At 41.3% G+C, this 240,009-nt stretch overlaps 7 protein-coding genes and 2 non-coding genes across 18 annotated transcripts; 3 read left to right on the top strand and 6 right to left on the bottom strand.

Annotated features, from left to right (window-relative positions):
- Positions 1-49,114: 49,114 nt before the first annotated feature.
- On the bottom strand, positions 49,115-56,673 carry LOC134474086 (uncharacterized). Its single transcript, XM_063240556.1, has 3 exons — positions 56,415-56,673; positions 53,209-54,140; positions 49,115-50,600 (listed from the first exon to the last, which is right to left on the bottom strand). The coding sequence occupies exons 1-2, from the start codon at positions 56,671-56,673 to the stop codon at positions 53,416-53,418; spliced, it is 984 nt and encodes a 327-aa protein (XP_063096626.1). The 3' UTR covers positions 49,115-50,600; positions 53,209-53,415.
- On the top strand, positions 56,637-72,910 carry Grsf1 (G-rich RNA sequence binding factor 1). Of its 2 annotated transcripts, XM_023564136.2 has the most exons (10): positions 56,640-56,995; positions 58,469-58,625; positions 62,491-62,646; positions 63,753-63,896; positions 64,827-64,962; positions 66,462-66,646; positions 67,308-67,429; positions 69,810-69,945; positions 70,667-70,741; positions 71,849-72,910. In XM_023564136.2, the coding sequence occupies exons 1-9, from the start codon at positions 56,672-56,674 to the stop codon at positions 70,714-70,716; spliced, it is 1,410 nt and encodes a 469-aa protein (XP_023419904.2). In that variant the 5' UTR covers positions 56,640-56,671; the 3' UTR covers positions 70,717-70,741; positions 71,849-72,910. The 2 variants fall into 2 exon arrangements, with proteins under 2 accessions (XP_063096812.1, XP_023419904.2); XM_063240742.1 differs by lacking the exon at positions 69,810-69,945 and having other exon boundaries at positions 56,637-56,995.
- LOC111756121 (small nucleolar RNA SNORA2/SNORA34 family) lies at positions 62,189-62,325 on the bottom strand. Its single transcript, XR_002790611.1, has one exon. It is a non-coding gene; the product is annotated as a small nucleolar RNA SNORA2/SNORA34 family (small nucleolar RNA).
- A 17,898-nt stretch (positions 72,911-90,808) lies between the features above and the next one.
- Positions 90,809-187,618, bottom strand: Rufy3 (RUN and FYVE domain containing 3). Of its 9 annotated transcripts, none has more exons than XM_013150127.3 (18): positions 187,496-187,618; positions 180,509-180,587; positions 127,007-127,180; positions 126,042-126,159; positions 124,609-124,710; positions 119,308-119,431; positions 118,288-118,349; positions 115,635-115,700; positions 113,920-113,989; positions 111,557-111,649; positions 109,892-109,975; positions 107,800-107,967; positions 107,296-107,393; positions 102,398-102,517; positions 100,318-100,417; positions 98,471-98,529; positions 96,499-96,526; positions 90,809-92,067 (listed from the first exon to the last, which is right to left on the bottom strand). In XM_013150127.3, exons 3-18 carry the CDS (start codon positions 127,164-127,166, stop codon positions 92,023-92,025), a joined length of 1,497 nt encoding a protein of 498 aa, XP_013005581.1. In that variant the 5' UTR covers positions 127,167-127,180; positions 180,509-180,587; positions 187,496-187,618; the 3' UTR covers positions 90,809-92,022. The 9 variants fall into 9 exon arrangements, 8 of the variants coding, with proteins under 8 accessions (XP_013005581.1, XP_013005578.1, XP_003467584.3 ...); XM_013150124.3 differs by lacking the exons at positions 180,509-180,587; positions 187,496-187,618 and adding exons at positions 92,675-92,738; positions 179,190-179,545; XM_003467536.5 differs by lacking the exons at positions 180,509-180,587; positions 187,496-187,618 and adding exons at positions 152,281-152,334; positions 165,474-166,179.
- Positions 187,619-189,223: 1,605 nt separating this feature from the next.
- On the bottom strand, positions 189,224-191,174 carry Utp3 (UTP3 small subunit processome component). Its single transcript, XM_003467554.5, has 2 exons — positions 191,038-191,174; positions 189,224-190,940 (listed from the first exon to the last, which is right to left on the bottom strand). Exon 2 carries the CDS (start codon positions 190,735-190,737, stop codon positions 189,316-189,318), a length of 1,422 nt encoding a protein of 473 aa, XP_003467602.1. The 5' UTR covers positions 190,738-190,940; positions 191,038-191,174; the 3' UTR covers positions 189,224-189,315.
- Positions 191,175-194,787: 3,613 nt separating this feature from the next.
- Positions 194,788-194,894, top strand: LOC111756111 (U6 spliceosomal RNA). The gene has a single exon (XR_002790602.1). It is a non-coding gene; the product is annotated as a U6 spliceosomal RNA (small nuclear RNA).
- A 16,678-nt stretch (positions 194,895-211,572) lies between these two features.
- On the top strand, positions 211,573-217,663 carry Jchain (joining chain of multimeric IgA and IgM). Its single transcript, NM_001278776.1, is given in 4 exon segments — positions 211,573-211,636; positions 214,551-214,677; positions 216,754-216,834; positions 217,453-217,663. Coding segments are annotated over 4 exon segments (483 nt in total).
- A 2,416-nt stretch (positions 217,664-220,079) lies between these two features.
- On the bottom strand, positions 220,080-222,682 carry LOC134474085 (uncharacterized). Its single transcript, XM_063240555.1, has 4 exons — positions 222,614-222,682; positions 221,956-222,452; positions 220,979-221,868; positions 220,080-220,888 (listed from the first exon to the last, which is right to left on the bottom strand). Exons 1-4 carry the CDS (start codon positions 222,680-222,682, stop codon positions 220,764-220,766), a joined length of 1,581 nt encoding a protein of 526 aa, XP_063096625.1. The 3' UTR covers positions 220,080-220,763.
- A 2,664-nt stretch (positions 222,683-225,346) lies between these two features.
- Positions 225,347-238,932, bottom strand: Enam (enamelin). The gene is made up of 8 exons (XM_003467537.3): positions 238,879-238,932; positions 237,713-237,781; positions 237,560-237,604; positions 236,726-236,767; positions 235,087-235,356; positions 233,639-233,701; positions 231,258-231,311; positions 225,347-228,169 (listed from the first exon to the last, which is right to left on the bottom strand). The coding sequence occupies exons 1-8, from the start codon at positions 238,930-238,932 to the stop codon at positions 225,347-225,349; spliced, it is 3,420 nt and encodes a 1,139-aa protein (XP_003467585.3).
- Between the last annotated feature and the right edge of the window lie 1,077 nt (positions 238,933-240,009).

Genomic DNA, 240,009 nt, shown 5'->3' with positions numbered 1-240,009 from the left:
TCAGTGTCCTGAGTGCTGGGATTATAGGAGTGTGCCACCACGCCTGACTCATTGACCACAAATCTAACCTAGTACCTCTTCTTCAAGCTATTTATTGTTTGAAGATGGAATTCATGCCACAAAAAAGCTAGATTTGGAAGAATAAGACACAAATCATTCCATTCAACAAACATTTACTGAGCTCACACTATGAGTTTCTATGAGGAAAAAAAAAGGTTAAGGATATGTGTGGCATAAGCTCTGCCTCATGAATCCTGTGGGTCATTGAGAAATACATAAAAACAAGATTTAAAATTATGGGCCAGAGATTTAACTCAGTGGCATAAGTGCCCGCCTGGCAAGCTCGAGATCACAAGTTCAATCCTGGGTACCAAAACAATTTAAAATTTAAAATCATGTAAATTATGTAAATATCATATAGGAAAGACATATATATAATATATATATCCCAGAGACTCTGCCTATTTCGGTAGTGGGAGAATTCGATGGTATTTATTCAAAAGCAAATTGTTCGTACTTACTCTTTGCTAAACTCTTGTTGCATTTATAAACTGTGTAACTTAATAAAATTTTTGATCTTTACTCTTCTTTGCCAATTCGCTGTCAGTGTTGAAACATCACAATATAAAAATTGACACTTGTTTTCTAGAAACTGGTTTAAAATCTTTTAGCAAGTGCTATGTTCAATATAATTCTAAAGATCTCAATCCATAAGATGTAAATTATAAAACACTTCTTGCACAGATTTTGTCCTTGCTCAATAAATACTGAGTTGTCTTTTCTGATCTGTCAGCTTAGCATTGCCCTTCATGGTTTTCTTCACTAACATGAAACCTCATGGCTACTTTTCACTAAGCTGCAGGTGGAGGAGGGGGGAGGGCACATTTCAAGCTATTCAAAGTGGCTTCTCCCAATCCAAGGACATGTCCGAGTCAGACAGTCTGAGGTTAGCTGCTCCACCCAGCACACCGGCTCAGGGCTTTCTGCTGGTCGCTTCAGCCCCTGTGCGTTCCCCAAGTGTGTTTGCTTGCAACGCGCACTGTGCACAGGACCATGGTAACTAAGCAGCTTGAAAGCAGTGTATGGAGACCAAACAAATAAGTCTCTCCTAGCATCTCATGAATGCCTAGCAACCCTGTGGGGGCTGGGAGAGTTGCTGCTGAGTGTATCAGACAGAGGACTTCTAACCTTGCCCAAGTTTCCCAGAAAGCAGGCTGCCTCTGTGCTGTGAAAGACTAAGACAAGCTGTTTCAAGGAGCCTATGTTTTTAGCCCACCCAGCCTCCCAAGGTCCTTTGGCTTGAAGGACCATATATAGGCATAAAGAGGATCTCTACAGGGTGCAATTGAAAAATATCCCAGGAATCAGCAGCTGTTGCCTTCACCCACACAAATGCACAGTTGCCTTAATTCAGCAGAACCTGTTCTCCAGGGCTGCAGCCCTTGGGTGATACCCTAGGCACCTCTCCCGCTCCATAACAGGCAAGATGGGTGAGGATGTTTCTGCAGATAATGACGTGTGGAAGTCAGGTCTTTGTATGTGTGCTTTTGAACTCTTGCTTAGAAGACCACTGGCATACAAGGGCCCCAGGCCATCCCTCCTCCTGGCCATTTGTTCTCTCTTGCCCAGGGCCATTACACACCCTTCTTGGCATTTCTTTCCTGTTGTTCTTAGTTGTCATGGTCACCGGCATAGCAACCTGAGCAGGTCACAATGCACCACAATAGGAGACCTGAGACACTGCTTCTTACAATGCATGTAATTCCTGTCCTCCACCAACAATAATCTGGTCCTGAAAGTGAAACGATTTGTTTCACTTGAGAAGAAATATTCCAGCCCTCCCAATATCACTAATCTTGAGGTATCTGTGCAAAAAAAGCAACCAGAAAGTACTCATTGGGCAAAAAAACAAGGTAATCAATTCCAAGTGTTTCCAAAGCCCTCGACGTGCTGTACTGTGTTTTCACAATAATCATTTCATATAAGTTCAAAATAGATTTAACAGTAGAAAACCTTAATGGGCAGGAATGTTCTCTGTCTAAAATATAAGTACAAACTCCATATAATGAATATGATCATTATGTAAAATGTGTAAAATGTACCAATTTTTAAAAGTATTGTATTTTGGTCAGAAAAAAATCTCTACCTTGATTTCCACAGCAGTTGCACCAGTCTACACTCCCACCCACAATGGAAAGGTGTTTCTTTCCCCCTACAGCCACACTAGCATTTGTTACAGGTTGATTTCTTACAGTATTCATTCTTTCTGGAAAGAAATGGAATCTCAGAATTCCTTTAACTTGCATCTCTAAAATGACGAGTGATACTGAACATTTTTTCATATATATACATATATATATGTATGTGTGTGTGTACCAGGGATCGAACTTACGACCTTGTTCTTGCCTGGGCAGGCACTTATACCCCAGCCCCATTTTTTCATATATTTATTTACTTCATCAGAGAAATGAGGTGCCCTATTTGAATTGGGTCTTTAAATTTGGGGCATTTGATTTTCTTGAGTTTTTGTCTGAGGAATAGCTGGCAAAAATGTTTTCCCATTCTGTGGATGGTCTTTTCACTCTGTTGGTGGTTTCTCTTGCTGTACAAAAAGCTTTTTAATAAGATGAGTCCATGTTGATTCTTTGTGATAGTTTCTGTGTAATCAGGGTTTTTGGTTTTTTTTTTGTCTTTTTCCTTTTTATCGGTACGGGGGATTGAACTCACGACTGCCTGCTTACAAGGCAGGCACTTATACCGCTGAGCTAAATCCCCAGCCCCCTGTAATCAGGGTTTTGATCACAAAGTTTTTACCTACACATGGGTCGTCAAGAGTTCTACCTGTTTTATCTTCCAGCAGATTTAATGTTTCTGTTGTAATATTTAGATTTTTGATCTTTTTTTATTTTAGTTTAGTGAATGCTGAAAGATACGGGTCTAGTTTTAATCTGTAGCATGTGGAAAGCTAGTTTTTCCACCATCATTTATTAAAGAGGTTGTCTGTCTTCCAGTGAAGGTGTTTGAGTCCTTTGTCAAAAATAAGGTGGCTGAGTATGTTTGGAGTTGTTTCTACATCTTCTAATCTGTTCCATCGGTCTTTGGGTCTGGTTTTGTTCTGCTCTGTTTTGTTGTTTGTTTGTTTGCCAGTACCAGGCTGTTTTTATCACAGTAGCTTTGCAGTGTAATTTTAAATGAGAGATTGTGCTGCCCCTGTCTTCTTTGTTGCCTAGAATTGCTTTTGCTATTCTAGGTCTCTTCTGATTCCAAATGCATTTTAGAACTGTTTTTGTCTAATTCTGTGACATATGCTATTGGTATTTTGATTGGGATTGAGTTAAAAATACATACAAAATATACAAAAATTATGGAAGTATGGCCGTTGTCACCATATTGGTTCTTCCTATTCAAAAGCAAGGGATATCTTTCCATTTTCAATATCTTTTTTTCCTTCACTAGATTGATTGATAGATCTTTCATTTTTTTGGATGCTGTTGTGAAAGACATTGTTTCCCTCATTTCTCTCTCACTGAGTTTGTTGTATGTGTAAAGAAAGCTATTGATTTCTAAGTGTTAACTTTGTATCCAGCTATACTACTGAACTTGGTTATTAAATTTAGAAGTCTTTTGGTAAAGTTTTTGGGGTCTTCTATGTAGATTACCACGGCATCTACATATATTGATAATTTAACTTCTTCCTTTCCTTTCCTTAATTATTTTGTTTCTCCTTTCTAATTGCTCTGATTAATGTTTCCAGAACTATATTAAACAGAAGTAGTGACTGAGCATCCTTATTTGTTCCTAATTTTAGAGTGAAAGTTTCCAGTTTAGAACATTTAGTATGATATGCTGGCTATTGGTTTGTCATAGATGGCTTTTATCAAATTGGGATAAAGACTTTCCATTCCAATTTTCTGTAGGGTTTCTATCATAAATGGATGTTAGACTTTGTCAAATATTTTTTCTGCATTATTGAAATGATCATACAGTTTCTGTCCTTGGCTCTGTTAATATGGTGCATGACATTTATTGATTGTATATGTTGAATCATTCCTGCATCCCTGAGACGAATGCTACTTGGTCATAGTCTATACTGTTTTAATGATTAGCTGCATAGTTTGATGGTATATTATTGAGGACTTTTGCACATTTGTTCATTAAGGAAATTGGTCCACAGTTCTGTTTTTTGGTTGGCTCTTCCTCTTATTTTGTATCAGGGTGATACTTGCTTCCAAGAATGAATTTGAGAGTAATGCTTGCCTTCAATTTCATTAAAGAGTTTGAGGAGTAGTGACACTAGGTCTTCTCTAAATTTCTTATATACTTCATCAGTGAATCTCTAAGTGTCTTGGCTTTTCTTTGTTGGTAGGTTTTTAATTACATTTTGTTTACTGATGCTGCTTTATTTAGAATTTCTATATCTTTTTGATTCAGCTTTGGTAATTCATATGTATCTAGGAATCTGACCATTTCTTCTATGTTTTCCATCTTATGTGAGTAGGGGTTCTTGAAGTAGGTATTGATGATCTTTCAGATTTCTGCAGATTTGCTGTGATTTTACCCTTTTCATTCCTAATTGCATGGATTTGAATTTTTTCTTCCTTTTTTTTGATAAGGTTGGTTAAGGGCTTGTCAACTTTATTGATCTTTTAAAGAACCCACTCTTTGATTCACTGATTCTTTGTATTTTTTTCTTACTCCCATTGCATAGTTTCTGCTCTGATCTTCACAATTTCCTCCCTCATATGAGCTTTGTGCTTGACATTCTCTTATTTTTCTAGAAGCTTGAAGTTCAACATAGAGCTCTATTTGAGCTCACTCTGTTTTCCTGATGTGGCAGTTCACTGCTATAAATTTTCCTCATGAGACTGCTTTCATTGTGTCCCATAATTCCTAGCATATTGTATTGGCAGTAGCATTTGTAATTTCTTCTATAATTTTGTCTATAGCCCATTGGGTGTTTAGGAGGGTGTTATTAAATTTCCCTGTGTTTATGATATTTTGAGGTTTGTTTTGCCATTGATTTCTAATTTCATTGCACTATGATTTGATAATATGTGTGGGATTTCAATTCCTTTGCACTTATTAAGCATGTTCTAGAGCTAGTATGTTGTCTATTTTGGAGACTGTCCCACGAGTAGCTGAGAAGAATGTGTATTCTGATATGGCTTGATAAAACACTCTGTAGATATTGATTAAGTCCATTTGTTCAAAAGTTTGGTCCAGTTCTTAACTTTTTGCAGATTTTTTTGTAATAGTTGATCTGTCTATTTGTGACAGTGAAGTGTTGAGGTCTGTCATTAAAACTGTATTAGTGTTTATTTGATTTTTATGCCCATTAATATTTGTTTTATATAGTTGGGTACACTGCTATTTGATGTATATATACATAGGGCTTTGTTCTTTTATTTATTTATTTATTTATTTTTTTTTTTTTTTGGTACTGGGGATCAAACTCACGACCTCGTGCTTGCCAGGCAGGTGCTTGTGCCACTGAGCTAATTCCCCAGCCCCTAATGCATATATACTTATGATTGTCATCTCTTCCCCTTGGATTGTTCCTTTTACAAAGATGTGGTGACCTTCTTTATCTCTCTTAATTAGTCTTGGCTTGGAATTGGCTTGAAATTCACTTGACTACAAATAGAACACTTTTTTCAGGTACTTGAATTGTTTTCCGTCCTTTGAATTTCATCTATGAATTTTTTTATGAATTACTTTGGAATTAAATATGTTTTTGTATGTAGTATATTGCTGGAACATGATCCATTCTGCCAGTCTGTGGTTTTTTTGTTCCTTTGTTTTGTTTCATTCTTTGTTTTTGTTATCACTTCTGAGAGAGGGAGAGGGTTTGCAGCTCATGCTGGGCTTGAACTCATTTTATAGCTCAGGCTGGCCTCAAACACATGATGCTCCTTCTGCCTCAAACTCCAGAGTACTGGGACCACAAACATGTTCCCATCACGCCTAGCAAGTCTATTTCTTTTGATTTGTGACTTAGACCCTTATATTAATGGTTAAAACTGATATGTATTGATTTTTCCTTGTCATGTTACTTTCTTATTGTTGGTTACATGCCCGCCCCCTTTTTGTTTACTTGCTTTGCCCGGTGAGTTCTTTCTGTCGGAGTTCATGGAGTTGTAGACCTCATCATCTCTTTCAAGGATATCCTTCAGAACATTTTGGAGTGCTGGTTCCGTGATGAATATATTCAGATGTTCTTTGTTATGAAAGTATTTAATTTGTCATCAATTTTGAAAGATAATTTCAAAAGACACATTCATGTGGATTGGAAGCTGTTTTCCTTTAGTGCTTGAAATGCTTTATTCCAAGCTCTCCTTGACTCGGGGATGCTGTTGAGAATCTCCTGTAATTATGATAGACTTTCCTTTATAGGTGATTAGTTTCTTTTCCAACAGTTTTTACTATTTTCTTCTTGTTAGGTGTTTCTGGAGTCTTGACTGCTATTTACCTTGGTGTAAGTAATTTTTTATCATGGCTAATTGAAGTTCTATATGCCTCACTTGTCTGTATGTCTAATTTTTATTCCTAGTTAGGGAAATATTTTCCCATTTCTTCTGTGAACAGGTTTTCTATGTAATTTACACTATATCCTGTTTTGTCATTGATCAATCTTATGTTCTTCTTTGCATCATCTAGCAATTATTGGACTGAGCTTTTGTGGTCCCTTGATATTTTAAGAAATTTTCCTTTTCATGATTGCTAACCATAATCTTACTTTCTAATGTGTTAGTCTGTCCTCACGTTCATTCAGCTGCCCTACTTTAAATGGAATTTTTAATCTCCTGGATATCTGTTTGACTGTATTTCATGGATTTAATTTCTTTCCTATGTTGGGTGTTCAAGATTTTCATCATTTTCCTGAGCTGCTCTATGTTTTTATCTGTATTTGCTCTAGAGTCACGAAGCATGTCTCTCATTATGGTCACCATTTTTGTAGTTATCTGTGATCATTTCTGATTTAATTTTTTTCTAGAGCCTCAGTCATCTGTTTGTTACCAAGAGTCCAGGTGGGTGGCTTTCAGATTATTTGACCTCATCTCCCTGGGTTTACCTTTGGTGATCTGGAAGTCTGGGCTTGTGTCTTGCTTAAGTATCTTCTCATTTTCTATTTTTTAAGTTTAAGTCTTGGGTTGATGCTTATAAGTTGCTTCTGACACCTAATATCGTTATTGACACCTAATATCTTTATCTAAAATCCTCAGGAAATGAGTAATTCTCACAGATGTCTTCCAGTTACAGCAGGCTTTTGAGTTTGGAGTCTGCTGTAAGACCTTACCTCTTTGATTTATTGGGGATGAGAAGCTGCTGCCTATTTGCCCTAGCTCCTGGTTTTCTTGTTTTGTTTTTGATTGGATTTTATTTTACACTAGGTGGTGGGTACAAAGCCATCCTCCTGAATAAAGTTGACAGCTTCACTCAGAACATTTTTAATAATGCACTTTTAAAAAAGTATTCATCTTAGAAATTGTTTTGCAACCCAAATATACAACAGCTTGGAAAACAATGATTAGAAAACAAAAGCCAATGTAAAAAGACAGTAAAACAACCAGAACAGTACAGATCTTTATGTCTCAGATCTACGTTTTCTTACTGCCTCATCAATGTCAGAAATGTGCTCCTTCAGCTGGCTCCACTGCTCTGGATTTAAAGAAACACCTTTTCTTCCTGGTTTCATTCCACCTTCTGGATCCATCCAAGATTCTCTAATATCAATTAGAACTTTGCCTGTAAAGCCCCGAACACTGACATACCTCATTTTTCCAATCTGGAACATGTTATCCTCCTGCTGCTGCTCGGCTTAGATGGCGACAGAGTCCTCAGAGTCTCACCAGTGTTTTGCTTCTTTACAGGTTTTTCTGGAGCTTTTTCCTCTTTAACTTTTTGTCAACTTCACTGTCGGAATCATTGCCTGAAGAGCTTGAAGGAACAAGTTCCTTTGATTTAGGCATTGCTCCTCCGCTGCAGGCCACAGCCTCCTGCTCTAGCTCCTGGTTTCTTGGCACTGCCACATAGCATTGTTTATGACCCTCAGGCAATCTCAGCCTTGGCATACCAGGATGAACAACTAATTATAAAGACTGTTAGGGGCTGGGGATTTAGCTCAGCGGCATAAGCACCTTCCTTGCAAGCAGGCGGTCGTGAGTTCAATCCCTGGTACTGGCTAAAACAGTACAATCATCTGTAACAATAGCATCAAACACAGCCTATAAAATTACAAACTGTTGTAAATATTAATTTGCCATTTTAACCATATGAACTATATTTGTGGTTATATAACAAAATCTAAATCAAACCAAAAAATTGTATATAGTAAATATGACTTCAATATGGTGATTTGATCCTCAGGGAAGAAATTTTAAAAGGAAAGAGGGAGGAAAAGTGACATAGGAGACAAAGGGATAAAAAGCAAGGCTGGAGGACAAAGGAGGTTACATGAAATTTGGGAAACTGGTGAAGAAGATAGTAGGCAAAGAGAGGAGGGGGAAGTAAAAATAACCGGACAACGGCAAAAAGCTAGGAACAATGTTCACACTCATATAAAACACAAGAACAATCAAGAAAACAAGTAAAGGAAAAAAGTTCACTTCAGGGATGTCTCTGCTGTTACTGGTGGGCAGAGCAGGCAGGTAGAACCCAGGTCAGTGTTTACAAACAAGTCAGTTGCAGCTTTGTGGCAGAGTACTGGGTAATCTCAGCAATCCAAAACCTGATTTGTCCAGCCTGCAACAATTCACGTGACTCTTGCAGGCTTGAACTCAGCTCTCTATCCTTCCGCCAACTGGAACTCAGTTCTACCTCACCCTGACACTGGGAGCCAGTAGATGGAGCTGACCCACGCCTGCCCTGAGTTCTGAGCTCAGTTGTCCTCCCTCCAACTGATAACTGGCCAAATCCCCTCTTCTGTGAGATGTTTGAAACCAAATAACTCACCAGCAACTGTAGTCCACCACATTCATTGCTTGGTTACACTTTCAGCAAAGGCCTTTGGGATCATCAATAGTCACTATGTGTCTGCAGCTTCAAGCAGCATCTCCCACACAGTGAATCAGGTCTCAGGGAGAAAGTACCACTTGCCATGTCCTCCTTCTGTGTTGAGTTCTCTTTTCACTCTGCCCATGGGCTTTAATTTTTATTTCAGATCTTTTCTGGGTCCTGGGGACCCACTTCTTTCCTTCTCTTACTTATGTTGGTTGATTCTAGCCTTTGGACACCAGTATCAAAGAGGTTCTGACATGTCATACTGGCATTATTATTTGATTCTTGGAATTATTTAATTTCTTCCTTGTTCTTGCTTGTAACCCACTGTTTATTTAAGAAGGTTGTTTAATTTCCATGTTTGCATAATTTCTGTGATTCCTTTTGTCATCAATTTCATTGTGCTATGATATGATAACATGCATGAGATAACTGATTCTTTTAAATTTACTTATGCAGGTTTTATAGGCTAGCAAGTGGTCTACTTTTGAGAAAGTTGTATGTGCTGTTGGAGAGAATATATATATTCTGCTGCTCTTGGATGGAACACTCTGCAGATGCTCTAGGTCTATTTGTTCAAAGGTTTGGTTAGCCAGGCATGGTGGCACGTATTTGCAATCCTCCCACTTGAGAGAGTGAGGCAGGAGTAAAGCAGAACTTAGAGAAAAATCAGTGTTATTTCCTCCCAGCCTCGAGCAGTTCCTTCCTCGAATTCCTGCTCCCTGTAGCCACTGACTTCTGCTGCGTATTAGACTAACAGTTGCATTTCCATAAACGGAGTCCTTTGATTTCCTGGTTCTCAGGAATCTGCCTACCCTCAAGGCTGACCCCTGGCTTGCTGCTGATGAAGATGACAAGTGCGCCCTGTGACATCCTGGAATCTGCTTTCTTTCAGGAGATGCAGATAAGGTTGACAACTATGTTTCTGTAACTCAGGCCTCTGACATCCTGGAATTCCTGAAGTCTTCTTTCAAGGTGGTCACTGAGTGAATAACTGCCTCTGTCTCAGCTTCTGTAAATTTGCTTACCTGCTCCTCCAGGTTTGCACCTTTATGTGACAGGTTAAGGGCGCATCACATGAAAGCTATAGAAGCTAGAGGCTTTTGCTGGCATAAATGTCGTCCAGCTTTTAGAGGTCACTATTAAAGTGTATGTGAACCATGACCAGGGAGCCAAATGGGATGCTAAGATGCTCAAAAAGAATCAGGTCTGTTGGCAGCAGCACTCACAGGGAAACAAGCAGAGGTTACCGAAGACTGAGAGCACTGATGTGGACAAGGCAATGGCCAAACTGGACAAGGACTTGGGAATCAAACCAAGTAAGACTGGGACCAATGGCACCATGTAAAAAGAAAGGGCACTGGAAATAATGAGTACCCAGAAGAGGATGGCAGAAATGACAAAAATCTATAAAACTAGGAAGCCACTAGCAAAAAGATATGGCCCCAAGGAGGAGTCAGATGCCAACCTTAGAAGACTGCTTAGAACTGAAGATTATGAGGACCAGACCAGGCTAGACGAGGTTCCATCTCCTGGCATAGTCATCAGAACAATTAGACTCTGTAGCCCTGGGATGGCCTCCGTGCTTCAAAGTACTTGCTGCCACTGCCTTGCTGAAACAGCAGGCTGAGAAGCTAATTATGAGACAACTGACCATTTGAGTACGACACTTGTTTATAACTTTAATGGACTAAAGGAGGCACCAGTGGTTGTCAAATCCAAGGATGACTTGTATCAGGGTCTCCATGTGAAAATCCTCCCATAACTCTAGAAAGTGTGTGTTATGGTTTGTATCTGGATGTTCCCCCAAAGCCTTATGCAGTCATGGAGGCAGGCTTCTAGAGTTTGTGATTGATTCATGATCAAATGTTAGGACTAGGGGCTGGGGATTTAGCTCAGCGGCATAAGCGCCTGCCTTGCAAGCAGGCAGTCGTGAGTTCGATCCCTGGTACCGATAAAAACGAAAAAGACAAAAAAAAAAATGTTAGGACTATGGGTATGAGTGCTACACCCACTCCAGAGTAGCCTGTGTACAACATAAGGGACATCGAGAGTCTTTTCTCATGTTTCTCTCCTTTTGCTTCTGTTGTTTTTGCTGTCTTCTGCTGCCATGAACTGTTGCCATGGCAGCAGAAGACAGCAAAAGCAACAAAACAGGCGCTTCCATGGCTCTCTGCCTTGTAACCAACTGATTATGGACTGGAACTTCCACAAACTGCGAGCTAAATAAACTTTTCCTTCATCAATTTGGGCATCAGGTATTTTGTCTGAGCAACAAGAGAAAAGTAGCCAACTCAGATTTTGGTGCCAGAGAAGTGGGATCATTGCTATGACTACACCTGGTCATGTGGTTCAAGAGCCTTTGGGAATGGCTTGTGGGAAGAGTTTGGAAGTGTTCAGCGATGTTGCCTGAAAAGGTATAGCTAGAATGCCTTAGACTTTCTGTATGGGAGATTCTGGTCAGAGCTCAGAAGACCAAAAGGCAGATAGAAATCTTGCCAAGAAAGACTAGGTTCCAGAAGTTTCTCCTGGGAAGGACTGCATGGGCTGCTGGACTCAAGATATTGTGTGTTATGGCTTGAAAGAAAGTTTGTGTGCATTTTGCTCATATTCATAGACTTTGCCTGAGACTAAGATTAAGTGCATTTATTAAATGGGCAGAAAAAATTTCAAGATGGTCAAATGTTGAGCTGTTGGCATGGTATTGTTGGGGGCTTTTAGCCAGATTTATGTTGTGAATCAAGAGCAAAGAGCTCAGAAGAATGATTTAAAATGTTGTGATTTTTGACAGATTGAAAGCTCCAATAAAAATATGGACTGCAAAGATAGCACTGAGCAGATTTCAAATGCTGAGGAGGAACAGGAAAATATAAAAGATGGCCTGAGGGCATCACAAGAAGCAGCAAGTCTCTTCCACTCTTCCAGCTTCAAAACTGCAAAGGTGAAAGACATTGCTTTGAGAACACCATGTTCCAGAATGGCTGTAGCCACATTATGTTCCAGAATGGCAGAGTCATAGAGAACTTCTTGCTCAGAATTGGATTCAGAGTGCTCAGAGATTTGGGTACTTGACACATACTGCCAAGAGAGAGGAGGCTACTCCTCCAGCTGGCAGCAGACCTTGGCATCATCCACATTGTCCTGGTGGGGGGACATGTTTTCATAATGAGACAACCTACTCAGTTAGGACATAACCCAGGACATAACCAACCCTACTACTGTTATGATTCCAAAATCCCACCTTATGAAGTTTGAGTCAAGGTCTATAAAAGAGAAAAAGAACAGGTGTGCTGGTCTTTTAGACAGAATAAATTTCCCATCAAACCAAGAGGGGCCATTTCATGGTACATTGATGCATGCCAAATCACATCCTTGAACCCACATGCAACCTCATAGCAGACCTTGGCATCATCCACATTGTCCTGGTGGGGGGACATGTTTTCATAATGAGACAACCTACTCAGTTAGGACATAACCCAGGACATAACCAACCCTACTACTGTTATGATTCCAAAATCCCACCTTATGAAGTTTGAGTCAAGGTCTATAAAAGAGAAAAAGAACAGGTGTGCTGGTCTTTTAGACAGAATAAATTTCCCATCAAACCAAGAGGGGCCATTTCATGGTACATTGATGCATGCCAAATCACATCCTTGAACCCACATGCAACCTCATGTAAGAGTCTATCATGGGAAAGATATTACTGATATTACCCCATATTCTTATGTATCCCCAGAAGGGGACCAGTGGTTAGCTCTGTCCCCTCTAGGAATTACAAGATGACAGGCAATGAGTGAGTAGCCATGGTACTGCATGGCCTGTGTGACTTTGGTTATTGGCTGGAAGCTTCAGCAGGCCAGCAAAAGGTACTGTGTAATGACTGGACAGGACACAGCTGTCTTCATGAGAATACCTACCAGACCCAACTGACTGAAGAGGGCCTGTAACCTTGGCAGCTTCACCAACAGACTTACCTGAATGGGTTGCAAGTTATCCTATGATTTCATGAGACATCTGACTCTGCAGCTTATATAAACATTGCAAGAGAGATGCAAACCCACTCACACCAATCATTCGAGACTTTGACTCATTCTAGGAACGTGTCCCTCAGGAGTTGCCTGAATTTTCCCCCTTAGCCAGGTCTCACAATGAAAACTGCCATCTGTCAACATTCAGAGGCCTTAGACCCCCTGCTCCTGCCTTGAGAAGGCGAGGTGTGTGGAAAGTTCAATCTAGAGACTGATGGCGATGATGAGGCCATCAGAGACATCACCACCACATCTAAGCATTGGCCCTACACAGGCTGAAGGGATGGTCTCCAGATGCCCTCTTCAGAGGCTGGTTTCCATCTGTTGGTGGGTCAAAGACCCCACTAGGAATAGTACTGCCCATCCTGGGAATTCATCTTGATCTCCTTTGTTTCTTACCCTTGTCTAAAACATTCAGTCAGCTGCAAATTTGCTGATAGACACACTACTACCCATCTGATGGCTCTGACCAGGCACAGCCACTGCCCCCTAGAGCCACCCTCCCCACCTGTGGCAAAAGAAATACAGATGATGGTGATGCTCTCTTAGAACTCTGATGTTGTTTGGACAATTGAAAGCAGAGGTCCTGTGCTCTGGGTGACTGGTTTGGCTGTGGCAATGCACAGTACATGTGCCATAGTTACCCCCTGATTGTTGTGTGTTTTGAAATTTTATTTTATTTATTTTTTCTCTTTAAAGTAAAATCGATTTTAAAAAATACTCTGTTATAGGGGCCTGAGGAGAAGAAGCCGCACCCCACAGCGAGCCCACTGCCATAGGCCCAGAGCACAGGAAGCCATGACGTGGGATTCTGCTGCCATGGGGGGAGCATCCATGATGCCCCACACCTCTCCACCACCCTAGAACCTCAGATTGAGGAACCCAGGTGCCCAGCCCAATCTTCTGCACTGCAGATGGGCAGCCAATGTGGGAAGCACCCAGCAACTGCTGATTTGGAGGAACACAGGAAAATGTTGACACAGAAGCAGGTGAAATCTCAGACCTCCAACTCACCCAGAACAAGACCAGCAGGCAAAGACAAAAAGGAAATTCCTGAAACGATGGCAGCTGAAGTAGACAACTTAATGCTTATCTTTTTGGCTGACTTTGCATATCTGTGTCTGGTAGTCTGAGCAACTATTTAGGGGATAACAATGTACAATATAGTAACTGTTGTTCATTTCCTACTGTCTTGTTTTTGAAATCCAAGATCATTCTCATTGTTTTGTTTTCTTGTTTTATTTTATTGTCTTTAAAACCTTTTTTTAAACCCTGTTACAGAGAGCATCAAAAGGGTAAATAAAGTAGAACTTAGAGAAAGATAACTTCTTTTCTTCCTAGCCTTGGGCACTTCCCTCCTCCAATTCCTCCTCCCTGTAGGTTCTGACCTCTGCTACATATATATTAGGTTAGCAGCTACATTCCTGTAAGTGGAGTCTTTTGATTTCCTGTTTCTCAGGAATCTGCCTACCTTCAAGGCTGACCCCAGGCCTGCTGCTGGTGAAGATGACAACTGCGCCCTGTGACATCCTGGAATCTGCTTTCTTTCAGGAGATGCAGATAAGATTGACAATTATGTCTCTGTAACTCAGGCCTCTGACATCCTGGAATTGCTGATGTCTTCTCTCAAGTGGTCACTGAGAAAATATCTCCTTTGTCTCAGCTTCTGTAACTTGGCTTGCACACCCTTCCAGGTTTGGGTCACTCCCTTCAACAAGGTGTGTAAAATCAGGAATTCTCCTTTGTTTGACATTCAGTCATTTTAGACATAAGTCAGTCCACCGGCTGGTGTTAACCCAAAACCAAATAAATCCTCTTGGACCTCCTTTGGTCTCTCCAGTTTCTTCACTATGCCACAGGAGGATTGCCATGAGTTTGAGGCCAGCCTGGTCTGCAAAGCAAGACGCTGTTTCAAAAAATAAAAATAAGAAAATACTTGGTTCAACTCTGATATTTCTTTTTTTTTTATTTTTTTACTTTTATTGGTACCAGGGATCGAACTCACAACTGCCTGCTTGCAAGGCAGGGGCTTATGCCGCTGAGCTAAATCCTCAGACCCCAACTCTGATATTTCTTTGTTGATGATTTCTCTGGTTGATCAGTCTATTTGTAACAGTATGTTATTGAGATTCCCCACTATAATTATGTTGATGTTCATGTGACCCTAAAGGGTCACAGTAGCGTTTCTTTTATCTACAAGAGTGTTTGTTTTAAAGAAGTGGGGTGCCTCAGAGTTTGTAAATATATGTCTATAATTGTTTTCATTTTCTGTTGAATTTTTCTCTTGACCAATAATGTGTCTTCCAATAATCTTTTGCTTTTTTTTTTTTTTGAGAAAGCATCTCACTTTGTAGTTTAGGTTGGCCTTGAACTCATTATGTAGCCCAGGCTAACCTCAAACTCATGCAGATCCTCCCATCTCAGTCTCCCGGATACTGTTATTATAGGCATATGCCACCATGCCCAGCTTCTGATCAGTTTTGATTTGAAATCCACTTCATCCGAAAATAAGATAGCTACCTGCTATTTCATGGCATATTGTTTTCCCCCCTTTGATTTGTAATCTATGAACTTCTTTTTCTTAGATGCCCCTCCAAAGCCCGACGCGGTCCTGAGACTTTTTTAGAGGTGGCTGAATCTAGAGTGTGCGATGTTGGAATTAAGTCTGTCAATCACTCCACTGATTGGTCTGGCATAATTCTGGTTAGGATTAAGGGTGTGAGTTCCATATGCGCTCTAGGGAAGGTATCCTGCATACAATATAAGGGACAGGAAGAATCTTCTGTCCTCCCCTTCATTGTTTTTGCTGTCTTTCTGCCACCATAATAGTTGCCCCTTTGCCTTATGCCACCCGGCCTTGGAGCCAGCAGATTATGGACTAAAACCTCTATGAACCATGAGCTAAATAAACATTCCCTTCCTTAACTTTGGGTGTCAGGTGTTTTATCACAGCCAGGAGAGAAAAGTAGCTCAGACAATAGAATGTTGTTGAATTTTGTTCCTTGGTCCACTCTGCTAATTTGTGTCTTTTGATTGAGGAGTTGAGATCATTCACCTTGAGAGTTATAACTCAGAGGTGTTAACTTATTCCTGTCACTGGATTGCTTTTCTTTTTTTTATAATTTTATTTAAGAGGAAAAAGAAAAAAAAAAACAGAAAAAGAGTACAAGTTATACAGAATTTCAAAAAAAAATAAACAGGAAATCACTAGTTAATAGATTACATATTGTCATCTTAGAAATAGTTGTTCAAGTTACAAAATTAAAGCATATAAAGTGGACATTCAAACAGTAAGACTGCAAACAGTTCTGTTCAATGATCCAACAAAAACTCAGTAATAAGGTTATCTATCTTATATGCTAAAATATACATGCAGTTATATCCTTTAGAGCACTTTCTTTTCTTCTCTTTTTTACAATGACAATTACACATTTTGGGTTTTATTTCTCCCACAGTTCTTATTACTTATTTTTGAAGAGAATAAAACCAAATGTGACATAACAAAACAGAGGCAGTCAAATCAAAAAGATGAACATAGTACATAATGTAAAAACAGAATACAAGGTGACCAACAATGGTTACCATAATGCCACTTGCTATCTTAAAAAGAATTGCCTATATCATCAGTTATAATAAAATTGAACAAAACAGTAAAGAAGAAACCAATAAAACCAAAACACTGGAGACATTACGGGACTTCAAAAAAAGATAATAGTCAAACCAGAATGGGCATCATAGTGAATCTTATTGTCTTCACAGTTGTTGTCTGTACTCTCAAACAAAACAGAATAGAGGAAAATCAGTCAAAATAAGATGGTGAGAGCAATACAGGATTTCAAATCAAGTGAATAGGAAATCAAAGTAGGTTACTATAACATATCCTGCTATTTTTTACTTATTTTTCCCTTAATCAAAAAGATAAAAATAAAAAAATAATAATAAAAAGGAGATTGAGATAAAAGAGGACATAACAACGAAACAGCCCAAGTCAGAACATAACCATTTAAGCAAAATAGTGTTTCACCACAAGATATCCCGACATAAAAGTAGTTACCATAGTGTCTCTTTCCTTGAAATCTTTGAGTATAATAACTTCGTATACTGTAGCATCAAACATATCAAGACAATATAAGACCATTCCAGAGAATGACAGTATTACAAGGTATTTAGAACCAACTAACAGAAAATGAACAATGGTTTCTGTATTATTTCCTCGTTTATAAAAGTTTTTGTTTATATTATCACATATATTAAAATCCAATAAGATAGAACATGTTAAGACGGATGGAGACAGAAGAACGAAAGCTTGATGGAACTTTAAAACAAGATAATATTAAATCAGCACTAGCTATTATGATGTCTTGTTTTCTCCAAAATAGCTGTTCATACCATCCAACCTTCTCTGTCTCATTTCTGTTGAGCTCTTTTTCTGTCATTAGTTGTCAGTTTGTTTTCTTCATTTCGCTTTCTGCTCCTTTCATTGTGGCCTCTCTGCCACTGTTTCTGGAATCTTGGTATTTTTCTCTTTTAGAATATCCTGCAATAATCTCTGTAGAGTTGAATTGGTGGTTGAAATTCCCCTAGTTCCTCTTTATCCTGGAAGCACCTTGTTTCTCTATTAATTTCTAGGGACAGTTGTGCAGGTTATCTCAATCTTGGCTGGAGGTTATTATCTTTCAAAGCTTGAATTATTTCCCCCCATGCTCTTCATGATTTGATGGTTTGTGCTGAGAAGTCTGCTGTATTCTGATGGGTGTTCCCTTGTAAGTGATCTGTTTCTTGTCCCTGACAGCTCTTAATATTCTGTTCTTATATTGGATTTCTGGAATTTTGATTATTATATGCCTGGGTGTAGCTCTGTTTGGGTTGTAGGTGGCTGGGGTCCTGTATGCCTCATACATCTGAGTATCTTTACCTTTTCCCATATTAGGGAAGTTCTCCTTGATTATTTCTGTGAATAGCCTTTGCAGTTCATTTATTTGTATCCGTGCTTCTTCCTTTACATTCTTAATTCTTAAGTTATAGACCCTCTTATCATCTTCTAGCCTTTGTATTGTTACTGCTTGTTTCCTTGTTAAGAAGTTTTTCTTTTCATGCTCCCACATTACAAATCTGTTCTCCAGTTCAGATAATCTATTGTTAGTTTCTTTCAAGCTGTTATGCCAGCTTTCAATAGAGTTTCTAGTTTCCTGGTAATGTCTTTGAACCTGCTTCATGTATTCTACGTTCTATTTTCTCCATCAAACAATTCTCCCCTTTTTTTCTGTTCTCCATTCTACCATCTCTTTTTTGTGGGGGGAGGTTCTTAGCATTTCTTTACCTTTTCTACTTATATCTTGCTTTACTTGGTTAAATACTTCACTTTTAAACTCGTCTATGAGGTCCCGGAGATATTGCTTTATGTCCACTGGTGCCGTATCTGATATTGCATGTTTTCTTTCCTCATTCTCCTTTGCATTTACCTTTCCTGGATCAGTGTTGTCAGGATTGGGGACTGAGGACCCTTTCTTGTTGCTCCCTCTTCCCATACTTTTTGTTCCTTCCATACAAGCATATATAGGAGGCTCAGTTTCTTTCTTTGTCGGTTACAGTATGTTTGAATTGCACCAGCTAGGTGTTCCCGCCCACTGCAGTGCACTAGGGAGACACAGACCTGGGCAGCCTATGCTGGGCCCGCCCCTCCAGGTCAACCTACTGAAGGCTTCACCACTAGGGTGCACCTCCAGGCGCTGGGACCTGGTTTGGACTAGCCTACTGGGTCTTAGTCCGCGGCATCACCCAGGTTAAGCACTCCTCACCAATCCCACCTGAGAGGGGAATATGTGACTGAAGTCACTGCAGTGTCCTGTTCCAGCTAGTCTACCCGGTCCCAGAATGTCCTCTGTTGGAGCCTCCTAGTCTATGGAAGGGTCATCGTTCCTCTCACTCACCGCAGGTCAATGCAGGGCTCCCCGCCAGCTCTGCTGTCAATTCAGTTCCAGTTCACTGACTCCCACTCTCAGAGCTTTTGTGTCTCTCTCCCTGCTGTGCCGATTCAGATGCAGCAGCAGTGGCTGGAAATTCAAGCCGCAGTTTCCAGATGCGCGGGTTCCAGCTTCAGCACTGAGATTTTATTTGTTCTGGTTATAGCACCAGGATGCATTTCCAGTTGGTTTCTCTCAGCTCAGTTCATTCCTGGGTCAGTAGGGTATATCTCCCCCTGCTTAGGACTCCCCACACCGCACCATTCCTGGAATCTAAGCTGGCTATCTCAGAGAGACTCTGTAGCTGCTGTTATCTATCTGCCATGTTCTCCCAGAACCCCTGGATCGCTTTTCCCATTGCTATTTTCTTTTTGTCCTTCTGCTAAACTGTTCATAATTCTTGGTGTATTCATTCGATTATTCTTTTTGCCATTGTTGGCTTTACTGCCTCTTACACTCCTGAGAATGTTTCAGAGTGCTGGTATGGTGGTCAGGAAGGGATCCTGTAATGCACTCTTTCTAAGAGACCCATTTGGGATCTTCCTGAAGGCTTCCTGGAGAATCTTCTGGTCAGGAATACTTAGCACACACCTACCATGAATCTGTCACCATTATTAGATGAGGATGAGGATTCAAAGGAAGTGCACAACATTACAGTCTCAAGGAACTCATTGCAGCAGCAGACACTGGCATGTAAACAAGATCCTGTGGCACAAAACAATTCTTCTAACAGAGTTACATGCAAAGAGCTGCAGGAGCTCTGCTGTGAAGGGGCATTACTGGAATATGAGGAGGGCAATGTGGCTTGTGGGGTGTTTTACCAAAAAAGGAGCCATAAATGCTTAGCAGAACTTCTCCAGGCGAGGAAGGAAGATGGGAAGTAAAGTCAAAACCAAATGTAGCATGTATAAAACTCAGAGCATGAAAAAAAAAATACCTGCTTATTCAAAGTAAATGTTTTAAAAATTATTCCAAAGTAAAGCATGTGAATATCATTTTATTAATTAATTAGTTTATTTATTTTTCTGGTGCTGTGGATGGAAGACAGAGCCTCACACATGCTAGGCAAAGGATCTACTATTGAACCACATCCCCACATCATTTTACCTCCCCCCCTAAATTTTCCAGCCTGGCCTAGGAGTTGGAATCTTCCTGTCTCAGCCTCCCAAGTAACTGGGAATATAGGCATGTACCACCATACCTGGGTCAAAGGTTTTTAAATTTTTTTAAATTAAGTTGTCAGAAATAAAGAAAAGAGGTTAGGTGTGGTAGTGCACAAATATAATCCCAGAGCTTGGGAGGCTGAGGCAGGAAGATTGCCATGAGTTTGAGATTAGTCTGCCCTACATAGTGAGTTCAAGGCCATCCTGTCACAAAAGAAGAAGAAAGAGGAAGAGGAGGAGGAGGAGGGGAAGAAGCAGATGTGGAAGTGGAAGCAGAAGAGGAAGAAGAAGAAGAAGAAGAAGAAGAAGAAGAAGAAGAAGAAGAAGAAGAAGAAGAAGAAGGAGAAGGAGAAACAAATTATAATAAGAACCGGGGATATAGCTCAGTGGCAGTGCCTGCTGGGTAAGTGCGAGGTCCTGAGTTTTAATCCTGGTACAAAAAAATTATAATAGGGGCTGTGGCTATAACTCAGCCTGTTAAATGTCTGCCTGTCATGTACAAGGTCCCGAGTTTGATTTATGGCACCAAAAAGAAAAAAAAAAAAGGCTATAATAATAAAATAAAGTGGAGAAAATGCTAGATTCACAGTGTAATGACAGATGACTACCATGCAAACAAGAGTTCCAAAATGCATTTGAACTCACATTAGTTGTTAACATAGAATCATAAATGCAGTTCTATAGGCGGTGCAATAGATATGTAAAATACAACACTAGCTCTAAACTCAGTAGTTGCAAGGACCCATGGCAGGCCTGCAATTGGAGCTGGGGTGTGTGCATGCATGTGCGTGTGTGCATGTGTGTGTGCGTAAGGAAATTAATGAACCCACATCTACATTTCTAGGAACAAAGCCTGCCCCTTCTCCCCTACCTCCTTCTCCCTCTTACAAACACCAGGGGACTGTGACATCAGACAAAGTCACTGTGGTTTCTGTACACCTTCCCTGGACCGTCAGCATCCCCCACTGGTCCACACCACATGGCTTGAAAGGCCAGTTCCTCCTGACTGCTGTGTGACTCCACTGGCCGAGACCAAAACAAACTCTTGGTCCCCTGTGATCCGCTGGAGCCAGTGTGGCTGCTGGTCACCAGGGCTCGACGGGAGCTCCTGGCCTCATGGAGCACAGGAGATGCTAGGCCAATGTCGGAAGGAGACTATGGTCTCTTCAAAGGTGAAGGGACTAATATTTGATTTCCACTGTGTATATAATTTTCTGCTACTAATCTCACAAGACGCTTGTCATCTCATTTAATGTTCACCACAGCACTGCAACCCAGATGTTACTGTCTCAGTACCAAGGATGAAGACATTCAATCATGTCTAAATCACATAGTAAAGTGTGATCTTATCTACCCACAGCCACCTAATTCATGTGGAATCAAACTATCCCAAGCTGATTATTGAAGAAACTGTATTTTAAGTGATATACATGCAGCATTATAGAACATTGAATCACATACTAGAAAAACTCTTTCCTCTTAAATTTACTTGCATATCTTCTGATGATGCTAAGAGGGAAGGTTAGATATGGTGACACAAGCCTGTGATCCCAGCAGTCTGCAGGCGGAGGTACGAGGATCACAAGTTTGAGCACAGCCTGGGGTACTTAACAACTTACCAATTTAAAAAGTTCTTGTTGGGGCTGGGGATTTAGTTCAGCGGCTTAAGCACCTGCTTTGCAAGCAGGCAGTTGTGAGTTCAATCCCTGGTACTGATATAAAAAAAAAAAAGTTCCTGTCTCAAAATTAAAAAAAGTTAAAAATGAAGGGCTGGGCATATCGCAGTGGAAAGATCCTGGGTTCAACCTCTGTACCAAGAGGAAAATACATCAGGGTAATAAGCATTTCGAACTCTTTGAATACTAATCATTTCTAGCTATTCTGAAATAAACATAGCTCCTTTTAATAGCTACGCTGCTGTGCTATAGCAGACCGGAGCTAACTCCTTCTCTCTGGCTTTGTTCCTGGTGTCTGGCTTCTTCTTGCCCCTAGGTATCCTTCCCAGCATCAAGTAACCGCAGCTGCACCCTGCTCTTCTGTGGGATGGACTCTTCTGCTTCCACAGAGGAGAGAGGACCTGCAGTGTGGTGTGCGTCTTCCCATGTCTGGCTTGTCACAGGCTCCTAACCTAACGAGAACGTTGTGGTTGGCTGCTAGCGTGTCTCTGGCTCCCCTGACACCCAGGCTGCTCTTCAGCACCACTCATGATTTGAGACCTAGAGATTTTGGCCGACATTTGCAGCTCCAGCCCAGGAAGAATCTGCTCTCACTGAACCTGTTTATGTTTTCCTAGGAAGATGCGTGGCATGTGGTGGTAGTGACACAAAGCATAGCCTTCTGGCTAAGATGCCTTTCCCCAGAGCCACCATCTAGACTCAGCTTTCACTATCGATGTGGAAGAGGATGAGTCAATTGGCCCTCCCTTTCCACATTTGTAAAACAGGTTTATAGCAGGTTTCCCCTTAATCAGGTTGATGTGTGGAGTCCTCGAACAAACAAAGCATCACATGCTCATTCAAGCACTTAGTGTGATATTTGCAAAACATGTTTGCTCATCGTGTATTCATTGTTACAAAGCTTAACAGAAAATGAACTACATGAACAAAACACAAACCTCAGGGGAAGGGCTTTAAAGAATCAATGACTAGGATTTCATCTTATTAAAAAGTTTGCACATCAAAAGAAATCACCAACAGAGTGAAAAGAAAACGCACAGAATGGGAAAAAATTTTAGTCAACAGTCCGTCAGACAAAGGACTTATATCTAGACCATATAAAAAATTGAAAAACATCAGGCCCTCCCAAACTCAAAGACTCAGTCCAAAAATGGGCATCTGAGGTGAATACACAGTTCTCAAATGAAATACTTCTCAGATAGCAAATACATATATTAAAAATGTTCAACATCATTAGTCACTTGAGAAATGTAAATTAAAATAACACTGACAGTCTGTCTCACTCCAGAAAGAATGGCTACTATCAAGAAAACATTCAATGACAAATGTTGGCGGGGCTGTGGGGAAAAAGGAATTCTCTGCTGTTGGTGGGAGTGTGGACTGGTGCAACCACTGTGGAAATCAGTGTGGATATTCCTCAAAAACTAGGATTAGAGGCCCCTAACTAGGATTTGATTCAGCTATTTCCCTTTTTGGTGTTTCTCCAGAAGAACTGAAAACGTCATATCACAATGATATATGTGCACCCATGTTTATAACAGCACAATTTGTAATAGCCAGATCTTGGAACCAATCCAAGTGCCCAACAACAATGGAATGGATAAAAAAAGATGTGGTATTTTAGCTGGGCCTGGTGGCATATGCCTGTAATCCCAGAACTTGGGGGAGGCTAAGGCAGGAGAATTGTTGCAATTTCAAGACCAGCCTAGACTACAAAGTGAGCTGAAGGCCAGTCTGAGCTGCATAGTAAGACTCTGTCTCAAAAAGCAAAATGAAAAAAAGTGGTGTTTTTATACAATGGAGTACTACTCAGCTATCAAGAAGGATAAACTTGAGGCTTCTACAAGTAAATGAATACAATTTGAGACCACACTCATAAGTGATATAAACCAGACTCACATGTGAAATATTTTGTCTGCCTAGTGTAAAAAAACTGAAAAAGTAAATAAGATCCAAAATGTATGATATATACTGTGAAAGTGAAATGAGAATCAATTGCTCAAAAGTAAAACAATTGGGGTGGGGGAAAGGAGAAAAGAAAGAGTATGCTATATACAAGTATACAACTTATTACGAATCTCTGTTAGCTCATCAAAAAGAACAGTTTGTGCTTTCAGTATTTGATCAGTATTTTTCATGCCTGCATCTTGTAATTGGAGCAACTATTTTGAAGATAACAATATGCAATATACTAATCAGGATTAATCTCCTATTATTTTGTTTAGAAATTCTGTATTGCCATTTTTATTCTTTTTTCATATATATATTCATATATATAATATTTTATATATTTTTCATATATATAATTTTATACATATATATGTTTCTCACTGGCTAACAATTAAACAAACTCTTCTCACCAGGGCTGCTGGGCACCAGGGTGTGACAGAAAGCAGCGCCATGTGCAGGCCGCTGCTGGAGTGGGGACAGATAGACTCAGGACTCTCTGGGGAGTCAGTGCCACTCATGGACTACGGGGGGTGATGGGGCAGGCAGGGAGCGACAGGCCTGACAAGGAGGTGATCCCTCCTGGAAACCCATATCACTTCACTGTTTCTTGGGTTGGGTTTTATTCTCTTTTGTCTTATTTGCTTATGTTAAATCTGATGGCATGACCAGCTATTTAAAAGATAGCAAGACATTATGATAGCCATTTTGGATTTACTATAGGCTTGTTTTCAATTCCTTTTTTGATTCATTGTTTTGCTTTTATTGTTTCTGCTCTATTCTGTACTATTCAATTTTTACTATGTCCGAAGGTATCTGCAGCTATTTGGAAGATAACAAAAAGCATTATAGTAACTATTGCTGATTTCATAAGGTTTTGAAGTCCTGCATTACTCATACTACTTCATTTTGATTGGTTTTATTTTCCTTAGTTTTACTCTCTTTAAAATAAAAATTTTTTAATTTTAAAAAATAAAAATTAAATAAACTCTGGTAAAAAGAAAGAGAAAGAGAGAAACTGGGGGGGGGGGGGAGAAAAAGCAAACGAGCTGGCCAAGGTTAGGCTTTTTCAGCACTGACATCACGGACCAGAGGATAATTTGGCTCTAGGGGACTGTGCAGCTCACTAGCTGTGATTTGCAATATCCCTGACTTTTAGAAGCTAACATTTCTTCCTCTGTATTGTCATTGTAACAAATGAAAATATTGCCAGGCATTGCTGATATCACCACCCTCTCCCCGCCCGGCTGAGCCCTACTGCTTTAAAGGAAAATACTGGGTGAGAAACATACTTAGAGGTAAAGAGCATGTAGAGCCGTAGGGGGAAGCTGAAGTGTGGAAAACACCATTCTGAGTTAATGCAGACTGAAAATAACTCTGATTTGGCGAGGTGGCACATACCTGCAATCCCCGCACTCAGGAGGCAGAGGCAGGAGGATCAGTGCAAGTTCGAGGCCAGTCTGGGCTACACAGTGAGTTCAACTTTAGCCTGAACTGCATAGTGAGACTCTGTCTCAAACTAGAAAAAAGAAAACTCTAAAACCCAGAAGTTACTAGTTTTCCTTGCAGCTCGTGAGTACGCTCTTTGCTGTGCAGGCCTAGAACTATTCACAAAGCAAGAGGCCAGGTGGGCTTCCCAAGCTGGAACCAAACCTGACCCCATCTCAAAACCAAGCTGGTCAAGGGCTGGGGGAGTGGCTCGGGCGGAGTCCCGGGTCTTCCAGCACCATACCGAGGCCAGCAGCACCAGGCTGGGCAGATCGAGAAGCCCTCTTTCCTCTTCTCTCGCCTCTTTTCTTCTCTTGCATCCTGTCTCAGAGATCTGCCAGACGGCACCCTCCTCTGCACATCCATGGTGAGCGGCCGAGCCCCGGAGGCCCAGTGCCCTCCTGTTTGGGCACGGGTAGCGGTGTCACAGCCCATGCTGTTGTCAGCCAGCAAGCTCCAGCCCCGGTGACGCACAGACACTGGAGATGCAACTCCCAGCTGAGGTTACAAGGGGGTCGAGACTGAAAAGGCCCTGGCCGTGCTCACAAACCTGTCTTCCTATGGGTGACTGTGTCATCCTCACCCAGCAGAGCATGACCAGACGGTCCTGGGTAATTCTGGATGTCATGGTCCCACTTGGCCATGCTCAGAGGACAGGAACTCCAGGGACAAGCATCACGCTGGGCAGGTTATTTGCATTTCATCAGCAGCTGCTTGAAACCATCTCTGAAATTCACTGGTTACAGGGCTGCCGATGTGTTCAATGAGGTAATTCATCAAAACAACAAATAAAGAAGACTGAAGATTTACTTCCAAGCACAGGGCCTGGGTTCAGTCTGCAACCCCAGGCTCACCTCAGGGTTAGGATGGCTGAGGCAGAAAGGTCAGATGTGCGAGCCAGACGGGACAACCTGGTGACCAGTGAGACTGTGCTGGAAGTGAACCTGATGGACTGTGGATGTCGCTCAGTGTGAATACCATGGGTTCAGTCCCCCTGTCCACACTCCCCACCCGGGCCCGTGCCACAAGCCTACCAGGGGAGGCAATTGTGCTTACCTGCTGACCAACATAGACCCTGGAGAAGACGCGGGCTCTCCTGGGGTGTTCTTTGTCCAGATACCCATAACGTTCTCTCTTTCCTTCCAATCTTCCCCAAACATTGTCTTTATTTGTGTGTGCACGAGCATGCATGAACGTGTGTGTGTGCACACGCTTGGGGACTGACCCCAGGGCCCCACACATGCTACATACTAGGAACAAAGGGCAAGGATACAGCTCAGCGGCACAAGCACCTGCCCGGCAAGCAGAAGGTCCCGAGTTTGATTCCTAGTACAAAAAGAAAAACCCAAAAACCCAGGCACAAACCCTACCACTAAGCCACATCCCCCAATCTGGGTTTTTTTTTCTCTTTTCCCATCTTTAAAAATATTAATTTTCTTGGTACACTTTTCACACACACATGGGGATCATGTTCGTCATAGAGAGTTTGTGCCTATACATGATATATCTTGTATCTTTTTTCCCATTCCCCTCCCTTCAATCCCTCTTCCCATCTATATCTACAAAAGCTTTGTTTCTGTTCTTTCCTTCTATTCTTCCCTTTCTCCTTCCTTTCTTTTCCCCTCTCCATTCCCTTCTCCCTCCCCATTTGAATATTTTCTTTCTACTTCCCAATATCTATCATTACATTTTGGTCCTTATTTATGCTTTTGGTTACTCACACCAGAGAAAACAGAGAAAATGTAACATTTAAATATGTGTGTCCTATTTATTTCACTTAACAGTATGGTCTCAAGGTCCACCCATTTAGCTAGAAAAGTCTCAAGTTTATACTTCTTCTTCTTCTTTTTTTTTTTTTTTTTTTTTTTTTTTGATGCTGGGGATCGAACTCATAACCTTATGTTTACCAGGAAAGTGTTTGAGCTGCTGAGCTAAACCCCGCCAAGTTTATCCTTCTTTAAGGTATTCATTATATATTTAAAAAAAAAAACTCCACATTTTCTTTATTCATTCATCCATTGATGGGCCTTTAAGTTGTTCCCAAAATTTCGCTATTACAAACTGTGCTACTATAAACATTGGTGGGAATATATCACTGCGATTTGATACTTTTAACATGATACCAAGAAGGGTAGTAGCTGGGTTAAATGGAACCTCTAGTCCTAGTGTTTTGATGACTCTCCATACTTATTTCCATTTTGTTGAACCAATTTACTCTCCACCAACACAAAAGGATTTCTTTTTCCTGACAGCCTCACCAGCATTTATTATGAGTGTATTTTTTTGTTTCTGTTTGTTTTTTTTGTGGAATGGTCTCACTACATAGGCCAGACTGGCCTTGAACTTGTGACAGTCCTCCTGCTTCAGTCTCCCCAGCACTGGGATTACGGATGTGCATCTCGAAGAATATTATATGAATTTTGTAACTGATAGGTAGTTACGCCTAATTTGAGTCTGAGCCAACTAATAGCTCCTGGCAGTTTTTGGAAATCATTTCAAGTTTGTAGTTTGTCTATTTTTATTTTAAACTTTTGTAGCTTAATTATTTTTATAGAAACAAGAGAGCCCAAATAATTGTAAGAATTTAGCATTTGTATTTTGTCAGGTGCTCTCTGGAGGCCAAAAGCAGTTTAATCCTTCTTAACTTTTTACAGCATAAGCAAATTAGATTTGAGGACATAGTGAATAAAGTGTCATCCATAAAATGGGTAACGTGTACCTACGAGAACCAAGTCCTCTATTTCTTGTTTTGGTTTTTGTTGGTATCAGGGATTGAACTCACAACTATGCTCTTGCAAGGTAGGCACTTATACCACTGAGCTAAATCCCTAGCCCTGAGTCCTATATCCCTTTAAAGCCTGTGCCACAAAAAACTGGCAAGGAGTGGCACCATTTGCCATTCCCTATGGAAGTCCTGTCCATTGAAAATGGCTTGCTGGCTCTTGAAAATTAATGCTAGGTATTGAAAATGCAAAAAAGGGTTGATCCTGAGGACAGCGCAGAATATTTGAAAAACAGCCTTTAATATCAGTAACAACCATAGTCCAACCTCTCAGGTTTGCTGTAACACTAGGTAGACCAGGTTTTAGCGCCCCCATTAGCAACATGTGAACACCTACAGCTCTTATATTCTGTATTAATCTCCACTTGCCTGATTTTTTGGAACAAAAAATAGGGTATTTTATAGAGGATTTGAAGTGGCCTAGTAGTGTTGCAGACAGCTGAGTTAGTTAGAAATATTATAGGCAGTGAGACAGAGCTAGGTCCGCAAAGGAGCCGGTGCAGATACCTTAACTGTAGGGGAAACAGACATCTCCTGCTGTGGGCCAGGCTTCAAGACAAAGGATCAAACAAATTCATCTACATTCTAAACACTGATATTCTAATTAGTTCCCTATCACCCTGAGGAAGCCTAGAGTCAACATCCCATTCCCCTAGGGAAGAATCACAGCTCTAAGAATGCCTGCTTCCTATATGACTTGCTTTCCCATTTGCCCCCAATTTAATCAGTTTTTCCTGAATTGCTAATCTTATTGGCTAATTATAGTTCTGTCCGACCTTATGTCCATCTGTTTTGTGAGTTCCCAGTTTTCCCCACCTTAAACCTGTCTCACTCCGTGATTTGCTTTATAAAAGTCCCTGGAAAAGACAGCTTCCTTGGTAACTCAATCAGGACCCCTTCTATCTCTCTCTCTCAGACAGAAGCTTTCTTTTTCTCAATAAATATATTCTACTCTTAACTTCTGTGCCTTCCTAAAACTCATTCTTCGATTTTAGAGAACATGAACTCACAGACATAATAGGTTGGGAGTTTCATCCCCCTATATCAGTAGCATCTGTTCTTATACCAAGATCTTTAACTTCTCCTCTGTTAGGAGCCATTGGAAGAACCATTTTGGCTCTGTCATTTCCACTGAGTTGGTAGAACAGAAATAGGTGACATGCCGATGGCCCTTGCTATAAATTTGAATCATATCCAATCCAGATCTATCTAACTTTACCAAAGGTTTAATTGGAAAGATAGAGTCCTATAAGTTTCTATCCAGACCTTTGCTTTCTTGGTATCCCATTTTAGCCATGATTTTACTTGAGGGTGATGTTATGGCTTAACTCTAACCAATGTGCCACCGTCTTGTTCTGTATGTGCCATCTCGATAGGGTTAAGTTTCTAATCCTTGTAAAAGCTTAAGTTTCAGCTTCTTGTAACTCCCTACCCCTTTCCGCATGTTATTGCTAACGAGCTATTCTGAGATAATTAACTCCCCTACTCTCCTTCCACATGTTATTGCAGGTGAGCTATTCGGAGATAATGTTTAACTGCAGGGTGGGAGCAGCGGGATGCACCAAGAGCTCCAGATGTTATCAGAACTAAGTCAACTAAGTCGACAGTTTTATAGTTTTGTGGTTTTTAGCTTTAAATATCCCTCCCTTAGTCTGTTAGGTGCAGTCTCTGGGTTGATCCAAAGGGGCCTGCATCGCACCAAGCCTAAAATAAAGCCTTTGCTCTGAATTTTCTTAATTTCTTGCTTCCTTGGATTTTATTCCGGGGTCCGAGCTATTTCATTTGGGGGCTCATCCGGGATGGAAGCAAGACCCACAACTCAATTCTGAACACCTAAAAGTAAGTACTCTGGAGGGTTTGTTTGGACCGCAGTCAATTTGTACTTTTGGAGGGGATGCCCTCAATTTGGGGAGCAAGGACCTCTCGAGGGCAGAGTCAATTGGTTTTTGGGATGAGCCTTGTCCGTTTGTGACTCTTCCCCAGGTGGGAGCTGCTCCGTTGATTAATTTGATAATTCCTCCAGATTCCAAAATTTTGACCTATTTTTGAGCAAAGGCCATTTTTGCTGCAGCTTGTCTTGTATGTCTGTCTGTATATCTATTTGGTCTAACTGTTCTCTTTTTGGGTACCTAAATCTAATAGAACATTTTCTCTAGGAATCCCTTCTACAAGCCCAAAACGGACAAAAGGGATTTTGACCATTATTTTCATCGCATTGTTGTTCTGTCTCTTCCTCCTAATCTTATCTCTGTCTCTTAGATTCTCCCACAGGAGTGAAGAACTGACATCTTTGCCAGCCATGGGGCAAACTAAATCTAAATCCAGCACGCCCCTTAGCCTTGTGCTTGATCATTTCAAAGAATTCAAGCGACAAGCTGAGGGACATGGGGAAAAGGTTTATAAAACCAGATTAACAACTTTTGTCACACAGGAATGGCCATTAGGGTCCCAGGGGGTCTGACCCCCTTCCGGGTCTTTTAACATGGAAACAGCACAAGCTGCTCACCAGTATGTTTTTGGGCCCCCTGCTCACCCTAATCAAATTGTCTATATTCAGATCTGGATAGGCATAATTTATGCTGCCCCTTCCTGGATTAAACCCTCTCGCGACGGAGTCATTGCAGCCCTCAAACCAAAAGTAAAACTCGAAAAGCCACCTTCTGAACCTACCACACCTGCGGTCCTGCCCTCCAAAGAAGACCCCCTCAACCTGCTGGAGGCACTCCTGCTGCCTCCTCCGTATCCCACCTCTAACCCCCAACCTGATTCCACTGCTCCATCCCCGCCACCTAGTCCCGTTTGCACCCACTGACACCCGAGACCCAAGGCATCTTCAGAGCAGAGCTCTGAGGTGGCCCCACTTTGTCCATTATGGGAGGCCCCCTGCTCTGAGCAGAGGCTCAGTGTTTGTGTATATTCCTTTCTCTTTTTCAGACCTATTAGAAAACCCAGAACCCTCCTTTTTCAAAGGATCCTGAAACTCTGATTAACCTTTTAGAATCTGTATTTTCTACTCATCGCCCCAGCTGGGATAATTGCTAACAGATCCTGCGCATCCTCTTCACAGCTGAAGAGAGACTGCACATCTGCACTCTTGGGCAAAAAGGAGTCCGAGACCCGGACGGGTCTGCATCCTACAATCAGCAGAAGATCGAACACCTGTTCCCTTCCTCCCAACCTGACTGGGACCCCAATACGGACGGAGGTAAGAGGGCTTTCGATGATTATCGCCTGAGGCTTCTAGACCGCTCTGCGCAGCTGCCAAGAAGCCCACCAATTTGTCCCGAGTGACTGAGGTAAGACAGTTGGCTGATGAATCTCCTGCTATGTTCTTAGAGCGCCTCCTAGAGGCATATATATTGCATACCCCAATTCATCCGATGGCACCTGAGAATGCACGAGCAATTAATATCGCTTTCATGTCCCAGTTGGCTCCTGATGTTAGAAAAAAATTACAAAAGCTTGAGGGATTTGAGGGAACTCAGCCAGTTAATAGAGATAGCACAGGTTTTTAAAAATAATGAAAATTTACAAGAAGCCACTAACAAGAAAATAACCAAAGTGTTAGAATTATTCTGTGAAAGAGAAACTAAAAAGCCAGCTAATACCAATAAAAAGGAAGCCCAGGGACAACGACCTCCATTAGATAAGGAACAATGTGCATATTGCAAAGAGATGGGACATTGGCGAAAGGATTGCCCAAAGTTAAAGGTTAAACTTGAGAGAACAGCAAAGGCTTTGTTGTCTCAGCAATGAGAAGATCAGGGCTCATTGCCGCCCCCCGAACCCTGGATAACTCTTCAAGTAGCGGGGCACCCAGTGGACTTCCTGGTAGACACAGGAGCCACCTATTCTGCACTAACCCCACCCTTTGGAAAATTGACCAAAGACTCAGTTAATGTAATAGGAGCCACAGGGGGACGAAGATCATACCCAAAAGTAACTGCCAGTTTAGTTCAACTGGGCCACAAGTTGGTCCAGCACAATTTTCTATGGGCACTGGAGTGTCCAGACTCCCTCCTAGGACGAGACCTCCTTCATAAATTGCAAGTGCAAGTTGATTTCTTGACAAATGAACCGAGACTAAGATTGGGAACAGGCTCAACCCAAGGTCCTAAAAAGAGCGGTAGAGTTTTAGCCCTTGTCCCAGAAGGAGAAAATTACCATCTGCTGGCAAATTTGTCCAAATCACCTAAGCTACCACCTACAGACTTAGAACTAGAATTATTAAACAAATGGAGACAAGAAATCCCAGAGGTCTGGGCTGAAACTAACCCCCCAGGACTGGCAGTCAACCAAGTGCCCCTTGTAGTAGAGGTCCTACCCCAGGTACATCCTATTTGTTTTGTCAATATCCAGTAAGTCTCCAAGCCCGAAAGGAAATTAAAGTTCACATACAGAGACTAAGAGACAATGGTATCCTCATTCCTTGTGTCTCCCCTTGGAACATGTCTCTGCTTCCAGTCCAGAAACCAGGGACAACTGACTATCACTCTGTGCAAGGCCTCCGGGAGGTCAACAGGCAGGTATTAACTTTACATCCAACTGTACCTAACCCCTACACTTTGCTCAGCCTCCTCAACCCAGAGTGCACCTGGTACTCTGTATTGGACCTCAAGGATGCCTTCTTTACTCTACCTCTCGCCCCAGTAAGTCAACCCATTTTTGCCTTTGAATGGACTGACCCAGATTCTGGGGTCACAGAACAACTGACCTGGACTCCGTTGCCATAGGGTTTTACAAACTCACCCCCTCTTTTTGACAAGGCCCTGGCCAGAGATCTCTTGGGGTTTCACGAGGAAGTGACACTTTTACAATACGTAGACAATCTGCTGATAGCCTCCCCCACTTTGGAGTCAGCCACAGAACCTTGGGACAATTAGGCTACAAGGTTTCAGCCAAAAAGGCCCAATTGTGTCACCAAACCATGAATTATTAGGCTACAAGTTACAGGGAGGAAAAAAACTCTATCTAAAGAAAGAATCCAGGCTGTAATACAGATTCTTATCCCAGAAACTAAAAAACAAGTACAGGCGTTTCTGGGGGCTGTAGGATACTGTAGGCTGTGGATTCTAAATTTTACTGAGATAACGCGCCCCCTGTATGACTCCTTTAAGGGAGAAACTCAAAAATCTTTGGGACAGATTGGACAGATGAATGTGAACAGGACTTGCAGCAGCTCAAACAAGCTCTAACAGAGGCCCAGCCCTGGGACTCCCTGACATTACCAAGCCATTCACCTTGTTCATAGATAAACTCAGGGGCATTGCCAAAGAAGTCCTAACCCAGGACATTGGCCGCTAAAAGAGACCTGTAGCCTACCTCTCTAAAAGACTTGATCCAGTGGCTGGGGCTTGGCCCCCTGCCTAAAAATACTGGCTGCTGTGGCAATGTTACTTAAGGAGGCTAAGAAACTCACTTTTGGACAAAAGATTTCTGTGGTGACTTTCCACAGTTTAGAAACTCTTATCAAGACCCCTCCTAAGAAGTGGCTCTCAAATGCTAGAATTCTGCATTATCAGGCTCTACTCCTAGACCCAGAGTTGGTGATTTTTAAGACTTCCTCAGCCTTAAACCCAGCCACCCTTATGCCTGATGACAACCCTAGAACTCAAAATCTGCCTCTTCATGAATGTGCGGACCTCCTCGGAACACAGCAGGATCTACGGGCCAATCTTACCGACCAGCCCTTGGAGAATGCTGATAACTACTTCACCAATAAGAGCAGTTTCATTCAGGATGGCAAATGAGTGGCCAGAGCAGCAGTGACCACTGAAAAGGAGGTACTCTGGGTTAAGTGGTTAGAGCCTGGCACCTCAGCCCCAAAGGCTGAGCTCATTGCTTTGACCAAAGCATTAAAATTAGCCACTGGAAAGAGGGTAAATATCTATACTGACAGTAGATATGCTTTTGCTACTGTACATGTGCATGGAGCCATCTAAAATCAAGAGCAAAGTCTCTTAACCTCAGCTGGGACTAAGATAAAAAATGCTCCACAGATCCTAGATTTGTTGGCAGCTGTCTGGCTACCTCAGCGGGTTGCTATTATTCATTGCAAGGCTCATCAGACAGGAGAAGACCCTATCATCCAAGGAAATAATTTAGCAGACCAAACCACTTGAAAAATAGCAACCACATCTGAGGGGCCCTAATGTTGGTTCCTCCTACTTTATCAGAACCAGTTTATACAAAGAAAGACTCACAATTAGCATCTCAGCTTGGAGCAAAGCTCCTCACTCCAGGGGGTTGGTACCAGTTACCAGATAAGCAAGTGCTGTTGCCAGAGACACTAGGACATGAGCTGCTACACCAGCTCACCAAACCACCCATTTAGGGGAACCAAACTTGCTGAATTGTTCAGAACTCGGTTTTTCATGTCCAAGACTCTCCAAATTGACTGCCTCTTTGAGCTCCAGATGCCCACAGTGTCTGTTGGTAAACCTGACCAGGAGTTCGCCAGTGAAAACTACCCGGCATCAAGAAACAGCCCCAGGAGAACACTAAAAAGTATACTTTACAGACATGGCAAAGCCTGGTTTACAGGGACATTGCTATCTCTTGGTATTAATAGACACTTTTACTGGCTGGGTAGAGGCTTTTCCTACTAAGTCCGAGCCAGGCTTAGTGGTAACTAGAAAACTATTGCAAAAATCGTACCTCAATTTGGCCTTCCACTATCCATGGGGTCCAATAATGGCCCAGCTTTCATAGCCCAAGTCACCCCAAAGTTAGCCCAGGCATTAAAAATTGATTAAAAACTTCACTGTGCCTATCAACCACAAAGTTCAAGACAAGTAGAACGTATGAATCGAACTCTCAAGGACACTTTAGCTAAGCTGTCTTTAGAAACTGGTGATAATCGGGTGAGCCTTCTTCCCTTTGCTCTGCTGAGAGCTAGGTGTACTCCTTATGTTTCTGGAATTTCCCCATTTGAAGCTATGTTTGGGAGACCCTCTCCAGTGGTCCCACAGCTCTCTGAGGACAAGTTAGTTGAAATAACTAACCAAGATCTCATTAAGTCCCTCCAGACGCTCCAGACTGTGTTGGCTTCCATCCACCAGCTGTTTAGACAAAAACACCCAGACCCAAAATGAAAAAGACAAAAAAAAAAAAAAAAAGAATCTCATTGAACTGGGTACTTCAGTCCTGGTGCGATGCCATCATCGAGACTCCCTCGAACCCTGTTGAGAAGGACCTCTCACCATGGTGCTCAGTACCCCCTCTGCAGTCAAGGTAGCAAAAAGATCCGTGGATTCACCATACCCACGTAAAGCCACTGGAAACGGCGGAAGATGAGGACCACACCCAATGGACTGTACAGCAGACTGGTTAGATTTAGTTAGATTGCATCAGGCATGTATTTCCCTTTCTATTCCACTACTGGGGATTTTCATAGCACTGTTACTGACCTGTTACCACCCTCACGTGGTGGGTTCGGACCTCCTGTAAGCTGAGAACGGCTGTTAAAATCTTTGTACGGGAATCCTTGTGATTGTGGAGGAGGCCAATTTCGTGGTAATAATGGAGAGCCAATTGTTCAGACTAGTCACACAGATTGTGGAAACAAAATAGCCGTTCCTGTTGCTAGGCCCGCCTCTGTAGGAGTAATGCAAATGTGGGAATGCAAAGAAAAACCTTGCGTGATACCTAAAATAGGCGGCTAACCGGGGCCATAGCCTAAGGATTGTCCTTATTATTCAGAAATGCATTCCTCCTGCTATGACTCAGTGCAGGAACACACAGGAAAAGACAGCAAGACTTAGTTCACTGCTGAGCTTCTGAGGACACATATTGGAAGGGTTGGGGGCGACTGGCCCGTCACGCTGACAGTAATAGAAAATCCAAAGTATACCCAAGCCTTATGTAATGGCACGATTGGTAAACCAGTGTGCTAGAATAAGGTGGCCCCAATACATGTCTCTGATGCAGGTGGTCCACAGGATAAGACCAGAGAACTCATGGTTAAAGAACGAGTTAAACAGATTATAGAGATAACATTTCCCCAGGTGCATTACCACCCCTTGATGCTGCCTAAATCACGGAGAATTGATTTGAATGCTCAGACTTCTGATATTCGAGGAGCCACTTATAGGGCCTTAAATGCTTTCAACCCAACTTTAGCTAAAGATTGTTAGCTATGCATGGCACAAGGCTCTCCCATGCCTCTTGCGATCCCCTCCAATGCCTCCTAGACCACACCAAAAAAACCAGATCACTGAAATTGTAGTGCTGGTCTCCCCTTTAGAGAACAACCAGTAGGGTTTAAAGACTCTCCCTGTTTCCAAGGAAGTTTTCATGACGATACTTCTGACATTGACGTGGGACTCATTGCTTTTGCTAACTAGTTCTATAATTAACCAGACTACCTCTCCTCGTCCTGCCAAAGGACAAGTGTTCATCTGTGGAGGCAATATGGCCCATACTTTCCGCCCAGCCAACTGGTCAGGAATATGTGTCACAGCTGTTCTGTTGCCTGACACAGAGGTTTTACCCGGGGACGAGCCTGTCCCCATTCCTAGCCTGGATTACATTACAGGCCGCTCAAAGAGGGCAGTTCAATTTATCCCTTTATTGATGGGTCTGGAAATATCAGGAGCCCTGGGTATGGGGCCAGCAGGAGTGGGGGTCTCTGTTCAACTTTCCAACCAGGTCGTCAATGATGTGCAGGCATTATCTAGTACCATTCAGGACATTCAAGATCAAATAGATTCGTTAGCTGAAGTAGTTCTTCAAAATAGAAGAGGGCTAGACCTCCTGACAGCAGAACAAGGAGGGATCTGTGCTGCATTGCAAGAATGATGCTGTTTTTATGTAAACAAGTCTGGCATTGTTCAAGATAAAATCAAGAGATGGCAGGAAGACCTGCTTTAAAAAAAAAAGAAGAGAGCTATTTAAAAACCCCTTTTGGAGTGTCTAAAATAAAATTCTGCCTTATCTTCTACCCTTGCTTGGACCATTGCTAGGGATGCTACTCTTTTTTTTTTTTTTTAAGGAGAAAAAGAAAAAAACAGAAAAAGGGTACAAGTAATGACCGGCGCAGCCCCCCAATGAGACAGGAAACACTCTTGTGGGCGACAGTTAACTGCTGCTTTATTTATGCGGGCTCTGGTTTATATATTTGGCCGTGACCAATCACAGGCTGCCACGAGGAAGCAGGGTGGGAATGGGACGCAGGCTCTGGCTACTATATCCAGCTGTGGCCAATCAGGAGTTGCCACAGAGTCGGCATGGGGCGAATACGGAGTGAGCACGAGGTGTGCACGGGGTGGCTAGTTTGGAGAGGGACGTGGCGCATTGCGGAAGCTGGCGTGGTCCTTAGTCCCAGGTGGGGTATGGTATGTTGAGCGCCTGCGCCCAACAAAGTAATACAAAATTTAAAAAATAAACAGTAAGAAATCACTAGTTAATAGATTACATATTCTCATCTTAGAAATACTTGTTCAAGTTACAAAATTAAAGCATATAAAGTGGACTTTCAAACAGTGAGAGTGCAAACAATTTTGTTCAATGATCCAAAAAACACTCAGTAATATGGTTATCTATCTTAAACACATATGCAGTTATAACTTTTAGAGCACTTTCTTTTCCTTTCTTTTATACAATGACAATTACACATTTTGGGTTTTATTACTCCCACAGTTCTTACTACTTTTTTGGAAGAGAGTAAAACCAATTATGACATATTAGAACAGAGTCAGTCAAATCAAAAGGATGAACATAATAGATAATGTAATAGATAATAGATAATGTAAAATACAAGGTGATCAACAATGGTTACCATAATGCCTCTTGCTATTTTATGAAGAATTATCTATATCATCAGTTATAATAAAATTGAACAAAACAGTAAAGAATAAAACCAAAACATTGGAGACATTACAGGACTTTAAAAGAAGATAATAGTCAATCAGAATGGGCATCATAATGAATCTTATTGTCTTCACAGTTGTTGCCTATACTTTCAAACTTGGTATTATCAAGCAAAGCAGAATAGGGGAAAATCAAGATGGTGAGGGTAATACAGGATTTCAAATCAAGTTAATAGGAAATCAAAGTAGGTTACTATAATGTATCCCACTATTTTTTATTTGCTTTTCCCTTAAGAAGATAAAAATAAAGTAAATAATTTTTAAAAGGGGGGGATTGAGATAAAAGAGGGCATAACAACAGAACAGCGCAGGTCAAAATATAACCATTTAAGCAAAATACTATTTCACTACAAGATATCCCGACATAAAAATAGTTACCATACTGTCTCTTTTCTTGAAATCTTTGAGTATAACTTCACATACTGTAGCACTAAACATATCAAGACACTATAAAACCATTCAAGAGAATGACATTATTACAGGGTATTTAGAACCAATTAACAGAAAATGAACAATGGTTTCTGTATAATCTCCTTGTCTATAAAAGTTTTTGCTTATATAATCATATATAATAAAATCCAACAAGATACAACCTTTTAAGATGGATGGAGACAGAAGAATACAAGTTTGATGGGACTTCAAAACAAGATGATATGAAATCAGCACTAGCTATTATGATGTCTTGTTTTCTCCAAAATAGCTGTTCCTACCATCCGATCTTCTCTGCCTCATTTCTTTGAGATCTTTTTCTGTCATTTGTTGTCAGTTTGTCTTCTTCATTTTGCTTTCTGCTCCATTCATTGTGGCCTTTCTGCCACTATTTCTGAAATCTTGGTATTTTCCTTTTTTAGACTATCCTGCAATAATCTCTGTAGAGTTGAATTGGTGGTTGCAAATTCCCCTAGTTCCTCTTTATCCCGGAAGCACCTTGTTTCTCTATTAATTTCTAGGGACAATTGTGTAGGGTATATCAATCTTGGCTGGAGGTTATTATCTTTCAAAGCTTGAATTATTTCGCCCTACACTCTTCGTGATTTGATGGTTTGTGCCGAGAAGTCTGCTGTAATTCTGATGGGTGTTCCCTTGTAAGTGATCTGTTTCTTGTCTCTGATGGCTTTTAATATTCTGTTCTTGTATTGGATTTCTGGAATTTTGATTATTATATACCTGGGTGTAGCTCTGTTTGGGTTGTAGGTGACTGGGGTCCTGTATGCCTCATACATCTGAGTATCTTTACCTTTTGCTAAATTAGGGAAATTCTCTTGGATTATTTCTGTGAATAGCTTTTGTAGTCCATTTGTTTGTGTTCCTACTTCTTCTTTTGTTCTTAATTCTTAAGTTATAGATCCTCTTATCATCCTCTAGCCTTTGTATTATTGCTGTTTGCTTTTTTGTTATTTTTAAGAAGTTTTTCATTTCATGCTCCCATTACAAATCTGCTCTCCAGTTCAGATAATCTATCCTTAGTTTCTTTCAAGCTGTTATGCCAGTTTTCGATAGAGTTTTTAGTTTCCTGGTAATCTCTTTGAACCTGCTTCATGTATTCTATGTTTTCTCTATTTTTTCCATCAAATAATTCTCCCCTTTTTTCCTGTTCTTCCATTCCACCATCTGTTTTTTTTTCCCCCTTTGGTGGTGCTTAGCATTTCTCTAACTGTTCTACTTATATCTTGCTTTAGGTCGTTAATAACTTCATTCCTGAACTCGTCTATGAGGCTCCGGAGATATTGCTTTATGTCTATTTGTGCTGTGTCTGATATTGCATGTTTCTCAGGATTGAGGGCTGAGGACCCTTTCTTGTTGTTCCCTCTTCCCATATTTTTTTGTTCCTTTTATACAAGTATATATAGGAGGCCCAGTTTCTTTCTTTCTCTCTCTTTTTTTTTTTTTTTTTTGTCTTTTTCATTTTTATCGGTACCAGGGATCGAACTCACGACTGCCTGCTTGCAAGGCAGGCGCTTATGCTGCTGAGCTAAATCCCCAGCCCCTCCAGTTTCTTTCTTTGTCGGTTACAGTATGTTTGAATTGCACCGGCTAGGTGTTCCCCCCCACTGCAGTGTACTAGGGAGACACAGACCTGGGCAGTCTATGCTGGGCCCACCCCTCCAGGTCAACCTACCAAAGGCTTCACCACAAGGGTGCACTGCTAGGCGCAGGGACCTGGTTTGGGCTAGCTTATTGGGTCTCAGTCCATGGCATCACCCAGGTCAAGCACTCCCCACCAATCCCACTTGAGAGGGGAATATGTGACTGAAGTCACTGCAGTGTCCTGTTCTGGCTAGTCTGCCTGGTCCCAGAATGTCCTCTGTTGGAGCCTCTTAGTCTATGGAAGGGTCCCCATTCTCACTCACCACAGGTCAATGCAGAGCTCCCCGCCAGCACTGCTCTCAATCCAGTGCCAGTTCGCCGATTCCCACTCTCAGAGCTTTTGAGTCTCTCTCCCTGCTGTGCCAATTCAGATGCAGCAGCAGTGGCAGGAAGTTCAAGCCGCAGGTTCCAGCTTCAGCACTGAGATTTTATCTGTTCTGGCTATAGCACCGGGATTGCATTTCCAGTTGGTTTCTCTCAGCTTAGTTCGTTCCTAGGTCGGCAAAGTATATCTCCCCTTGCTTAGGACTTCTCACCCGGCACCATTCCTGGATTTTAAGTGTGGTTTCTCAGAGAGCCTCTGAAGCTGCTGCTATCTATCCACCATGTTCTCCCGGACAAGGATTGCTACTCTTGATTTCAGTAGGTCCTTGTATAATCAATAAACTAACTACATATATTAGACAACAAATGCAGAACATAAAGCTGATGATGATCCGTCAGCAAGCCTATGAACTTATTCCCCAGGACCCATGGCATTAGGCCAAAGATTTGGCCTCAGTCACAACATCAGAGGGGAATGTTATGGCTTAACTCTAACCAATGCACCTCCATCTTGTTCTGTATGTGCCATCTCGATAGGGTTAAGTTTTTAATCCTTGTAAAAGCTTAAGTTTCAGCTTCTTGTAACTCCCTACCCCTTGCCACATGTTATTGCTAGCAAGCTGTTCCGAGATAACTAACTCCCCTACCCTCTTTCCACATGTTATTGCAGGTGAGCTATTCCAATATAATGTTTAACTGCAGGGTGGGAGTAGCAGAATGCACCAAGAGCTCCAGATGTTATCAGAACTAAGTCAACTAAGTCTACAGTTTTATAGCTTTGTGGTTTTTTTAGCTTTAAATATCCCTCCCTTAGTCTGTTAGGCACAGTCTCTGGGTTGATCCAAAGGGGGCTGCATTGCACCAGGCCTAAAATAAAGCCTTTGCTCTGAATTTTCTTAATTTCTTGCTTCCTTGGATTTTATTCTGGGGTCCAAGCTATCTCAGGTGACATATACTTCTGAGAGGTGGAAGTAATTAAAACAGTGTTTTCTTCTTTTATAAGGTCTCTCCCCCACAGACAGAAGGGAATGGGTGCAATAAACAGAGTTATTATGCCTGTCTGTCCATCAGAGGTGATATATGGAAATGGCAGTGCATTCTGTGAGATGGACTGAAGGGAGTCTAAACCTATCAGAGCTGTGGAGGTGGGTCTAGTAGGCCAAGCCGATGACCAAGATTGGCTACTGACTATTGTGACATTGGCTCCTATAACCAACAAATCCGTGAAAGATACTCTGTTTAGGGCTGGGGACTTAGCTTAGTGGCATAAGCACTTCCTTGGCAAACATGAGGTCATGAGTTTGATCCCCAATACAAAAAAAATTGCATTTAATTTAACAGTACAGGTATGTCTGTGAGCCAACATATTTTGGGAAAAATAAGTCTTTTTATTCAAGGACTTATGTGTACCAGGTTTATGCAAGAGGTAAAGAGCAAGAGACAGATGAGTTGTGGGGAAAACTAATATCTGAACAATCAGATCACCAGGTTCTGTTACCTAAATGTCAATGGAACACACTGCAACCAATATTTTTTTTTATCACAATCACCATCGTTAAAGTTGGAACTACCATAATACTTTTAGAAATTAAGCTTGATTTTCCTATAATAAATCCCACAGATCCTTCTGGAGGAGGCCCATAGGCCCCAATGGGAATTAAAGTTGTTCTCCTTCACAATAAATGAATGTGATAACCTGTTGGTAAATATATTCTTGTTCTCTGGTTGGTTCTTCATAATGTTTTGCTGTGTACTCATCCTGGTAGAGGGATAGTCGTCTGTCTGGTTTGTATTGGATACATTTGGTTTAACTGTGTCTGGGATGGCAGGACATTGTTGGGTGAAGGATTTATTAGGTGTACCATCTTCTGGGACAGAAATCCATGCACGGCATAATAGTTGTTTGCGCTGCATGAAAAGAAGAGGTGAAGTACGTGCTTGAACTTTTTAAATAGAGTACTTGCCTATGTCAGACAGCATTTTTTGTGTAAGCCTGAAAGTTTTTGTCTTTGTTGTTTTGAAGACTTTGTGCATGTTTTGAAGTGAGTGTTCTTACTTATAATTCAAAATGTAGGAATTGTGCAGGCAATAGACATGTAAGAGCTAGCTGGGTCACATCACTTGGCACCATTTGAAAACCTTGAATTGGAGCTGAGGATATAGCTCAGCAACCCAAGGGCCAGCCTGGCAAGTGTGAGGTTGTGTTTGATCCCCAGTATTCCCCCCACCAAAAGACACTCTTGAGTTTTTTTAAAAGCAGAAAATTAAAAGCTGCATGGAGGTTACATTTGTGTGTAGGGTGCTCCAAATCATTTTTTTCTGTAACTGGAAAACACACTGTCTGAACTCTTATCATATCAGCTTGTGGGCAGGGAGTTGGGGAGTTTACTGGGTTGACCCTGTGGTATGGGAGACTCAGGGGCTGTAGGAACCACCACAGCAGCAGAGGTGTTATCTTCTCAGTTGGCTTTGGAAATGAAGCTGAGTATGTAAATAAATTGGAAAGGTTTTGCATTTCTTTTTTTGTTTGTTTGTTTTTGTTTCTTTCTTTTTTTTTTTTTTTTTTTTTTTTTTGTACTGGGGATCGAACTCACAACCTTGAGCTTGCCAGGCAGGTGCTTAGGCCATTGAGTTAAATCCCTGGCCCCGATTTTGCATTTCTTTATGAATGTCTTTATGAATATCTTGCAACAGTGAACTCATTTGATTCTCTCCATTTTTAAAACAGGCTTCGTTTGTCTCTTTCCTTGGGGAAAGAAGGGTAGAATGTAGCTATCTGACGGAGCAGCCTAAAAACTTCCTTAAGTGGCACATTAGTATCTGTGTCATTTAGCAGCTTCATAATTAGTAGGCTAAAATCTTGCTCTCCTGTAAATAAAGAATATGTTTGGCTCATTGTTACCCTTGATGAATAGATTCCTACTTGCTACTTGCATCTGACCACTGTAAATAGTAAAATGTTTTACTCACCTTAGAATCTTCAGATGCAAGGTCCAGCAGGTTGTCAGCTGTTGGAGACCACTATGAAGTGGCTCTGAGCAAAATTTAAATTTTACTAATTGGCTTTCTATGTTTATCTATGAGTCTGTCCTAGGCCTAGGCCTCTTGCCTGGTGAAGGAGGCTGATACTATGAATCACTGGTCCTGGCTGAGGTCTGTAGTGACCTGTGAGGCCAGAGACACCTCAAAGGGCACGATAAGGCCACAGCTGCAGACACTTGGCTCCAACCCCAATTAACAAGGTAGAGACTGCAGCTGCAGAAATTACTCCTACAGTCTCACTCCTGCCAGGTCTTCGTGATAAGACAGTGCTACTGAATTGACTTGATTCATGACTTCGAGACATCCTTGAAGTGACTCCCAAGGTCCTGCTCATTGCTTGTGCTTTCCTCAGTTTCCCCACCCCTTGTTGGACTTAATAAATGAAGTGGGCGGTCCAGAAAACTCTTTGTCTTAGCCCTCGGGTCTCGCGCTTAAAGAGTTTTGACCCCCCTGGAGCCCTAAAAAAATCATACAGTTTGTCTCTTTTTATTTAACCTTGGCTGTACACTTGTTTGGGAGATCGGGGATTCAGGTCAGGACCCAATAATCAGCACGTAGATAGTGGTCAGTCTTGTGCTGTGAAGGTTGTGCATTGTGGTCCTGTTGAATGCCAAATACTGTAATCTCAATAGTGCAATCCTTTACAATATTTAATCCAAATATGTAATTTCTTTTTTTGTTTCTCTCACAGCTTAAGAATTTTTAAATTTATAATTCTATTGAAATGTTATTGGAATCCCAGTGAGTTAATTTTAATCTACCACCTCCAGTGTAACTCATGGTGAGAATAAAAACACTAAGACATATTTATAGCTATTGACAGCCAAGGGAATCCTGCGTTTGGTCCGGGGCGGATAGGAACAAAGTCCCTGACCCAAGACCTCACCCAGAATGTATTATCTCCTGAAAAAAAGAGTGGCTCAAGGATGAATGACAGTGAGAAGGGTGGGAATTACATAAGCTGAGCTGGCCAGGTATTGAGAAAGCACCTCTGCAATACACAGGGAAAAGGATGCACAAAAAGACTCATCTGCATAAGTCAATTGTGGCAGCATTTGAATGATTTAGGAGGTTGTTGCTCTGGTCTCTGATATGTAAGCTTTATGCCCTGAGAAGTAATAGCCTCTTGTCTTGAGGCTCAAACCCAGTTGATGGTCCTGGAGCTATGTGGCTCTGCCATCCCACTGTGTTCAACCATTTATAGGGAGCCCATTGTGAGGAAACAGGAAACTGTGGCCTCAAGGATTACACATCAGGACCTCAGCTGGTCTTATTTTCAGTGCTGAGAGCCAACTGAAGGGAGAAGGAAATAGCATAGACAGCTCTGTACATATCAGAACATGGAAACAGGGCTCAGCTCAACTATCATGGGAACAATTGTTCTGCATTCAAGGAGAGCCATCCAGGTCATCTTCTACACCCATTCATCCACTTATTGGGATTCGGGTTGTTTCCAAAATTTCACTATTACAAACTGTGCTGCTACAAACATGGATGTGCATACATCGCTGTAATATGATACATTTAATTTGATACCAAGAAGGGAATGGCTGGGTCAAATGGAACCTCTAGTCCTAGTTTTTTGATGACTCTCCATACTTATTTCCATTTTGTTGAACCAGTTTGCTCTCCACCAACACTGAAGACTTTTTCCCTACAGCCTCAGCAGCATTTTTTATAAATGGATTTCTTTTTTAGTTTGAGTTTGTTTGTTCTTTGTGGCGAGGTCTCACTATGTAACCCAGGCTGGTCTTGAACTTGTGACAGTTCTGCCTCAGCCTTCCGAGTGTTGGAATTGTAGGTGTGCACCAACAACTCTGCCTATTGGTTGCTTTCTTGATGGTAGCCATTCTTTCTGGGGTAAGACAGAATCTCAGCATTGTTTTGATTTGCATTTCTCCAATAACCAATGATAAACATTTTTCATATATTTATTTGCTGTTAGTACGTCTTCATCTGAAAAGTCTCTATCATTTCAGATGCCCATTTTTGGATTTTTTCACTCCTTTTTATTTTATTCTTAAGACAGTATCTCCCTCGGCTGCCCAGGCTGGCCTCTTGCCTTAGTCTCAGGTAACCAGGTATGCAGGTGTGTACCCCTACACTCATCTTTAGTGTCACCTTCTCTTCACGTCTGCCTCACCGCAGAACCTGGCAGCCCCCTTGCTCTGATCCCTGCCTTCCTCGTGCCACACTGCCCTTCACAGCACCTGTCTTTGGGATGGGGGTGACTGTGCCTGTCGGCTTGGCCAGGCTGCACCTGTTCCCTAAGACTCTCTCCCCATGTCCTTGACACTGAGGCTGGAAGGCAGAAATGTTACAGGCAGCTGAATTAGTTGGCGATATGATATGCAGTCAGACAGGGCTGGGCCCTCAAAGGAGCCAGTGCAGAAGCCCAGATACCTTGCAAACTTGGAGGAGACAGACACCTCCCACTGTGGGCCAGACCTCAAGGCAAAGACAAAACAAATGCAACCATGTCCTAAGTATAAACATCAGGGATTGATGTTCTAAATCGGTATGCATTACCTTGAGGAAGCCAGGATTCACCATCCCAGCCCTCTATAGGAAGAGTCACTGCTGTGAAGCATGCCCATTTGCTATGTGACTGATTTCCCCATTTGTCCCTGATTTGGTCAATTTTATCTGAACAATTAATCTTATTGGTTGACAGTAGTTCTGTCCTACCTTATGTCCACCTTTCAAGTTTCCATTTTTCCCCAATTTGGACCCATCTCACCTTGTAATTTTGCTCTATAAAAGTCCCTATAAGACAGAATCTTTGGCAACCTGCTCAGGACCCCTTCTGTCTCTCTCAGACAGAAGCTTTCTTTCTCTCAATAAATATATTTCGCTCAGGCCAGGGATTTAGCTCAGTGGCATAAGCGCCTGCCTGGCAAGCACTAGGTCATGAGTTTGATTTCTGGTACAAATATATATATATTCTGATGTTAAGTTCCATTGTTTCTAAAATTCATTCTTTGATTTTAGAGAACATGAAGTTGCACTGGACATCCAGTAGGCTGGGCATTTCATCCCCCTGTATCATCGAGGGAGGGTTTTCTGAAAGCGAGGGTGGAAGCCTTTAAACAAGAGCTCATGCTAGCTGGCCCAGGAGGCCTTCCAGTTCTGTCTGAAGAACCTGGAGCAGGTTCCCTCAAGGCAGCCACGTTCCTGCCCCAGCCTTCCGGATGCGCCCTGCTCCTTGCTGCCTCCGGATGGACATCCAGGCTCCGTGTAGCCTGTCATGTAGGGAACCTGGAGGCCAGCTGGCTGATGCCCTTTCTGCTCCATTTCTCCTCAGCGCACACAGGGACAGCTCCAGCAGCCTTCATGTGGCTGTCCCAGCTGCAGAGGGTACAGTTAGGCAGGGCCCAGAAGGAAGGACAGTGATGGGCAGCCCTGCTGCCCACAAGGCCTGCAACACCCAGGCTGTACCTGGGGCCCCTGACATGCATGCGGCCAGGTGGAGACTCCGCTGAGGACACCGCCCCACATCTCCTTCTGCTGCTGCCGCAAACTATTACGAGGTTCCCTGTCGTACCCATTCTTGGGATCTGGCCCTACTGTGGAGCACATTTGTTGTGCTGGATGATCTTCTTCAAGAAGGGGGCAATATCTTGCTCCCCTGGAATAAATACCAGTGTGGGACCGAGCTGGGTGGCCATGTCTGGAGTCTGCTGGAACCCTGAGTGCCAGAGCTTCTCCCTAAAAACCCAGCAGTCTTCTAAGGGCTCAGACCAGGCGCTTGTACGCACACACACTGAGCTCTCTCGCCCTGTTGTACCTAGAGTATAGCCTCAAACTTGTGATCCTTCTACCTCAGCCTTGAGAACAGCTGAGGTTACAGTGCCATGCCACCACTGCTGGCCACAATTTTAAAAATTCTTTGTTTGATACTAAGAACATAAGACAGTAAATATTAATGAGGTAGTGTTTCAGTATATGCATAAATTGTATAATGTTCAAGTCAGATTAAAACGGATTACCTACTCCAATATGTATGATTTCGTGGTAACACAACATGCAAAGCCCTTCCTCCCGGCTGTCTGGATGTATAGCATAGGAGGATACTTGCTGTGCAGTGGAGCCTGCTTCTCTCTTCCCCATGGGTGCAGGGTGCCTGCAGCCTCTCCTCACGTGCCCTCCAGACCGCTGTCTCCTCTTCCACGCATGTGTGGGGCTGGGGCACTCACTCTCCTGTCTCCTTTCCCTTGCACCATAGTCTTCTCTACCCGCTCCTGCTAGCCGCGTGCCATGTGCTTGGCAGGGCCTAGGCCTTGGCACCTCTGCCCCCGGGCTGTGGGAGGGCCCACAGTGACCAGGGCCACGGGGCTTTCTCCTGCGGTGGAAGCCTGCGGTCGGTCCCGAATCCCTCCAGGCTGTCTCCCCGGTGGTCGCAGCAGCTGGAGCCCTAAGCTCACCAGGCTTGCAGGCTTCTGCTGCTGTGGGCGCAGCCAGGCTTCCTGGAGCGCAGTGCTGGCTCACTGTGGTTTCGTGCTGCGTTTCCGCGATGAGTAGGAACCTTGAGAATCATTTCCTATGGCTTCCTTTGGGAAGCATCTGTTTGGGCCTACTGCCTACTTTTAGAATTGGGTGCTTGCTTGTTTGCTGTTGAGTTTTTGTAGTTCTTTATATATTTTGGAAATTTTATATTTTGTACCTATTGTCAGGTGTATAGTTTATAAATATTTTCTCTTGTTTGTTTCGTGACTTTCACAATTATTTCCTTGCATGCTGTAACCCCATGTGACTAATTTTCCTTTTAAGGTTTTATCCAAAAACTTCTTGCTCATTGCTATGATGTCTTCGTATGTAAATGAAGTACAGCATCAGAAATGGTGGTCCGAGCTACTAGGAGGCTGAGGCTGGAAGAACTCAAGCTCCAGGCCAGCGGACCAGGGAATTTAGTGAGATCCTGGGGATATAACTCGACGACAGAGCACCCCTCAGTCCCCCGTACGCCCGCCTCCAGACCGAGTCAGAGAAAATGACCGAAGTTGGGGTCCCGGCCGCTGGGTCCCCCATAGGCACCTCATCGCACTCCCTGCTGGGCCTCCCTCCTGGCTTCCGGAGCTCTTCATTGGTAGCTTTGAAATCATCTCCTCCCTGACACCTAATGCAACGTGGTCTAATGTGCTCCACCTTCAGGCACCCGGGGGCGGCAGAGGTCCTGAGGGAGGGAAGGTGATGTGCACCACCACACAGAGACTCCCGGAAGGGGGGAAGGCAGGCAGGGAAATCCAGCGGACACCGGGACCTCGACATCCAAATCCACAGCGAAGGAAGCCTTCGTTTTCTTTTTTCTTCTTTTGCTTCTCTTTATTCGATCAGATGTGAGAGCTTTCTCGGGAAAAGAGGATTATTCTCACTAGGAATTATTCAACATACTCTGCATCTCTATTTGGCAAGAGTACTGTAAAAGGAATTAAATTGGATTAGAATACTTCAATAAAAAAATTTTTTTGAGCAAGAGCTTGCTATGTAGTCCAGGCTATGTAGTCCAGACTCATGGCAATCCTCCTGCATCAGCCTCCCAAATGCTGGGATTACGAGTGTCCCACTATACTCAGATCATCAATAATCTTTTATGATTAAAAACTTATGATCCTCTGATATAACAACAATTATTTTGCTTTGGTCATGTATTTCCCCAGTTTATGAGGAAGAGGATTAAAGCACTCACTTTTATAAGAAATTTTGTTTATTGATTAAAAACAGAACTGCTAATGTATACAGGTGTGAAAATATATTAAAATATTGAGATACATATATATATTTGTGACTTCAGATGGTTTGTTTTTTAAAAAAATTGGTTCCAGGGATTGAACTCACAGCTGCATGCTTGCAAGGCGGGTGCTTATGCCGTTGAGCTAAATCCCAGCCTCGCGGATACTTTCTAAAAGTATTTTAAGTTCAAATCAGTATTATACTTGCTAATAATTACTAGTTTGGATTTTGCTGTACTTTTCCTCAGAATGTTCTAGACACTTTCCAACAAACATATTAAGGGTGCAGAAAATAAAAGATGACAGCAGGTGTCTAGATAAGAGCAATTTGGGGGTAAGAAATAAGTTGTCTAGGAATATACAAACCACAGCATAAAGTTACAATGTCTTAAAAATTGAAGCAATGGTTACAATTCCCGTTCTAAGAGCATACTGATTACAGCCTGGGCACTGTGGCAGTACACCCCTGTAATCCCAGCACTCAGCACTTAGGAAGCTGAGGCAGGAGTAATACCCTGAGTTTGAGGCCAGCCTGAGCTACATAGTGAGCTCAAGGCCACCTTATATAACCCTGACCCCCAATAAATGAAGATTACTAATTATAGTTTTTTAATGTAGTGCTGGGGATGGTTGCAGACCTCATCCAAGTGCTCTACATCCCCAGACGTGGGTGGGTGGTAAATACTTGTTTTGTGGTGTGAAGGACAGAACCCAGGTCCTCTGCATGGAGCTGAGTTCCCAGTCCTTTTTACTTTTTATTTTGCGATAGGGTCTCACAAAGTTAAAGCCTTTCCTTTTGACGTATCTGGCTGCTTTCGTTCTGGCCTTGGGTTTCCCTAGAGCCCAGGCGCCTCTGAAACTGCTGCTCCAGGCCTTGCTCTTGTCTCTGTGTTACTGTATCAGTCAGCTAAGTATCTCCCATCTCATCTTTCTACAGTGCCTCCTCCAAACTGAGGCCAGAGTTGAATCTATTTCTTTTTTCTTATCTTTTTTTCGAAGTGGGGATTAAACTCATGACCTTACACTTGCCAGGCAAGCACTTGTGCCACTGAGCTAAACCCCCATCTCCCCCCTTTTTAAAATCTTTTTTTTTCCCCAAATCTCTTCTATCATCTCACCTTCACAATGAAGTTCTAGTGCCTTAAAGTGAATACATACGATTTTTTGTTTAAAGTGTTTCTTTTTTTGGTACTGGCAATCAAACTTAGGACTTTACACTGGCCAGGCAGGTGCTTATGCTGCTGTGCTAAATCCCCAACCCCTACATAAGTTTTTTTTTTTTTTTTAATGAACTGACCTCAAGTAGACTTTCTGAAATTCCCATTAGGTTAACAGTTCCACTACAGAACCATGTGTAGTTGCTTGAATTGTCCAGATCTTCTTATGCTTCTTGGGTTTTATAGAACCCATTGCTGCTGTCTGAGAGTGGTCCCCCTTCATCCTGCCAGTCTTCATCAATCCAGGCATTTCGTGAGACCCAGTTCAGACAATAAAAAACAACTCTCTGTGAACAGGGGCAATGAGAAAGGAATCAAAGTATGTTACTATAATACAAATCAATGAACCCTGTAAAATTTTTTTGTTTTAATTTGTATTTCTGTATGTGGTTGAGCACACTTGGTGTCCTGGCACTCAGAACGCTGAGGTGGGAGTGTCTCCACGGATTTGAGGCCAGCCTGGGCTACCCAGTGAGTTCAGGGTCAGCCTATACTATGTATCGAGAGTATGTCTCAAAAAACTGAAAATAAATAAACTTTAAAAAATAATTTTTTATTGGGGGCTGGGGATTTAGCTCAGTGGCATAAGCACCTGCCTTGCAAGAAGGCGGTCGTGAGTTTGATCCCTGGTACGGAAAAATAAATAAATAAATTTTTATTGATACATAAAAGACATGCAGCTCTGAAGTCAAGTATTTGTCATTTTTCATTCCATAAAGTGATGAAGAGACCTTCTTTTGAAGTCCAATTAGACTGTGACAGCAAAGCTGGGCCTGGTGACACACGACTCTGATCTCAGCACTTGGCAGGCTGAGGCAGGAGGACACTGCAGATTCTGGAACAGCCTAGGCTACAAAGTGAGCTCAAAGCCAGCCTGAACTGCATAGAGAGACCGTGTCTCAAAAAGACAAAAAAAAAAAAAAAAAAAAAGAGAGAGAGAGAGAGATTATGACAGTAGTCATTGCACAGTGCTGCAACTGATCCTTGTATCATTTTCGTACTAGCCAGTGGGGACCATGACAGTAAGGAGAACTTGTTGCTTGCACAAAAAATGCACATAAAAAACACTTCTGGAATTAATGACCCCCAAAATGGACAATGTCTAACTCCATGGCATTATAGAGCACTATGTTGGACTCTGGTCACGGACACAGTTGGCAGCAGAAATGACAGTGAATGGAAATGCAGCCCCTGTAAGGGGAAGAGCCTCTCTAGCAGGAGGGCCTGGGGTAAGGCTGCTGGAGGGACTCTGATAGAGAGAGACCTAGACTTTTGGAACAGGGAGAGGACAAGCTCCCAAGCACAAGGGCAGGGAGCGGGGCTGCAGCCTGCGGGCATGGTGGGGAATGCACTCCAACCATGCCAAGGTCTTGTTTGGAGGAAAAAACCTCAAAACAAAACTGGAAGGTAGTATCAATACAGAGGAGGAAATCATAATGGCATATACTACTTGAATCATTTTCCATGCTAGTCTACAAGTGTTAATGGTACTGGGCTTGCTTAAACAACCTTAATATAAATGAGATGTCACATTTGTACTTTAGCACTTTCTGGTTAACGATTATTATAAATGAAACCTACAACTTCAGGCAAATCAAGGGGATCCAGACACAGGTGGACGGGCAGAGGGGAGAGGAAAAGGGATGAAAACAGCAATTAAGATGCGCTGTGCACACAGACCGACCTCACAAAGGAGTGTGAACATTATGCACTGCACATGTGCGCTAATAAAAATGTGTGTATTATTTTAAAAACTAGATTTCTTTAGTCATTAGAATAATGCCCTTTCCAGTGTCTAACCTACCATTGGTTTTTTTTTTTTCTTCACTATTTGTTGCTTTTTGTCTAACTAGAAATTCTATTTATTTACTGTGGAGACTGAACCCAGGACCTTCACACTAAACTACATCCCCAGCTCTTTAAAAAATTTTTGTTCTTATGTAGAGTCTTAGTAAATCACTAAATTACCCAGGCTGAGCTTGAACTTGTGACCCTCCTGTCTCAGCTTCCCAGACTGCTGGAATGACAGGTATGTGTTCTGGTCACACCCCAGTTTTTGCCTTTCTAGGACCACGAAGTTAGTGTAACCACTCAGTAGCTGGATAGCAGAACCCACTGCAGCCCCACGACCTTTGTAAAAACAGCTGGCAGATGCCCACAACCCATTACCTCACTTCCTAAAGGCCTCAGCCTGAGCCTCAGGCAGGGCAGCAACTGACTCCACAGCACAGAATTCCGTCCTGCTGCAGGCTCACCTCTCTGGAATAAACTGGCTCTTATAATGATCCTGTTGATGCTGGATTGTTATAATTCCTTCCAAAATGCAGTTTACATTTCCAACCTAGTTCATTTTTAAACACTAGCTATGAGGAAAACTGCTATTATTTTAAAGCAACCTTTAACCAATTGCAATGGCATGCAGCTGTAATGCCTGCTACTTAGGAGGCTGAGACAGGAGGGCCCTTTGAGCTCTGCCTGAGCAACATGAGACTTCAACAGCAAAACCCAAAGAAATGAAGGTGATCTAAGACAAAATATCGCTTTCACCTGAGTGCTGTGGTGCATCCCTGTAATCCTAGACTGGGGAGGCTGACAGAGGCTTGGCAAGCTTGAGGCTAGCCACTCTGCTCAAAATAAAAAGTAAGCAGGGCTGGGGTGCTCTACATGGTAGAGTGCTCCTGGATTGTAGCCCCAACGCAAAAAAAACAAAACAAAACAAAAAAAAATAAAAACGCCTTTTGTTTTTGTTCAAAGTATGTTTCTTGACTGGACATTTTACTTAACCGCCCCATCTATTTTTACACGCGCAGGAGTTGTGGTGTTTGGAGTTGCATTCATTTCTATTCTTCTGCAGAAGGACTCCATGGGACAGACATAAAAGTTATTAGCATGTACCTGCTAACTAGACGAGGCCAGCTGATAAAGCTCATCGAAGCAGCAACCGCGACCCTAGCGCCTACCCGGCTCGGTGCGCGCCCTCGCGGGGCAGTTTTTCTGCCTGGCACCGAACCGCCCGCGATGGCGGTGATAAAATGCGCGTTTTGTCTCTCCTCGGAAAGAACCGGCATCCTCCGGGCCCAAGCACTCTCGCATCTACTCCACTCAATAAACCTCTTCCTTTAATCTCTGAAGATGGATAGCACCTTCATCGCAGCTCACACGATTGCGCGCCCTCCCCCGTCGGCTCAGAACTTCCATTCCCTTGCCTTTGCGCCACCCCTGGCTTGTTGACATCCCGGGTCCCTGCTCTGTACTTTGTTTCAAATGCAAAAAAATAGCGTAGGGGGGAGCCTTTGAGAGGAATCCCGCTTGCTGCATATCAGAGGAAAGGCGTGGTCGTTTTACAGGCACGGAAAATAAAATGAGCTCCGCGGCTGGTTTCGCAGCCATCAGAGCGGTTACTCCTTTCCAGCGCCATCCCCACCTCGCAGTCAAGTGCGCCGCAGGGCAGTGCGGCTCTAACCGCCTCGCCGGGGGCAGCGCTTCCCCGCGCAGTCTTAGGAGCGGCCGGCCGGAAGGCTGAGGCCCGCCCCCTGCGCCGTCCTCCGCCACCTTGCGGGGCGCCGCGTGCCGGCAGCTCGGCCTTGCTCTGCTCCCGGCTCTGACCAACCCAGTGCTCCCCACGAGACCCTCACACGTCTTAGCCTTTTGACCTAAGCTCCCTGCATTGGCATACCCCTTTTTCTGTTCATAAAACTGGCACTCTTTTCTGCGCTTCCACCTTCGGCTCTTCACCTCTGCTTCGTCCTGGTTCTTCTCCGGCTTCCAGTCACGCGGACGGGGCTCTGACCCCTTCCCCGGCTGCGTCCGGACTGTTCTTCCCTCACCTGGACCGTGAGGGTGCATTTAGTGGGCACCTTCTCTGCACGGCGCTGGGGACTGAAGCCAGAGCACAGCAAGGCCAGGAAAATAGTTCCACCCTTGAGCCACGTCCGTGACCGGATTTGTCTGTCTGTCTGTCTCTGTCACCCTCCCTCTGTCTCTCTCTCTGTCGCTCCCCCCCCCCGTTTCCCCCATCTCTCTCCAGAAAGAGTACTGTTGGCTTCTCTGACTTTTCGCTCATCCCTTTCAGTCTTTGTGATACTGGGGGTTGAACCATGGGGGCTCTACAATATGCTCCCAGCTCCAGCCTCTCACATAGTTTTGAGACAGTCTGTAAGTTGTCCATCCACCAGGTGGGATGGAACTTGCAGTCCTCCTGTCTCAGCCTCTCTCAGGGCTGGGATTTGCAGGAATGGACCACTGTGTCCGCTTCTGTTCTTTTAGGTGCATTTTCTTCACAGGGTTTTTCTCTCTCTTATTTTGAACTTGGTTGTAGGCAATTTCACCCAAATCAGCAGCTTCGTCTATACTGAATGAAGAGCCTGCAGTCAAACTTCATTGGCTTAACACATGGTGAATTTCACTCTGAATTTAACCTTGTTTCCAACTTTTTTGAGGATAAGAAGTCACCTCCCTCTGCACATTTCCAAATGCAGTGACAAAAAACAATAGAGAATACCAACTCCTATGTCAGTCCTCAAGTCGTGTTGATGTCAGTTACCCAGAAAGACAATTTTCCAAATCCTTTTTTTCTTTGCCTCCATTGCCATCATTTGAGTGAAAAACAGTCCCTCAAAAAACAAACAAAACAAAAAACAAAAGCCCTCGACATATATTTGTCTGAGAATTTTTTCATTTCTGCAATTAGCACTTGAGGGCTAATTATAATCATTTAGGTTTGTAATATCTTGACTACAATTTTTATTCTAAAATTTCTTTTATATATAAAAGCAATGAAAATTTTATATATGTGTATATATACACACAATATACATTTTGTAGGACTGTAGCTATTGAATCCTGAAGCTTTTTTTTTTTGTCTTTTTCCTTTTTATCGTTACCAGGGACCGAACTCACGACTGCCTGCTTACAAGGCAGGTGCTTATGCTGCTGAGCTAAATCCCCAGCCCCTATCCTGGAGCTTTTAAAAAATTTTTTGCTGTGTGTAGCAGCCCATTCTTATAATCCCTGGAAAGCTGAGTGACTAGGTGAGACTCTTTCTCAAAATTTAAAAAGGGCTGGGGCGGTAGCTCAGTGTAAAGGACCTGGCTTCAGTTCTCAGTACTGCAAAAAGCATTTTAATTTTGAAACAAAGCTTTGCTTAAATGCCTAGACTGGCCTTGGACTTGCAATCCTCTTGCCTCCGCCTCTTGAGTAGCTGAGATTAGAAGCATTTGCCACTGTACTTAGAAAGTATTAAATTCTTTCTCCTCCTCCCTTTCCCTTCCTCCTGAGACTGGATTGGTCTCCAGCTCTCAATCCTCTGGCTTCCTGAGTGCTGGGACTGGCAGGCACCAGTCCCGGCTTCAGTTCCAGTTGTTCAAGCCTGATAATATTCCACCAGCCATCAGTTTGCATTTATGTAACTGATTATTCTCCCATAAACCGAGGCAGACATCTATCTAAACATCACTTTCATACTCTGTAAGCCTACATCCTCAAATGCTTGGTACCAAGGATAAAAAAAAGTGCACTTAAAATGTGCTAGATGAATGAATAACTGTTCAAAGTTTCTTTTTATCTTCATAGTCTCGCAATTTACCCTAGTCAAAAATAAATACTTTTCATTTGAATGCTTAAGGTGTTATTTCCAGTATAAACTACTGAGTTGTCTTTCCATACAGTTAAGGGTCTAACCTGTTCTAATTTGTACTCTATGGACCATGCCTGTAAAAAGAAAACAAGGGCAATGCAGAAGCAGCAGAAACCCTAGCACGTGCACAAACTGTGCTATGTAATCACCATCTGCTATTCAGGCCTGCCTGGCCCACCAGCCTGACTTCGGTACTGCGGCTCAAACCCAGAGCCTGGGCATTGAGCTGCATCCCCAGTTCTTTGTTATTTTGGGGGTGTGGTTAATTTTCAAAGCTGAACAATCTGAGGAGAGTATAGAAAGACAAGAAAGCAACTGATATCCCTGTGGTGCTTTCTGTGGGATGCAAAACAGGATGACATAGTTGATTTTGGAATCACTTACAGTCCAACACTGCTGACTACTTGAGGGGGATGGATGTTCACGCAACAACAGACATACATTGAAACATCCTCCGCAAACTCACAATGAAAAGATTCTCGTTTCTTTAGTTCTAGATGCTCACTGTGCTTTGCCACATTTAAAATTTCCACAATCAAAAGGCAGGTGCACGAGCTCCCCGGACCGCTGTGAGGAGCTCCCCTCCACCGCCCCCTGAGTGGCGCTCCCTCGCCCCGCCCCCGACGCCGCGGCGCATGTGCAGTGCCTTCTCCTCGTCCGGGCCCGGACGCCGCTCCCCCGCGCACGCGCAGCCCGCCGCCTACGCCAACGCCGCCGGAGTCCATGGCAGGGACGCGCTGGGTCCTCGGGGCGCTGCTTCGAGGCTGCGGTTGTAACTGCAGCAGCTGCCGGAGCACGGGCGCCGCCTGCCTGCCCCTGGCCTCGGCCGCTGGTCCCTTCCCCGCGGGCGTGTCGGGCCGCCGCCGCCTGCTGCTGCTTCTGGGCGCCGCGGCGCAGACGCGCGGCCTGCATTCCGGGCCCGCGCGCGCCAGGAGGCTGGCGGGACCCGCGCCAGCCGCCGCCGCCGCCTGCCACCCGGCCCTGCGTGCCCCGCTGCTGCCGCAGTCGCTGGCGGCCGCCGCGGGCCCGGCGCGGGGCTACAGCCAGGTACGGGCCTTGGGCGGGAGCGCGACCCGTGAAGGTCATGCAGTGTGACAGGTCCGCCGCGGCGCGGTCCCGGGCGCGCGGTTCCGTCGTGCGGGGCCGGGTCGGGCGGAGCCTGGCCGGGCCGGCAGCGCAGGGTCAGGCTTGGGGCGGGAGCGCGCCCGTCTGTGAGGCCGAGCCTCTCGCGGTCTCGGGCCCGGCGCCGCCGCCCTTCCTAAAAGCCGGCGGTGCCGACGGGATTCGAGGAGGCTGGAAAAGTTGCCCTAAAACACCGACAGCAACCCATCTTCGTGAGCCAGTTGTACAAAACGTTTCCTCCTGTGAAATGACTGCAGTGGTAAAATCTTTGGCGTGTTACCTTGTGTGAGCCGCTTTGCTTACGTTTACCAATGGCTCCTTCACCTTAGACAAAGTTTTTATGGAAACGCATTTGCCTTAGCACGCGGCAGATTGCAAGTTGTTCCGGGGCTGGGTAATTTGAGGGTTGCACCCACCTTCTTCACACCTAGTTACAGCCCCAGCCCTTTTTTGTTGTTTGAGACACGGTGGGCTTGAACTTTTACATCCTTCTGCCTCAGCCTTTCACAGTGCTGGAAGGGTTATAGGCGTCCACCCCTCTGATCACAAATCTTAAACCTTTGTTATCTTGGTTGTAGTGTTGGATTCTTACTGCAGTCTGCCTTCGTTTAAATTATAAAGTAGTATCCTGGAGGTAGAGCTGTAAGGTTCTGTTGCTTTCAGCCATCCGCCTCTGCTCTGTTGCCCTGACAGTTAAATCGTTCCAAGGCCTCCTGTTGTCTTGCTGATTTACCCACGGCTCAGGGGCTCAGTGTCTTTCAGTGTTTCTTAAATTTCGTTTTGCCTGTGCAGGGAAGGGATTTTTGTTGAGCCAGCATTCAAGGCCTTCTGCTCCAGGGTCTTTGGCACCTGTTTCTACCCAGCAGTTTATGTGCATTCTTTGCGGGTTTTCAGGTGTGCCCTTCCCGTCCCACTTTATTCCTCACTTCAGACTGGAGTGTCCTGGCCTTCCTGTGCCCACCAGGCCCGATGCTTTTTTCCGTTATCACTGTTCTGCATTCCTGCAACACTATGTCTTGATATGAATACTCAGAAAGAATCGTGCCTTGTGTACATCTAGGTAGAGAGCTCTTTGAGGTGAGGTCTCATACGGAGCACAGTGTGCAGGGGGCTTTTAAATGTCCCATTGAAGGGATCCTTCTTTTTGACCTAATTAAATCACTATTATTAGGTACAATTTTAGGCCTGATGAATAAGTCCTCAATATAGTTTATGACCTTCCAAACCACGGTGATACACTTGCTTACTGGTTTAGGTTGTACAGTTAAAGCTAAAATAGGATGAGTTGGATTTGTGCAGTTTTTTTTTTCCTTTGAAATAGTTCTAACATGTAGAGCATTTGTTTTCTAAGTAAGTTGCCAGAGAAGTATTTTTAAAGTTCCTCATGTCTCTCGAAAGGAGTCCAGAACCACCTACCTGGAAGACCTCCCATCACTTCAGGAGTATGAATTGGCCTCACCCAAGTTAGGAGAGGAAGTGGATGATGTGTATCTCATTCGTGCTCAAGGGCTGCCCTGGTCATGTACTGTAGAAGACGTACTAAACTTTTTCTCAGGTATGTCTCTTTCTTTCTCTCTGTCTTTATTTATTAGGTAAGGTCTTGCTGTGTTTGCCAGGGCTGTTTTTGAACTCTTTAGCTCAGTGATCCTCCTGCCTCCAGCTCCTGAGGGCTAGGACCACAGGCCCATTCCACTATGACCAGTTTTTATTTATTTATTATTATTTTTTTTTTATCAGTACCAGGGATTGAACTCACTACCATCTGCTTACAAGGCAGGTGCTTATGCCGCTGAACTAACTCTCCAACCCCTATGATCAGTTTTTATGTTATAAGTAGGTAATGTTTTCTTTTTTAGTGCTGGGGCTTGAACCTAGAGTTCTCCTACGTAGATAGGTCTGTAAGTCTGTAAACCTCTTTAGTTTTTCTGAGACAGGGTCTCGCTGTGTAGCTCTGAACTCTGTATGTAGTCCAGACTGGCTGTGTACTCACAGCCATCATCCTGCATCAGCCTCCCTAGTACTAGGATTACAGGTGTGGACCACTATTCCTGGTTTGCAAACCTTTTTTTTAAACAGTACCAGGGATCAAAGTCACGACTGCGAGATTGCAAAGCAGGCGCTTATGCCACTGAGCTAAATCCCCAGCGCTGGTTTGCAAACCTTTAAAAAAAAAAGTGTTTTGCTGGGTGTGGTGGCTCACGTCTGTAATCCCAGCACTCAGGAGGCTGAGGGAGGAGAATCTTTCGAGTTTCAGACCAGTCTTGACTACAAAGTGAGCTCACAGCCAGCCTGAACTGCATAGAGAGACCCTGTCTCAAAAAATTAAAAAAAAAAAAAGTGTTTTATTTTGAAGTAGTATCTTGCTAAGTTATTAATACCTAGGCTGGACTCAAATTCATGATCCTCCTGCTTCAGCCTCTCAGAGTACAGAGTATAGATGATTTCCTCTTAAAATGTAGAATAGCCATGTGTATTATAGGTGTGTACCACCGTGCCTAGTTTAAGTGTGTAATTTTGTTTGACTAAAAGATATTTGAGACAACTGTACTGGGGATGCCCTTTTTTGATGGCTGGGAACTGTCTCACTCTGTGTCATTAGAGATTCTACAAAGTGATACCCTGGGTACATTGGTGATATGCACCAGATTTTTTTGTTTGTTTGTGTAGTGATGCTGGGAATTTAACCCAGGGCCTTTGCACTAAATTACATCTCTAGTCGTTTTTATTTTTGTTTTGAGACAGGGTCTTACGAAAAAGATTCAAGTCCCTAAGATGGGACTTGAATTTGTAATTTCAGTTTTGAGCCTTCCAGAGTAGACAGATCACATGCTTGTGCCACCATGCCCCACAACCTTCTACCAGATTTAAAGACCTTGAATGGAACCAGGTATGGTAGGCACAGGCTTGTAATCCCAGCTCTTAGGAGGCTGAGACAGGAGAATTGTTGGAATTTAAGGCTACCCCAGACCCTGTAACAAGACCTTCTCTCAAAAAAAAAAAAAAAAAAAAAAAAAAAGGCTTTAAATGCAATAAAAGTAATGTGGTATGCAACCAATTTTTTCAGGTGTTTCAGTGTGTACATAACAAGCCAGGCCTGGTGGCACAGTGCCCATAATCCCAGCAGTCTAGGACACTGAGGCAGGAGGATGGAAAGTTTGAGCCCAACCTGGGCAGCGTAACAAGATTCAGTCTCAGAATAATCAATAAAGGGCTGGAGATGTTGCTTAGTGCCTAAGCCCTGGGCACAGTCACGTGTACTGCAAAAAAAAGTGTATAATAAAAAGCCAAACCTATTGGTTAGAAATGTGGGGTTGAGGAGATTTATCTCAGTGGCATAAGCGCCTGCTTGGCAAGCACAAGGTCGTGAGTTCCATCCCTGGTACACCCCTACCCCCCGCCAAAAAAGAAGTAAAGCAAAAAAGATGAAAATATTAAAGAAGAGAAATATGTGGTTGAGGGTGATTTTTTTAACAACCACAAAATTTTTATTTTTTATATTAGACTGTGATTTAAAAATTTTCCTCTTGAGGCTTTTAGATGATTTCCTCTTAAAATGTAGAATAGCCATGTGTGTTATACAGCTGTAGTCTTAGCATTTATGAGCCAGGCAGGAGGTCATGAATTGGAGGCTAGCCTGGCTACAGACTAAGGTTGAGGCTCTGAATGAATGCATGTGTGGTGGAAGCTGGGCTGGGCTACATAGTGAGTTCAAGGTTTGCCCGAACTACATAGCAGGACTCAGTCTCAAAAAACCAAACCGAACAAACAGAAGGAATAAGCACTGCACAGATGTTTTTCCTTGATAATCAAAGTGGGAAATGAAATTACTGTAGAAAAATTATCATTTTTTTTTATGGTATTAGGGCTTCAACCCAGGACCTCATGCATGGTAGACAAGTACAATACCATTGAGTTACATTCCCTCTCCTGTTTTGTTTTGAGGTGGAGTCTTCCTAAGTTACCCAAATTTCATTTCATTTCTCTTTCTTTCGTTTATTTATTTATAATTTTTTTGAACTCTCTAGTTCAGACTGGCCTTGAACTCACTTATTTAGACCAGGCTGTCCTCTAAACTCATGGCAAACCTCCTACCTCAGCCTCTTGAGTGCTGGGATTACAGGCCTGTGTCACCGCATCTGACTCCATAATTTTCATAGGTTTTTTTTGTGTGTGTGTGTGATGTTGGGGTTTGAACCCAGGGCCACTTGCATGCAAGGCAAATACTCTACCACTGAGCTATATAGCTATATCCCCAAACCTCTTTATTTTTTGTTTTGACACAGGGCAGTACTGAAACTTGTGATCCCCTGCCTCAGCCTGCCTCATTGCTGGGATTGTAGGTGTGTGCCATGTTCAGGAGATACTTTATGAATACTGCTTTAAAGGAGTGTGCTCATGTATAACGCTAACCACATTTTAATCTCTTAAGTGACTCCAGGCTGGCTGTAGCAATGTTGCAATGGACAGGTGCATCTGAGTTGCCCCTGCCCTGCCTGAATCATTACCTCCACCCCACTGGGGTCTACTGAGCCAGGTGTGGTGAGCCTACATTCTGGGCCATGTACCAATCCCAAGTGCTCAGGTGCTTGTAGCTGTTGTGCTGAAGTTTGCCTCTGTTGACTGCTTGGGGCGATTTATTTATTTATTTATTTTTATTTTAAAGAGAATAAAATTAAACAACAAAACAGAACAAAATAGGACATAAGAAAGCAATGTAAGAGATACAAATTTCAAAGCTAGACGACCTGATATCTTCACTGTCTATCATATTGTCTCTTGTTTTCTTCCAAATAGTTGTCCATGTCTTCACATACAGAGAATTCATACAAAACAATGTAGTATAAAACTAATCCGAACAGAATGAGGAACGTGATTTAGGTCTTCAAAACCAGACAATAGAGGCTCATAGAGTCTCTCATTCTCTTCAAAATAGCTATCCATACTTTCATGTATATTGAAGTTCAACAAAACATAACAGGCAGATGGGGAGGGGTTACTTGGTTTCCCAACACTTCAGGTCCCAGAGTCCCAGTAAACACCGGTGGCTCCTGCCCTGGGCCACTGCAGCCTACCACACTCATAGCCGCTCTCAGTTGTGTGTTTGGGGGGGTTGCTTTAAGCTGTTTCTTTCTAATGAATTGACCATTTCACTGCCCAAGTTCTGAAATGGCCAACAGACCCTAGAAAGACATCTCTTTAGGCAGCTGCTTGAAGCCAACAGCAACAGGAAGCTGCGGGCCTTGACTCAGGGCCAGGCTTGGGGCGATTTAGATAGCACCCCTGCACAAGGTGACAAGGGTTTATGCGAGGACCATGACAGCGGTCAGCTCCTGCTTGGTGGCTGGGAAGCTGCACTGAGTGACTTGTGCAGCGGGCTTAGCTCGGAGTCTGGTTTTAACGGACTTCTCATATACTTTTAGACTGCAGAATCCGCAACAGTGAGCATGGGATCCATTTTCTCTTGAATAGAGATGGGAAGCGCAGGGGCGATGCCTTGGTTGAGATGGAGTCGGAACAGGACGTGCAGAAGGCCCTGGAGAAACACCGCATGTACATGGGCCCGCGCTATGTGGAAGGTGAGCCAGGCGGCGGGCTGCGCCTTTGGGGGAGTGTTTCTCAGGAAGTTTTTGTTTGAGTTTTTTTTTTTTTTTTTTTGTACTGGGGATCAAACTCATGACCTCACGCCTGCCAGGCAGGCAGTTGTGCCACTGAGCTAAATAAATCCCCAGCCCTTTATTTGAGCTTTGACAGTAGTAAAGTCGATAAGTATTATGAAAATATTGTTTTACAGCTGTGAAAATGAAGTGCATAGCTAATCTGAGCTTCCTGTCTCTGAAATGAGGCTTCTGGTCAGGTTTATTTTGAAGTTTTAAGGATGAGCTGTGTGTGGCACATAATAAATACTTAATAGATGTTCCGTATGATTTTCTTTTTTTTTTTTGGTCTTTTTCATTTTTATCGGTACCAGGGATCGAACTCACGACTGCCTGCTTGCAAGGCAGGCGCTTATGCCGCTGAGCTAAATCCCCAGCCCCCGTGTGATTTTCTTGAGAAGTGCATTCAGGACAAGTCTAGTGTTTGAATTTTTGGAAAACTCATAAGGTGGTAATGTTTGAGTGGGCCAGACATAGTCCAGGGCCTTGTGTAGGGTCAGTAAAGAAACTGCCAAGTGCACAACAGTAGGTAGCTCGGCATGTTGAAGATCATGGGATGGCTGCAGGGAGAAGATGAAGATGGATCACACAGACTTCCAGTGTCCCAGGGTCAGGCGATGCTGCTTCGCGGTGGTACCACTGTTGCTGTCTGACGTCAGACCTCTGTGTGCCCTTCTAAGCAGAAGCCTGGGTGCTCCAGAGGTTGGGGTGTTATTTGTGGTTGAAGGGAGGAAAAGAAGTGGCTGCCATGCTTTCCCTATTTCGGGACCCTTTGGTTGAGAAACTTGGGCTAGGGGCTGGGGATTTAGCTCAGTGGCATAAGAACCTGCCTTGCAAGCAGGTGGTCGTGAGTTCGATCCCCGGTACCGATTTAAAAAAAAAAAAGAAAAGAAAAGAAACTTGGGCTAGGTGTGTGGCCTTTACAGTTGAATGCGGAGAAGAGAGTGGCTCAGGGCTAACTGACTGACCTGACTTTAATGGTTTCCTTCGTCAGGTGCACTATGTATCCTTATGACTTTCCCTTGCAGTGTATGAGATAAACAATGAAGATGTGGATGCCTTAATGAAGAACCTGCAGGTCAAGTCCTCCCTGCCAGTCAGCGATGGTGTGGTTCGACTGCGGGGACTTCCGTACAGCTGCAATGAGAAGGACATCATAGACTTCTTCGCAGGTGCTCAGCAATTGGATCCTGTTGCGGGCCTATCTCTCCTTCCATGGTTACCTCTTTCCCTGTTGTCTTTTTGTGTCTTAGACGTGTTTGACCACTTAGCAGATCTTTGGGTTATGTCACACTGCTGAATAATTTCATAAGTCTTCATTTTACTACTGAACAAGATACTTTTGTGTGGTGGCTCACGCTTGTAATCCCAGCACTTGGGAGGCTGAGGCGGGAGTGAAACCACCCTGAATTGCGCGGTGAGACCTCTCTCAAAACCCTTTGCAGGACGGATATGGTCAAAATACACTCATTGAAGTCCTCCCCCTGAATGTGAAACGTGGGGGTTGGGATGATCAAAGTACCAGTTGTGAAGTGTATGTAGGAGTCTACCTAATGAGGGCCATTAAGCTGTATAACCAGTATGCACTAATGAAAAAGGATGTGACACAAAAAAGAAGTTAACAAAAGATAGTGTAAGACTTATATAGTGAAAACTATAGAATACTGTTAAAAAAAAATAAAGATGATCTAATATTTCTTCTGAATAAGTAGTCTTCTAAATAAGTAGAAATAGTGCATTGTTATCTTCTCAGAACTGGCCATTATTGGCTAAGACAAAGGCAATATATGTGATTTAAGCATATCTAACTCATATACTATTAGTGTCTTAGTCAAAATCTTTGTTGTCTCTTAGAATACAAATAATGGTTAAGAAAAAAGTTAGGGATGAGGTGTATGTGTTAGGTCTACTTGGACTAAACATTGTGGAACTGTAGGTATGCGAGTGTCTAGCTATGTAGTAATTTCTTATTCAGTATTGCCTAGCTTTGGGATTGGCAGTATACCTTGCAGATTTTGTTAGTGTATAGTAGATGCGTTAATTCTGAGGATAAAGAAGTTTTGGTAGCAGAACTAATCTGTAGTAATTTTCTTGTGTTCTAGGACTGAATATAGTAGACATCACTTTTGTGATGGACTACAGGGGACGAAGAAAAACAGGGGAAGCCTATGTACAGTTTGAAGAGCCAGAGATGGCCAGCCAGGCCCTGCTGAAACACAGGGAGGAAATTGGGAACAGGTGAGTGAGGCAGTCCTGGTGCGGAAGTTTTGCGCATCGGGTGGTGATGATGAATAGTGCATTGTGCTGTGACTGCTGAGGTTATCCAGATGCAGAAGATGCAGACGGACTGAAAGGAGCCCAGTGGTTCAGTCCTCTGGTAGCCATGGAATGAACACCCATCACTTAGTTTGACATTTGTTCTGATTTTTTTCTCTTTTTTCAGTATGTATCTCTTTTTTTTTTTTGAGACTGGCCTTGAACTCACTGTGTAGCTCAAGGCAGGCCTTGAGCTTTTGATCTCCTTCCTCCCACTTTTGGGTTGCTGGGATTGCAGGTGGATGGGCCACGTCTGGTTGGATTTGTTTTGGGGGCTGAAGCCCAGGTTAGGTGTTACTACTGGCAGCAAGTACTTCACTCCGAGCTCCGTGTGGCACCAGAGGAAAAATCAGCTGCTTGTCTGCTCTCACATTTGTGTGACACCAGGGTGCACATCACAGTGTATGTTTTCATTTCAGTTTTGGAGGAATAGTAAAAAGTCAGATTTTATGTGATTATTTTTTGCTTTCTGGCCTTTTTACTTAGTTCCCTGTGGTTAAAGATGAAAGCCACTTGAAGGCTCGTGTGTTTTAGGATATCCCACGCAGTTGGTTCAGAGGTCTTCTTTTTTTTTTGGTACCAGGGATCGAACTCATGACTGTGCACTTGCAAGGCAGGCGCTTAAGCTGATGAGCTAAATCCCTAGCCCCTCAGAGGTCTTAAAGACGTGCTGGAGCCGTGTTCTTTGCGGTTCTGGGGACCGCGTGCTTGGCCGACACCACGCCCTGGCCTATACATGTACCTCTGCTTGTAACCTTTTTAGGTTTTGTGAGTACAGTTGGTTTTCACAGCTCGATTTAAGAGCTTGTTTTGGGAGAGAGTCTCACTGTCACGGTGATGGTCAGAGTTTGTACTTTGTTCTGGAATTTCCTTGGTCTTGGTGAAGTTCTTCTCGGGAGGTAGTCTGACACTGTCGTCTTTAATGTCTCCCACAGAAGTGACTGTTACTTGTCATTATAAGGCATCAAGGATTGAGAAGAAAATCAGCCTTTGTATTTATCTGCTTTTCATGACTGTAGCAAATACTTGAGGCAGGCAAACTTTATATAGAAAAGAGGTTAATGCCAGATGCTGAGAGTCCACCAACAGGGCCAGGTCTTGGGGAACCCGTCCAGAAGGGCTATGTGAGAAGAATCACATCTTGAAGCAGGGAAGCAGAGAGCAGCTCAGGTTAGGCTTGGGCTTTGGTAACTGTTGGCTGTTGGAGGCCTGGGTCCTCGGAGCCTTCCCTTTCTGGAGCAGGGCCCCGTGAGCACAGGCTTTCCCACTTCCTTTCCTGTGTGTGCAGTTGTTCTTAGACGTTGATCATGATTTGCATGACTCAAGCACTAGCTTGGTAAAGAGATCAAAATCTACTGTTGAGACTGCTTTCGCATGGGCTAGTAGTCATCGTTACTGTTTATTTGCCCCATGTTTCACAGATACATAGAGATATTTCCAAGCAGAAGGAATGAAGTCCGAACACACATTGGCTCTCATAAGGCAAAGAAAATGGCATCTTCTCCTACTGCCAAGTATATGACTGAGCCAGATGTGGTCTTTGAAGAACACGAAATAAACGAGGATATTCGACCCATGATGGCTTTTGAAAGTGAGAAGGAAATAGGTAAGGTCCTGCTGCTGCTGTAACTGTTAACTTGTGAAGGTATTTTGAGTATATGCCAGAAGGGTTGTTTTAACTTAGCCATTTAGTGGACTAGCAAAAGCTGAGTACTAAAAACGTAACGAAAGGAAGTAAAATGACAACATTTAAACTGAGGTGGAGAAAGATTTGGGTAAAGAGAAGTGAATAGTGACTCTAGGAAGGATTTCTGTTTGCCTCTGGATTTAATTATTTGATTCCTAACCCCAAAGCAACCTTTGACGTCTTTGAAATTTAGCAGATGCTTTTGAAACGTATACCCTGGGGTTATCCTGTCACCATGCATGTGTGTTTGTACATAGGAACTGAAGTACCTTTTATGCATTGCATTGGATAGCTCAGTTTTATGCATTCTCTATAGTACTGTAACTAGCGAGTCTTCCTGCTTTGGAGGTTCTTTCATGATCCTTTTACCTTCTCTGTGTTATTACCAAGGGATGTTCTTAGCTGGGCGGTGGTTTCAGGCACCAGTGACTGGTGTCGGGTAAGCAGCTGGCATTTCATTCCAACACTCTGGCTTTGGGAGTCCTTGGCTAATTCCAGGAGAAATGGTAACTTTGGTATTTCAGAACTTGATCATAGTGGCTTTTAAAGAGTTTGTGCCTTGTCTTGCTCTCTCTCTCAGAACAGCCAAAGGAGGTGCCTGAGAAGCTTCCAGAAGCTGTCGATTTTGGAGCCACTCCCTCCCCACACGTGGTGCACATGAGAGGGCTGCCTTTCCATGCCAATGCCCAGGACATCATAAATGTGCGTGCAGTAAGACGCCCAGACTCAGTCAGGGAAGCTCTGAAGGTGAACTTGTGTTAATTAGGGGAAGGGGAAAGGACACTTCTTGAGTCAGGTGTCCTGTCCCTTGTTGGAAAGCTTGTTTCCTCTTCTGTAGCTGAAAGTGTGACATAGCTGGGCTGGTGGTACAGGCCTGGATTCCCAGCTTATGAGAGGCTGAAGCAGGAAGGTCCCTATAGATCAGGAGTTTAGGGTTAGCTTGGGCAACGTAGTGAAACCACATCTCTGTCTTGGTCTCTGACTCTGCCTCTTTATGTATGTATGTATGTATGTATGTATGTATGTATGTATGTATGTCTTTGAGGCCAGATCTCACTGTGCAGTTCAGGCTGATCTTGAACTTGCTTATGTAACCCAGGCTGGCCTCAGATTCACCAGTGGTCCTCTGGCCTCTATCTTCTGAGTCCTGGATTTATAGGCATGTGCCACCATGCTTGGTGAGACCATGCTTGTGCCACCATTCTTGGTGAAACCATGCTTCTTTAAAAAAGAGTTGGGTTTTGGGGCTGGGGATTTAGCTCAGCGGCATAAGCGCTTGCCTTGGAAGCAGGCAGTCGTAAGTTCGATCCCCAGTACTGATAAAAAGACAAAAAAAAAAAAAAAAAAAAAAAAAAAGAGTGTGTTTGTACTACATTGAAAGAAAAAAGATTTGAGGATTTTATAGATGCCAACTAATATGAGATAGATTTAGTAATTACAGTTTGGTTTCCTAATAAATTGGTTTAACTCACTGAATGTTTTGTTAAGGAAACTGAGACCCAGGTATCTGGGAGCAGGTATAGCAGATGCTCCTGACCTTGGCTTGCAGCGCAGGCCGAGAGTGTGTTGATCACCTGGCTCTCTTGGCGGAGCCTAGGATCAGGCCTTGTGCAGTGCTAGAGGCCTTCCTCGTCCTGCGGTCGGCTGGAGCTGCAGGTTGCCGCCATGCCTGCGTCTCAGTGTGTTACTACATAGCACTCGTTTCAAAACCACCAGACTTCAGTGTGGTCTTTCCTACGTTTGAATTGCTTTTGTACCACTGGACTCAGAAGCCCTGACTGGAATTGTGAAGCCACTGTGTGTGCTACCCAAGACTCTGGGGCTGATGTGCCCAGGGTTCTCAGGAGGTACCATTTGAGTTGTTTTGTTTTGTTTTGTTTGAGACTGAATCTTGGTGTATAACCCTGGTTGGCCCCAAACTCACTCAATCCTCTTGCCTCAGCCTCCCAGGTGCTGGAATGATAGGAGTGTGCCATTGTGCCAGCTACCATGTAGTTTTCTTGCAATATTCCCTGCCTTTTGGGAAAGTGAATATAAAATACACTTTTTTAAACAATATATACTATATGAGTAAAACAATAAGACAAAGCTTTGGTCTTTCTGAACTTGAGGACACATATGAAATGTAGATCAAACCTAGTCTTCAGTTACTAGTGAGGCCTCAGATTTGTCATCAGTATGTCAAATAATCTAACACTAGTAACAGGGATCAGCTTGCTCTCTCTCTCTCTCTCTCTCTCTCTCTCTCTCCCTTTTTTTTTTTTGGTGTTAGGAATTGGGGATTGAGTCCAGGGCACTCTTCCTCGGAGTCACATCCTCAGCTGTGTGTGTGTGTATTTTACTTGGAGGTTGTCTCTCTAAGTCGACCAGGCTGGCCTTGAACTTGACAGTCCCTTTGCCTTACCTTCCCAAGTAGGCAGTATTAATTGGGGTGTGTGTGCCACCCCTGGCTAGGAACTGTGTCTCACACACAAGTATTACAGCGCAAATAAGTATTAAAGCACCATGTTCTGTTCCTTGGTTTGGAGCAGTATCCACTCTGTGTGATAGTTCGGTTGATGAGGTACATATCTGATTGAAACACAGTATTTTGCGAGGCAGCTCTCACTATGTAGTCCAGGCTGGCCTTGAGCTTATTGTGTAGCCTGGGCTGGCTTTCAGTTGATAATCCTCCTGCCTCAGTGTCTTGAGCCCTGGGATTACATATATCACCATGCCTGGGAAAACATGAGCTTTTAAGGATTGAAAAAATATTTTTGCCAGGTGTGGTAGCACATACCTGTAGTTCCAGCACTCAGGAGGCTGAGGCTGGAGGCTCTCTGTGAGTTCCAGGCCAGTCTGAACTATAGTGAGGGCTTGTCTCAAAAAAAAAAAAAAATCTTTACTGTTTTGTTCAACAATGTGAGAATCATTTGTGTAATGATTGTGTTTGTAGTTAAAGTTTTATGGGAGACCTGTAACCAGTTTCACTTTAAGGAGACACCCCAAAAAGCAGAATAGTCAAGTGTAGTGCAGGGTGTGAAGGAGTCCAGTGGGCCACTCTCAGACTGGTGCTTGGTCGTTTGGTCATGGTGTCCTGCAGTTCTTCATGCCGCTGAAGCCAGTGAGAATCACTATGGAGTACAGCTCCAGCGGGAAGGCCACAGGTGAGGCCGATGCGCACTTCGAAAGCCACGAGGATGCAGTGGCGGCAATGCTCAAGGACCGGTCCCTTGTGCGTAAGTACTGTCTATACGTGATGCCACCACTATAGTCAGAAACAATTTGTGCTATGGTGACTGCATTTTCCAGTTTTAAATTTTTTGAAATGAGAATCTTGCTACGTTGTTGGGGCCAATCAAACTCAAGAGGTTCAGTGATCCTCCTGCCTCAGCCTCTGATGGCTGGGACCATGGGCGTGTGCCACCACACCTGGTTTTACGCTGCTCTGGGGCACTAGGGGTGGATACAGGGCTGCGGAGCTGCCCAGGCCAGCCTTTGACGTGGGGCTGTCAGCTTGGGGTGTGGGTCTGCCTCCATCTCAGCTTATGTTCGCTTTTAACTGGGGGAAGGGCAGAGTCTGGATGTCGAGGAAAATGGGTCCTGTATATTTTCGCCTTATCAGCTATCTTTTTCCTGGTGCTTGTGCTGAGCTTTGTCTTCAGCCTTCTCTTTATTATTTATTTCAAAGCAGGTCTTGCTAAGCCCCTAAGGTGCCCAGGCTGGGCCCAAACTTGTTTTTCTTTTTTTTGTTGTCTTTTTTTAATTGGTACTGGGGATTGAACTCACCACCGCCTGCTTGCAAGGCAGGTGCTTATGCCGCTGAGCTAATTCCCCAGCCCTGGGGCCCAAACTTATGATCCTCTTGCCTCAGCCTCCCAGACTTCTTGGGTTGCACCATAACATTTGACTCCTTTACAGCTATCTAAAAACTAATCTTTTTTAAATAATTATTTTCAGACCATAGGTATATTGAACTGTTCCTAAACTCGTGTCCAGAAGGCAAATAAGACTTCAGGGGTTTCAGATAGTATGGTAAGTTTATTATAAGGTAAGAGGTATAGCTAGAAATCATTTTCAGTTGATAATAATCACTGACTCACTAACTGGTAATATAGTGGGAACAGTTTCCTTTGTAGGGGGCCATTTGTTTCATTTTCAGTATTGGGGATTGAGCCTAGAGCCTTGTGTGTGATAGGCAGGTGGTCCTCACCGAGCTACTTCCCCAGCGATTCTCTTTGTAATAAATATTTAAGCAGTGGTCACTGAGACACAGCATGGAAGTGGAAATTCTAGGACTTCACTCTGGCATCATGATAGAGCCCTTAGGTGATGTCCCTGTGTCCCTTCCCAGCCCCTGTGCCGCATTTCCCCAGTAGCTGTAGCTGCCTCTAGTGGCTGTTGGCCGTGACACACAGCAGGTGAGTCTTGCCTTCGCCTTCCTTTCTACTGATGTGTACACATACCAGTCGTAAGGTGTTTTCAGGGTGTGAAAGGGTACTGCTTTGAAACCAGGGTGCACCACTGATCCACAGTTAACTTGCCTTTGTTTGCTTTTCCCAAAATGATGTTATGAAAATAATTTTTTTTGTCTTAGGAAGTACATGGCTTCATATTTGCATAGTATCTGTTTTCCCTCATAAAGTACAATTTTTATTGCAGTCATTTTTCTGCATGTAGAGATGTATTCTTACAGATGCTTCTCTGTGATAATCTTTTGAAAACATGAGGGTGTTCTGTTATTGTGAACGTTGTGGGACTATTTAGGATATAAAATCCCTTGATGTTACATGCTTAGATTAGTTCAATTCTTATAAAATGTATTCTGCACTTACTTCTAGAACTATGTCTACGTACCAGGCCATATCCACTGATAAGTAATTGCTTCTCCTCACTTTAAATTGATTCATTCTCAGACAGCCTGTAATCAGTCAGAAAAAAATGCTGGCATTTGTAATTTTTTTTTTTTTTTTTTGTCTTTTTCGTCTTACCAGGGATCGAACTCACGACTGCCTCCTTGCAAGGCAGGCGCTTATGCCGCCGAGCTAAATCCCTAGCCCCCGGCATTTGTAATTTCAAATGGTACTTGTAACCAGTTGTGTAATCCTTTTTCAGTAACCATGTTCCATTTTTTTGTTTCAGGGTGAAGACAAGTGTTTTGTTTGCACATGTTTCTTGGACATGGGATAACAAGTTCCAGTTTATTGGCAGCAGCTGCTACAGAAAAAATTTTGAGGTTTTTGGTTAATTGCATCTAAGATAAGTTTGTAGTGAACTGATTAAAAAGAGGAAGATGCAGTTTGGAATTATAAAATAAACTACAAATTATAATTTTTGCTTAAGCTGCTCAAGATCTGGTTAAAAGAATATGGTCTTTATTTTATATAGTTATAAACAGTTTCTTTTCATAGAGGATATGTTACCCAATGTAAAGAGTACATATTTTTATTCAGCAGTATTTGTTAAAATTTTTCTCCCATTTAGAAAATAGCCTTTTCAAGATTTTTATTTTTTGCCTATGAATTAAGAGCTCTGATTTAAAACCTCTAAGGGATTAAATTAATGATGTATTTTAATCACTCACCAAAGCAGGAAAGAATTTCAGACTTTTAAACCAGTGTGGTTTGGAAAAAGTTTTTAATTTTAGCTGTATTCGGTACCTAGATAGGGGTAGGAATTTAAAAAACAGAAGATGAGTGTAAGACAGTTTGGCAGTTTTATGTTTTAGAAATGTTTTGCCTTCTAAGCTTTGCAAAGCTTTTCGCATCAGTGCCTGTCCAGTTATGGGAAAGTCAAGCCCCTCACCCTAACTTGTTCTGGTTTTGGGTAAGGGTATTTGTTAGTGGCAGAACTATAAAGTGATACCATGTGTCATAATGTGATACCATGTAAAGTGATACCATGTGGGAAGAATGTTCATGGCTTCCCTCAGATTTAGATCAGGTGGGAGGAAAATGCAAGTCCTTTGTTTACTTCTGCAGTGCGCTAGCCCAGCCTGTATTTTAGAACCAATAGAGTGCCTGGCTTAGGTAAACAGCAGTCACTGCGTGATCGTGTGAAGACCATGGTGAGCTGTGCTCCGTGTACTGTGGTGTTCCCCCTGCTTTCTGTTAAACAGCTCGCTGTGTCAGTGCTGGATGAGACAGCTGGCTTCCAAATGTAGTTACTAATAAACTAACTGTGTGCATCTGTGTCAGAGCTCAAGTCCTGGTTATCTTCTTTCCCTCATCCCTGTTCTCAGGGTTCTTCTGGGAATGCAATTCTAGTTCTTCTCATTGAATTAGCTGATTTTGCATGGGTGACATCTGGTAGGGAAATGGGGTCTCTCTGATGACCAGTTAAGGTATGAACTGCTGTGCTATAAGTAGTACAGCCATGAAAGCTTGTTGTGCAGTGAAGATAAGAGAATGTATTACTGGATTATGTGAGTCAACCATATATATAGATAACATTAACTCCTGGCATGTTAATATAAGAAGACATAGGGGCTGGGGGTTTAGCTCAGCGGCATAAGCGCTTGCCTTGCAAGCAGGCAGTCATGAGTTCGATCCCTGGTACCGATAAAAAAGAAAAAGACAAAAAAAAAAAAAAAAAGACATGGTTAATTTTCAGTTGTATTTTAAAAAATTCTTCTAGTAGACTATACTTACCTTTTGTTTTACAGGGGGCAGTGCAGTAGCCCCCTGTAATATCCCAATGGCTACGCGAGGCCAGTGCCAAGGTGCCAAACACCTGTGGTTTGGGGGACCGGGGCTCTGATGCTGTGATCTCTCTTCTTCTCTGTCACAGACTGCTTTTGGGCTCGGATTCACTGTGATAAAGATTCGAGGGTGTGCTGGGAGGAAGGGGTGCTGGTGAGTTTATTCATTTGCAGTTGCTTTATTTTCAGCTAACGAGACAAACCTCACAGAGCTGTCTGCTGGCGGCCGTGCCCTCCCTACAGGGTGCAGGCTTGGGGCAGAACCGCTATGGCTGTTCCAATGGTCCCAGCCTCTGAACTGGGGTTGAGGGCGGGCAGGGCAGGCAGGGTCGAGCACTGTGTGGTGGAGGTGAGGTTCTCTTAATTTTTGCAGTAAGGAAAAACTGCCTCCCAACTTCAGGCTCACTGGGGGATCCCAATTTGTTGCTGCTGGTGGAGCAATGAGGGTTCCTCCCCGTGGGCTTTCTGAGCATGCTGGCAGAGCGGGTAGGCTGTGGTAGGACGGGTGGGGCCCTGGGCCCGTGATGCATCTTATGGGGAGGCTGGGGTCGGGGAGGAACTGCCCCTGGCCCTGTGTGGGGTGTGGTCAGGGCATCAAGGAGTCATGGCTGGGTGATCCAGCCCCACTTCTGCAGTGAGCGGGCCTGTGATGTCCCTGTCGAAATAGCCTTCTGTGTACCGTCTGTTATAAAGTGTCTGTTTGGATATTTGACCCAGTTTCAGTTTTAGTGTGTGTGTGTGTGTGTTTTTAAACTATGTTTTAGAAAAGAGATTTAATTTGTCTTAAGCCTTGATGTAAAAAGGAAGAATGGTGGGCAACCGGGCATGGTGGCACAGGCCTATAATCACAACACTCTTAAGAGACTGAGGCAGGAAGATCCCAAGTTCCAGCCCAGCCTGTGCAGTTTAGCAGCCAGCATGGGCAATGTAGTGAGTCTCTGCCTCAAAATTAAAAAGAGTGAGGATGCACTAGGTTCAATTCCCAGTCCTTTAAGAAGTCTGCATGTGACACTGAGTGTAATGGCGTACACCTGTAACCCCAGAACCCTGGGAGGCTGAGGCAGGAGGATCTGAGTGTGATACTGGGCTGGGCTTCATAGGTAGCTCAAGGTGGGCCTGGAGAAAAAGCGGGACCCTGTTTTTGAGACAGGGTCTCACTACATTGCCCACATTGGCCTTGAACATTTGATCATCCTGCCTTAGCCTTCTAAGCCTTGGACTTAATGGATTTGTGCTCCAACTCTCTTTGTCCCCAGACTGACTCCAGACCCTGGGTTCAAGCAATCATTGGCCCCCAGCCTGGATAAAGGGGACAGGAACCATAGGAGCATGTCTAGGGCATCTGCCTTGCCTTTTGTTCATTTATGTTTTCATTTATGTAGTCATTCTACCTACCTACCCCCCTACCTACCTACCTTCCAGCTGCCTACCTGCTGACCTGACATAGGGACTTGCTAAGTTGCCTGGGTTGGGCTTGTGATTCTCTTGCCTCAACCTCCCAGGGTGCAGGTGTATCCCACCGTGTCTGGCTCAGTACTTCATTTGCAGATATTTTAGTATGCATATACTAAAAAGTCTATACTAAAGTCTCTGTAAAAGACACTTTAAAATATAATTTCTTATCATTTACTATAACTTTTGTAACAAAATCATTTGAATCATCTGAAATGTCATTTTTAGAAGAGTTTCTTTAAATTATCTAGTCTACATATTGTACTTGGGTACTATGCTGCTTTTCCCTGCAGGTTTCTTTCCTTTTTATTTATTTATTTATTTATTTATTTATTTGTCTTTTTAAGACAAGGTCTCACTGTGCAGTTCAGGCTGGCCTTGGGCTCGCTTTGTAGTCTAGGCTGGTTTCAAACTTGGAACGAACCACCTGCCTCAGCTTCCTTAGTGCTGGACTTACAGGAGTGTGCCATCATGCCTGACTGTGCAGTATTTTTAATAAAAAATTTCAAGCACATATAAAAATTAAATTCTCAAAATGCTTTTCCCCATCTCTTAGGTCCTGCAGGTACTGTTTGCATACTTTTAATGCATACCTGAGAGTCATGTCTTCTTTATCCATGGCAAAGTAAATCATAGACACCTGCACTTGACTTTTATGTGTTCAGTGTACATATTGTTAACTGTTTTTCTTGAAAATCGACTGTGAGGGGCAGGGGATGTAGCTCAGTGACATAGTACCTGCCTGACAAGTACAAAGTCCTGAGTTTGATTCCTGAAACAAAAAAATTTGTGAGGTAGACAAGTGTTAAGTGTACCAGTGGGTGAACTTTGGTGTGTGCTGTCAACCCCCAGCTGACTCAGGAATGTTTCTTTCACATCAGAACAACTCTTATTCAGTTGCTCTCCCTGCTCCTCCTTTCCATGTTGGCCAACACAGATTTGTCTTATCTGCCATTGCTGGACTCATACAGCATACCTTTTCATGTGGTTTCTTTCCTGCCACTCATTGAGAGCTGCTCATGTGTCATAGTCCTCATCCCTTCTGTCACAGTGCTCCACTGAGCATGATCATACCACAGTTAACCTGCTCATCGAGCGTGAACATAACATAGTTAGCTATCACCTGCTGGGTGCACCTTGCATTGTTTCTGGTAAGTTTATGCACCTATATTGTTTCTTTTGGGTGTTTAGGAGTAAAATATCCTGAGTTGTAAGATCAATACATTTTAAAATTTTATTAGACGTGGACATGCTTTTTCTCCACAGTGGAGAGAGTTCCAAGTTGCACCCTTATTTGGTGGTGTTTGTGTGTCGTTTTAGCTGTTTTGTGTGTAGTGGGATGTACTCATTTTGTTCTGTCTGACAATATTGAGTCATTATAGTTACTGGCCATTCAATATCTTTGGTGAATTTTAAATCACTGTCCTTATTTCTCTTAAATGATAGGTTTTCCTGTCCATTTTTAAATTTTGCTGAAGAAACAAAATTAACCTGTAAGTTTCCACAATTTGAATTTGATGAGTTACTGTTTACTGGTCACTTTTTCTGTTGGATTTCACTCTTCACTAAGTTGGCAGAACCCCCTTACTCCTGCAGTGAGCTTTCTGCATCCTTGCTCCACAGTGTGTTGAAGCTTCTAATGGGACTTCCTCCTGCACTACACGAAGCCAGCCCTTAGCACCTCTGAAGAAGGGAGGTGAGGGGAAGGTCTGGGAGCCCTGCAGGCAGGCAGACTTCCGGCCTGGGGATCCCAAAACATCTGGGTCTGAAAGGCTCTCAGCCTTTCCTTTGTGAGGCAGAAAGCAGGAGACATTGAGGGACAAAGATGAAGAGCTGGCTGGGCTCTGCTTGTTCTATGCTTTCTCAAGAAGGAAAACTAGAAGACAAAAGTGACAAAATGCAATGGTAGCAGAAACATGGAATGGACACCCAGGATTTGGAGGCCTCTGATCGAGATCACTCCCAGAAAATCAAAGCCCCATCTGTGGGGCTTAGAGCTTGTGTATGATGCACAAGAAGGGAGTACAAAGGCAAGACAGAACAACCTGGCAGTTCTGATTAGTTATTAGGGCAAGCTATAAGGGTAGCAGCAGTTTATGCTTTGAGACAATAGTTCATGAAGCTTGGCATGATACAGTCAGGCATCCTATCCTGTACAGTTATGCTCTCATCGTTGCAGGGGTCAAAAGTAGTTTCAGAGCCATGAAGCAGTTATAGAGGTAGATAGTTTCAAAAAGAACAAAATTTTGCCAGGTGTGGTGCTGCATACCAGTAATCCCAGCACTTCGGAGGCTGAGGCAGGAGGATCATTGCAAGTTTGAGACCAGCCTGGTCTCTACAGTGAGCTCAAGGCCAGCCTGAACTGCATGGCCAGACCCTGTTCCAAAAAGACAAAAAAAAAAAAAAAAAGTTTTTTTTAAAGTTTCTATTGTAGTTTTTCCCTTTCCTTTACTATAACCTGTTCTTGTATAAGCATACTTTGTTAAACCTTGTAACTGAGAAGCTAGGGATTTAGCTTAGTGGCACATACACTTTCCTGGCATGCACAAGGTTTGAGTTCAATGCCTAGTACCAAAAAAAAAAAAAAAAAGCTTTATAACTGAGTGTGCACTTCTTGTTTTTTTAAATTTTAAAGAGGGTAAATACAAAACAGAACAAAAGAAAACATAAAGCAATGTAAGAGACATAAATTTCAAAGCAAGACAACCAAAGATCTTCATTATCACATTGTCTCTTGTTTTCTTCCAAATAATTGTTCATATCTTCACATACAGTAAATTCATACAGAACAACATAATATAAAACTGATCCAAACAGGATGATGAAGACATTTTAGGTCTTCAAGACCAGACAATAGGGAAGTCAACAATGGCTGTCATAGTGTCTCATTCTCTTCAAAATAGCTGTCCATACCTTCACGTATGTTGAAATTAAACAAAACAAAACAGACTAAAATCACTCGGAGCAAAGAATATAGTATTGCTGGATTTTACATCATGCTACAGAATTAGCACCAGGTACTATAGTCTCTTTTCAAAGTAGTTGTTCATTTCATCATGTGTTATATAATCAGTTTTCATAAACTGCTTATAAGTTCTACACATGCATGAGTCTCTACATGTATATCTATCCTTTCTGCATTAGAGGGAAAAACAAAACAAAGCAAGACAAAACAAATTGCTAGAAAAACATGAAACAAGTCATAAAACCACAGTACAAAGTGATCTACAATGGTTACTGTGATATCTTTTGTTATTGTCAATAGAATTGTCTATATCATCAGGCATAGTATAATTGAATGTAGCAGTATGTAACATTATTAATAAAAATGAAACATCAGAGACATAGGACTTCAAAAGTAGGTAATTATCAAACCAGAGTGGGTATCCTCTGAATCTTGTCATCTTCAGTGTAGTTGCTTATACTCTCAGACTTGATACTATCAATCATAACAGATTCGAATAAAATCAGTCAATACAAAATAGCAGTTACCAAACTAGATTCAAATAAGATCAGTCATAATAAGACAGTGTAAGTTATGTAGGGCTTCAGATTAAGTTAATAGGAAATTAAGGATGATTACCATATCCTGCTGTTCTTGGGATAGCTGTGCCCTCAGATCTAGTACAAGTAGACAAACGAACAGAATATAATCCATCTAAATAAGGGTGGGAGTAATGTAGGTTTTAAATCCTGATACACTATTAACAATATCCTCTGCCTTGTTTTTTTAGACAGTTCCCCTTTCACTGCCAGAGGATACATTGTACATTTTGGGTCCTACCAACTTCCCTCAAGTTTTTAGATTGTGTGTGTGTGTGGGGGGGGGGGGGCAACCTGCTATTTTCCTAAGTGGTTCCAAACCTTCTCACTCCTAGACTTGATCTCAAGTTGTATTCCATTACTGACCAAAGCCTATCTTCTCAACCTATCTGCAGGTGCTGGTCGAGTTGCCCCTATTTTTCTCTGGTTCCCTGACACATATAGCATTGTTTTCTCATATTTGATTTTCATTCCAAGATAAACCCTCTTTCAGGTTAATTATATTTCCTATACAGAGCATCTCAATGGATGGTACCTCCTGACCTACTCTACCTGTGTTAAATGTTAGTGTATCAAGGCCATCTATGTTAAGAGACTATAGTCAACCTTCTCTGCCTCATTTCTGCTATGATATTGTTTTGCCATAGGTTATCTACTTTTGTCCTTCATTCCACTGTCTGCCCTGTTCATTGAGGCCTTTCTGCTACTGTTCCTGAAACCCTGGTATTTTTTTCTCTCTCTCGAATGTCCTTAAGTATTTTTTTAGGGATGGCTTGGTGGTCATGAATTCCCCCAGTTCCTCTTTGTCATAGAAGCATCTTGTTTCTCCATTAATTTTGAGAGAGAGTTTTTCAGGGTATATCAATCTGGGTTGGAGGTTATTTTCATCAGGGCTTAGAATACTTTGCTTCAAGCTCTTTTTGATTTGATGGTTTGTGTTGAGAAGTCTGCTGTGATTTTGATGGGTTTTCCTTTATAGGTGATCTGTTTCTTTTCTCTTTTAATATTCTGTTCTTGAAATGACTTTCTGGGATCTTGATTACTGTATGCCTGGGTGTAGCTCTGTTTTGGTTGCAGGTTCTGTTTGCCTCATACACCTGAATATCATTTCCTTTTCCTATACTTGGAAGTTTTCCTTAATTATTTCTGTGCATAGCCTTTGTATTTCCTTCGTTTTTATCCCTGCTTCACTCACATTTTTTATTAAGTTATAAATCCTCTTGTCATCTTCTAGCCTTTGTATTGTTGCTGCCTGTTTCCTTATTATTTTTAAGAGATCTTTTCTTTCACAATCAGGCATTGCAAACCTATCTTCAAGTTTTGTTAATCTATCTCTAGTTTCTGTCAGGCAATTTCTCCAGCTTTTGATAAGTTTTTAATTTCCTGGTAATCTCTGAATCTGTTTCATGTATTCTAGGTTTTCTTTATATTCTTTATCGAATGTTTCTCTCCCTTTTTTGTGTTCCTCCATTCTTTCGTGTCTTCTTGAGAGGAGCTTAGCATTTCTTTTATTAATTTTTTTATATCTGCTTTACTTGAATTAATATTTCAGTTTTGAACTCATCTATGATATCACGAAGATATATCTTTATGTTCACTGATGCTGTGTCTGATATTGCATGTTTCCTGCCCTCAATCTCTTCTGTATTTACCTCTTCTGAATCAGTATTCACAAGATTTCTCTTGTCATGTTTTTGGTTTCTTCCATACAGGTGTATAGTGGAGGTCCCAGCCCCTTTCCTTGTTGGTTATGGTTCTTCTGAAGTGCACTGTCTAGGGATTTCTGCCCTCTCCAGTTTGCTGTTGGTCACTGAGGTGCAAGCAGGGGCACTGTATGCTGGCTCCTGCCCTCTGAGCCAGTCATCCAGCAGGGGTCTTCACACATTAGTGTGTGCCATGATACGGAATCAGTTCAGGACAACTTACTGGGTCCTGGCCAGGGACATGACCCAGGCCAAGCAGATTTCACTAGTCTGCTCTGGGTAGGGAGCAACCAGTTGATCACTTGCTATTCCTTGTTCATGCTCATCCTGTCCAATTCCAACATGTTGTCCAGTTGGTTGCCCCTTTCCCATGGGAGGGTCTTATTCTGAGCACTCATTGAAGGTTAGTGCAGGTCTCCATGCTGGCTCCATTCTCCATTGGGCTCGCAGACCCCTGACTTCAGTGGGACCATGGCTCTGGTGGCAAGGGCGCCACAACTGCGAGTTTGGGTGGCTCCAGTGGTATCACTGTGGCTGTGAATCTGAGCTGCTCCGATGGTAGCCCCGGCAACTGAGTGTTTGACCAGCTCTTTTCTCTTTAGTTTCTTCCTGGGTCAAGAGGACCTATCTCTGTCTGGTCTTCTCCAGGATGTTTTATTCTGGCATCTGAATTGTTTTTCTCAGGGAGGCTGTGTATTTTGCTGCTTACTGATCAGAAATCTTTAGCTCCACACCAAACACTAATAGTCTTTACCTTCACAGAACAACATGTAGAATGTACATTTGGGACAACACAGGCACATTTGCAGCTTTATTATAGTGAAATGTTTTCCTAGCACTTGGTTATAAGTTTATCCAGACTCTTACAAGGGAAGTTGACCTGACTCAGGAGCCTCAGGCTAATGCAAAAGGCAGCACTTCTGTACCAGGCTGTGACCAGATGCATTGTGTAGACATGTCCAAAGCATACATCAATCCAGCGGGGAGCTGAGTTGCCAATGCAAGCAGCAAAAACAGGGAAGCCAAGCTAGGCATGGTGATGCACACTTCAGTCTTAGCACTTGGAGCATCGCTGCAAGTTCGAGGTCAGCATGGGTGGCCATGCTGACCCAGTGGCTCAACCTCACACTACAACCCACACACAGCCTGACGCCCGGCGCCTCAGGAGCTCCATCCACACTCCCGGGTCTGGCTTGAGTACCACATTGCATTCTGTGCTGTAAAGCATCACTCCAAAAAGTGAGGCCCTGTTTCACAGCAAGGCATCTTTTACCCACTGGCTGAATGTCTGGGTTACCTCTACTCCACTTGATGAACTCTCAGGAATCTAATGTTCTTGGCAACTGTACAACAGCTTCCTAGATGTAGTTTTCAGCTTGTTTTAAATTTTTTTTTTTTTTTGAGGTGCTCTTGCTATGCAGTTCATGCTGGCCTTGAACTTGATTTCATAGCCCAGGCTGACCTGGAACTCACAGCAGTCTTCCTGCCTCAGGCTCCCAAATGCTGATTATAGGCGTGGGCCACCACACCTGGCTAGTTTTACATTTCAGGATAAGTTGACAAGTTCCTTACTCCACATGTAGAACTATCAGAAACTTGGTTTCAGACTGGGTATCAACTGGCATGTTCAAGTACCATAAAGGTGGTTGGGTGACCGATGAATCCTTCCTCCAATTACTAGGGCTATTAGATGACCTAGGCAGTGAACAAGCCTTCAGCCCCAAATGTGTGGTCCCAAGGCCTGAGAACCCTGGGGAGAACACGCTAGGTAAATCAAAACAGTCATTTACTGTGCTGTGAAAACATGGTGCTTCACAAAAGGACTGTGATTCTGGTGAGTGAGGCTGAAGTGAGGCCATCACACAGTGGCTCTGAGTGCCTGGAGGCATTGCACCACGCTGAGGTCCTTCCGTGGGGGTCAGCACCCTCAGAGTTCTGTGTACATTTTTATTTATCTCAATTATTTTTTTAATTTTAAAAAGCAAAACAAGATAGGAATGATAAAGAATTTTTAAAAATAGGAAATTAACACTAGCTAATATATTGCATATTTGTTACCTTGGAAGTAGTTGTTCGGGTTACAAGATTAAGGCAAGAGAAAATGATCAGACAATGAAAACACAAACTGTTCTTTTTGATGAACTAAAAGAGATTATAGTAATCTGTCTTGTATATACATACACACATATGTACACCTATATACATACAATCTTTTCCCTACACCAGTTCTTTAGTTTTGAGCAGTTGATTCCACTTACACTTTCACAGTGTGTATTATACATTTTATATCTTATTTACTCTTTCAGTTTTTTACACTAGGGAGGCTGATATTTACACATATGAGTCTGACTTATTTCACTTATGAGTATGCTCTCAGGTTGCCTCCATTTACCTATAAGTCTCAAGATTATCCTTTATAGCTGAGTAATATTTCATTGTATAAATGTACCACTTTTTTTAATCCATTCCACAGTTGATGGGCATTTGGGTTGTTCCTAGGATTTAGCTATTACATATTGTGCTGCTATAAACATGGGTGCATATATACTGCTGTGGCATGTTTCAGTTTTTCTGGGAAGAAACCAAAAGGGGAACAGCTGGATTGAATGGGACTTCCAATTTTTAAAGGAATCTCTAAACTGATTTTCACAGTGGCTGCACTAATCTACACTCCCACCAACAGTGGAGAAATACTCCTTTTTCCCCCTTAGCCCCACCAACATCTGTTAGTTGATTTTTTGATGACAGCCATTCTTTCTGGAGTGAGATGCAATCTCAGTGTTTTAATTTGTATTTCTTGAATGACCAGTGATGTTGAACATTTTTTCATGTATTTATTTGTACTTTATATTTCTTCATCTATGAAGTGCATGTGCATGTCAGATGCCCATTTTTGGGTTGTTCTTGAATTTGGGGGGCTTGATGTTTTTCAGTTCTTTATATGTTCTAGATATAAGTTCTTTGTCTGAGGGACAGCTGGCTAAAATTCTTTTTTAAATTTTTTTTTATTTTGTTAGTAGTAAAATACAACAGAACAAGACAGAATAAAGCCAACTGAGACCATGTAGTGAAACTGGTACAGAACTTCACAGCAGGTTACTGGGATAATAGTAATAGATATCAGTATATTATCTTTATAATAGTTGTTCTTTCACATATATCAAAATAAAATGAAATACAGAACATTATAGAACTTATCAAAACAGAATATTGAATAGAGCAGTACCATTAATCAGAATAAAGCAAAACTAATAAAAATATTTACCTTCAAAGAGATGGTAGAAGGAAATATCCCTTATTTGCTACAGTCAGCCTCCCAAGAGATGCTCAGAATTTCTGGTTCCCATTTGCTAACAGGGGGATAGGGGAAGGGGGTAGGGGAAATGGGATGTTTGACTCTAGGCTGTGCACCAGTAGGTTCACTATTGCTTAGCAGGGAGGCAGGCTGGTTGCTTGGTTTCCCAGCATCTTAAATTCCAACATGGCACAGATCCTATCTGGAGATGCTGGTGGTTCTCCCCCTGGAAGGGCCGCAGCCAGCCACACTGCATCCGCTTACCAGGGAGGGGAGCTGCTTGCTTGGTTTCCCAGCGTCCTCTAAAATTCTTTTCCATTCTGTGGGTCTTGGTTCACTGTGTTGGTGATCTCTTTTGAAGTACAATAACTTCAATAAGATGAAATCCCAAATGTTGATTATTTGAAGTACTTTCCATGCAGTTTGGTTTTTGTTCATCAATTCTCCGCCTACTCCTATGTTGTCATGATTTCTACCTTCTTTATCTTCCAGTAGATTTAGTGTTTCTATTTTAATATTTAGATCTATAATCCATTTTGACATTGATGCATTGTTAGACATGGGTCTAGTTTCAGTCTTCACCATATGGAAAGCCAATTTTTCCAGCACCACTTATTAAAGAGTCTATCTTTCTTCCAGTGAACATGTTTAGCCCCTTTGTCAAAGATAAGGTGGCTGAGTGTGTTTGTGGTTGTGTTTGCATCTTCTAATCTGTTCCATTGATCCTCAGGTCTGTTTTGTTTTTTTGCCAGTACCCTGCTGATTTTATCACTGTAGCTTTGTAGTATAATTTCAAGTCAGGGATTGTGATGCCTTTTGCTTTGCCTTTGTTGCCCAGGACTGCCTTTGCTCTTCTAGGTTCTTCTGGTTCCAGATTAATTTTCCGAATGATTTCTCTAGATCTTTGAGGCATGCTAATGGTATTTTGATTGGGATTGCGTTAAATATGTAAAACAGTTTTGAGATTATGGCCATTTTCACAATGTTCTTCCTATCCATGAGCAAGGGATATCTTTCCATTTTCTGATAACCTCTTCAATTTTTTTTTCAGAGTACTATAATTTCCAGTATATAGTCATCCTTTGTTAGATTGATTTCATTTTTTGGTCACCACCATGAAAGGTATTGTTAGCTTAATTTTTCTCTCAGTGAATTTGATGTTTGTGTACTGGAGTGATGTTGATTTTTGAGTGTTGATTTTGTATCCAGCTACACTGTTGAATTTGCTTATTAACTCCAGTAATCTTTTGGTGTAGTTTTAGGGGGTCTTCTATAGAGAATATCAAATTATCTGTAAATAGTGGTAATTTAACTTCTTCCTTTCCTGTCCTTATTCTTTTTCTTTCTCTTGTGTAACTGCTCTGGCTATTTCCAGAACTGTATTGAATAGGAATGATGATAGTGGAAAACCTTTTCTTATTCTTGATTTTATAGAGTAAAAGCTTTTTTTTTTTTGGTCCATTTAGTATGATGTTGGCTGTTGCTTTGTCATAGATGGCTTTTATCAGATTGAGGTACATATCGTTTATTCTGTGTTTCTGTAGGGTTTTTATCATGAAAAAATGTTGGGCCCTATCAAAAGCTTTGTCTGCATCTGTTGAGATGATCATGTGATTTTTGTCTTTGTTTCTGTTGATGTGATATAATACATTAATTGATTTGCATTCTTGCATTAATTGATTTGCATTCTTTGCATTCTGTACATTCTTGGGATGAATCCCTCTTATTCATGATGTATAATCTTAATTTTTTTTTTTTTTTTTGTCTTTTTCTTTTTTATCGGTACCGGGGATCGAACTCACCACCACGCGCTTGCAAGGCAGGCACTTATGCCGCTGAGCTAAATTCCCAGCCCCATGATGTATAATCTTGATGATTTCTTGCATTTTATTTGCTAGTATTTTACTGGGAGTTTTTGCATTGCTTATTAGTGAGATTGGCCTACAGTTCTCCTTTTTGGTTGGGTCTTTCTCTGGTTTGGGTACCAGAGTAATTCTTGCCTCCAGGAATGTGTTTGGGAGAACTGTTTCCCTTTCAATTTCATTAAAGAGTTTGAGGAATATTCTTCTTTAAATTTCTTGTAGAATTGAGCTGTGACTTCATCAGGACTTCGGCTTTTCTTTTTAGTTACATTTTTAACTTCAGTAACTGATACTGGGTTATTCAAAGTTTTTTATCTTCTTGATTCAGCTTTGGTAATTCATGCATTTCTAGGAATCTCTCCATTATTTCTGTTTTCCAACCGATGTGAGTAAAGATTTTTGAAATATGGATTAATCTGAAGCTCCACAGGCTTTGTAGTAATTTCACCCTTTTCATTCCTCATTGATTGAATTTAAGTTTTTTCTTTCCTTTTTTTGATAAGGTTGGCTAGGGGTTTATCAATTTTTTATTCTTTCTAAGAACCAACTGTTCAATTCATTAATTCTTTGTATTGTTTTTGCAATTGTGCTAGTTTCTGTCCTGATCTTTATAATTTCCTCCAAGAGCTTTAGACTTGACTTGCTCTTCTTTTTCTAGAAGCTTGAGGTGTAGCATTAGGTTATTTGTGCTCATTCTGTTTTCCCAATGTGACAATTCTTTGCTGTTTCCCTCTTCAGACTGCTTTCATTGCTTCCTACAGGTTTCAGTATGTTGTATCTGCATTTCAATTTAATTGTAGGTATTGTTTTATTTCTTCTTTAATTTCATTTGTGGTCCATTGGTTATGCAAGAGGATATTAAATTTCCATGTGTTTATGAAGGTTTTCCAGTTTCTTCTGCCATTAATTTCCAATTTCAGTGCACTATGGTCAGATAATATGCATGGAATAATTTCAGTCCATTTGTATTTACTCAAGCATGTTCTATTAGCCAATATATGATCTATTTTAGACAATGTGTCATGTGCAGCTGAAAAGAATGTGCATTCTGATGTTGTTGGGTAAGCATCTGTAAGCATCTAAGAAGTCTATTTGTTCACTGGCTTCAGTTCTGTTATTTCTTTGCTGACTTTCTGTCTGGTTGATCTATCTCTTTGGGTCAGTTGAGGTCCCTCATTACAACCGTGTTATCACATACTTCATTTTTCATGTTTATTAGTATGTCTTACATAGTTGGATGCTCCTGTATTTGGTGCATATATATTTATGACTGTTCTCTTGAATTATTCCCCTAACAAATAATGTAGTGGCCTTCTTTATCTCTTTTGATCATTTTTGTTTGAACTCCACATTGTCTGCAAACAGAATAGCTACCTGCTTTTTTCTGGGTTCCTATTTCATGAAACACTGTTTTCCATCCTTTGACTTTCGGTCTTGAGTTTCCTTTTGAGTCAGATAGGTTTCTTGTATATAGCATATTGTTGGATCCTGTTTCTTGATCTGCTCTGCCAGTCTATTTAATTGGTGAACTGAGGCCATTTACAATGATGGTTATAACTGATATATATACTGGCTTAACTTTGTCATTATTTTCCTATTGTTGGTTCCCTGATTTTCCCTCTTGTTTGCTCTGCTTGGTGCCTTCTGTTTTTGTTCTGGGATTTGTCATTTTTATCTCTATCTAGTATGTCTTTCAGTACTTTTTAGGGTTGGTTTGGTGGACATGACTTTCTTCAGTTGTTCTTTGTCATGGAAGCATCTTATTTCTCCATTAATTTTCATTTGCATTGACTCTTGTCTTTTCATTGATACCTATCTTATATTTTCTTAGCATCATCTTGAAACTTTGAATTGTAATTTCATACAGTCTTATTTTTAAAAATTCTTTCATGATCTCTAGCTACAATCCTATTCTCAAAGTCTGAAATTCTATCTTTAGCTTCAAACGATTTCACCAGCTTTTTTTTTTTTTTTTCAGAACCAGACATTGAACTCATGACCTTGCTATTGGCAAGGAGGTGCTTATGCCACTGAGCTAAATCCCCAACCCCTTCACCAGCTTTCAATAATTTTTTTTTGTACTGGGGATTAAAGTCACAACTTCGTGTTTGCCAGGCAGGCACTTATGCCACTGAGCTAAACTTCCAGCCCAATAGAATTTTTTATTGCTTTGATATCTCTTTGAATTTGTTTCATGCATTCTGCTTCTTTTCTACATTGTTCATTCAAGGTTTTCATCATCTTCCCCTGCTCCTGTATTTGTCTTTTTTAGCTATGCTGAGCAACCCCTTTATCAAGGTTGTCATTTCTTTACCGGAGAAATTATTTCTGATTTCCTCTACAGCCACATGGATTTGTTTATTTTCACTTTCTATCTTTTCAGAAATTTCAGGCATATGACTTCTAATGTCTATTCAGTGTCTCCTTACTTGTTCCTGATGTACTGGATGTTTGAGATTGCATTTCTCTTTTTGTCATTTTCTCCTCTTGGGTTAATATTTTGGTCTTTTCAATCCCACTAGTCTTAACTATAGTAGTGTTTCTTATGGTTTTACTGTGTGGGTGACGTTTGTCCAGTTGCTGGGTCCCACAATGAAGTGGAGGGGCCAGACACCTGAATTCCTCCTGCAGGGCCTGTTGAGTGACTCCTCTATTCTTCCTAGGCAGACTAGCCTAGGAGTATTGATGTAAGCCAACCCTTAGCTCCTACTGTTACTTCTTCAACTTTAGGCTATTGCAGGCCACCCAACCCACCTGTCTATAGTGTGCACTTTAGCTGGGATCCTATTATGTCACTGGGGATCTCATAGGTGAGAAGTCCCATTAGTGCTCAGACAATTTGCCCAGGATTCTCTGTATGCAAGAACTTGCCTATACTCCTGGCCTGCCAAGACTCTCAGGGAAGGGTTTGCTGAGGCTCTGGTTGACCCACTGAGGTCACTAGGGGGGGAATTCACTAATGTTGCTGGCCCACAGAAGCCCTTCGTGTAGAGGGACGGTTGGTGAGGCTTCCACTGGCCTACTAAAGTACCGTGGGTGGTGGAACGGGTCATTGATGGTTCCTGGGCTGCTGAGATCTTTGGGATGCAGAGGAAGGTTCGTGTACATTTTTTTATATCCTAGCTATGGATATGAATGAATCGTCTAATTCTGCCTCTGCTTAACAGTGAAAAAATTCTCAGATCCTTTGGAAACAAACTTGAGGGAGTTCAGATTCTAGTGATCTGTGAAGGCATTTTTTTTTTTTTCTTATCGGTACTGGGGATCGAACTCACGACTGCCTGCTTGCAAGGGAGGTGCTTATGCCGCTGAGCTAAATCCCCAGCCCTGAAGGCATTGCTCTTGTATTGGGGATTGAGCCCAGTAAGCCTGTGGGACTGTGACTGCTGTCAGGAGTCATTCTGTATATCCCTGGCCTCATTTTTGAGATGGTTTTGCTAAATAGTCCACGGTGGGCTCACACTTGGTGACCTGCCTGGCTGTGATTTAAAAGCCATTTTCAGAATAGTTTCAGGGACATAAAATGTTGCAGAGTAGGTGAGGTTCCTCCATGTGCCTTACCTGTCCCACTGACTGCTAGCAAAGCACAGTGCAGTTGTCACAGCTCAGGGACCAGTGTTGGTACATGCCTAAATTGCACTTAAATGTCTCCCTCAGCTTTTTCTTAATCCCCTTTTCATTCTGTGGCACCTCTGTCTGTTACCCTTCCACTCACCTGGAAAATGGTTTGAGCAGCTCAGGTTTTCAGATTACTAAGTGACTGTGACGGCTGTCAGGAGCCTTTTGTAAGGGCCTGTCAGTGGGGACGTCTTGCTTCTGCTCCACCTGGGGTTAGTGTAAGGCCAGTGGCACAGGGTGCCCATTAGCAACGTAACTTCCCAGATTGGTTCTCTGAGCTCCTCCTGGGTGGGGAGGTGTGCCTGTCACGCACTATGGAGTTGGAGCCTGGTTATTTACTGTGTTGCTCGTATCTTTCCTATCTCTGACCACTGGGAGTTCTTCCAGCTGACTTCTATTCCCAGACTTGGAGTTGGCCCATCTCTCCAAGGAATTCATTTCTTTTTACTGGAAGATGGTATCAGAAAATGAAGGAACACTCCTGTCATTTCTGCCCAACGGAAGCTGAGGTAAACAGAGCTGGGGTTGCAGCTCAGCCAAGCAGCTTCTGCAGCATGTGAGGACCAGGGATCAGGGCCCAGCCCCAGGGTGATGGAGCACTGAGTGCTTGCTGCTACTGCAGTAGTGGTATGTAGTGCTGTGCTCACAGCCCATGGCTGAGTAATGATACAAGCGTGCATGCCTGTTTTCTGCATCAATCTGGAAAGCACTACTTAGCTGGTAAAATACACATGAAACTTTTCACCACTAAAAAGTTACAGGTGGGGGGCTGGGGATTTAGCTCAGTGGCATAAGCACCTGCCTTGCAAGCAGGCAATCGTGAGTTCGATCCCTGGTACCGATAAAAACGAAAAAGACAAAAAAAAAAAAAAAAAGTTACAGGTGAGGGCCAGGGATATAGCTCAGTGGCACAGCACCTGCCTGGCAAGTGCAAGATCCTGAGTTTGATTACCAGTGCAAAAATAAATACATAAATAAAAGTTAACAGTTACACCACATGTGGTGATGCACACCTGTAATACCAGCACTTAGGAGGCTGAGGCAGGAGGATGGTTGTGTATTTGAGACCAGTCTTGCCTACATAGTGCATTCAAAGCCAGCCTGAACTACGAGACCCCATCTCACGGGAAAAAAAATTGTGTAACACCATGCATTTACACTGTTGTTATCTACTATCACCAGTTTCTCATCTTCCCCAAGTGAAACAATTTTAGTCACTCATCCCTGTTATCTTTAAGCCCTTGTCTCACTTAGTTGCTTTTCTTACTCTGGTTACCTCCTACACATGGGATCTATAGTACACTTCCCATTACTGGCTTACATCATTGTGTCGTCAAGGGTCAGCCATGTGGTGGTAGTATTTTCTCTCAGGTTGAATTGTTTATTCTAGGCACACACCACACTTTATTAGTCTTAACACTGCTAGAGACAGGCGTATAGTTCCCCCCAGGCATGTATCAAACCCAGCACACCTCATGCTAAGGAAGTGTTCCACCACAAAGTTAAATCTCCAGCGCAAGCCCCCCGCCCCTCCCCTTTTTGAGACAGGGTCTCACTATGCAGTTCAGGCTGGCCTTGAGTTCACTTTGTAGCCCAGGCTGATCTTGAACTCACTGTGATCCTCCAGCCTCGGCCTCCTGAGTGCTGGGATTATAGGCGTGCGCCACCACACTTGGCTCTGAATTTTTTTTTTTTTTTTTAAAAAGGCTAAATACTAAATTCCAACTAAATCTCAAGTGATTAGTTCCCTTATAGTTCATATTACAGAGTTGCCTCCTTATTAAGGTAATTCCTACTGTGTCCTATTTGGGTTTTGCTCCTCTAATTAACATAGCCTAAAGAGGGCTGACTCATGTTGGTGATCAAGAAATGAGAATGAAGGCTCACAAAACGGAGGAGGATAGGGGAAGAAAAAAAAGACAGTATGACTAGGCCAGAAGCGTTCATTTTATTTTCTCTTAGTAAACTTCAGCTCCACCATGTACTGGTCCAGACTTGCAGAACAACAGGCTCTTTTCCAGTTTAACTTTTTTACCAATCACATGGCCCAGGATATTTTTATTCCAATTTAAAAACCAGTTACAAAATTGGATCTTCTCAGGTCATAGTTGGAATCAAACAACCCAGATGCTTTAGTATAATCAAGATAGCACTGACTGTTTCTGCACAGGCCTGCTGAACACAGGTACCAAAAGATTTCTTCCTGAGATGGCTGAGTGCTGTCCTTTCCAAAACCACCTGCTGGCTCTGATTCTTGGCTCAAAATAAGGGAGCCATTTAATACACACTAAACTAAACTGTTCCCAGCCACCAACAAGCCTGACTTCAGCTTTAATTTCAACAGCAATTCTCACAAAGCACAAACTCCATGATGACTTGGAAGGACTGGGGAACAGCAATGACTGGCTCTGCATTCAGGGTCCCAGAAAGGGCAGATACTTACTTTTGAAGCCAGAGAGCAGAAAAAATAAGTTCTTTCTTTTGCTAGAGAAAACACTTGTAGGCTAAGACCAGCAAATTGTGTTCCTGAAACTCTTACTTTCCAATACATCCAGGTTTAATTACTGTCCACTTTCTTTCCCTGAGTGTGGGTTCACAGTTTGATATAGGTACTTCTCGAGGTAGTCATGGGAGTGAAGAAACAAGGTTTACGTTTAGCAGCACCTGGGACACATGCAGCATCTGTCATTTCCATCTCTACTTTGATCTTTCCCCCTTGAAGCTGCAAAGGTAATTCAGGGCCACGGTGAGTTTTCATTGCTGTTTTTCCTGGTGCTGGGGCTACGACCCAGAATCTGCTACATGTCACAATGAGCTGTATCTCCAAGCCCTTCAATTCCTGTCTGCTCACACACTGTGCAGTACATCAATCTCAGTGTCACCATCACTGTTCTTAGGAGTGGACCCTCCAGTGTTTGTTCTGATATGGAAAAGAAAGGCTCTACCCAGTAACTTTTATTGAGCTAGTCATTAGGGAAAATTAGCACAATTTCCAGCACCCCAACAGGACCGTTCTCTGGGGACCCGGTCTACTGTGTCACTCCTGTCACTGCTGTCTACTCTGAGGAAGGGTGTTTGGGGCCCTGCTCGCGTTCCAGCAGGTCCTGGCTGCCAACCTCGGCTGGGCTGTGACCACTGTGTCACTAGCTGGGGCTGCCGATGACAGGGCTGACTGGGCACGTGGAGTCCTGCAAGGAGAAGAGGGTCAGCGCAGAGTAGGGCAGCAAGGCAGGTGACGCGAGGCAACACTTGGGATGGAGCAGTGGGAACCTGACAGCTTTTCCTTGTTCCTCTGCAGATTACAGGACTTGTGGTTAAATTATAGGTTTCTGAAGTTATATATATTATTTAAATCCATTCAGGAATTCTGGGCTAATTTTATTTAACTGTTTCATAAACAAAGCTTTTTGTTCCTGTATTTAGTACCAGGAATCAAACTCAAGACCTTTTGCTTTCCAGGCAGGCGCTTGTGCTGCTGAGCTATATCCCTGGCTGTTCCTGTATTTACCCATAAGCAGCAGAAGACACTATTCCACTGTATCTCAGTGGTAAGGAAACAGTGAGATGTATGTATGGATGGATGTGTGGTTCTGTGAGACAGGGTCTCGCTATGCAGTTCAGACTGGCCTTGAGCTCACTTTGTAGCCCAGGCTGGTCTGGAACTCTCAAGGATCCTCCTCCTGTCATAGCCTCCTGAGTGCTGGGATTACAGGCATGTGCCACATCTGGTTTTGGATTATTTACGTAAGACACTGACTCTTAATATTGGGATTATGAGTACAATCCTTCACTTACCGAGTTACATGTGCTATGAAGAGAAGATACTCTGGTATCCTCAGGAACTGTTCTCTCCATGATTCTGTTTACAAACCAAACTAGATGAGAACCAAATTGGATTTCCCCATAAGGTCAACATTGAACCTAACGACTGATTCTGATTGTTCTCATCCAACTTGGTTTCCCCCAGAATTGTGGAAAGAATGGAGTTCAAACAGATACTATGTAACTCTTAAACATTTTCATTTCATTTGAAGATTCTTTTAACAGATGATAGTAAATTTTGTTTTAAAACTATTAGAGATGTCTTCAAAAATTTGGTGAAATACAGTCTGTCTGTATTTACACAGGTTGTCCAAAGAAATGGCCATTAGATTAAGCTTGTTAGGCTCGGTGTGGTGGTATGCACCTGTAATTCTAGCACGTGGGAGGCTAAGACAGGAGAATCGTGAGTTCAAGACCAGCCTAGGCTAAGAAGTGAGCTCAAGGCCAGCCTGAACTGCACAGAGAGACATTGTTTCAAAAAGACAAAAACACAAAAAGCTTGTTTTCAGTTTTGGTCATGTGGATGCACATCTCCAGGTTTAGTCCATACATTGGAGCCTTCACTGTGTAATGTCATGTTGGATGGGATATTAAAGGAAAAAAAACGGTTAGCTATGAGTTGGGTATGGGCACAAGCCCCGCTGAGACATGGTAGGATCACAATTCAAGCCCTGAACTGCACGGGCAGGCTATCCCGAAGTAGTCAGACAGGGTCAGCACTCAGTGTTCAGTGCTGAATCATGCCCCGCACAATACATGCTCATCCAGCACATCTGAGTGAGCACAAGCCTGGCTGTGCACTTGGGAGCCTCCTGCCTGTCCTGCCCGAGCCCAGTACACTTGCACTCCTCCTCCATGCTTTGGCACCCTTCTCATCTGTGAAAGACCCATCTCCATTTCCTCTCTTCTTCCTCCCTTCCAGGCCTATCACCTGGCCTAATGCCGGAAAAGCTGTCCCAGGTAAGAATGCCCTTCCGGGGGTTCTGAGCAGGATGAGGATAGAGGGGGGAAGGCTGGGCAGGCTCTAAAGTTAGAGTCAGGGCCAGGGATTTAGCCCAGTAGCACAAGGGCTTGCCTGGCAAATGCGATGTCATGAGTTTGATCCAAGTACCAAAAAAAAAAAAAGGTTTAATCCTTTAGGGTGGGTGTGGTGGTGCCCGCCTGTCATCCCAGCACTGGGGAGGCTCAGGTAGTATTGTTGCAAGTTTGAAACCAGCCTGGGCTACAAAGTGAGCTCAAGGCCAGCCTGAACTGCATAGTGAGACCCTGTCTCAAAAAAAAGACACACAAAAAACCCACAGTCAGACTGGGTACAGGACTCGATTCTGTACTTTGATTCACAAGCAGTGAGCACTTAGTAACACCAGTCTCAGGGGTCTTGCTCTGACCTTACGAACTCGGGACAACAATGGCCTTGTGGCCCAGAGCACAGTGTTGCCTGCACTCGAAGCGCACCTTCGCTCCCCAGTGTAAACTACAGTTACCTAATGACAGCTTTTCTGACATGAGCACCCTGACTGCAGGGAACTGGGCTGGTGAACACTGCTCTAACTCCAGCTCCCATGCTCAGCACCAAGGGTGCACAGTAACCTCAGCAAGGCCCTGAGAAGAGGCCATAGTGCCCACATCCTGCCAGTTACTTTCAGGTTGCTGGCCTCTGGGCACAGTGGACACACCTGCGGCATTCCAGGGAGCAGCGGCCCCGCAGTGAGCACTTAGTTCCCATAGCATTGCAGACAGTGTGACTGCACAGCTATTGCAAACTGAACCACACTACACACTACTGGGAACTGAAGAACCGCATTTCAGGCTGTCTTACTGCGTAACAGCTCTGGTGGGCTGCCTCTACCTTCCAGCTCGTAAGTCTTACAATAAAGTAATATGATTTTACTCATAAAGCTGAAGCTAAGTACAAAGTCTAAAAAGTTTTAGTAACTACCATTCCTTCTCCCATCTACCATCCAGAATGGAAAGCAGTAACTTTGGGGGAGGGGGCACTGGGGAATGAACCCAGGGCTCTTGGCCTCAGCTGCAGTCCTTCCTAGCCCTTTCTGATACTGACCCAAGCCTGGGGCCCAGTATTCCTCCTGTCTCAGCTCCCCAGAACAAGCAGGCTTCCTTTTAGATCCAAACAGGGAAGCAAAAAGAGTGTCTTGGACAGTAGCACTTACTGTCTTTTGTGAGGCTGTCACACAGTACACCCTAACTCACGCACATTTGTGTTGCAAACTGTCAGCTGCAACATGCTAGATGTGCAGAGGTCACAGAAGGGGCTCCGTGTCTGGTGGCTACTCCCGGTTCTGCTGTGTGCTCACTGTGCAGTGTGCTAAGTGTGCACCCTTTGTCTACTTGTGTCAAAAGTGTGTAGCTCATTTTATCACACCAATGAATCTGAGTCACTATATTAGTATTTTGAATCTGAGTCACTCTATAAAGTATTTTCAACTCTTTAGGCTAACTTTTTTTTTTTTTTTTTTTGTCTTTTTGAGACAGGGTTTTGCTGTTCTGTTCAGGCTGGCCTTGGGCTTGTTTTGTAGCCCAGGCTAATCTTGAACTTGCAATGATCCTCCTGCCTCAGCCTCCTGAGTGCTGTGATGACAGGCATGCACCACCATGCCTAGCTGATGTTGATTTATTTCAAAACCACCAAAAACTATTTCTCCTCTTTATGTAAGAAACAGCTAACTGAAAGAAAAAACTGGTACAACTAGTGTGGAAATCCGGGTGGAGTCTCTAAAACAAGATGTTCCATTCAACCCAGCTATTCCTCTTCCCAAATGAATTAACAGCATTGTATCACAGCAATATAAGCAAACATATATTTACAGCAGCACAGTTTGTAATAGCAAAGTCTTGGAAACAACCCAAATGCCCATCAACTGGTGAATGGGTAAAGAAAATGTGTTTTTTTTAATACAATGGAGTACTACTATGTCATAAAGAGGGGTACACTGGAGACAGTTCTAGCTAAATGAATACACACCTTGAGGCCATACTCTTTAAGTGAAAGGTGTGACAAACCAAAAGTGTAAATAAACACCAAAATGTGTAATAGGTATTATGCAATAGAAATAAAATGTTCAAATTGGAAGGGGAATGGGGGGAGGAGAGGAAAGAAAAAGCAAAAAGATGAGGAAAGAAAGAAAAAATGGAGCCAAAGCTTTTGTAAATGGGGAGGGAGAGAGGGGTTGCAGGGAATGAGAGTGGAGGAGAATGGGAAAAAAACACAAGATACATCATGTACAGGTACAGATTCCCTAGCTGAATGTAACCATTATACCTGTAGTCCAGTGTATACCTGTACTGGCCCAGTAAAAATCATTTTCTTAAAAAAACAAAAACAAAAAACAGCAAAGCAAGCTCTCCTGCATCTCACAGTATTTTGACAAGAAGTGAGAACTATTAGACAATAGTGAACTGCTCAAAGCTGTGCTACTTCCTGGACTCTTGGTTCTACATGATTCCCATTTACAAATCGATGTGGAGTTATATTTTAGTTTCATTTCCTTTTTGCTTTTTTGAGACAGGGTCTCGCTATACAGTGCAGGCTGGCCTCAAATCTGCAGCAATTCCCCTGCCGCTTCTCAGCCCTGATATCACAGTTGTGTGCCACCACCCCTTTCCCATTAGCACACATGCCATCCAGCATGTGGACACTTCACACAGCCCCTGCTTAGGACTCCACTAGAAGGCTGCACCTGTCTATCTCCTTCCTGCACTGCTTCATTTTCTGGCTAGGTGTGGAACACCAACAACTACTTTCATTTTTACCAGTTTAAAACGGGAAGCTTGGTTACCTGTTCATCTGTAGGGTAAGACTGCAGCCTACAGTGGAGAAAGGAAACAGTAACAGCTTAATATATTTCCATTTGTACCATCCCAGTAACTATTAAGACGACATTTATTTTTTCAAATAAGCAATTCTGTGGTTCTTTTGTATTGTTAAGAAACATTATTATTATTCACAATTGCCTACATTTTGGAAATTTTGCCTGTTAAATCTATTACTAGAGTCTGATCCTTAACCTACATTATGGCATCCCTGTATGAACCCATTTGGAGTTTTTGTCTCAAATATTCTTTAAATGACAGCGTTAGCAAGTTAATCAGGAAAGGGGAATGAAGGAGAATGTCACTTGAGAACCCATTCAGGTTGGAATCATCTCTTCATGAGTCTAAGCTGAGGTAACCTGGTGTCCCCAACATGGACAGAAATGACAAGCTGCAAGCAAGGCCCAATCTGGCTCTGGGAAAAAGGTGCCTGCTGCTTTGGTGGCAGTGTGACTAGCAGACACATGTGCAAGTGTGCCCTGGGACACAAGCCTGCGAGCTGCTGTGCTGTAACTGCAGTGTCAGCTGGGATGGGCTCGGATGTTTCCATAATGTCACACGAGAAACAGGGTTTAGAAACAGACACATGGGCCCAGGCCCATGGTGGGTTCTTGTCTGTGAAAGGGAAACAAGTGACTACTCCTGTAAAGAGGTAACTAACTGTGCAGCACACTCTGGGCTGTGAGCACAGTGTGAAGAAGTGCCAGTGCTAAGTCACGACTGCACCGGGATACTCCTCACTGTCCTGGTAGGCTGATTTTAGTTTCTAAGTAGGCTGAGCCTGTGCAGCAGCTAGAAGGCAGTGCACAGCCTGTGCCATCCCTGCTTCTGGGCCTGTGCTGCCCTGTCATGGGAAAGGGCTGTCACTGAAGCTGGGGGAACATGAGCTCCCGTGTCCTGTTGAGAGCTACCTGGCTGCGCAGCTGCACCGTGGCCCACCCACAGGCTGGGTACCCACTGCCCCATCAACACCTCTGCTCTGGAGTGCAAGGCTGATGCTGCCTCATCTCTGGCCTGTAGAGAGGGCCTACCCCAAAGCAGACATCGGACAGCTCTCCCCAGACTCCTCTACAGCATCCTTCCTCAGCACCTTCTACCCCACCTTTTCAAGTGGACACATCTGTCCAACTTGAAGTCTGCAGTGAAGTGAACCTCCCTTCGCCTGCCCCCCTGGGGACCATGTTAGCCACAATGCCACTCATGAACAATGGCTGGGCCGAAGTCTGCTCCTGGTAGGGGGTCTGTGGGGCTCCTGAGCAAGAACAGGCTGCCATGTGAGAGGCTCTCCAACCCCATTTGCATGGTTTTGTGCTCCCTCTGTGTCAGACAGCTGAACCTTCAAGTTTTAATACAGGTGAAGAGTTAAGAGAAAAGAACTGCATGAATCTGTTTGAGACCCTAAACAGTGAGTGTATTTATTTGAAACTGAGAGCAAAGATGGAAGCAAACCATATTCAAATACATTTGTTTTGGGGTTCTGAGTACAGATGAGAAATAATTTTTTTTCCTTTTCCTTTTTTTGGTGGTAGGAGATTGTATTGTTCTAACTGAGCTAGATCCCCAGATTCTTACTACATTGCCCAGACTGGCCTTGAATTCACAATCCTCCCACCACTGCCTCATAAGCACCTGGGATTATAAGTGTGCGCTACCAGGTCCCACAAAAAATCATCTTTTAAGTGATAACTGAGTTTAGGATTAATCTAGCAGAGAATCAAATAATAGCCTGATTACTCCTCTAAAATGCTTCATTCATTAGATTTGGCTCAAAACTGTTACATGGTTTATTTATGTACTTTGCTTCAAAGTGTCTTTCAAATTAATATCCTAAGTCACTGTCTGGTCTCTGTCAATGCCAACACAGTATCAAAATCTCCCTCTCCCACCACCCCAAAATGATTTTATCTTAGTTAATACTTGATTAACAAACACCTGTACCTTTCTTTCAGGGGCTTTTTCAGCTTAATATTTTCCTCTTGACTTTTGTGCCTCTCATCCTGCCAAAAGAAAATAACCCATTTATTAATTATTCAGGGTGCTGAACAGTGATGATATTGCAGATATTTTCTTTCATATTGCCTTAGTTTGTATGAATCTGAGTGGTTTTTTTTTTAAAAATTGTGGAGGGTTCTAACTTTTAAGCATGTTTCCTCATACTCTGTTTCAAGTAAGTTTCTTAACTAATAATTAAAATAAATTACCTTCAGAGTAGACATTCCTAGTAAAATGAGGTGTGAGGGGGCTGGGGATTTAGCTCAGTGGCATAAGCGCCTGCCTTGCAAGCAGGCAGTCGTGAGTTTGATCCCTGGTACCGATAAATAAGGAAAAAGATCAAAAAAAAAAAAAAAATGAGGTGTGACTCCTATTTACACGGAATGTATCTTATTTCCTTCAAGCTATTTTACTTCTTAGGAGGAATATACATTTATCCTCCTTGCACCCCTGAAAACTCTGAAGAACTGGGAAAGCAGGCACTGTTATATCCGTTGATAATGCTGCCTCTGGACAGTCACCTGGACACCTCAGTGCCGTGGTGCCTCCAGGCTCTGCAGCACGCAACGACTGACACAAAGCCACAGCTTCCAATGTACCCAGTGCCCACTGTCCAGAGCTGGCCTGGGCAGTTTATAGGTACACATAACCTCAGACAGGCATGTACCCACACCACATCCCCTGCTTTCAACTGCTGTTCACCCAGCTGCTAGAAATGGAGAATGTCTTTAGACTACTTAAATATCCAAGGAGAGAGGTCAGTGCAATGTCTACCTTCCTAGAGACCCTAAACAGGGCAATCCAAGAGGGAGACTTAAAGCCTCTTTGGACATACAAGGCAAAAAGTAGGCTAAGATTTTAAGGAAACTCTTCAGAGTTTACGTTCACTAAACTAAAATAATCAAGACTATATCTTGTAGGAGTGGCTCTGATACACTTTAAATGATCAGCAATGGGTAGTGGTGCTTAGTAACCTATTTACACTTTCCAGTTTTTTTTACTCTGTAGCTAATCAGCAGCTCACTCTAGAGATTTTAAGCTTAAAACTATGCCATGCTTTGTCATATATAATCACATACACAAAGTGGATAATTTTTTTGATTAGAAAAAATATCTCGGGACTGGAGGTTGCAAGCAGGTAGTTGTGAGTTCAACCCCCGGTATCGATAAAAAGGAAAAAAAGAAAAAAGAAAAAATATCTCACGCTTCTCAGAGTTCTGACAAGAACTCTGACAAGGCTGGCTTTTAGCCCATGTTAGCTCCCTGAGGCTTGCATAAGTTGAAGGTCTTGTCTTTCAAGACTGTTCCACACAAGTTTCTGTCTCTTCTCTTTAAATTATTCTGCAGTGCTAGCTAAGCCCTCCTCAAGCCCATGTCCTGCTCTGTGTAACTCAAACTGAAATCCTCACAGCTGAGAGAAAGGTAAAAAGAAGTGTCCGTATTGAAACAATGTTAAAGGGAAATTCAGGGTTGGGAGGGATTACTACAGCATATTACTAAAAATTACAAGCAAAAATCCAAGAAACACATACTTTTGTTAAGATACCTTAATAATCTTTAAAAAACTGAAAGAGTAAGGAATCACTAGAGATCACTAAATTGAGTTACAGCGTGCATAAGGCAGGCTTCGAATTGAGCTCTCTGGCTTCCTCTGCTTATTCTCTCTGGTTTGCTCTCTGCATTCTCCAGGCCACAGCAATTAAGTGTGTGACCCACAACAGGGATGGGTAGTGTTTATGCAGGTGGCCGATAAAAGTGAACAGAGTCACTGAATGAGTAATAACACACATTACCATCTTGGGCTCCAGCCTCTGTGAAGCCTTTCCGGGTAGGTTCTGGTTGTTCTGTAACCTCTTTTCTCTTTCGTGTTTTAGTTCTAATTCAAGCTGATTCCTGGGGTAAGCCGAAAAAAGGAGAAAAATTTGGATTCCTATATTTACATTTTTTAAGAATGCTAAATTTCAGTCATTAGTACTTGAATAAAAAGCTAGACTTACATAACCACATTTTAAAGTACTAAAGCACAATAAAATCAATTAATACCAAGAATCATCAAATGTTTCATCTTTCTGGGGTGATTAGCAGTATACTCAAGGCTCATGTGGTCCTTGAAGATCACCACTCTCAATACCAGGATGCGTGCATGTATGTGTAAGTATGCCCACGATACTGGCACATTATGGGGTGATACTGGAGACTGAACTCAGAACCTTTGTACTGAACTATACCACTGACCTCTTCTTTAGTTTTTATTCTAAGGCAGGGCCTTACTAAGCTTTAAATTGTCCAGGCTGGGCTGGAACTTGTAATCCTCCTGCCTCAGCCTCCTAGAGCACTGAGATTATAGGCTGTGCCACTGTACCCAACTGAAATTATCAGTATTTTACCTTATGTCCTAATAACAAATTATGGACCTGAATGACAGTATTTATAAACGTCATCAGAATGTAGCAGAAAGAGCACAGACACTAAATACCACTCCACACCGAGCACTTGTACTCTCTCTTGTACTTGTACTCAGGACCACCCGATTACAGCCACCTGTGTCTGAGTGTGTTTTATTTCTGGCAAGCTTCCGTGTGAAACCTGTGGCCTCACCACACAAGGGAGTTCATTTCAGAAAAAACGTGAGACCAGTTAAGGTTTGCAGTCAAAGAAACAGGATTTTAACTGACAGTGTTTCCATGTATTAGTTTAACTGTGTGCATCTGGACATGTTTAACCCCTCCATGCTATAACTGCACATGAAAGTAGCACAGTACCACCACCTACTAAAGGAGTTGATGGGAAGACACCGAGAGTGACTGCACATGGCACATAACACAATTTCAGGAAACCATCATTGTGTTGCCAATTAACTACTATTCTGGAACCCTGAGCTATATTTTTCTAAAAAATTTTTTTGGCTTTTTTTTTTTTTTTTTTTTTTGAGATAAAGTCTTACCGTGTAATTTAAACTGGCCTTAAAACTACCATATTTTCCTGAAAGTAAGCCCATTAAATATCACCAGCCAAGATGGATGCATTTAGTATACTGACTGTAACACATAACAGGTATATTGGATTATAAATTAACAATATTAATATAGATATAAGTGATATTGACCTTAATGCTTAAATGATTAACATCAATTACAATGAAGTATGTGTAGATACCCAAGTGGGTGCCTCTGGACATGAGGTAACCACCAATGGAAAGCCTGGAAGCCTGCTGCCAAATGACAGCTGGATCACAGACACAACACACGATCAACACATGCATCTGGACAAGGGTCGGATGTGGCTGCGTCTAACATGAATCTTCACAATTCAGAATGCTGTGTGTTGTAATGATGAATTATGAGCAGGCTGTGTTTGTGTAAGGAGCACCTTTTGGTTGGACATGAGAGATCGGGGCCAATGCTTTTATGGGAAATGGAGTTGTAAGAAATCCAGGCCGGAATCTGGGGTTTGGAGAATAATGGTGATGTTCCAAATGACGACGTGCCTGTACTTAAGTAAATGTGGCCTTTTGTACATGAATAAATGTAGGTGATCATACATGAATAAATCTCCTGAAAAATAAGCCCCACTGTGTCTTTTGGAGCAAACATTAATGTAAGACTCAGTTTTAGGAGAAATAGGTAAATAGATCAGGCTGGCCTCAAACTCATGGCGATTCTTGTGCCTCAGCTTCTGCAGCGCTGCGATTACAGCTTTGTGTGTACCAGCACATCTTGGTATTTTTCTGCTATACAGAAGATGGTGACAGTATTTGGGAAAGTTAACGTATGTGAAGCTGTCCTGACCCCAACCCGAGGGAAAGGACACGGAAAGACGGGTTGTCTGGCTTGACAGCACCCGACCCCGTCATGTCAGCCGCCCTCTCTTCACCGCTGCCTGGTCAGGGCCTCCACTTCCAGCTGCAGACTGTTGATCTTGTCCCCGAAGTCCTGCTTGAAGAGCCGGTTGTCCAACTCAGCTGACTGGCGGCCTTGCTCAGCCAGGCGCAATCTGGATGTGAGCCACATGAACTTGGATGAAAACAAAAGCCATGGAGGGAGAGCAAATTCACAGCACAAAATAAAATAACCCAAGGAACGAGGCACAGGGAGACAGGGCAAACACTTTGCAGGACACAAAGAAAGAAATAGTGAGGGAAAAGATGGAGAAGAAACAAATTCTTTAAAAAAGCAAGATGAAGGTGAACCAGGCAGAGGAAAAGCCAATTTTCCACTTTTTTTATTCTAGTACTACAGTGTACAGCCATTAGATGATAAACAATAAAACATCACTTTTTAGAAAATCTATATCCAAAGCCAACCTCAAGTACATAGTAATTTGAATTTAACCCATTTGTTTTCATTTCCTAGCAGGTTTAGAATTTTATACTTCTGTGTTACACACACAGCTGGAACGTGCTTATGGGTAACTACCTTCTCATATGTGGAATCTTAACATTATTTCTGACCCCTTCTCCAAACATATTTTAAATCACTGGAATTACACACCAGCCTTTACCGGGGCTTCTGGTTATTGTACAAGAGAAGTCTGTCAGAATTTGGCTGTCTCTTTCCTTTCCATTCCTGCCAAGTGGTGTGTGACCCATTGAACAAAGAACTCAGCCCTAGGTCTCGTAAGATTCCTAATCATGTTCTCTGAAAGGTTCCCATGGATGCTTCTTGAACATTGTATAATTTTGCACCTATCATGTTTTGGGATTTTATGTAATACAAGCAGATGCATGCTATGTATAGTCTTTACTTAGTATTTGATCACTCCTTTCAAATGCTCATAGAAAAGGTGACTCAGTGCAAATTTAATTTATATAGGTGCAAAATTAGTAAACCTAAAACATGTTCAAAAGTGCAAGATCTTCTTCTGTGCAGTCTGTTCTAACATGTATTATTTGACTTGATTTGGGGTTCAAGTCTGGTTCAAGGACCTAAAAAAGAAGCGTACATGAAACCTATCTTACTCTCCTAATTCTGAATTTTGCCAAGAAGAAAGAAACAGGCCTGTAAGTAAATAAATTATTTTGTCCTCACTTCCACAGCTAAAATGCTGCAAAGCTTACTGGAAAGAGAAAACAAAACAAAAAAATCTCAAAATTTTGTAAAGACCTTTTTAAGGAATACAGGCTTATGTAAAAGCCTATCTCTGCAAATCAAAAATCTTTTTTTTTTTTTTAAAAAAAATCAAAGTATTTATAGGATTATTTACAATGTAAAACCCAGAAAGGTTTAGATCTGCGGTCACTTTGAAAAAGAAGCCCTGCTAATATTGCTTGTGTATATATACTGAGAATCTTTATTTTTGATAGTAAATAATAAAGAATGTGAGTTTATAATTTATCTGATTCCTACACTGAAATGTTTTTCTAGTAACTAAATTATTAGTTTTTGAGAACCTGCGGCAAATCCCCATCTAAATGAAAAGTAACAGAAGCACTGAATGTCTCCAGGTAAGAAAGGACAGACAGGAATCTTCATTCATGTCTATATGTTGTCCTTGCCAGGAAGAAAGCAAAACAAATTAGAAAAGGGTGTAGTGCAGATTTTTTTTTTTTGAGGGGGTACTGGGAATCAAACTCAGAACCTTGTACATGCACTGCTGAGCTATATCCCTGGCCCCCATAGTGCATTTTTAATAGGAGTGTTTTTATGAAAATTGTTCACTCTGAGCTACTTCATTGGAAGTGGAACGGCAGGAAAGGGGCAGAGGTAGAAGATGACAAATATTAGGAGGGTTTCTGAAGCTTCCACATGATGTTATTATAAGTTACCTAATCACTAACTTTACCTCCATGTACTTTAAAGAAATGTAAGGATGCTGTTTCTCTTTTTTCAGTCACTAAGGCAAAAATGTTGCAAGCAACTTGGGTTATTAATAGAACTGTAATGCAATAGGGTACTAAGTACTTATCCTTGGCTTGGGGACATAACCCACATAATGAAAGTGTGTGTGGGGATGGGGGTGGCCTAAGAGACACAGAGCTACTTCAGACAGTCCAGGGTGCAGGGGTGGTTCAGTTCGTCCCATGGCAGCACGGAGCAGACTTCTGGCACAGTCGTGGGGTAGATCATGCCTGAGCTGCTGGTGCCCAGCGCTGGCCAATAAAGGCAGCGTTAATATATGCACCAAACTTCACCTCCCTAGGCTTTTCAATGGTGTTTTACTTATTGGTCAAATTGGAAATATTTCTTAAGTTTATTTAGCAGTTAATTTGAATTTATACCAATTTTTTTTTTTTTTTTTTTTTTTTTTGGGTGGGGAGTACCAGGAATCAAACTCAGGACCCTGTGCTTGCCAGGCAGGTACTGTGCCACTGAGCTATATCCCTGGCCCCAAAATTTTCTAACTTTGAGAAAAAACTAACATAAACCCAACCTGTATATCCAACTGTTCTTAAAAACCCAACAAATTCAAAGCCAATTTTTGATGACAATTTATATAGATCAGAGCTTAAATGTAGTAACTTTCGGTTTCTTCCTTTTACAGTTAACTTGGGATAACAGACTTGTGAGGCGACCAACTACATAAATGCCTAATGATGTTTTGGGATCAGTTTATTTGCTGCACTATTTAAGGTCTTTGCCTGTTTCACCAAATCTTTTTCACTAAACAAAATAAAAATGAAAATGAAGTGAAAGGGGAATGAGAATGGATAAACAAGAAACACAAAGATTGCAAGAGAACAAGTCAGCTTAATAGAGAGATGAATCATTATTACAGTTTAAATTTCACATAAAAAAACATCCACTGAAAAATAATCTGATATACTTTAAAAGCACAACTGACGAATACTAAAATCAATCTGTTAAGTTATAAGCTTACAACTGACTATAGGCCATTTTCTAGATGACTTTCTTTTCTGGGACACCACGTTTTTCTGGTAGTCCTGGGGAATGAACCCAGGGCTTTCACACTGAGCTGCAGCCCGAGCTTTTTTTTAAATTTGAGACACAGTCTCACTAAGTCATCCAGGCTGGGCTCAAGCTTGTGATCCTCCAGATCAGCCTCATAGAGTGTCTGGATTATGGGGTGCACCACCACACCTGACACCCAGAATATCTTTTTATTTATCATCCACACTAGAGATTTCAAGTTTATTTCTAAATCTACACTTAATTTTGAGCTCAGGGCCCTCCTTGGTTAAGAACCATATGAAGAAAAAAAGTCACTGACTCATTCATCCATTAACATGTTCAATCTATGCCACATACACTCAAGGTACTAAGAAAGACCTAATGATGGACTTCGAAGATCAGCTTGCTAACCTCATGGAGCTTACGTTCCTACTGAAGATATGAGATATAAATGCTTGTAAGATGAGGCAGACAGTGAGAAGTGTCACAGTGGCATAGATGGAGATGGACACGAAGCTACGGGCATCCCAGGGACAGTATTTCTAGCTGAAAAGAGGTATCAAGAGGAAGCTTGTAAGGCACTGTGGGTGGCATTTGAGGCTGAATATATCTGAGGAAGATCCCATGGAGAGAAGGGTGTCCCTCACTGGTGAACCATCAGGAGAGAAGCACATAGGAAAGACAAGACTGTACATTTCCAGCCCAGCGGCTCAGTCCTGCTCAAGTGTTCTCACCACGGCAGGCCCTGTGTACTCCAGGGTGGACTGTTGTCTGGCTTTATCCTATTTCATGCAACCCAGGCTCACTCTGCAGAGCCAATTTCTCCTTCACTTTTACTTTCTCAAATAAACTTGGTCACTGTTTTTTGCCCATTTCTTTCAAAATTAAAAAAAATAAATATACAAGTGCAAATATCAAATCACTGCAGATGTTGTACTTGATTTGCAAGTCATTTGAAAGAAAGCAGTGGTTTGAAACAAACAAAAACCAGAGTCTCTGGCCAAGTAAGCTATAAGCTCGGGTGTCGGGTGGGTAGGCCAGGGTGACTGGAACAGGGTAAGGACTTAGCTTGCTAGGTGCAGGGCAGAGAAGGCTGTGCACTGCATCTGTCAAAGGAAGCTACTGGGACATCCAGGACAGGTTCAAGAGAAAAAGAATAAAAAGAAAATAGTTCAAGGGAAAGGTAAGAGAGAAAGATCAAGAACAGGTACTGGGGACTGGGGATTTAGCTCAGCAGCATAAACGTCTGCCTTGCAAGCAGGCAGTTGTGAGTTCGATCCCTGGTACTGATAAAAAAAAAAAAAAAAAAAAAAACAGGTACTGGTAGAAATCCTATCTCAGAATGCCACATCAAGGTATCACCTAGTACCAAAGTAGTCAAAGGTTGTGATGAAAACAAACACATACTCAAAAGTTTTTTCATTCTGGAACATGTACTTCTAATCATGATGAAATGGGTTAATGTCTCATTCTTTTTTTAGAGGAAATCTCACTCTGTAGTACAGGCTGGCGTTAAATTCATTACACAGCCCAGCTGGCCTCAAACTCACAGTGATCCTCCCGCCTCAGTCTCTCAAGTGCTGGAATTACAGGTGTGTTAAATTCCCATATCTGATGTTTGAAGTTGTCAGAAAAGGATGACATTTCTTAGTAATGTCTTCAACAACATTTTAGAAAGGAGAAAATTTTTTTTTGGTACCAGGGATCGAACTCAAGACTTTGCGTTTGCCAAGCAGTCACTTATGCTGCTGAGCTAAACCCCTAGTCCAGAAAACAGAAAATTTAACTGGCTTTCATTCTTCTAAAATGTCTGATTTTGATTGGAAGAATGTAATATATTTTCTACTTGCTGAATGCATGGCAAATCTCCTCACTTCTCACACTGACAGTTCAGTTTTTTTTCTATAAAAAACAGCATTTTACCTTTGTTCCAACTGTTTAATGGTAGCAGCCATCTGATTAGTCTTCTCTTCCAAACGAATGTTTAGTTCACTTTTCTGTTTTACTCCTAAGTCTGAACTCTGAATGTAAAATAATTATAAAGATCTGCATTAACACAAAATATAATCACAAATGCTGTTTGAATCTAATGGTAAGTAGGAAATAGAGAAAAATGCTCATATATTGGCAAGTCAGTTAATTTCTAAATGGAAAAAACTTGGTTAATATTGATATTGTTATGTGCACAGCGTAGAGAAATGGGTAACTCAGTTGGTATATTAAGGGTAGAAAAGAAACTGTCTTCTAGGGTAAAAAGAGTGCCAGCCCCCTTTGCAGAGCAGAAAGTGGCCTTGATTTTCAGGACAGCAACTGGAGATCCTACAATGGTGCCGCAGTGGGCCTCCAGTGTGCTCCAGTGTGATCGCCACATTGGGTGAGGGAGCCCCAGGGCCCCAGCAGCCAGTGAGGCCCCACTTCCTCTCCTACCTGCAGCTTAAAGGCCAGTTCATGCTTGAGAGCCCTGAGGTCGTCCAGCTGCTGCCTCAGAGACACCAGCGCCTCCTGCTTCTCACAGACATCCTTCTCCAGCATCTTCATGGCCAGCTCCATTTCCTGCCTCATACTGATCTGGAGCTCCAACTCCTTTTCAACATCCTGCCCCAGACAGAAGTACAGTGCTTGTATGCTCTACTCCACTTGGAACAAACCCTAAAGTCTCATAAGGAAAGAAGGCGGGCATGCTATGGCGAAATAGCCAAAAGCTATCATTCATGTTCAGAGACATTAACAGTAAGAATAGTAATTAGAACTCAGTAACTTTTCTCAATAATGTACAAATCTGAAAACTTGCTAACCAAAGACACTTTGAGAATACTCAAAGCACACATTAAGACAAATGCTATGTTCTATCATAGAAATGTAGACTGTTATAGTAATCACACAAAATAAGGCAGTTACAATTCTCTGAAATTTGAATGTTGATATATTCAAGAGTCCAAGAAACCCAGAAGAGAACACCAACTCTCAATTACTAAGAGTGGTCAACAAAGACAATTGAATTCTTAGGTATCACTGCAACATCATGATCACCATTGTCACTGTTGTCATTACTGGGACTGGGGATTGAACCCAGGACCTCTGCACTGAGCTGTATCCTCATCTTTTTTTTTTTAAACTTTGAGACAGGTCTCACTAGTCACCCAGGCTGCGCTTGAACTTGCCTCAGACTCCTACTGTGCTGGGATTTTAGGGGTGCAATATCACAGCAAGTTATTGCAACTTTTTTCCGATGAGCAAAGATACAAAAACCTATACCCAGGCATATACCCTGGGCCTCACCTACTTTCTTGACAAACATTAACCGGGACTCCCTGCTGTACATGACAGAAAATGAACTGTAGGCTATATGAAAATGGTGTATTATTTATTTCTAGGACCTCCTTATGAAAACGGTTTTAAGCTGTAATTTTTATCTAGGTGGAAGGTAAGTGGTATTTTAAGAATAAAATAACACTGTTAACACTTTCAAAAAACCTGAAGTTGCCACACAATGCTAATTTAGTTTTGTTTTGACTTTTGAGACAGTCTCACTATGTAATTCAAGATGGCTTCAAACTTGCAGTGATCTTTCTGCCTCAGCTTTGTGAGTGCTGGGATTATAGGTATGCACCCCCACGCCTGGCTATACTGGTTAATTTGTCATTAATTTTTATGAGTTTGAGACCAGCCTGGACTACAGAGTAGGAGCTCATCTTTAAAAAAAAAAAAAAACCAAACCAAAAAATGAATGGATAGTACTCCTTTTTATAGTTTTTCACTTGTATGTAAGATTAAGAATAAATTCAGGGGACCAGGGATTAGCTCTGTGGCATAAGCACCTGCCTGGCAAGCGCAAGGCTATAAATTTGATCCCTGGTACCCACTCAGAAATAACAGCTAAAGAGCATTAATTCACTATTTATGATTCTTACAAGTGGAAGAGGAGCTGCTCCCTTCAAGCTCTACTGACTCTTCATAGAAATGAAGGGTGAGGTGAAACATGGGTGGGCAATAATGCTATTGAGAATACTCAAAAAATGGACTGAGAAAGCGTTATGGGAAATGTGGGTTAAAAAGAATAAAAGTTTGGACAACTATTTCGAAGAAAACAAAAGACATGGTAGCCACTGCTGATTTCCTACTCTTTATGAAATCCTGTGTTATTTGCATTGTTTCACTCTGCTCTGCTTTGTTGTTTTGTTTTATTCTCTTTAAAATAGAAAAAAAAAGAGTTTGGAGTAAGAGTTTAGAGCTGAGCGTGGGTGGCTCACCCCTGTAATTCCAGCACTCAGGAGGCTGAGGTAGGAGGATCCATTTGGAGTTCAAGACCAGCTTGGGCTACAAACTGAGCTCAAGACCAGCCCTCACTGTATAGTGAGATTCTGTCTCAAAAACCATAGGGGGAAAAACAGTTTCATAGGATTTATAAAACATTTTACAGAGCAGTACTGGTATTCCTGTTTCTCAGCAGATGCGCCTAACACCATTCAGGAAGTGCCTTCTCCCATGTACCTGAGCCACGAGACCTAAGCAGCCTTACCAATCGCAACTGTGTCTCTTCCTTTAAGTGCTTTCTTGCTTCACTTAGTGCTTGCCCTTCACCAGTTCTGTCTTGCTTAGGGCCCTTGAAAAAACAAGATAATATGTATTTAAGGACTTAAATAATCAGCAAAGAATTAGCAGATGATAGAGTTACTATGTAGTAAAGGAAAGTGATGGTACTTACAATGCAGGTATAACAATGGATTAAGATAATAAAAAAATTAAGTCTAGAAAATTTTAAACGTTACTCTGAATTGGGAGTTTCTTGCCACTTTATTTAAAAATCTGAAACATGTTACCAAAACACGAGCTAGGGCCAGGGATTTAGCTCAGCAGCATAAGCACCTGCCTGGCAAGCATGAGGTTGTGAGTTTCATTCCTGGTACCAAAAAAACGACAAAAAACAAAATGGGGCTGGGGATTTAGCTCAGTGGCATAAGCACCTGTCTTGCAAGTGCATGGTCCTGAGTTCGATTCCCAGTACCCTCCCCCCCAAAAAAAGAAACAACAGTATTCACTGCAAAATAGTTGAACCAAAGGTTTTGTTGTCGTTGTTGTTTTGTTTTTTGTTAGGCTCTCTCTATGCAGTTTAGGCTGGGCTTGAGCTCACTTTGTAGCCTGGGCTGGTCTCGAACTCACAAGGATCCTCCTGCCTCAGGATCCTCCTATCCTCCCAAATGCTGGGATACAGGCATGAGTCACCATGCCCGGCTTTGAGCTAAAGGTTTAAATGATACTATAGTAAATCCCCACAGTTCTCATATCTGGAGTCTTCAGCTATCTAGAGGTCATATTAAAAATAACTGTGTCATCAAAATATTCTCCTGAGCATTGTACTCATGAAGTTGACACATCAATGCCACTCACTCTAGGCATAGAAAACTGTGTGCTCCCTTAGGACCCAGTTTTTGTTTGAGAGTCTCTCTGTGCAGTTCAAAGTGGCCTCAAACTTGTGGCAATCTTCCTGCCTCAGCCTCCCGAGTGCTAGGATTACAGACATGGCCACCACAACTGGCCAGCTATCAGCTTCTGTAGTCTCCTAAAGCAGCACTATTATATTTTAGTACAATGTTAACAATTATGATCCTCAGCCATCATAAATGGCTAAGTGGGTTATGTCCTCTAACAAAGAAGGCTTGAGGTTGTACAATTAATAAAAGGTTTGCCAAAAAGCTAAGTAGACATGTATAAAAGTTTGGTGCTTCAAGCAATTAAGTTATCTAACAGACTCATTTGGTAACTCTTTCCCAGAATATCAAATTAATGACATGTCTGTTCTCAAAAAACAGTCATATTTGGGCTGGGGATTTAGCTTAGCAGCGTATGTGCCTGCCTTGCAAGTGCACAATTGTGAGTTTGATCCCCGGTATCAACCCCTTTCCCCCAAAACCAGTCACACTTTGTGAAAATAATGGCATGTTTAATATCACATATACAGTAGTTGCATATAGTACAAATCACAAGTACATAAAACCAGAAGACTGAATTACACTTTCCTGTAGTCACTAAACATATGCAGGTGACACTGAAAGTAGGAAGCATAGAGGGCAGAAGGGTGCAACCTTCCGGTCTCCTTTATGTTATGGCAGTGTACTGAAGCATGAACAGGCGCCTCCTCTGGGAATTTCTCCTTGTGGATATTTTATAACCAGGGAAGACTCACCTTCCGATTGGATTCCAGTATATAGGAGCTTTCTTCTTTAACTCGTTCCATTTCTTCTTGCAAGGTGATAATCCTGTTGTTTGCAACGGCAAGCTAGTGGTAAAATTTTAAAAATAATTTTTTCTTTAATAATAATATAAAGTAAGTCTGGGACAGGCTGGGGATTTAGCTCTGGCTCAAGTGCTGGCCTGCTAAGCACAAGGTCATGACTTTGATGATCCTGGGTATCAAAAAAAAAAAAGTCTGGGACATATTTTTCAGTCTCATTCTTATAAATAAAGGAAGCTATCAATAAAAGTTCTGAAGAACTTGGGGAGGCCTGCTTCTCATGTGTGTAGTGAGCTGGTCTCAACGCACTCAGGGCCCAGGCTTCTGGTCTGCTACGGGGTCCACAGAAGACATTGGTCACTGACCTTCAGAGCAAAGGAGCGAGCTGCAGCCTCCACTTCTGAAGAGATGCTAGCAGATCCTAGGCACTTAGCAAGGTAAGGTCCTGTCACAGGTAAGGTGTTAGCTAGGAACTGCCTTCTGGCTCCCATTCCACAGCAGAGAAAAGCAAGGCTGGTACACTTTCCTCTCTGTACCTCCTGAACTCAGCTGTACCCCAAGGACATGAAGGGCCTGAATCCCACAGGGGAGGAAGTAGAGGGGCAGCTCCTCACTGGTAGCAGAGGGTGCTGCTGACTCCCAGTTCAGCTGGGGAGTGCAGGAGAGCCAAGCCTGAAACCTGCACCTGTCTAACCAACAAGCTTTGCTAAGGTATTTAAAAGGGCTTCGGACAAGCAGTCTGCTCCCCAGATCTAAGTTCACTGTGGACAGGTGAACTTTTTTAAAAACTCAATTTTGGAGAAAGGACCAAGAAACCTGACTTTCTAGGCCCAAGTGGGCATGTTAATTCAGCTTTATCAACTATAAAAGGGACACTGATATTCATCTGCTCAGTTCTTCTGATCCTGACATACTGGAGAAAGAAGTTCATCTGTACTGGCTCCCTTAAATCTCAAAATGGAAAAGCCCTGACCAGCTTTATTTGTTCTCTATACAATACACACAGTGTTAAGTTCAGTTTTAAGAAAACAAATGTTACTCGTAAGACGAGGAATACATGAGTATTGTTAATGGAATAAGTCTAGTCAGGGGCAAAGTCCTGTGATGGGATAAAATTAACAGCCCCTCTCTTTACTGTTGATCACAGCACCAGGGGTTAAACCCAGCAGTGCTTTTTCACCCCAGGACTTTCCACTTTTGAGACAGGCTTGCTTAATTGCCCACATCTGCATGGAACTTGGGATCCTCGTGCTTCAGTCTCCCAAGTAGCCAGGCTGTCAGGTGTGTAGTACAGTGCAACAATGATGTTCACCATATGGGTAGGAAATGTCAGCACTGTTCTAGGCCATTATTGTGCACAAATCACAATTTAATTTAATCCGAATAACCTTACAAAATACATAACTTAAAAATCTTCATTCAAAAATGAAGCTTGCAGAGCTGCCAAGGTGTTTTAAAATTGTAACAAATTTTTTTTTAAAGACAAACTGGTTCAACAGCATATTCCTGACTTGACTCTGCTTCAACCAAATTTATCTTACTGTACATAATAGGGCTACTATAGTAAAAGGTAAAGATAAACTTTGTAATACTAGTAATTTTACTTTCGCTATTTCTTAAAAACATCTAATGCTACTGAAGAAAACTGTAATGTACTCTTTGCCAAGTCAGAAAAAATCAGCTTTATTAATCATAAGTACATATGAGGTGAATTTTCTCTTCTTGTTTTAGTGTCTTTGCTTAACAGCTTCCTCATCTGCTCTTCAGAGTCACAGAGGCTGAAATAGGAAACATCAATACCCTGTGTTCTGGCCAGTGAGGAGTTAGATCTCTCAGGGGTCAGATGACTACTGACCAGAGCACAGAACCCCAGACTAGCGGGCCACGTGAGCAGGCAGATGGGCTTGTGACCAGGGCTCAATGTCTTTGCTATCCCACAGTGTGGGTCAGGAATTTGCCAAGCTTAACACATAAATCAGCACCCGGTGCATAAAAATTGGTAACTAGTTTTAGAACATAATAGTGCCCTAAATACTTATTAAACAAAGAGATGATAAATGCCATGCTACTGTACTGAATATTCACTATAGATTAGCCCCCACCAAATGTCCATATGAATCGCTCAGCCTGCTCAGTGCACATGGATAAAGGAGAAGCCCTAGGTAAGTGGCTGGCAGGGCAGAGCAATGCATAGCGTACTGGAACAGACATCACCTGAGAAGTCAAGTCCTCTATTCTCAAAATGACATAGACATCACTGATTTCACTAATGCACACTAGTAAGTTACACATCAAAGAATTCCCAAAACACTTACCTCTTCTGTCAGTTTAGTGTTGGATTTTTCTAACGCATCTACTTTGGCCTGAAGGTTATTTACTGTAGCACTGTTAAGAGAAGAAAAGACCCCTATAATCCCCATTGAAAAAAGAAAAGCAACCTGTATCTTGTCAGACCTCCACACATGTATCCTTCAGTGCCTAGTATCCATGATTGTTGACAGACTGGTAGGCTTTAAGGCAATATATGAAGGTGTGTCTTGCTGCTGGGGCTGTATCTTTAGCACTGGAGTTTGTATTCAGTTAAATATTTAGTTTGGCGCCTCTCATGACTGAACATGGGGAGCACCGAGCTACACTCTAAGCTGCTTATAAATTCTCAGACAGGGCTTGCTAAGATGCCTCAAACTTTTGATCCTCCTGCTTCAGCTTCCTGAAGGATTATAAGTGTGAGCTGCCATGCCTGGCTCAACACCCACTCTTGTGAATTATTTTGCTTGCACTGCATTATTTTATTTTAAGTGTCAGAAACTAAGAGAAGGGTAAACAATAGAGTTACATTTATATTTCACTGTCAACCACAGTGACATGATTGGCTTGGGTTGGCTGTTATTTGTAAGGCTCATTATAGTCACCACGAGTTCTTGGTCTCCAGAAAAAGTGAACTTAAATTGCATTTGTCAACTGGAACCAAGAAAATGAAAATATAACTAATATGTAACCATTACAATGTGACTGTGCTACAGTAGTACAGTCAAATTGTAAGTTTTGAATTAAAATAATTTTCACAATGGAAGTTATGAAAGTTCTATCAACTATTAGCAAGATAACTAATGGATACACTGATCTCCTGAATTAACTGGCAATCTTTAGTATAACAGAAACATCAAAGTCCTAGAGGTCATCAACAGCTGTGGTTCTCCCTCCCTGTACAGAGGAAAACTGCTTCATGGTCTGGAAATCTCTGCAAACACCTGGTGAGCACTTGATAATAGTCAACTCAAAGCTAAGTGTGAAATGCAAGGGAGCAAGGAGTACTGTTCATCTGAAGGACCTAAGAAACGAGCTTTCTCAGGATCAGCCTTGCCATCTGGGGCTTTATACACTGCATAAGAATTCTACGTATCACATATTTTATAATTCCTTTCCCTTCCTTCTTTTCTCCTTTCCCCATGCCAGTTTTTCTTTAATTTTGAACAGTGTCTACCCATTTTAAAATATATAATTCTTTTTTTTTTTTTTTTTTTGTCTTTTTCATCAGTACCAGGGATCGAACTCACGACTGCCTGCTTACAAGGCAGGCACTTATGCCGCTGAGCTAAATCCCCAGGCCCCTAAAATATATAATTCTTAATTGAATCTTTAATCACTAGATATAATTTCACAATCTTACACTGCCTTTTTTATTAGAGCTCACTGAAAGAGTTAAATCTCATCTATCCAGATCCTAACTAAATGCCTGCAAGCCACAACGCTGTATGTTTGCTGAATATTTTTTGAATTTATCGTCACTGTTTTTAACACTTCCCTTGTCTCCCAACAAATCTTTTTTTTTTTTTAAATCCCTGGGCCTTCAGCAGGGGCTTGATTGATGCAACATATAAAATTTGTGGACTAGAAATCACTTCAGGTATTTCTAGAAAAGGGTGAGTCAGTCCTATGCTGGGGGAGGGAAAATGAAGAGAAAAGCTACAAATGTAAATTGTTGTCTCTCATAACAAATCTCAGTAAAAGAATACTATTTATCATTTACTTCAGATGTCTGTTGAGCTCTTCCACGTAGTTCTTCTGGTCCAGAATTGCTGTAATCTGACCATCCCTGAGAGGTGGGGGAGAGGAAATAAGGTCAAGTAAGTAACACTGGAAATATCAATCCCTCTCACCCACTCTTTTTATAAACTGTGAGAAGAAAATTAGGGCACAGATACACGGAACCAAAAGACAGACTTGCTATACAATCTCATGACACAGCCACAAGAAAGGCTCAGAAGTTCAGATGAAGCTGGGTATCATAGCACACACCTATAAACCCCGACTCTTGGAAGCCGATGCTGGAGAATCACGAGTTCAAACTCAGCCTGGGCAACTCAGTGACTTAGTAAGACCCTGATTCAAACTAGAAATAACAAAGGGCTGGGGACAGAGCTCAGTGTGAAGACCCTGGCTTTGATTTCCACTACTGGCAGGAAAAAAAGAAAAAAGAAATACACATTGATAAGGTGCTTAAATGCATTCTAAGCATGTTTCTGCTTTAGTTTCTAGTTTTACTCTAATACAAGTGAACACTCATTTTGCAGGATTTCCATTTCTTTATATATGTTAACTTCTGTATTGTTACTCAAAAACTAATTTCCAGAATAGGAAACTCTATGAAGGATATAGTGGTTCAGTAGTTGCCTAGACCACTGAGACATGACAGCTAGTAGGCAGAGTGCTTTATTTTGGGATAACAACAACAAACTCACAAAAAACCCTCCCTAAAAATAAAACTACCATTTGATCCAACTACAACACTCCCTGGCATATTCCAGAAGGGATTAAAGCCAGCGTGCTACAGGGATACCTGTATACCTGTATACAATTCACCATAGTCAAGATACAGAACCTGTCTAGGTCCCCCCCATCAATAGATGAACAGCCAAAGAAAAAGTGATCTATACACACAATAGAGCATTATTCAGCAGTAATAAAAAATGGAATTCTGTATATCATCTTAAAAAAAATGGGAGGAACTGGTGATCATCTTAAGTGAGATAGGCCGCATGCAGGACAAATATTGCATGTTTTCACTAGTATGTGGACTCTAAAACTGATGACATGAATGTAACAGGGAGACTGTTATTAGACAAATGGAAGGAAATAAAAGGAGGGGTAAGAGGGGGCAAAGGGGGATGGGAAGAAGTTATTCATTAAATAGTTAAGAGATGATGATGTTGATACAAATTTATGGAGATGAATTTACGGTGACTTGCTGTTTCACTGGTTGAGTACACATGGCATTGTCTATTTTTCATTTTAAAAAGTGTATTAACATATAGAGTATCAAGAAATTATCTAGAATAGTGTTCATATAACTTTGAATTTCTTAGAGATGAGCACATCTTCCCTTTATTTAAGTTTTTTTTTAATCTGTGCTATTGGGAAATGTTTTTAAGTGGAAGAAATTAAGGATTGCTGTAAATATATGAGGTGTTGTTAATTAGCTTAATTGTAGTGTATTATGTATTATGTATTATGTATTTCAAAACACGGTGCTGTATGCCTTAAATATATATGATTTTATGTCAGTTATACACAATAAAAAGTGAGTTAAAATTAGAAAAAAAAAACAAAGTACTTATAAACGTTACTAACTTAAGGTTTAGGTATTACATTTTATATTCTATCAGTGGCATATAAAGTTTGTTTTGCAAGTTAATTCTTAGTTTCACTACTATTATTTATAGCAACGACTCTCCAACTTGTTACAGAAGCTGAATTAAACTCACTCTAGTGTAATGTACTTGTCAGAGGCCATATACTTACTTGCCTTTAAGTGTTATGCATAGGAGCTACATACACATTCAAAGTAAACAGTGTAAAGGCCAAGCATTTAGAACCAACTAATCTATAACAGGCATAAATTAAACAGACTCTTCAACCAAAAGCCAAAATTAAGTCCACATGCCAAAAGAATGAGTGATATATTCTTTAAACTCATGTCCAAGGTTAAAATTTTGGGATAAGAATTATACTTCTAATTGTTATAGATGTAAAAGGTATAAGGTATACTTCTCTAATCACCAAGTACCATAAATAACATTTTTAAAATTATGAACTTTTATTTTGAAATAGTTGTAGACTTACAAGAAGAGTTATAAAGGTTGTAAAGAGTTCCACAACCCTTTAGTCCAGCTCCCCATAATGTCTGCTTTTTTATTTTGCCATTTTACCCAGGCTGCCCCCAAACTGCTGATCCTCCTGCCTTGGCTTTCTGAATAGCTGAGGTTACAGGCATGTACCATCATGCCTGACTTGATGTTAATATTTTATGTAACCCATGACCTATATTTCAAGTGCAAATTTTAAGCAAATTGAGAATGCAATCCCTTTTATGAAAGTGTGTTTTCAAATAGTACTTTAAGAGGAAGAGCAATAATACTTTTAAGAGGTAGAGAAATTAAATCCCTTTATAAATTTTTATTTATTTTGTTTGCTCCTAAGTCAAAGAACAAAACAATCATTTAATCTTTTAGGATTTGGTAGTAGGAACGATAGATATTCTCAGTAAGATTTTATTAAATCTTTATTTTTAGAAATTCTTTTGGCAAGTCTTTTAAATCACTACTGTGATAAACTTGAAATTCTACCAAAAGGGAAAAAATACTGAAGAGAAAGAAGAGAAACTTAATTTCCTTTATACCTACCCTTCACTACCTTTACTGCTGTTTCCATCCTTCAGATACATGGAAAAGTCTATAACTCCAACCTACAGAGAGGATTTTCAGAATTTAATACAAAATTAGATCATTTCTCAAAGGCACCAAACAATGTCTCTCTCTGGGTATGCCAAGTAACAATACTGTCATGAAAAAATCAGAAACTTATGATGAAACTGTAATGTTTTCCTTTAAATGCAACTGAGGATTGATACAAGTTAGAAAAATCAAGATTAATCAATAGGAACTAGTAGACTAGACCATGCTTAAGAGATCAACAGAATGCTCACTCAAATATGCTTTTCAAATTTCTCTTGCACTTATTCCAGGAATTCTGCTACTGAACTTCTAGTCACTTTTAGCAATAATTTTTTAGAAGTTGTAATTACAAAAATAATGCACACTCATCTAAGTTTCAAAGAATACAAAAAAAAGTATTATAAAAGACCCATAAGGTCTTTTATCATCTTAAGGTCACCACCTTAAGATGACCACTACTTAACATTTTGGTGTGTCCTCTTAACTTTCATAGATACATGTGTTCATTTAGGACTGCTGTTTTATTATCTAGCTAATTTACTTGGTAAAATTCAGACCAAATGGTATTTCCTTTCCAGTTTTCCCAGAGTAAAACCTAACAGAAGTTCACTGTAGTGTTTCATTCAGAAAGGGTGAGACTGTGGCCACACCAGAACTAGCATATTTATTTGTTCAACAATTAACACATGATAGGTCCTGTTCTGAAAGAATTATATATGCTAATGCCTGCATTCCTCACAATAATGCTATCAAGCGCACATTTTTTATCCCCACTTTGTATCAAAGAATTCAAAGCCAATAATCTGAGAAAACATTACAGAAGACAAAAATCTGGTTTTTAGTATCACATCAAAACTAAAGGAAATTCTTATAACTTAATTTTCTCCAAGTTGATTGGTACCTTATGACTCTACAACATAATGCAACAAAACTCAGAATGACATTCTTGGTTAAGTATTTTCTCCATACCTGAGAGTCCAAATCTTCTCCTTTCATGCAGAAATTAGCATCAATGACATTCAGTCCCACCAACAGACCAGCAATTATAGCTCCTTCTTCTTCCATCATGAGGGCATTTGGTTCATAGAACTCACTGAAAGAGAATCCACAGGATGTTGTAATAAAACTTCAAAACCCAACGATATAATCATTAAGGAGAAAAATGCTCACTTCATAGCCAAATATAAGCATCTACAGTAAGAGTGAAAAAGTAAAATAGTATAAAGGTTTTGATATGTATTTTACATAACAGGCACATGAATAACTCTTTTTTTTTTTTTTTTTTTTTTGTCTTTTTCGTTTTTATTGGTACTAGGGATCGAACTCATGACTGCCTGCTTGCAAGGCAGGTGCTTATGCCGCTGAGCTAAACCTCCAACCCCATGAATAACTCTTTAGACAAAATGTTAAGAGGGTCAGGCTGAAAAACGCATTACGGTAGTGTGGTTAAAGTGAGTATTCATACTTTTCTGACATATTTGTATTTGTGGTGTGCCATGGGATGATTTTGCAATGTGTTATATATCTTAAAATCTTTTTTTAAAAATTATCTTATTGTATGTAGTCTATTTAAGCACACCGTTTCTGTGATGCACTGACAAAGATCTTAAAAATGTGAATTTTAAAATGTGTTATAAGGCCAAGACTGGTGGGACACATGCCTGTAATCCCAGCACACAGGAGGCAGAGGCAGGAGGATTATCATTAATTCAAGGCCAAGCCTAACTATATAGTGAGATCCTGTCTTGAAAAAATCAAAACAAACAAAAAAGATGTGTTATGTACCAACTCCCCATGATGAATGTAATCACGTACTGCAAAGGCACTAACAGAAAAAAAGTGAACTGCTGAATTATATATTAATTTTGACTAATTAACAAAAGTTACCTAATAAGCAGTATGTTAATAAATTGAAGATAATTTAAAGTTTTAAGGGATAATTTTTATTGTTTAATAAAATCAATTTCCATTAAAGAAAAAAGCAAAACAATGTGCAAGAAACCTTGTAATTCTACTTATTAATAACTTGTTAAAACAATTTTTAACATTTTAGATAATTTATGGAAACATACAAGTATTTTTAAGGGCAATAAAAAAGATTATACCATTATAGTTAACTTGACTTAACAGCATCTGTTTTAATAAAACATTTCCTACAACTTTGCTTATACTGGTTTTATAACATCCTAATGTGTCAAACTCTGTATTCATCTAGTCACAACTTCTCTTTCCTTAGCCAATCCCTCTCTCAAATGGCTATTTGGCATTGTACGACTAAAGATTCTACAGGGCAAGCAAAACAGGCTGAAAATGACATAGAAATAAAAAAGCAAAGGAGAAACACAGCCAAGCATGGTACTCAAGCCTATAATTCCAGCACGAGAGGTTAGGCAGGAGGATCACAAGTTTGAGGCCAGTTTGAGCTACATAAGCGAGTTCAAGGCCAACCTAAACTATGTAATGAGAACCTGTCTCGAAAAAAACAAAACAGGAAAACGGGTGTGGTGGCTTACACCTGTAATCTTGGCAATCAGGAGGCTGAGGCAGAAGGATAGCTGTGAGATCCAGGCCAGTCTGAACTACATGGCAAGACCTTGTCTCAAAAAACAAAGAAAAACAAACTGAACAATCTACCTAAAGTGAAATTTTCTAAATGGGTAAAAATTTTTGAGAAGACTCTTGGATGAGTAAATACTGCTACATGATATAATGATTCCCAAAACACAAAACCTCAGTGACGTGCTCTTATTTGCATGACCCTTGGTATTTATACAAGTTACATCCACACAAAATCCTACACATGAGTGTTCATAGCAGCTTTATCTATAACTGCCACAACTTAAAGCAATCAAGATACTCTTTAGTAAGATAATGTATAAATTATCATGCAATGCATATAGATATTAGAACATGATTCTGTGTTAAAACATGATCTCCCAGGCTGTGACAAGACTGGGAAACCTTAAATACATATTATTAAGTGAGAAGAAGCAGTCTGAAAGTGCTATAATGCTATATTATTTCAACAACTTGATATTCCAGAAAAAGAAAACCCAAGACAATGATAAAAGGATCAGTGCTTGTCAAGGTTGGATGAGAGAGGGATAAACAAATGAAGCACAGAGAATTTCAGAACCGTGAAACCATTCTGTGTGATACTATGGAGACACGTAGCCAATATACATTATTTAGAAAACCACACGATGTACAATATAAGAGTGAACTTAAACATAATGATAACTTTGGGAGACGATCATATGTCAACACAGCCTCATTAATAAAAATAAATGCAATGCTGTGGTGTGGGACATGCCGAGAGGTCATACTATGCCTGTGTAGGGGTACGGAGTGTGCAGCAGATCTCTGTACTGTCTGCTCAATACCCTTAAACTGCTCTGTGCTCTCTAAAACAGACTTAAAATTTCCCCCAGGTGGTTGGGCTGTAGCTCAGCAGGCTTAATCTTCAGCACCAAAAAACAAAACAAACAAAAACCAGCCTAGTGACCTGAAATACTCATTTTCAATAACTCTTGAAATAAATAGTACTATAATCTACTGGATCTCAAAAAGTCACCTGGGACTACTCAAGGGCAACCTTAATAGCTGGTAACAGTCAATACTACTTCTTGATTTTAGTTTCTTCTTTCTTTTGATTCTCTATAAAAGACAGTAGCTAACAGAATAGTTCAAAGTAACAGAAAAATTATTTATAAATGTATTGTGTCTTTCAGAACTGACCACAAGCTCTCGTTCTTCTTCGAGCCCCTGAAGGAAAGTGAGTAAAATTAGCATGAACAAGGTTCTTTAACCTTTCGTTCTCCTGAAGCCTCATCTTAAAATTTTAGATACCTGAACAGAAGCTGAGTGTGGCTACATCCATCTAATAGTTGTGATCTCAAAAGTATGTGATGATGTCACACTGTAAGCTCCTGAGTGACACAGGTGTTTTAGTTTTTCTGACTTGCTGATTAACATCTGTATGGGGTTTTCCCAAAAGACACATCTGAGTAATTACTGTCCTGATCAGAAAAGAGAATCCTAGAAACCTGCTTTTGCTCTTTCCCAAATACTATCCTTATCGCCTCAGTGTAACCATTACACTATCTTGATTCTATTAATCATAAATTGAGTTTACCCGTTCAAAAATTTTATGCAACTGAATCACATAGTATGTAATTCTTTCATGTATGGCTTCCTTTGTATAGTACTTTACTTGTGAGACTGATATATCTTACTGTATGCAGTTGTAATTCATGTTTTTTCATGGTTGGACACTAGTATTCCATGTAGGAATATGCTGCAATGTACCATTCTACTCATTGTTAATAGACATCTAGAATGCTTCTGTGTATGTAGGCTACGCGTTTCTCAGAACACTGCTATACATTCTTTTTGGTACACATACCACATGCATTTCTTCAGCATAACTAGGAATAAAATGGCCAGGTCAAAGGAATAAAATTATGTATATTAAGAATGACTCTGTCCAGTTCAAAAGACTGACAGAGTTACTATTTCAGACTCCAATCTAGAACCATACAATTCTGATCGAAGACACTGTCCTGCAGCGCCTAGTCCTAGAAAACTAGACTACATGTTGCTCCATGGCTTGGCACTGGAAAACTGAGCCCTCGCTTTGTAGAAATATGTAAACTCCACAGAATACTCCCAGATATGTCTCCTGATTTGTTCAATTTTCTTTGGAAGAAACTAACAATCAGCAGTAGCATACGTAGCCAAGGCAAAACCAAAGCAATGTTCCATTATGATCTGCAGTGCGGTTTTTGTAAAAACTGAGTTCTTGCAAAAGCTAGCCATTTCTCTAAATTCTACTTTTTAAAAAAAGATAATAAAACTCAACAAAACAAAACAGAATAAAGCCAATCAAAACAAAGCAGTGAAATTAGTACAGAACTTCAAAGCAGGATACTAGGAAATTAACAATGGCTACCATAGTATATCTAGTTATCCTATTAATAGTTGTCCATTCCATCAGACATAGTAAAATCAAACCAAACCAAACAAAATAGAATAAAACCAATCAAAACAGAACACTGAAAAAAGCAAACAGTAAACTGGAGCAAAACAAAACAATGAGAGCAATACTGGATTTCAAAAACAAGACAGAAGGAAACCCCCCATATTTGCTATATTGCATACGGTTATCCTTCCAATAGATACTCAGAGCACCAGCCCTAGTCCTACAATACAAGAATTCAGTTGCTTTTTGAATTTCAGTTGCTATCAACTCAGCCTTTTCTCCAAATCAGCTGGCTGCTTACAGGGGGTGTGGTGGGGAAGAGGTAGGGGTGTGTCTTTCTTGATTCTCAGCCTGTGTTATGGTAGGTTCATAGGAGATGCTATTTGGTTTCTCTCTTCCCAGGCCCCACATGGCTTGCGCGACTTACTAGAAGAGCTAACTGGCTTCACATTCTTGATTAACTCCTCTCAGTCTCACTATGGAGCTTCTTTCTCCATTTCTCTAAATTCTGTTCCTTCTGCCTCATATTATTTCTCAAAAGCAATGTGCTACATTTGAATTTCTCTTGGTAAAATTTAATGGTTTGTTAATATATATGTGTGTGTGTGTGTGTGTGTGTGTGTGTGTATATGCATGCAAAAGGGCACAAATTTATACAGGTAGATTTTTTTTTCTTTTTTGTGCTACTGGGGATTGAAGCAAGGTCTCACAATGGCAGGAAAGCACTATCTCACTGCCTTATAGCCCTAGCCCTCACCCTTGCCCTCTGCGTTTTCCGAGTGAATACATACCCAATCAGCATCTAGACTGAGAAACAGTACATCACCAGAAAGTGGAAAGCCACTGGGCAGGGGTGGCTTCTTTCCTATTATAAAAGATTTCATGTTTTTTTGAAGAAATGGTTGGGGAAATTAAAAAAATTTTTTTTTCATGTCTTTGTTTTTTTTAATGTATGTTTTTTTTCCATCGGTACCAGGGATCGAACTCACACTTGCAAGGCAGGCCCTTATGCTGCTGAGCTAAATCCCCAGCCCCATGTTTTAAACTATATATAAATGGAACAATACAAAATGTATTCGCTTGCTTGCTTGCTTGCCTTTTTTCCCCCTAGTACCAGAGATCAAACTCACAACCTTGCGCCTACCAAGCAAGTGCTGAACTGCTGAACTAAATCCCCAGCCCTTGTTTTATTTCTTTGCTCAACATTATATTCATGAGATTAATCCAAGTTGTTTGTATGACATAGAATATATCAAGGAAAGAAGAAAGCTAAAAAAAGATGTTCATACCTGAGAAGTTCCTTTTTATTGATCAAAGCTTTCATGTATTCTGAAAGTTTCTTTTGCATTAATGCCAAACGAAGCCAGGCTCTTCCTCTGCCTACTGGCGTCCTAGAAAACACAGCATCCCAAAATGTAAGAATAACAGCACAATTAACAGTAGAGGTGCCACAATGCTGCAGACTCACTGCTCTGGTCAGTGGTCAGACTGAAATGAGCACAGCACAGTGCTTCTCATGCCTTTCCCACACATCTCTGCGTGAGGGATTCTTGTGGGACAGAGACTTAAGGACATATTCGGGACAGGTGCTTTCACAAAAATATTACTCACTGCATGTGAATACATTCTCAAGACAAGATCACTGGAGACCAGCTGGAAACATCCTTTTAGATTTATACTGAAAAACTCACGCTGGGTGTTGTGGCATATGACTATAATCCCAGCACTTGTGAGGCTGAGGCAGGAGAATCACTGTAAGTTCAAACGGGCCTAGGCTACAAAGTGAGCTCAAGGCCAGCCTGAACTGCATAGCAAGACCCTGTCTAAAAAAGACAAAAAGAAAAGAAAAAATAAAAAAGGAAAAAAAAGAAAAAGAAGATTTTTGTCCATGTTATTAGACAAATGCAACTGCAGAGACAGATAATTTAATTTTTTATCTGCTTAAAATTAAACCAATCTCCTTTAGGTGATCAGCAATACTAAATTTTAAGACAAAGCAGGTGGTAGTTCTTAAAGTTCATTTGATATGTGTTTTAATAACTGGCTCTCGAACTCCACTGAATACTATTTTTTACTTTTTTTTGAGACAGGATCTTACTATGTAGTCCAGTCATCTTGAACTCATTATGTGGCCCTGGCTAGCCTCAAATTTGTACTCCTCTTGCCTCAGGCTCCTAAATGCTGGGGATTATATGTATGCACCAGCAAGTCCTGCTGAATAGTGTTTGGTTTTTTACTGTTAGATCAAGCATGACACTTTCTAGACTGAATTTCTTGAAGCTGATTCTCACAAATAAGGCAGAAGAAAAGGAGCAGGAGGAAGAAGGAATAGGAAGAAAAAGAAGAAAGAAAGAAGAAAAGAAGACGACAACGACGAAGAAAATGCTCAGTATTTTAACATGAAGACAATTCTCTTGGATGAATAATTATCTTTCAACAGCACACTTCTCTTAAAACTCTAAACACCACTTCTCTTATGACTTTATTCATAACAGGATAATGCCTTTTGGATTGCTATAAGATGATTATGGACACTTTCATCTTCCACCCTTCAAAGAGATAATAAGAATGTTACTCTTTAAGAAACAGAATTCAGGGCTGGGGATACAGCTCAGCAGCACAAGAGCCTGCCTGACCAGCACAAAGTCTTGAGTTTGATTCCAGTACAAAAAAAAAGAAAAGAAAAGAAAAAAAAAGAAACGTGGTTCATCCATAGACTTACTTCAGTCCTGGAAGATCTTTAACACTTGCTGTTATCTCTGCAGCCTCTGGAACAAGTTTTTCCACCAGTTCTAGAGGCCCCCAGAAGGATTTATTTTGTCCAAGAAAAGTTTTCTTGGCTAAAACAAAAACGAAATACCATTTTAATATTTTAATAATATAATGACTCTTAATACATACGTGCACACATGCACACACTCCTCCCATACTTCTCCCATCTTTTCAAGGACCTAACCCCAGGTTATTAGACAATTTAAAAATTATTGTTGCTTTCAGAATAAATAAAATTTTATGAAATAAAAAATTCCACTTTCCAAGACTTAATCCTTCCTTTTTAGGAAGAACTTGTGGCCCAATGTGCTAATAAAACATTTTACCAATTTAGTGCTTAAAACTTCATAGCATTAGTAAACACAATAGTCCAATTGAAAAGAACAGTGTTTCCCAATCTGCCTACTAAGGAACGAGGTGAAAAGAAGCAAATGTGAGTAAGACTGGCTCCTGCTTCAAAGGTTTGTGGCCATGAACCCTGAAGCAAGTCAGGAGACATGAGTTGTAGCGCCTGCTCTACCCCAGTCACCTGGGCAAGTTGTGTCCTATGACAGGCAGGCCTACTGTCCAGTCAATTATATGGACCTTCTGTATTGGACTGAAGCACTTATGGTGGCCCTTCTGACAATGTTTAATGATCCGTATTTTAAAGCCTTGTGAGTCTTTTTTTTCCCTGCTTTTTTTTTTACCTTGGTACTGGGAATCGAACTCATGACCTCATGCTTACCAAGTACATACTTGAGCTGAGCTAAATCCCTAGCCCACCCTGTGAATCTGTAAGTCATCATACCTCTACTCTCACAGAGGCTACAATCCACCAGATATTTAACAATTCTGCAGAGAATGTTTTCTTTCTGAGTGTGCAAATTGCCAGGTGCCAGCTGCCTACACTTCTGCATAGGAGACCAAGCCTACCTCTCAAACCGTGCTTCAGACAGTGCTCCATCACCACGAAGAACTGCTGGAGGGGTGCATAATCCGAGTCCAGAGTCCTGCCCAGGTTCAAAGCTGACTCGATTAAGCCCTTGATACTCAGCTTGGCCATGTTCATCAGGTTCATGCGCTCGTTAGCCATTAGATAATTAGGGTCTGCAGCAAAGAGGGGAGGAGGAAGTCTGGTTAGCATTCAGTGCACTGTAACATTCAGTATAAGTCCACCAGGGTGACATGGTGCATGTGTTGGTAATTTATGAGGAATCCAAAACGATACTGTTCTACACTATTGGTTGTTACATCTTCTCAGCCATGTCCTTGCTATGAGAAAAAGGTAATAAAGGTAATGGTTTTCCTTAAGTATCTTTGATTAAGCTATAAAAATTCACTAACTTTTTTTTTTTTGTCTTTTTCCTTTTTATTGGTACTGGGGATCGAACTCACGACTGCCTGCTTGCAAGGCAGGTGCTTATGCCGCTGAGCTAAATTCCCAGCCCCAAAATTCACTAACATTTTACCACTGCCCTGTCTGTACCTTGACACTCACGGCTAAGCCCTCACAGCTCTGCGTCCAGTCTTGATGGCCTATAAATACAGTGTGCTGAAACTGCACTCAAAAACAAAAGCCAGTGTAGAAAGACTAAAGCATTTAAACCAACAAGGGCATTGTTGGCACCACTGGTATTTATACTCACAACTACTGATCATTATTCATAAAATAAGCATGAGCACTAGTAGTATAATGCAGTGCTAGACCTTCATTTCCAGATATTTAAGATTCAGCCTATAGCACATGGCTCTCAAAATTCCAGAGATAGACTCTTTGGTGATAGGGATAAGTACCATATTTTATCTGACAGAACTCAGAACAGCTGAGGGACTGAAGATTTATTGGTGCTTCTACTATGCAAGGCTCTGTAGGTTGTTCTTTACGATTTACGATCCTTTTTGTTTATTTGACACAAGAACTCATGATGCTGCTCATGCTAGCCTTGAGCTCACAAACCTACCTCAGCCTCCTCTGTAACTGGGATTACAGGTGTGCACCCATGGCTCCTCAGAGCTGATCTTAATTGCTCCTTATAGCAAGCAATGAGACAGTCACCAACAGAATGAGTTTACAGGGAAGAAAAAATAAGATTTAAAAAGTAAAGCTTCAGCTACTGAGTCCCCACTTCTGTGACCTTCAGCAACTGATAGCCACTTTATGTCCATCGAGTTGCTAAGCATGGTCCAGGAGCACAGCCAGCATCAACAACAGTCTGGGCCCCCTTGTCTGACTCCAAATCTGTCCACTCCTCCCTCCTCCTGGTCACTCTTTAATTCTACTATCTTATTTCCTTGTTATTACTATCACTTAAGTACTCTCCTTCTTTTTAGGTCTGAGGCAGATACATAGCAGTCAAAGAGTCCAAAGTCAACTAGTTCATCAGGAAATATTAGGAGTTGGACTTGACATGAAAGCTAGTGGTTCTTCCATTATGCATGTGTAGTCTCCCAAATATCAAATATATTAAATAACAAGTGTACTTCCACAATACAAATGAGCCACTTAGTACAAAAAAGAGACTATTAATACAAGATAGTTATACTACCAGTTCAATGAAAAGGTTTGTGCTAATATTGTTTGGAGAATTTTTTATGCTCATATCTTATACTCTTAGTAGTTACTTTAAAGATAACAATATGCAATATATTAACTATTGTTATTCTATTAAGTTTTGCTTTTTTCCATAAAAATAGTTTTCTATATTAAAATAAATTAATAGACTGTGTGGCAGAGACACTTAAGTTTAAGAAAAAAGCAAGCAGAAAGTATGGACAATTTTCAAATCCCTCCCAAGTTTTCTCTGTGAATAACATTTTACACTCTTATGGTTCATTTCTCATAACTGATGAACCAATATTAATCTACTTCTAGTAATTAAAGTTGTTTTTTTGTTTTGTTTTGTTTTTTTTTTGCGACAGGGTCCTTATGCAGTGAGGGCAGCCTTGAGTTCACTTTGTAGCACAGGGCGGTCTCGAACTCACAACAATCCTCCTGCCTCAGCCTCCCAAGTGCTAGGATTACAGGTGTGAGCCACCATGCCCAGCTAAAGTTTATAGTTTATATCAGGGCTCACTCTTCATGTTAAATAATCTTTTTACTATTGCTATAGTTTTGCTTATTTCAAAATGCCATTTAAATGGAATCATATGTTATGCATGCTTTTCACACTGACTTTTTAAAGCAATATACATTTGAAACTCCTCCATGTCTTTTTGTGTGGCTCATTTATTCTATTGTTGAATAACTTTCTCTTTATGGATATACTACAGTTGAATATCCATTCACTTACTGAACATCTTTGTTGCATATTAATTTTGATTAGGAATAAAACTATTATAAACACTTGCATGTAAAAAGAGACAATTTTATGAAAATTATCCCAAGTATTTTTTTTCACACCCAGTATTTTTACTCATAGCTGCTTTCAAAATATAGAGCAGAATAAAACACCCAAATTTTAAACAAATTTTCTCCATTAAAGTTTAAGGACTTAAAGGTTTACAAGTCCAATTATATAAATCTTGGCTTATTGTAGTGTTTTTTTTAGGTACTGTATTTTAGAGAAATAATTTATATGAAAATCAGAATTGTTCTATATTATCCTCATTTGTATATCAATAAATGCTTTAGGTCAGCAGTCGTACACCTTTTAGAGATCAAGAGCCAAACTGCAACCCCAAAGCCATTTATTTATCAAGAAGTGCCAACACTGCAATTCAACTTGAATACTGAGGTTTTAGTTTACAACAAACAACTCTACTTTTGTTTTAAAATAAAACTACAATAACACGAGTGGAGTAGGTTTGTCACCTCGGTTTTAGGCCACACTTTAAATATAACTCTCTGTTCATAGCAGATCAACTTGTAGTGGGGAAATTAGGGGTGGGGAATGTGGTTTAGTGATAAAGTGCTTCTTTAGTATGCAGGAGGCCCTGGGTTACAATCTTACAAGAGAACCTTGAAATACTGTCCCCTATGAGCCAGCCATGAAGAACAACTTCATCACCATTAATTGCTACTTATTCCTAGCACTTGTTTGCATGTGTCTGGAGAGTGTAGGTCTTAACGGAGAGCTGCTAGGTCTCTACTCTCCTCCCTGCTGGTGGCAGTGAGCTGGACAACTGCGTGCAAGTAAGGTACCATGTTTACAACCAGACTCCCGTCAGAAAGCAACAGCCCACAGGGAGCACCAGGGTTGAAGTGAAAATCACCTGAGAGGTTTTCCAGAGTAGTCATGACTTTATACTAAACACGTACTACACTGTCACTGTTACTGAATTCAGTAACAGAAGTGTTCAAGACCTTTGGCTGGGACTAGGGTGCAGGGGCTACAAAAAACTTAACTAGTCTCTGTGGAATTCAGTTCCTGAGCTCCATTAGTATGGAGCCAGAGCTCACTTAAATTAACTGGCACCAAACCCAAACCACCCACCCACCCATTGTTTGGAAAGTGCTATCTTAACCCTAGTACTGTTGAAATCCTCAGTCAAGTGTTCTCTTTATGGAGACTACTCTGTGAGCTAAGTTTCACAGTGTCTCCAGCTTCTATCCACCAGATGTCAGTAGTATCACTGGGTGTGAACCCAAAGTGTCTCCATGCAGTACGAACTGTCCCTCCGGTGACCAAAAGAAGGGCCCTCCCCTTGAGAATTACTACTCTAAAATAAAAGTCAAACAGAAAGGTAATATGACTATTAGACACAAAAATATAAAAGGGATATACTTCTCACTGTTAACATGGAAGTTAAAATGCATCTTATTTGATGTTTAGTTCTCACATTTTTATATTGAATAGTACGCAAGTACAGTCATTGATAATTATGATTCTTGATTAGTATAATTTAAAGTACTATTTATTACTTAAAATCAATTTTTCTTATTTTATAACACTGGCTATTAAAAATGAGTATTAAGTAACTGCTTTGTAATAAAAGAAATTTTCAATTTAGTACATTGCTGAGTTGCATTCAGATATAAAATGACTGTGTAGCACTAATGCATGTTGTAAAAGGGCTGCAGTAAAGTAGAGGCCGGGGACTCCAGCAGAACAAGAATTTGGTGCTGCTGTGAAAACCCATACAGGTTAAGTGGGAACATGGGAATTCTCTTGTGCATTTTGTACTTTTTAACTACTACAGGGATGATTTTATTTATTTTTGGTGGTACAGGAAATTCAAGCCAAGATGAGGGTGCCAACACTTCCCACTTGGAGGAACACCCGCGAGGTTGCGCATGGCCCCCGAGACGCACGTGGCTGGCACCCTCTGGGCCAACTTCCAGCAGTATAGGAAATTCAACTCAAGGCCTTCACACTAAGCAACAATCTCCTGCCTGTCTGCCTGCCCTCCTCCCTCTGTGCGCGCGCACGTGCGCTTTGCTGAGTTTTGCTAAGTTACTAAATTGCGCAGGAAGGGCTCCAAATTGTGATCCTCCAGCTTCAGCCTCCCAGAGTGTCAGAAAATGACTTTAAATGTACATAATTTTTATGCTAGAGGTGTTCTGCACTTCAGAGCATTTGCCAAGCATGGATAAGGTTCTGCAACCGATGCTCAGTGTAGGGGTGGGCGAACGTAACTTTCACAATGTCATCAGTCAGATTCTTCCTAAGACAAAAACAACCACTTAAAAGACTCTCGTTGTTAGCACTTAACACTATCATCCCCACACAACTGAGTTATTTCATTATTTTCTAACTAGCGAGCATTTACTGTTTTAATATTTAATGCTAGGGGGGCTGGGGATTTAGCTCAGTGGCATAAGCGCCTGCCTTGCAAGCAGGCAGTCATGAGTTCGATCCCCGGTACCGACAAAAAAAAAAAAAATGTAATGCTAGGAATAGAGGTAACAGACATAGGTCCTGCCATCAAAGTGCTTGCTACTTACCAAACTTAGCTCATTAAGAATTCTAGAAAGTGGAACAAAACATTACATAGAGAACACTTGAAATTTCAGATAAGCTGAGTGTTGTGCATGCTGTAATATCAGCACTGAGGCAGGAGGATCACCTTGCGTTTGAGGTCAGCCTGAGCTACACAGAAAGTTCAAGACCAGCCTGAACTACAGAGTAAGAGAGTCTTGCTATGCTACCCCGAGTGGCCTTGAACTCAAAATTGTTCTATTTTTGGGTTTACAGTGCATCAAAAAATCAACTGTACCCCGGGACAAGTAATTCAAAATGTTTTTACATTAAGTGAACTATTATTCCAGGGAATCTAGTGTAAAAGCTAAGACAGCAGATATGACACCAACTCAGGGTTTCAGGCAGGTTTAAGTGTATATACTCTCCACTGCCACTGGATGTAGTTCTGTGACAAGTTTGGGAAATACTGCAAATACACTGGGACAAGGACTCTTACCCACAGGACACCAAGGAGATACACGGAGAAGAAAACTGTCGTGGGCCCTGTTTTTCTTCTAAATTTAAGGTGCAGGTGTGTTTATCTGTAAACTCTCAAAAGGATCAGACTTTTTAATTCAGTCTTAAAGTGCAAAAATCATTTAGTCAGGTACGGAAGGGCAGGGAAAGAGGCATGCAGGAAGAACAGTGGGAGAGATGATAGAGGCTTGGAAGTGAGAAACCATCTGGCCTGTTCTGAAAAACAAAACCGAAAAAAAATGCCAAGGGCTGTTGGTGCAGATGCAGGAGTGCTGAGAGCCAGCCGAGGTGAGGTGGCAGGGCCAGCAGTCCAGCAGCTTGTCTAAGGAGAATGGGCTTCACTGAACATCAGGGAAGCTTTAGCACAAGGTTCGATCATGCATATTTGAATTTTATATAAGTCGCTCCACACCCAGCTGGAAGTCAGGCTAGCTATGGCATGGGAAGTGGGTGGCCAATGAGGAAGGTGGGAACACAGACAACTGTAGCACTGTTATTGCCATGTTGAGCTGGAAAGGTATATGAACTCCAAGCTGAGGATGCCTAAAGGTCCACTGCAAGAGGTGAGAAGAGAAGTAAAAGGGGACTACAGCAGTGAGTGCTGTATGGACAAGAAGGAGGCAGCCCTGAGAGGTATTGTGGGGTAGAACGCCATGATTTTAGGACTTTTGAGGCAGGATCTGCCTGTGTAGCCCAGGCTCCCCTCGAACCCACAGAGATCTCCTACCTCAGCCTTTTGAATGCTAGGATTACAGGTGTGCATAATGGCCTGAGTTTAGGACTTGAGGCTCTGGATGTGAGGAAGACAAAGAAAAGAGAACAAAGAATAATTTCTGCATTTCTACTCTGGTGATCAGATGAGTGGTGGGGAAAATAGCAGGGGCCATCAACTACGAAATCATGCAGAAGGCACAACAGTATGCTCCTGGGTTTCAAATCAAAATTTGTTTCTGAGCATGTGACTACTGTAGCTTCAGGTCTATTCCATAAGACAATTTTAATAAATGTTAAAGAGTCATCTGATTCATTTAGTCAGTAGTAAGGACACAAGTAAGTCTACTCATGTAACTAAGAGTGATTCATCATACTGGTATGTAAACCTATCATCTGACCAAGACCTCATCTGATCTTTTTACAGTGCAATGACTAAGACTCATACAGCAGAATCCTGAATAACTGAAGAAAAGCTAAGTTATAGCTCATGTCATATTAGCACTCAGTATACTACCCTAGAAGGAATTCTTGGTTAAGTAGGAATACTTTACATGTTAGCACAACAGTAGTTACTCCTCAGAATTTCCCTAGACTTTTCCATCACATGTAAGAGTTTTAACCACTCATCAGTCCAATTAAATACAGGATGACCAAAAACTGGATTTTTTCATTGATTTTATAAGGTAATATAATAAAAACATTTAAAGTATGACAATTTCATCAAACATTCAGTATTAGAATTGACTGATGGAAAAGATAACTGAGACTGGCAGTCGGAATATAAATGAAGGTGCTGCCCGAACGATGTTCACAGTAAACTGTTTATGGTTAATATGAAAGTAAAATAACCACAAGATATAGAAAGGCAGCTTGCCCCCTGCTGGGAGTAACTGAAGGTCAGTAATCCTTCAACAGATCTATTCTGAATTTTAGCACAACCATGTTAAGAGTATGAAATTGGGCAGAAAATGAGTTGGTTTTGCTTGTGAAAAAGTAACTGAAAGTTCTTAAAAAACTGTCCCATTTAATTAGTACCATGACATTTATTTACACAAGAACTTTTGTCAATCCTGCCTTACTAAAAATCTTACTTAGACTCTTTAGATTACTTTTACACCTACAGCTACAGGTACTTAGTTCTGATGCCCCTTCAGATAGCATATGTACATTTACTCAGCAGCAATAGAGGGCATTTACTTAAGCAACACTTTCCCTGGGTTGAAATCTAGTCAAGAAAATTCAATCACCAATTTATGTAGTATCTTTTGCTTATACTAGTGACCACATAATCAAAGGTGGGCATTGATGACCTGAGGCCTTAGCAGAACCATTATATCGTCCACCCACTGCCTTTGATCTGCTTGCTTTAGATCACTTTGTGTACAAACTGACCTGATGCACCACTCCAGGTGAGGAACTCACCCTTCAAGGCCTTCACTATCAGTAGGAGGAGAGACTTGGATTTGCTAATTCTTTTCTCCAACAATGGACTGAACCTCTCCACAAACTATGAGCTAAATAAATCTTTTCGCCTTTAACTCTGGGTGTCGAGTATTTTGTCTCAGCAATAGTAAGAGATTTAAATTCAAGACTAGCCTGTGCAATGCAGCTACCTGGCAAGACTCCATCTCAAAATAAAAAAGTAATGGGCTGTGATGTAGCTCAAGCTAAGGTTTAGGCTACAAAACAAGAGCAAAGTCAAAACCCTACAAAGCAAATCAAAGTCCAATACTTCACAAGCTATTACAAAAAACAGAAGAGAAGGAACCCTCCAACTCATTATATAAGCCTAATACTTCTTCAAAGCCAAAATCAAACAGGGACTTAAATAAACTATGATAAGCTTCGCAACTATAGGTGAAAAAATCCTCAACAAAATACTCAGCAATGTTCACGTGCCAAATGTTCACTGCCCCAGGGTCAACATGTACCAGATCACCTGTGGCAGTGCCTTGGTGCTTGTGTTCAGTTACCTCCATCTTACTTAGCAAAAGCCCTGAAGAACAAGAGTACTGATGCTTTGGATATGCCAAAGAGAAGCTGCAACATATTTCATTTAAGTGAAAAGGCAAAAACTCTCCACTTCTTATAAGGCAAGGAGAAAGGATTTTATACTGAGGCTGTTAAGATCTGTAGTACAATAAAATCTTTTGTGACCATGTTCACATAATTTACTATAGCATATTACTATAATTGTTTTGTTTCATTATTATTATTGTTATTTGTCTTTTTGAGACAGGGTCTCACTATGCAGTTCAGGCTGGCCTTGAGCTCTCCTTGTAACCCAAGCTGGTCTTGAACTTGTAACAACCCACCTGCCTCAGAGTCCTAAGTGCTGGGATTACACGTGCACCATATTTTATTATTGTTGATCTGACTGCCTAATTCATAAATTAAACATTATCACTGGTATATATAGAAAACATATAATACACACCTATATAGGGCTTGGTACTATCTGCAGTTTCAACCATCCCTTGGGAATCTTAAAACGGGTCCCTTGTGAATAAAGCAGGGGATGGGGTGGGAGGGTCGAAAGAGGACCATGGTTTTTCTATACAACAGCAATAAACAATTTTAAAAATGACACTAATAGAACTACAGTAGCATAACATTTAAAAAGACCAAAATAGACATCCAATGTTCACAGACTGAAGACTTACTATTGTTAAGATGGCAATACCCCTCTAATTGACATACGTATTCAAAGCAATACCTATCAAATGCCAAACTGTCTTTCTGCAGAAACTGGTAAGTTTCTCATGAAGTACACATGGAAACTCAAGGGACCCAGAATAGCCAAAACATTTCTGACAGTGTGGAAAATTCACATTGCTGGATTTCAAAATTTATCACAGGGCAACAGTAATCAAGATGGCATGGAACTGTTGTTAAGGATACATGCAGATTAAAGGGACAGAACTGAGAGTTCACAAATGAACAAGTTTAATTAAAGTTTAATTGAAATTTAAAACATTTCAACTGCAAAGGACATCATCAAGAAAGTGAAAGCCAGGCATGGAGGTACATACTCACAGTCCCAAACTTTAGGAGACTGAGGCAGGAGTACTGAAAGTTCAAACTGAGCTCGGTTAACTTAGCAAAACTCTGTCTTTTTTTGTTTGGTACTGGGGATTGAACTCAGGACCTCACACTTACCAGGCAAGTATTTGCACTGCTGAGCTAAATCCCTGGCCCAAGACTCTATCTTTAAAGAAAAAAAAAAAAAAAAGGAAGAGGTAGTATCTATAAGGAAGAGTGCTGGCTTATAAGCCCAGCACTTGGGAGGCTGAGGCAGGAGGATCACCTTGAGTTCAAGGCCAGCCTGGGCTACATAAGTGAGTTCAAGACTCAAACTACATAGTGAGATACCTGTCTCAAAAAAAAAAAAAAAAAAAAAAACCACGCACAGAATGAGAGAAAATGCTTGCAAAAATCAGAAGACTCTTACAGACATTAGATATAGGCTTCATCAACAAAACCCAGAGTGCATGGGAAACAGGACAATCAATCAATAAAGGGGATCTTACCTTATTAAAATGCTTTTGCACAAGAAAAGATCACTAAAAGAGTGAAAAGATAATGCACAGGGTGGGAAAAAAATTATAGCTAGTTGGCCCTCAGACAGTGGACTTTTATCTATAACATATAAAGAACTGAAAATAATCAGATCTCTCAAATCCAAAGACCCACTCCATAAATAGGCATCTGAGATGAATATGCACTTCTCAGATGACGAAATACAAACTACAAATAAATATATGAAAAAAGTTCAAGCCGGGCACGGTGGCTCACGCTGTAATCCCAGCACTCAGGAGGCTGAAGCAGGAGAATCATTGTGAGTTTGAGACTAGCCTGGGCTACAAAGTGAGCTCAAGGCTAGTCTGAACTGAATAATGAGACCCTGTCTCAAAAAGACAAAAAAAAAAAAAAAAAAAAAAAAAAAAAAATCAACATCATTGGTCATTCAAGAAATACAAACTGAAATAACACTGAGATTCTATCTCACTTCAGAAAGAATGGCTGCCATCCTGCCATCAACAAATCAACCAATAACAAATGTTAGAAAAGCTGTGAGGAAAAAGGAACACTTCTCTACTGTTGGTGGGAGTGCAGACTAGTGCAACCACTGTGGAAATTTACTTTAAAAACAAAGATTACTCAGGCAGGCACAGTGGTGCATGCCTGTAATCACAGCACTATGGAGGACAGGGAGAAGACTGTTGCAAGTCTGAGATCAGCCTGGGCTACGGTGTGAGTTCAAGGCCAGCTCAAACTGCATAGCCAGACTCTGTCTCAAAAAAACAAAACAAAATCCCTAGAGTTAGCGGTTCCATTTGACCCAGCTATTCCCCTTCTGGGTATCTTCCCAGAAAAATTAAAAACATCATACCACAGCAATATATGTGCACCCATGTTCATAGCAGCACAATTTGTAATACTAAATCTTAGAAGCACTTCAAGTGAGGAACAGGTAAAAAAAAAAGATGTGGTTTTTTAAAAATATAATGGAGTACCACTCAGCCATTAAGAAGGATAAACTTGAGACTAGATGAAGGTTTGTACCTCTAGATATACTCATACGTGAAACTAATCAGAACAATGTGTGAAAATCACATTGTCACAGTAGTGTGAAAAACAGAACAAGTAAATAGGATGGGAATGTACAATAGATATTGTGAATTGTAAAGAAACTGTTCAAAAGAAAAGACAAACTGTGATGGGGGAAAGTGAAAAGGAAGAAAGGGAAAAGGAAAAAACCTGTATAGATCGGATAGTTCAGATAGTTATACAGTTAGCTTCTCTTAGTTCCTTGAAAAAAATTTTTTTTGCAAATATTTTTTCCTATATTTTGTAATATGAACAACTACAAAGACAATACACAATATATCAACTATTATAAGGGTCCCAACTAATGGTCTTGAGATGGTTTCATCATTATGTTGTTTTTTTCTTTTAAAAAACAGTACATGCAAATTTCAATTCTGATTTTTGCTTCATGGTTGCTGAAAAGTCATTTAAATGGTTAATAATTTTAATAAGAAGATATACATTCTTGGGTAAATTAAATGAGGGTTAAGTAAGCCTTTATCTTCTATTTTTATTATTTGCAGTTCATATAATAGTATTGCGATATTCCAATTGCATAGGTATCTGTTCAAACACAAGAAAGTGGTAAATTTTTGGTTTTTCTAGCCATATGAACTCATTCATACTGGCAAGACTTAATAGGTTCAATAAAATTACGTAAAAGAAAAAAATTAGAACGACTATTTACAACATATAAATTCTTGTAATTTAACAACAAAAAATAAATAAACAACAAAAAAGTAAAAAAGAATATGCGAAGGATCTGAATAGGTATTTCTCCAGAGAAGATATACAATGGCCAGTGAGTACATTATTATTAGGGAAATGCAAAATCAAAACTACAATGAGTTTACTCTCATTGGATTCATGTACGCTTTTTAACAGAAAAAAATAATCAAGTGTTAGTGAGGATGTAGAGAAATCAAAGCGTTTGTGCACACCTGGAAGGAAAGTAAGATGGTGCAAATGCTTTGGGAAGCAAGCAGTTTGGCAGCCTTCCACAAAGCTGAACATACTGCATCCGATTTAGGAATTCTACTCTTCCATAGTCCCAATATGAAACCTAATTCCACACAAAATGTATACATTTATGTTCATAGTAGCACTTCTCCTAAGGAGTCCAAATGGAGACAAATGTCCACCTAACTGGCAAATGGAGAGGAGAGTGGCCACCCACTCAGTAATACATGGATTCCAACACTCCACACTCTGACCTCTGAGCACAGGGCAAGGCCACAGAGGCCATGATTCTGTTTACAAAAAGCACTGCACGTGGCAAATCTATGGAGGCAATAACTGGCAGGGGTTGGGAGGAAGCAGAACTTAGAGGTGGCGGCTGATGGGCATGAGGTTTATTTTCAGGGCAGTGAATGTTCAAAGATTAGATGGTGATGATGAAAGGATACAACTTTGTGACTTCCCTAGCAGCCATAATTTGTATTCATTTTGATTTTAAAATTTCTTCTGTGTTTTGATTTGTATACACTTTGAAGTAGTATTCTTTATGGTATGTGAATAACATGGCATCTCAATAAGCTTTTAAGGGAAAAAAACTCCTAAAAACCAGGTGTGATACTACACTGAGGCTGAGGCAGGAGGATCTCAAGCTTGAACTTAGCCTGCAGTGAGATTAGGTGTCTCAAAAAAAAAAAAACCATATATATATATTTCTTATTTATATATATATATATATATAAAATGAGCTGGGGGTATAGTTTAGTACAAAGGCCCTGGATTCATTGCCTAGTAGCATGTAAAACAAACAAAAACAATTAAAGACCCAAAAGACATAACGATGTATATATCCCTGCATGGTTTTGTCTTTTTGAGACAGGGCCTCACTATGCAGTTCAGGCTGATCTTGAACTCACTTTGTAGCTCAGACTGGTCTCAGACTCACAATGATCCTCCCAAATGCTGGGATTACAGGTGTGAGCCACCACTCCCAGTTTCCTGCATGAATCTTGATTCAAATAAACTAAAGCAGAGAAACTTCTATTTGAGGCAGCCAACAGGCTTTGAAAATGGGCTGACTGGGGGCTGGGGATTTAGCTCAGCGGCATAAGCACCTGCCTTGCAAGCAGGCGGTTGTGAGTTCAATCCCTGGTACCGATAAAAATGAAAAATACAAAAAAAGAAAGAAAATGGGCTGAGTTCTAGGTACTTTTAAGAAATCACACATACACACACACAAAAGGGTATCGCTGTTAGTTTTGTTAGATGTGACACCAAAGTATTGAAAGGCTAGATAAGGTATGTTTGAAGTTTGCTGTAAGATAGTCCATAAACACAGCTCTGGGAGTATAACTGGAATAAGACTGGCAAATAATTTACAAGTACTGAAGTTGTAATGGAGACACAGAGTTCATTATGCTATTCTCTATAATTTACATACTTTAAGGAGTTCCATAATTATGAGTAAATATAAATTCTACTTCTGTTTTGTGCTAGTCAAGGTTTAACAGCTGGCCTCTGATAGGAAACAAGTGCTGTTTTGTCTCCAAACAACTAAAAAGGCCTAGTCAGTTGGTTTTAGCACTGAAATGAGTTTTTAGTTGGTGATTTAATTTTGTCAAATCATTCTTTTGTGTACCTTCCTCATTCATGGCCAGGTACACCTTTGTCTCATCTTTAATAGATTTCGTTTATAATCCAAGCCTTTAAGAGGCTTGGATTATATGAAACCATTTCTGATTTCTTCTCCACTGGGTTCCCTTATCATAACATAATTTTACTTATGGAAGGTTTCCTAAGCTTAAGTACCTTCACCCAACAAATTCCATGCCACAGAACACCCAGACATGCATCTAGAATATTTAGTGTCTTACTTTTTACTTGTTGCTGAGACAAAATACCTGATGCCCAAAGTTGGAAAAGGAAAGGTTTATTTCTTACAGTTCTTGGAGGTTTCAGTCCATACTCACTTGGCTCCAAGGCAGGGAGGCATGGCGGGGCCACAGTTCATGGTGGCTGCAAACAGCAAGGTGGAAACCAGCAAGAGAGAGAGACATGCCTTCTTCCAGCCATTACACTGTATGCCGGTTCCACCTCTAGGTGAGTGTAGCACTGACATCATCAATCCAAGTGCTAGACAATGAACCAATCACAAATGCACAATGCAAATGCATGAGGCCTGAGGGCCACTGACATTTAACAGTTAGTACAATGATCAGATTTTGATGTGACACAGCACAAAAAACAGGTGGTGAGTATAACCCAAGAGCTCCTTGCTTTTCTCAATTTATTCCATAGAAACAAATTGTGGTACCAGGGATTGAACTCATAACCTCATGCTTGCCAGGCAGACATTTATGCCACTGAGCTAAATCCTTTGCCCTCATAGAAATAATTTGAACACATGGTAGAGGGCAACACTTGACACAGAATACTTAAATCTCTTGATGAAGCAGTTAAGATTTCCACTTCTGTTGCTTTAAGGATTATTCATTTCTTGGTCTCACCTTTTGGACCTCTTGTGCTCCTGCATGTTTCAGTTTATTTGTGTAAGGTCCGTACCCTGTGCACCCTTCTGCACGGGGGACTGAATCCAGCTGGGCATGCCAGGCAAGCTTTGTACCTCAGAGTGTTGCTCTCAGCTCACTAACCCTTTCTCTAAGGTCCTTATAAGTTGAAGGTCATCACAACAGATAAGGCTTTCCTATTTTTTCCTACAAAAGCAGGGGGTTCTCCAAATTTGGTAAGTTCCCCAAACCCAGCTTCAACACAAACCTACTCCATGCTTACTATGTCCCTGAACCACAGTGTCACCCCATGGGACCCTGGGACAAGGGAACCAGCATAAACATGCTGATGCTGCAGCTGCTTGCAATCATCAGTACTGTAATTAAGTCTTCCGTCTCTAGCCCAGAAGTCTTGTGTCTTTTGTCAACATCTAACAAATAATAATAGGCTAATTTAGTCAGGCAAACTCCAGACCTGACAAAAAAACAGAAATCATCTTTGTTCTTAGTTTAACACCCTGGAACACTGTGCATTTATGCTCTAAATGAATCAACATCAAAAGTATGCTCAATCTTGGTGAACTGTGGAACATGAAGCACATCCTAAATGTTTTGCAAAATCACAGAAAACAAGGAGGGAAGTACTGATGGAACCAGGGGTGTAGAGTAAGGAGAATGAATGGAATGGGAGCTTTTACAGGGAGAAAGAGGAAACACAGATAGGAAAGGCGGAGTCAGAAGCACAGACAGGACTTAAAGGCAACAAAAACCACTGCAGCTTTTGAGCAGGGCATCAGTGTGATTCTAATTTTATCTAGGATGATCAACCTGAGAGGATTATGCAAAATAAATTTTGGGGAAGGGGATCAAAATGGTTGCCATACTGCCACCTTAGCCAGGAGGAAGGCGCTACACTGAGGAAATTGCCTCCTCCGACGCAGCACGCAGCCCCGCCCCCCCCCGCCCCGCCCCAGCAAGAACAACAAGCTCCGCCCTTGCTGCGGTCCCTGGGCTTGCCTGCGTGCCTCTGCACCCAGACACCTCAGCCAAGGCCAGGAGGAAGCTGCCAAACTCCAACCCAGCTCCGGCCGCTAAGCATACCTGAGCCCCTCAGCGCCCCGGCTGTTGCCAGCCACTGCAGGCCGCAATGCGACGTGGAGGAAGAACACCAAGGTCTGCCCTGCTCGGGGCCCTGCGCATGCTGGCACCCTCAGCGCCGGGGGCAACTGCAGGCTACCCGGCCATGCACAGCAAGAACACTTAGCTCTGTCCCGGCTCAGGCAGCTGAGCCGGACTTGGGGCACATTAGTGCCCTCCCAATGCCACGGCACAGGGGAACGCCACGCTTCTTCCTGGCTCAGGTCACTGAGCCGTGCCATTGACCCAGCACACTCCTCCCGTGTGCTGACCCATAGGCTCAGGGCACCCACCTTGGCTCAACCTGTTGTCCTCATCTCTACCCTCCCCATCTCTTAGACGGTGCACTGCTGTGCACGTTTGCCTCCCACTCAACCTCCCAGAACCCTGAACTGTGGTGGACTGGTAGTGCTGGTTTGATGGGAGACTTGGTAGTGCCTCGACTAGACAGAGGACCCTGGCAGGTTCCAGTCACTATGTACACAACAATCGAGTGGACATCAACCACATGGTAGGACCCTGGGACATACACTGTCAACAGTTGTGACCATTAGGATTAAATAACCAGATATTGGCCCAGAAGGTGAAAATGACAAAACAAAAACCAAAATGCAATCTCAAAAATACAGATCATCAGGTACAAGAACAGGTGACAGTGAAATGGAGGATTTTAAAAGTCATACACCAGAAATCTCTGAAAAGACAGCAAATGAAGTAAAGAAACAAATCCATGAGGCTATAAAGGAAATCAAATTAGAAGTAATATCTTACGTAAAGACAGAAATAACAATTTTAGTAAAGGATTTGCTCAACATAGCTAGGGAACAAATAGATTAAAACAAGCAGAATCCATGGAACAAATTCAAAGAGATATCCAAGAAACAAGAAATTCTACCGAAAGCTGGCAAAATCGTTTAAATTAAGCTCAGGATAGAATTTCAGACCTGGAGAACAGGATCACAGATAGCGACCACAAAAAGATAGAACTTATAAAAACAAAGCAGCATGAAATGACAATCCAGCAGCTTCAAGATGATGCCAAGAGAAACACTGTAAGAGTAACAGGCACTAGTGAGGACGCAGGAGACAATAAAAAGGACATACCTAAGCTGTTCACAGAATAGCAGAAAATTTCCCAAACATGGGGAAAAAAATCTGACATTCAAATAAGTGAGGCATATAGAACACCAGTCATAACCAACATAAAGCTACACCCAGACATGTAATAATTAGGATCCCAGACATATAGCATAAAAACAGAACACTAAAAGCTATTAAAGAAAAGACACAACTCACCTATCAAGGAAAGCCTATTAGAATCACAGCAGACTTCTCAGCACAAGCCTTCAGGTTAAGATGAGCTTGGAGTGAAATATTTCAAGCCCTAAAAGAAAACAACTTTCAACTCAGACTGATGTATCAAGCAAAACTGTCTCAAATTTAATGGAGAAACAAGATACTTCCATGACAAAGAACAACTGAAGAATTTCTTATCTACCAAACCAACCCTAGAAAGAGTATTGAAAAACATGCTAAAAAGAGATAAAAATAACCACAATCTTCAAAACAACAACAGAAAGAAAAACCAGGCTAGACAAGAAATTAAACATGGGAGGAAAGCAGGAAACCAACAACAGGAACACGATATGGCAAAGTCAAGCCAGTACATATCAGTGATAACCATAAATGTAAATGGGCTCAAAAAAAAAAATGTAAATGGGCTCAATTCACCTATCCAAAGGAGCAGGTTGAGAGAATGGAGCAAGAAACAGGACCCCACTATATGCTGTAAACAAGAAACACATCTGACTCAAAAAGAAAGTCATAGACTAAAAGTCAAAAGGATGGAGAACAGTATTCCATGCAACAGAAACCCAGAACAAAGCAGGGGTAGCTATTCTGTTTGGAGACAAAGTAAACTTCAAACCTAAAAGGATTAAAAAAGATAAAGAAGGCCACTACGCACTTGTAAGTAGAAAACTGTAAGAGGAAGAACTAACAATTATAAATATATATACACCAAGTACAGGAGCACCCAACTATGCAAGACAAACACTAACGGACATGAAAAACAAAGTACACAAGAACACAATTGTATTAGGAGACCCTAACACCCCACTGTCAAAAAGAGATAGATCAACAAGACAAAAAGTCAGCAAAGAAATAACAGAACTGAATCACACTTGTGAATGACGGGACTTAGTGATATTTACAGAGTGTTCCACCCAACCACATCAGAATATACATTCTTCTCAGCTGCACATGGGACATTCACCAAAATAGACCATATATTAACTCATAAAACATTCTTAAGTAAATGCAAAGAGAGTGAAATTATCCCATGCATAATATCTGACCATGGTGTACTAAAATTGGAAATCAATGGAAAAAACCTCTGCAAAACCTGCATAAATACAAGGAAATTAAGTAACAACCTTCTGAACAACCAGTGGGTTACAGATGAAATTAAAGAAGAAATAAAACAATACCTACAGTACAATGAAAATGCAGACACAACATACCCAAACTATGGGATGCAATGAAAGCAGTCCTAAGAGGAAAATACATAGCAATAGTCACATCAAGAAAATGGAACGAGCACAAATAAATAACCTAATGCTACATCGCAAGCTCCTAGAAAAGGAAGAGCAAGTCAAATCCAAAGCTCACAAAAGAGAGGAAATCGTAAAGATTAGAGCAGAAATTAATGCAATTGAAACAAAAAAAAATACAAAGAATTAACAAATCAAAGAGCTGGTTTTTTGAGAGGATAAACAAAATTGATAAATCTCTAGCCAACCTTATCAAGAAAAAGAAAGAAAAAATTCAAATCCATGCAATCAGGACTGAAAAAGAAGGAAATTACTACAAATCCCATGGAAATTCAAAAGATCATGAACATCTACTTTGAAAATCTCTACTCACATAGGGTGGAAAACACAGAGGAAATGGACAGATTTCTAGAAACATATGAACTACCAAAGCTCAATCAAGAAGATATAACAATTTTGAATAACCCAATATCAGCTACTGAAATCAAAAACGTGATTAAAAACTTAGCAACAAAGAAAAGCCCAGATCCTGATGGATTCACAGCTGAATTCTACAAGAAATTTAGAGAAGATTTAATGCCAACACTCCTTAAACTCTTCAATGAAATTGAAAGAAAAGCAGTCCTCCCAAATCATTCTTTGAAGGCAAGTATTACCCTGATACCAAAACCAGAAAGACCCAACCAAAAAGAAGAACTACAGACCAATCTCACTAATGAACATTGATGCAAAGATTCTCAATAAAATATTGGCAAATAAAATGCAGCAAATCATCAAGAAGATAATACCCCATGACCAAGTGAAATTTATTCCAGGAATGTAGGGATTGTCCATTATAATAAATGGACAAAAACTAAAATCAGGAACAAGACAAGGATGTCCACTATCACCACTCCTATTCAATACAGTTCTAGAAATATTAGCCACAGCAATCAGACAAGAGAGAAATAAAAGGAATAAAAATAAGAAAAGAAGAAGTTAAATTACCATTATTTGCAGAGGACATCATACTCTACATAGAAGACCCCAAAAACTCCACTAAAAGACTACTAGAGGCAATAAACAAATTCAGCAGTATAGCTGGATACCAAGTCAACACTCAAAAATCAATAGTATTCCTGGACACAAACAAAAAACCTCAATGAGAGAGAAATTATGGAAATATCACCTTTTACAATAGCATCTAAAAAAAAATCAGATACTTAGGAATCAACCTAACCAAGAATGTAAAAGATCTATATGCTGAAAATTATACTACTCTAAAGAAGATTGAAGCGGATTCTAGAAAATGGAACAATATTCCTTGTTCTAGGTTAGGAAAAACCAACATTGTGAAAATGGCCATATTCCCAAAACGGTTATACAGATTCAATGCAATCTCCAATCCAAATACCACCAACATACCTCACAGATCTAGAAAAAAATTCCTAAAATTCATCTGGAAACAGAAGAAACCTAGAATTGCAAAGGTGATTCTGGGCAACAAAGACAAGACAGGAGGCATCTAATTCCTGACTTGAAACTATGCTACAAAACCACAGTAATAAAATCAGCATGATGCCACAGTAATAAAATCAGCATGATACTGGCAAAGAAATAGCCTGAAGATCAATAGAACAGATTAGAAGATGCAAACACAACTACAAAGACACTCAGCCACCTGATATTTGACAAAGGGGCTAAACATGTTCACTGGAAGAAGGACCGTCTCTTTACTAAATGGTGTTGGAAAAACTAGCATTCCACATGCCGAAGGCTGAAAATAGACCCATGCCTATCACCATACACTAAAGTCAAAATGGATCAAGGATCTAAATATTAAAACAGAAACACTAAATCTACTGGAAGACAAAGTAGGCAAAAACCTTGGAGACATAGGGGTAGGCAGAGAATTCATGAATAAAAACGCAAACCACACGGGAAATACTTCAAAGAATCAACAACTGGGATCTCATATTACTAAAAGGTTTTTGCACTTCAAAAGAAATCACCAACAAAGTGAAAATAAAACCCACAGAATGGGAAAGAAGTTTAGTCAACAATTTCTCAGACAAAGGACTTATATCCAGAACATATAAAGAACTGAAAAACATCAAGCCCCCAAATTAAAAAACCTTTTCCAAAAATGGGCATTGAAGATGAACACACAGTTCTCAGATGAAGATATACAAATGGCAAATAAATACATGAAGAAACGTTCACCATCACTAGTCATTCGAGCAATGCAAATTAAAACAGCACTGAGATTTCACCTCACTCCGGAAAGAATGGCTGCCATCAAGAAAACAACTGATAGGGACTGGGGATTTAACTCAGCGGCATAAGCACCTGCCTTGCAAGCAGGCAGTTGTGAGTTCGATCCCTGGTACCGAAAAAGACAAAAACAAAAAAACAAAAAACAAGAAAACAACTGATAACAAATGCTGGCGAGGATGCAGGGAAAAAGGAATACTTCTCCACTGTTGGTGTGAGTGCAAACTGGTGCAAACACTGTGGAAATCAGTATGGAGATGCTTCAAAAAACTAGGATTGGAAGTTTCATTCAATCCAGCTATTCCCCTCCTGGGTATTTTCCCAGAAAAATTGAAAATGTCATGTCATAGAGATGTATGTGCACACATGTTCATAGCAGCACAATTTGTGTTAGCTAAATCTTGGAAACAACCAAAATGCCCATCAACTGCAGAGTGGATGAAAAAAATGTCTATTTTTATACAATGGAATACTACTCAGCTATAAAAAAGGATGATCTTGAGGCCTTTATAGATAAATGAAGGCAGTGTGAAAATATCCTCATTTGTGAAATAAACAAGACTCACATGAATAAATATCACATTGTCTCTCTAATGTAAAAAACAATAAAAACTGACAGAACAATAGGATCCAAAAAGTATAATAGATACTGTGAAAGCAAAAGGGAAGGGAAGTACTCTAAAGAATATAATGGTTATGTATAGTGCATAAGATAGATGACCATATTACTGAATTTCTGTTGAAGCACTGAACAGAAGGATTTGCACTGTCAGTGTCTGAATGTTAAGCCACTATTTATGCTTTGATTTTGTGACTTTGGCATTATTTTTTAAGACAACAATGAGTAATGTATCAACTAGCGATTCTATGATGGTAATTTTTAAAAATTTGCTATGTTTCTATCCTTTTCTGTTTTTCTATTTTCTTTAACTTTCTTTGAAAAAAGAACAATATGCAATATAACAACCATTGTTCAATTTCTTTCATTCTGAAGACCTGTATTGTTACTGTTTCGAGTCTGTTGTTATTTATGCCTTTTGCTTTTTTTTTTTTTTTCTGACTTTTCTCTTTTTTAAATAATAAAAAAAAAGGTTGCCAGGAGGAAACAAATTACACTGAGGAATACCTGTTAATGAAAGAAGGCATCAAGAATCAACTAGTCGGGGGCTGGGGATTTAGCTCAGCGGCATAAGCGCCTGCCTTATAAGCAGGCAGTCCTGAGTTCGATCCCTGGTACCGATAAAAAGGAAAAAGACAAAAAAAAAAAAAAAAAAAGAATCAACTAGTCAGGAAGTGTGGCACATGCCTGTAATCCCAGTACTCTGGGAAGCTGCAGCAGCAGGATCGCAGGTATGAGCCCAGTCTAGAAAACTGAGTGACAGTCTGTTTCCAAAAATGTGGGTTAGGGTAGTCTGGATGTAGCCTGGCATGAAGGCTTGGGGTTCAATTCCAAGAACCACAAAAAAAAAAAGGAGAAGATGAGGAAAATGGGGAGGGGAGGACAAGGAGGAAGAAGAACCACGCAGAGTCATCCAAGTTGCATACATCAGCATCCTTTATACTTATGAGTAGTGCTTCTCTAGGAAGTTTCTTAACCTCTGCAGGTTTCACTTTTCCCATCTATAAAGTGACAGGGGTTATTTGTGAAGATTAAGCAAGTTCATACATGTTAAATAAGCATTTACAAATGCCTGGGAAATACTAAAAACAAAAAAGCTATTATAATTACCTACTCCTTCATAAATGAAACAATTTTACACCAGGCGTGATGGTGCACACTTGTAATCTTAGCACTTGGGAGGCCAAGACAGGAGGATCACTGCGAATTCAAGGCCAGCCTGGACTACATACTGATTCAAGGTCAGCCTATTACACAGTGAGACACCCATCTCAAAAACAAAGCAAAATAAAACAAAAATCCCACTTTTACTAAATTTAATAACTTTATCAAATGATTATGGCATAGCACTATAAGCCAAGAAATTCGTATACAAGTTCCTTCTGTTTTCAGAAGGGTAGACATCAGGTTGAACATAATAGGAATGTCAAAGAAATGGTAAGTGATCACAAAGTAGCATTTTATACAGGTACAGTATCTCCAAACCCCAGTGCCATCCTGACTACTTCAATCCCCAGACAGGTGAGTAGTAATGTGACCAGGTGCAAATTCACAAACTCTGTCAATTGGGCTTATAACAAGTATAGACAGGAATTCAGTATTTATTTAGAAACTAAAGACAATAAACTATGCTTTTTATTATTTAATGTTAATATTTCTGCTGTTTCAAAACTTTCAGACACAAGGTCTGGAATTTCATGAGTGTGATGTAAGACAATTATAAGCAGAAGGCAATCTGTTCTCAGCAGACCCTTCCTATTCTACTAGACACAGGTGGAGATACACTAAACATAAGTCAAGCGCCAAGCATCACTGTGATCCCCCAGCTGTATAGTTAAAACTTCGACCCTGCTAAAATTTTAAAAAATAAACAGAAGCTGGGGATGCAGCTAGATGGTAAAGCATATGCTGGGTAGATATGTGTGTGAGTGTGGGTTCAATCCCCCAGCACAACCAGAGTTAAGAATAAGCCAACCACCAACCATTTCAAATCTCAAACCTTTAAAAAGTAGTTTTTAAAGAGGAAAAAAACCAGAATTAAACTTCATCTACTACATAAGCACCTGCCTTGCAAGCAGGCAGTCGTGAGTTCAATCCCTGGTACCGATAAAAACCAAAAAGACAAAAAAAAAAAAAAAAAAAAAAAAAACCTTCATCTACTAAAAAGCCAAACTGTCCTACATGCCCAAAATAGTGGTAGCACATGCCTATAGCCACAGCTACTCAGGAGGCTGAAGCAGAAAGATCTTGCGTTTGAGACTGGCCCAGGCAATATAATCAGACTGTCTCAAGAAGAAAAAAAAAAAGCCAATTGTTCCGGCATATCTATATGAGAAACAGAACTGAAACAGCTTAGCAGTGAAGATCTCTTGGAAAGATCTGTACTTGTATAATTATTACTTTCTCAGAATCTGGGGAACTGCTGTTAGGTGTGGTTATTACTCTGTAGTATGTACTGGTTCTTTACTAGTATTCATTTACAAAAATCTCCAAGTTATGTAACACAGCAAAATGTTATAATTTCATGTGATTGTAGTTAAGTCTAGAAGACATGAGAAGCAGAAAATGATAGAAAAGTCAAGAATGAAATGATTCACAAAAGTTAACAAGTAAAGCCATTTTTTTCCTCTCATTCTGAATTCCACAACTGCATTCTAGGAAGGCTGCTACATGAACAGGACCTTGAGCAACGTCTTCAAGTAATACCTGACTGGCAATTCACTAAGATCATCAAGGTGTGGACAGAGTTCATATCTTCTGGCTGTTTTACGCACTGCATAAAGTTCATTTGGGTTCCTTTTGGGTGTCACCTACACTGTAACCTTTCACAGGAACTGCAGCAAATCTAAAAGAACAGGAAGAGGCTGACTCTTAAAATGAGCTTTTTCCTTGCATTAGTACTTTGTATTAAAGAAACGGAATTTTGTCTGTGTTCAGTCATGGGGAAGAAGTCCCACAGACATTAGATTGTTCTGTTTGTTTGGTTTGCTTGCTTGCTTGCTTTCTTCTGTGAGATGAGTCTTACTATGTTGCCCAGGTTGATCTCAAACTTGTGAGATTATTAAGAATTCTTTTTGATTCAGCCTCTTTCACGGAAGGGACTATAATGTGCACTACTACTCCTAGCAGGAAGGACATACATTTTATGTAGCATTTTTCTTTAGTATGTGAGGTATTAAAGGAATTAAAGCCTTCAGCCTGATGGTACCTGGATATTATAAGGATAACGATAGTAGCAGCTAATGTAATAGTAATAACTACTCACTAGGAGAGGGGAAAAAACTATAAATAGTAACATGACCACAGGAAATGAAACTTGGGATCAGAATTTATTCATTTAAAGCAATGAGGGGTTTGGAGATTTAGCTCAGTGGCATAAGCGCCTGCCTTGCAAGCAGGCAGTCCTGAGTTTGATTCCCGGTACCGATAAAAAGGAAAAAGACAAAAATAAATAAATAAATAAATAAATAAAGCAATGAGTAAAGAAGATACAAAGCTAGGCATGGTGGTACACGCCTGTAATTCCAGCACTCAGGAGGCCGAGGCAGGAGGATCACTGCAAGTTTGAGACCAGCCTGGGCTACAAAGTAGGCTCAAGGCCAGCTTGCATAGTGAAACTCTCTCTCTATATATATATTTTTAAAAGTTTTGTTTTGTTTAAAATCAGGAATCAAACTCAGGACCTTGTGCTTGCCAGGTAGGTGCTTATGCCATTGAGCTATATTCCTGACCCATCACAGGGATAAACATATAACACTGGAGGACAGGTGGTGCAGGTGCGGGAAGAGCTGGTGAGGAGGTACAGACAGCTGGAGCAGAGCAAAAGAGGCCAGCTGGGGGCCAGACAAGGGCTACCTGGGCAGAATGGTGACCACCTGTGTGGAGGGGCGTGCCCAAAAGCTCCATAGACACAGTGCCTCGGTGGTGAGGGGATGCAAAATGACACAGTAAAACAGAAGAGAAATTTAGTCTTTCTGCTTTTAGTATAAACTGTGCATACAAATCACTCTGAGCTGCCTGAGGTTAGGGGCCATGGCTGCAGAAGAAATAAGTACTGCTTTGCTGGGATGGTGGTGCACACATGTAATCCTAGCTGCATGAGATGGATGCTATGCAAATCAGTGTACTTCAGAACAACATTCCATATCAAGTGCTTCAGATACCTAAGATGTTTCTGAATTCTGTGAAATTATATGTATCTCTCCCCACGTATATTTACACCTTCCCAACAAACAAATGAAAAATAAGCCATAGAAAAACTCACTGCACTCTCAAAATATCTCTTTTAAATATGTTATTTAACAAATTGCCTAAAGGATCAGTGCAAATACAAATTTATGTATTTTACTTGGAACCATAAGCATAAAGATTTCTCAGTTACTGCCATGGGAAATAAAACCTCAATCAGACTGACCTTCTTGTGGAAAACAATTAAAGGGTGGTTAGAAAATTTAAAAAAAAAGAAAAAGCAAACAAAGCTGAAGGATGTTGGTGTGGCACGCACCTTCTCCATCATCGCGCATTTGCTCCACCAAATCTGTCAAATCCTCCCAAGAGTCTTTGCAAACGGCAAAAAGAAAGGAAAAGAAAGAAAATGTCATGCAAGCCAACAAAGCAAAGTGCTGTTAAAAGTAAGATTTCCAAAAGAACAACTGAAAGGGAGGTGCCTAGCACTCTTCCTGTTGAACACAGGTAAGCGCAGTCAAAGGGCTACAAATAGAACTCTTTAAGCAGAGAGGCCAACTAGGGTTACTCAACATCAGCTAAGACTGTTTCAAAATTTTCAATAAGAAGAAACCAAGAGGAGTGTCCCACAAAAAGTAACATGGAAGTCTCTTTTTCTATTGAAACCAAATTTGATTCTTTGTATTCTAAGCATACCCAACATTAAGGTCATTCAATATTTATTTTCATCACTTTAGTAAAAGTGATAAACAAGTGCAATAGTTTTTAGACCCAGGACAAAACAACTAAATATTTTTCCAACCCCTCCCCGTTGCGCCTCCGTTATGCAAAAAGATACTGCTTTAAAGATATACAAAAATATAAATCAAGTAAAATTCAATACAGTCAGATGTTTTTTTCAACACAGAGAACTAGGGAGGATCTGACTAGTTCTAAATATTAAGAATATTAATATTTCTACAGGAAATAAATGTTTAGATTAAAAGGACAGAGATTAAAAACATCCTTAAGCAAATTCCTGTCATGTTGTATCACCAAGAATATCCAGGCAAACTCATGAAAAATGCTTGTAGCTTCTGAGTTTTAAAAATACTGGAATTATAGATATTTAAAGCACTTATTAAGTGTCTCACATAGTAAAAGCTTCCTTTAAAGGCTGGCTATTATGTTTTTTATAGTAAAGTGGTGTTTTGCATATACACAACCCTTTAACAACAGAATATGCTGCTTACCCATGTCATGTTAGGTCATTGACACGTTAGAATGTACCAGTTCAAACATCTACTATAGCTGCTCTTCAGACTTCCTATATTACTTTGCAAGCCTCTTTTGTTTTTTATTTTATTAAAATGGAAATTACAGTTGTCACCTAACAAAGAAAAAACTGACCTTAGTAAAGCAAAATAATTATAAAGCTGGGTGTGGCAGTGCACATCAGTAATCCCAGCAGCTCGGAGGGAGACTGAGGCAGGAGGATCACGAGTTCAAGTCCCACTTGAACGATATAGAACCCTGTCTTGAAATAAAAAAATAAAAACAAAAATGGCTGGAGACATAGCTCAGTGGTAGAGTGCCCCTGGGCTCAAACCCCAGTACTGGGAAAAACAACCAACCAGCCAACTTCTGCAAGACTTGAAAAGATTTAGGTAGTGAATTTCTAGGTAAGAATGTATGGTAGATACCAGGATTCTCTGACTTTCTCTTTGGTGTGTTCCACTTTTTTGTTTCTGCTGGAAATGTTTTTTGTTTTCATAACGTTTTAAGTGTCTGAATAAAATAATTTAAGAGACTTTCTTTTCCCAGAAAGGCAAAAGGGCTGTCTTTTCCTTTTAAAGTTGTTCTCTTAGGGTTTTATTGTAATAAAGGTTGGATACCAGACCTGGAGGTGTAGCTAACAGTGACAGAGTGCATGCCTAGCATGTACAATGCCTGAGTTTAAATACTCAGCAATCCCCATCCCCAAAAAGAACAGGTATCCTGTCATTGTTTCATAATCCCAAAGAGTTTTAATAAAATATTTTTTAAGCTGTGCCTTTAATTGGGCGTAGTGGTGCAAGCCTGTAATCCTAGCACTCTGAGAAGCTGAAGCAAGAAGACTGCAAATTCAAGTCTAGCCTGGGCAACTAAGTGAATCTCTGTACTGAAATGAAAATTAAAATAAAGAGACGTGTTTGTACTACAAGTTGTTTTTTTTTTTTGTACCGGGGATCAAACTCATGACCTCACGCTTGCCAGGCAGGTGCTTATGCTGCTGAGCTAAATCCCCAGCCCTGTACTACAAGTTTTGGGCATTCTGGAATTCTTTATTTGTATTGCATTATATCATTACCTTCTGTGACTTATGAGGATAGGAATCGGTCTCATAAAAACAGTAAAAGCCAGTCTAATTTGTACAATATTAAAAAACTGTTTGGGATGCCACTCAATCAGTCTCAAGGTCTTAGATTCAACCTCTAGTACTGAAAAAAAAATGTGCTTTTGGAATATACTCTAGTTATTAAAATGACAACATTTTAAATAACAACATTTAATACACTAGTCAATGAAGTGAATAGCAGCAACAGGCAAGTTGGCTCTTTTCTAGCACTTTTCATTGTTTGACTATTCCTCCAAACACTCAGGTTTAACAGTTAAGGATGTTGTGCTTCACAGAGCTTAGTACTGTTTATTTTTAAAAGTCATGTGAACAAAGACTTTCAGTCAAGGTAGAAGACAGTAGGCTAGAACTGTACAAAGGTCCTGGCTATCAATATTTAAAGTCTAAAGGGAACAAACTAATTCCACAGCTCTGGAGATGTTTAATCAGGGAGTACTGCTGAACCATTTGCTCTGAAGGCACATGGTACCCTTGCAGGGGAGAAGCCAGCATGGTCTGGTGGAAGGGTGCGGGTTCTGACATCAATAATTCAGGTGTGGCTGCAGTCTTTCTACCTTGGGACACAGCTGCTCATGAGCAGTCTTTCCAAAGTCAACTCTTTTTACACTCAAATTTTAGTAGGCCTGAAAGGTATTCTGTCTCCTCAAAAGGTCAGCACTTGGTTTAAGAGTATTAACTTTCAAAAGTGTATTTAGTTTCCAGGGAAATGCCTTCCTAAAGTCTTATGTACTGACATCACAAAGAACTCTTTGAATAACTGTTGTGAAAAATAAAAACTAACAAATTTAAAGTACTTAGCACATCAAAGGAAGTCAGTGTCAACTTTGGTCTGCAAGACATCAAAGTGTGCTACATGTGTTAGTTTGACTATGGACTGGATTTTTTCTTTTTCTTTTGTTTTGTACCAGGAATTGAACTCTCAACCTCATGTTGCCAGGCAGGCATTTACGCCACAGCTAAATCCCTGGTCCTATGGACTGGATTTTTATATTTTCCATAATTCAAAGAAAGTAACAGTGAATGGGATTTTAAAAAATAAGCTAAATATTAAGCACAGGCAAAAATAAGACAAATAAGGTAGCTCAAATGTTAAGTTTAACAGCTGAGGTACTTTTAAATAATAATGCAGTTAGCTTGGTAACACAACTAAATATTAACAAAGGAATTGTTAAACTTAAATTTCACTAATGCTAAGAAGTCCTACTCTGATAAACCAGCAATTTAGCTCAAGGTCTATCACTTCTTCATAGTAATTAAAACAAAAATACCAGCAAAGAATTACAAATGGTCCTGGAGAAGGGAGTCACAGCTCTGGAGATAATGCTCTGGGTAGATCACTTGGACGCTGACACCCAATGAAAAGGGGTGCGGGATGGGACCAAGGGGTTTGGGACCAATGCATTACAAGCCCAAGGAGGGCGGTCAGGAGGGAGGGTAAAGGGGGCAAAAAGGAACTGGGCCAGTACCCCACCTCAACAGCTGTACGGACTGGACATCTAAGGTGTCTCCAATGGAACAGAGCACATCTACACACCTAAGTTTACACCGCCAGGGGAAAAGGTCCAGTCACTGTTCAGCTCAGCCAGCGAGCTATCACAGAAAAGCTGACATTTGTCATAGCATGTGTTACATAAAACTCAGTCTCTTCTCTTAGGGCACTCTTAGTAGTCTTTAAAAAGGCACTTCAGATAAATATTAAAATGCAGTATATAGATGCTGAATGGTCTTTAAAAAAACCAGGACTATCATTTAGAATGTACCGATTTTAATGCAGTGTAGAAAATCCAACCAAGCAGAGCAATGTGAAAGTTCATTATACCTCGCTCCTCCTCCCACTTTCTTTGAGAGAAAGTCTCACTATGAGTCCAGCTAGCCTTGAACTCACAGCCTCAGCCTCCTCAGTGTTGAGTTTAGAGACATACACCACCACACTTGGCTCCATGCTGCTAAATTTTTTAAAATAGTATCTAAAGCATGTTGGCAAAACTTAAACTTTTTTTGATTTAGAAATTTTACTTCTCAGATGAAATTTGATAAAATGTTCCAGTTTTACAGTGATGTACCAAAACTGGTAAGAAAATTAAGAAATGCCATAAATGTCTATAATACACCAATAGTCAAAGAAAAGCCACTGTACATCCAATCAACTGAACATTAAAGTGGCAAAGATATCTCTTTACTGATGTGGAGCAGGACAAAAGATCATGCAGCATAACTGCAGTAGGATCTTTCATACTGAAAACTGTGTTTGCAAGTGAACTTTGTGCTTGTACTTTAGAAAGAATGTGGCCACTAAATCTTCACACAATTTTGGGTAAACTACATTATTTTGTACTTTTATTTTGTATTTTCTGGCTTTTACAATGCAAGTATCAGTTCTATGACTGACAAAATAGAATTTTCATTAAAAAATATACATGTATGAAATATACTTACTTCAAAAATATGATTATTTAACACAGAACCTTTATTTTGAGAATACTTACTTATGATTAAAAATAATTATGGAGGAGCCACTTGTGGGGAATCGATTTTGCTGTTCCGCTATACAAGTGTTTCTAAGCTCGCCAAAACCTATTTGTTCCCTGGAAATCTAATCATGAACTAGCTTATGTATAATATTCAGTATTAAGAGTTTCCTTAGGGCTGGGGATGTAGCTCAGCCACATAGGCACCTGCCTTGCAAGTGTGTGGTCCTGAGTTTGATCCCTGGTACCGATAAAAAAGAAAAAGAAAAAGAAAAAAAAAAAAAAAAGGAATAAGAACTGTGGGAGTAATAAAACCCAAAATGTGTAATTGTCATTGTACAAAAGAGAGGAAAAGAAAGTGCTCTAAAGGACATAACTGCATGTATATTTAAGTGTATAAGATAGATAACCATATTACTGAGTTTTGTTGGATCATTGAACAGAACTGTTTGCAGTCGCACTGTTTAAATGTCCTCTTTATATGCTTTAATTTTGTAACTTGAACAACTATTTCTAAGATGACAATATGTAATCTATTAACTAGTGATTTCGTCTTTTTCTGAAATTCTGTATAACTTGTACCCTTTTTCTGTTTTTCTTTTTCTCCTTAAATAAAAAAAAAAAAAGTTTCCTTGCCAGGTATAGTGGTACATACTACTACCTGTACTCCTAAAGTACTTGAGAGCCTGATGTAGGATGATCCCATATTTGAGGGACCACTTAGTGAGACTATGTCTTGAAATTAAAAATAAAAAGAGGGCTAGAAATGTACTCAGTGATAGAGCACCTGCCTACTTCACATGAAAACCTTGGCTTGATACATAGTAATCAAAAAACAAAACAAAAAATAGTAAGAGTTGTCTTATTTTTCTATTAATTGAAGGGAAAACAAATCTTACTATCTAAAAGAACTATTAAATTAATATATGCTTAAATATGCTTAAACTATAGAACTAAATCTATTTGGAAAATGAGTTTTTTCACTGTTAAAATATTTGAGATTTTTAATGTTAAAAATTATGCTTGTCCTCCCTTCATCCTTTGATTCCAGTTTCTGCCCAGAAAACTCTTACACAATTTTTAGCTCTTGGCTCAAAACATGAGTTCAACTTGAAGTCTCCCCAGGTCCCTCCACCATACACAGACTTCCTTCTCCTAGCAGCCCCTCTTCCTCCCTTCACACAGAAACCACTGCACCACACTGTCACCTTAATTTTCTGAAGCACTCACTCCACTCCACACTTACCAATTTTCAGAACACACAAAAGGGCTAAGCAGGCCCACTATAACCCTACTAATAGCAAGAAAGTTAGATACAAAGCAGGCTAATAGATGTTGATAAAGTGCAGAGGATCTGATCTCATAATGATATAAACTATATTTTTAAGGATTACTTTTTCTTACAGATCTGCCAGAAAAATGCATAAACAGAAAGTTTTATACATAATTCGTAGAATCAGGGATACTAGATGTTATAGTTTGTGTCTAGTTATCCCCCCCAAAGTCTCAAATGGTCACAGGTAGAGCTTTCTGGAAGTGGCTGCATATAGAGTGTGTGATGCTGGGATTAGGGATGAGATGCTGGGCCTGATTCATGGTTCCATTCTAGGATTGAAAGTGCCCACCCTGGGTTTGAGTGTTACCTGGATTAAGGGTGGTAGCTGAATAAAATATAAGGGACACAAAGGGGGCTGTTGGGATTGCTGTTTGTTTCTTTTGTAGTTCACTGCTTGCTGCCATCTGCCTGCCACGAACCGTTTCTCCTCTTCTGTGCCACCCTGCTTCTGAGCCAGCTGACTATAGATTGAAACTTCTGTAAGCTGTGAGCTACAATAAACTTTCCTCCTTTAACTGTGTTGGGTATTTTGTCTCACCAATAGTAACTAAGACGCCAGGTTTAAAAGCCCTGTGCGTTTCTTGGTTAAAAAGACACTAGCCTTTCCCTGAAAAATGCACACAGAATGTGTCTTTTTTTCCTTAGAACACATGCAGTCCCCAGCAGCAGGGGGTCATATAAGTCTACAGTACAAGTGAAAGCACACTAGTCAAGATTCTCTTCTCAGCATCAGTAGATCGCAAGCACTGAATGGCAAATAGTGGAAGAGCATTCCTATGGAACTGTCCTTCAGGAAATATGGCCCTTCTGTCCAAAAGCTATCTAGTTTTGAAATTCATGTCCCACTTTCCAAGAAAACAGAATTGTTCTGTGGTAATCCAGCAGTTCATGTCTGGTTTACAGCAGCCTCTAATACTATTCCTTCGCCTCACTGCAACTGAGAATGCATACGGTACAACAGCTGTTTATTTCTTAGCTCTCAGGACTGGACTCTGCACCAGTGTATGGTCTCCAAGTATTTCTGAGGAATTCACAGGACCACCCACAGCCCTTGTATGTGATGCATGCCATGAGTGTGCAAGTGCACTTCTCTTCATAAGTGACCTCACAGGTGCCAAGGACAGATGTGGGCACCAAAGCAAGGGCAACTGTAGGAAAAGCAGCTGTGCACTGACCCCATGGGGCTCTGCCAACACACACACTCAGGGGGACCTGAGAGAACACTCTTTTCCCAATGTGTCCCTCCAATGTGTCATTTTCTCATAGCATGTTTCTTTTCATCTGTATTTGAGAAGAAAGTTTTCTAAATCAAAGCATTTAGTGGCCTTTGTAACAAAATGGTATGTTTTACTGTATTAAGCTGGCCATCTATGCCTCGGCTCTCAATGTCAGGGCCCCAATCCCTCTAGAAGGTAAATAAAGAACACATATTTCTTGAAGAGTTTTTCTGAGTTTTATTTTTAACCAATTCTTTTCTTTTGGGGGGGGGGGGATAACCAAGGACTGAACTCACGACCTTGGGCTTGCCAGGCAGGTGCTTAAGCTACTGAGCTAAATTGCCAGCCCACCAATTTTCTTGTTCACAGAGGTCCAAGTAAGGACAATGCTAAAATTTAACTTTAAGCTACTAATGTTCAGCCTTAATCTTGTAAGTAACAATTTAGACTGTTCTAGATCAGAATTAAATAGATATGCAAGTTAAGTAGTAACATATTAAGGTCATGATTTAAGCCTTTATATCTTCAGCTATGCTTTATAATCACCAATATCAAGAACTGCTGTTTGGGGGATACTTTGAATGATCTCACTCAACTCTCCTAACATACCCAGCAGTGACTCTAACAATCACCCTAATAAGGAAAGTGCAGAACTCAGGTAGGGACATATTTAGCAACTGGCACAAGACCATGTGGCTACTGAGTGGTGAAGTAAGGAGCTGAATCCAGACCCAATGCAAAATCTATGCTTTTTAACCAGCACCCTTAATGTTCTCTAAATGAATAACCATCATAGCTAAAAGCACCAACAGCAGAGCCAGCCTCCTCACTACAGCAGCCTGTTTCATGTGCACACCTATATCGAGAGTGACAAAGAACTGGACAGACTAGTGTCTGGCCCCTTGTTTTTGAAGGTTCTCATTCACATTAGCCAAGTGCTCTACCAGTGAGCTACACTTCTATCCCCTAATATCCACCCAGTCTAATCAGAATCATTAGGTATCTAGCATATATTCTCCACAATGATTTTTGATTTTGTGCTACAATTTTTTGGAAGCTTCTAATTCTCCATAAAAGAATACAGGTTGGGGATATAGCATGCTGTGAGTTTGAGATCAGTCTGGAATACATGGTAAGACTCTGTCTCAAAAACATCTCCCCCACAAAAAAAGATTCTCTTTAAGATATCAAAAGATTTTTCTTCATATAAATTATTAATTAGGTACTTTATCGAAGGCAGTGATGGCAAAATTTTAAGAGACAGAATGCCCAAACTGTAATACAAAAGCCACTTATTATTGTAAAGTGCCAACACTGCCACTGAACCTGAATACTGAAGTGTTAGTTTTGAAAAAAACACATACATTAACATCTTTTGTCTTAAAAACAGTACAATGCATGCCTTAGGTTTGCCACCACTGTTACAGGTTAAGTTTATTATAAACTGAGTTTGCTTTTAAACATTTGATAATAGGAAGATGATGTTAAACTTGGCCCATCCTATACATACACATTTATTAGGAGATTCTGGGAAAAGCTTTTATTATTTTCCTGATTTGGGGTTAAACATACTTGTTTTGGGGCTGGAGATTTAGCTCAGCGGCATAAGCGCCTGCCCTGCAAGCAGGCGGTCGTGAGTTCGATCCCTGGTACTGATAAAAACGAAAAAGACAAAAAAAAAAAAAAAAACAACTTGTTTTGAGTATGCTACTCTAAGTAATCCAGAGGCAGATGAGCATCTCAGTAATAGTATAATTTCTAATATTACTGTAATAACTACTTAAGGATCTAGCACATGTTTTCCTTCCAGCCTTGTGAAAAACAAAGGGCACATGGTCTCTATATCTTCCATAGTGCTTTGGAAGTTCCTTTCCTTTGAGATTCACTGTAACTTCAAAAACAAACAAACAAAAAAACTCAAAAGAATTTCTCAGCAAGTCAATACAATGGTGGAGTCACCCACCTCAGGGTTTCACTGTGAGACACTTTGAGACCTGTCAGACCTGTCACTGAATTCACTATTTAGCCCAGGTTGGCCTCAAACTTATGATCTCATGATGTCTCAGCATTGCAAGCACTGCAATGTCTGGCATGCACCACCATAACTAGCTCTGGTGTGTTTTAATTTTAAAAAAAAAAAAAAAGCAAAGTTTTATAGAAACCTACCTGTTCTTCCAGTGCTGATAGATCCAAAGGACAGTGTGAATCATCCTTTGAATCTGGATGTCCCTTTTCATCTCACTCTTCTTCCCCTCCCCAGTTCTGACCTCGCACAGTGGGAGGTCCATCTCCTTCAGGAAGTTACCTTGAAGAGGCTAAGCCTGCTCTATACTCATGTGGGTATGGACAGAAGGCTAAATTGATAGACGGGGTGCTCCAGTCTATTAGAATCAGAGATTAAAACTTTTTCTTTCTTCAGCATTCCCTACTGGTGAGGGGGACTCAGGAACTGAAATCTAAAGCCTGACCCCTTCATCTTGCCGAGTCGGCTCCAAATCCATTCTACTTTCCTGCAACTGCTCCTTCCCTGGCACGGCCAAGCTCAGTGCTTTAGTTTTGGGATGGTCCTCTCTTTTTGTGACCGGTTTACCAGTCATGGTTGGGGTCTCTGGAATATCCTTCTGACCATCTGCTGTACTGCTAGAGTGATCATTTCACATGCAAACTTCACCTCATGTCACTTGCCCCAAAAGTCCCAAAAGCTCCTCATCTGGCCCCTGCTCATCTCTCGGCCTCCCTTCCCCGTTGTTGCCCAGGGGTCTCAACTGCCTGCCTCACTCCTATCTAAGGATCACTCTTCATCTGTCAGGTGCACAAATCTCCCCTAGAAGGCCCCATCTGTCCTGGTCTATCCTTGGCTCTTGACAGAAATCTACCTGCAATCAGTGCTGCTTCAGGGTTGCTCTGCTTTAAAAAAGAGAACGTCACAAAGAGAGAGGAATCACCTCATAAACTATGGATGGCACACTGAGAGGGCCTAGTGTGTGGGCTCCCAGGCCAGGCTGGGCTGTGCTGTGCTGTGGCCCACAGCAACTGTATAGTGCTGCATCACACAGCACAACTTGGGAACCACAGGCCTCTGTGCTGAACCACCTCCCTCAAGTGGAATTCAATGCCCACTTTCTTCAGTGGCAGTCGGGGGCCCAGCACAGGCCCTGGGGGGAGGAATCTTTTCTCCTGAGAATTGGCCAAGAAGCGGGTCCACAGCCCCTGTGGTTTAGGCATCAGTTCTGCTGGTTCAGGAAGGTGAGTGAGCCTGTCCACCACGTGAATGCTTTGGCCTCACTCCAACACTCCAATCCTCCATCATCACCCATGCGTAGCAAGTAACTAAAGGGTCAAACAGAGCTTTAAAATGAGAACTTTTCCCTTCCCGAGACTACCTACTTCTCCACTTCCTGGGCAGACATTAAGCGGCTCCCACCTCTCCTGAGCTCAGATAACGCACAGAAAAGTAACGCTGTGTTGGCCCTAAAATCCGCATGCAGAACTAGGAGCAGAGAATGGCAAAGGGGGTGTGAGACTGCAAGGGAGTTTTCTTGTCTTTTTGACTTACTGTATTTCTTTCCCCGCTTCTGTGCATGCAAAAGCCCCTGTACTTCTGATATGGTGAATGGAGTATCTGAGTTAAGAAGAAACTCAATCAGTCATGGCCAAGTAGTATAAGCCTGAGAGCTGTACAATTAACAGCCAGGTGTGTGGTGCACACCTGTAATGAGAGCACTTGAGAGGCTGACGTAGGGGGATCACTGCAAAGTAAGGCCAGCCTGCATTATATAGTGAAGATCCTATCTCAAGGAACCAAAATCAAACAAATATTGAAACAGTTTTCCTTGGATCTAAACGAATGTTTAAGATACTCAGTAAAGAAACAAAATGTTCATTAAAGCACCACTTGGTCTCCTAGGACATTATATTTACAAACACTTTCTTTTTTGGTCTTTTTCGTTTTTATCGGTACCAGTGATCGAACTCACGACCGCACACTTGCAAGGAAGGCGCTTATGCCGCTGAGCTAAATGCCCAGGCCCTACAAATACTTTCATGGCCCTCTATTATTTTCATCTCTAATGGTTCTTTGGCTGGGGACATAGTTCAGTGGCATAAGCATCTACCTCGCAAGCACAAGGTTGTCAATTCAATTTCTGTATCAAAAAAAACTAACCGAACAAAAAAAACACTGGCTTCTTTTGCCTAAAAGCAAAATCCCTGAATTCACTACCAGCATTTCTCTTATTTTCTTCCATATCCTCTCTAGTTGACTGAGGTATTGGACTTGGCAAATTCTTATTTGCCTATATTCCTTAATCAAAGGATATGCCATTTACAGTTTGTTTGTAGCTTTCATGTATTTTCTATTTTATTGTATCTATACCTGTGGCAACATTTGTTAATGAAGAATTCAAACAGCACTACTACAAATGTCTAAAAGAACCAAACAGGCCACTTATGTTTTCCCTAAGGACAAACGTATTTTCAAAGTATTAAAATTGTTTTAAAAATTTATTTTTGAGACACTGAGACACAAGATTTTACAATTAAGGGGATATATGATATTGCACAACTTTCAAAATGGACTGGGTTTTTTTCCAAATAAAATATACAAATTAAGCAAAGCTTTTTAAATTGGCAGTATTTTTTTTTTTTTTTAGTATCTTTTGAAGACAGGGTTTTACTCTGTAGTTTGTGATCCTCCTGCTTCAGCCTCCCAAGTGCTAGGATTGTGGGTGTGAGCCACTACGCTCTCCCTGCAATTGGTAACCTTTTTTTTTTTTTTTTTTTTTGTCTTTTTCCTTGGTACCAGGGACCCAACTCACAACTGCCTGCTTGCAAGGCAGGCGCTTATGCCGCTGAGCTAAATCCCCAGCCCCTAATTGGTAACCTTTTAAAAATGTATTTTACTTCCCTAAAGATTTTTAAAGCTTTGGAGACGATTTAAACAGTACTGTCATTGAATGAGATTTCGGTTGACAACCCTTGTGCATGTTCTAAAACAGCTGAAGGAAGCTGTTCAACAGACAAGCCTACTGTCAGAAGATGTGCAAAAGGTCTCACAAACTACTTAAACATTGTGTGTGTGTGTGCCCATGCTCTGTGATGTTAACCCTTGTCTAAAATTTCAAGGCTACACTGGAGTGGAAAGATAAAATCCTCACCACACATGATGGGTGGAGTCTGAGTCCTCATAAGCCTGGAACCTCAGGGTAAGGGTGGGAATCCCTCTCCTAACTGTACAGAGGTGTGTGATTACCTCATGGCCTTCTCTGTCTACCTGATGTGCCTAACTGCCAGATATTCATAAAGAATTTCTCCCAACAAGCAAGCATTCTCATGTTTACTATTTTAAGGGCAGAAAACAAACGTAAGGTGAGAAAACCACTGTATTAAAAACAAAACCACTTGCAGCGTGGCATTGAGAATTACAAGTATAAGCTAAAAACCCCTGTACAATTTAGGGAAAGTTCTGGGAGAAAGTAATATCACAAAGATTTCGAGGAAATTGACAGCGGAAGCTGTAAATGAGTCATAATAATGAGCACAGATAACTTATAAAGAGCCCCATAGAGTCCATGTATAGGAATTACCATATATTAATGTTTAATTTTTCATGACAAGATGTATTAAAAATAAAGCTCATTTGAAAATGTTGAATATAAAAGTGCTTTCTCATTTAACCTATATTAAAAGATAATATTCTATCAAGTATTTTCTTGGTAAAAGAAAAAATACTCAACAGCTTTTAATCAATATATCCTGATAAGACAGCCTTCTGGTATTTCTGTTGTATTTACCACGTACTGTCTTCGACTTACAGTCATGTTTAACAAACCACATTAATAGCTGTTCATGATCCATAGGATCAGATGTGATGTGACCTCAGAATTTCCCTTTGGAAGCCTGGAGACAAAGAACTCTGAACAGGCAGGCCTTCCTTCTCTAGGAGCCTGCCTGTGAGCCAGCGGGCGGTGGGTGTGCGGGTAGGAAGGGCCAGGGGCTTGGGGTCTGGAACAATTCAGCTCGCCATGCACACCCTTCAGGCCGCTCCCTCACTTGCTTCCCACCCCCAGCAAGAAGGGTGCTGCCGAGGCACTGGCCACCCGGACCTGACCATACCTTCGTGGGTCGGCTCTGGGTCAGGCGTGAGTGAGATGTCGTCCAGCTCGCGCAGGCAGAGCCACTCCCCATCCATGGACACGCGGAATTTGCAAAGGTAGATCGTCTCCATGGCAGCCTGTGTGATCTTGTCAGTGGTGGGGGTTGGCGCATCGGTCGGAGGCGTCAGAGCGGACATGATGACTCAGCTGGGACCACAACACACGCGCGCACACACACACACACAAACACACACACACGAAAGCCCCCCGATCGGAAGCTCGGAAACAAAGCCTCCAAAAGAGGTGGGGAGGTTTAAAAACACAGCCAGGAAAAACGTCTATGGAAACGAGCGCTCCAGAGACTCAATTCCACACGCTCTGCTCGCTGATGCCACACACAACACAAGATGCTGACGGTCCTCCGCCGGTCCTTCCCTCGGCCTGGCCTGCCCTGCCCTGCCCTGGCCCTCGGCGAAACTGTCAATCCTGCACGCTCATTGCTGTTTTAGCTGGCTTTTAAAAACTGGCTTCGGCATGAACAAGTGAAAAAAATCTCTTCTTTGTGCAGAAAAAACACCAAAGGGAAAAAAGAATAAAAAATAAACCTATATTTCCAGTGTAGCCTGAAAAAGATGCGAACTACAGCAATCGCTTCCAGATCTGCAGGCGAGCCAGGACGCCGGGTTCCCTCCCACAAGACCGCCGCGCGCAGCCAGCAGGGCGGTGACCAAGATGGCTGACTAATGGGCTGTGCGCGCCGGGCCACGTGACCAGGCGCGCACCCGGACGACCCACCGCGTCGCCCTGTCGCTGCTGCGGCAGCTGCTGCGGCTGCGGCGGCTGGAGAGCCAGCAGGCCGCGCCCCTCGGCCTGCACAGCCCACTTCCAGACCGTGCTAGTCAAACTGGGAGCAGACATAACACGATACACATGTCCTCACGCATTCCTCTCTCTGTGCCACAAGGGGCTGAGCAACTAGAGGACTGTTCATTCACCATGGAGACCACGCTGCCAGGCCATCACATTCAGTAGCAAAGCACAGCAACGCCCTCCTTTTGTCCTCACGCGCATTGCTATTCCAATTCTTTACCACACTCAAGGTGGTATTTTAAGAAAAGCTACAGTAGGTTATCATTTAAGTAGCTTATTCTCAAATGTTTACAATTTCCTTTTCCAAGGTAGTGATTTTTTTTACTGAGCAGTGAGAAAAAAAGTTAAAGTAAAATCATATCCTGATTAAGATCTTTTAATAGTTATAGTTAACAAGTTTTTATATTGTTACAGTTAGCAAGTTTCAGTGAAATCTTTCCAAGACAAAACATCCTAACATGGTAGCACACACCTATAAACCCAGCACTCAGGAAGCTGAGGCAGGAGGGTCACTACAAGTTTTGAAGCCACCCTGAGCTACACAGTAAGTTCAAGGCCAACTTGAAATCAACACACTTTTAAATCAACACACACAGGTATGCATGCTTACATACATATCTATAATTATCCAATGAGGTACCTACACAGTACATTGGTAGCAGAAAGCTGGCACTTGCTGAGGTACATATATGATGAAAGGAATACCAATGGTTTGTTTATTCAATTTTAAGATTTTTTAACCTATTTAAGGATTCCAGTTTTACAAAGAAACATGCTGGTATGTAATCAAGGAAAAATCAGCAAATTATCAAGGAAAATAAAGTATTTTTGGTTTATTTATTTTAATGTCATTTTCTCCCAACATTATCCTTCATGTGGACCTAGTGCTATTTGTTCATTCGGCAAATACCCAGTGGCTGAGGTTCCTTACACCAGGTGATGATCCAGGCATGGGGTCTCAGAAGTGAGGGAGACACGAGCCCTTCTTGAAGAAGCAGTTTATAATCCCAGTGCAGAACACCTGCCCTCACTGTCACAGTCACACTGAAGACAATTCAATTCCTTTCCAGCGGAACATATTTCCCTTTGAAATATGTTAAACTGAAACATAAAGAACACGATGTATACTTTTGCTTTATGTCATGTAGCACTTCAAAACATAGTAAGTAGTCTACAAAAACCTTTAAATAATTCTGAATATAATTCCTGGAACCATAACTTTAAACAGCCCTGCCTAACAGTACTTGTGACATCAAGATCCTAAGCAGCTGACACACATGTACTATTATATATATATATTTTTTGTCTTTTTCGGTACCAGGGATCGAACTCACGACTGCCTGCTTGCAAGGCAGGCACTTATGCTGCTGAGCTAAATCCCCAGCCCCCACACATGTACTATTGAAATACAGAACAATGACTGAGTGAACCAACCTGAATACTCTCTGATTGCCCCAACTATCTGCAGGGGATCTCTGCCAAAATTCCCAGTGGATGCTTGAAACCAAGTATAGTTCCAAATGAACCCTAGATGTAGTTTTTTCCTATAATGTACCTAAATATCTTGGTAGGGTTCCCCCCCAAATCCATTCTGTTTCAAGGATAAAAAGAAAAAAAAAACTACAACAAAATTTCAAAACACATCAGTCAGAGGGCAACAATGCGTACCTAAATATCTATGATATCACTCAAATTATAAATAGGAATAGTAAGAGAATAACAGTTATAAAAACTGAATCATCATAATATACTATAAAATAAGTTATGTGAATGTGTTGTGTCAAATATTTTACTGCACTGGTAAGAGTGTAGACTGATGCAACCACTGCGGAACTGAGAGTGGAGATTCTTTAAAAAACTAAAACTAGAGTTCTATTCAACCCAGTTGTTTCCCTTTTTGGTATGTTCCCAAGAGAATTAAAAGCATCATACCACAGCAATATATGACACTCAAGTATATTGTGGCAGTTTGTAAGAGCTACATTCTGCAAACAGCTCAAATGCCTATCAGCCGATGAATGCATACAGAAGATGCAGTTCATTTTGGATAAGGTTGAGACATTTCTAGGTAAATGGATATACCTTGAGACCATACTCTTTAAGTTACATAAATCATGCTCACATGTTTAAAAACTGAATTGTTCTCTAGTATGAGAAACTGAAAATGTAAATAAGGACCAAAATATACATTTATTTAAGATATTGGGAAATGGGAAGAAAATATTTCAATGAGAAGGGGAACAAGGAGGGAAAGGAAAGGAAAGAAGGGACAAAAAGAGAGAATAGAAGAAAAAAATAGGAACAAAGCTTTTGTAAATAAGTAGAGGATGAGGGGTTGAAGGCAGGGGAGAGGAATGGGAAAAAAGCAGCAGCCAGACATATGTACAGATACAGATTCCTTATGATGAATGTGATCATTATGTATATCTAAACTGTAATAACAATATTTTAAAAAGAAAAAAAATCTTACTGCACTGAATGTACACTTCTTGTGGTGCTGAAGTTGCACAACCCCAGATGAGACAGGGAAAGGCATCTGAATGTGTGGCTGTGAACCTGAGGTCACTGAACATAAGCACCATATACCTAGATGACTGACCCGATAATGGAGGGTGCATCTACTGTGTGGTACACCAGAGAGACAACTCACAACTTGAGGATGGCATGGGAAAGCTCAAGACTTCATTACACTACTTAGAAGAGGATGCAGTTTAAAACTTCTGAATTCCTTACTTTAGTAATCTTCCTGTTAACATTTTGGACTACAGCTAACCCAAGTAAATAAGGCCAGAGAAAGTGAAGACTACTGAATTCCAACTGATCATAAACCATGGTGATCTCTTCCCCAGCCAATCAGCATCCCAAACAATCTTTTCACCAACCAGCTAGCACTTACTAACCCTGAATAGGAAATCTGAGCCAATTATAATATGTCAACACAACAGGAACATCTAGGTTATTAAATAAGACACATAGTGTATCAAGTCACTTTTCTCATTGCTCAGACAAAATACCCAACATCCAAAGTTAAAGGTGGGAAGTTTTATTTGGCTCAGTTTGTAGAGGTTTCAGTCCACAGTTGACAGGTACCAAGGCAGAGTGGCATGGCAGATGAGCATCAAAGAGAAGAAACAGGCAAAGCAGGGCAGGCAGAAGGCAGCAAAGAGTGAAGCAGCAGAAGTAGCAGCAGCAGCTACTGCTACCTCTCCCTTTTATTTTTCCAGGCTAACTGCATTTTAGGTGGTGCCAACCATATCCAGGGTGGGCCTTCCTATCATCCACACCCAGAATGTTGCTGAATCAATCAATGAACTAATTTAGTGATCATGCACCCTCTATCCCAGCTCCATAAAATCTTAATCTAACCACCTCTGAAAAGCCCCATCAATGACTGCATAAGACTTTGGGGGACATCTAGATACAAGCTGAACACTTGCCTAATGTTTCTTTTAAAAATCCTTCCTACCGGCCATGGTGGGACTTAGGCAGCTTATTCACCAGCCCTCTTGGTAAGTGTTCCAGCTCCCGTGAGCCTACCACCGCTCTGGCTGAGAATCAAACACACACACACACACACACACACCCGTCTCCAACTACTAGGGATAGATGTCTCAGCATCTCTTGGGAGGATGACCATATGCAATATAGCAAATATGGGGGATTTCCTTCTATCTTCTGTTTGAAGGCAAAGGTTGTTTTCACTGTTTGGTATGTTTCTTTTGCTCTATTTAATATTCTCAATTGGTTTTATAATGTTGTTTCTGGTTTGATTTCATTATACCTAATTGACTGGACAACTACTGCGAAGATAATGAGATATATAGTACCTGTTACTACCATCCCAGTATCCTACTCTGAAGTTCTATACCAATTTCAATGCATTGTCTCAACTGGCTTTACTGTCTTGTTCTGTTGCAATTTTACTACTTTCAAAATAAAATTAAAAAAATAAAAATGAAAATCCTTCCCAACTCTCTGATCTTCAGGTAGAAGATGTGGGCAGGAAGCCCAAGGCAACCAAAGCTTTTGGCAAGTAGAGAAAAATCTCTCACCCTTCAGTTTCCCATATCTACCAATCTGCAGTGGCATCAGCAGTCAATTCAGAAATCAAAAGGAAAGGCAAGGAAACCTGTTGTTCTACCGTCCAGGAATTATCCCTATCCTTTAGTGAACACACAAACAGGTACTCACTGCTCACAAGCAATGAATTTACTGTGAAACAGCACTATTTGTACATGGCTAATGAAACAATTCTAAATGTTGCTTAGCCCTGTTTTTACATTGGGTCTTTACCAACACCTTAACATAGTAGTTTTGCATACAAAGACAGCATTAAGAAAGTTTGAGGTCTTTTCTCAAACATATGCTAGCTATAAACTGTACTGAACTATCTTCGCACTTGATCCCATGGGCCAGTAACAGCACACACTGCATTTGTAGTATGCTTGTAAGGAAAGTAGGATGAATGTAGTCTGTGAACTCAAAATAGAATTTGCAGGTCTATGTGAAGTTCAAATCCAATCAAAGATTCCAAAAATACTGTGTACCACGTTCGAGCTGCTTACACAGCACACACTTTCCACATTATGACAAACTGCATCACAGCAAACAAAATTTGCATTTCACAGCCAGAAGTTACATTCCTCCTAAAGTACACAGACTTGTCTGGTCCAATGTCCCCATATGAAGTGCAGAAAAAGTATTCAAGGTAGCCATCCATATTGAAATTCTATTCTGTTAGGTGCTCTACAAATGCCACATCAAATCTTCATAAGCACACTGCCAAGAAGATACTGTTAAATTCCTCCAGTGCAGTCAAAATCCAGCCAAGGAACTGCCAGGACTGCACAATTAGCCAGTGGCAGATTTGTTAGTATCAGCTGCTTCTGTTCAGATGTCCCCACGCCCACATTTTCTTCTGATCTGCAACTTCAGCTCTTTCTCTAAAGTACATTTCCCTCACAGAAAAGGAGGAGACCAAAATAAAACAAAGCAACACAGGTAAGATCCTTATGAGATTTCCTAAATATGAGTTTCAACTCACTTAAGATTTGAAGAAGTACTTTTTCTTTTGTAATCCGACTGCTTCACAAACCAGATCTGCCACTTACCAGCCCTGTGTCCATTGGCTTGTAGTTCAGGTGTCTCCATAAGTGGTAATTTTTTCAGATACCACGAGTTTGTCACAGATTTTTCCCATTATGTGCCGGTAGGGGGCAAACCAAATTCTTTCCAAGTACTATGAAGGAAAACTGGTCACTGTTTTCCCTAACAGTGAGAAGACAGCTGAAAAAAAACACCTCAAGGAGTTCCCTCTGTGTTTACTTCCTCAGTCAGACTGCAACATAAAGATATTTGCCACATCCAGAAATAGGACAAGATAGATAAAGGAGGTTCATTCTCTAATTACATTAATTAATATCCAAGAAACTGCTGCCTGATGGGAGACCAACAGCTTACATAGATTTATATGTACATACCCTCTTCAGAATTCCTGCCTTCTCTTTTAAGGTAATCTTTTCTGAATTTTGTGTAAGTCTTTATTTTATTTAAAAAATATTACTGTAGCTGGGTATTTAGCTCAGCCGCATAAGTGCCTGTCTTGCAAGCAGGCAGTCGTGAGTTTGATCCCTGGTACTGATAAAAAAATATATATATATCATTGCAAATGTATGGGTGCCTAAGCAACATATATAGCTTCAGTTTTTTCCTTAAATTTACAGAAAGGGTTTCATGATATCTATAAGCCTTCTAAGCCTTTCATTTGATACTGCATTTTCAATGGTCATCCCACTATATGTAGTATTTGGCTGTCGTTTATCCTTTTGGCTGCTGTACCATAAAGTTATCTTCCATTATACAGATATAATAAGTTTTTTTATTTTCCTGTTGGTAGTCATTCATTTCTATTTTTAACTTTAATATACTTTAATCATTTTATAATATATTTTTCACTTTAATGCATAAAATGATATTATTCATATTTTTTCAGAAACAGGCTTTGAGTGTTTTTGCAGGTGTGCCAATTTTTAAACAGGTTTGAGAGAAAGCGGTCATGTCTATTATTTCTTTTATAGTTTATTTATTTTCTTCTATTACCCAGTGCCTGTCATCATGGTACATCTTATAATTTGAAACCTTCGACAACTAAATCAATTTACACAGCTCACAAAGTTCTGTTTCCTGAGATTCCTGGAGCATGATTTCACAGTGCAAGAAGAAAAATCTTATTTTTCCCTATGTCATCAGTGACTGTTCTCCTGCTGACACTGGGAAAGCCCTGACCTGACCAGGACCCCCTTGCCTGCTTTGTGCCCCACCCACCACCTTTCCTTCCCCATAGTGAAGTTTGCTGTCAGCCTCTGATTCTGAGAGTACTTCCTTTGAGGGTAGATGCTCGGTGAGTTCAGTGTCACCTTATAGATATTAACAAAAGATGACAAAGAGTAACTATAAAATGATTACACCTGAGAAGCTATATTATTATTTTCTTAGAAACAAACACTACCAGAAGTACCACATTGCATCATCTCTGCACTTGTTAAAATTACCCAGAAAAAGGCTAGCTTATCTTCTGCCTTCAAAAATGAAACTGATTTCATGGCTCAGTGGCAGCAAACTATGATTTACCAATAACTTAGTAGGTGACCTTACCTTGATTTACTCTTACGGAAAATGAAACTAAATCACTAGCTTCAGATGGCACACAGCCTATGTGAGAAAATTTGCCTAGAAAACCCTGCACTTAATTTATACAATTGCTCAAAATAGTACCTACCAAATACTAGATTCTCATTGGTATAGACGCATAACTCTGAAGCCCTCTGTTTTTCCAGTGATATTTTCCCATTCTCTTATTTCAATCTAATCTTGAAAAATCCCCAGTTCTATAAAACCAAACTATATTTGCCTCAAACAGTTCATTCTATTTGCTTTAAACAGAGCTTCTTCATGTATACATAACAGATTCATTCATTTAGCACATGTAGGATATCCCACATAACAACCACTAGGGATGCATAGGAAAGAAGCAATTGCAAGCATTTAAGAAGCCCTAAGTCCACATTACATAAGTAGTTATATATGTAACTATTTTCTGTCATACTAGTGACTTGTGAATGTCACTGAGTTAGCAAATGGATCTTTAATTCGCCTTGAGGATATCACCTTGGCTAGCAGCCCCAGGAAGTTTCAGTGAGACCATCCATCCACCTTCATTCAAATATAGTTATAATAGGGGCTGGGGATTTAGCTCAGCAGCATAAGCACCTGCCTTGTTTCAGTGAGACCAACCATCCACTCACCTTCATTCAAATACAGTTATAATAGGGGCTGGGGATTTAGCTCAGCAGCATAAGCGCCTGCCTTGCAAGCAGGCAGTCGTGAGTTCGATCCCTGGTACCGATAAAAACAAAAAAGACAAAAAAAAAAAAAAAAAAAAAAAAGAAATACAGTTACAATATGGCCACCCTAGTATCACCTCTCTGAACTACCTCTGCTTTGAAACTCAAAAAACATTTCCTTTCCCATTATTTCCTCCCTCCCTTTCTGCTGGGAATTGAACTCAGGACCTCAAAAATGCTTAAGCACATGTTTTACCACTGAGATACACCCAAGTCTATCACATAATTTCAAAGCAAACATTTTTTAATGATTATAGTAAACTACTCATTCTCCAAAAGAAAATTTAAAGTTTGCACATAAGCCACGTGTCATTGTGGCTAGAAGTTTCAATACTAACAAGGTTTGGAATCTAATAACTGTGTATCTTTTACAAGTTCATTAAAATGAGGTTTTGTGTATTTATGTCAGCTACAGGTTAACTATCATACAATGATGGAGGGGAAGCCTATCTTCTAATCCCTAAAGCCAATCTTTTTAAGGAATTTTTAAAAGCTTACCTAACAAAGAAAAAGTATTATTTCACTCAGTTAATTCTGCTCCAATTTCACAATCATCCTCCTAGGATTTTTACTACCTATAACCTACACTAATATATACATATAGATATATTCTCTTAGGTTCTTGATAAAACTCATCTCTTTAATAGGTAGATTTTTGTGAAAAGTCAGACAAACTAGGAAACAAAAACAGTAGCCAAGTGATAATGCTGCATATCCCCCAAAGGTCCTTCCTTTGCCCCCTTTCTCTGCTATCCCTCTTACCCAGCAAAGTTTCTTGACTAAGGTCTTCCCAACTGGTTTCTTTAGGTCCTTGCTGAAGGAGCATCTAGGGCTTCAGAGCATGGTGGTGAATGCCTGTAAAATCCCTGTACTCTGGGAGGCTAAAGCAGGAGAACAGCATGTTCTAGATAGTCTGAGCAACTCAGAGACTTAGCAAAATCCTGTCTCAAAAAATAAAAATAGGGCTGAGGATGTAGCTCAATGTGAAGACCCTGGGTTCAATCCTGAATACCATACACAAAAAAGATATGCTCCAAAAACATAAACCAAGGGGCTGGGGATTTAGCTCAGTGGCATAAGCACCTGCCTTGCAAGAAGGTGGTCGTGAGTTCGATCCCTGGTACCGATAAAAAAAAATGAAAAAGACCAAGAAAAAAAAATTAAAAAAAAAACATAAACCAAATATACACCTGACATTTATGCAATAAACAGGGAATCCAGCTCTCTTAGCATGGCATCTGTTACAATTTCCTAGCCTGTGAATGAAAGGACAGCATTTTTCAGATGCCTTCCTGATTTGGTCCATAATCCCTATATGAAGCCTGCAGCTAGATGTTTCAGAATTCAAGACTTTACAAAAAAAATGATGGTGCATATATTCTAAGATTTAAGTAACCATTTCCTCCTCCTAAGCAGAGATGTTAAATCAAATGCATTGGTAACATTCTACAGTAAAACACAGTTTTGTTTTGTTTTGTTTCTTTTCACCTGAAGATTATAGTTTAAAAACACAGTTTTCATGTAAAGTGGGATAAAGATTGTTAACTTCAGGTCAGATTAAATTTACATTGAATTCAGTTGTCCTAACTCAAGAAAATACTTTTGGCCAACTGTGGTGGTGTATGTCTGTGATACTAACATGCTGGAAGGTTCCATGTTTTGAGCTCAGCTTGGGCAATTTAACCAGACTTGGTCCCAAAATAAAAAAGAAGAGTGGCGATGTGGCTCAGTGTGAAGACCCTGGGTTCAAATCCCAATACAATATCACACACACACGCCACACAGAGCTGTGGAGCAGCCAATCCAGGATTAACTTCATTCTCTGGCCTTCAGTTCACAAAACTGAAAAACACATACATGTGAGCCTTCCATCTCTGCACAGCACATACAAATATTCCACAATATGGAGCCACCAGTACTATTATTATCTTACTGTGACATCCTTTATCTGTAATTGTTGAGGTTACAGAATGACAGCAAAGCTTTTGTTATATAATGAAGAGCAATTTAGGGTAGGCTAGTATCTAGAATGAATCTAAAATGGCAAGAAAACAGAAAACATTGTCTCTAAAGAATGAATCAATCATTACCAATAAAAGGGCAGTCAAATGAAAGGCAAGATTACTATTTGACAAAAGGGTACTCAATGGGTCATCAAATGTCTTTACTGTATTAACGAAGAGTTGAAAGCTAACAAAGTAATCTATCATAATATTGTAAACAAGGGCACTGATCTGTGCTTAACACACCATCAACAAGCCATCTCTTCAAAAGTCACAACTAAGCTGGACACAGTAATGTACACCAGGCCAGCATAGTGTACATAATTAAGTTAAAGACCAGCCTGGAATATATAGCAAGACCTTGTTTCAAAAATAAACCACAAAAAAATCCACAAAGCCTGTTATTTAAAAACTAAAGTCACAACTATGAAGGTGAATGTTCAAAATTTTTGAGTTCTGATGATTTGACCTCTGTTCCACAAACAAAAGAAACAAATTCTTTTTTCAAATATTAAGGAGGCATATAAAAGACGAACTGATTAACTTGTAACTATGTATAATCTTCTTAGGTGTAATTTTTAGAGTATTAAGCAATTAAAAAACAAGAAAGAGAAAGGAATAATAATATTCACTAAGGATAAATTACAATAAATGTATAAAGATGTCTATGTACACACTAAATTATAAACATAAAATTAATTCTCTCTCCTTAAACAGTCATTTCTGAGTTTGTATGTAAATATACCCATCCTCCTACCTCAGACTTCTGAGAGCTGGAATTACAGGCATATGCCATCTTGCCTGGGTTTCTATTTGTAACTTTTAAAATCAATTTAAAAAGGTACAGGACATAAAATGAGACTTAAAAGGAGAATAGAAACTCAGATTAGTGACACAACCTAACAAAGCACATCACAAGTCTTCTTTTATAGTGTACTTAAGCACGCTGGCTGTGAAGATGTTACAAATTACAAAACTTTATACATGTCACAAACCCTAAAAAGCTTAGTCTATCTCTTTTATTTGCACACATTTTATTCTTTGGCATGTCATTAAAACCAAACCTTCTGCATTCCAATGTAAAAGTTAATTTAAAAAAGTTAAACACAGGATTGGGCACGGTAGCATGTGCCTATAATTCCAGCACTTAAAAGGCAAGAGAACAGATGCGAGTTCCAGACCAGCCTAGATACATAGTGAGTTCAAGGCCAGTCAGAGCTATACAGTGAGACACTGCCTCAAAACAAAAAACAGCAACAACAAAAATGCTAACCAAAATCTAAGTACAGCCTCAATTTTTTTTTTATTTTTTTTACCGGTATCAGGGATCGAACTCATGACCATGCACTTGCAAGGCAGGCGCTTATGCCACTGCGCTGAATCCCCAACCCCTACAGCCTCAATTTTTAAAGTGAAAAGATAGTATTATTTTAATAGAGTTTTTCAAAGCTGCTATATTATTATTATTATTATACACTCTTGGCACATGCATTCATCCACCAAAACTGGATGCTGAAGGGGCAGATGTCAGTCACCATAATATTCAATAGCTGTTGAGTTGGACCTGAATACTGTTCTGATAATTAAAATAAATCTGAGAGGCATGGTGGCAGCAGCCATAATTCCAGCACTCTGGGAGGCTGAGGCAGGAGGATCACAATTTTGAGTTGAGCCTGGACAACTAAGTGGCTTGGTAAGACCCTGTCTCAAAATAAAAAATAAAAAAAGATTGGGTATGCAGCTCAGCTCGATCACTCTCATTTCAAAATAAAATAATAATAAGACTTTAAAACACTGATTTGCCTCCAACTTTTTCAGCAAACTATCAGCAGAATCAGAATTCTGATACCCACTTACCGACAGAAGGCAAAACTGTAAGATTCTAAACCAGGCACACCTGGTGCACACCTGTAATTCCAGCACTTAGGAGGCTGAAGCAGGAGGATCTCTGCGAGTTCCAGACTAGCCTGGGCTACAAAGTGAGGTCAAGGCCAGCCTGAATGGATGGCAAGACCTTGCCTCAAGGAGACAAAACAAAACAAACCTGTATTGGGAATTTAGCTAAGTAGCTGTAAATGCCTGCCTGGCAAGCATACCACCAAAAACAAACAAACAAACAAAAAAAAAAACCCAACAAAACCCCTGTAGATTCTGCAGGGCAATAAGGAAGTATTTTCATTCATATAGAAAGAATTATTCCTTTTACATGTGCTTGGGTCCTACATTACAAGCTTTTAAAAATCACATGAAACCCTGATTGATGTGCTTTCAAATTTTGTTTTACTTTTTACTTGAAATAAAATTAATTGAAAAAAATCACATAAAATATCTCGATTGACTAGTTTTTGAAAGCAGAAGTTGTACTTGTGCATTTGCCCGGTAATTTTTCGAAGCACTTACACACTGACGAATTATTTCAGAAATATGACCATGAAGAAATTCTAGAAAAGCTCCAGCCCCGCCGAAACCCTAGAACTTTTACGGGCTGACAAAACAACTTGCTCCGTACATCTGCTGCTACTGTGAGAATATTCTCGCGAAACTCACCTGTCTCTGTTCCTGATCTTTTAAGTTTTTTGCCCCAGTTTTTGAACAATACTTCAAAAGAAATTAAATACAACCTTTACCAAAAGGAGTCAAATAAATTATTACTGAAATTCAGATAATGTCCATCACGACACTGGCCAACTTTTGAAAAAAAAATTTTACATCAAATCTTGTACCAGAGAACTGACTGGAGTAGCTTCACTGCACTGCGATAGGGTTAGAAAGCAGATTACACAGAAATAGAACATTTTATGGAAGAATGGAAAATGGTGTGCTCAAAGGGCAAAGTGGAAAGCAGACCCTTAGAAAATGAAAAGTAGTGAATGTCAGGAATATTCTCATCTTTCCTTCCAGGCCATACACAACACTCGTTTCTGATCTAAGTGAGACACTCCCACTAGCGATGAACGCACCCAACACTCACCTTGCAGCCTCACCAAGTCTAAGCACATGCTCAGTTTGGCCCACTTTCCGCTCAGTAACAAAGAGAAGTTAACACTGAACTACCTCCGCGCAGGTCCTAAAATCTCCGTTTTGGTCTTCTGGGGTTCATTAAAGGATACGGGCTTGACAGACAAGAAATCTAGGTCAACTTCATTCCTTATCGTAAGCTGTTGCTGAAGACAACCACGTAACTACTGACCCCGGCTACCCTCTCTAAAAAGGGGACTTCGCACTCGGCTCCCGAGGTCGCCACCCATGACAATCAAGGCACATGCACAGTGGAAACGACAAGCAAACATCGCTTATTTTCTCTCAGGGGTTGGTGTGTCAGAGAGGTAGAAAAAGCCAAGTCAGAGGCTCTCTGGAAGCAGGGCCCGAGAGGGTGTGCACGGCCCCAGCGTCCCCGCCCCACAGCGCCGCGCGATTTCCAGCCCGCCCCGCCGCCCACGCCCCCGAGCCCGGACTCACGGTGCCCGCCCGCTCCGCCGCCCGCGTGGCTCAGCAGCAGGAAAGGAAGCGGGGAACCTGGCGACGGCGGCGTCCTCCAGGCGCGCGGTGGCTGAGGCGGAGGGCGGGCCCCGAAGCCGGCGGCGCCCTCGCCCGGGTACAGCAGGAAAAACGGAGCAGCCACCGGCGAGCCCGGTTCTGAACGCCCGGCGGGGGAGGCTGACGGTCCCGCCTCGCGCTCCCGGTCCGCGTCGTCGGCCGGCTCCGGCTCGGCCATACTCGCGTCCTCTGCCGCCGCCTCCTCAGGCGCGCCGGCCTCGCTGAGGAGAGCACTCAGCCCACAACGACCGGTCCCGACCGGCGCAAGGACCCGCCCGCCCCGCGGCGCGCCACCCGCCCGGCCCCGCCCTGCCGTCCCCGTGCCGCCCGGCCCCGCCCCCCGCCGGGCCCGTTCTTTCCCAGGGCCAACCCGGCCTTGGTCCCGCCCCTGGCCCCGGGCCCACCCTCTTCCCCGCCTTCTCACCCACCTGCGGCGCCGCCACTGACCCCGCCCGCTCAAGACCCCGCCCTTGGCCCCTGCGGCCCCGCCCCCTGACCCTGGGTCGGCGTGAAGCTCCGAGCCTCCCTTATTCCCTTCCGCCCGTAGTCCCTGCTTCTCGGGTTTGCGGGCCGAGGCCGGCGGGGTGCCCACCAGTTAGGTGGTGCGAGTGGCCGCCAGGCGGAGGCGCAGGGTGAAGGACCGGCAGGAACTAACTGTGGAAGCGACCTCTCTGCCCTCGGCACCAAGCAGACCCGTGCTTCGTGGAGGGGTGGCCCGAATCCGGCGGAGCTCATGATTGTCCGTGCCCGGCCACGGGTCTCGGCCTCCGCCCCCCCCCCCACGCGCCTTCTCTGTCTTGCTAAGGTTTCCAGTGTTTGAATCGATGCTTGCGGAACCAGGCACATAAAGTAAACATTTCTTTAGCCAGGAAAGGCAGTTTTTGGTTCCTGACATTGGTTTTTGTTGTTGTTTTGTTGTTGTTTGCCGGTACGGGGAACCGAACTTCGGACCTTGCGCCTGCCTTACCGCAGAGCTGCACTGCAGACATCCTAGTCGTGCCTAAGCCCTGGTTGCAGGCTGCTCCCTCTGCGCTGTGCCGCAGTTAAGACCCTGGCCTGACTCTTGCTCACCTGCCTTCGTTCAGCCTGGTCTCTGGAAGGAAAACCGGAACTTCTGTTTTGCTCTTTGTAAAACGCTGTAACATTACCACAGAAACTACCTAGAGACTCTGGGTACAGTCGTTCATCAGGTCTTTTGAACCAGGAGCGTTGAAGAAAGGAAATGCTTAAAAGAAGCTAACCTTAAGCAGTTTAGGAAGCTTCTGGCCTTTCCCTGATCTGCTGACCCCGGCCTACTTGATTGTAGTCTTCATGTGTTACCTGGAATGCGAGGGTTAAATAGACATGTAACCAAATGGGCTAATATCAGGTAAATATTACTACATTTTATCATCTTGGCAAAACAGCTAAAGTGAAAAATTGAGTTGGGGTGTTAGGCTTTTTTGTTTTAATCTTTCGATGTGAGTCAATAAGATGCTTGCCTGTTAGGAATTGCAGACTCTTAAAGAGAAAATCCAGGTTCCAGGCATTGGCTTTAGTGCCTGTGCTTCCCTTGTTTGTGTGGAATCTCATCAGGTTCCATCATAAAGGTGTTTCAATGAACACTTGGGAAGAATCTATACTTAACCGATTATAGGTAGAGAAGGCAGAATCTTCACAAATCATTTATTTGTTTTGTTTTTGAGACAAGGTCTGGCTATGTAGCCCAGGCTGGCCTCGAACTCACGGCAGTCCTCTTGCCTCAGCCTTCCGAGTGCTGGGGTTAAAGTTGTGTGCCAGTACACCTGTCATAAATAATTCTTGAGAAAGGCTAATAATACCAAAGAATATTTAACAAAGTAGAAAATGCTATGCAGGCTATATGCCAGCTTTTTCCTTATTTAGTCAACATATCTTTAGGTATAGAAACCTTGACTCCAGCTCCAGCCCTCCCGACCTGCTGAGGATCACACCCAGGGCCTCAAGCACGCTAGGCTGTACCTCTGAGATACCTCCCCAGCTTTTCTTTGGTATTTTTAAATTTCCAGACAGGATTGTGCTGTTTTACAGGCTGGCCTTGAATTTGAGATCTTCTTGCTTCAGCCTACCAAATAGCTGGAATTCTTGGGCATATTTACTACCATGCCTGGCTTGCCTTGCACCTCTCTATTATGGAGAGTTCTATTTATGTTGTATTGTCATCAAGAGGTAGCATAATGAATACCAAAAAAAATCATTTAAATATGGGTCCTTTAAAATTTACGGGCAAGGCTATTTGTGAACTTTTCCTATAAAGGTAGGTTGTACCCCAAGTTGCTAGCTTTTAATACCTAATTTAGCTTTTGAATAAATACTACAATCACAGCTCTGCATTAGTTTTGGTGACGTAAAAAGCTGACTCAGCTGTTACATTTAAGGAAGCCAATGTTATAAAGTCAAGCCTAAACAGGATTTCCTTCTTACAAACGGAGAGAGCACCTTCCTGTACTTTTTTAAAGTGACAAAGTCCAAGAACTGTCACTGAGAATCAAGCACTATTAATATTCTGTGAAGTAGGGGAGGTGGTGCTTTTTAACTTTATTTTGCAGTTTTGGTTACCAATGTGTGCTGTATAAGTGGTGCCTGATGATCTTGAAGATTCAGCACACAATGGAGCCTCTCTGAGCCCGAGGTTACAGATAGTGTATTTTTAGAGTAAGCTCCTTAGTGCTGTAAACCAAAGAAGTCAGTGCTTGAGAAGTGTTACTATTGCAGGATAGCACAGATCAATTCTAAAATGATAGTTTCCTTGAGTTAATGACATTGTGTGGTACTTGGACTTATTTGAAAATAAGGTACCTAGTGTAAGACTTCGTGGTAAACTAACTTTAATAATGCAGGTTTCTTTGGTGTTGTGGTTTTTTTTTTTGGGGGGGGGGCCAACCCAGGGCCTTCACACTGAGCCACATCCCTAGTCTTTTTGTTTTTACACAGGTCTTGCTAAATTACCCAGACTGGACTCAAACTTGTGATCCTACCACCCCAACCTCCCAGTGCCTTACCTGTGATAACGCTTTTATTTTAGGCCACTGTTCTTTATCCCCACACTTGCCATGCTTGTTGTCTGTCCATATTCTTAAGATGCATAAACAGTGTGTTTAGTCTCAGTAAAACACCCGTGGCAATTTCTTTGGGTGACAGAAACATGGATATATTTTTCCATTTTTCTGTATGTCTTTTGTATAATACAAACTAAAACAGTGCTATTTTGGTTAATAGTTTGAGAATATCTTTTTTTTTATGACACTCTAACAACAAAGTCAGGTGTCTGGGTGTCCTGTGGAGCCTGCTTTAGAAGCACGGCTCATGGGGCTCTTCCTGTCTCAGTGCTACTGGAGTTATTTGGCTGGCTGCTTTGCTTACCAACTATTTGTTCCAGTCCTTGTGTTTTCCAGATTCTAAGTTTCTTTCCAATCTGTGTTTTTATCCCCTTTCTGGGCTTTTGCAGCTGTCCCACCTCTACTTTGAGACAGAGTAACTCAAGACCCTCCTGCTTCAGCCTCCCAGAGTGCTGGGATTACAGCCTCTCTTGCCATTTAAGACACCTGGGCTGGAGAGCCGGTACAGTGAATGTGGTAACCACCTCGGGGTTCTTGGGTCTGACCCTTCATCTGCCCAGTGCTCTCTTCCTGTTCTGCTCTCCCCGTGCCATCTTTAGCTAAACTTTCACCGTCTGCACTCTTCATGCTGCCCCTCTCCCTGGAAATGCACTGCTGCTGCGGACTGCAGTGCTCTGCTCCTCCTGCCAGCCAAAAGCCTCGTTTTTAAGCAATGAGTTGCTCTGTTTAATAAGTCTGTCTGCTAACATTTGCTTCCAAAGCTGATAACTGAGAATCTCTGTTTAACAATGCACAAAAGCTTTATTCTGAAATTGTCTTCACTAGATTTTTGTTTGTTCAATGCTTCTTGTTCAAAAGACTTGGTGAATGACTGTACCCGGAGTCTCGAGGTAGTCTCCGTGGTGATGTTCCAGTGTTTTAGAAAGAAAAGCAAAACTCCTTCCACCAAAGATCTTATCAAAATCCTCTTATTCTGTTTGTGGCCATCAGAGGCTGGCCCTAAATTGAAGTAATTTAGAAGAATGGGACTGAATACGAAGTTAAAAAGTAACATTTGACTTATATTTCTTTTTGTTGTGTTGTTAGTGTGATATAAATAAGAATGTACACATGTCTAAAATAAATCAATAAATGCACAACAATCCTGCAGGTGCTAAAAGAATTTGTTGCCATCAACTTAATTCCTTTCTCTAACCATGGTAAAATGATATCTTAATTTAAAATAGTAACAGGCCAGACAGAGCAACACTTAATGGTAAGAGTGAACTGCTCCTGGCAGGGTGGTACATAGCTATAATACCAACACTCTGGTAGGCTGAGGCAGGTTTGAATACAGTCTGGCCAACTTGTAGTGAGACCCTGACTCAAAAAAGTAGAGGCTGAGCATAGTAGGGGAATGCACCTGCAATCCTCAAACTTGGGAGGCTGAAGCAGGAGGAATACCTTGAGTTCAAGGTCATTTGGAACCACATAGTGAAACACTGTCTCAAAAAAGAACTAATAAGGGCTGAGGATGTAGCTCAGTGCAGAGGCCCTGGGATTTAGTCCTGTGGGCTAAACCCGCAGGCAGAGGATAAATGCAAGGGTTCCTAACTGAGGTCCTTAGACACTTGGATTCATAGGATACAGTCTGCAAAAGGTTATGGTTAGCCCTAGCCCTATAGGTGGGGGTCCATTGTTTTCATCAGAGGCTGCAGGGCTGCCCTTGAAGTTCTGTAGTCACATGGTCACATATTATATTTGACTCCTGCAGTGTCATTCTTATGCCTCGTGCTGGAAGCTGGGAGAAATCTAAAATTTACTCAGTTCATGTGAGCAGTTTCCCCAGTGTTCTAAAAACTATGTGGATCAGAATCTTGAGGAGGGACTGTCAAAAATAGAGCTCTCTGGGATTTGCAACAAGTGTGCTGAGTCAGAATGAGCTAGGCTGTGGGGATCTGCATTTTAAACTTCACTCATTCTTAGGCTCTCTAGTTTAAGAACAAAGGAGAAACAAACTCATTCAAATGTAGTAGGGTTTTTTTTATTAAAATGGCAAAGCCCAGGGAGCTCACATGATACTAAGCACTTACCATCTACCCAGGACTTTCCTAAATGTTATATAGAGTAACTACTTAAGTGGCTATAACCATCATATATTTTTTCAATGTGAGGAAATGGGCACAGAGAGGCTAGGTATACAGATCAAAGACACATGGTAAATGAGAAACTGTAGTAAAGTCTGAACTCAATTCAGTTTCTAACCCTCTCACTCTCATATATGTGTGTGTGTGTGTGTGTGTATAGTCTCATATATGTAAAATATATGACTATAGATACCTATATAGTCTTTTGGGGGGGGGGGTGCTAGGGCCTCTATATTGAGCCTCTTTTTTTAAATCATTTAGCTTTTTGAGACAGGGTTGCTACGTAGTACAGATTGGCTTTGGAGTATATAATCCAGGCTGGCCTGGAATTTGGCAATCCTCCTGCCTCAGTCTCCTGAGTGCTGGGATTACAGATATGTATTACCATGCCTAGCCCTGTGCCCTTTTTAAGGACATGGAACCTGTAACCCCAGCACTCAGGAGTCTGAGGCAGGAGGATTGCTGAGTTCAAGGTCAACCTGGCTACAAAGTGAGTTCCAGGCCAGCCTTAACTGCACAGTGAAACCATCTCAAAAAGACAAAAAACAAAAACTTGAAACCTTATTCTTTTGAGAAAATGTCTTGCTTTACAGTTCAGGCTGCCTTGATTTCATTGGGTAGCCCCGGCTGCCCTGGAACCAGTGGTCCTCCTGACTCAGCCTTCTGAGTGCAGGGATTACAGGTGTGCACCATCATGCCCAGCCAAACTCGGTATTTCTAAATTGCACAGGCTGGGCTCAGACTTTTGATCCTCCTGCCTCCACCTCCCTAATTGGTGGTATTACAAGTTTATGTCATCATGCCTGGTTTCTATGTTTCTTAAAATATTTTACTAATGTCCAGGTTGTTTTTAGTCCAACATATGTTGATTATTGGTATTTTACTACCATTTAAACTTCACTTTGAAACAAATATAAAATTGTTTTGTTTTTGGAGACAGGGTTTCAGTATGTATTCCACGCTGGCCTCAAGTCTCTTGAATGCTGGGGTTATAGACATATGCCATCATGCCTGGCTATTTTTTTAAAGAATACAAATTATGGGGATGATGTTATGTTCCAGGTGGGAAGCTGAGGCAGGAGGAGTGCAAGTTCCAGCCTAGCCTGTTTGATTATTTAGTAAGATGTGTCCCTAAAAAGGATTTGGAACACAATTTCATAGCAAAGGCCCTGGGTCAATCCCAAATTCTGGGAGAACAGCTAATAATCAATGTATCATGTGAATACACACCTAAAGCAAGTATCTAAAAAAATAAAATTACCTGAAGATACTTTTTCCAGTTTGATTTAAATTCCAGTTGAATCCTACTTCCTTTGATTATGAACAATTCAATCTCCTCATTCATGGCATGTAAAGTCCTAAATTTTTTCTAAACTATTTTGGTAGTATGGATGGCTATTTTGAATAGAACAAGAGACATCACAGTAGCCATTGTTGATTTTCTTGTTTTAGTTCTTTTCGATGGTACCGGAGATCAAGCTCATAACCGTGTGCTTGGAAGGCAGGCGCTTATGTCACTGAGCTAAATCCCCAGCCCCTGATTTTCCTGTTGTCTGGTTTGCAATGCCTTCATTATTCTGTTTTAATCAGTTTTATACTATTTTGCTTTGTATGAATTCATCGTGTGTGAAGATATAGTCAACTATTTAGAAGAAAACAAGACATAATGGTAGCCACTGCTGATCTCCCATTGTCTTGCTTTGAAATTTTTGTCACTTACATTGTTTTCTTCTGATCTGCTTTGTTGTTTTACCCTCTTTACAAAAAATTAAACTATTTTCTTAATGTTAACTTGTATATTTCAACAAATTAACTTAAAATTTTTTTTAAGTTAATTTAAGCAAATAAGCAATCCTTCAGTATTTCAAATACATTTGGTGATGTGCATATATCAAGCCAGTTATCTAACCTAGTTACAAAGGGCACAAAAATAACTTTCCAGCTTTCCAAGTGCAAACTATTAGATAGTTTCAGAGGCCTGTTAAATAAAATTTATTTCTATACAAAAAAAGGAGTGTTTAACCTCTTATAGCTAAGAATACATATAGATAAGAAACCGTGGTTTAGAAACGTCAGCTAGCCAAAAGCCAATCAGCAAGTTAATGGTATTCATCATTAAGATTTTCCTGTACTTTAATTTTGTGTCCCTATCTACGATTTTTTGTTTTTGAGGAACTCATTATATAGCCCACCTGGCCTCAAACTGCCAGTGATCCTCTCCTGCCTCAGCCTCTGAGTACTGGGATAACAGATATGGGGTCCACTTTTTTATTATGCTGTCATAAAACAGGTTGTTTTGTCTTGATGCCTGATATCAGTAATCTACCTTATTGCAATTCTGATTATGATGCCTTGTTCAGTCTCTGAAAAGTGACTATTATACTGGTTTATTATTCATGCGCCCACAAATCAAAACTACTGGGTGCCTTTGAGTTTTCTCTAAAAGTTAAATACTAATTTTGGCTGTGAGTGTGGTGGCACACACCTGTAATTCCTGCACTGATGCAGGAGGCTCACCGCCAGTTCAGTCTGCCTGGGCTAAATAGTGAGTTCAAGCCCAGGCATGACCTTGTCTTGAAAAAAAAACAAAAACTAATTTTGGAAGACATGAATGCTAAACCCAGCAACTTGTTTTGCTATTAACTCACATCAGACAAGCCAGGTCTTGCTTATAAGACTGCAAGTTACATCCTAGCTCATCCAGATGAGTACAATGTTGTGAAATATCTGACAGTCTCAGGCTTTAATTTTTTCCAGTTTCCAAATGAAGATTTTTCATTTAAAACATTTTGCTCTACCAGTTCTATCTCAGGGGTCTGACACAGAATACCAAACTTTCACTGAGACCTGGTCCACACATTTTGGTGCTGTCTCCACACCAAGCTAGCACTCTTAAGATGGTTGCTGTGTAGCAGATGCTGTCCTGAATCTCACCTAGCCCTTAGAACACCACAGTCAGAAGGTACTCCTATTATTCAAGCTCTAGATTAAAACAACAAAGTTCCAGAGGCACCAAGAAACTTACCAAAGTCCCAAGTACTAAGTGTTGGGGCTGGGTTAGGAACTTGAGTATCCTAACTCGTCTGCTCTTAACCACTTCTCCGGCTGCTCAAGGGTAAAAGAAAATGCAACTCAGAGGGTAATTCAGAAATACCCTGGTAAATAACTCCGAAATCTGTATTTTTTCTACTTTAATCAGAAAAGGAAGTATGGGATTGGACTCTTGAAACCAGAGAGGCTGGGTTGAGATCCTGCCTCTGTTACTTATTAGCTAGGTGACTCAGGTAAAGTCCATTCTCCTTGCCACAATTTCCTCATCTTTGAAATGTAGACAACAGAATTTACCACATACGTTTGTTGAAGAATAAAGAAGTAAGCAGAACCAACGTATTCAGAGTAGCAAGGACTCGGTGCTACTTTCACTTCCAACCTACATCTTTTAAGAAAACCAAAAAGAATGTGACAAGTGTGGTAGTCTGAGGAGGAAGGTATATGCCATGTATAAAGAGAACAAATGCTCACATTGTTAGTTCAGGTTTGAATCACAAGCAGGTGTTCTAAGAGGAGGTTAACCTCCCAGAACTTTGTACCACCTGTAACACAGAGCCGCTCTGACACTGCAGACGACAAGATGTACAGCTAATACATGGTGTTGGTAACTACGAACTACTAATTATCTGTGCATCTCTAGCAGTTACAGCACATTTAATGAATTAGCAGTGGCAGAGATAAAGAGTTCTGTGCTTTTAGTGGCCAGTCCTCTCATTTACTTCCCTTGCATTATCCTAATTTTAAAATTATCAACATTTCCCTTAGCAGACAGACTAAAGTAACTGTAGGAAACATGCAACTTTTAAAGATTAAGCTGCTACTTAATCTTTTTAAAAAATCTTTAATCTTTAAAAAATTTCAGCAAGCCTGGCAAGTGCAAGGTTGTGAGTTGAATCCCTGGTAACCGCCCCCCTCACCCCAAATCAGCAAAAGGAGTATAAACAGCAAGAGGTGCAAACCACCAGCACAGAGGGAAACCATTTTTACTTATTATATAAAAGACTATTAGAAAATACTCACAACTGGTGTAATTAAGGCATTATTTTTCCTTTTTCTGCTTGCAATCCAAAGTTCTTTATTCCTATGCTTTTATCACAAAATATACAAATTCATTTCAATGTTAAGACTCATGGATTAGTAAGTATCCTGCCCAAGTAGTGTAGCTAGGTTAATTAAATATATGGCAGAACCATTTTTATAGACTATCTTACAGATAAGACAATGCCTAAGGTGCAGACTATTTATGTAAAAACTTACGCAAGTGCTTAAATCCCATTAACATTCCACAATTAACTGAGTTGGAAAGTTTCCCAGGCTAATACTTAACATGATTTTGCACAACTTTTTTCAGCATCACCTCTTTCCTCAAACATCTTTATACTGTTTCCATAATTTTTTTTTTTGTCTTTTTCGTTTTTACCGGTACCAGGGATCGAACACACGACTGCCTGCTTGCAAGGCAGGCACTTATGCCGCTGAGCTAAATCTCCAGCCCCGTTCCTACAATTCTTAATGACTTTAACAGCATCTAAAGAGCACATAAACCAACCAAAAAGCCCCTGCTTCCCTGGCATTAACTTTTAAATTAACTTAATATATTAACACAATCACTTTATTTAAAAATAAAAATTAACCTGATTGCCAAAAACCCTGCTTCCCTGGCATTAACTTTTAAATTAACTTAATATATTAACACAATCACTTTATTTAAAAATAAAAATTTATTAACCTGATTGCCAAAAACCTTTTTAAAACAAAGCAAACATTAAAAAATAAAAAAACAAAGCAAACATTTTACTTAAGCTTAATGCTCTTTTTAACTCCAGCACGGATTCCTGATAATTCACCACTGTAACGCTGCTCTTCTCGTCGAACTTCACGAACCTGGCCTCTTCTTCGAATTTTGGCTCTTCTGAACTTCTCCCTATGTTTCACTCTGGGATTTCGATCAATCTTTTTTCTCCTTGGTGTGAGTCCTCTATTTTTAGCCATCTGATAGGTAATGGCTCTCTTTGAATTCAGATCTTCAAGGGCCTGTTCTTCAGCGCTAGTTTCTTCCTTCTTTCTCTTTAACTTTTGCCTGTCCTCTGTTTCTTTATAGTATTTCAGTGCAGCTTCTTCATCAAAATCTGAATCATCAGAGAGATTGCCAGAAGCAGGGATCTCTGAAGCAGGCTTTGGCTTGGCCTTGGTGAGTTTTGATTTTGGGTTCAATTCTTTCTTTAATGCACAATTCTTAAATGTAAGCAGATGTCGAATTTCAGAGGACAGCTTCTGATCCACAACTGACAGCTTGTTGATCAGATTTCGGTAGGTAACAAGCCTTTCTATGACAGGATGTCCATTTGCGGGGATTCTCCTAGCTTTCAGGATCAAATAAAAACTGATGTTGGAACAATAGTTCAAGTAGAGGTTGTATTTGGTCCTCAGGTATTGGCTTCCTTTTCCGGGTGGAATGATTCCTTGCTCCACTAACTCTAACAATGGCTCTAGCTCATCTTTCACTTGTATTAACTTGAGTTTTAGGTCTTCTATCAGCTCCAAGAGCTCTGGTGATTCCTTTCGCAGCATCTTCAGCTTCTCTTTCACTGATACTTTAGTTAAATCCTTCAAGACCCTTGTCTCGGTCTGTTCTACCTGAGACACGGGTTTTGCAAAGGCCTCCACCCAGGCGACTCCAAAATCCTCCTCTTGCAGGGCCTGGGCTAGGCGCCGCTGAATGACCTGTGCCTCCTCCTCTTCCTCTCGCTCCTCCTCCTCTACTTCTTGTTGACTCTGCCGGCCTCGGGATTTGGTGCCATAGTCCGTGTCGTAGTACAGTTTTTTCCTCTGACCCCAAGACAAACTGGGATCCACAGAGGCCTCGGCCTCACTCCGCACAGAGCTCCCGCTGTCGTCATCCTCATCATCGCCATCCTCCTCCTCGCCCGCACTCTCTCCGTCTTCGTCTTCATCGCCAATATCTAGGGCTAGCACCTCCTCCTCCTCCTCCTCGCCATCGTCCTCCACCCCGCTCTCCACCTCGTTCCAGCCCTTGGCCAACGCTGCCCGGGCTCGTGCCTCATGGAAGTCATCTACCTCATCTTGGTAGTAGCTGGAGTCCCCGGGTGAGGGTGGCCCACCTAAATCGTCTTCATTAGCGTCTGCTGCGGCGCGACCTCCTCTGGCTCGTACGGCTGCCCACTGGGCGGCTCCGCGCCGCCGAGTTCCCTCCATGGCTCCCACACCGTCTCAGCTTCTGCAGCGATGCAGATTCCAGTCACCTCCGAGCTGACAGCAAGGACCACTCAATCCACAGCACGTTCCGCCACCAGGCACTACAGGGAGAACCCGGTAGCCAGAGATTTCCACTTCCTTCCTGGCCGAAGGGCGGGACTTCCGCTTCAGGCACTTCTCTGCCACCGAATTAAAATCTCTCCCTGTAGGAACAACAGGTTAAATAAATTGAGTTTGGGCAGGGCATGGTGACGCTCGCCTGTAATCCCAGCAAACGGGAGGCTGAAGCAGGAGAGTTACCGCGAGTTCGAGGATAGTCTGGGCTCCATAGTGAGTTCAACGCCAGTCTGGATTGCACAAAGAAACCCTGTATCAAAAGAAACCAAAAGAAAATTACGTTCTGCAGAGTCCTGTAGTGAGACTTCCGTCGTCTCTCGCGATAGCCAGAGGCCGGAAGTGAGTCATCCCGGAAGTAGCCGTCCGCCTCAGCAAGGCACTGTGCGTTTGCGCCGCACGGGCGTGGCGGGCGCGGAATGTGATCCCGCGGGCGCACTCGCGCGGCTGCGGTCCCTGTCTTCCCTGACGGCGACAGCGTAGGGGTCGGGAACCCGCAGAAGCCATGTTTTCGGCGGGCGCGGCCGTGTCCGGGCAGCGTGGGCGCGCAGGAGCACAGCGCAGCCTCGGGTCTCGGCGGCTCAGGCTGTGAGAGAGCTGCGCCGCGCCTGCCGGGCTCCCTCTCTCCTCTCGGCCCGAGCGCCTTTGGGGGTTCCACTGCGGGCGGTGTTCAGCCGGGATCTGCCGGGGCCTGGGGGCGGGGCGGGAACGCACACACTCTGGGTGCATCCCAGGCGCCGTGTGCAGCCTTGTGAAGGACGAGGGAGAGGGCCAGGCCGGGAGCGGGGTTCGGGAGCCGACTGGGCTCACACGGAGACGGACCTAGACGTCACGCCGGCAGGTGCGGCGCAGGAACCGGGGACGCAGCTGCCACCCTAGGATTTGTCGCACATACTGCGACTGAACCCAGGCGCTTTGCGCTGAGCCACATACCCAGTAGTTTTTGTTTTGAGACAAGGTTTTACTAAGATGCCCAAGATGCCTTCAAAAGTGGGACCTCCTTCCTCAGCCTCCCAGATTTTGCTTCTTTAATATGAATTTTAGATCTTTGCCAACAGGATAAGGTGGAAAGTCCAAAAGCACAGATTACTACCGTATCTTTGAGGAAAGAGGTGGTTATAAAAGAACTAGTTACGCTGGTGTATTGGTAGAGATAGATGTTTGAAAGGACTGCCCTGTAATCTTGGTTTAAATTTAAGTTTCTGGAAACGGCGGTGTAATAGGTTCAAAGTTTAGTATTATGGCACTCTCAAGTGTGGGAAGTTGGAAGCTGAACTCTGCTACAATGAACAGTAACACAATGTCATCTTTACAGAAAGTACGGTGTTACATTAAGAATATACAAATTTTCAAAAAATGAAACAAGTATTTAAAAAATATCTTTAAGCACTTAAAATCCTTTATGAAATTTTAGGAAAAAAATAGGAGATAGATGGTCTCCTTATGCAGTTCAGGCTGGCCTTGAACTCATTATGTAGCCCAGGCTGTCCTGAGCTCCTGGCAGCCCTGCCTCAGCCTCCCATGTCCTGGTATACACCTGTAATTCCTGCACTGGAGGTGCTAATGCAGGAGTATCACTGCGAGTTTAAGGCCAGCCTAGCAAGACAGTGTCTCAGAATACAAAACAAAACGTACCGAGTTTCCAGGAAAAAATAAAAATGAATGCTTGATATTGAACTATTTGTGGCAATTACAATTTATCATTAGTTGAATATTACATTATTGTGGTATCGGGCTCATGAGTTAGCAAGCTACACATAGTGAGGACCACCAGGTTTTCTTTATATCCTAAGTCTTTTAGGGATTTTTTTTTTTTTCCTGAGCAAGACAGAGTTCTGTGACTGACACACTGGGTAATACCAGGGTACTTTCCCCAGGTTTGTGATCTGGCGGTTGAAAATGTCCCACCAGATTTGTTTAAACACCTCTATTTCTTCCTGAAATACTAAAGCAGTAATGTTTAATGATAGCTTGTGTTAAGAATAGTATCTTTAAAAAAAATAGTTTCTTTGTTTGTCTCTTCTGGCTTTTTGAGACAGCGTATTGCTATGTGTTTGAGGCTGGCTTTAAACTTATTCTGTAGCCCAGGCTGACCTCCAGCTTATAGTGACCCTCTTGCCTCTGCCTCCTATGTGTGCCATACCATGTCTAGCAAGAGTGGCTTTATGTGCCTGAAAATGTCATAAACTCTAGACAGTCTGCCTTCTGTAAAAGTTACTGTACCAATCTCTGTGTCTGAGGAAACAAGCACAGAAGACTTAAAGGAAATGATAAAACTCTTAGGTGATGGAACTAGATTTGAACTCAGTCTATCTCCAGAATCTATGCAGTAACTAACTATTGCACCATGCTGGTTTTCGGATATTCTCTTAACTGGTCTCCTTACTTTTGGTGTTTTGCACGTTTGATCTTGTGTCTTCCGGTTGTATCTTCCAAGAGTACTATTTCTATCACCCTACACCCTGCTTCAAACTTTCAGTGATGCTCACTCAGTTCCTATCAAAAGTTGTCACAGTGTACATCATCCCCCTAATGTCCGGCTCCAGACATCCTTTCCTGCTATACCTTTCCACTTCAGAACCTGCATTCTAACTTGGTGTCTTACTACTGTCGTCTTCCTCCTTCTCCTCTTCTCTCCTCCCCCTTTCTCCTTCCCCCTTATTCCCTCTCTCTTTCTCCCCTCCCCCTTCCCCCTCCTGCTCCTCCTCCTGGTACTGGGGATTGAACTCACACCCTCATACCTGTTTGGCAAATGTTTCAATGCTGAGCTCCTACTTTGCTGGATGTTTATGTAATTATTGTTTTTATGCTATCAGGGATTGAATCCAGGTGTGCTCTGCCACTGAGCTACATCCCCAGCCCTTTTAATTCTTTAACTTGGTAGGTTTTTTTTTTTTGACTGAGAACAATAACAAACTGGATTCTTACATAGCTGGTCATAGCTGTATACCATTTTTAAATATTTCCCTGAAGTTTCCCTTTAAGACACACCAAGTCTTGCCAATCATGTAAACATCAAAAAACATTGGCAGATTTGTAGCTTAATTTATACTACTTCAGTGACTATATTTGAATGATTTATGTGGACAATTTGATTATACAGAAATTAGCTTTAAAAAATGGTTCATTCTAATAGCTACAGATAGGACTATATATATATATATATATATATAGTATATAATTGTGCCTAAACTATGTTGTTCAGGTGCACAGTGATTTTTTTTCACTTTAGTGTTCATGGCCAACTTCATGTTCAGACTGCAAAGTTTATGGTTTTTAAGACAGATACTAGGCAGCCAGTCTAGGTAAATGGTGTATGTTGCTATACTCAATGTAGCATTTCAAAGCAGTAGCCTTTAATAGTGCATTATCTCAAGCTTCTGTACTACTCAACATAGGGATTTTAATTTTATGTATTTGTGCATGTAGGTATTTTTGAGACAAGGTCTTGCTTCATAATTTAGGCTGGCCTTGAACTCACTGTATGCTAGGCTGGCTTCAAACTTGTAGTGATCCTCCTGCCTCAGCCTCTCAAGTGATAGGATACAAATGTGCACCCTCACATGGGGCAGGATTTTAACTTTTAAAATTCAAAATAATGCCTAAACATGAAATATTTACACTGCAAGGTCACTTGGAGGAGAAGAGACAACTGTGGGCTGTGTGCCAGCTCCCCTGCCTGCAAGGTCGTGAGGAAGAGGCTACAGGTCATTTAATGGGCAGAGTTTTCTCTTTTCTCTGTAACTGGTTTCTTAACAAACCATGAAATATTTGCTTTACTACTGCTGTGAATTTAAAGTGATAGCTGAATACATGTTTACTTTTTATTTGAGTGTTACAAACTAGCTTAGGATAACTCCAAAGGAATTACCAAGAGTAATATGATCATAATGTACTGTAACATGTACTAATAAATCTAAAAAATACTGTAGCTTTGTGTTTGCTTTGGTAGCACATACGCTAAAATTGGAACGACACAGAGAAGATTAGCATGGCCCCTGCACAAGGATGACACACAAATTCGTGAAGCGTTCCATAATTTTTTAAAAAGTATTGTAGCTTTTTAAATTCCTAAATGAGTTTAATAATTTAATATGAAAATAATAGTAAAATGTATTTTTGGTGTTAATAACTATAAACCTCCTTAGACAATATTATCACAGAAACTCAGTGAACTATTTATTGGCACAAAAATGAAAGGATTATTTTTAGATGTAAGAGAAAATGGAAGAGGTGAAATAGAGGTGCCACCTGCTTTCATTTCTTAGAAACCACTTACTCTGAGACCATTATATATTTAGCTTTTTTTTGCAAATAAGATCCATATCTATTTTAAGACACATACACACGAAATCCTAAAAGTGATTCAGAAGCAAGATATGAAATGTTCACTGAAATATATTGTAAATATTTGAACCTTTATAAGCATATACTTAAAATGTGGCTTAGTTTGGTAGCATTAATTACAAAAGGAAGAACTTAAAGTGGATTGAAGCTCTAATTCAAATTAAAACTACATAATTTTCTAAACATTTTGATCATGAGACACGTACAATTATTTATGTATGAAGTAGTACTCCATTGGCAGGTATAGCTTTGGTGGTGAAGGCTCAGGTAAATCGTGTTTTTTTAGTCATCCCTTATTCTTTTTTTTTTTTTTTTTTGTCTTTTTCCTTTTTATCGGTACTGAGGATCGAACTCATGACTGCTTGCTTGCAAAGCGGGCACTTATGCCGCTGAGCTAAATCCCCAGCCCCAGTCATCCCTTATTCTTTATAGAATCAAGTTCTTAGTGCTCAGCCCAATATTCAGGAGCAGCCTTTATCTGGCTGTAACTTATTTTTCCAGTTGCTTTCCTGCTACTTTTCTTCTTGAATTTTACATTCTAGAGAAACTAAAATACCATTGTTCTCTCTCTGTCTCTGTCTGTCTCTGTCTCTCTCTCTCTCTCTCTCTCTCTCTCTGAGACACAGTCTTACTATATATTCCAGGCTGCCCTTGAACTTGTGGCAGTCCTCTTTCCTCAGCCTCCTGAATGATAATGTTACAGGTGTGCACCACCATGCCTGACATCATCTCTTTTTGAGATTTCTTTCTCTGATCTAAGTTTGAGCTGCTCTCCATCTCATTCTTACATGGTTTTCAATCTCCAGCCTGTTTTCTCTGATATGTTAATTCCCATTAATATCTGCTGTCTCCAAACGCCTCCTGCGTTAGGCATTGTAAACATTTTCTTCACTGTGTTAGACTCCCCATCTGCTTAGCTTTTCCATTAGATACATGACCATTCTTTGTAAACCTTATAATGTCCAGCATAGTTACTTATGTGTAGTAAATACTGACAAATAACTAATCAAATAATGAATTGAATCAAGCCCTGTTAAATTTCAAGGTATTGGAAGTTATTGAAGCTAAGAGTTTAATAAGCTATTTGCAAAGCAAGATAGTATATTGAAGGATAAATGGAATTTTATGCTAAGAACAAAGAGGAATCTTTGGAGGGCTTTAGATGAGAAAAATAATGGAAGGATGCAGAATTGCAGATAGAAAGTTGCAGTGAGAAATCTCACATTGAAACCCAGTATTTTGTAAAATTAATAGACAATAATGGAAATATTCTTTTAAAGTATGGTATTACTTTGAGATTGTTTCAGTCATGTAGGGGTGAATTTTAATGTGTCAACTAGGACCCTGCAAATAAGGATATGAGAAGCATACAGATTCAGAGCTACTTCTTTCTGTGTGTGTGTGACTGAACTCAGGACCCTCACACTGACCTACATCCCAGGCCTGATATTTTAACTGAAGGCAAGGGTTTGGGGTTATCTTTTCCTTAACTAGCTAGCACACATGCACTAGTAGACCAGAAGAGTTACATGCTACCTGCTAATAGGACTTACCTACTTCTGTGTTGGTCTGCTTTTACTACTCTTGCCAAACATCTGAGATAACCTAAAAGAGAAGTTTCATTGGCTCCTAGTTTGCGAGGCTGTGGTCTGTGCAGGGGGACCCATGCACTGGGCTCCAGTGCTGTGGCATCGTGACATGCGTTAGGGTGGGGCACCAGGGCTGCCCCACATGGCTGCCATACTTCCCAGGGTGACCACCCTGCAGCGCCCTGGCTGGGCAAGCAGTCTTTAATGTGAGTGCTTTAGGGGAACACTTAAACGGTAAGATGGCATCATAAGTAAGTGCAACTATATGCAATTAAATACATAAACTCATTCAAGCTTTGGATTTCCAACTCTGAAACTAAACCATGGAAAACTGCTGACCAGAAAATACCTCTACACGGAGCCTCCACGTCTGCTCGAGTTGCAGCTTTTCACATCCTGAAGTGTGCATGGTGGCTGCTCCCTCCTGCCAGTAGCACTGATGATTTTTATGATACTCGTCTTGTGCAGGCTCTGTGCTCTTTCCTCTGACCCCATTATCTTGCTTAATTCTCACAGCATGCCTGTAGGAAGGGCATGGTTGTCCTCTTTTTTACAGACAGACTCAAGTGTGAATTGATTGGCCTTAGGCACTTGGAACTCTGGGAACCCCATCAGTCTCACTGTGAAGACGATTTTCTGAATCATAGTATTATATTGTCTCCTTGGTTATATGTTATGAGCAATGAAAAGTTTGTAGGGTCCAGTTATACAGTATTTCTGCTTCTGGATGGATTACCAAAACTGGAACCCTTATGTTTACAAACTAAGATTAGGTAGAGACAGTATCAGTTTTAACCAATATGATGGTAGAAGGGTAGGTAAATTAGTTGAGCATAGTGGCACACACTTGTAATCCTGGCACTAGCAAGCTGAGGCTAGATGATTGTTGAGCTGGAGGCCAGCCTGGAATGCATAAAGTAACTTTGTTCCCCCCCATAAAAAATAAGGTATATTAAGCACAAGTACAGATTCCCTATGATGAATGTGATCATTATGTATGTAAAAAAAATTACCAATAAGATTAATTAAAAAAACAAAAAAAGTCCCAAAAACAAAACAAAAAATGTACAAGAAGTAATCAGTCATTGCTCCGGTTTTGTTCTGGGGTTAATGGAGCAGGCATACTCAGAGTATAGGCAAAAGTCAGAAAGCATAATGAGAAGTGGTTATTCAAACATTGATCTGTTGTTACTCAGCCATTGATTAATTTTGGTAAGACTTATTGACATTTTCTTCTGTGATTTTAATAAAAATTTTATTTAAGTTAATTTCTTTGAGTTTATGTTTGACTTTCTTGATGGCCATATCAGAGCATTACTTCATACCACAATCACTAACTATGTTTCAATAAATAGTTTAACATAACAGTACTTACATGAGATCTGCTTTCAGATACATGTAAATAACTCATTCTGAAATTATATTAGAAAGCATCTTATGTTGCTTATGAGTGACACCAAATGAAGTTACTAATAACCAAGTATGCATTACAGTCATTTATATAAAATCACTGCAACCATCTCATATAATGTCAAATTTACAATCATGTAACATTTTAGTTTTGCATAGCATACAGTGACTCACTAGGTAAAAAGCTAGCTGTATTGAAACATGCAATATGTATAGTTTCTGGATTTGTAATTTTCTCTTAACTCTAAATAGTCAGTGCTGTTGTAGGCTCTGCCTTACTATATTTGGTCTCTTTTTGCCTGACTTGTAATCATCTGTAATCATAGTTTTGATGTCCTTTCCTTGAGGAAGCTTTCCTTAACACGGCCTCCCCCCCATACATCATACTTCATTATCATAAAAATATAACTATTAACCTGTGTTTTCATCTGAGCAAAGGTCATATGAGTTTCATTTATTTGCATGCCTGCTCTGTAGAGCAAATGCCAATATGTTGTGTTGGATTAAAGAATAAGTGAGTGAAAAACTACCTTAATTGAGGACCAAGAAAGCTGCCTTATCCTTATGGACCATTTTATGTGTTTGCTATAATGGCCAGTTTCTTTTGTCATAAAAAGTTCTTTTAAATAAAAATACATGGCTGTCCTGATTGTACAAAGAAATTATAAGCCAACAGAAGGATGTACTACTTTCCTTTGGGAGCTGTAATAAAATACCATAAACTTAGTGCTTAAAACACAAGATAGGGTACTCATTACCCGTATACATCCGATGTGGTCTTCGAGGTAAGATCCAGGCCTGCGCAGGGATGCGCCGCTCACAGCCCCTCCCACCTCTCCCAAGCCAGCCACAGGCGCTTTGCGTCCCTCTGTGTCCCCGTTTCTGTGTGAGGACCCTGGTCGCGGTGCTGGACCCCAAAGGAAATCACAAGTGAAGGTCCGTGTGAGTCCATCTGCAGCCGCTCGATACGAGAGGTTCACAGGCTCTGAGAACTGGAACCTCTTTCCTGCCTACTTTGGTAGCTTAGCCTTCCTGTCAGTTCAGATGAAGTTGCTATCTTTTCTACATATAAAAGTTATAAAAGATGCTAAAGTAATAGTTTGTTGCAGTTGTGTTTTAGATGCTTTTCACTTACTGATGCTCGTGGTCTTCTGTGCGCATCGTAGCCATGCCATTTCATAGATGAAGCTGAGGAGGAGAGGCTTTCATCGGCTTCCTATGCCCGCGGCCCCCAGGCAACCCCTGACTCCGAGCTGGCCGCGCGGCCCTGGGCAGCGGAGTGGGCGCTCCTGCAGATGCGGTCACTGTTGTGGCCAGCGCTCGAGAGTCACCAGGCGGACACGCTGCCCCGTGGCTCACACTTGCTTCTTGTTACTAAAATGGGTTTAGAATGCCACTTCCATGTTGTGCCAATACTTGGAATAGAAAATTTAGAACAAGAAGACATGTATTTCTCCACCTGCTTTCCCAAGTAAGTCTTACTGGCTTTGGTTTCTTTCTTCTTTCTGGGTGGTGATGGGACTGAAGCCTGGCGCACCCAGCTCAGCGCGGCCTGTGAGAAGCTGCGCCCCTGGCCTCACCAGCAGGTCCCCTTGTCGGCTGTCACTGGTGTCTTGGTGGGCCCCTACACTCTAGAGAGCGCTGATTTAGTGCAGGTCGGAAGAGAGGGGCACACAGGAAAGGGACTGAGCTGGGAAGGCACAGCTCTGCGTGGCTGTGTGCAGCTGAGGTGACCAGGGGAGCCTCGAGGGGAGCTGCCTGGCTGACTTAGCGTGGACTCACTAGAACTAGCTGTGAAGATTTTAGAATTTGGACAAGAATTAGGAGGAAAGAAAGTTAAATTTTTGATAAGGAAAAAAAGCGAATAAAAAGCATTCTGAAACAGGAATTAGCAAATCATACCCTCAACAGCAAGGAAAGCAGATTTGACCTGAGCAGATGCCTCTCAAAAATAAACCCCAGATTTCCCTGGAACAGAGAGAGAGGAACACCCTGGGGGTTCTAGCTGGCATGCTGGGTTAACAGTGCCGAAGGGCATCCTGGAAATCTCAGAAAAATTCCTGAAATCTAACAGGCTTCCTTCAGGTGCGGCTTTGGAAGTGGGCCTGTGTGAATGGGGACCTGACAGAAAGTCGTGCGGGGGTGGAGGGAGAGCACAACAGCAGGGTCCCAAATAGCTCCTTGTGAAAGCCAGCCAGGCAGGTGCAGGGTTATTTAGAGCAGACCACAGCCCAGGTGCGCTTCCCGGTAAACACTGAACCACAGAAGCCTGGCTGCACCGCAGGCGAGCTCTGCGAGACCCGGAGCCCAGCTTTATGTTTGTCTCAAGTTTTAAATTTTAGAAAGAATGTGAGATCAGGTTTCTTCTTCATGCTTTAGATTCCTTTTAACTTTAATGTTTGCCTTCTGATATCATTTCACTCATACTGGACTGGGATTGGATAAACTTTAACATGACAGTCTCTACATGCAGGAACCAAAATATGCAGGTTTAAAAAAACATCACTCAGAAAAAATTTGTGACTGGGCATGATAGTGTATCCCAGCACTTAGAAGGCTAAACCAGGAGGATTCCGGCAAACTGGAGGCCACCATTGGCTCCACAGTGAGTTCAAGTTCGCCCTGAACTACACAGCCAGACCCTGTCTCCAAAACAAAAACAACAAACAAATTTCTCCATATAGATGGAAAAAATTAATAGCTTTAAGTCCAGTAAAATGGACTAGAATGTGGGCCTAGGATCTACATTTAGCTTTAGAATGATTAAGTTTGACTCTAAAGTTCAAAATAGCCTGGTGTGAAAAAAAAATATCTTGGTGTGGTGGTGCACACCTGTAACTCTAGGACACTAGAAGTTGAGGCAAGCTGATTGCCTTAGGTTCAAGGGCATCCTGCGCTACAAAATGAGACCTTCTTTCAAAAAAACAAAACCAACCAAACAAATATATATATATATATATATATGTATATAGTAAACTTGTATAATTTAAAGTTGGTCCTACATAATTCCATGGGGTCATCTACTGTGGTTTCCCCTTTTCTCTCTTGGGTCCATGAGTTTTCCTCCTCCCCACACGTCCTAAACAGGCCGTGGTCTTCACACTCTGCCTTTCCTTCCTGCTTCCTCTCTTAGCACAGTGTCGTTTTGACTTGGGCGCAGGAAGACCTTTTCAAACGAGTTCTGTTCCCTTCACACTGCTGCTGCCCTCGTACCCAAGCCTGAGGGCTTGGACTGAGAGGTGAGCCTGAGAGGAACACAAAATAGTTTTGGTAGTGACTTAGTTGTTTTTAATTTACTCTGTGTCATAGTCACAGGTTGTGAGGAGAACAATTACAATCAGGACACAGAATTTATATTATTTTATGATGATCACCCACAGTTTAATACAAGAAAGTGCAGGAAATGTGTTTACAACACTAAAGACCCAGAATATTCAGCCAAGGGCCTAGATTACACAGCAAAGTCCTGCATGAGTCCAGATGAAGACCCAGAGACTATGACAGTGCCTCCCATGAATCCAACTAGAACCAACAAGGAGGATTCATGCCAGTCTCTTTTACGGACCCGTATTGTAAAAGCCTAAAGGTCAAAAGTGGGAGCTAGAAAGTCTCTGCCAGCAGGGGAAGGAGCTGTGCTGGTAGGCTGAGGGTTCTACACTGGAGCCAAGAAGTCATACTCAAAAAAAGACCAGAGCTGTCCTGAAAAGCACCACTGCCATCCTCAGCGACAGCGACACGAGGCCCCAAGCTCCTCTGATGATAAGAACAGTTGAGTAATGCACGAAGCCAGCATGATGAGTTTGTCCTGGAGATTAAAGGGCACATGTCTTCCCCTCTGGAGGCAGGAAGCGCTGCTCCATGTAAGGACCAGAGCTCCCCCAAAGTGAACCACAGCCACTGTCACCAACAAAGTTCCGAGCTCCTCCAATGACAATGGTAAAACTAGTCATGATGCTAGGGAAGCTAGTCACGATGAGCTCCTCCAGAAGAACCAATGGCCCCAACAGCAACACTTAGAGACACCCACAACCCCTCACTTCTCCTTCTCCACATCTCTATTTATGCTGGCAAGTTTCCTCAGGTGGAACATCTACACTCAGCACCATGCTGATTTAATTCAGCTGGTGTTAAGTTGACCAGTTTTTAATCCAAAACACCCTGAATATACAAACTGTAAAGGGTAACACTTCAAACACCCACACCCTGCCACACAGTTTAGGAAATGAAATGTCACACATACCATTGCTTGTGTGCTGCTTGACAGTGCTGGGCTTGCCTTTGGTTCTGGGCCGACTGTGAGCCTGGCCGATTTGCACGTGCTCCGTAGGTCTGGCTGGCAGCACCCTCCGGAAGAGTGGGAAGCTCAGTAGCAGCAGGATGCCTGCGGTGCTGGCCGGGAAGGCGGGGCTGCCTCTTGGTCTTGTCCTGGAGTAGAGGTCTCTTTTATCCTTCCTTGGTTGTCCTATACAGGACTCATTTGTAGAACCATAAGTTACTTGGGAACTGTAGTATTGAACACGACTATGTGTCTAGAACTACAGTGAATGTTTTACCTTGTTTCACTCCTTGAAGATCATTTTTGATGTCATCTCTTGACAGATTTTCTTCTAGTGCTAAGAAAATATTCTCCCAATTTATTTCTCCATGTCAATTCAATAATTAGCTAGGAACTGTGGCAGATACAGAAAGCAGAGCTCTGCTGCATATCAAGAAGTTATAAGTGCTGTGTTTCTGATGATCCCTTACCATATTTTTTAGAAGGTTGCTTTTTTGCAAAGAAGTCTGTGATACCATATATCCTCCTTGTGAAATGTCAGTGTGTTCTGGGTTTTGGGGCTTTTTACATGTTCATAAGGCTAAAAGTAAACCTAGAGTTCCTTTGTGATAGACTCAAAATTTATCAGATACAAAATTTTTATCTCAAATATATATTTTACAATCTCCATCAATTTTTTTCCTCCTTCAAAATCAGAGATTCTGAAATTTCTTTATATGACAATGCTAAGGAAATGAAAGAAGATAGCCTGGACCAGGGCTGTAGCTCAGTGGCACAGGGCCTGCCTGGCAAGTGTGAGGCCGTGAGTCCAATTTCCGGTATAAGATAGTTGACAGAGATGTCAGGACTGCTGATTCTCTTTTCACACTTTTTTCAATTATATTTTAATTTTTTAACGTGTGTGTGTGTGTGTGTGTGTGTGTGTGTGTTGGGGATTGAACTCATGCCCTTGCATTTGCCAAGTAGGCACTTACACTGCTGAGCTAAACCTCTGGCCCTACGTCCTCTTTTATTCAGTTTGAATTTTTGAATTAGCACATGTCTGCTGTACATAACGAGTACAGTCCTTGTGGTGGCTGACACATATACGTAACACTTGTACATTGTTTTCACCCCCTTTTCTTCTCTTTCTTCCTCATCCCTCCATCTCTTGGTCCCCTTCCCTTTCACAAAAGATCTGTCTCCCTTTTCCTGTTGTCAATCTTGGATTTTGTTCTTTATTTATATTTTGGGGTTCTCCTGGAAGAGAAACCATGTAATATTTAAGCTGTGTGTCTCCTTTGTCTCACTAACCATTTGGTCTCAGGGTGCATCCACCTTCCTACCAATGGCTCACGCTTATCCTTCTTTGTGGCAGAGTAGTACTCCCTTTAGTTCCTATTGGCTATAAGGGTTAATGAGTTCATTTGGCTGGCTCAGAACACACATATAACATGCAGTACTTTAATCATTTTCACCGTCCTATAACCCTCTTGCTCTGCTTTCTCCCCAGTTCACAGTTTTGTTTCAGTACATATGTTTAGATCATGTCTATCTCCCTGTTATCTACCCTCACATCCCACCCCTTCTCCATTCCTCCTCTCCTCTTGTCTAACCTTCTGCTCTCTACTCTCTTATCATCTTTTCTAGAGTTCACATGTTAGGAGAGTGTGGGGTATTTGTCTTTTTGATTTTGGCTGCACATTCACCGTTTTCCTATGGATGACACAGTGCCACTCTCCTTCTTGGCTGGATGGTGCCCTTTGGTGTGTGTGTCCAGGATTTCTCTACCCACTCACCTGATGGTGGGTGCCATTCACTTTCGTTTCCCTTATCCCTTGTCACACGGAGGTGTTACCGTATATAGTTAGGCCTCACACACACATATGTAATTTTCCTTCTGAAGTACTTTCGGGAACACTAAGAAGTTGAATCTAAAATTTAAAAATTTTAAGTTACTTGGAATTTATAGGTTGACTTTTAATTCAAGGTTTAATATGATCATAATTTTTTTTACCGCTGATTAGGCAAATCTATTCATTATCTAAACTTGCTCTTCTTTTTAATTTCAAGGAAAAATGAGAAAATAAGTATTATTCCACTAAATGAGAAATTTAAACCATTAAAAGCAAAATATTTTAGCTGCATTTTAGATTTAAAGCCAAGAACACTATTTAAAAAAAAAACACATTTCTTCTAAATGTTTTGGTGGCAAAATGCCAGGCTGCTATTAAGAATCTTTTTTTTTTTTTTGTATTAGAAGATTTGAAAGGGAAAAATCAGCCTGGCATGGTGGCTCACGCCTGTAATCCCAGAACTTGGGAGGCTGAGGCAAGAGGATTGTTGCAAGTTCGAGACCAGCCTGGGCTATAAAGTGAACTCAAGGCCAGCCTGAACTGTATAGAGAAATCCTGTCTCAAAAAGACAAAAAAAAAAAAAAAAAAAAAGAAACAAACAAAGGGAAAAAATCATATGACATTCAATATAGACGCTAACTGAGAGGCTGAGTTATTTACTTATTTCTTGTGTGTGGTGCTCCCTGGCCAGGACCCAGTGCATGCTAGGCAGGCTGTCTACCCACAGCCGCAGCCCAAGAGACTGAGTTTTGTAAGTACTCATGCTAGCCATCAGGGCAAAGTGGAGAATTTCAGTCTGGTATGGATGCTGAGTTAACTTAAAATGAGTTACTGTACCAAAAATGTGCTTACTAATGGACTGTTGTTAGATTTCCAAAACCCATCTTAGGCACCAGCCCACTGGACATTTCTCTTAGTGACCAAGAGGCCGGACAGCACATGTGTCAAGTTGCAGGCCCCACAAAACGGAGAGAATAAAAGTCTTAAATTCAAAAGTCTCGATTCAAAAACAACCTGGAAGGTTGTGATGTTGGGCTAAGGTTAAGAAGCCCAGATCCTGTTTAAGTATGAAATATGAGGAAGTCATCATTTTGTAGAAATTCTTATTTTTAAAAAGGGGATTTTAGGACCAAGAATGGTAGTTGACTTGTGCAATCCCAACTACTTCAGAGGCTGAGATGAGATCAGAAGTTTGAGGTCAACCTGGTAGTTTAAAGATCCTGTCTCAAAGGAAAATACAAAACAAAATTAACTTCATTATGATGCCCATTTTGGTTTGACTATTATCTTCTTTTGAAGTCCTGCAATGTCTCCAATGTTTTGGTTTTATTGGTTTCATTCTTTACTGTTTTGTTCAATTTTATTATAACTGATGATATAGGCAATTCTTTTTAAGATAGCAAGAGGCATTATGGTAACCATTGTTGATCACCTTGTATTTTGTTTTTACAGTACGTATTATGTCCATCCTTTTGATTTGACTGACTCTGTTTTGCTATGTCACATTTGGTTTTATTCTCTTCAAAAAAAGTAATAAGAACTGTGGGAGTAATAAAACCCAAAATGTGTAATTGTCATTGTAAAAAAGAGAGGAAAAGAAAGTGCTCTAAAGGATATAACTTCTTGTATATTTAAGTGTATAAGATAGATAACCGTATTACTGAGTTTTGTTGGATCATTGAACAGAATTATTTGCAATCTCACTGTTTGAATGTCCACTTTATATGCTTTAATTTTGTAACTTGAACAACTATTTCTAAGATGACAATATGTAATCTATTAACTAGTGATTTCATACTGTTTATTTTTTTCTGAAATTCTGTATAACTCGTACCTTTTTTTTTGTTTTTTCCTCCTTAAGTAAAATTAAAAAAAGGAAAAAAAATTAACAAACAGGAGACACACCTCAGCACTACAGAACATTTTCCTAGCCTATGACGATCCCGTGTTTAGTCTAATACTGCAAAAAGAAAAAACGGGGCATTTGTAGATGACTACTGCATTTGACTGAAGTCAACTGTGTAGCATAGCTACTGAAGCAGAAATCCTAGCCTAACTGCAGTCACTTTATTCAATAAAGCCGCAGTCATTCTGTTCTCCACCACGAACTCCACTAAATCATATGGTTTGTCATCAAACTGAAACTTCTGTGCATGTGCTAAAAACAACTTCCCTACATACAGCTATGCTCACAAGATACTCACTGCACCACAGCCCTCAGCAAAAGTGTCTTTTGTTCTTGTAACGTCTGTTTGCCACCTTATAAAAAAAGATAATCTTTCTGTAATCACCACCTCAGACTTTGGAGAGTGCTCCTGTGGGATCTGCTGGCATCAATAAAATTTTCTTTTTTTCTTTCTTTCTTTCTTTCTTTCTTTCTTTCTTTCTTTCTTTCTTTCTTTCTTTCTTTCTCTTCTCTCTCTCTCTCTCTCTCTCTCTCTCTCTCTCTCTCTCTCTCTTTCTTTCATCTTTTTTGAGAGAGGGTCTCGCTATGCAGTTCAGGCTGGCCTTGAGCTCACTTTGTAGCCCAGGCTGGTCTCAAACTCACAGTGATCCTCCCACTTCAGCCTCCTGAGTGCTGGGATTACAGGCATGAGCCACCATGCCCAGCTAAAATTTCCTTTCTTATCGTGAGCTCCTGGATATTATTTATTTAATTTTCTCCACACTACCAAAAAAAAAAAAAAAAGACATTATCATTTTAAGGGAACAATTTTGTTGTGTTTTGTATTGGTCATTACTGATTGGCTAACACATGATTCATATATATATGATAGATAGATAAATAGAAATAAATATTACTTTCTTTTGTTTTTTTTTTTTTTGAGTTTGAGGGTCTTACTATTTGGTTCCCCCAGGCTGACCTTGAGCTCTTTTATATACCTCAAACTGGTCTCAAACTCATGGTGATCCTCCTGCCTCAGCCTCCCAAATCCTAGGATTATAGGGGTGTGCTACCACGCCCAGCTGGATATTACACTTTAAAAGGCCAATAATTATTAGAGGATTTAACCTGAGAGATTTTCGACTCCTTGTAAACATAAGGCAGGGTTTGGTGGTTGACTGGCTAGGCTGACTAGCAGCCAGGCAATGCTATTTGGCTTGAGCCTTCAAGGGTGATAAGGGGGAGGTGTTCCAGGCAGAGCACGGAAGGTAGGAAGCACCAGGGCCCCAGTGGAAGGAGAAGAAGAATGATGAGTTACAGGGAGAATTGTGAGAAATCAGGTAGGGTAATGAATTTGAGTTGATTCTTTTATTTTTTTTTTGATACAAGGTCTTGCTATGTAGTTCATGTTAGTCTCACATTTGGGCCCACTTTGCAGCCCACACTGGCCTTGAACTCTCAGCAATCCTCCTGCCTCAGACTCCTGGATGCTAAGATTAGAGGCGTGTACCACCTGTGCCTGGCAAGCTGATTCTAAGTGTAGTTAGGTGTTATTTGGTTTACTTTTTGAACAGATCATTTTACTGAGTGGACAATAAGTTGTGGGAGAAGACATTGCAAGGAATAGTTTACTATAAACATGAAACCATATGTCCTCCTAATGGTTACTTCCAAATTATTATAAATAATTTTTTATCTTCTCTTGACAAAATTTTAAGGAGTTTCCATATTTTTGTTTTGTTTTTTCTTTTTGAGACAGGTTCTCACTATGCAGTTTAACTCAGGCTGGCTTTTGTAGCTCAGGCTGGTCTCAGACTTGCAATGATCCTTCTGCTTCAGCCTCCCAAGTGCTGGGATTACAGGAGTGCACCACCGTGCCTGACTGAAAAGAACATTTTAATCCAATATCCTTCATGAATACAAAAGCAGAAATTCAAAATAAAGTTTTAGTAAATCAAATCTCATAATTTATCTGTGATACTGCGTCATGATTAACCTAGGAATGAAAAGTTAGTTTAATATTTAAAAATCAATATTGAAAAAGGAAAACTAGCCAGGTATGGTGGTGCACACCTGTAATCCCAGCACTCGGGAGACTGAAGCAGGAGGATTGCCATGAGTTGAAGGACAGCGTGGGCTACAAAGGGAGTTCAAGGCCAGCCTAGATTGCATAGTAAAACTGTAAGGAAACAAACAAACAAAAAAAAAAAAAAAAAAAAAAAAAGGAAAACTATGTGGTCATTTCAAAGCAGAGAAAAATAATATGAAATAATTCAGTATCTGGTAAAAAAAAAAAACAAAATTAGGAATGAAAGAGCACATCTGTCCTCAACTTGATGAAGGATATCTTTCTGGTTTCACAGACACAGGAACTCAAGCAGAGAAGCTCCGTGGTCTGTCCAGGGTCTCACAGCCAGATTGAGATCTGGGAGATAAACCCGATGTTCCTCCTCTTCATTATTATGTGACAGTGCTGCTTTCAGAGGCCCTGCTGTATCCCAGTGATTTTCTTGTGAGTTTTCCTTCGCTTTAGGAAGAGGAAGGCGCCCTGGCCTGCGCTCCTGCCAGGGTGGAAGTGGACCTCTGTCTCTTAGCACAAGGGTGCTGTGCCCCTTCCCCTGGGCTGTCTCCTCTGGAGCTGGGGGTGTGGAAGTGGAGGATCGGGGTCGCTGGAAGGCAGCCCTCTGTTCCCAGAGGAATCCTCTGCCTCTGTTTAGCTGTTCCGTCACCTCTGTGCCCTGGCCGCCAGCACTGGGGGAAGGAAGTTACTTTTTACTAGAGGCTGCCGTCCTGTGGGTCAGAGGATGGCAGCTTGGACTACAGTGGTGGTGAAAATAGAATCCGATGAATTTTGGATGTGTTTTTGGAGACGAAGCCAACGGGTGATGGTGGTGGGTTAGATATGGAGGAGAAGAAAATTAGGATGGAAGCGGAAGATGGTGCCTAAGCAGCCAGGTGGGTGAAGGTGTCTTTTAAAGAGGTGGAGAAGATTTGAGAGGAAGCGTGGGAGCCTGAGGGTGGGCTGGTTAGCAACAGTGCTGTTCTGCATGGTTAAGTTCTAGTTACATGTTAGACAAGTCAGAGAATAGCAAACAGACCAGATACCAAATGCAGAGCTGGATATGAGTTTGAGGCTCAGGGGGCAGATGCAAGGCTAGACCTATGCGTTTAAAACCACAGGATAAAGTAAAGTTAATTTGGAAGAGGATGAGGAGAGCAAAGAGAAGCCCAGATAAGCCACATTCCGTCAGTATTCAAAGGGAGGCAGTGCCTGGGAGCATGGTCTCCACGCCGAGACAAGCAGTCCAGTCCGGTTTTGAGGCTCCACAGAAGGCGAGGCACCCGCTGGCCCCATTGTAGTCAGACAGATGCAGAACCAGGGTGTCTGCTGGATTAGACACAGAAGCAAAGTTGGAGCGAAATACACAGTTGAAACTAAATTATCTTTAAGACCCCTTTTATCTAGACGAGCCTGTCACTAAAGTGCTTATCCCCAAATCTTAAATATGAATGTAGAGAAAGAAACCATTATTTTGGTGAAGCATTCAGAACACATAGTTAAGTGCTCAATCTCTTACTTCGTGTAAAAAGTTCTGGTCACACTTTGCACTTTTTTTGTGGGAAGAGCATAACTGAAATGAGAGGTAAAGATCTGGACACTCACATGTGTACACACTTGCCTTTAGTTCATGCTAAAAAGAATATGGTAGAATTCACCTATCACACAGATTTGAAAATGCAAGTAGAAATCTCAGCTAACTTTTTCAGTAGTGAGCCTACTTGTAAAACATGGTTAATCTCTGTCATAAATAGTTAAGGTAACTACTCACACCCAGCCCTTCTGCTGGGTGGTCCACTGGCTTTCCAACTTTGACGTTAAGGGTACATTATAATCAGTTAATTTGCTGCTATTTATTTATTATTAGTTGTGGTGCTAGGGATCGAGCCAATGGCCTTTGCACTGAACTAGATCCCTGCTCTTATTTTATTTTTTATTTTGAAAAAATTCTTGCTCAATCTCTAAATTGCCCACACTGGAATTGAGTTTGTGATCATCCTGCCTCAGCCTCCCAGAATGCTGAGAGTGTAGGCATATACTCTCACATCTTTCTAATACATAAAACTGTTTGTGTGATACCAGAAATGTTTCTTAGATGCGAGTAGTTTCTAAGTCCTATTGATAGTATAAATTAAAGTGAGAATAAACTTTGATGGTGTAGTAAGTAGTATTTCACATTCTGCTACCTGGTACTTTGTTCTTGCTAGACTTTAAATACATATCCTTAAAGGAATATAAATTTGTACTAGCCATAAAACTCTAGCTCTTTATTTTCCCACTTCTATACCTCTAGCTAGCTTGCTTGTGATCCTGAAGCATTATTTATAACCACTTAAATTCCAGTGGTACTTTTACACCAAAAGTAACATAGACATGGTGTTGTTGCATGTAAGTGTAACCAATGTATTCCTGGACTCAACCCTGAGTAAGAGAGAAAATTTTAGCATCTTGGAGTTGGGCTAGGGAACATCTATGCAAAAGCTCAATTAAAAAAGAAGACATTAATTAAGTGAAAACGTTTAAACCAAATATTTCAGTGGTTCAGTTTTGTGTGCAGGCATCTCAAATAAAAATCACCTCATCACTTTACAATTTTGAAAGGTATTACTAGGTGGGAAAACACAGATCTGCCTTTCTGCTATGAAATTAAAATGTGGAAATGATTCATTCAGTATTCACCAGTTTCTAATGCTAACATGTTTGAACTTTATAAAATTACTCTATTAAAAGTATATACCTAGGTATGATATCTTAATTAAACCTAGTGGAAAAAATTGGCTCAAGATACAATCATAGCTTTAAAGGGCTTTCGTTTCTTCCTTTTCTTCTTTCCTTTCCCTTCCCTTCTCACCCCTTTCCTTCTCTTTATTTATTGTTCCAGACACAACAGATCTGAGATGTTTGATTTGATGATTAATATAAATATGTGTATATAATAATCTGAAGAATTCCTATGTAAACATTCCTAGTGTGCTCCTGACTTGATATTATGATTGGTTTTCTTGATTATATATTGCTTCTTCTTTTTTTCTAGTTTATGCATTTCTGTAGCATAAATGCAAAATAAAAAATGGTTGCATGAAATCTTGACCTTTTGGGAATGCTCTAGAAGAAGGTACTTTAAATATGAATCATACTCTTTTTTTCCACTGTGGTCTTTAAAATTTCAGCCTTCAACCGCAGTTGTGATTGTTTTGAGTTTGTTAGTCGCCTGGCACGTTATTTTAAGAAAGCAGAAGCACCATCATTTGTATACGTGGAGATCACACACCTTAGTCCTGACTTTGTGGCTCCAGTTTTTCAAAAGAAGTGAAGCCAAGATGAAGAACCATATGCTTTTCTGGGCAGTCCTGGCTGTTTTTGTAAAGGCTGTTCTTGTGACAGGTATGTGGAATTTATAAAATGAACTCAGGTAAAAGGAAAAATGTAGCACAGATCTGATTCTCAGATGTAAAGATTTTTGTTCCTTCTAACAAATTTTAATCTTTATTTTGGCAGTGATATTTATGCAGACAAGACTCAGTATTATTATTTTTCTTTCTTGTCTCATAGTTATTTGCCTTCTATAAACCTACTAGATTGGTAATCTTTCTTTGTCTCTTAAATGAATATTAGAGACAAATGATTTAATAATTACTGTAAGTAGAATATAAAAAGCATTATGATTTTATTTCCTTAGAAAGATTGGTATTATTTCAACTTTCCTAGGTCTGAGCACACAAATATATTTGTGGGCTACACAGTATGCTCAAGGCCAATTTGGAATATACAGCAAGAGTCTGTCTCAAAACAGCAACAAAGAAAGAAAAAACATCCCCCCAAAAGGCACTATCTTTCAAAAAACCCCCTATGGTCATATCCGCCATGCATTATTATATAATCCTCTTTTTTTCTGTCTGGGGAACGACTCCGGGCCTCCACACTAAGCAGATCCCTGTTCCCCTTTTTGAGATGAGGTCTTGCTAAGTTGCCCAGACTGGGCTTGGAATTTGTATCCTCTTACTGGACCTGCCCAAGTGCTTGGATTACAGGTGTGCACAGCATGAATTAAATTTTTTATTGAATGAATTAAATTAAATTTAACAAATATTTACTGAGTATTTGTAATGTCTCAGATGCTTTTGGAGTAAAGTAAGGCAAATGTCTAATAGCAGGTTTATTTGGAAAAATGAGCTTTCAGATAAGAAAATATTAAAATCTAAGTCTTGGGGGGTAAAAAGTATTTGTGCATTTTCCAGTAAATGTATTTGCTTATCTAGTATTTTTATATAACAACAGTTTTGATACATTCTTCCTAGATTTCTGTTAAGGAAATACATTGTATTTCATAGTAGAATATAGATTTTTTCATTTAATTCTCAACAATCAAGTCATTTACTGGACTCAGTGTTTTTCAGTCAGCATTACATATACATTTATATTCATTGAGAAAAACATTTAAAAGTATGAAGACAGCAGTAGGGAAGATGACCCCATTTGAGTTACTTTACTCTTTGCACTTTAAGAGTTATATCATTATCTTGAATTGCCTTCTTCAATATTGTAGAGAGTTATGTCAGAAGATTTATTGAGAACCTTGAATAATGACAATTATTACAAAGTGCTTCAGTTACAATGATCTTAAAATATTTTTGTAATGGCTGTTATCATTAAACTGAAATACTGCAGTTAGGTTTTCTCTGCTCTGGGAATCATCTCAGAATAATTAGATTTCCAGTTGTAATGATCTATCTTTTCTTTTTATCAAAAAAAAATTTTTTTTGGAGACAGAATCTTGCTGTGTAGTTCAGGCTGGCTTTGAACTTTGTATGTAGCTCACATTGCCCTTGAACTTTGAATGGTATTTATTTTGACCATTTAATCTTTATAAGTTGATTCTACGTACTAAATCCTTTTTTTAATTTGAAGTTTAATGGGAAGAATTTTTAAATGCTACAAAGCTAAAATTATAAGAATAAAAAGATCTTTAGCATCATGGTTAGCATCATTAAATAATACTATTATTAACTCAAGTATCTGTTAGTTGCTCTAAGTCCAGGAAGAAATTTTCTTTATTTACTCCTTAAAATACTAATCAGACTGTGCTGGCAATGTAGCTCAGCAGCACAGTGCCTGCCTGACAAGTGTAGGGCTCTAGGGCTGGGGATTTAGCTCAGCAGTATAAGTGCCTGCTTGGCAAGTGTGAGGTTGTGAGTTCAATCCCCAGTACCATCAAAAAAAAAAAAAAAAAAACAAAAACAAAAACCCAAAACAAAACAAGTGTAGGGCTCTGAGTTTGAATCACAATACTGAAAAATAAATAAAATTAAAAAATAAAACAAAATACTAACCAGAATTTTTGTATAATATTTAGATTAGACAATAAATGTTGACATTTAAAGTTAAGGTTTTAATGGTTAACTATGTATTAATTCATTTATTCATTATTTCTGTATGCTGATGTATTAAATTGAACTTGTACCTCAATATTTTCTAAATTGTTTTTGCAAGTTTATAGCATTTTAATTATATGCCTTCATCTTTTAAAATTATTCTTATAAGAAATATTAATATAGCTCTTATTGAATAAAATCACCATACTATGATAATCTGATTATTATTATAAAAAGAAAAAAATTAGGAAAATTGAGGAAAATATTTAAAAATCTTACACAAACAATTTATCTTTGGGGGAAAGGTACCTGCTTTTACTCTATGTAACATAAGCAACATTTTTTTTTTTTAGTTACAAATGAGAGTTGAAAAAGGATGTGACATTTTGAATGAAGTTTATAAAAGCTAATGCTATTTTTTGTTCCCATTTGAATTAATTGTTTTGGCTAGGGAAAACTCCAGAGTTTGCTTTATCTCTGACTTGGGCATTTGCCACTGGTTTTTATAAAACTACATCATCCACAGAGCAGAATCTCTTTGGAGCTATTAGAAGAGAATTAGAATTCTTTCAGCCCAGGTTTTTTTTTTTTTTTTTGTCTTTTTCCTTTTTATCGGTACCAGGGATCGAACTCACAACTGTCTGCTTGCAAGGCAGGAGCTTATGCCGCTGAGCTAAATCCCCAGCCCCTCAGCCCAGTTTTTTATGGAACAATCCAAGAAAAAAGAGCGAACACCTTTTCAACTACATTTGGATTTCCTTCACTATGTGAGAGTCCACTTTAGATCAGAAAAGAAAACAAATGGGAAAGGCTGAAACTGATCAATAATAAAACATTTTTCTGCAGACAAGAACGATAAATGAACTCATTAAAAGGAATGTAAATTGGCTTTGGTTTCCTCTGCTCATAATGTTTTCTCTCTGAAGCCCAAAATGAAGAGGAAAGGACTGTGCTCGCCGACAATAAATGTCAGTGTGCTCGAGTTACTTCCAGGGTCATCCGCAACCCTGACAACCCTGTGGAGGACATTGTGGAGAGACACATTCGAATTATGTATGTGACCTTCCATGGTTCCTTTCTACTTAGTTTCTGTGAGCAGAGATACTTGTGCTATGAAGCATTGTTTAATGTGATGCCTGTATCTTTATGTTCCTTCCTGATGTTTGACTCCTTACATGTGGTTGAATCTGGTTAATGACCTTAATGCAATCTTTGAGTTGAGGGCAGAAATACAGTGTTTCAGACACCCTAAAAATGGACAGCTAGATCAAATTATAGCTAAATCTTGTGATGTAGTCATCACTGTCCCCTATTTATGTGGAGTAATTTCAGTTCAATCAAAATTTTCAGTTGTCCTCGGTCGGTTCAAACTGAAACTTCAGATAACATTGAGTTCTTATTTTATACCGTTCGTGGTTTGTCTTATACCATGTATTTTACACTACGTTCAGATGAATGGATAAAGTCAAGACAGTCTATAAGACTGACTAATTTGACTTGGTCTTCACATGTATCTTGGACTTGAGCTAGTCCTTTCATTTTTCACATAAGTAGAGTTACATCGTATGTTACTCTTACTCAGCAGCAAGGATACGAATAGTAATTGAGAAATAAGATTTGCACTGGCCCCAGTTACTAATAAATTTCCCTTGTTAAACAATCCTACATTAATAGTTTCCCACCAATCAAATATCTTTTATATGAAGAGAACACAGGATTCCATCTCATTCAGTCAGTGGGATAGGAATAACGTGTTTAAGAATTTTGTTTCAAGTTCTGTTTGGATTACTTGACAGCTATGTGTCCTTATTCTTACAAAGTGTGTGTTTGCAATGCACCATGGTCACATTCATGATGGGAAGTTGGTATATGGACATAGCACATCATCCATTTCCTCTCCCCTGCCTTGGATCTGCTACATTTGCACAAAGATAAGCAAACTGGTTGTCCTCTTTAAACTTCATCATCTTTAAGAAGGGGAAAATACTACCTTATCATAGGGTCACTGTGAGAATACTAATTCCACTTAGAGCCTGTGTGGTTCCTGGCACATGTTAAAATATTTAACTTAATTTATTTTTAATATTTGCTTTTATTTATTCATCTAATCTGTGTGCCACTTATCAGAGTACCACTATCCGACAGTTTGACAACCTTTCAGTGACTTCCCAGTACTGCTCTTAGCATATATGACAAACTCCCAGCTTGCCTACAGAGCTTATCCTAGCTTCTCAGATTACTCACTGAACTTTTATGTATGTTACAGTGTAGCAGTCCTGTCCTGTCCTTGTGTTTCCTCACATTCACACTGCTTCCTTCTTCTTCTGTGTTTATGAGTACTGGTTCTTCTGTTCAGCCTGGATAAGGATTTCCTCCTCTTCAGTTCTGTGACTTAATTGTTGTGTTAACTGGGGTAGGTCATTATTTCCTCTTGTTCATAATTTGAACATCTGTAAAGTGTGGTTAATCATATCTGTCTGACTCTCCATTCTACTAGTATTGAGCATATCCCACATGTCATGTTTCTATCTAGGCACTAGGAATACATAAACATTTTTGCCTCAAAGAGGAAATGGAAAGCAAGAATTCTTTAGACAAATAACTATGATCAGGTGTTTGCTATGATAAATGTAGGTGAGCTTTAAGGAGGCTACATAGGGCACATTTGTGGAGGAGGGTACAGGATGAAGATAATCACAAAGTAAAATGAGTTGGCAGGGTTTGCAGGCCTATCAAAGATCACTGATATGTTGAACGGGAAATACTTAAAGTATAGAAAGTGACTGTTAAAAACTGAGTAATAGTATTATGGTACCTTGGTTCATGAATTTGGTTCTTTCCACAATTCTGATCACAAATTGCGTTGGATGAGACCTGAATTCAGTGGTCAGTGAATTCAATGGTTCAGTGACCATTTGGGGAAGTTTCACTGGTTTCTCATCTAGTTTTTCTTGCAACCAGAATCGTGGCGACAATTGAGTTAGTGAACCAAGGCACTGCTATATTAATGGAGTGCTTAAATGTAAAGAATAGCACTGTTCCAATTAAATAGTACTATTTTAGCAGTATATCTACATCAGAACTAACAATATCCATCCTCTATTGTTTTTCTTTGTTTCTTTTTTTTAGTGTTCCTCTGAACAGCAGAGAGAATATCTCTGATCCCACCTCACCATTGAGAACCAAGTTTGTGTACCATTTGTCTGACCTGTAAGAGACTTTTCTTTCATACTAATAGATATGTGGAAGTTAATACTTGTTAACTAACCTTGTTAGAATGTTTTTGAAAATATATTGGAATATAAACATTGATGAGTATTTGAACTTTTGAATACATTCTTGTGTAATTAGATATTGCAAATGGACGGAACTGGGACAGATTAAAAAGTAGCTATACATTTATTCTAGAAACCAGTGCCACTGATATAGGAAAGGCCTTTTTACATTACTTGCTCAATAAATGTATTTCAACTTTTTTTGGAAATGATAGAGTCCAATATCAGATAGTTCCTAAAAATATTCTTTTCTTGTTACCATAAATAACTCACTTAAACATACTATACAGTTAGAAATAACCCTAATACCATAGAAATTCCTGTGTGGTATGGGTAAGACAATTATTGTCAAAAACATTCATTATATAGCTAACTCTCAACTAATTTTTGTGTACTGAAGAGTGAAAAATCTATAAACCATTCTGCATTATAGAAGTGATGAAGTCCAGGTCAGGGTTATAAGAGCTATTTGATTTTAAATACAAATGTGTAATCACTCAATTTTGATATAGCATTTAATGTGAATTACTAATATGTGCTCTTTGTTTTTCAGCTGTAAAAAATGTGATCCCGTAGAAGTGGAGCTGGATGATCAGGTAGTTACTGCCACACAGAGCAACCTATGTGAGGATGACAGAGAGCCCGAGACTTGCTACACTTACGACCGGAACAAGTGTTACACAAATGTGGTCCCGCTCTCCTATGGTGGCAAGACCAAGCTGGTGACGACAGCCCTGACGCCTGATTCCTGCTACCCCGACTAGCTCAACTCTTTGCTGGATGTGCAGCTGTCTCGAGAGGCTCTCCATTTCATCCAGGAAGTTTGTATTCTCACTGCCGTGAATTTTAAGCCAAACTTTAAAATTTTTGGATAATGCAAGACTAACTTCCCCCTAAAAATTCAGATAGTTTTTACTTATTATTTAATTACTTAGACCTAAAGATCAAGAGTGGTCAATTACCATGCTTATCTGAGGGTTATGCTTCCTTAAGATCATAGTTTTTAACATTTAAAAAAATAAGACAAACAAAGAAAATAAAACTCAAAGTGTAAAAATTGGGAACCATAATTAAATGTCCTTTTTTTTGGCTCTACTTTGTTTTGGAGAGCCAGAGCTGTTGCACAGTCTATGCCATTCTCTTTTTTAAAAAGTTTCACTGTGTAGAGAATATATGTGTAAACATAGGTCAGTTATATTTCTTCATTAGAAAAATGATCATTGGAGAACATGTTTTGGAACTACATATAAAATTAATAAAAATGTAATCTCTAACATTTATGCAACAAATTTGCTGAAAATTATTTAATTAAAAACATAATTGAAAAGATGCATTTTGAAATAATTCACAGTCTTGTCAGCAGAACTTTTCTTTGATAAAGAAATTTTTTCAGTGATCAAGTTAGTATAAGAAATTCCCATTGGAAATCATCTTTGTTGCCACTGAACCTAATGAAATGTTTTGTCTTTAAAAATATGTGTTCTCTAACACAGTTTGAACAATTAAATAGATTTACAAGCATATACCTGTGTAAAATAATTTATTAGAAAAGATTTGTGTTAACTTCGTTTTATTGTTTTTGTGTTAACTTTCTGGGAATTGAACCAGAGCCTTGGACAGGCTAGGCAAACCCTTGACCACTGGGCTATATCTCCATATCCTTAACTTTCATATATATAAATTAAGTATAATTTGTTATTGATGAACAATTTTTAACTATGGTGAAATGATGCATTAGTCACTGAATTCATTCATTTATATACCTGACCATTTTACACCCAAAATTAAATAAAAAGGCAAGATCTTCATGACACATAAATCTTATGGCAGAAAGCCAAGGCCCAGTGACATATATCTAAGGAGACCATGAAAAGTAAATGCTAGGGGCTGGGGGTTTAGCTCAGCGGCATAAGTGCCTGCCTTGCAAGCAGGCAGTCGTGAGTTCAATCCCTGGTACCGATAAAAAGGAAAAAAAAGACAAAAAAAAAAAAAAAAAAAAAAAAAAAGAAAAGTAAATGCTGGCTCTTAAAATAGGAGGGGAACGATAGATCAGAATCAGTTTCCACGAGGTGTTCTTCTGTTTCCTTTTTAAAAATAGCAGTAGCTATTTTTAGTAACCTCTGTGCTTATGATTACGTAGCTTTTCTTTAGGTGTAAGTGTAGCGTCTGGTGTTACACCCTGAGCACCTAGAACAGTATCTGCTGGAGAGAGGTGCTCAATACCTACTACTGAATGATTGAACATGAGTAAAGCTTAGCTGAAGAAACAATACACATGCGCACAAAGAATGATAGTTATTTGGCAGAATTTGATAAAAGCAAAGAAACAGGCTCCAAAGAACAACCGCGCTTGCTTCCATGGATTCCCAGGTTCCGCAGTGCCAGGGCTTTAGAACGACAAATCTCTACTTCCATCTAGTGGTACAGCTATGAAGTGCAGCGAATGCATTGCTAACATGCACGGTTTCGGTTCATCCTTGTTAACACCCCATATAAACAAATACTGTGTTCATTTTACGAATGATAAAATTTGGCGCACACTAATCTCAGCGATCGGGAGGCTAACGCAAGAGGATCACCATGAGTTCAAGGCCAGCCTGAACTACATAAAGAGACCCTGTTTAAAAAAAAAAAGGACAAAACTGAGATGTGAAGAGAGCTAACCTGCTTAAAGTTTTGCTAGTCGATAAGGAGAAGTAATAATTGGGCCCAAGACTGTAAAAGCCGGTTCTCTCATGTTATCATGTGGTGTCTGAACATATCTTCAGACCATCTTCCTCAGTATTTCCACTTCTGAGGAAATAGCCAGAAACACTGACAAAGAAGCATGCAAGCACATATTTATCATGACATTATTTAGGATAGTGAAAATTTATAAGGAGCTACAAGTCCATCATAGATGGAACGTTAATACTGACCTACTTCAGAATATCTTACAGACACAAAAATGAAATTTTAAAATGTTTTTAATTTTATAGAAATTGCTTACACAATGTGAAGAGAAACTGAAAGATACTGTATAATAGAATGACTTTAGGAGCTGGTCATGGCGGGGCACGGCTGCATTTCCAGCCCTTGGGAGGCCGAGGTGGGAGGCTTACCATGAGTTCAAGGCCAGCCTGGGCTAAGAGAGACCCTGTCTCGGGAAGAAAAATCTTTCGTGAGAAAAGACTAGAGAAATAGGCCAAAATATTTTTATTTGTTTCCTTTTACTTTTCAGTATTTTCCAAATATTCTACAGTGCATGTTACAAAACTTATTTTTAAACATTTTAATTAACTATGTTAATTTTTAGGGGACTTTAAGATTTTACCTACTTACACACACATTGAGGAGGAAGCAGTGCTTTCTTAGCCTCTGTTCCCAGCACAGCTCTGCCAGGAGGATGTATGCGAAGAGTGGCGTGACCTTTGGGAAAGGGTCAGTCCTGCTATAGGACAGACGGATGCTTAAATGTCAAAGATGCCCTGTGAGCTGTCCGTCAGCACTGGGACGGTCTTGGAGAAGACCGTATCTGAATAGGGCTCTCCCGATGAGATGAGGTGGAGCGTTTGAGAACGGCGTGAGTGGCAGGCTGGCAGGGAGGAGCCAGGGTGGATGCTGGCGCAGAGGCACCACGCACCTGGCCTCTTTGCTTCTGGGTTGTCTATCAAGTCCTTCGGTCACGTGCCTCATCTCTCCATCCCCTCTCACACCGGAAAACACTGTGTTTAGTGCTCGAGACTGCTCGGTCCCTTCTCCGTAGGCCCAGCACGTTGCTGCCCGCTCTCGGTTCGGCGACTGGTTAAATCTTCGTGGCCTAGGCGCATGTGGATGCCGCAGAGGAGCGGCCGATCCAGATCCACTGAGTTAAACCCTGCATCTTCACAGGATCACACGCACCCTAAAACCTGAGCAGCGAGGCTGCAGAGCAGGTGCAGATGGGCCTCTGCACGGTCTGGTGAAAGAAGGCTGTGGTCGGCGTGGCTTAGCAGGGCAGGGCCCCGGGCCTGGTTAAAAGAGGCGGTGGCCGGTGAGACCTCAGCAAAACATCTTCCTCCCCAACGACCTCACGAAAGGCCTGCCACCCGGTGGCTTACCCTCGAGGACTGCGCATTCATCGTTCAGCATGGGGCTGAGCCAGGGCGCAGCCGCTCGGTCCACAGTGCTGAGCCGGAGACTTTGCGGTGCCCAGGGACGGGGAGGCTCCACGAGCTGCGGGGCTCCAGCCAGGCCGCCTTCCGGGCAGCGAGAGGGGCGCGGCTTTGCAGGCAGCCTCCGCACCTCGCACCTCACCTCGATTCCACCTGTCACACCGAGGCTCAGCTGCCGCCTGGCTTCTTTCGAAGGCTGCTGCTCTGCCCCTAGGGAAGGTTGCTTCTCAGCCGCAGCACTGTGTGTCTGGGTCAAACGGACTTTGGATGGCCAGGGCAGAACAGGGGCCCGCGGCTGCGCTCGGCTTTGGGGAGGGGGAGGCCGGAGCAGCAGGGCACCAGGCCAGCTCGGCGCGGCTCTGCGTGGGCTCCTGCGGCGGGGTCGCCGTGGCGCGGGGCTCCAGGCCAGCGCTGCCGGCTTCCTTTTGGCTCTTTGAACTGAACTTTGGTCTCGTGAGGGGAAGATGAGTCTTTTTTGGTTTTCTCCAGGACCTGAATGCGGGTCGCTGGGCCCACGAGGGGACAGGACCCGAATGGACAGGCGGCGCCTGAGTCGGTGACCCGAAAGACCAGGGAGGGCGTGCAGGGCGGAGCGCGCAGGGAGGCGCTCAGAAGGGGGCGCAGGGAGGCGCTCAGAGGGGGGAGCAGGGGGGCGCTCAGAGGGGGGAGCAGGGGGGCGCTCAGAGGGGGAAGCAGGGGGGCGCTCAGAGGGGGGAGCAGGGGGACACGCAGGGGAGGCGCTCAGAGGGAGGAGCAGGGGGGTGCTCAGAGGGGGGAGCAGGGGGGCGCTCAGGGGGGGGAGCAGGGGGGCGCTCAGAGGGGGGAGCAGGGGGGCGCTCAGAGGGGGGAGCAGGGGGGCGCTCAGAGGGGGGAGCAGGGGGACACGCAGGGGAGGCGCTCAGAGGGGGGAGCAGGGGGCGCGCAGGGAGGCGCCCAGAGGGGGGAGCAGGGGGCGCGCAGGGAGGCGCCCAGAGGGGGGAGCAGGGGGCGCGCAGGGGAGGCGCTGCGAGGGGGTCAGGGGGCCGCGCAGTGGGGACTCAGGGAGGGCGTGCAAGGGCCCGCGCTGGCGGGAAGGGCGACCCCTCAGGAGGGGAATGCGCAGGGGGCCGCCAGGGGCGACGAAGGTGGGGCACAGGGCCGCACAGGGAAGGTGTGCGGGGGGCTGCGCGGGGCGGGTGCGTAGGGGGGGCGCGCAGAGGGACGTCGTGCCGGCTGACGGGAGGCCCGAGCCCCGCAGGGGAGCCTCCGTGCGCGTGTCGCGGGCTCGCGCCGGCAGACGCTGCCGCACCCACGCCCTGCTGCCGCGGCTCCCTCTGCGGGGAGGAAGCCCGGTCCGCGCGGCCGTGCCGCTGCGCCTCCGGAGACCTCGCCGCGCCACGGGGGAGGGGGGCCCGCGGCGCGTGTCCGTGGCCGGCGCGTCCTGCGGGCTTTAGTCCGCCGACACTGTTCTCCGCCTGACTTCCTTTGCAACACACGGTTCCCCACGGGTGGCTCTACACCTGCCCCGTGCGGAAGGCAGCAGGGACGGGCTGGAGCGGGCGCCTCGCACCGGGGCCGTGCGGACCGGGTTCTGACTCAGACCTCGCGGGCCCTGCGCTCATTCCCGCTTCCGTGTGAGGACACCCGCAAGGCGGGAGCGCGATCTCCCATCCCGGGCTGCAGGAACCCGTCTGTGCTCGCCAGGCCCCAGCCGTTTTCTGCGGGGCGCGCTCTCTCTCTCTGTCTCCGTCTTTGTCTCTTTCCTCTATGCATTCACATTCAATAGATTTTTTTTGTCACACTGTGCTTTTCACATTTTACCTTACAGTCTCAGATGATAATGTAAATAGCAGTACCTCAGAGACGCAGATGTGTGAGCTGCCAAAACAACTGTGACTCAAGCATTTTGGTGAAATATAAAGTGAGTATTTTTACTTTTATTCAGTACTTTGTGCTTGCCAGGCAGGTATCGCACCACTGATGGCCCAAAGAGAGTATTTTTTTAATGAAAGTATTTACATTGAGATTTCAAAAAAAATAATTTGAAAAAAATAGCAAAGCATAATGGTGTAGTTTTCTCTCTCTCTCTCTCTCTCTCTCTCTCTCTCTCTCTCTCTCTCTCTCTCTCTCTTTCTCTCTCTCTCCAGCACCTCACCTCACTGTGTAGCCCAGACTGGCCCTGAACTCACAGCAGTCTTCCCACCTCAGCCTCTAAGAACTGTGATGACAAGTGTGGAACCACCACATCTATCCTGAGGGTAATTTTAAAGGGAGTTTTATATAGACGAAATTAATCATTTTTCAGTGTGTGAGTAAAGTGAAAAATTAGTGGGGTGGGTGGGGAGGAATTTAAGCAACCAGTGCATAAATAATCTGCAGTTCTGTGATGCAAATGTTGCCAGACTATGCAGATGCAGATGGTGGTGCTTTATTCTACATCCTGCGTATTTCCCTTCCCCCCACTCCCTCCCCCACAGAAAAGCATACTACAGTACAGTGATTTCATGTGAGGGCTGAAAGCCCATTAAAAAATCAGTCAGCCAATAAATACTTATCGAGTACCTTCTATGGTCAAGGCACTGTGAGATACTTGACAAGATTCAAGGGGAAACTTTCTTTACTCAGGGAGTTTTCAATGTTCTGTTTCCTCAAACTTCTGAGATCTTATGTTTATGAAATCTGTTCAGTGAAATTTTTTCCTAAGAAACTCCTTAAAGTTATAAGATAACTTTCTAGGTAATTTTGAGAATCGCACCCTTCTAGCAAGCAATATCCAGATCATAGGCCCAAATGCCTTTAATAACAGTAAAAATAACAATTCAATTTAGATGCATTCTAAGCAAGGCACTATAGAAATATCTACTTTACAAAATAATTTACACTATTTAATCAAAATACCAAGAAACTGTGTCTGTGAATAATTCTATAAGGACATGAAGAATAAGCATATTAGTTGTAGTATACGCCAGTGGAATCACTTACACTGAACTAGTAAAATTTAACATCGATTGTTTTAAAATGGTGTTTCCCAGACATCCTCTGTAAATTCTGCAGATCCGGAACTGGTGGCCGGTCCAGGTGAGTCCTGCTCTTTTGTTTGGGTGCTCTGCCCAGGGGTTGGTTTCCTCAGTTTTTCATTCCTCACTTCCTAAGCCTTTTTTCTTGAGCTGCTAGTTCTAGAACCTAGTTTTCTTTTTCTTCTCCTGGAGTATGTCCCTCTAACTGATGGCCTACCTGGCAGAGATCATGAAGAAATTAAGAACAAAAGGAGGAGATAGGTGAGTGCTGAAAGCCCATTACAAAATCAGTCTACTGGTTAGTAAATTTATTCTGCAATGGTATTGGGCTGGGCCAAGAGAAAAATCCAGGTAGAATTTAGAGTACATACAAAAAGGGGGAAAACATTGTTTTAAGATATGAAAGTGGTGCAGCAGGAAAAAGAAATCGAAGGGATGAAAAGAGTCTGGGAACAGCGATTAACTGGCAGGTGATACATTAAGAGACAACAGAAACTGGTAGTGGTGGTGCACACCTGTGATCCCAGCACTCTTGAGGCTGAGGCAGAAGGATTGCCATGCTTCCAGGGCTGGCTTAGGCTACACAGTGAGACTTGTTTCAAAAACAAAACAACAAAATAAAAAACACAGCAGAAAAGTAGAACGAAATCAAGTAGGAAAAAAGGAAGACATAATGGAGGATGAAAGACTAATGATAGTTCAAGATAACTAGCTTAGTATGTGGGAAATGATGACAAGAAAGATGAAAAGTGGAAAGCTAAATATAGACTGGATGAGGGAGGAAGAAGAGAAGGAAAAAAGGGAGAAAATGGTAAAGGTAAAGATAGGCAATGAAATAAAAAAATTCTGACAATATGAACGCAGGGAGGAACCCCCCCCCCCCAAAAAAAAACACAAAGAAAAAAATGCACAGTGCATTGGACTCCACTGATGGGTAGATCTCCATCCATAAATGGAGCATTCATTTGCCTTTAATATGTACAAAGCCAGCTAATTTTGCAAGTATGCAACCTTGAGGAAAAGAGGAGGAATCAGCGAACAAAAGGAAGCTAAGCTAGACAAGTGACTTCCAAGATTTAAGGCTGGGTCTGCTTTCTCTGAGGTCTGCACTAATGTGTGACAACACTGGGTCCAGCCACCCCCCCACCCTCAGTCTTGCCCAGTCTCACTAACCACCTGGACCCCTATTCCTACTGCTGGGAGAAGAAAGAAAGATCACTGAGAAGGCTGTGCATTATTTAAGTCTTGGGGAAACCATTTGGGAACCATTGGTATAGAATATATATTTTCCTTTTTCTCAGAATGCTTGAAATAATCCCTAGACCTGAATTAGTAAGCAGTCTTGTATCTGGTCCTGAGGATCAGTCCCTCTTTGAAAAGATTCAAATGGAGTGTGTCCTGCTACACTGAGCTGGTCAGCATTTATACTTCTAAATGGCTCCCCAGTAGCGAACCCAACAAATGTGTTAGGATTTTCAGTAGGCTTAGTTAGATCCCCACCAGATGGGCCTGGTCTTCTACTGCTAGATGGAGTTCCAGTGCTAGAGGAGTGAAGCTGTGTTAGTTGGGAGCCAAAGCATGGTACCTGCAGGATGCTAGGTGGCCTCTGTTGCGGCCTGTCATCCTCCTCTCCTTGCATTTCCTTTTGGATACCTGGGGGCTTGAGGCCTTCATCAAGTGTTCCAATAAAAAGCTGCTCAGGAGTAAGGTTGACAGTTCTTTCGCTGAGATGGTTGCCTTCAAAAATTTGTTCCAGAACGCTGTTCCCATCTCCTCCAAGATCATTACTGAGACAAAGTGTGTTTGACTGAGGGGCACTGGCTTTGGGAAAGGATCTGACTCCCCCTGTGCCCTGCTGGGTCTTTGCAGAGCATGGAGCATTCTTCAGAGAGGACACATTGTCTCTCAAAGTGCTTGGCTTTGTGCTTTCCCCAGGAAGTTTCTTCTCTGAGCTATTCCTCTGGCCAGGCAGGATGCTGGTTGGGGAAACATTCGGTCGTGTGTGCGTGGTGTGACTACTTTCTGTGTAGGTGGGATTGGTGTTGTGATTCTCTCCTGGCGCCAGGCCATAGGATGGGGTGTAGTCTTGCAGGGCCAAGGGATTCTTATGGGGCCCTGCAGCACCCCCAACACAGCAGGAGCTGCTTGGGTTTGGGTGAAATAAATGTGATTTTGTTTGACCTAAGGGATAGCTCTGAGGCATTACATCAGGGAAAGCCAAATGCGATCTCTCTGGTGAATACAACCTGGTCATTTGCATATCATAATTCAGATTCTTGCCTTCCTGCCAGGTTGGGGTTTTCTGGAGCCCAACGTGGGGCTGACTGGGATAGGGATAGTTCTTTCTCTGGTTTGGTGGACCGACTTCATGTAAATTTGTTGCCTGATCCCAGTAGTTTCTGTGAAACTGTGGCTCGCTTTCCTGCTGCCCCTGCACTTGAATCCCCTGATCCCAGGAGTTTGGTGAAGGAAAGAGAGCACTTCCTTCTTGTCGCATGGCGTTATTAACCTGATGACCTCTGTTCTTCCCTGGCGGAGACACTGTGGGACCTGGGCTGTAGGATGGGAAAGTCTCATCAAGGCTCCAAGGATAAAAGTCAGTGTAAGGAGACTCTTCTCTGGGCTTAGATGGGTTATCTAAGGGATAGGGAAGGTATTCCTTTGGTTGATTTGAGGCATACTGCTCACCATCATTGTGCCTTCCCATGGGCCTTTCATTAAAGCTCAACACTTCCTCACCCCACCTACTTAGTCCTGGAAAGGGCCCGTGTCTGGTTGGATCAGATGGGTCCTTTTCATTATACTGGATGGTCTCTTTCTGATCTGTATTCTTCAGAGGATACTGTGGAGTTTTTGCTTGTGTTTTGGGAGAATCAGCTCTCTTCTCCCATGTGTTGCTCCCAGTGTATGGTGAATTTTCCCTGGTGTAAAAGGAGTTATATTTATGGTAGAAAACACTATCTTGAGAGCCCGGGGAAACATGAGGTAAATGTTTGTCCTGCTTTCCAGGATCTTCTTTAAAGGGTGGAGGGATTTCGTGGTGACTCCAAGTATTTCTTCCAGCAGGAAAATGTTCTCTTTTGGGAGAAGGGATTACCTCAGGATAGATGGGCTGGTGTGTACTGTGCTTTAATTCAGGCTGCATAGTTTGTGATTCATATGGAATTCTTTTTGGCTCTAAAGCAACCCTTTTGGGAAAGTTCTGACTTTGGGTTTTTGCATTGGAACTTGGCACTTTTATGACTTCTCCTCTTGGGTAATAGGAATTTTCATATTGATTAACAGAATTAAAATTTGGGCCTAGCATGTTATCCTCTGGATGAGGCCACCCATAATTTGGTTTATTAACTCCAGGATATTGTGAATTTCTCCAGGAGCCTGACATACCCTTTGTAGGATTAATTGTGCTTTCTTTTTGACCTAGGGACTTTTCCTTTGGATTTTGGATCTTTTCATTGCGGCCAATAGTACCTTGTTTGGGACTCATTGGGGTAACATTGGTCCCCACAAAAGGTTTGTTTGGCCCTTGAAGCTTTCTTCTGAAATTTGCTGGGTTTCCTGCATAACTGGGGTAATTGGTTCTGGAAGTGGGAGTGTAAGCTTTGTGATAAGTTGGATTTTTGGGCCCAGCTGCTTGTTTGCCTTCCCAAGCGAAGGAGTTCCCCTGAGCATCCCATTGACCTGGTTGGTTCCGGTAAGAAGGTCCAGGTGGTCTCTGCCCAGTGGCAGTATGTGTGGGATTTGATTGTCTTCCTGAAGGAGAATTTCTGATGTTAGGTTTTGGATAACTTCCATAAATATTGGGCTGATTTGGTTTCCATGGAATTTGACTTCCGGGTATTACTTGGCCTGAAAAATTAACTGTAGGGAGTGGGAAGATCCCATTTTGAACTGTAGGGTTGTTGCCAGTATTCAGCCCAGGAATACTGTTTAGTGTTGGACCGGTGTCATTTTTGCCTTGATTTGTTAGTTGGGTAGAATTAGTCTCAGGAACTGTAGAATTAGCTGAAGGTTCTGATGGTGGATCCTCTGGCTTAGGAGGATCTTCTTCCTTAGGTTTTTCATAATCTTCAAACATCTCTTCTGAATAATAGGGACGACCTCCAAAGCCAGGATATCCAAAAAATCCGAAATAAGGATTCTGTAGGGAAGAAGATGGAAATTCATAATTATTCTTTGTTCCCTACCATGCTGTGCTGCTTGGAATTTTTTTAAAGCAACAGGAAAATCTTATCGACCACATGCTTCTTTTAACACCATTGGCTCTTCTGTCTTGAAATTCAATGCTTCTGTGGTTTTCATGATCTACACCCTTGGTTTTCTCTTTTGGTGTTTTTGACCAATTGGCCTAGATCTTAAATCTGAAGGTTTAAGTTTATTATTTATGTGTATACTTTTTAATTTCTTCCCCTTCGTCTGCCCTCTTCATTTCTGTTCTCACACACCTGCCTTGAACAATCTGTGGCATGTCTATACTTTCTATCTGGACACATGCTAATGATCCAAAAAGGCATAACTCCATCCCATGACACCATCTCCTGAAGCCAAGGCTGCTCCACTGAAGTGCTCACTGGGCTCCTCTCCACCAAAACCCTTCTCCAAAATTTTACATCTAACAACAGTCACCAGTAGCAACTCAGTCACTGCTGACAACCCAGGTTTCCACTTTCTCCCTTATTTCCCTGGACAGTACCCCACTGTGTGAGGTACTAGAAAACTGTGATGAGAACACAATGATTTACTCAAAACTTTCACATAGAAAAATCAAGTGGGTGAATCCCAGGAAAATACGCATCTGAAATCAGTGAGATGTTGTGTCTGAAAGGAGTGTGTGCCGGAGCCCGGTTCTGCCATGGCGTCCGGGCTGGAGAGGTGGCAGCCAGGCTGTCCTGGGGGACGGTCAGGGTGCCCCAGGGGAGAGCGAGCTTGCCGGGGACAGGTGGGTGTGCGGAAGCCTGCACTCTTCTTTACGCCCCTTACTCCTGAGCCGTTGCAGTGGCGTCTTCCCGGATACTGTGTGCTCTTATTTTTCTCTAATTGCACTTTTCTGCGAGCACAAGTTGTGGAGGCTGGGAGTCAGCACATGGGGATTCTCCCACTGTGGCCTTCCAGTGTGTGTTTAAAATCCCCCTCACTTTACAGGATAAATTCTAAACCTTCTAGCACAGCACGGAAAACCAGACAGTGTAGTGCTGAACGGGGCTCTAGGCAGATGTGGATTGAAATGCCTGTTCTTGATTTAGTACCAGGGCTGTGACGGGTGACCAACTGCAGTTTACCTGTTCATTTGTAATGCAGAGATAATAAAATAGTATCAACTGGTAGCTTGTTGCAATGGTCAAATGAGACAGCAAACTGAACGCACAACTCACTTGGAACTTGGTTAATTGCTAATAAGTGTTAATCATTATTATCTATAACTTTCACATTCAGCCTGACCCCCTCCCCCTACATACTTCATGTAGTTGCAAGTTACAGCCACTCACAACTACCTTGAGTACTCTGTTCTCTTTATGGCCTAGTGCCTTTGCTCACGGCTTGCTCACACCCACCTGTCCCTGGCAAGCTCGCTCATCCCTGTGGCACACTGAGTGGCCCCCAGGACAGCCTGGCTGCCACCTCTCCAGCCAGGACACCATGGCAGAACCGGGCTCCGGCACACACTCCTTTCAGACACAACATCTCACTGATTTCAGTTGCTTATTTTCCTGGGATTCACCCACTTGATTTTCCTATGTGAAAGTTTTGAGTAAAAGCATTGTGTTTTCATCACAGTTTTCCAGTACCCCTCACAGTGGGAAATGCTATTTAATCATAAGCTCTGCCTGTGATGTTTTAGACATTTGTAAAGGCATTTAGGTCATTTAGGTTTTTTTTTTTTAACAAATTTAATCTATATAAAAATAGTGCTTTTTAAAATCTCTTTATAGAGAAGATGAAACAGGCAGGTGAGTCTGTGTCTCCAGTGTCCTGCAGGGAATCTGGCACCCTGCCCTGCCACTCCAAAGGATATATGGGGACATGATGCCTGTGTTAACTGCCTGGCTCACTTTGTTCACTTTCTCATGTTTGCAAAAGTGTGAATGACGGTTTCTAGGTTAAGTTCCACACAGTTATGGGAATTGTTTACTTGGGGTTATTTCATAATGATGTTTTTAGAAAACATCTTGCACCATTATTGACAGAGTGATTTTCCAAGTCATTATTTTAAGAGCACACCAATGCCCCATCCCCTGCTAAGTTATTGGTGTCTGTGTTTCACTGAGAATATAGCACGTATGAAAGGAAAAAATGGCGGTAAGTTCTGGGGTAGGGAGACGTGGCACAACTGCTAACATGATTTTTTTGGTGATGTGGTAACTAGAAGTTTTCAGGGTTTTTTTTTTTTTTGGTACCAGGTAATTGAATCCAGAGGCTCATACTGAGTTGTAGCCCGAGCCCTTTTTATTTTTGTTTTGAGACAAAACAAAATCTCACAGGTTGCTTAGGCTGTCCTCAAACTTGCTGTTCTCTTGCTCAGCCTCCTGAGTAGCTGGATTATAGGCATGCACCAAAAGGCCAGACGCAGTACTAGAATTAATTAATGAGATAATTAATTACTAATGTTTGTTGAGGGTTTCACTATGTAATTCTGACTGGCTTTAGCTGTGTAGCCCAGGCTGGATTTGAACTTTTGGTGATCCTGCTGTCTCTGTCTCTTGATCGATAGGATATACGGGTGAGCTCCATCATGCCTAGCTTCAGTGCTAGGATATTTTAAGTGTGTGTCACTCTGATATATATTTGATTGTTTCTTCATGTGATGTAGTAAAAAGCCATTAGGCTAGGTATCAAGAAAACTGGGCTCTGGGTCCATTTTATCCATTAACTTACTAGGTGAAATTGAAGAGTATTTCATCTTCTATAGGCTCCAGTTTATATGTACAATAAACAAATTAGATGTTTTTAAAATTCCCTTTTGAGGTTAACATTCAGAGATGCACTTAACTCACTTCTCTGCTTATCACTGTCTAAAGTCTTAGCTAGCATGTGAGAGTCATGTTTCTGTCCTTGTGGAGGAGAAGCGATGAATCACTGGTTTGATTTGTTTCACTTTTTTTTTTTAAGACAGGTGCTTGAGCTTCGGAAAGTTCATGTGTTGGTTTTTGACTTTCCTATTAGATGTTGGTCAAAAAGCAGAGGCTACTAATGGTTATTCCTTGTGGGAAATGTAGCTTTGCTGTGCTTACCCCTCCGTCTTCATTGCTGAGTGGTGGGCGTCCATAACCTGGGGGCGGCATCCTCTGGAAGGTGAAAGACACAATGAACACAAGAGAAAACTGCTCTCCACCTGCCATTTGTTTGTAAGACTGAGGGTGCATTAGATTAACCCGAGTTAGAAACTGGGTGTTAATACTCTGAGCCTTTAGCTTCTCTAGTCATTAGCTCTCACTTTCTAACTATTAAGAGTTATGAGCTCTCAGAGATTACTGGTAAATATAAACACTTCAGCTGGTTCCTAGATTGTCCTTCGCAACATGCCCTGAGTGGCTGGATCTCTTATTTGGCAGGCATAGCACCTTTACCATTCCCACCACAGAAAGGGGAGAAAGTTAGAGGGGAGGGGAGGGTACGGGGCAGGGGGAGGGAAGACATAGAGTGATTTGAGTGACATTAATGTCCAAACATCCATAATAGAATATCTAATAATAGAGATTAAATAATTGTTGTTATTTTTCGAATGCTCGCTTCAGGTATGAGGTCAGTCTTCCTAATCAAATTTGAAAAGTGAGTTTCTGCTCAGGAACTGTTACAGAGTGGGAGGATTTAGAAAATCAGTTTGATTTCTATGGGCATTCTTTTTTAAAAGTCATCTTTAAAAATTATTATTAAAGCACATTCATTGTATTGATGGGTTTCACCATAACCTTTCCGTCCACGCGTACACTGGTGGTGTGCTTCTGTGGTACCTGTCTTCTGGTTCCCCTGCATGAACGCTCTTCGCTCCCTCTCTCCTCTAGCTTCCTTTCACCTTTCTCTTGTAGTCCCTCTACTGCATTCAGGTCATCTTTTAAAATGTTATTTTATTCTAGCTTTCACATGTAAGACAAAAATGTAATACTTGTCTTTCTGGATTTGAATTATTTTACTTAACATTCCACACCTCTAGATACACTTGCCTGCAAATGACATTTTGTTCTTTATGGCTGAATAGTGCCACATTCTGTTTAGATGCTGTATTTTATCTGTTCATCTGTGGACAGGCACTAGGCTGATTCTACCATGTGGCAGCAGGTACCAGTGCTGCAGTAGAAACGGCATGCTGGCGTTTCTTAGGAATGCTGACTCCGTCCCTCCAGGTGTGTATCCAGGAGTGTACACTGGACCACGTGGAAGCTCTACCTGTTGGTTCTCAAGGATGCTCCATACTGTTTTCTCTGGTATTGCTACTGTGTTATTTACATTCACACCAACAATGAATGAAGAGTCTCTTTTCTCTATATTATCAGCAGAATTCTTTCTTTTTTTGTTTTCCATAATAGCCATTTCAAGTGGAGTGAGGATAAAGTCTCATTGTAGTTTTGATTTGCATTTTCTTGCAGCTGAAGACATTGAGTGGTTTTTTTAATGTATATTTATTGGTCACGTGAGCTTCTTTTCTGGAGAAGTATTGCTCAGATTATTTGTCTCTTTCTGGATTGGGTGGTTCTTTTGTTGTTAAGTTTTTTGATATATATACATACATATATATTACTATAAATTTTTAAGAAATTCTGTGAAGATGAGACTCATGTTACTCTGGCATGAGAGTCAGGCTGCTTTTAAAGTCTTTATCCACCTTAGTTTCCTTAACTCAGTATGGCCATGAAAGGAAGTCACTCTTTTAAGGAAAAAAGCGCTAAGGAACTCGTACTCTTTGAAATTTATTGTTCCTTGTTAGTAGGAAGCCCTCTTTGTTCTAGAGTTGTAGACAAGAATAACCTATATTAAGACTGAACAAACAGTTGTCAATTATTTCTTGATGTTGTTTCAGTTTTTTGTAATAGACCACAACTGGCCTTTGCTATTTCTTTAGTTCAGATAGTTTGTCACTTTTTAAAAATGCTTATAAAACTATTTCAATATTGTTTTATTTTAATAGTTCTAAACTGAGAATTCTTTGAGAATTCTTTTATGAGTATTATTTTGCAAGATTATAATGATATATCTGTGGTTATAAATAAGACATCATGGAAAGGTCTTGGTCTAATCATATTTGACTTTATGGTTCTCAAAGTCCATTTTGTTTCAGTTTTCCCATTATACTGAATGAGAATGAGTGTTGTACCCATAATCTATCAAGGAAGTGGAGGGATAGTAATAAAGTAGCACAACCCTTTTACATTAATTTATCAATAAGGTTTGAGTAGCTGTTAGGTGGTTCAGCTGGTTTCCATGCCATGGGTTAGTCTGAGTGGGAAATGCAGTGAGAAAATCTTCATTTTCTGGCTGATCGCTGCTGTGATGCATTTGTTTCCTACTCTCATGATTGGGGTAGCGCGTTTCACTACAGTGTGCAAACGTCTGTTAACTTAAGGTATAATACAATAAAATAATTTTTTATTGCTAGTATGAAATAAAAACTTCTTACCTGTGGAATTGGCCATGGTGGTTGTTGAAAGGGGAATAATCCATTGTTGAATGGTGGGAATGGCTAGAGAGAAAGAATTAGAGTTACATGAAAATGAGAAAAATAAATGCAACATGAAATGAACTGAACATAGTTATATGAAACTTGGTCTATATTTCCTTCTGCACTGAGTTCTCCTCTATGTGTGTGTGCTTTAAAGGCAGAGATGGTAATAATAATTACTATTATTGGACAGTTTTTCCAAGTACTGCATTGAGTATTTTCTGTTAAGTTAACAGAGTCCTCAGATAAGAATGAAAGATACGTTCTATTATTATTCTCATTTTACTCTTGACTCTGAGGGTTAGAGAAGTTATCACTTGCTCAAAATCTCATGCTTTGGGAGTGACTGAAATCAGGGTTCAAATCCAGGAGTATCTTTTTATTGATTTTGTATTCCCTGTACCTGTCATTGCATGTGATGATAAATGACCAAATCACAGCTTCATACAGGTGAGGCGAGGTCTTGAGAGACCATCTGTGCATCTTGCTTTACATCAGGACTACACTTCTGTCATCCTGAAGTGCTAGGAACAATGCTGATTTTAGAACACCTGTTTAAACTGTCAAAATAGAGATCTCTGTTGCCATTTTGTTAGTGGGGATATTATTGTCCAGAAAGGTGAAGTGACTTGTCCACCACCGTAAACTGATAAGGCCAGGGATAGTACCTAAGCCTTTCTTTTTTCTTTTTTTCTTTTTCTTTTCAATTTTTTTGTTTTTTGAGACAGGGTCTCGCTATGCAGTTCAGGCTGACCATGAACTCACTCTGTAGCCGAGGCTGGCCTCTAACTTGTGGCAGTCCTCCTGCCTCAGACCCAAGTGCTGGGATACAGATGTGTGCCACTATGCCCAGTGAGACTTTGTTTCTTGACTTTTACACTTACTGTCGCTTTGTTGTAATGTATTGGCTCCACATTTTAAAAATACTTTTTCTTATGTATGTGTGGTACTGAGGGATTGAACGTAGAGCCTTCACACTGTGCCACATCTCCAACCCTTTATAAAGATTTATTTTGAGATAGTGTCTCCCGAAATCTTAGTCGCTCGAGCTGGGATCAAACTTGCAATCCTTCTGCTTCAGCGCTGAGAGTCCTGGGCATGCACCCCCATGCCCAGTAAAGATCTTCTTTACAAGGATACTTAGGTAGGACCTTGCACTTACCAGGCAGGTACTTTGTCACTGAGCTATATCCCTGGTCCCTATTTAGGTAATATTTAGCCGAAAAAAGCTAGCCTCAACTTGCCAGGCTATTTTGGATAAATGTCAGAACTAAACTAAATACGGTGCTCCCACATGGGCCTGCCTGCCCTGCATGTAGCAGGAAGCCTGTGTGCGGAGACTCGGGCCCCCACAATGCTTTTCAGCTTTTGCATGATTCCGATTTGGGATTCCCCACAGGCCTCACCTGTGGCGGCTGGGCATCTGCCTTGTCCTTGGGCGGGTTTTCTGGTGGCTGATTGGAAGGCTGCTTTTCTGGTGGTTTCTGGGGCTGAGTCTGGTTGGGCTTCTGAGTCTCCTGGTTTTGATCCGTCTTGGTCTGGTGTTGGGGTACTGGGGGGTTCTGCCACCCACTGGGTAGTGGATGGGGCCACATGGGGGGCATTGGGTACTGTGGGTAAGGCGGAGGAATTTGGTAACCATTTCCGTAAGGGCCCATAGGGCCCATAGGTGCCATCTGAAAAAGCAGCAGAAACAGTGACATTGCCTTGGGGCTGAGCTGCAGACTCCCATTCTGTAAACCCAGCCAGGAGACTTAAAAATTCTGTGGCCTTGACTTAGCAACAGTGTTGTCATGCTAAAATGAACTTCCATCTTCTAGAAAACCGACCTAACTGAAAGGCACAATTCAGTAAGAAAGGTCAGTTTAAGAATTTGACGATTTCTAACTCTGGAATCTTACTCAAGTAAAAAGTGTATTAGGTAAGTCACAGGGAATTTGATGTCAGGTTCAAAACATGTGACTTGTTACCAAGCTGATTAAAGAGAAGAAAAAACAGAAAGAAGGTAAAGAATGCAAGACTGTGAAGCAAAATAGAAATCAAAGCAAAACAAAACAGAACAAAAAACGAAAACAGGTAAAGAGAAAGAGTAAACATTGCTTGTCTATACACCCTTACAATGTTCCTGTGCTTCTTGGCTACAGGTGGATCCTCCTTAATTGTGCTTTTGTTATTAGGATCTCCACAGTTGCAAAGCTGAACAGAATAACAAAAGCAGTTCTGATTTGAAAATTTATGAATTGACATCAGAGTAACAATGTCAGTATACATGGAAACATTTCCTCTGAGGTTTAATGCCAGTCTATCTCTAATTTTCATTAATTAGTCTATTTATTGGATGATTACTCATGGTATAGTGTAGTGCAAAAGCTGTGAGAATTAAGATTCAGGATATTATGAAAATGAAGTTGGTGAAAAGGTTGACCCATTATCAAAGGCATCAAAAGCAAGAGGAGGGTCTGAGAAAATTGGGCCACAGAAGTTGAGGAAGAGAATATTGAAAATAATGATTTTAGGTGAGAGTCTTCAAGTCAGGATGGCTTTATTCAGATGGAAAATATTAAGAGTAAATTGCTGAAACCTCCCCCTTTCCCTAAAGGCTGTAAAGTTTTGAAAAACTATACCCAAAGAGCCAGCTGACATCTGAATAACCAACAATTTCAGTGTCACCTTTCAAAGTAATAAATAAATTTACCTCCTTAATAGTATTTACTATGCTATTTTTGTGGCTGTTACTTATGCTATTTTTGTTGTCTTCTGTAATCTTTTCCCAAAATCAGTTTTCCTTGGGTATAAATAATCCTTGTAATTAATAAATGATTTTGACTTATAGGAGAGAATACTAGTAATTAAAAAGGAGAAAATTTGGTGTAAAGGGACAAGTAAAGCGATTTTCTGTTCTTGAACCTTTCATAATGATTATAATATAGTTTAGACACCTGAGTAGCTACTGGCTACTGTCTCTGTTACCTAAGGCAAACATTACAGTGTAGCTCGCTGGATGTAAACAAGAAATCATCAGAAATATTATAAAGAAGAACTTACAGGTGGGGGATGCATATAGTTGAACTGGCCATAGCGCATCATCTGCAATGAGAGGAATTCATTAATGTGACCTACAGTGAAAGCTTTCTCAGTTGACAGGTGATCAGGAATAAAATTGAATTTCCGGCTTGAAGGTAGGCAGTCATAATGTCTTTCAGTAGGTATACATGAGTTTATAATGAGTATGCCTTTAAAAATTTCAGGGTCTTTTTAAGTCAGAATTTTAGTTTGAGAAGAATCAACATAGAATAATCAAAAAAATCAAGTCTATTTGAAGTTTTGAATATTCTGTTCTATTTATTTGGTGCTCATGATTTGAGAGCAAGATGACTCTACGATGGTTCTTTCAGAGGTGTGTTGGATTTGGCTAGTGATCCTTGTATGTATAAAACAGATCTGGGTGTTTAAGCATCTACTTTTAAACGCTTGGGACAAGTGATTAGTTTTGCTACCTAACAAACATCCAAGAAGCTACTATCGACTCAGTTTAAGATAAACCCTTTTATGAAGAGCAGTACTGAGGCACACAGGTAGGACTATGTCAAGAGAAATTACTACTTTACCTCAGTTAGAACTTTCACATCTTCCTACTTTTTTTTTTTTGGTCTTTTTCCTTTTTATTGGTACCGGGGATCGAACTGACGACTGCCTGCTTTACAAGGCAGGCGCTTATGCCGCTGAGCTAAATCCCCAGCCCCTCATCTTCCTACTTTTACTTCTTCTTTTATTAAAAGTTTGATATTAGCAGAAATTTTGTCAGTATACTCATCTTTCATGAACTTCTACTAAAGGATGGGCTCTGGAAAATCTTTCCCCGATGCTGAGCATACATACCTCCTCACTTTTGCTGCTAAATCCAGGCATTCGGGGCATGTACATCTGGAACTGAGAGCACAGAGACACATGAGGGCCTCAGCTGAAACAAACCCCACTCGTTCTCAGGCTGTGCAGCAACACTGCACCAAGGAAATGGCTAGGAATACTCACTGGCATGGCAGCAGAATTACCAAGCAGACCTAGGAATACCAAGAGCATCTTCATTTTTCCATTTGGTACCTAGAATACAAACCAAATGTTGTTTTTGGACCAAGAGAGAACTGTGCTTAGGGCCCACTGCAGTTATTTAGGTCCTAGCCTGCCCACCGGTGTAGGAGAGTACAGGTATGCAGGGTGGCCACTGCCATATTCAGTGTCAAGGTACTATGAGTTATTACCCGGTACTGTCCTGAGCTGGCTGAGGAGTCAGATTAAAAAGGAACGATGAGAGAGGGAAGGAGGGAGGGGAGAGAGAGAGAGAGAGGTGATGTGGAAATTAGAAATTATGAGGTCATCTGAAAAACATTTATGGCTTTGCATTTCTAGGTGACAAGTTAGTTTACAAAGTCAGAAATATGTAGCTGCACATTCCAAAATTAGGAATTTATGCTACATTTTAAGATTTTAAAGATATGGCATTACAGAAGAATTAACATATTCTAATCAGATGAAAAATTTCTGTTTTTCCTTCTTTTATTCCTTTTTCTGTGTAATTATTGTTATTATTTTACCTTTAAAAACCACTACTACTCAAGGGCTGGTTAGGACAATAAAAAGAAATGCCAATAAATGTAAATATATTTCTTTGGTAGCGAAATGACAGCTAAAACAAGTGTGTGTAATATACGTTACAGTAGCACAAGGAAGCTAGCAAATAGCATGCCGCTGTCGGTTCACTCTTCGTATTATTCCTAAGATAATGAGTTGAGGTTTTGAGGAACTTTGGATGTTTACTTTCTCTCCTGATTATTCATCAACTACTTCTCTGTTGTAGCCATCATGCCCATTCTTGATAATTTTGTATCCTCATGAGAGATGTGACTTTTTATTTTGCAAACACTCATTATCAAGTGCCACTTATTTTCTTTTATAATATTAGTTTATTATCTTACATGATTTTTAAGATTCCTTCTACCTCTAAAAGTTCATGACTGGATAAAAGTTTCTGATTGTTTTTAGAATTGAAAATAGCCTTCAATGATTGCTATGAAGTACAAAGACTATATAAATTCTGTGGTTCTTCTTACATATTAAAAAGTGCTTTATCCACTCAACTATACTTCTTACAGCATTTAGTTTAATAGGTTAGATTCTGAAAACTAAATGAGAATACTCACCAAGTTATACAGTTTAGGAAAAGAGGCCCCCTTTCTGCAGTGAAGCAGTCGCATTTTTTCACTGAAACTTTCATAAGCCTTTGGGAAGAAATAAAGATTTAGCACAAGAGGTTTAAATGCAAGTAATCAGACAAGTAAATGGAACAAACAGAGAGGCATCACCACTGAGGTGGTGCATCGCGTTGGTTGTTATATCTGATCATACCTTTATTCGACGGTCCTCAACATCAAAATTAATCTTCCTTGTTTTAAGATTAAGATGAAAGCTAAATCAGAGAGAAAATGACATAGGAGTTGTATTTTGAGATACTTCTAGTGCAATGTTGGCAAAACTTCACATTTTTATGGAGAAATATGCAAAGCTACAATATTAAAGGAAGCTTAATAGTTTGCAAGAAAACCTATTAGAAAAACAAACATGCTAAATAAACCAAGAATTTAAACTTTTATCAAGTTAGTATACTAAATAATTACACAACCAAAATTAAGGAATATAATAAGGAAGTCAGTCAATATCTACAAATTAAGTTCATTATTTGGTACCCTGTATTTTATGTTAATAATTTCTAATACTCACCCAGTGCTGGTTAGAAGCTGCAAGATATAAAAAATGAATTTTTACTTCAACTTTGTTAATGTGTCTTTGAAATAGATTCGCAGTGGTCTGTAGTGGAAACAACTACAAATTGCTGAAGTCAGGGAGAGCCAAGAGCAAGACACATTTATTTCTTAATAACAAGACAAAAATTCTTCGTGAAGATGTGATATTGAGTCCCAAAAAGGCATAAAATAAAAAGATTCCTCCTTGTCAGAACCCTTGGCATAGCAAGATCACATTTAAGCACTGTTGTAGACATGTACAACCAATCAGCTTTGAGGGAGATGGCTTTGCCATCACAAGAGTTTAAGGTAAACACACTCACACAGGAAGATTCAATGTAAAATTTATGATGTGTTATTACAGGAGCTGTCAAATCAAGTCTCTTATTATGTGTAATAACAGTTTGGGAAAATGAGCTTACAGCAGTAAGATTTAAAAGATGCTTTCCTTGTAAATTTGGGTTTTGAAGTACAGAGAGTTCATTTATACGAATATATTTTGGGAACAAAGGTGGATATTAACTACATACT

Source organism: Cavia porcellus, unplaced genomic scaffold (genome assembly GCF_034190915.1).
Source record: "Cavia porcellus strain 051 isolate PalLab524CR breed Dunkin Hartley unplaced genomic scaffold, mCavPor4.1 scaffold_30, whole genome shotgun sequence".
NCBI classification, from domain to species: Eukaryota; Metazoa; Chordata; class Mammalia; order Rodentia; family Caviidae; genus Cavia; species Cavia porcellus.
This window is presented reverse-complemented; position numbering and strand designations above follow the sequence as displayed.

Bases quoted from the DNA above. Each gene is read 5' to 3' on its own strand.
- Grsf1 (XM_023564136.2), top strand. From the start codon at position 56,672: ATGGCAGGGACGCGCTGGGTCCTCGGGGCGCTGCTTCGAGGCTGCGGT. The intron at 63,897-64,826 runs GTGCTCAGCAAT...CTTGTGTTCTAG, and splicing joins CATCATAGACTTCTTCGCAG to GACTGAATATAGTAGACATC. The intron at 66,647-67,307 runs GTAAGGTCCTGC...TCTCTCTCTCAG, and splicing joins TGAAAGTGAGAAGGAAATAG to AACAGCCAAAGGAGGTGCCT.
- LOC134474086 (XM_063240556.1), bottom strand. From the start codon at position 56,673: ATGGACTCCGGCGGCGTTGGCGTAGGCGGCGGGCTGCGCGTGCGCGGG. The intron at 54,141-56,414 runs GTGAGTTTGCGG...CTCACGGTCCAG, and splicing joins GAAACGAGAATCTTTTCATT to GTGAGGGAAGAACAGTCCGG.
- Rufy3 (XM_005002674.4), bottom strand. From the start codon at position 179,445: ATGGCCGAGCCGGAGCCGGCCGACGACGCGGACCGGGAGCGCGAGGCG. The intron at 115,701-118,287 runs GTAGGTATAAAG...CCCACCTCTCAG, and splicing joins AGCAGTAAAGGTAGTGAAGG to GGATGGTCAGATTACAGCAA. The intron at 107,968-109,891 runs GTAAGGCTGCTT...TGTCTGGGGCAG, and splicing joins AAGAGACACAGTTGCGATTG to GATGTTGAAAAGGAGTTGGA.
- Utp3 (XM_003467554.5), bottom strand. From the start codon at position 190,737: ATGGAGGGAACTCGGCGGCGCGGAGCCGCCCAGTGGGCAGCCGTACGA.
- LOC134474085 (XM_063240555.1), bottom strand. From the start codon at position 222,682: ATGGGAGATCGCGCTCCCGCCTTGCGGGTGTCCTCACACGGAAGCGGG. The intron at 221,869-221,955 runs GCGCGCCCCCTG...CCCCCCTCTGAG, and splicing joins CCCCCTCTGGGCGCCTCCCT to CGCCCCCCTGCTCCCCCCTC. The intron at 220,889-220,978 runs GTAAGCCACCGG...TCTTTTAACCAG, and splicing joins TGAATGCGCAGTCCTCGAGG to GCCCGGGGCCCTGCCCTGCT.
- Enam (XM_003467537.3), bottom strand. From the start codon at position 238,932: ATGCGACTGCTTCACTGCAGAAAGGGGGCCTCTTTTCCTAAACTGTAT. The intron at 235,357-236,725 runs GTAAGTTCTTCT...CTGCTTTTTCAG, and splicing joins ACTATATGCATCCCCCACCT to ATGGCACCTATGGGCCCTAT. The intron at 228,170-231,257 runs GTAAGCACAGCA...TCTTCCCTACAG, and splicing joins TCAGCAATGAAGACGGAGGG to AATCCTTATTTCGGATTTTT.